The following is a 288,358-nucleotide window of genomic DNA, read 5'->3' as shown; positions in this document are numbered from 1 at the left end:
CAAATGCCTAACAGATCTCTACCCTAGTTGCTTTGTAGCCTGCATCCCATAGTGTTGTGAACTCACTAATATTCAAACGGTTTTTCGAATTAACTTGTACTACCTTTGAATGAATCTTCCTTTGTCCTGAATTGGCATGTTTATTGTACAGCCACTTAAGTATGTGGCTACAAGAGCAGGTCAGAAGCTAGGAATTCTACAGCAAGTAACACACCTCCCGTCTCCCCAAAGCCTGTCCACCATTTACAAGGCACAAGTCAGGAGTGTGATGGAATACTCTCCACTTGCCTGGATGAGTGCAGCTCCAACAGCATTCAAGAAGCTCAATGCCATCCAGGACAAACCAGCCCGCTTGATTGGCACCCCATCCACCTCCTTCAACATTCACTCCCTTCACCACCGATGCACAGTGGCAGCGGTATGTAGCATTTACAAGATGCACTGCAGCAGCTCACCAAGACTCCCTCAACAGCACCTTCCAAACCCACGACTTTTACCACTTAGAAGGACAAGGGTGGCAGATGCAAGGGAACACCACTACCCATAAGTTCCCCTCCAAGCCACAGACCATCCTGACTTGGAACTATATCGCTGTTCCTTCACTGTCATTGGGTCAAAATCCTGGAACTCCTTCCCTAACAGCACTGTTGGTGTACCTACACCCTAAGGATTGCAGCGGTTCAAGAAGGCAGCTCACCACCTTTTCAAAGGGAAATTAGGGATGGGCAATACATGCTGGCCTAGCCAGTGATGCCCACATCCCATGAACTAATTTTTTAAAAAAGTATATAATCTTTTATCTCACTATATAACAAATTGTTAGGGGAAAATTTGAGATATGTGAACAACTGCATTTTATCAGGACAATGCTAATAATTGCTTTTATTAGGCTTACTTGCATGTGTTTCAGCTTGTATAGTATATATTCACATGTATGTAATAAATACTCACAACATTAGACTTCCAAGACAAGCTCTTGAATTTTCACTTCATAAATTTGAAGTAATTGTGCTGTAACTGCTAATCCTTTGATGCAGATATTGGCCTAGAAATTCAGCGGCACAGCATCCATTTAATGGGCCTCCTAAGCCTCCAGTGTGGTAGACAGGCAGTGCATATTTGTTATTAACTCGAAATGGGTTGTCTACCATATTGGTAAAGGCCAAACAATTGGTGTGTAGTGACCATGCCTGTCAAAGACTTTAGAACCTTTTGCATATGCAAATAAGCAACCTGCCACCTGTTGATGCCCCCACTGTTAGATTGGTTTGCCCTAGCCTGTATGTGGAGTACTCTGCATTCAAAAAATGCATTTAATTGCTAGCCGCATAACCACCCCCATACCCACCCCCTCCTCTTACCTGAGACATCTCTGCAATGCCAGTAGTGACCAGCTGTTCTGTCCCGCTCTCTGGTTTGCTGGCTCAGTGGAAATGAGGCCCAATATCTATGCCCCCGAGCCCCTTTAGTCAGGCACCGGGATCGCTCCCTGCCCCCTGCATGTTCCCAAAAATAAACATGCCTGAATTTCGAGGCCATTTTCACAACAGTGATGCTGAGTGCCCATAGTTGGAAAATGGATCAATGACAGGTTTGAAGGCTGTAACTACTTCTCTGTGGTTCAGTATCTTAAACTTCACTCTTATAGGGGATAATTTTAACTTCAGTTTTAACTCCGTTAACTTCAATGGGCGGGGTGTGAAATTAATGTTACATCCAATTCCAATAGTTTCCCGGTGGGCAGTTTAGATTAAAATTGACTCCTGACTCCATAGTTTCATCTCAGTTGAAACAATTAAAATGATTGCTTTAGCTCACTCCAAGGTAGAGAACTGTATTTGCTACAGTTTAAAAATGTAGTCAGGAGTCTAACTATAAAATGGTCTTTGTTCTCAAGATGTGGGTAATACTGGAAAAGCTGTATTTATTGCCTGTTCCTAGTTGCCCTGATTAGGTGGCGGTGGACCTTCTGTTGAAACTACTGGTGTTTTTTGGTTTAAAGTAAAAGGTGTGTCGCAAGAAAAGCCTTCGGCCTGCTCACTTCACACACCGTATCCAGTTTACCTTATCAACCACCAGTTCCCAAAAACTAGCCAGCAAAATAAAATATGAAACAACCAGAGATTGGGGGTGTGACAACACCATATGTTGGTATGTGACAGTTTTAGTTCACAGCTGTGATTCCGTTTGTAATCTTGGCCTTGCTATTTGAGGGGAAAATGCAGAATAGATTCTAGTCACTTATCTTTTTTCCCCCTCCTCCCAAATAGAACTAGATTATTTGTCAATCATTGGGGTGTTATGCACCAAGCCCAAGAGCTACATTAGCTTGCAAACCTAGGACAGTGGATTGGAACCCCAGTGTGCTGCAATATCAAGTTATAGAGCAAAGTTCAAGTTTGTTTTCTGCATCTGGTAAACAACTGATCTTAACTGAGTTGCCATATGGAAACCGAGGGTACCACCAGAATCCTCCCCTCAGGTAGGGAGAATTGGAGGGGCAATCAGCCTAGGTGTCTCCTGATTATCAGTTCAGCTTGAGCCTCATTATGTGATTTCAAACACCTTGTAGTCTATCCTAAAGAGTGTCATTGATTGCTTGGCTAGAACCTCTTAGTAGAGGAGGTGCATGGAGTGGAAGAGATTTGAAAAAGAAAATCAGATAAGTGTGGGGAGAGAATAAATCTAAGTAATCAAAGGTTTATTGCTTGAATGTTATTATGCTTAAAGAATTACCATTTGGTTTTACAGTATCTGCCCTTGCTATTCTTTTCTGCCAGTATTGAAGTTCGCTTTGCAGCTGCTACGTGTGCGAAGAACATTCTTGCCACACAATCAGGTCACCATTTCTGGGAACTGAGTAAAAATGACCCTGACGGTCCTGATCCTATGCTAATGTATTTACAACCATTCCGAACAGCTAGAAGGAAGGTAATCATCCTTCAACTCTGAACCTTAACATGCATTATATAGAAGTAGAGCAACAGTTTTAATACTGTGCTTTGTCTTACCTGAAGCTACATCTTATTTGATGCACATATCACCTAACATATGCACCTAACAACAAACGGATTAAAAACAAGAATGGGAAGTATTAATTGAAGTTCAATTGATGATGGCCTTGTGTAGTATTGTCATACAGACTAGGAAAGCTTCGGATTAAGTCACTGGTCTGTGACAATGGCTGATGTGTGCTCGGAGTCAACAAATGCTCTTCCCATTCCTGCGCTGAGGAGGGGAAAAAAAATCAGCCAGTTTCCTAGTTGTTAATGTGGTGACCACTACTAGCTCCACACCTGAGCTATCTAATTTAATATCATTTCCCTGCTCTTTCCTATATCCTTAAATGCTTCCAAAACACAACTGAGGGAGGCACAGTGCAAAGTATTTTGAACCATTGATTTTAAAACCAAATTGTCTTAAATCTATGATTTCCTGGCTTCAGGGTCACGAGTTGCTGGCAGACAACAGTTCTAGTCCTTCTGAAAATCTTGATGATGACTGTTTGTGGATACCTCAGTGTGGAAGCCATGACACATGGCTGAAAACACTGACATGCGCACTGCTGGACAGTGGAGGAGTGAAAAATGAAGTTCTACACTTAATAAAGCCGATGTGTGAGGTAATTTGGAATCCGTTTAAGCCGCTGAATGCTGCAGATTATTTGTGATTTTTTTCCTTGATTGAAAATCTAATTTAATCAGCTGCCTTTTCACAATGCATCAATTAGTGAAATAAAGTAATGAAGAATAGAACGTCCAGAACTAGATTTATCTGTGACTAACTACTGGTTGGAAATTAAAACAGGAACAAGTTATACTAATATAGTGCTCTTAATGTAATAAACGTCCCAAGGCACATTACAAAGCAAAATTATACACCGAGCCACGTAAGGCAATATTAGGGCAGATGGCCAAAAGCTTGGTCAAAGAGATGGGTTTTAAGGATGTCTTAAAGGAAGTTGGAAAGGCAGAGAGGTTTAGGGAGGGAATTCCAGAGCTTTAGGGCACAGGCAGCTGAAGACATGGCCACTAATGGTGGAGCAATTAAAATCAGGGAGTCTCAAGAAGCCAGAATTAGATGGGGGTAGATAGCTTGAGGGTTGGAGCTGGAGGGGATTACAGAAATAGGGAGGAATAAGACCGTGGAGGGATTTGAAAACCAGGATGAGAAATTTAAAATTAAGACATTGCTTAACTGGGAGACAATATAGGTCAGCGAGCATGAGGGTAATAGGTGAATGGGACTTGGTGCAAGTAAGGCCTCAAGTTTATGGAGAATAGAATGTGGAAGGCCAGCCAGGAGTGTGTTGGAATAGTCAAGCCTAAAGGTAACAAAGGCATGAATGAGGGTTTCAACAACAGATGAGCTGAGGCAGGGGTGAAGTCAGGCGATGTTACAGAGGTGGAAATAGGCAGTCTTGGTGATAGCATGGACATGCGGTCAAAGCTCATCTCAAGGTCAAATCTGATACCAAGATTGCCAGCTTAATTTAGTCTCAGATACTTGCTAGGGAGAGGGATGGAGTCAGTAGCTAGAGAATGGAGTTTGAAGCTGGAGCCAAAGACAATGGCTTCAGTCTTCAAAATATTTAATTAGAGAAAATTTCTGCTCATCCAGTACAAATGTCGGATAAGCATTCTGATAATTTAGCAACAGTGGAGGAGTCAAGCGAGGTGGCCAGGTTGAGCTGGGTGTAATCAGCTTACTGTGAAAACTAACACTGTGTGCTTTTGGATGGTGTCTCCAAGGGGCAGCATGTTTCTCTAAAAGCACTTCGTTAATGAAAGGCCACACTAAAATTATGTAAAATTGAGTTAGGTAGGGGAGGGGGATGCCTCCGCCATGTGGGGAGAGTGCCTTGTAAAATGAGGCGCCCACCTTGCATGCTTGGGGAATGTGGGGGGGGGGGGTGTCCCTCCATTGTGGCAATCTGTAATGCCATGGAGGACCCACGCCAGCAAAACCTACAACTCCATGGCTTCCCCCTGGACCTCGCACCTACCCTCCCACCCCACCTTGCTGGGGCTTTCCGGAATGGCCCTGGCGACCCTGCCTCACCTACCTGAGGTCTGGGGTTCCAGTGCTGGGCCTAGGTCCAAGGCCTCTGCTGTACCAGCAAAGACAATCATTCCCGGTGGCATTGCTGGTACTGCTGAGCTGCTGGCCCTGTGATTGTCTGGAAACTCTTGGAGGTTGGATCCCCATCTTTAAAGGGACAGAGATCCTGGCGCCAAACAGTTAGGCTTCAGAACACTAGAGGATCACTCGGGGGTGGGGCTTAGAAAGGCTGAAGCAGGAATCCCCCTGCCGTTTCGGTCCGACAACAGGAGCACCGCCTCATCCACAAAATCCAGCCCCAAGTTTCTGAATCAGTCTTGGCATCAGGACCATATTGAAAGAAAGACTTAGGTTTATATAGTGCCTTTCATGACCTCAGGATGTCCCAAAGCGCTTTACAGGCATTTAAGTACTTTTGAAATGTACTCATTTTTGCAATACAGAGGAATGAATGCTGCATGAATAGGATGAAAAAGGAATTGGAAGCTTTCTAATTAATTGTGCAGTGCTTTTTAGTGCTTTTCAATGTCATTAATAGAATAGCATTATGATGCATCAACAATATTCAATATGTTTTGTGTTTTTACGTAGCAGTGGATCCTCATTCTTGAGGAAAGCAGCTGTTAAGCTAGCTGGTTGACATTCTTATATTACATTGCTCTTTGGAATATTAAAACCATTACATAACTTTGGAGGGATCAAGAGACAGATAGAACAGTGTTAGTAAACTCAGAGTACCAAGAAGGCTTAGCCAAGATTGTTGGCTGCTCAGCTTTAGTAGCCTCTGAGCTGTTTATGGCCCCAAATTATTAAATATTTCTGTGTATTAGTGAGTCCATTTTCTTAATTTGATTACTTGTCTAAAAACCACAATAGTGATGTGCCAATAATTTTGCAAAGGAGATTTAATGATTCAATTCTGGGTACTGCCTGTGTGGAGTTTGCAAGTTTTTGCGTGGCTTTCCTCCGGGTGCTCCGGTTTCCTCCCACATGCCAAAGACTTGCAGGTTGATAGGTAAATTGGCCATTAGCAATTGCCCCTAGTATAGGTACGTGGTAGGGAAATCTAGGGGCAGGTGGGGATGTGGTAGGAATATGGAATTAGTGTAGGATTAGTATAAATGGGTGGTTGATGGTCGGCACAGACTCGGTAGGCCGAAGGGCCTGTTTCAGTGCTGTAACTCTAAACTAAACTAAATGTTCCAATTATAATCTGTAACAACAACCTGTATTTATATATCACCTTTAAAGTAATAAAATGTTCCAAGGTGCTTCACGAGTGTTATAAAGCAAAATTTGACACCAAGCCACAGTGTAATAATGCAATATTTGGGCAAAAGCTTGGTCCAAGAGGTAGGTTTTAAGGACCATCTTAAAGGAGGAAAGAGATGTGGAGAGGTTTAGCGAGAGAACTCGAGAGTTTACAGATTAAGCAGCTGTACATTGAGTTTGTTGACATCCAGTTATTTTATAGCTGCTCAGTGAGATTGCTCCCATTTTATAATACATTGACTATAGCTACAGTTAAGCCAAAAAATGGCAGCTTACTTTAGGGTAATCTCAGGCTATTAAGAATTAATATTTTGAAAGTTATAGTTGGCACAGAGGTCTGAGTTTTAAAACTTGCATGCAGATTTAATCTTTGTACACTGTAGTCTTTGAAGTTCCAATTGATTTATTTTCTGCTGTTGCCTAACTTGTTTCATCAGGTGAAGACTGACTTCTGCCAGATGGCTCTTCCATACTTGCTCCACGATATTCTCCTTCATGATAATAATAGTTCCTGGCAGGTGCTGTTATCTAACCACATTCAAGGTTTTTTTAATGCATGCTGTAGAATGGGATCAAGCTCTAGCCGATCAACCACACCAGCCATTGTCGACTCAGGTAATTGATTCGACATTTGTCCACTGTAAAGATTATTTCAACAAGTGTTCGGATATTCCGATGTTGTATATCAATTTCCTTGAAATGAGCAATTTAAAATAAAATTTGTGAAGTGAGCGAGTACAAGTGTGAAACCTAAAATAGTTGGCTCATTTAGTTCAGTGCCAGCCTGAGCTCCCTCTGTGTACTGCCTCAGGTACCAGTAGAGCTGGGATCAGGAACCCAACAAAATGAGAGGTTGAACCTGTATTCCATCAGCCTGTGTGAAACCATGATTTTTGAGTTAGTCGCTGTAGCAATGGGCTACAGTTGGCTTCTGCCTTGTACCATTCCAGCACTTAACAAGAGGGAGCTATTGCTAGAACTAAGGAGACCAATCAGACCAACATGGAATGGGAAAAGACGGCACTGATCGTGACCCAGCTCCCTTTCAGTTATGGATAAAATGGCATTGATCATTTAAATGTGGAGTTTTCATTGTCATTGGATAAATCAGGGTTTGGGTCTCAAACACTGATAACCTGTCATCATTAAGGACATACAATAAAAAGATGGACACATATCTTTTGAGTAGTTGCATTTCTCATTACAAACAGTAACCTGGTTGTGTCTGCTGCAGATACGTTTTGATTGCAGTGAAAGCTACTGCAGTTTATATAAAAGTATGAGGATGTTGTGTATAATCATACAATCGGTTAACAAAGTGTAATTCTTTTTTTCTTGACCCATTTGCTGACAGCTGTGTTTGTTATTTCGACAGAAACAGACAGTCTTCCCCATGGACATATGGATAAAACATCCCGGCGCACCATGCTGGCAGTGGTTGATTACTTGCGAAAACAAAAAAGGTCTTGACATGTATTACATAGAACATAGAACAGTACAGCACAGCACAGTACAGGCCCTTCGGCCCACGATGTTGTGCTGAACCTTTAACCTACTCTAAGATAAAACTAACTACCTACCCTTCATTCTACTATCATCCATGTACCTATCCAAGAGTCGCTTAAATGCCCCTAACGTATCTGCTTCTACTACCACCGCTGGCAGCGCATTCCACGCACCCACCACTCTCTGTGTAAAGAACTTCGCTCCAATGAGAAAAGCCCTAGCTCCCTCAACCTTTCTTCATAAGACATGCCCTCCAGTCCAGGCAGCATCCTGGTAAATCTCCTCTGCACCCTCTCTAAAGCTTCCACATCCTTCCTATAATGAGGCGACCAGAACTGAACACAATATTCCAAGTGTGGTCGAACCAGGGCCTTATAGAGCTGCAGCATAACCTTGCGGCTCTTAAACTCAATCCCCCTGTTAATGAAAGCCAACACACCATACGCCTTCTTAACAACTTGGGTGGCAACTTTGAGCGATCTATGGACATGGACCCCAAGATCCCTCTGTTCCTCCACACTACCAAGAATCCTGTCTTTAAGCCTGTATTCCGCATTCAAATTCGACCTTCCAAAATGAATTACTTCACACTTTTCCAGGTTGAACTCCATCTGCCACTTCTCAGCCCAGCTCTGCATCCTGTCAATGTCCTGTTGCAACTTACAATAGCCTTCCACACTATCCACAACTCCAGCAACCTTCGTGTCATCGGCAATCTTGCTAACCCAGCCTTCCACTTCCTCATCCAAGTCATTTATAAAAATCACAAAGAGCAGAGGTCCCAGAACAGATCCTTGTGGAACACCACTGGTCACCGAGTGCCATGCTGAATACTTTCCATCTACTACCACCCTCTGACTTCTATGGGCCAGCGAATTTTGTATCCAGACAGCCAACTTTCCCTGAATCCCATGCCTCCTTACTTTCTGAATGAGCCTTCCATGGGGAACCTTATCAAACGCCTTGCTAAAATCCATATACACCACATCCACTGCTCTTCCTTCATCAATGTGTTTTGTCACATCTTCAGAGAATTCAATAAGGCTTGTGAGGCATGACCTGCCCCTCACAAAGCCAACAGTATTAGTTCTGTCTTTTTTTAATTTATAAAAAGCTGATAAAAATACACAACAGGTCAATCAGCTTCTGAAGAAGAAACGTAGGTTAGCATGTAAAGTATAACTTCATCAGAATTATGATTCCTCGTGAGTTGTGATGAAGGGTTGCATCTAAAATATTATCCTCATTTTTCAGACCCTTGCAGACATGAATCACTAGAAGACAATGATTTGATTTAAAATTGACTTCAATGCTAGCACTTATTTATAGAGTTAAATATGATCTATTTGATTTACTTCAATTTCAAATGTCTGAAATGAAGCTTTCACAAAAACACTATCTTATCAATTTGTTATCTGCATCTTTCTCATTCTAGACATCAACTGAGCACTGTATGGAATGACAACTTCTGGCTGGATCTGAACTATTTGGAGGTTGCTTTGACAGCCCAGTCATGTGCAGCTCACTTTACAGCCTTGCTATGTGCAGAAATTTATGCAGATAAAATCAGATCAGAAGAGGAGGAATTGAAACGGTACCAGTTGGAACTGTAGCAAATAATTGCAATTCTTAATCTGATATGAGCAGAGATGTGCCCAAGACAAAAATAACAGTTTTATCTAAGATGTAGAACGGTATTGACGACTTTAATTCTGTCATTGTACACAAGGGATTAAAACCAGCTTCAATCAGAAGATCGTTCCAACTTGATGCAATTGATTATGTATTAGTTGGTTTGTCTAAGACTGGTGTCTGAGAGGTGGTAAATCATTAAATTCAATCCAAAATATTTTGTCATCAAATATACATTTGATTGGCAGCTTTTTGTTTTAATTTGACGGTTACTTAAATTCAACCGGATCCTAATGCTTTTTTTCAGGGGACAGTCTTCACCACATACAGTGGACCAATTTGTGTTAGTGTGATTGTCCCACTATACATGGCAGATGATAAAACCCGAATATGTTAAAAGAGCAAACAGCTGCTTTTGAAGCTGCCTGAAGTCTCCTTCAGATATTTGCATTGTTTAAAAACTATGGGAAGAAGTCTAAAAGTGGAAACTTGGGCAGCATCATTCAGCTGTTTGTACTTTTAATTGAAGGTAAGGCAGATCATTTGTTAAAAGCTGTAGCTGAAACAAATGGAAGAGGGATCACTTTTTTTCCCTGATATGAGGACAAGTAACTGCACTCTGTTTATGACTGTTGTCCGAAACATGGGCCCTGACATTTACCGAGGTATGCATTGAGAGCGGTGGGGAGGAGTTATGAAGGGGAAACACAAAAGTATGGGTTTTCCAGAATGCCCTGCACTTTTAGTTTTTTTTTCTCTTGGTCTCCCGCCCATCAGCCAACCTGAATGACAGGATGGCCGCCTGTTTAGTGAGATAACCTGCACCAAAAGGACGTAGCAGAGGGGCAGACAGGTCTTGTGGAGGGGTGAGGCAGGGGCTGGTATCCTGGGGGTTGATTGCAAGGTAGGGTGCAAGATTGTGGTTGCGGGGAGGATAGAGCATGGTCGGGGTGGGTGCTTATCGCAGGTGGATTTCAGGGGGATTCGGACAGATCGTAGGGTCATTCCAGGTAAGCTCGTTGGGCCTAGATGAAACACTCCTGCTCCTCCTGTCTCCACAAGCAGTGCTTTAAAGGTACTTACCTTATGGATCCTGTCCTTCTTGCCTCCATTTACCTGCCAGATTTTCTGAGGCTAGGCAAATCTTGCCAACATGAGTTTAAAAATAAAAAGCTTGTAAAAATGGAGGCGCACAGCCTTCATAAAAGCTTTCAACGACTGACCCGACTGCTGGGAGAGGTTTGGTCACTTGCCTTCATTAAACCTGAAGTAGGCAGTTGGGTTCGGTTTTGAAATTTTGACTTCCCACCCAACCGTTTTTGGAGGTTAAAATTGGGAACCAAAATGTCGAGAGTAAAGTAACCCCAAAAATATAACAACTGCTACAAAATCGTAGTGTGAAAATTATTTATGTACAACAGGTAATAAATAATTGTAGGAGACACTGGTAGTAAGATACCAGTGATACAACCTATGTTTAAATAAGTGTTTCTGATTTTGTTAGGAGTTCTTGCAAAGCAGCATGCAGCCTAAAGTTTGATGAGACCAGCCAAGAGCCAACAGTCTCCAGCTTGAGCAACAAAAGCAAAGAAGAAACAGGGATTGGTTTACAGGTATAGAAATAAAATGAATTTTTAAATGTCTCCTTAAAAAGCTTATCTTCTCTCCCCATATTTGCAATAAACTCTTTAAGACAGGAAATGAATAGTCTGTATTCAGTCATTCATGTTAAAGACTGGAATGTGTAAGGGATAGATTGGTGCTTGAACAAATGTCCAATAAATAAGTGAACAAAAATTCACAGCTATTATATTCCAGTAATGGAAACTAATCACAGCTACAGCGAGACTTGCATTTGACCGCGATCATAGTGCCTCATGTACGTGACAAAAATTTAGTGATAGATAATCCTCTCATACTGAATTTCAAGACACAATTTATTTTTTAAAAAATGTTAAATGACCACAGCACAAGAAATATAAAATTTATTCTTTGACGTTTTACACAAAAACCGTTGTTTTAGAAAGGGAGAAAGGGATAGGCCGAGTAATTACAGACCAGTCAGCCTAACTTCAGTGGTGGGCAAATTATTGGAAAGAATCCTGAGATGGTATTAATTGTCATTTAGAAAGGCACAGATTAATCAAGGGGCATTCAGCATGGATTTGTTAAGGAAAGGTCATGTCTGACTAACTTGATTGAACTTTTTGACAGGGAGGGTCGATGAGGGTAGCATGTTTGATGTAGTCTACATTGTTTTTAGCAAAGATTTGACAAGGTCCCACATGGCAGACTGATCAGAAAAGTAAAAGCCTATGGGATCCAAGGAAAAGAGGCAAGTTGGATCCAAAGTTGATTCAGTGGCCGGAGCAAAGGCTATTGGCCGATGGCTGTTTTTGTGACTGGAAGGCTGTATCCAGTCGGGTTCTGCAGGGCTCAATATTATGATTTGGACTCAATTGTAGGGAGCATGATTAAGAATTGCAGATGGTACAAAAATTGGCTATGTCGTTGATAATGAGGAAGAAAGCTGTCGAATGCAGAAAGATATGAGTGGACTGGTCAGGTGAGCAGAAAAGTGGCAAATGGAATACAATCCAGAAAAGTGAGGTAATGCATTTGGAGAGGCCAAACAAGGCAAGGGAATACATAATAAATGGTACGAAACTAAGAAGAGTAGATGAATAGGCGGAGCTTTGGAGTGCATATTCACAGATCCCTAAATGTAACAGGACAGGTAGATAAGGTGGTTAAGTAGGCATATGGGATACTTTCCTTTATTAGCCGAGGCGTAGAATATAAGAGCAGGAAGGTTATGCTGGAACTTCATAAATAAAACGGTAGTTAGGCTGCAGCTAGAGTACTGAGTACAGTTCTGGTCACCGCATTACAGGAAGGATGTGATCGCACTGGAGAAGATGCAGAGGAGATTTACGGAGATGTTGCCAGAAATGGAAAATTTTAGCTATGAGGAAAGATTGGATCGGCTAGGGTTGGTTTCTTTGGAACAGAGGAGGTTGAAGGGAGACTTAATTGAGGTGTATAAAATTGAGAGGTCTAAATAGAGTGGTTGGGAAGAACCTATTTTCTGATGCAGAGAGGTTAATAGTCATGGGGCATAGATTTTTGAGTAATTGGGAGAAGGATTAGAGGTGTGTCGAGAAGAAATTTTTCACTGACATTGGTGAGGATCTGGAGCTCAGTGCCTGAAAGACTTGTAGATTCTCTACATTTAAAAGGTATTTGGAAATGTACTTGGTGTCATAACCTACAAGGCTATGGACCAAGAGCTGGAAAGTGGGATTAAGCAGGATAGCTCTTTTTCAGTTGGCATAGACGTGATGGGCCAAATGGCCTCCTATGCCATAAAATTCTATGCTTTCTATGAATTATATTCATTGGATACCTGCAGAAATTTCACATCACAATTTACCTTTTGTGAGCTTTTTTCGCCATAGCTGAGTTATTAACGCAAAATATTTGTGATAGAATTATAGAATGGCTACAGGACAGAAGGCGGCCATTTGGCACATCATGCCCATGCCGACTGTCTGCAAGAGCAACTCATCTAGTCCCATTCCCTTGCCTTTTCCCTGTAGCCCTACAAATCTTTTCTTTTCAGATAATTATCCAATTACTTTTGAATCTGCCTGCACCACATTCTCAAGCAGTGTATTCCAGATCCTAACCACTCACTGCTAAAAAGTTTTCCCTCATTTTGCCTCTGGTTCTTTTGCCAATCATTGTCAACCCTTCCACCAGTTTCTTCTTATCTGTTCTGTCTAGACCCCTCGTGATTTTGAATACCTCTATCAAATTTCCTCTCTGCCTTCTCTAAGGAGAACAGTCCCAGCTTTGTCAATTTTTAAAAATTCAATTCATGGGATGTGGACGTTGCTGGCAAGGTCAGCATTTGTTGCCCATCCCTAATTGCCTATGAGAAGGTGGTGGTGAGCTCCCTTCTTGAACCGTTGCAGCCCAGCTGGTGCAGGTACACCCTCAGTGCTGTTAGCTAGAGAGTTCCAGGATTTTGATCCAGCAATAAAGAAGCAACGGCAGTGTATTTCCAATGGTGTGTGGCTTGGAGGGGAACTTGCAGGAACTTGGAACTAAAGTTCCTCATCCTCTGAACCATTCTCATAAATCTTTTCTGCACCCTCTCCAGTGCCATCACAGCTTCCTAAAGTGTAATACCTAGAATTGGATACAATACTCCGAAGAAAATTCTTGTGGGCCAAGAGTTGCAGGAATGTTCCTGCCAGCCCCAGAAGGAAATCTTGGGCCTCCCCTGCCCTTCTTCCTGTCTCTCCAGGATTCCTCTCTGAGCACTTAACTCATGTGGGAAGCTACAAAAGGATACCTTGCAATTGTTTCACGCAATGATTTTGATTATCATGATGTTGATTGAGGTTATGTTCTTCTGGACAGTGGCAGTGGAACAGAGTGGGCCTAGCACATAGGCTTTATTTTCAATTGCAGTAATTCTGGTTACCAGTAATCATTTGAGTGTCAGATAATGGTATGAAATTGCTATGAGGTGCCATACTATGTGTAGCAATGAAAACTATAGGTTTGAATATAAGCCCTGATTTGTTAACATCGGGGTAAGCTCATCTCCACTTGTTCAGAGGGCAAGCTGCACTGAATTTTGTATTACCCTTACCTAATTTGAAGGTTACTGACACATGAAAAGTTTGGTTGGAAAGGTGTTGAAAATTCTTACGAAGCAGCAGCTGTCAGGGTTGCTGCGCACTTTTAAAGGGAAAGTTGTGATAGTAGCAGAACAGTGACTTAGTTGTTCACAGTGGACATGCTGCCAGCATTGCTTCCTTTGATGTCGAAGATTTGATGGCCATGCCGCAGGAGGTGCACCAAAGGAGGGTAGCTCTATTTGAGGTTGAATGTCACCCTCTATTAAAATCACAGGTAATAGTTGCTTGAAGAAAGGTCAGCAATCAAGCTAGTGTATCTCCTCAAATCCCTTGTACCTGATTGCAAATGAGGACGATGTTTGCTGGTATCAGGGAAAATGAATGTTAAACTACATAGGTACATCATTTTGTCAAGACTAACATTGGTCAAGACCAATGCTCTATTATTGGAAGATCAGAGGGCTTTAGGTGGCAGCATTGTTCTATCAGAGAAAGTGACAGCTATAAGAGTTTAAAGGATGTTGTTCATAATTAAATTAATGTGTGTTCTGACAGGAACTCCTGATTGATGTGTACAGAAGTATAGGAGAACCTGATAGTTTGTATGGCTGCGGTGGAGGGAAGATGTTACACCCACTTGCCAGGTAAAAACCAAAGTTAAATATACTTCATACTCTACCCTGTGATGGTACTGGTTATGTTGAATTCTGCATTTCTTTCCAAATTACATTTATGAAGCGAGACTTGATATGATCGCTATTTTCACTGTAACCGAGCAGATTGTGTGGTGATATGATCGACATCTTCAAGATTATAAAGGGTTATGTAAATAGTAATGGATTTTTTTCCCGTTGAGATGGTAATCGGAGAGCATAAATTTAAGATAATCACAAGAATAGAAGTGGAAATTAGAAAAAAAATTATATACACAGAGGGTGGTTAGAATGTGGAATTTTGCAGTGAAACAGGTAATTAGATGCTTGAAAAGAATCAATATTAAAAGATATGGGGAGCAAGCAGGAAGGTGGTTTTAGATCCGTAGACCCATGGAGGAAACATCAGATTACCTGTTCTGTGCTGCAATATTTACATCAAAGTGGAAATCAATTGTGTGAAAGGAAAACCAGAAGTATTTGCGTATATATTCGGGCTGTCACGCACACATATTTTAGAGAAATTAGATACAGCCTGTTTAACGACATTATCTGATACCTGTAATATTTAATTTTAATGGAATGCAACCTTAATTTGTTTGATCCAATTTGTATAACCTAATACTTTGCTTTTTAACTTTACACAGAATTAGAACATATGAGCATGAAGTGTTGTGGGACAAAGCTCTTGTAACATATGATATTGAAATGAATCTCCCTGTCTCTACACGCCAAGCTGGTATTGTCCAGGTAGTGTTGGTCCTGAAACTAGTATTATTTCTGCACTATATTATAAACTGTAACAATGATTGTCTAATGTGCTGGTTATCGATATTGTGGAGCTCTACAGGTTTTTCATTCAGTATACCTGCAAAAATTGTAAAGGCCATTCCGTTGACCAGCCTGTAGTGTTGGATGATTAGCCGCCAATGTGTTATACCAACTTGTTGAGTGTGCCCCCTTTCCAGCTTCCAGCCTGCACTCTTAATCTGGCCACCACCTTTTTTAAATCTGGGAGCGTCAGTAGCATCAGGGAAGGGATAGAGTCAGAATCAGGAGCAGCACCCTTGCCATTTAGAATTGTAAAATGTTCTTATCAATGGAGGTTTATGTGTGCTTCGTGTTGCATTGTTAATAGAGGGAGTAGGCCTGAAGGAAGATTCTTTTGATTTGAAGAAATGTGAGGTCAGCAGTATATTGGTTGTACTGGAGTAGCAACCTAAAAAAGCCACAACTCAATAATAACAAATAAAATCTAACTTGTTAAGCAATGATCTGGGTATCATATTTGGACACGACCGGAGACACAATCTCAGCCCAGTTGGTCCTGCAAAGTCCTTCTTGCTAACATCCAAGGATTGATGCCCAAGTTCAGAAAGCCAATTCACAGATTAAAAAAGCAACATCCTGGCACAGTCATACTCTGTTGTATCTATTAGTTGACATTCCAGAATCCTCCATCTCTATCCTGCAGGTAGGAAAGACCAACCAGAGGTAAGAGCACAGTAGCCCTGGGAGTCCTCAATGCTAACGTCAGATGCCATGAAGCCTTATTGTTTCAGGTCAAACAAGGCCAAGGAAACCTGAAGATCACTATCTCGCTACTGATGAATCAATGCTTTTTTTTAAAGTTGAACACATGGAGAAGGCATTGAAAGAAGCAAGGGCACAGAATGTACTTTGGGGGTCCATCACCAAAAGCATCACCACTGATCAGGCTGGCCACGCTTTGAACAACGTAGCTGCCAGACTGGGCCTGTGTTGGAGGTTGACGAAATCAATATGCATAAGTAACCTATGGGACCTTGTTAGATACACGTCTGTCCATGATCACATTGTTAACAGTGAAGACAAAGTCTCGTCTCCTTAGTGGGGGCACCCTTTCATCATGTAGTGTAGCTCAACTATCGTGGTATGTGGGACTGACTAATCTAGCAGCTCAAAAATAGACATCCACAAGGCACTTTGGACCATCAGAAACAGCTTAAGTCTACACTACCACAATCATGGCCCAACATATCACTCACTCCGCATTACCATAAAACCAGAGAAGTGCCTAGTTATGACCTATCCATAAAAAAATGCAGCCCAGCCAACTACTGTCCTGTTGACTTTGCAATTTAAGCAAAGTGATGAAGGGAGTCAAATAGTGCCATCAAGTGACCCTAATCATCAATAACCTGCTGGCTGATGCTCAGTTTGGGTTCTCCAAGAACCACTCGCTTCCAGATTGCATTATGGCTTTGATCCAGACATGGAGGCGAGAGCAAATCCAGCCACGGAAACCAGAGCCGATTGCTGTACGAGAAGTGAGTAATTGCCTTCCACATCAAGGTAACATTCAACTGACTGTGGCACAAAGGAGCCCGAAGAAGACTGGTGGTCAAGAAAGGAACCCTCCTGTAACTGGAGCCGTACCTGACACATGGGAAGGTCGTTGTGGTCATGGAAGACCATCATCGCAGGCTGGGGAATTGCTGCAAGAGTTCCTCAAGGCAATGCCCTTGGTTCTATACAATCTGTCATAAGTCAGAAGTGAAGCTGTTGATTGACGATTCCACAGTGTTTAGCTCCATTCACAAATCCTCCGATAATGAATCAGCTAATGCTAGCCTACAGAAGGACCTGGACAACATCAAGGCCTGGGCTGACAAGTGGCAGGTTACATTAGTGACGGGCATTGAGAATCCCCAACATTAAAAGACCCAGCCACTTCACCATGTCCTTCAGTGTTGCCATCATTGCCATGTGCCTCACCATTAACATATAGGGGCATCACCTTTTAACCAGAAACTTAACTGGACCAACATATCAATACATTGGCTACAAGAGCAGATCAGAGAATGGGCACCCTGTAACAAGTGACTCACATTCTGATTGCTGAAAGCTTATCCCCACCTACAAAGCTCAAGCTTGATGGAATACTCAGCACTTGCCTAGATGGGTACAACTGAAACAACACTTGAGAAGCTCAGCATCATCCAGTATAGATCAGTCACTTAAATAAGAGCAAAATACTGCAGATGCTGGGAGCTCTGAAATGAGAACAGAAATGCCGGAAATACTCAGCAGGTCTGGCAGTATCTGTGTGGAGAGAAACCAAGTTAACGTTTCAGGTCTGTGACCCTTCATCAGAACTGGCATAAGTTAGAAATGTAGCAGTCTTTGAGCAAGGGGGAGGGGGGAAGAAGAACAAGAAAGAAGGACTGTGATAGAACGGAGGGGGGAAAAGATTAAATGACCTATGTCATGGAACAGAATGCAAATGGAGTGCTAAATAGTTGTAGCGAAAGACAAAGTACGAGTCCAGAGAGAGTGCTAATGGCTGAATAATGAGCAGCTCTGTACGAAAGCAGAAACACGAAAAATAGACTAGCACATGGTTAAAAAAATGATTTAAAAAGAAAATATATATATATAAAAAAACAAAAATAATAACTAAACAAAATAATGGGGCTTGTGGTCGGAAATTATTGAACTCAATATTGAGTCCAGAAGGCTGTAGAGTGCATAATCAGAAGATGAGGTGCTGTTCCTCAAGCTTGTGTTGATGTTCACTGGAACACTGCAGCAGGCTAAGGACAGAAATGAGGGCATGAGAACAAGGTGGTGAACTAAAATAGCAAGCAACCAGAAGCTTGGAATCACGCTTGCGAACCGAGCTCTGCAAAGCGGTCACCCACTCTGCATTTGGTCTCCCCAGTGTAGAGGAGACCGCACTGTGAGCAGCGAATACGGTATACTAAATTGAAAGAAGTACAAGTAAATTGCTGCTTCGCCTGGAAGGAGTGTTTGAAACCTTGGATGGTGAGGAGAGAGGAGGTGAAAGGGCAGGTATTACACCTCCTGCAATTACATGGGAAGGTGCAGTGGGAAAGTGATGAGGTGTCAGGGGTGATGGAGAAGTGGACCAGGGTATCGCAGAGGGAACAATCCCTTCGGAATGCTGACAAGGAGGGGAGGGGAAGATGTGTTTTGTGGTGATGGAAATGGCAGAGGATGATCCTTTGGATGTGGAAGCTGGAGGGGTGGAAAGTGAGGACAAGGGGACCTCTGTTGCAGTTCCGGGAGGGGAAGGGGTGTGGGCAGAAATGCGGAAAATGGGTCAGACACGGTCGAGGGCCCTGTCAACCACAGTGCGGGGGAATCCTCAGTTGAGGAAAAAGGAAGACATATGAGAGGCGTTGCTGTGGAAGGTTGCATCATTGGAACAGATGCGTTGGAGACGGAGAAACTGGGAGAATGGAATGGAATCCTTACAAAATCACAGAATCGTTACAGTGCAGAAGGAGGCCATTCGGCCCATCGTGTCTGCACTGTCCGAAAGAGTAATTCCCTCGGTCCCGTTCCCCTGCCTTCTCCCCATAACCTTGCAAATTCTTCCTTTTCATATAACTGTCTCGTTCCCTTTTGAATGCTTCAATTGAACCTACCTCCACCACATTCTCAAGCAGCGCATTCCAGACCTTAACCACTCGCTGTGTGAAAAAAGTTTTTCCTCATGTCACTTCTCTTACCAAATACCAAAATTTGTACCCTTTATTGTCTCTCCATATTCTTCCTACCAAAATGAATCACTGCACATTTCTCTGCATTGAACTTCATCTGCCACCTGTCTGCCCATTCCACCAACTTATCTATGTCCTTTTGAAGTTCTACACTATCCTCCTCACTGTTCACAATGCTTCAAGTTTCTATAGGCATATAAATAGTAAAAGGTGGTAAAAGGAGGGGCGGGGCCTATTATAGACCAGAAAGGGGATTTACACATGGAGACAGAGGGCATAGCTGAGGTATTAAATGAATACTTTGCATCTGTCTTTCCAAGGAAGAAGATGCAACCCAGGCAATGTTGAAAGAGGAGGAAAGTCAGACACTAGAGGGGTTTAAAATTATGGGACGTAGGGTGTGACGAAGTGTAGTTGAGGTAGCCTTGGGAGTCGGTGGACTTATAATAAATGCGAGTGGACAGCCTATCCCCAGAGATGGAGACAGAGAAGTCGAGGAAGGGAAGGAAAGTGTCAGAGATGTGAAGGTGAGAGAAGGGTGAAAATTGGAAGCAGAGTTGATGAAGTTTTCCAGTTGGGGGCGAGAGCAGGAAGCGTCACTGATACAATCATCAATGTACTGGAAAAAGAGTTGGGGAAGGGGGACTGAGTAGGACTGGAACAAGGAATGTTTGACATACCCCACAAAAAGGCAGGCATACCTGGACCTATACAGGTACCCATAGCAACACCTTTTATTTGGAGGAATTGAGTGAGTTGAAGGAGAAGTTGTTCAATGTAAGAACAGGTTCAGCCAGGCAGAGGAAGGTAGTAGTGGTGGTGGATGGGGACTGGTTGGGCCTCTGTTCAAGGAAGAAGCGGAGAGTCCTCAGACCTCAGATGGGCGATGGAGGTGTTAAGAGATTGGACATCCATGGTAAAGAGGAGGCAGTTAGGACCAGGAAACTGGAAACTGTCAATGACGTGGGGTGTTAGAAGAGTCACGGATGTAAGTGGAAAGAGACTGGACAAGGGGAGAATCGAGATAGGAGGAAATAAGTTCAGTGGGAGCAGGAACAGGCTGAAGCGGATTTACTGGGACAGTCCTGTTTGTGGATTTTGGGAAGAAGATAGAAGCGGGCTGTTTGGAGTTGCGGGACTATGAGGTTGGAAGCTGTAGAAGGAAGATCTCCAGAGGAGATGAGGTCAGTGACGATCCTGGAGACAGTGGTTTGATGTTCTGTGGTGGGGTCATGGTCATGGGGGAGGAAGGAAGATGTGTCTGAGAGTTGGCGTTACGTTAGAGGTCAGTGCACCAGATAACAACAGCACCACCCTTGTCAGTGGGTTTGATCACAGTGTCAGGGTTAGACCTGAGAGAACGGAGTGCAGCATGTTCAGAGGGAGAGAGGTTTGAGTGAGGGGAGCGGAGAAATTAAAATGGCTGGTGTCACACTGACAATTTTCAATGAAAAGACCAAGAGTAGGTAAGAGGCCAGAAGGAGGGGTCCAGGTGGAGGGAGAGTACTGGAGGTGGGTGAATGGGCCCGCTGGTCACGGGGAGGACTCCTGGTCAAAGAAGTGAGCCCGAAGGCGATGGAAGAAAAGCTCAACATCATGTCGAGCGCGAAATTCATTGCGGGGTGTGAGGATATAAAACTGAGTCCTTTGCTAAGTACAGATCGTTCAGCGCCAGTGAGGGGAAGGTCAGAGGGTATTGTGAATACATTCTGTTCCATAACATCTCTGTCATTTAATCTCTCCCCCTTCTGTCCTATCGCAGTCCTTCCTTCATTCTTCTTCTCTCCCCACTTTCACTTGCTCAAAGACTGTTACATTTCTATCTTTTACCCGTTTCCGGTGCCTAGGTCAATGCCGGGTGGTCCGTCCAGTTTCATTCCTTTTTGTTGGCTTCGTAGTGGTTAGATAGGCCATTTCAGAGGGCATGTAAGAGTCAACCACATTGCTGTGGGTTTGGAGTCACATATAGGCCAGACCAGCCTTCCATCATTAAACTATAGCTTTAAATTCCAGATTTTTTTATTAATTGAATTCAAATTCCACTTCTGCTGTGGTGGGATTCGAACCCATGTCCCCAGAGCAACACCCTAGGTCTCTGGGTTACTCGTCCAGTGACAATACCACTGCGCCAGCGTCTCCCCTTGTATGCTATTATGTGTTTATTTATTTGACTATAACATGCTCACAGTTTGAAATGTATAGTTGATTTGTATTTGTTGCATGTAGGCTTTACAGAACTTTGGACTATGTCATATTCTCACTACATATCTAAGGGGACTTGAAACCGAAAATGCGGAATGGTGTGAGGAATTGCAGGAAATCCGTTTCCAGGCAGCCTGGAGAAACATGCAGTGGGATCATGTCCCCTTGTGCAGGTAAATGCAGAGTTGTCTGCTTCAAATAAATTCAATTGTGCTCAACTTTTTTTGTGAAATTGTTCGCTTATTGGGTTTATGTATTAATTGTTATTATATTAAATATAAGTTCTAGAGCCTGAAACCTGGATCTGGGATGCAGTGCATGAAAGGGTAGTAGAGGCACATTCAATCATGGCTTTCAAAGGGATTTGGATAAGCACCTGAAAAGAAAAAAATTGCAGGGCTATGGGGTAAGGGCTAGGGATTGGGACTAGCTAAATTGCTCTTGCAGAGAGCCACATGAGTTTAATGGGACAAATGGTTTCCATCTGTGCTGTAATTCTAACCTGTAAGCCAAAATGTACAATCATTCCTACACGTAACTTTTGGTAACTTGTGAACCCATTTTTTGTGATAAATTGCAGTCAGTGTTTGCTTTACAGCAACAACTTGTATTTATATAGCAGATTAACATAATAATACATCCCAAGGCACTTAACATCGTCAGTCTGTTATCACATGAACAGTACTCTAATCCCCTAGTTATATACTGCATTCTTATATCAATGTTGGGTGTTATTTTGCAGCAGACTGATGCCCAACATGTATCACAATTTCAAAAGCATCAAGATTGGTAGTTTAGCATTGTTGAAGAACCAGCTTGAAGAGTTGATCTTGCACTGGTGGTGCTTCACATCATTATGATATAATTGTAGCCAGAGCACAGCCAAAATCTGTAACTTAGAACAAAGAAAATTACAGCACAGGAACAGGCCCTTCGACCCTCCAAGCCTGCGCCGATCCAGATCCTCTATCTAAACCTGTCGCCTATTTTCTAAGGGTCTGTATCTCTTTGCTTCCTGCCCATTCATGTATTTGTCTAGATACATCTTAAAAGACGCTATCGTGCCCGCATCTACCGTCTGGCAACGCGTTCCAGGCACCCACCACCCTCTGCGTAAAGAACTTTCCACGCATATCCCCCCTAAACTTTTCCCCTCTCACTTTGAACTCGTGACCCCTAGTAATTGAATCCCCCACTCTGGGGAAAAAGCTTCTTGCTATCCACCCTATCTATACCTCTCATGATTTTGTACACCTCAATCAGGTCCCCCCTCAACCTCCGTCTTTCTAATGAAAATAATCCTAATCTATTCAACCTCTCTTCATAGCTAGCGCCCTCCATACCAGGCAACATCCTGGTGAACCTCCTCTGCACCCTCTCCAAAGCACCTACATCCTTTTGGTAATGTGACAACCAGAACTGCACGCAGTATTCCAAATGTGGCCGAACCAAAGTCTTATACAACTGTAACATGACCTGCCAACTCTTGTACTCAATACCCCGTCCGATGAAGGAAAGCATGCCGTATGCCTTCTTGACCACTCTATAGACCTGCGTTGCCACCTTCAGGGAACAATGGACCTGAACACCCAACTCTCTCTCTACATCAATTTTCCCCAGGACTTTTCCATTTATTGTATAGTTCACTCTTGAATTGGATCTTTCAAAATGCATCACCTCGCATTTGCCCGGATTGAACTCCATCTGCCATTTCTCTGCCCAACTCTCCAATCTATCTATATTCTGCTTATTTTTTTGTTTTCAGCATAGATTTTCAGGTTACTGCCATTGTTTCTCATAGGATGCATAAGATAACGTGACCTTCAACCTTTGTCAATTTAAAGCACCTGAAGAAACAAATCCACTACCTTTTGTTTTAATATACTCTCGTTGAATTGCACTTACACTTTGTAGTTTAGTTGTGCATGCACTTAGTAGTTGATTCACTTTTATCTTGCTAAATGATTTGCTTCATTATTTTGTGTGTTCATTGCCAGAGATGAGACGTCAGGACCCGGGTATCATGAATCTGTGTACAATGCTTTGCAATCTCTGAAAGACCAAGAATTCTCTGCCTTCCATGAGGTTTTGAAGTTTGCCAGGTAACCTTGTAATCACTGCTGATGATTCTTTTAGAATTTAATCCACTTTTCACAAACTCTGAAGTAAGTGTTCCTTTTCATTGTAACTGAAACTGTGCTGCTAGTCTTTACTGGTACTGAAATTTACCACAGTTCACCTTAATTTTCTTTAGCATGTTAATTGTGTTCAAGTCCTAAAACTTTGAGACTGCCATTTCTTCATTCTTATTGATGAAGGATGCCTGACCTGCTGTTTACAGCCTTTTCTGTTTCGATTTCAGATTTCCAACATTCACAGTATTTTGCTTTTGTGTTGTGATTTGTTCTCTATTGGTTTGCATTCATCATGTACCTCAGAATGACATTGAATGCAATTTATTGTGCCAATAGGGTGAGAGAAGTGGAAGAATTATGCAAAGGGAGCTTGGAATCGGTTTACTCTCTGTACCCTACACTCTGCAGATTGCAGATACTTGGAGAACTAGAAACTATTGGGCAGCTGCTGTCCAGGTAACCAGCTGATGTTTTATTAGCACTTAAACTGGACTAAATTGTATTTGTTCTTTGTTTATCAAGCATTTTGAGACATTTCTGGGGTATTTTTGCTTAAACTGCTGGAAGTGCACATGATTGGATGTCAAATGAGGACAGCATCAGACATAGCTGTACCCCCTAGAATTAAATACCCTGCCATCACTCATGTTTACAATTCACATATGATTGCTGCTTAAGCATGGTGCTAAGGCTGCATGGTACCTGTTGAACTGCAGACCAGCAAGGAGTCAGCATCTGCTGGACAGGAGTGCTGCAGTGGAAATAGGTAATAAAAGAGAGCAAAAAAACTACTGCAGTCTGAACTGATGGGGATTATACTCAAAATTTAGTTTTAATTTTGTACAGGATATTATGTTCATTTTCAGATCTGCGACAGATAATGCATTGAATGAGGTACACAGAAAATGGCAGCAGCAACTTCAACTTCTCAAGGACAGTGACTTTACCTTCCAGGAACCTATATTAGCAATGAGAACAGTTATTCAGGAGATGCTTATTAAAAAGGAAATGGATGATCAAAGGAAAAATTTAATTAAGGATGCTCTGACTGAGCATTTACTTCAAATGGCAAAATTAGCACGAGCAGCAAGAAATTCCCAGGTCTGCCACCTTTTTATAAGTTATTTGCTATAGAAATCAAGTAGTGTTTCTGATGATGCATGTAAAATATTAAGTTGTTCAGACAAGAATGCATTAGCTATATTTTTAAATACAAACTAATATGTATTTTGTCTGCAGAACTTTGATCTTTATCACTGTATCTAGAATATAACATGGTAAGAAATCAGAAGTTTCCCTTGCTTGCATTTCAGGCTGTTTCTTAATCAGTTACACTGAATATTTCCAGTTTGTATGTATTTATAAAAGTTATTGTTTGGTTACAGCTGGCAGAGAAAGCCATCTTCCAGATCAAACAACACAATCCAGTTGGGTTTGGCATTTCCACCTGGCAACTGGAAGAGGCCCAGGTCTTTTGGGATAAACAGGAACAGAGTCTTTCTCTTGATGTTCTTAAGCAGATGATTGGCAAACTAGAGGTATGTTCACTGGTCTCAAATTATCCAAGTCAAAAAAAAACCTCACGTTTTCTTCCACAATTAGTAAAAATAAGGGGGGTGGGGTTGTGGTGAATGCAGGCAAACACTAAGCATTGACAGTGCGTGCAGATAATTAATGTTTACTTAGGGCTGGGTGTACTTGCTGATTTTGTTTGCAGTTTTTGCTCATTGTATAGAGGAAGCTGCATTTCGATATGCATTTTTAATGCATCAACTAGAACAGGCACTGACTTTCAGTATAGCAAATGAAAATCAGTTTTGGAAGATGAAAAAAACAGTCTTATCTTATCTTGTTACTCTCTGCAAACCAGTTGTGGATTAGAATTGGATAAGGTTCTGTTACTGGACCTATATCAATGCTGCTCTGAGTAGGAACTCTCAGAAAATTGGTATCATTCATTAATGTTCCTCACACCACAACAGCATTTTTGAAATTACTTGCATTGTGTTTGTAATGTAAAGGATGAAAAGGCTTTCAAGAATATTGTGCTAAAATTAAGTTAATTATTAGATTTTAGACTTCCCTCAGCATTCAGTTAAGTGGCCACATTTTTTTCCATTCTGATATTTTAGCATCTTTCTGCTTGTTCTTGTCTTCTCTCCTTAGGTAAACAGCAACGAGTCATTAGTGCCGTTGTATGTCGAGTGCCTGAGACTCTGTGGAAATTGGTTGGCAGAAACATGTTTAGAAAGTCCTGGCACCATCATGCAGAAGTATTTAGAAAAGGTGAGAATGAGTAAATGAACAACGATTTGAGTACAGTGGTGGCACTATTGGGAAACAAACATATCTTTCAGCCCTAAAATAATGAAACTAATACAGAGCAAAAAAAAGATATTATAGGGGTACTAAAAAAAGTAATTAGGAGAGCGAAGAGGGAACATGAAAAAAACACTGGCGGGCAAGATAAAGGAAAATCCTAAGGCATTTTATAAGTATATTAAGGGCAAGAGGATAACCAGGGAAAGAATGGGGCCCATTAGGGACCAAAGTGGCAATCTGTGTGTGGAGCCGGAGGGCATAGGTGAGGTTTTAAATGATTACTTTGCATCTGTGTTCACTATGGAGAAGGACAATGTAGGTGTAGCGATCAAGGAGGGAGATTGTGATATACGAACATATTAGCATTGAAAGAGAGGAAATATTAGCTATTTTAGCGGGCTTAAAAGTGGATAAATTCCCAGGCCCAGATGAGATGAGTCCCAGGCTGTTATGTGAGGCAAGGAAGGAGATAGCAGAGGCTCTGACACAAATTTTCAAATCCTCTTTGGCCATAGGAGAGGTACCAGAGGACTGGAGGACAGCAATTGTTCAATTGCCATTATTCAAGAAGGGTAGCAGGGATAAATCAAGTTGGTGAGTCTAACATCAGTGATTGGGAAAATATAGGAAAATATTCTGAGGGACAGGGTTAATCTCCACTTGGAGAGGCAGGGATTGATCAGGGATAGTCAGCATGGCTTTGTCAGGGGGAGATCATGTCTAACTAACTTGATTGAATTTTTCGAGGAGGTGACTAGATGTGTAGATGAGGGTAAAGCAGTTGATATAGTCCACATGGATTTCAGTAAGGCTTTTGATAAGGTCCCACATGGGAGATTGGTTAAGAAGGTAAGAGCCCATGGGATCCAGGGCAATTTGGCAAAGTGGATCCAAAATTGGCTTAGTGGCAGGAGGCAGAGGGTGATGATCGAGGGTTGTTTTCGTGAGTGCAAGCCGGTGACCAGTGGTGTACCGCAGGGATCGGTGCTGGGACCCTTGCTGTTTGTAGTGTACATTAATGATTTAGACGGGAATATAGGAGGTATGATAAGTAAGTTCGCAGATGAAACGAAAATTGGTGGTGTTGTAAATAGTGAGGAGGAAAGCCTTAGATTACAGAACGATATAGATGGGTAGAGCAGTGGCAAATGGAATTTAATCCTGAGAAGTGTGAGGTGATGCATTTTGGGAGGTCTAACAAGGCAAGGTAATATACAATGGATGGTAGGACCCTAGGAAGTACAGATGGTCAGAGAGATCTTGGTGTACATGTCCATAGATCACTGAAGGCAGCAGCACAGATAGATAAGGTGGTTAGGAAGGCATATGGGATACTTGCCTTTATCAGCCAAGTTATAGAATGCAAGAGCAGGGAGGTTATGATGGAGCTGTATAAAATGCTAGTTAGGCCACAGCTGGAGTTCTGTGTACAGTTCTGGGCACCACACTATAGGAAGGATGTGATTGCACTGAAGAGGGTGCAAAGGAAATTCACCAGGATGTTGCCTGGGCTGGAGCATTTCAGCTATGAAGAGAGACTGAAAAGGCTAGGGTTGTTTTCCTTGGAGCAGAGAAGGGTGAAGGGGGACATGATTGAGGTATACAAAATTATGAGCGGCATATAGGTTATGTAGGAAGAAACTTTTTCCCTTAGCGGAGGGGTCAATAACCAGGGGACATAGATTTAAGATAACGGGCAGGAGGTTTAGAGAGGATTTGAGCAAACATTTTTCACCCAGAGGGTGGTTGGAATCTGGAGAGCACTGCCTGAAGAGGTGGTAGAGGCAGGAACCCTCACAACATTTAAGAAGTATTTAGATGAGCACTTGAATCATCATAGCATACAAGGCTACGGGCCAAGTGCTGGAAAATGGGATTAGAATAGTTAGGTGCTTGATGGCCGGCACGGACACGATGGGCCAACAGCCTGCTTCTGTGCTGTATAACTCTATGACTCTATAATGTTTAGCAAGGGTATAGCGTGCGATTGCTCTTGTACTCATAATAAATGTGTGCATCAATCATTGTCTGAGTTCCATTAATTACCAGTGAGGAATCCTGTAATGTGTGACATTTATTCTCCATTGCAGAATTCCTAAGAAACTGTCAAATTTGATACTTAATGACATCATTATTCATCTCTATCTTTTTTCTCTGTAAACAAAACTGAGTTGTATAATGGAACTTAACTATTTTGTCATCTTCAATCAGTAACAGGTGTTAAAGTGCCTAATTGTTGCCTTTGTTTTTCAGGCTGTGACTCTCAGTACTCAACACAAGGGCACAGTTCACACTGGGAAGATGGAAGCATTTTTATCACTGGCACGTTTCTCAGACGGACAGTACCAGAGTATCGATAATTATATGAAATCATCTGAGTTTGAAAACAAGCGTGCACTTCTCAAGAACGCCAAAGAGGAAATCCATTTGATCAAAGAACACAAATTTCAAACTAACAGGTAAGCAAGTTTAAAAACGTTTTCCATGAAGACAATTCATGTGCATACTTTATAATAGTGTAACAAAATCCTCCGTATTGCTGCACAGTACTTTTAAACCTACTGGAGTTATCCTCTTCAACTAGTTTGTGCTTTCCAATTAAGTGCCATGGTCTCTTCTGTGTAATGGCATTTATGTACCCACCATTACATTGCAACTCTATTCCTTCTTCATTCCATTACTAGATTATTAATTCATTAAAAGTTAAATGTTCATGTCCTTTTGGTTGACAAAGCAGCATTGGGTTTTTCTTTAGATCTCCCTCATATTATTGGAGTTAATACACTGAACTCAGTTATAGGATTGTTAAAGCAGTTCCATAAGGAGCCTGGTGAGTCAGATTCTGGGATAGGAACAGGAACAGAAGCTGTGCAAGCCACAAATGTCAGTACTGGCAGGGTTCATTCCTCCTTTTAAGTTAATCAAACAGTTAAAATGTGGAGCCATTGAGTGACACGAGAATCAGCTGTGTGCTTCTCCACAGGAAAAAGAAGAGAAATCACAGGGATGTATCCCACTGAAATTCTCCAGCACTGGTTATCCTGTCCTCCTGGTTAGTGAAAGACAGATAATGATAAGTGGGTGCAATGAAGAAAATACAGAGAGCAAAAATTGTCTCAAAGGTTGGGGAAGAAAAAAAATTTTCCTCAGTTGATTTTTTGCCATTTTAAATATTTTCTGTTTACTAGATATGTGGTGAAGGTACAGCGGGAATGTGAATTAGATGAACAAGCAATGCGTGCATTGCAGGAGGATCGCAAGCAGTTTCTATGTAAAGCAGTGGAGAACTACATCAATTGCTTGCAGAGTGGAGAGGAGCATGACATGCGCATATTTAGACTCTGCTCCTTGTGGCTTGAAAATTCAAATGTTCCGGAAATAAACAAGATGATGAAGGTAACGTGGTGATTATGCAGAGCTTCTGGTGACAAGTTATTTAGAGTTATTAAGATTTCTTTTGGAAGAGGGATATATTCCTTTCTGTTCTCCATTTCATATTTGCTCATTATCAAACTGCAACTGGGCCAACCTACATAGTTTGCAAACTTTTTACACACTGTATCCCCTCTAGTTTTCTCACCTTAAGTATGAGTCTACACGTGCTGGCAATTCTCTGATATCTCACTCAAGTGGCCAGTTTTCATGTGTGAATGTTCATGCATCAGCACTAAGTCAACAAGATGTTCGACTTGTGGGGCATTGTGATGGAATCTGTGATTGCAAAGCTTGTTTTGTTTTGGACCCTAACTGAGAGGGAAACTAGAATTGAAACAGAAACGGAAACCAAAACTGAAACAGAAGCTTGAAAAACAGCTTCAAGTTTCCGGGAAAACTGATGCTGGTTAGAACCAGATAAAAGGAAACCAAGTCCTCCCCAGATCAGACAGACCAGGCAGGAGTGGCGTGCCGGCAAGCAGAAGAAAGCGAAGACTGAATCCAGGAGCTGTTTCCGTTACTTAAAGTAGTCAACCAACCAGACTCGGCCATAGAGTGAACAGGTTGTCACTGAAGGACTCAGCTAAAGGGAAGACCAATAAATCCACGCCATCAAGATTTTGTTTTTATTCTTTCATGGGATATGGGCACCACTGGCGCATCCTTAATTGCACTTGACAGCAGAGCAGCTTGTTCGGCCATTTCAGAGAGCAGTTAAGAGTCAACCACATTGCTATGGGCCTGGAGTCATGTGTAGGCCAGACCAAGTAAGGATGGCAGATTTCCTTCCCTAAAGGACATTAGTGAACCAGATGGGTTTTTACAAAAATAGATGACTGTTTCGTGGCACCATTACTGAAACTGGCTTCCAATTCCAGATTTTCATTAATTAATTGAATTTAAATTCCACCGGCTGCTGTGATGGGATTTGAAGCTGTATCCCCAGAGAATTAGCCTGGACCTTTTGGATTACTAATTCAGTGGCATTACCACTATGCCACCATCTCCTGTTCTGAGCAGAGCTGAGGAGGTTCTGGAGAAGTGCGCCTTGTGGTGAAGACCGCACCTATGGAGTTCGGATTAAGAGGGAATTGCTGTTGGAAGAATATCAGCGGCTAAATTCTTGAAGAAAGGAACTGAAAATCTACCTGAGGAACTTAAAAATTGTAAAGAACTGTGTCACTAATTGTTGCAGGGTATATTTGCTGGGTGGACTGCCTCATGAAACAGCGAGACCTATCTCTGTTCTATCTGATAGTTAAGGTGTAATTGTGATCTGTCTGTTGCTTCAGTTTCAATTTATGTTGGTTTTGGTTTGAGTATTAAAGTAAAATTTATACAAGTGAAATCTTGTCTGGTTTGGTTTCCTAAATTGGGGTTTATCGGTGGATTTGATTCCTTTTGTTTGTTGGTGATCTCCACGGAGATCATAACAGGCATTAAGGATAAGCCAATTCTGTTTCCAGCCACCATCCACATACCTGATGCAGCAGGAGTCATTGAATAACAATCAAGATTGGGAAACTTGGCCGATTTTTATTTTATTTATTTTTTTCCCACCTCATTGCAAGTTGTTACAAGAGAAGCATGGCCTTTACACATTTTAAAGGTTTTGTTTCGAATAGGTTTGCTTCCTTTTCTCCCTGTCTATTCTCCGTGGTTGTACCCATTTCCAACAAAGACGATAGGAGCTGGTGTGTGCTCCCAGAACTATGGTATTTTATGACTGATGAATACAACTCAGGTGACCTGTCCCTCTAATATCCCTTCCCTCTCCTGGCCACAAATCCTACCGCTCAGGTGCTCCACATTTAAATGTTTGTGTTGAATGGCTCAAGAGTAGTTAACTCAGATGGTATACTGCCTTTCCTTGCTCAGGAATCTGTTCCTATTCCAGGTTAGTCTTTGATTCTGACACACTGGGTTTTCTAAAGAGCCTCCAGTGTTCTTGTAGCTGATGTCCATTGGAAACCTTCCTGGTGCCATACTGACCCAAAAGCTTCATGTCGGCTGAAACTCAGTAATGAAACTGACAGATTTGCCACCCTTTCATAAGTCAGTGGGTGGGATTTGACTAATGAAGGGATGGCAAATGTAGCCAAAGGTGTTGATGTTTGCCAGACTTATTTTTATATTTAAATTGAGAATTTACATCCCCCTTCCTTTGATTTTATTACAGCTGTAATAAAATTACATAATTAAAAATTTGTTCTTTTGTTCCCTTATTGCAGTAAGTTCTGATGAAAGGTCAGTGACCTGAAATGTTAAGTCTTTTTCTCACTTCACAGATTCTACTTGACCTGCTAAGTATTTCCAGCATTTTCTGTTTTTGTTACTTCTCGATTATTAAGTGATTAGCTTTTTTTTAAAAAAGTAAAACTAACCTGTTTCAGGACTGGCACTTTGTTCTGCTAAAGCAAATTAAACTTTTATCTATAATGCATTACTCTTTCAATGGTGAGACACTTTAGAACAAAGAGCAGCACAGGAACAGGCCATTTGGCCCTCCAAGCCTGCGCCGATCCTGATGCCTGCCAAAACTAACACCTTCTGCACTTCCGGGGCCCATATCCCTCTATTTCCTTCCTATTCATATATTTGTCAAGATGTCTCTTAAACGTCGCTATCGTATCTGCTTCCACCACCTCCCCTGGCAGCAAGTTCCAGGCACTCACCACCCTCTGTGTAAAAAAACTTGCCTCACACATCCCCTCTAAACTTTGCCCCTCGCACCTTAAACCTATCTATGTCCCCTTGTAACTGACTCTTCCACCCTGGGAAAAAGCTTCTGACTATCCACTCTGTCCATGCCGCTCATAACTTTGTAAACCTGAATCATGTCGCCCCTCCACCTCCGTCGTTCCAGTGAAAACAATCCGAGTTTATCCAACCTCTCCTCATAGCTAATGCCCTCCAGACCAGGCAACATCCTGGTAAACCTCCTCTGTACCCTCTCCAAAGCCTCCACGTCCTTCTGGTAGTGTGGCAACCAGAATTGCACGCAATATTCTAAGTGTGGCCTAACTAAGTTTCTGTACAGCTGCAACATGACTTGCCAATTTTTATACTCTATGCCCCGACCAATGAAGGCAAGCATGCCGCATGCCTTCTTGACTACCTTATCCACCTGCGTTGCCACTTTCAGTGACCTGTGGACCTGTACGCCCAGATCTCTCTGCCTGTCAATACTCCTAAGGGTTCTGCCATTTACTGTATACCTCCCACCTGCATTAGACCTTCCAAAATGCACTACCTCACATTTGTCCGGATTAAACTCCATCTGCTATTTCTCCGCCCAAGTCTCCAACCGATCTATATCCTGCTGTATCCTCTGACAATCCTCATCATTATCCGCAACTTCACCAACCTTTGTGTCGTCCGCAATGCTATTAGTAAAAATCATGTTTGAAATTTCATAATTTTAAAGTTAGCATAACTGTCACTTATTATACTGCCAGTTTCAGTCACGCAAATTAAGAATGTAAGAAAGCTTGGAACAAGTAGCACCTACTTGAGCTGTGAAGCCTGCCGCCTTCCTACATGGCATAAAGGCTGGCTTGGACTCCAAACCACCTAATCTCACGGGGAAAGTTCTACACAAATCTTTCCTGACTTCCAAAGTTGGTACATTGTTTACAAAAACATTCTTTTAAAAATGTGCTAACACTTACTAAACTGCATTACTTGGCAATTAACGAAGTGCTGTTTATATTTTGGTCATAACTTTGGTGAACGGATGGAAACAGGCTCTAAGTGGGTGCTGTGTGAATAAGATGAGTGCTAGAAGGCAATTTACTTGTCAATCAGATCCTTAATGATCCTCTGGGTGGCTTATTTTATTCTTTCATGGGATGTGAACATCGCTGGCAAGGCCAGCATTTGTTGCCCATCCCTAATTGCCCTTGCCCTTGAACTGCTGCAGTCCGTGTGGTGTAGGTACACCCTCGGTGCTGTTAGGAGCAGAGTTACAGGTTTTTGATTCACCAACAGTGAAGGAACTGAAATATAATTCCAAGTCAAGATGGTGTGGCTTAGAGGGGAACTTGCAAGGTGGTGTTGCCATGGGTCTGCTGCCCTTGGCCTTCTAGGTGGTAGAGGTCGCGGATTTGGAAGCTGCTGTTGAAGGAGGCTTGGTGAATTGCTGCTTTCTCCTGGATGATGTTGAGCTTCTTGAGTGTAGGAGCTGCACTCGCCCAGGCAAGTGGAGAGTATTCCATCACGCTCCTGACTTGTGCCTTGTAGATGGTGGACAGGCTTTGAGGAGTCAGGAGGTGAGTTACTCGCTGCTGAATTCCCAGCTTCTGACCTGCTCTTGTAGCTACAGTATTTAAGTGACTTGTCCAGTTAAGTTTCTGGTCAAAAAACCCCCAAGATATTGATGGCTGTTCCGAGTATGCGCTTCAACTCATTAAACCAAGATAGCGTCTTGCACTAAAGGCAGGCTAAGTTGGCTTGCAGGACAAGACGCCATCTTGGCTACCTCAGAGGCTCTTTAGCACCTAAAGTATCCAGGGAAAATCCCCTCCCATGCAACCCCCCACCCGTGTGCTGTTGTTTTGAGCCGTTAAACAAATAACAAAGTGAAATCTAGATGAACATTGTTCAAGCCTAAAAGTAGGTTTCTGCCTTGCGTGACAGGACAGGCTGAAAGAATTCTTACCTTTTTTTTTCTTTTTTAACAGAAAGGCGTAGAAAAGATTCCATCTTACAAGTTTTTACCTCTAATGTACCAGCTGGCTGCTCGAATGGGAACAAAGATGCCAGGAGGGCAAAGGTTTCATGAAGTATTAAACAAGGTACTCTCCTTTTGAATGACCATGACCTATTGCAATTATAGAATCATAGAACGGTGACAGCACAGAAGGAGGCCATTTGGCCTGTCATGTCTGTGCCGGCTCTCTGCAAGAGCAACTCATCTAGTCCCACTACCCTGCCTTTTCCCTGTAGCCGTGAAAATTTTTTCTCTTCAGATAATTTCCAATTCTCTTGAAGGCCTTGATTGAATCTGCCTCCACCATATTCTCAGGTAGTGCTTCAAGATGCTAACCACTTACTGCGTAAAAGATTTTTCTCATGTCGCCGTTGATTATTTCGCCAATCACCTTAAATCAGTGTCCTCTGTTTCTAGATCCTTTTGCCAATGGGAACAATTTCTCCCTATCTACACTGTCCAGACCCCTCATGATTTTGAACACCTCTATCAAATCTCCTCATAATCTTCTCTTCTCCATGGAGAACAGGCCCAACTTCTTCAACCTATCTACGTAACTCAAGTTCCTCATCCCTGGAACCATTCTTGTGAATCTTTTCCGCAGCCCCTCTAATACCTTCTCATCCTTCCTAAAGTGCAGTGCCCAGAGCTGAACACAATACAGGTTTATCATAACTTTCTTATTCTTGTACTCTGCAATCCCCTGTTTATAAAGCCCAGGATCCCATATGCTTTATTTACTGCTTTCTCAACCTGCCCTGCCAGCTTCAATAATTTGTGCACATTTACACCCAGGTCCCTCTGTTCCAGCACACCTTTAGTTTATGTCGCCTCACCTCATTCTTCCTACCAAAATGCATCACTTCACACTTTCCTGCATTAAATTTCATCTGCCACTTGTTCACCCATTCCATCTATGTCCTCTTGAAGTTTATCACTATCCTCCTCACAGTTTCCACTACTTCCAAGTTCTGTGTCATCTGCAAGTTTTCAAATTGTACCCTGTGCACCCAAGTCTAGGTCATTAATATATATCAAGAAAAGCAGGGGTCCTCTGGGAACCCCACAACATACCTTCCTCCAGTTCAAAACAACAACCATTCACAACTACTATCTATGCTGTTGCTGTCCCTTTTATTCCATCGGCTGTAACTTTGCTGACAAGCCTGTTATGTGGCACTTAATCAAATGCTTTTGATGTACCTCTCGTCAACTACATTACCCTCATCAACCCTGTTGCCTCATCAAATAATTCAAGCAGCTTAGTTAAACATGATGTGCCCTTAACAAATCCTTGATTCATGTACATTTGTCCAAGTGGCTATTATTTTTTTCCTGAATTATCCTTTCTAAAAGCTTTCTCACCACTAAAGTTAAACTGACCAGTAGTTGCTGGGCTTATCCTTACACCCCTTTTTGAACAAGGGTATAACATTTGCAATTCTTCAGTCCTTTGGCACCACCCCGATATCGAAGGAGGATTGGAAGATTATGGCCAGTGCCTCTGCAATTTCCACCCTTACTTCTCTAAGTATCCTTGGATGCATCTCATCCGGTCGTAATGACTTATCAAATTTAAATACAGCCAGCCTATCTAATACCTCCTCTAAATCAATTTTTAGCTCATCCAGTATCTCAACTACCTCCTCCTTTGCCATGACTTGGGCAGCATCATCTTCCTTGGTAAAAACAGATACAAAGTACTCATTTAGTATCGCTGCCATGCCCTTGCCTCCTTGCGTAAATCCCCTTTTCGGTCTCTAATTGGCCCAATTTCTCCTTTTACCACCCTTTTGCTATTTATATGCTTATAGAAGACTTTTAGATTCCCTTTTATGTTAGTTGCCAGTCTCTTCTCATACTCTCTCCCTTTGCTTCTCATTTGTTTTTTCACTACCCCTGTGAGCCTTCTATATTCAGCCTGGTTCTCAATTGTATTATCCAGCTGACATCTATCTTGCACCCTTTTTCTGCCTCATCTTACTCTCTATCTCTTTCGTCATGCAGGGAGCTCTGGATCTGTTTGCCCTACCTTTCCCCTTCGTGGGAATGTATCTTGACTGTACCCAAACTATCTCTGCTTTAAAGGCAGCCATTGTTCAGTTACAGTTTTGCCTGCCAATCTTTCATTCCAATTTACTTGGGCCAGATCTGTTCTTACTCCATTTAAGTTGGCGTTTCTGCACTTAATTATCTTTACTCTGGATTGCTTCTTGTCCTTTTCCATAGCTAACCTAAACGTTATGATGCTATGGTCACTGTCCTCTAAATGTTCCCCTACTGGCACTTGATTCACTTGACCCAGCTCATTCTCCAGAACCAGATCCAGCAATGCCGCCTCCTAAACTTGGACTGGAAACATATCGATGTCAAAAATTCTCCTAAATGCACTCTTTAAAAACTCTTGCCCCTCTCTGCCCTTTAAAAACTCTTGCCCCTCTCTGCCCTTTACACTATTACTGTCTCAGTCTATATTAGGATAATTGAAGTCCCCCATTATAACTACTGTATAATTTTTCCACCTCCCTAATTTCCTTGCAAATTTGTGGCTTTACATCTTTCTCACTATTTGGTGACCTATTGAATATACCCAGCAATGTTATTGTACCTCTTTTTTTTTACTTAGCTCTAACCAAAAAGATTCTGTCCTTGATCCCTCCAGGGCATCCTCTATCTCCAACATTGTAATGTTCTCCTTAATCAATACAATTATCTCTCGTTCTTTCCTTCCTTCCCTGTCTTTCCTGAACACCTTGTATCCAGGAATATTTAGTACCCAGTCCTGGCCTGTTTTGAGCCATGTCTCCGTTATCGCCACAGTATCATATTTCCACATGGCTATCCGTACCTGCAGCTCACCAACAGTGGCGCAGTGGTTAGCACCGCAGCCTCACAGCTCCAGCAACCCGGGTTCAATTCCGGGTACTGCCTGTGTGGAGTTTGCAAGTTCTCCCTGATTCTGCGTGGGTTTCCTCCAGGTGCTCCAGTTTCCTCCCACATGCCAAAGACTTGCAGGTTGATAGGTAAATTGGCCATTAGAAATTGCCCCGAGTATAGGTAGGTGGTAGGGAAAATATAGGGACAGGTGGGGATGTGGTAGGAATATGGAATTAGTGTAGGATTAGTATAAATGGGTGGTTGATGGTCGGCACAGACTCGGTGGGCCGAAGGGCCTGTTTCAGTGCTGTATCTCTAAACTAAACTAAACTACACTCGGCGCATTCATATACATACATAGTAAACCTAATTTAGACCTTATTACATTCCCTGTTATACTAATCCCACCTAATGTCTTGCTATTTCTACTCTAATGGTACCTATCTCTCCAGTTCTCCATGCACCTTAGGTTTCCTCTCTCATATTACTTCCTGGTTCTCACAACCCTGCCAAATTAGCTTAAACATTCCCAACTAGCACTCGCAAATTGCCCCATAAGGACGTTGGTCCCGGTTCTCTTCAGGTACAGCCCGTCTGGCCTGTACAGGTTCCATTTCCCCCAGAAACAGTCCCAATGCCCCAAGAATCTAAAGCCCTCTCTCCTGCCCCATCTCTTCAGCCACATATTCATCTGCTCTATCCTCCTATTTCTATACTGACTTGTGTGTGAAACTCGAAGTAATCCAGAGATTACTACCTTTGAGGTCCTGCTTGATAATTTCTTTCCTAGCTCCCTAAACTCTTCCTGTAGGACCTCATCCCTCTTTTTACCTATGTCAGTACAATATGGACCACAATTGCTGGATGTTCATTTTCTCCCCACCCTTGCCCCACTCTGCAGCCACTCAGTGACATCCATGACGCTGGCACCGGGGAGGCAACATACCACGTCTGCGGCCACAGAAATGTCTGTCTATTGCCCTAACTATCGGATCCCCATCACTATTGTTTTTCCAATCTTATTTTTGCCTTTCTGTACGGCTAAATCAGCCATGGTGCTGTGGAGTAGACTCTGGCTGCACACCCCAAAGGAACAATCACGCTCACCAGTATTCAGAATGGAATCCTGGTTGGCGAGTGAGATGCACTCAGGTGACTTCTGCACTACCTGCCTGGTCATTCCTGATTGGCCACCTATTCCCTATCTGCCTGCATGCCCTTAAGTTATGGGGGGTGATCACATGTAACACTCCATGAAACACTCAGCCTCGCGGATGCACTGCAGTGAAGCAAGGTACTGCTCAGGCTCTGAAACCTGGAGCTCCAGCTGCTGCAGTTGTCAATACTTCCTGCAATTTGGTTGTTCAGGAGACAAGAAGCATCCTGGAGTTCCCACATGGAGCAGGGGACGCACTCCACAGGTCTGAGCTGCCCTGCCATGCTTCTATTTATTAGACTATTAAACATATTACTTAAATTAAGAAAAGAAATCACCAGCTACTTATCAATCAGCTATTTTTCCTGTGCTTCCGTCACTTTATTTTATAGAGTGGTGAACTTGAATGTTTTTACTTAACTCTTATTATCTAAGAACCTTAGATTGCAATTTACTGAATAATTCCGACTTCTTTAATTTTACTATCCGCTATGATTTAACTTTTAACTTTATCCCCTAGATCTGATTGATTAATTGAACATTGATTTTAATTATATGATAATTTATCAAATCCACTTCAGTTTTTACTTTTTATACTAATGAATCGATCAAGTCTTATTGAATAGTTGATTAATTTAGATTAAATTAAAAGCTTACTGTATACTCACTCCGGCCTGCTTTCTGTTTCCCTGCGCTTACTGTTGATTGTGATGTCACTCTGACAACACTTTTCATTTTTTTTCCCCCTGTATTTGGCTCCGAATTTCCTCTGCTCCCACTCCTTTATCTCTGGTCTCCGATCTCTAGGATCAAGAAAAAATGTTTTGGGACTTGAGAATTTTTTTCTGAAGGTGATTATTCTTTCTGTCAAATCGATACATTTCGAATACATTTCTGGATGGTTAGATGCTGCTGTTGGCCCTTTGCATGCAAAACCATGTAAGATTTTAAATCTTGTGCAGTTTTTTGTAATCTTAACTACTGCAAATTCTGGGAATACTCTATTACTCAAAGGGATTGTTCTGTTGGTAGTGACATGACTCATGACTAATCAGGGCAATATAGGCAGGGCAGCATAGTCTTTTGTCATCTTAAATTCAGCAGTATTCTTGATCTGTAATCTATCTTCTAAATGGGTTTTGGGACAAAGAATCAAAAAAATGTAATTCTTTGATAAGATTGTTTCAGTGAAAACTTTGTTAAAGATTGTTGGTAAGTAGGTCATTGCCCTGCACTGATACATGCTTAGTCACAGCGACTAATCATTGCACTGTTCAATTCCTAATTTCACTTGGGCTGTCAGAGAAAGGACAGGCAGAAGTGAGGTTCTTTCTCAAGGAAGTGGTCACGTTGGATGGCAATTTGACCCTGTTAGCTATAGATATATTGGGCGATTCTTGAGGAGCAGCAATAGTGTGTTGGATTCATAAAATGAATAAGAAGGACAAAGGAAGGGGGGAAATAAAATTAAATCACTGTTTTAAAGGAGTGGAACAAATTGAATGAGTTTAAAAGGCATTGGTTGTACCTGTGTTTCCTTCAGAGACTTCCATTTCACAATTTAACGATGCATGCTCATAATTTGCCTTCTATTAATATTGCAGTTAATTGAAAGAACCTCATTAGATCACCCTCATCACACGCTATTTATTATCTTGGCCTTATCCAATGCAAACAAGGATGACAATCTAGGGAAATCTGAAGTGCTGAAGAGAGGGAAGCACACAAGAAAGGAGATGTCTCATCTGGATCAGGTTTGTTGATAAAACATGATGAATGATCGGAACTACATCTACCCTCTGTAAAAGACTCTGAAATCTGTTATAAAAACAAAGTGTTGGAAATACTCAGCAGGTCTGGCAGCATCTGTCAAGAAAGAAGCAGAGTTAACGTTTCAGGTCTGTGACCTTTCATCAGAACACTGAATACTTCCAGCACTTTTCTGTTTTTATTTCAGATTTCCAGCATCTGCGGTATTTTACTTTTATTCTGAAATCTGTTATCTCTGTTAGGCAAGCTTATAGTACTCTGGGGCACTACTGATTGACCAGCCAGTCTGTCTCACTCATGGGATGTGGAGAGGTAGACCTGCCATGGGGAAATGACTTCCCACTGTACTCCCTTTATACAAAAAGGGAGGGAGACAGAAAGCGGGAAACTACAGGCTAGTTAGCTTAACATCTGTCTTAGGGAAAATGTTAGAAGCTATTATTAAAGACATTACAGCAGGGCATTTAGAAAAAATCCAGGTAATCCGGCAGAGTCAACATGGTTTTGTGAAAGACAAATCATGCTTAATCAATTTATTGGAGTTCTTTGAGGGAGTTACATGTGCTGTGGATAAAGGGGAACTGGTGGATGTACTGTACTTAGATTTCCCGAAGGCATTTGATAAGGTGCCACATCAAAGGTTATTGCAGAAAATAAAAGCTCATGGTGTAGTGGGTAACATATTGGCATGGATAGAAGATTGGCTAGCTAACAGGAAACAGAGAGTAGGCATAAATGAGTCATTTTCTGGCTGGCAAGATGTAACGAGTGGTGTGCCACAGGGATCTGTGCTGGGGCCTCAACTTTTTACAATTTATATAAATAGCTTAGATGAAGGGACCAAAGGTATGGTTGTTAAATTGGCTGATGACACAAAGACAGGTAGGAAAGTAACTTGTGAAGAGGACATAAGGGGGCTACAATGGGATATAGATAGGTTAAGTGAGTGGGCAAAGATCTGGTAAATTGAGTATAATGTGGGAAAATGTGAAATTGTCCACTTTGGCAGGAAGAATAAATAAGAAGCATATTATCTAAATGGTGAAAAATTGCAGAGCTCTGAGATGCAGAGAGATCTGGGTGTCAATTGCAAGAATCGCAAAAGGTTAGTATGCAGGTACAGCACATAATTAGGAAAGCTAATAGAATGTTATTGTTTATCGTGAGGGGAATGGAATACAAAAGTAGGGAGGTTATGCTTCAGCTATACAGGGCATTGGTGAAACCACATCTGGAGTACTGTGTACAGTACTGGTTTGCTTATTTAAGGAAGGATGGAAATTCATTGGAGGCAGTCCAGAGAAGGTTTACTAGATAATACCTGGAATGGGCGGGCTGTCTTACGAGGAAAGACTGGACAGGCTAGATTTGTATCCGCTGGAATTTAGAAGAGTAAGAGGCGACTTGATTGAAACATATAAGGTCCTGAGGGGTCTTGACAGGGTGGATGTGGAGAAGATGTTTCCCCTTGCGGGAGAATCTAGAACTAGGGGTCACAGTTTAAAAATAAGGGGTTGTTCGTTTAGGACAGAGATGAGGAGAAATTTTTTTCTCTGAGGGTCGTGAGTCTTTGGAATTCTCTTTCTCAAAATGCGGTGGAAGCAGAGTCTTTGAATATTTTTAAGGCAGAGGTAGATAGATTCTTGATAAGTAAGGGGGTGAAAGGTTATCGGAGATAGGTGGAAATGTGGGGTAATCAGTTCAGCCATGAACTTATGGAATGGAGGAGCAGGCTCGAAGGGCCAAGTGGCCTACTCCTGCTCCTAATTCATATGTTCCAAATAATCTTGCTAGGCAGTGCCCTAACTGGTAGAGTGGTCTTGACTGGACAAGAAGCGGAAGCCAAAGAAAGAAAAAAACTTGTATTTATACAGTTCTATTTATGTCTTCAGGATGTCCCAGTGTTTCACAACGAAAGTTACTTTTCAAATGTAGTTATATTATATAGGCTAGCACAGTATTTGCACAACAAGGTCCCACAAATAGGAGAAATGACTGACTTTGGTGATGTTGGTTGAGGGTTAACAAGGAGCACAATATTGGAGCGAATTTCCCTACTCTTTGATTAGTGCCGGTAGCATAGTGGCAGTGTTACCAGTCTAGTAATCCACAGGCCTGGACTAATGCTCCAGGGACATGAGTTCAAATCCCATTCAAATTCAGTTAATTCATGTCTGAAATAAAATGCCAGTCTCATTAATAATCATGAAACTACCATATTGTCATAATAACCCATCAAGTTCACTAATGTCCTTCAGCAGAGGAAATCTGCCATTTTTACCCGGTCTAGTCTACTTGTGACTCCAAACCTTAGGCAATGTGGTTGACTCATAACTACACTCAGAAATGGCCTAGTAAGCCATTGAGTTGTATCAAACTGCTACAGAAAAGTCAAATAAAAATTGACCACCGGCATTGACTAGGCACCGGAAACGACAAAGACTCAGTTGACCCTGCAAAGTCCTCCTCACTAACATCTGGGGACTTGTACCAAAGTTGGGAGAGCTGTTCCACAGACTAGTCAAGCAATAGCTTGACGTAGTCATATTCAACAAATCATACCTTACAGCCAATATCCCAGACTCCTGCATCACCATCTCTGGGTACGTCCTGCCCCACCAACAGGATAGACCCACCAGAGGTGGTGGCACAGTGATATACAGTCGGAAGTGGGAATCCTCAACAGTGACTCCGGACCCCATGAAGTCTCATGACATCAGGTCAAACACAGACAAGGAAACCACCTGTTGCCTCCCTCAGCTGATGAATCAGTGCTCCTCCATGTTGAACACCACATGAAGAAGCACTGAGGGTAGCAAGAGCACAGAATATACACTGGGTGGGGGACTGGAATTTCTATCATCCAGAGTGACTCAGTAGCACCACTACTGACCAAGCTGGCCAAGTCCTGAAGGACATATCTGCCAGACTGGGCCTGCAGCAGGTGGTGAAAGAACCAACAAGAGGGAGAAACATACTAGACTTGGTTCTCAAAAATCTATCTGTCGCAGATGTATCTGTCCTTGGCAGGATTGCCCACCGCGCAGTCCTTGTAGAGACAAAGTCCCGTCTTCACACTGAGGGTATGCTCCATAGTGTTGGGCACTACCACTGTGCTGAATGAGATAGACTCAGAACAGATCTAACAACTCAAAACTGGGCATCCATGAGTCAATATGGGCTGTCAGCAGCAGCAGAATTGTATTCAACCACAATCTGTGATATTAGGCCCGGCATATATCTCATGCTGCTATCACAATCAAGCCAGGGGACCAACGCTGATCCTTTTTAGCCTTCCTGTCTCAAGAGACAATGGGTAAGTGCCTAGAGGTGGTCAGTGGTTTGTGAAGCAGCGCCTCGAGTGGCTATAAAGGCTAATTCCAGAGTGATAGACTCTTCCACAGGTGCTGCAGGTAAAGTTGGTTGTCAGGGCTGTTACAGAGTTGGTTCTCTCCTTACACTGCTATCTCTTTTCCTGCCAACTGCTGAGTCTCTTCGACTCGCCTCTCTTCAGCCCCGCCTTTATAGCTGTCCGCCAGCTCTGGTGGTCACTGGCAACTGGCTCCCACGACTTGTGGTCAGTGTCGCAGGACTTCATGTCACATTTGCAAACGTCTTTAAAGTGGAGACATGGACGGCTGATGGGTCTGATAACAGTGACTAGCACGCTGTACAATATGTCCTTGAGGATCCTGCCATCTTCCATGCGGCTCACATGGCCAAGCCATCTCAAGCGCCGCTGGCTCAGTAGGGTGTATATGCTGGGGACGTTGGCTGCCTCGAGGACTTCTGTGTGTTGGAGATACGGTCCAGCCACCTGATGCCAAGTATTCTCCGGAGACAGCGAAGATAGAATACATTGAGACGTCGCTCTTGGCTGGCATACGTTGTCCAGGCCTTGCTGCTGTAGAGCAAAGTATTGAGGACACAGGGTTGAAACACTCGGACTTTTGTGTTCCGTGTCAGTGTGCCATTTTACCACACCCTTTTGGCCAGTCTGGACATAGCAGCAGATGCCTTTCCCATGCGCTTCTTGATTTATGCATCGAGAGACAGGTTACTGGTGATGGTTGAGCCTAGGTAGGTGAACTCCAAAGTGTGGTCACTGATATTGATGGATAGAGCATTTCTGACATCCTGCCCCATGATTTTCGTTTTCTTGAAACTAACGGTTAGGCCAAATTCGTTGCAGGCAGCCGCAAGCCTGTCGATGAGTCTCTGCAGACACTCTTCCATGTGGGATGTTGATGCAGCATTGTCAGCAAAGAGGAGTTCCCTGATGAGGACTTTCTGTACTTGGTCTTCGCCCTCAGACCGGCAAGTTTGAACAAACTGCCATCTGATCTTATGTGGAGGAAAACACCTTCTTCTGAAGACTTAAACGCGTGAGTGCGCAGCAGTGGGAAAGGGGTCTGATGAGGCACAGTTATGCTGAATTGTGCCTTTCGTATTGTCATGGAACGAGATGATGATACTTAGTAGCTTTGGTGGACAGCCGATCTTTGCAAGTAGTCTGAAGAGACCACGTCTGCTGATGAGGTCAAAGGCTTTGGTGAGATCTATGAAGGCAACTTAAAGGGGCATCCGTTGTTCACGGTATTTCTCCTGTAGCTGACGAAGGGAGAACAGCAAGTCAGTCGTGGACCTCTCTGCTCGAAAGCCGCACTGTGCCTCAGGGTAAACACGCTCAGCCAACTTCTGGAGTCTGTTTAAAACAACTCGAGCAAAGGCTTTCCCCACTGTGCTGAGCAGGGAGATTCCACAGTAGTTGTTGCAGTCACCGTGATCACCCTTGTTCTTATAGAGGGTGATGATATTGGCATCGTGCATGTCCTGTGGCACTGCTTCCTTATCCCAGCACAGGCAAAGCAGTTGATGGAGTGCTGAGAGTATCGCAGACTTGGCACACTTGATTATTTCAGGGGTAATTCCGTCCTTTCCAGGGGCTTTTCCACTAGCTAGAGAATCGATGGCATTACTGAGCTCCGATTTTGTTGGCTGTTTGTCCAATTCATCCATGAACTGGCAGAGACTGGGCTGCATTGAAGGTGGTGTCAATGACATAATTTTCCCTGGAGTAAGTTTTTAGGTCGTGCTCCACCCAGCAGTCCATTTGCTTGCTTTGGTCAGTGATCATTTCCCCTGATCTAGACTTGAGGGGGGGGAGGGGCGATCTTCTTGATGGTTGGCCCAAAAGCGCTCTCAATGCTGTCATACATTCCTCTGATGTTGCCGGTGTCAGAGGCCAGCTGAATACGACTGCATAGGTGTTGACAGTAGTCGTTTGCACAGCTCCTGGCTGTACTTTGCGTGGTGCTTCTGGCGGCTTTAAGTGCTGAGGATGTTAACTTGCTGGGGGCTTTCTTGTGGTTCGGCAGTGCTTAGTGGCTATGACTGGTTCCATTTCTTCAAAGTGAGATTGAAACCAGTCTGCATTCTGCTTCTCACGTTTGCCAAAGGTGGTCATTGCTGAGTCATCGATGGTGTCTCTGATGTGGGCTCTGCATCCTCTGCAAGAGTGTTTTGAAGGGCTTTTTCAAGGGAATTGAGAAACTTTTGTGACAGCTGTGGGCAAGCAATTCTGGTAGTGTTGATGTGCGGATGGCATTCTACTTGGAGTGATTTAACTTGCTAAACAGCAGGAGCAGCATGCTATAGACCGAGCCAATTGAGCCCACAACCAACGGATCAGATCAAAGTTCTGCAGTCCTGGAACATCCAGTCATGAATGGTGATGGACAATTAAACAATTAACTGGAGATGGAGGCTCCAAAAACATCCCTATCCTCAATGATTGGGGAGTCCAGCATGTAAGTACAAAAGACCAGGCTGCAGCATTTCCAGCCATCTTCAGCCGAGTGCATGATCCATCTTCGCTACCTCCTGAAGTCCCTACCATTATAGATGCCAGTCTTCAGGCAATTTGGGTCACTCCACATGATATCAAGAAATGTTGAAGGCACTGGATACAACAAAGGCTATGGGCTCTGACAACTCCCTGGCTGTAGTACTGAAGACCTGTGCTCAAGAACAAGCCATGCCTTTAGCCAAACTGTTCCAGTTCAGCTACAGCACTGGCACCTACTCACCAATTTGGAAAATTGCCCAGGTATGTCCTCTCTAATCCAGTCCTGTCAGTCTACTCTTAATCATCAGCAAAGCGATGGAAGGTGTCGTCAACAGTGCTATCAAGTGGCGCTTAACTCAGCAAAAGCCTGCTCATCAATGGTCAGTTTGGGTTCTGCCAGGGCCACTTGGCTCCAGACTTCATTGAGCATCAGTTCAAACATCAACAAAAGATCTGAATTCCAGAGGTGAGGTGTGAGTGATTGTCCTTGACATCAAGGCAGCATTTGACTGGGTGTGGCATCAAGGAGCCCTAGCAAAACTGGAGTCAATGGAAATCACGGGGGAAAACTCTCCACTGGTTGGAGTCATACCTAGCACAAAGGGAGATGGTTGTGGGTGTTGAAGGCCAATCATCTCAGCCTCAGGACATGACTGCAGGAGTTCCTCAGGGTAGTGTCCTATAAAGGTCTGCTACCCAACCCGAACCTGATGGGACCGACGACGTGTCGGGGTCGGGTCGCACTTCCGGGTCTGGCATTCGGACTCTGGTCAGGCCGGATCGGACACGCACTATCACCACCTCAAGTAAGTGACTTTAATGTTCATTTACTTTTTGGGCTTAAAAGGTAGTTTTGCTACAGTTATTTTAAGCTTGTAAGGAACGAAGTGAAAAACGGAAGGTAGGTTAACTGATGGTTGGGTCGGGCATGGGAAAGAATGGAAGGACTCGGGTCGGGTCTCATTTGCAGACTCAAGCAGGCCTTTAGTGTCCTATGCCACGCCATCTTCAGCTGCTTCATCAGTGACCTTTCCTCCAACATAAGGTCAGAAGTGGGAATGTTCTCTGATGATTGTGCAATGTTCAGCACCAGATATTGAAACAGTCCATGCCCGCATGCAGCAAGACATGGACAACATTCAGACTTGGGCTGATTAGTGGCAAGTGACATTCATGCCACACAAGTGCCAGGCAATGACAATCTCCAACAAGAGAGAATCTAAACATCTCCCCTTGATGTTCAATGGCATTACCATCACTTAACCATCAACATCCTGGGTGTTACCATTAACCAGAATCTTAACTGAACCAACCACATAAATACTGTGGCTACAAGAGCAGGTCAGAGGCCGGAAATCTGTGGCAAGTAACTCACCTCCTGACTCCCCAAAACCTGCCGACCATCTACAAGGCACGAATCAGGAGCGTAATGGAATACTCTTCACTTGCCTGGATGAGTGCAGCTCCAACAAAACTCAAGAAGCTCGACACCATCCAAGACAAAGCAGCCCTCTTGATCGGCACCCCATCCACCACCTTAAGCGTTCACTCCCTCTGCCAATGACGCACAGTGGCAGCAATGTGTACCATATACAAGATGCGCTGCACAAATTCCCAAGGCTCCTTCGACAGCATCTTCGAACCCGCGACCTCTGGCACCTAGAAGGACAAATGAAGAGCCCTTTTGCACACTTAACTTCTGCCTATCTGTGGTTTAGCCCTCTGGACTTGGGTGAGTGAGGTGTTTCCCACTGGAGCGAGAATGTGCGCTCCATATTGGGCAAACAAAAACTCCCTGTGGTTTGAAGAGACTTGCATATGGTTATGGGTTTTTGCATGGATTAGACAGCTGGTTGACCCCAATCCCCAAAGTAAAATGTATAAAAGTTACTTTTTAAAATTAATAAAAGAAAAAAATGTACCAATTCATTTCATTTGTGGGAAAACCACAACCTGCAAGTTCCCCTCCAAGTCACTCACCATCTGACTTGGAACTGATGCTCGTTTCTTCACTGTCGTAGGGTCAAAATTCCAGAACTACCACTCTAATAGCACTGTTGGTGTATCTACACCACATTGACTGAGCGGTTCCCTTCTCGAGAGTAATTAGGGATGAGCAATAAATGCTGGCCTTGCCAGCAATGCCCACATCCCAATAACGAATATTTAAAAAAGTGTCATTTGATATTTTTATATCTGTTTGAGGAGACAGATGTTTAATGCCTTCAACAATGCAGAGCTTTCTCAGTATTGCACTGAAGTGTTGGCTTCGATTATCATGCTCAAGACCTAGCGTGGGGCTTGAACTGAGGACTCAGAACGTCTGTACTGATAGGCTGTGCTATGTTAGCAGGTTAAAGTCCAGCAGAGTCCTTTTGCACACTTGACTTCTGCCTATCTGTGTTTTTGTTCTCTGGACTTGGGTGAGTAAGGTGTATCCCACTGGAGCGAGAATGTGCGCTCCATATTGGGCAAATAGAAACTCCATCTCTGTGGATTTTTCAGTAGCTTGGTTTGAAGTGTTTTGTGGGTTTTTGCATGGATCAGATAGCTGGTTGACCCCAATCCCCAAAGTAAAATGTGTTGTTATTTAAAATTAAAAAACAGGAAAAAATGTACCAATTCATTTCATTTGTGGCCTGCCTCAAATCTGTATTTGGGAATTTAGGGTCTCTTTCACACTTGCAAGAATACTGGTATTTCATTGCTGGGGGATCTGTCAACTAATAATACTCAATTTGTGTCTGATCGGACTCTTTCATCGGTCAGTTTAAGGGGCATGTCTCTTGGTGGGTTTATTTGGTGGCCACACACGGAGGCACGTGGTGCGAATGGAGGACTAGAGCGCATGATGCACATGCAGCTGCCAACAGTTGGTGGCATCAGGAGGGAGTGGGGTGGTTGGTGGAGAACAAAGGTAGCGGAGGTAAGGGGAGCCCAACAACAAAGTTATCCTGGCTAGAGATATTTTTTCTGGGAGGAATGGCAAGAGCAGGATACGGATAGAAGGGATGGCATGGCATGGGAGGGGTGGATGAAATGATGGAATTGGTTAAGTGTGACAAAATGGTGGAGACAATTATTTGATACAACTTATAATTCAAAAGCTATTCTTTGTGCTAAAAATGAAGATTCACTAGATTTGAATGAAGAAGTTTCATAACAGCTGTCAGGTGAATTAAAAGAATATCTCAGCGTTGACTCAATAGAAAAAGATGATAACAGTTTGCACCCTCCAGAGTTTCTACACAGTCTAACTCCAATGGGCATGCCACTGCACAAACCTAGTCTCAAGGAAAGAACAGTTATAATGTTGCGACAAAACTTGAATCCTAAACAACCCTAGTTGTGGAGCAAGATTGGTAGATAGGAAGCTGTTTTCTACAATGATAGATGCTGAAATTATAACAGGCAGATTTCAAGGAAATAGGGTGTTTATTCCTCCAATATTATTGAGCCAATCAGATGTAAACCTGCCTTTTCAACTCCGGAGAAAACAAGTCACAAGGCAAGACTCTTGACAAACTTTGCATTTATATTCCTAGGCCTGTTTTTACACATGGACAGCTTTATGTAGCTTTTTCCAGAGTGAGAAGTTTTGATTCTGTTAAAGTCTTTGGTGAAAGAATAACTAGAAATCCTGTATTTAAAGAAGTACTGTTCCAATAAAGATACTAATTTGACCACAGATGTTTGCTGGTCTCTGCTGGAAGTCTATATTTCAGATCATCTTTAAGCCTTTATTCAGTTGTACTTCATTACCTTACTGCTTTAGGAGAGAATGGATGCTGCCAGCAATATAATAAACACAGTCCGAAAATCTAAAGCTAAAATGGTAAAGGGCATTGAGAGATTATGTGATGCCCTAATCACCCTCGCAAACATGGATGCCAGTAAATGGAAGATGGAAAGAAGTAAGTATTCAATGAATAAAAGTAGTGCATTGTTTAAGAACCCCAGTTTCAAACTTGGCAGAGAAATATGTTTTTTTTTAGATATACAGCACTGAAACAGGCCCTTCGGCCCACCGAGTCTGTGCCGACCATCAACCACCCATTTATACTAATCCTACACTAATTCCATATTGCTATCACATCCCCACCTGTCCCTATATTTCCCTACCACCTACCTATACTAGGGGCAATTTATAATGGCCAATTTACCTATCAACCTGCAAGTCTTTGGTATGTGGGAGGAAACCGGAGCACCCGGAGAAAACCCACGCAGACACAGGGAGAACTTGCAAACTCCACACAGGCAGTACCCAGAATTGAACCTGGGTCGCTGGAGCTGTGAGGCTGCGGTGCTAACCACTGCGCCACTGTGCCGCCCTAAAGCCAATAGCAGGAAAAGGGTAATTGCTTTACATCAGTGCTCAGCATAACTAATTTTATGGGTATCCACAGCGCATTGGGTTCCTGAAGTGGTTTGACTTGCCTTTCATCTTCATGCTGCTTTTGCTCGTCTTTTATTGTCCTTATCCAGAGTGATATAGTTCCATATAAAAAAAATGGATGAGCCCTCCTGGTCTTGTGACCACCACAAAAGAGGGAATCTAATCCCATCAGATGCTGTTGCTGGAAAAGGGTGTCTGAAAGGCTATCTCAAGTTGTTTGTGCTCTAACATTTGTCAAAGTATGAAGGCGGTTTCAAAGCACTAAGGAGGGTACCCTCACCTCCTAAAAGCATTTCTGATATTTGACATGGTCACTCAGGCTACCTGTTTAGGGAAGGAAGCAGAGAGAAACTTTGTAAAAGCTTCACTTTGGAGATTATGTTCAGTTGCGTAAATTATTGGTGGTTTGTGGAAGGAACTGGCTGAAGTTTTTCTCGTTTCCTGTTTTCCTGTAACTTTGTTTCTGAACTGTTTACTTTTAGATAATGTAATACTTCAGTATAATAGTGTATTTTTTGGTTTATTTTGTCCTCTCCAATTACAGAAGCCATTGAAATTCCTTCAACGCAGCCTATCACAAGAATAAAAGATCTTGATGAAGTTGTTATTCCCACCATGGAAATCAAGGTAAGCCAGAGATGTACCTCATTAGGAATGATCCTGGTCGATGTTCCCTGCTGCGCAGCAATCCGAAAGTCTCCATGCAGGCTGTGCATAAGTAGACCCCTTTAAATTACTAAGTGTGCACAGCCATGCAAAAAAAGTAAAGGGGCTGCACACTTAAATAAATCACCTGCGCACTCCAAAATAAAAATTAGAGAGAACATTGATGCTGGCCCAAAATTTGTGGAGTTGCAGTCTGTATGAGTGCTTCTTCTTTCCAGCATCTACAGCAGTTATATTGGAACCAATTTTGTTTTTAAGATTTCAGGTTGTTTGTTAAACCAGTAAGCCACTGTTGTTTGGTTTTGCAGTGGACCCTAACTGTGTTAAAAAAGGAGTGAAGATTTTTCCGGTGTCATTCCCTTTACAGCATTGTTTAGTTGGCAGTATTTTACTGCTGTATTTGTGTGAGTCCTGACTTGTATCATAACATAACTGACTCATACAACAGATTGATATGTATATTCAGCTTTGACATTCAAAATGGAATTGGATCAAACCTGGGTCAAACAATTGGGTCTGGGTATGTGAATAAAGCCACCTCAAATGGTCATGAGCAGGACTTGAATGAGGGAGTGAGCAGAAGGGTTAAAACACTTTATCATTCTCACATTCTTGTCTGCATTTTATCATGCTTTTCCCATCATTAGGTTACCAGCTGTAAGTGCAGAAACTATCTGCCAGTTTTAACTTGAGATGCACAAAAACTGTGGGGAGTTTTATTTTCTTTATCACCACCTCCCCCAACCCTCCCAACTTCACCAAAAATTTGCATCCGACCTTTGTTCAGCACCTCCCAAAAGATTTAAAACAGGCATTTTGCCATGGTGGCCCACTCCCCAGTCTTTGTGGTATTATAACTCAAGTTCCAACTTGCGACACCATGCTACTATTCTTGCTCACCTTTTCTTTTAGTTAACAAATCGGACCTATGATTTTAAGAAGTAAATGAAAGAGGCCTTTTCCTGAAGTGTATATATATTCTGTTAAAATATGTTGCAACTAAGTCAAGAAACGTAACTATCCATCAGTTGTACTTGCGTTGACCTGAAAGTGCCTGTTACTGTCGCCGTGGCTGCAGAAAGCTATCCACTGATGCATTTCAGTTTGATGACTATAAGTGTGCACTGTTTGATTCCTGATCAGATGGGCATGTGTTTGTATTTCAGAACTATTTCGTACTTTGTGCTTAGATATTTATTTGGGTTCAAATGTCAGTTATTCTTAGAATATCCGATAGAACAATGTGGATGATCTGGCATCAATGCATTTTTTTAATCTTCCAAAATTCCTTTGTTAAAATCTTCATCCCCAACGTTTTTTGCTTTATTGATGGAAGACATGGATTACAAGTCCATTTCATTTTTAAACAAGCTTAAAATGTAGCCTTATACCAATGTGGCACTATGGAAAAGAACTTAAAATACAGTAAGGAGCTGCAAGTATCTTAAGGGAAACCCCAAGTGCTTTTGTGTACCTATACCAAACTTTCAATGCTAACTTACAATTTGTGATATTTTCAGGTTGATCCAACTGGAAAATATGAAAATATGATAACTGTGAAATCATTCAGGTCTCAGTTTCGTTTAGCAGGAGGAGTGAATCTTCCAAAAATTATTGACTGTGTGGGGTCAGATGGGAAAGAGAGAAGGCAACTAGTCAAGGTAATTTATAATTTAGGATAACAAAAAGTTTTGCTTGTATGATTAGGAACTATTAGAAAATTTGAATAAGATGTTGGGAATAATTTTAACTCCCCACGACGGGTGGGTGTGTGTCAGGGGTGTGGGGCGGGGAGGCGGGGGTTAAATTGGTACAAATGTGAAACCTGGTCCCAATCCACCATGAATGCACCTGTTTCCAATTTAACTGAATAGGGTTTGGGGTTAGCCAAGTAACCTGCTCTGGAGAGAGGTGGGCCAGTGATTAAATATTTATCTGAGACTCGTCCCTACAATCGCCAGCTGCGTCCTTCTTCTGCAGGCTTTCCCACCCTGCAGCCAGCAGCCACTCAACCTGACCAGCTCCCAGGCAGGAAACTGCGTAAATAAAATGCTAATGAGATGAGAAAATTTGCCACATTCCTGGGTTTCCTGGCTGCAAACATGCTTCCCCTCTCCCTTCCCATAAATATCGAGACCGTAGAGTTCAGTAATACCACTTTATTTGTTTGCGGTATGTGGTGTCACTGACAAAGCCAGCATTTATTGCCCACCCTTAATTGCCCTTGAGAAGATAGTAGGCCTGGAGTCACGTACAGGCCAGACTGGGCAAGGACAGCAGATTTCCTTTCCTAAAGGACAACAGTGAAACAGGTGGTGGTTACATGGTCACCATTACTGATACTAGCTTATTTTTTTAAATCCATATTTACTTAACTAACTGAATTTAAATCTCCTAGCTGCCTTGGTAGGACTTGAACGCCTCCCTCCAGATTACTAGTCCAGTAACATAACCCAATGCTGCCATCCCCATCAAAATGATACATTGTTTATGTGATAAAATAATATCCAAAGTAAAACTATTCACTGTCATCTGTAGAAATACCATGAAGTGTTTTAATGTAGAATCAGTTAAGTTGATATGTATGCACTGGTGGTGCCTTGAACAGCACAATAAACTCTCGAGTCTGAGCATCACATGCCCATTCAGAGGACCCTATTCTTGACAGTAATTCAGACTAATTTTCCCATGATTTTTTAAACTGTTACCTCACAACTGTGCGAATGGTTCTTCGTCATAAACACTGTCTTGCAAGGTAGGAGATGACCCTTCTCATTACTGGTCTCTCTGACTGACTGACTGCCGATTATTATAAGAATAAGGTTCATTTGTGTCTGGGAAGGGCAGCCACAAGGTTGAAATTGCCGAGCATCACTTCACAAGCGACACTTGTGGCTGATCAGAGAGGAAACACAATTGTCCTTTCACACAAATTGCATAACTTGAACCAAAATGGAAAAAAAAAACCTTGTCACTGCATACAGCTGACTTTTCACTCTGGGACTTCAGCATGGGCCTGTGCTTTCAGGGCCACCTTGTTTGGTTGCTGACCATCACTACAACAGGAGCACTTATTTCATTTCACTGTGGATTCAGTTAACCAAATTGTTAGTGAGTCAGGAGTAAAAGAATCAAAAAAAGGCTGTTTAGGTGTAATGGGCCTGAATTTCCATCCTAGCCTTTTGCATTTCCAGTGTAACTGCCAGACAGATGTTGAAAATGGTACCGAGCTGAGTTCTGCAAAATTTCCATTGAAAAGAAGGCCAGGAAATTCCGGTAGGAGACCATGGGCAGATCTTTTGCCTGGCACCAGCCCCCTTCCCTCAGTCCCCACGTCAAGTGGGGATGTCTGGAGGAGTTCATGGACTACCCTGGATAATTCCACCAAGTCTGTCTCTTGATAGACCTAACAGAATATTGTGCTAGTTAAGAGCAGGTTCTGCTTTGGGTCTTCAACAAGTGCCAGGATACCTCAGGTAAAAGGTAATAGAACTCGGAGGGGATCGTTTGCAGAAACGGGGATAGTTCCTTTGGCAACTGAAGGCTTCTCCAGCTCTTTTCCTTAGGCTGTTCCTGAACTTTCTCAACAGTGTTGGAGCAGCTCCAACATTCTGGTCCATTGTCAGCTGGGCACCACTAATGCACCCATATAAACACAATGTACCTCCCTCAATCATGCTAATGACCCCATCACCATTATTTGAGATGGAATTAGTGTTTGTAACTACAGGCAGCTAGGAGTTTCACTCCACCACTCTTCCTACACTCCATTTGAACCAATTGAATAACATCAAATAATGAAAAAAAAGTAACTCTTGAAATATTTAATCTCATTAAATATTTTAGCTACTGCTTGCTTTTATTAAGCAGCTAAAAGCAGTACTCACTGTTTCTTTCTTTCATCAGATTTTAATCGTGTTGGATAAGCCTCCCCATTTTAGTATTAAAGTTAAAAACTATTGATAAAGCTTTATTAGCACCAGGAGATTGAAAGTAACAGATTGAATTCATATTTAATTAAAACAATTATTTAATCAAAATTCCAATTTGCATAAAATTTAAAAATTCTTCAAAGCAAAAGTTTTGTTTATTCTGACCCATTCACAGCTTGGCCTTGTATCATCTTACTTGCCTTGCTGCACTCTGCCATTTAGCCTTCCTCACTTGTGGCTCCTTATGATAATGTAGATGGTGGTGGTCGAATGCCAATCCATGCTACCACCCAGAAGTAAAAAGCTCCTGGTCTGGATACAGATTGCATTCTCTTATTTAAGTAGCACTACAGCATTCACACTTCAGAAAGATTCAATGCAGACTGTGCTGTAGCAACTAAATGGATTCCTTTAGTTGAAACACACCGCCACACGAGTTCCAAAGCAATACAAAATATTACCTTAACTCCTCATAAGATAGTTGCTGCTTCCTTGGGGAGCTGACTACTTAAAGCTCTTGAACAAAAAGGTGTTTTAGAGATATGGTGATGGTGCTTTGCAAAGGACTTGCCTATCCTGCAAGCAGCCTTGGCCAAGAAGGGAACCAGTACTCATGACACTAACGACTCCACTCTACAACCTAAGTCCAGGAGGTGACTTGTTCACCCTTAAACAGTTTCCTTCCTTTACTCACCTCCGCAAGACTGAGGTTAGGAGCTTACCATGCAGAGAGTGGCAGAGTTCACCCTTAATCCATAAAGCAGCACACTGCACCAATGGAACAAAATGTAACCATGTGTGTAAGGGGGACGTATTTTTATGCGATTTTTTTATTCAGCTATTTGCTTGTAGTGGTTTTTGCTGGATTTCAGTCTGTTTTAACTGCTCTGTCAAATTGCAAAATGTGTTTGTTACAGATGTAAACTGGGACTTAGTGATTTTGTGTGCATAGTTTGATAAAGGGTGGTAGGAACTTGGAGTGCGGAGGACATCGTGACGAAGGGAGAAAAATTCTGACCGAAGACGACATCACTGGGGCTCATATTGGACTTTATTAAAAATAAAGACAGTTTTAACTGAACAGAACCACCCCCCCCCCAACACACACAAACACAGACAAGTCAGGATATGCCATCAAGGTGGTGGCCCCAAACTATTACAACATCAGACACTCTGTCTACAACAACTCTCATAGACAATGGCCTCTCAGAATATGTGTGAATGGCTTTCTTCCTGCCTTATCAAGATGCAGATATCCCATCCATGGCTGGTATGCACCTAGTATCCCCCACCCACTGAGACCAGGATATGACCACATGTAGGTGGTCCTACATAGCTGTGGTGGGATTGATAAGGCACTGAAACCCAATCGCATGACCCAGTTTGAGACTTTACCTTATATGTCAAGGGACTAGGGTCAGAAAGGGATATAAAGCCACTGCTCACAAGGACATTGTGGTTGCAGTCAGGAAGAGTGACCTGGTCAGACACTGAAGACATGAAGAGAACTCGTTCAGCAGACCGACCCCCCCGGGGACAAACTGTTGCACACGGGGTTACCAACTACCAGTTTAGTGAGTATATCTGTAGTTTGGGTAATAGATAAATAACTTAGTTTGTGAGAACAAATATTTATGTGCCATTGATATCAGGAGTAAGGCAAGATCTCTCAATATTTGGGAGAAAGTACCTGGGGTAAATGGGTGACCGACTTACATCTGGTGTACTGGAATCAGACAGATTGGATGATCCCAGGCTGTGCTCAGTTAGTTGATCTATGCCAGCATCACAAATGGTCTCAGGACCTCTGGACCAGGACACCTATTGTGCTTTCCCCCTACCATCAGCAGCCCCACCAAACATCCCTGCTCCTTCGCCTTGTCTCAAATTCTCTCTCTAAACCACTCCACCTCCCTCTCCTCCTTTGAGACTTCCCTAAAATCCATCTCTTTGTCCAAATCTTCAGTTACCCTTCTAATATCTCCTGCTTTGGCTTGGCATCCTTTTTCTATTACACCTCAGTAAAACATTTTGGGATGATTTTCCACATTAAAGGTGCTCTATCAATGCAAGATGTTGAATCAGTTGACGAGCTACGGACAATGTACTATAGAGTTTGTAGCTTGCAATTAATCCACTTGTACCCTTTTTCTCCAGGGCCGGGATGATCTGCGACAGGATGCTGTAATGCAGCAGGTTTTTCAAATGTGTAATGCACTTTTGCAAAAGAATGCAGATACCAGAAAGAGGAAGTTGACTATCCGCACATACAAGGTAAACTACAATAACACGCATTGAAATGGATGACACATTGGGTGATATTGGGTGGTTAAATATTGATGAATGCACCTTCAATCGCCTCTCCTAAACTTCTCCCATGATTCAGCACCTATTGTTTTTTCACTATAAAACTTTGGAACGTTTTCTACATATAAATGCAAGTTGTTGTTGCCTCTGCTGCGTTTCTTCCTTCCCCTTGCCCACCAAGCCAAACCACCTCTCACTGCACCCCCCCCCCCCCCCCCCAGTCTGCCACTGACATTTCTAGTTTCTCTTCCATCTCCCCTATGTCCTCTCTAAGGTCACCTTGTCCATCAACCCTACCTCCTGCTTCCTTAATCTCATTCCCATTAAACTGCTGGTGACTCAGCATACCTTCCTGGCCCCTGTGCTGGTTGATGATATAAATGGTTCTATTTACTCAGGCACTCTCCCACTTCCTTTCAAATCTGCACTAATCACCCTCCTCTTCAAAATAAAACACACTGTCCTCACTGTTCACCATTCCATTTCCCAGATGTGTGCCTCTCCTGCAACTCTTGAATCCCTCTAATCAGGTGGCTGCCCCTTCCACAGCACTGAAACAGTTTCAACAAAAGTCACAAACAATATTTTTTTTTAATGACTGGCTGTGGTGCATTATCCCTTCTCACCTATTCTGCTTTTGACAGGGTCGTCCACACCATCTCCTCCAATACCTCTGCCCTGTTTTCCAGTTGGATGCGACTGTCTTTACTTGGTTCCAATCTTACCTATCTGATCATAGTCAGAGCATCTCTAGCAATGGCTTCCTTACCCCATAGCCTTTCATTCCTTACCCTGTCCTCGTTGATTCATATTGGCTTTCAGTTCCACAGTGCTTCAAATTTAAAGTTTTCCTTATGTTCAGCAGTTTTACTCAACAAATGAGTGTTCCATCTTGTGGAGAAAGAAAGGACCAAGCTGTCCAACAGAAATGGAGCTGTTAGCAGTTGATGGTGGTGTTGTAAAGGTAGCGGTGGAACTACCTACGCCATGACATCCATCTCTACAGAAGGACAACTAAAACAGGAGGAAATGTATTGAAATTATGACCTCCACAATTATTAAATTATTTTTAAATTCAATAGTGCTTCCTATAATAAGCATTCTAATGCATTTAGGCTTGGGGATTTGAAAATAAAATGTTTGCACCATTGAATCTGAAGTAATGTTTATTATTTCTGCACTGATTGTGCTGCAGCAAGTAATCCTGTGGCAATGTGCAGTATGTCGCTAAGTTTTATACCTGAATGTTTTGCCTTCATTCTTGAACAGGTCATTCCTCTTTCTCAGAGAAGTGGCATTCTTGAGTGGTGTACAGGAACTGTGCCCATTGGGGAATATCTAGTTAATCCAAATGAAGGGGCCCATAAGAGGTATCGACCCAATGACTGGAGCAGCCTAGACTGCAGGAAAAGAATGTCAGTAAGTCGTAGCACATTGATGATTCTTAGAAACTCTTTTGCTTTTGAATTTTTAAAAAACAATCAAGACCTTCAAATATAATAATGTCTTGCCATTTTATGTAATTGATCATGTTATATTCAGGTACAAGTAAGTCTTAAACTGGCTTAGGCATTTAATATAAAACTGAAGCTGGCTACAGATTTTGTTACCAGGACGGATTACTCCTTTTATATATGGTTTTGGTGGGAGTAATTGTCACCATTCTTTGAATAGTCTGTTGCCCTACAGCAGCAGGACCTTGAGAAGATGAAGAAGATAAACTAGCCTGACACATCAAGAGCAGCTATGAAGTGCTTTTATTAGTCCAGAATAACATGAATGAAGGATACTGCATGACATCAAGTAGCTCATGAAGAGGAAACTGGGACAGGGGAAATTCATATTCTGCAAGTTAATTAGTGTGAAAAGAAAATGAGACCATTTACCACAGAGGACAGGAAGAAAAGGAGGATGTCAACGTACAGTACTTTTGTATATCTCTAATGGTCTGTTACTGACTGGCCAAGGAATGGGGACGTTGGCCGCTTGCCTGCCTCCCTTGTTAGATGGCGGGAAGAATAAAAAGAGGTATTAGTATTGGTCAATTCATCAGCACCAAATGCTACACTACAACTTGTAACTTATCATTACAGGAAGCACAGAAACTAAGTTTTGAAGATAAATATCGAGTCTTCATGGATATCTGTAAGAATTTCCGGCCTGTCTTTCGATATTTCTGCATGGAAAAATTCTTGGATCCAGCTGTTTGGTTTGAAAAGCGGCTTGGATATACTCGAAGTGTAGCTACTTCTTCAATAGGTATGTCACTGTTTAATACCTGCATTGTACTGTCAGGAGAATGCTTTTCAGATTACCTCTTTGTTGCACAAATGCAATTTTATGAATTCTAGGCCTCTGCCAATATGCCAGTTGATAAATATTAATGGAGACCTTGAACCAGATAGACCTTAAATATCCCTCTTCTCAGCTGAGCCAGTCAGGGGCAGTGCAGTTGGTCTTAATGCCCCTGGGTTAAGCAAGAGAAAAATCAAGTGGGTTATAAATTGTATGAGTACTGATGGAAATGTGCATGTGTGGACATCAAGTGAAAAGAAAAAAAGAGGCTCTCAAGGTTGAAAAGCCTGCAAACCCATCTTGTTTAAGCTCATGTGAAGAATGGCCACTTGGGTAAGGTAACCAGAGAGCTGGCGCATCTGTGAAATCCATCCCCTAATGCCTCAAGTTTATAATCCTCATCTTTTATCTTTAAATTCCACCATGACCTTGCACCCAACTCTGTAACCACCTTTAGCCCTATACCCCACCCCCCCACACAATGTTTCTCTGACTTCAACTGCCTCAGGCCTATTCTCTAGAAATCCCATCAAAATCTTCTCTATCCCTCTCTTGCTTTAAAACTCCCATCAAAATCTATCTTTTATTGACAAAGCTTTTGGAGACCCTTCCTATTCTCTTGGTTTGCTCTAACATGCCTTGAGATCATTTTACATTATATAAGTTGGTTGTTTATCATTTCTGTCATGAATCTGACATAAAAAGTGAAAATTGGAAGAAGGAAACAAATATACTTTTGAATAATTTTAAATTAGTCATGTTTTGAAAAATTGTTCAACATCAATTAACTCTTATCTAATTATAGTTCAATTAAGTAATCTGTTATCTTACTGAAACTCTTCCTATACTTGCAGTTTGCTACATTGTTGGTCTTGGTGACAGACACGTACAAAACATCCTCATTGACGAGGAATCAGCTGAACTTGTACACATAGACTTGGGTGAGCACTTAGTAACCATAATGTTTATGTACATACCAATAATAATGCAAAATTAATTAATACTTTACTTTCTTCCTCCTTTTAATATAAAGCATGGCTCAAACTATTCTACAATTTGTACTTTTTAAACTTTATTTTACTGAAAGATTTGATGACACAGCATGCTGGTGTACCACAGTGGCAGGGTGCCATGATTCCGACTGTACCATGTTCTTAATCTTGGCTTTGCCAACTGATGAGTCTTTTCACTTCTCTACAGTGTTATGAAAGTGCTTCCACCTTTTAATATTTTATTTTTTGAAGACTTGTGTTAAATCTGAAAAGATTCCATGGATGTGTTTTTTTTTTACCAAGTTCACTGAAAGGATACTTGAGATGTTGTTTGAAAACAGCCTGTGCGGGAAATCATGTGCTTTAAGCTCAATAAACAGAAACCTTGGTGACCTGGGGAAGATGTTTGCAGAGAAGCCACATGACAAGGTTTATGGAGGTCAGGAGGTTGACTTTCTGGTTGGGGCGTGAACTGTTTTGAAGACGGTTGGTATTTTGCCTGCCACGGAAACCACCCAGCTCACCTATTTCTCTACCTCTTTGAAGAAACTCGCAAAGACCCAGTGTGGAAGAGCTAAAATCCCTGGTGCTGCATCTTTCCTGAGAAGCTGGAAAAATCTGTCAGGTTAATTCTCAACACCGCCTGAAAAGAACTGCTTTAGAAAATATCTCAATGACTCATCTCCGTATACCCGGACGCCAGACCAAAAGGGACAACTGACTTCCTTCTAAATTTTTTTTCTTCAAGAATTAGGAAGTATTTGGCCAAAGTTTTTTTTTTTGACTTTTTTTTTGTAACAGACCTCTGCAGAGAGAACTTCTGTATTTTTTCCCAGAGTATGTGTGAGCATGTGTATGTGTGGGGAATTTAAAAAGGGAACTTTCATCTTTCAATCTGTGTGCTAATGCTTTGCTTAGTCACTGGATAAGTCTTGTTTGATCTGATAATTTTGTTGTCTATTAAAGAAATCTGGTTGGTGTATTTTATTCTGTATATGATTGACCGAATCGGTAACTGGGTAAACATTTTTTAAAATATATGTTGTGACCTGTGGAGAAGTGGGACTAGAAAAGACATCCACTCCTCCCACCTCAGTTGTAAAAACAGGGAGAATTAGTGGTCAACTTATTCAAAATGCTTTCACAACTTTTTAGATGAATAACTATAGAACAGTAAAGGCTTGGAAATAAAATGCAAGAAACTGAAAATGTTGAAACACAAAGCTAAGTTAACATCTGTGGCGAGAAAAGGCAGATCAACCTTTCAGATATACAGTCTTTCATTGTCATTAATTGAAGTGTTCCGATGAAGGGCTGTGTGCTTGAAATGTTGATGTCTATTCTCTGAACAGGTGCTGATTGACCTCTGTCCTCTTGTTGAAGAGACTTGAGAGCAGTTCTCGACAAGAAAATGGTCCGTGGCATTGAATGAGGGAACTAAGAGGATTGTTTTAGATTTGATAAATTATCATGCTCAGCAAATTGAGCGATGTGATTAGCATTACGCATTCACAATTAGGTAAAAGCATAACGAAATGTGCAATCACTATACTCTGCTCTAACATTATGCCTTGACCCCCAACTTCCAAAGAGCATTCCTATTGGACCAATAGTTTGAAATCCTGCATTTCCCATGCCAGGCTTTATTGTGTCCTTGAGTGATATTGTTAGTTTGAGCCAAATCACAAAGGTTTATACTACCCAAACTATTTGTGCCTTAGAGTCAGCAGAAAGGGATATTGTCATCCCATCAGTTTGAGCTATTTTTAACTCTAGTGCCAACGACAAAAGGAGAATTTTCTAAGTCATTTCAGCATCTAGTACCTTCTCACACTGTTCCCAAGCCCAGCACAGAAGAGCATCAGAAGGTGAGAACATAAATAGTTGAGTAGTTTATTTTGAGGAAGTGATAAGCCAACTGGAAGTTGCCAAACCCTACGATAAAGTCTCCCTAGGCTTTGAGAGTCTGCAATAAATATCTTGTATGAAAACGAACATCAGCACAAGCTTAAAGTAAAGTCATCATAGGTAAAACTCAGACATGAAAAAAGTATCAGCTGAAAGAGAGGAAATGGATAATAGTGAAGTGCATGATTGAGCTGGGAAAATATACAAAGTGTAGTACCCCAAGGACTGGAGCTGGAGCCTTTATTGTTTCTGATCAACACAAAGCTAGATTCAGAAACACCAGGCAAGTTGCCAAATTTGCAGATGATACCAAACTGGGGGTTTAACAGGCAATTACTTTTGTTGGATCAGCCTCATAAATGGACCCAAACTATGACATGTAAAATTTAAAATAGCTAAATGTAGGATCATGCACATTGGAAGAGAAAACAAGGGATTTACTTTCTTAATGAATGATGTCAAACAAGCTAAAGGAGAGGTTGAAATAAATCAAGGACTCAACATGAAAAAGAACATCACCTTGTCCAATTGTTGCAGGACAGCAATTGATAAAACTAATGGAATGCTGAGCAATATTGCAAAATCAGTGAAGTATAGGATCAATTTTCAGAGTATATGCTTCCAGCAAAAGCCCTGTAGACCCTGCAAAGTCCTCCTTACAAATATTTGGGGTCTTGCGTCAAAATTGGGAGACCTGTCCCACAGACAAGTCAAGCCACAGCCTGACATAGTTGTACTCATAGAATCATATCTTACAGACAATGTCCCTGACACCAACATCACCATCCTTGAATATGCCCCGTCCCAATGGCAGGACAGACCCACCTGAGGTAGCAGCACAGTAGTATACAGTCAGGAGGGAGTTGCTCTGGGAGTCCTCAACATTAACTCCAGACCCCATGAAGTCTCCATCAGGTCAAACATGGGCAAGGAAACCTCCTGCTGATTACCACCCACCGCCCCCTCCCCTCAGCTGATGAATCAGTGCTTCTCCATGTTGAACACCAATTGGAAGAAGCGCTAAGGGTAGCCAGGGCACAGAATGTACTCTGGGTGGGGGATTTCAATGTCCATCACCAAGAGTGGTTCGGTAGTACCACGACTGACCGATCTGGCCAAGTCCTAAAGAACATAGCTGTTGGACTGGGTCTGCGGCAGGTGGCGAGGGAACCAACAAAAGGGACAAACCTACTTGACCTCACCCTCACCAATCTACCTACCGATGCATCTGTCCATGACCGTAGTGGTAGGAGTGACTACCGCACAGTCCTTGTGGAGAAGAAGTCCCATCTTCACATTGAGGATACCCACCATTGTGTTGTGTGGCACTGCCACCGTGCTAAATGGGATAGATTTTGAACAAATCTAGCAACTCAAAACTGGATATCCATGAGGCACTGTGGGCCATCAGCAGCAGCAGCAGAATTGTAGTCAACCACAATCTGTAACCTCATGGCCCGGCATATCCCCCACTCTACCATTACCATCAAGCCAGGGGACCAACCCTGGTTCAATGAAGAGTGCAGAAGGAGCAACACCAGGCACACCTAAAAACAGGGTGTTAGCCTTTTGAAGCTACAAAATGGGACTACTTGCATGCCAAACAGCGGAGGCAGCATGCAATAAACAGGGCTAAGCGATCCCACAACCAATGGAGCAGATATAAGCTCTCCAGTCCTGCCACATCCAGTCATGAATGGTGGTGGACAATTAAACCACTAACAGGAAGAAGAGGCTCCACAAATATCCCCATCCTCAACGATGGGGAAACCCAGCACCAGTGCAAAAGACAAGGCTGAAGCATTTGCATCTATCTTCAGCCATAAGTGCCGAGTGGATGAGCCATCTCGGCCTCCTCCTGAGATCCCCAACATTACAGATGCCAGTCTTCAGCCAATCCGATTCACTCCACTTGGAATCAAGAAACTGTTGAAGGCCCTGGATACTGCAAAGGCTATGGGCCCTGACAACATTCCGGCAACAGTACTGAAGACTTCTGCTCAAGAACTAGCCGTGCCCCTAGCCAAGCTGTTCCAGCACAGCTATAACACAGGCATCTATCTCACAAAACGCAGGACAAATCCAACCCGGCCAATAACCACCCCATCAGTCCACTCTCGATCATCAGCAAGGTGATGGAAGAGGTCGTCGACAATACTATCAAGCGGCGCCTGCTCAGCAATGACCTGCTCACTGACGCTCAGTTTGGGTTCCGCCAGTGCCACTCAGCTCCTGACCTCATTACAGCCTTTGTCCAAACATGGACAAAAGAGCTGAACTCCAGAGGTGAGGTGAGAGTGACTGCCCTTGACGTCAAGGTAGCATTTGACTGAATATGGCATCAGGGAGCCCTAGCAAATCTGGAGTTAGTGGGATTCAGGCGGAAAACGCTGCTGGTTGGAGTCACACCTAGCACAAAGGAAGATGGTTGTGGATGTTGGAGGTCAATCATCTCCATCCCAGGACATCACTGCAGGAGTTCCTCAGGGTAGTGTCCTATGCCCAAACATCTTCAGCTACTTCATCAATGACCTTCCCTCCATCATAAGGTCAGAATTGGGGCTGTTTGCTGATGATTGCACAATGTTCACCATTTGCAACGACTCAGATACTGAAGCAGCCCATGTCCAGATGCAGCAAGACCTGGACAACATCCAGGCTTGGGCTGATAAGTGGCAAGTAATATTCGTGCCACACAAGTGGCAGGCAATGACCATCTCAAACAAGAGAGAATCTATCACCCCTTGATGTTCAATGGCATTACCATTGCTGAATCCCCCTTATCAACATCCTTGGGGGTTACCATTGACCAGAAACTGAACTGGATCAGCCACATAAATACTGTGGCTACAAGAGCAGGTCAGAGGCTAAGAATTCTGCGGTGAGTAACTCACCTCCTGACTCCACAATGCCTGTCCACTATCTACAAGGCACCAGTCAGGAGTGTGATGGAATACTCTAAACTTGCCTGGATGGGTGCAGCTCCAACACTCGAAGCTCGACACCATCCAGGACAAAGCAACCCGCTTGATTGGCAGCCCATTCACTCCCTTCACCACTGACGCACAGTGGCAGCAGTGTGTACCATCTACAAGATGCACTGCAGCAACTCACCAAGTCTTCTTCGACAGCACCTTCCAAACCTGCAACCTCTACCACCTAGAAGGTCAAGGGCAGTAGATGCATGGGAACACCACCATCTGCAAGTTCCCCTCCGAGCCACACACCATCCTGACTTGGAACTATATCGCCGTTCCTTCTCTGTCGCTGGGTCAAAATCCTGGAACTCCCTTCCTAACAGCACTGTGGGTGTACCTAAAGCCCAAGGACTGCAGTGGTTCAAGAAGGCAGCTCACCAACACCTTGTCGGGAGCAATTAGGGATGGGCGATAAATGTTGGCCTAGCCAGCAACGCCCACATCCCATGAATGAATAAAACAACTCGCACATCGTTAGGAAATCTTGGGTAGTGCACCTACAATTTCCTGATGTGTACGTCCAGTAGGGTAAGGGTTTCCGCTGGTAGCGCATACTCAGAAAATAAGCCTAAGAAGGTCTGGTGTAATCATGCTTTAGTCAGTCTGCTACTTGAATACAGCATTTTTCTCTATTCCCTGAGGCATAAAAAAATTGCAAGACCCAGAAGTGATCCACAGAAGGGCCATAGGGCTGATCTCTAATGTCAGAGGACTGACCTATGAGGAAAGCTTTGGAAAATCTGGATTCTTCAGCCTTGAAATGAGGCAACTGAGAGGGAACTGAAGATACAAAGTAGAAAGTTAATTCTGAGCACTTTTCACATTAGACCATGACTGCAGAAGAACAGGATGTAGGAACAAACTTGTAAAAGCCAACTTCAGGACTGATGTTTGAAAGTATTTTTCAATGATTAATAACTGGAATCGTCTTCTAGGCAGGTTAATGAAGGTATAAACGTAGGAATCATTCAAGGGACAATTAAATACTATAATGGGAGAATGTAGGTTTCTGTGACAGGATGAGCTCGATGGGCCAAATGGTCTCCCTCATCAGCTGTACTTATCTTTTTCATATTCAAACATCAGAGGAAGCAGCTATGGCAGAAGACAGCCTACACTGCCCTACTGTCCCAGATGGACTAAGAAATATAGTAACATTCGGCTGTACTGGGGCTAAAGTATAAATTTCAAAAATAAACACTGATTATCCTCTATGTAAGAAAATGGTGTCCTGTAAATAGCATGCTTTTGTTTGGCTATTTCTCATAACTCCATCCTTCAGATTAAGTGCTGTTGGAATGTATTCTACCCTTCCAATGCTGCTTATGCTGTAATCTACATTAACGGCTATCATGTTACCATTAAAAAGAATGGTAATTTATTTATTTTAAAAGTAAACAATTCTGACCCTATGCATAGACATGTCAGCGCACTGTCATTGGAAGCAGCCACTATGGAAAGTTGGAGGGACAGTGGAGAAACCAGAACAGTGTTTTATAAATGGTTACAGTTAATGCACAGTTCATTCACCTGACCTCCTTACACATTTCTCTCCCGTAATAGGGGTTGCATTTGAGCAAGGAAAAATTCTACCTACTCCAGAGACTGTTCCATTTCGACTAACGAGGGACATTGTCGATGGAATGGGGATCACTGGCGTAGAAGGTGTTTTCAGGAGGTAAGTACTAGAAGCTACTTTTGTGTCAGTTACAATATTACACTTGTCTCAATCAGAAAGTAAATATTTTAAACATCAAAACTGATTAACAGTAAATCTGTATTCGTTCATTTCGATAAATTAACAGGCAAATGGATTAAACTTAGATTATGTGACTGTTCCTGTTAAATGGGCCCAAGAATACATTGTGTGCAGGTAGACCATATTCTGTCTTGAAAGTGATGAAGCTTGCAATGTGATTTAATTTAAATTTACCTGACAATGTCCAATAGGAATTCATATGAAATTATAAAGTGCAAGAAAACTGAGTTTGCAACATTTGCCTTGTACCGTGATTGAATTGCAGCTTTGAGTTCACACTTTGTGGTTCAGCAAGTTATTACCAGTTGAGATCCATAAGTCCATGGCGTTGCTGGCTTAATTGTGCCATCATGAGCTGGTGCTGAGCAGGTGCCGAGTGCTTCCCCATGGGGAGGGAGGGTTAAACTGATCCAGCCTCATGTACTCTTCGTCGTTAAAAAGAATGGTAATTTATTTATTTTGAAAGTAACCAATTCTGACATGTCTGTGCATAGGGCCAGCCTACCTACCCTCTTAGTTGATAATGGCACATGATGTAGAATACGTGGAAAGAGAGAGAAAGAAAAATTCCTTAAGTATAGTGCACCACATCTCACCCCTTTGCTCCCTCAGTGGCTTTGTATGCAAATGCACAACCCATTTTAGCACTGAGCCAGAAAGACCATTAATTGACAGCAAATCACAGAGCTACACACCCATGATTTCTCATGATGTGCTCCCTAAACACCCCTCTACCGGCTGCAAAAACTGGATTTGGAATCATCTCTATGGTTCCACGAACACTGGTAGCCCTCTACCACATTGTTCAAATGCCCATTTTTTATGTATGAGTCTCAATAGCAAATGTTAACTGTCCAACAGTGAGAATAGGAGGATAGGATCAGGCTCATGGATGCTCCTTTCCATTGATTTTTTTTTTTCTTCTTCCTTCTCTCCATGATTATTGTGATCTCTTCCAGCAGATTTATGTATAAGCTGCTAGGTGATAAAGGATGTAATTTATATGAATATTGTTTGTTACTGAAAATAAAGCTTGAATTCTGTATTGTTCATATAAACCGTGAAGATTATACTTTCCCACCAAGCTTAGAGGTGGCCTTCAACTTGATACTCCTCAAACCTTATAGGTTTATAGCACAGAAGAAGGCCATTTATCCCATTGTGCCATCTCTTTGCTAGAGCAATCAAAAACTAATTCTACTGCCCTGCTCCTTCCCTACAGCTATGTTTCTTCCTTGGCTTCAAATATTTATCTCCTCGTCCCTTAAAATATGCAACAGTTTCTGCCTCAAGTATCTCTCTTTGATTGAAATAGTTATTATATCTAATCCTTGCAGCACAGTGCTAATTATGACCTTGAAAATTGCATTAGTATTTATGATATAGAACAAACCCTTATAAACCGAAAAATCAGCTTTGATTTCATGAAGTTTCCTAAGTGTACTTTATTCATTATGTAAAATAGACAGGAGAATATATTCTTTGTGGGATCATTGGACTTGAAGTGAAAAAAGTTAGAGGCGAGAGAATACTTTTTCACTTTTGGTGCTTTTTATTACTGGTTGAGTATTTTCAAGTCTGTCATAGTACATCCTGGGCCTTAACAATGTAAAGTGCCCTCTTTTCTGTCCAACGTTGTGCCTCTACAGTGTACCCTCCACTGCACCCATGTGAATTTTCAATTTTCTATGTTAACAATTATAGAACCTCCAAGATTGCCAATTAATGTCAAATTAGAGTTGTTGATCATTACTGTGTAGGAGGACACTTGCAACCAGCTAATAATGGTGATTTATCCCACTCTTTGGGTTAAACTTAGATTCCAGAGGTGAAAGACTGTGAAAACTCGCCCCCCCAGTAACGTTTTCTGTGACCTTTTATCCTTCAGGTGTTGTGAAAAGACAATGGAGGTTATGAGAAGTTCCCAAGAAGCCTTACTAACGATTGTCGAGGTAACTTTTCTTTATCAAATTTATGTCTATTTCTCCATTAAACAGATGCTTAATGAACGTGCAAGTAGTTGGTACACTTTTACTTTCACATTCACCTCAAACACCAAATGCAAGGAGTTCTTGGATATGTTTTTCTCCAAGATTGAGCCCATCTGTGCAGCTCCCTATCCTTCAACCTCCCATCTGCCATCCAGTTCAGGCCAGGACAACTATGTTCATACAGTTTCTGCTCCATACGCCCCACCCTCTCCAAGCTCATCTTATCCATGAGTTCCCCATCTTACTCTCTGACTCCCCTCCCCCACTGAACCTTTCTTCCTGACCCAATCATCAATTGGTGTCTTTTTCTCTGGCACTGTCTAGCTCTCTCCCTCAAAATACCCACTCTCCACTCATCCATCCTGTCCAATTACCATCCAATCCCTAATTTCCCTTTCCTTTATAAGGTCATTGAACATTTAATTGACTCCTAACTTCATGTCCATCTCTCCTGAAATTTCCCCTTTGAATTTCTTCAGTCTGGCTTCTACCTATCTCGCAATCTGAGACGGCCCTGACCAAAGTCACAGACAACATTCTCTGCAACTGACTATGGTGAACTATTCCTCCTCGACCTTTCTGCATTGTTGACCATAATGTTATCCTTCAACACTTCTTCCCTCATTCAGCTCCCTGGGATTGTCCTTACATGGTTTCATTCATACCAATCCAAGCACAGCATACTTCCAGCCATAGTTTTCTTCCCTCCCCGATATCAGCACCTTTGGAGTTCCCCCCAAAATTTAGCACTGACTTACTTCCCCTTTCTTATCTGCATGTTTCCTGCTTAACAATATTATTCATAAGCCTATGTCAGCTTTTGCGTGCATACTGATGATACCCAGCTCTATATCTCCACCACTTCTTTTGGCCCTTTGGCTGTCTTTGTATTTGCCATCACCTTGTCTGCCATAAAATATTTTTTCTTATTCTTTCATGGGATGTGGGCATCGTAGGCCAGGCCAGCATTTATTGCCCATCCCTAATTGCCCTTGAACTGAGTGGCTTGCTACGCCATTTCGAGGGCATGTAAGAGTCAACCACATTGCTGTGGATCTGGAGTCATATGTAGGCCAGACCAGGTAAGGACAGCAGATTTCCTTCCCTAAAGGACATTAGTGAACCAGATGGGTTTTTGCAACAAGCGACAATAGTTTCATGGCCATCATTAGACTGGCTTTAAATTCCAGATTTATTAATTGAATTCAAATTCCACCTTCTGCTGTGGTGGAATTCGAACCCATGTCCCCAGAGCAATACCTGGGTCTCTGGGTTACTAGTCCAGTGATAATACCAGTACACCACCGCCTCCCTGAACAAGTTATAACTTTCCCCAGCTCAACATTGGGAAGACATAAATCATCTTTAGCCCCATCACATTTTCCACTCCGTTGCCACTGAATCCAACCCACACACCAGCCACATTCTCCAGCAGATCATTTGCACTTTGGTCTGTTTTATCTTGGGCTGAACTTTACATCCCGTTTATCACCAAGACTGTTTGCTTCCACTTCCACAATACTGTCCACCTCTGCCACACTCAGCCCCACTGCCTTTGTCACCTTCAAACTCCACTACTCCAATAATCTTTTCTCTGGTCTCCCATCTTCCACCCTCTCTGAATTCCATCTTATCCAAAACTGCCACACATATCCTGACCTACACTAAATCCCACTTACCCAGCACACTATTCTCGTTTTCTTACGTGGGCTCCCTGTCTCCCAATATATTCTATTCTAAATCCTGATCCTCATCTATAAATCCCTCCATGGCCTTCCCCGCCCCATTTCAACAATATACTCCAGCACTCCAACTTCTCCCAAATATCTTGATCTTCAGATTCTTCCTTGCAAACTCTTCCCCCTTCACCCCAGGATTGGTGACAGAGCATTCAGACACTTTACACTTACTTTCTGGAGATGTTAACTGAAGACAATGATGTCCCCTCTCCTGTATAGCACTTCTGTTACCTCCCTGATGCAGCGATGGACTGCAAATTTTGAAGTGTTGCTGATGCCACCTGCTCCTGCCTGGAAAGATCCCCTGGTGTAAAATTTTAGGATGATGATGGGCACTAGCAGTAGAAGTTGGCAAATGCTACACCACTTTTCAAGAAAGGAGGGAGAGAGCAAACGAGGAAGTACAGTCCAGTTAGCCTGACATCAGAGATCGAGAAAGGGCTGGAATCTATTATTAAAGAAGTCTTAATGCACTTAGAAAATCATAGTATGATCTGACAAAGTCAGCGATTTATGAAAGGGAAATCGTGTTTGACAAATTTATTAGAGTTTTTTGAGGTTGTAATTAGTAGCGTAGATTAAAGGGAAACCAGTGGATGTAGTATACATGGATTTACAAACGGCATTCGATAAGGTGCCACACAAAAGATAAATACGCAAGATAAGGGCTCATGGAGTTGGGGGGGTAATGTTAGAGAAGTGGTTAATGGACAGAAATCAAACAGTAGGGATTTCATGTTGGCAGGGTGTAACTAGTGGAGTGCTACTAGAATCAGTCCTGGAGCCTCAGCCATTTACAATCTATATTAATGACTTGGACTAAGGGACAGCAACTAATACATCTAAGTTTGTTGACGATACAAACCTAGGTGGGAATATAAGCTGTGAGGAGGACACACAGAGGCTGCAAAGAGATATAGACAGGTTATTTGACTGGGAAACAAGATGGCAGTTGAAGTACAATGTGAGGAAGTGTAAGGCTACTCACATTGGTAGTAAGAATAGAAATACAGGATATTTTTTAAAAGGCGTGAAACTTGTAGATATTGATGTTCAGAGGGACTTGAGTGTACTTGTACAAGGAACACAAAGTTAGCATGTAGGTAAAGCAAACAATTAGGAAGGCAAGTGGCATGTTGACTTTTATTGCAAAGGGATTGGAGTACAAGAATAAAGAGGTCTTGCTACAATTGTATAGGGTTTTGGTGAGACCACATCTGGAGTACTGTGCGCAGTTTTGGTCTCAATCTTTAAGGAATGATATACTTGCATTGGAGGGAGTACAGCAAAGGTTCACTGGATTGGTCCCTAGGATGAGAGGGTTGTCTTAAGACAAAAGGCTGAGTAAATTGAGTCTATATTCTTTAGAGTTGAGAAGAATGAGAGGTGATCTCATTAAAACTTGCATGATTCTGAAGGGGCTTGACAGGCTAGACACTGAGAGGTTGTTTCCCCTAGCTGGGGAATCGAGAACACGGAGGCGCAGTCTCAGGATAAGGGGCTGATCATTTAGGACTGAGATGAGGAGAAATTTCTTTACTCAAAGAGTTGTGAATCTTTGGAATTCTCTACCCAAAGGGTATATTTAAGGCTGAGATAAACAAATTTTTGGTGTCTCGGAATCGAGGGATATGGGGTACAGGTGAGAAAGTGAAGTTGAAGCCTAAGATCAGCAATGATCGTATTGAATGGCAGAGCAGGCTCGCTGGGCCGTATGATCTACTCCTGCTCCTATTTCTTATCTTCATGAGGGCACATCCCTTGCCACCAGGCCTGCGGAGGAAGAGGAGGAAGGCATCCGGGACCATTTCGCTGCAGGCAAGGCTGTCTGTGATAGGATACTCAGACTCCAGTTTCCTTGAGATGTCATCACCATATCGCAATTGTTCCATGATTCCTTACCTTTCTATCCACCTTCCACGTACCATCACAGTGTCGTCTTGGCTAAAATTCTGGAAGAAAAATTCCGTTACAACTTTATCCAATGACACTTCCAATAGTACATACAAAACTGAACTATTTACCCTCGTGCCTGTCTTCCTGTCTTGAGGGTGCTTTTGCGTGTCGTAGTGCTCCAGTGCAGTGCGACCCCAATGCCGCAGCTGGGTGGGTGAAGGCTGCTGACTTTCACTGCGGGAGACTGCAAGTGGCCCTGCAGGATAACCTCAAGCAGCTCTAAGCCTTGTATTCATTTGAAGGGCTGCACAAGTTTGAGTATCCAGTGAGATCTGAAGTGGATTTCACCTTTCCGAACATTAACTTCATTCTGGCACCAACTATAGCGGATTCTCAGGTGTGCAACAACAATGATATCATCAAGCAGCCAATCACATTGAAGAATTTTCACCGATAGTAAACCAGGAAGTAACCAGCTGGTTTTAATAATTTTTTTAGAATTTTACAGAAAGCGAAGTAAAGATTGGGACATGCTCATGGAATTAAGGTAGAAGCTGAAATATCAAACAAACTTTTTTTTAAAATTAAAAATCCATGGAATTTTATCAAGAACTGGAGAAGTTTGGCATTCCACACTATAAAATTAGTTTTTCAGGGCTAGAGAGGTTTTTCGGTAATTATGATTCAATACACCAATTTAAAAACCCAGTTGCACCTCTTTCAAATAGGCATAACTTTTTCAAGGGTTTTTTTAAACAGGATAATCATGTAAAAAGTGAAAGTTCACATCAGTTTAATGGAAAAAGAAAGATCTCCATTTATATAGCGCCTTTCACGATGTAGGTAACGCAGCAGCCAATTTGCGCACAGCGAACTCCTACAAACAGCAATGTGATAATGACAAATGATCTGTTTTTGTGATTTCTAGTTGATTTTCATCTGTGAGGACTTCAACAGTGCATCCTATGGAGGAGTGGGAAATCCCCGACAGCAACTTCTGGATTTCTGCATCAGGCATGCACAGACACCAAATGTTGCTGTCAATTTCAGAGAGTAATGACAGCAAACGCCGCCATTACAACTGTAAAATCCGGGCCAATATTAAGATCTGTTTTGGCCACTTGGCTCTGGTGTTTACTGTTTTGGAGTCCTATATGCCTATAAAAAAATTATAATTTTGAAGCTCTATCAGTTTACAATGTGGGGGGTGTGTTTATTAAGGAATGCTATTATTAGTCATACAGACCCTCTTCTTAAATTCTCCACACACTTTTCAGGTGCTGCTGTATGATCCTCTTTTTGACTGGACCATGAATCCTTTGAAAGCACTTTACCTACAGCAGAGGCCTGAAGAAGATGCAGACCTCCATTCCACTCTGAACTCTACTGTAGCTGGAGATGACACAGATTGTGATGGAAAAAACAGGTAAGAATCAATGTTAAGATATCTATGCTGCGGCAACTTTAGTGATCATACAATGCCAACGTGACTTAATTCATTGTTATGCACTGCATTCAGGAGCAATAGGCTGCTGGTTTGTGTCACTGATTCCTCACACAGTGGGCCAGATTGGGCGGCTAGTTTCTTTAGCCGGTGCAGACACGATGGGCTGAATGGCCTCTTTCTGTGCTGTAACCTTTCTATGGTTCTATTTTCATTTTTGGGTCGGGACCTCGGTGTCCGGATAATATCAGGTCCCAACCCCTCAGGGCATCAGCATTTTGAATGAAAAGCCAATTATCGGCCAGACAGCACGCTCACCATCCAATTAAGAATGCTGGAGGGCCAATAGGAGGCCCTCCGGCACTGAGAGAGCAGCAGCCTGCCAATGCAGGTAAGGGAGAGAGAGGGCTGCTCAAGATGGAGGCGCCCTCTCAGCTTTTTTAAAATTGTTGAAATTAAGAATGGCCACAGCTGCCAGACTGCCATTCTGGAGGGGGTACTCATTTGTAAGTTGGATGGGGGGTGGTTCTTAAACAAGGGATATGGAGTTGAACCCTCCCTCCACCCACCCCCACTCAGTCTGTTGCCGGGAGGCTGCCTCCTTTCACTGGCCCCTTAATTGGCAACCCCCAACTTGCAGGTGGGTAGCCGTTGCGCCTCCAACCTGGCCTCTTTCAAAATGGCCTGGAGGTAGAAAGATGCCAGCAAACCGGCATGCCTCTCTCCCATGGCAATTCTTCTGCTCACCTGCCTCCAGTCCTGCCCCTATTGGGCTTTGAAAATCCAGCCTAGTATGTTTCCAATATCATCATTGGGCTGAGCAGAGGCCAGGAGCAAAACCACATGGATAAACTTATTACACGATGTTTGCATTCAGTTCAGAAACCTTCATGTATTGTAACTCACTCAAAGTCTTTGTGGCTTTTGGACCTCTATAGCATATAAGGCTTTATTTTGGCATATGGTAACTCGTTATATACAAAACAAAGATGGAGTTTGCCTGTGGTGTAGCCAAGAATCCATCCTTGGTCCTGTTTTCTTCGCCATTACTAGAATTTACAGCGTGGCGATAGGCCACTCGGCCCTATATGCATATTCTTCCATTTCTTTCTCCTTTGTGTACATATCTAGCTTCCCTTTAAAGGCATCCGTGCTGTTCACCTGAGATGTCACCTGAGGAAGTTTGAAAGGTGCTGATCACATAGAGGTTCAAGGCAATAGTGAGTTTCAATGACTCTGGTAAAGCCATCCAGTCATGGATAGGCTTGGAGGTCTGACTGCAGAAGAGATCAAAGACTTCCTCCTTTGTGAAGCATAAGCAGCAAAGACAGGTATCCTCAGACATACCCAAACCACGTTGTGAGGTTATATTTACACTTGCCTCCTGGGGTAAGGGCAGGTCTACTCCGACTGCCTTTACTTCTACTTGTAAAACCCCTCATCTTGCTCCCTGAGGGCAAGAGGAAGTCCCAGAGAAATGCTCATCTATCCAGTGGGAGCTATTTCCACTGAGTGTAATTCTCTTGAACAAGTACAGTAGTAAAGGGAAGAATCAGCAGTAAGCTGCTAAACGGCAAAAGAAGATGCACTTTTTATTTAAAAAAATTAGAGAAACAAACCAAAATGGGAAAAGTCACTACTTCATGGTCACTAGCAAAACCAGGACACATATATATAAGAACTCAAGGCCAGGATGCCAGATTCCAAGTGCACATTTTATACAGGCACATAGCAATGCAGCATTTGCACAACATTGGAAAATTTGGGGAGGTAAAAAGGTAGTCAGATGATGTATAATATAATCCTAATGTGAATCCTAGTTACTTTACCAAGAAATCATTTTATCAGGTTCCATATTTGGAAATCTTCTCCCAAGCTAGTGCCACATTCACCACTTACAATAATCACCTTTCTTGATTGCCCAATTTTAAAGGTCAAATAAATACTAAAAAGGGCTTCTTTACAATATTTACATCATGAAGCAACAGTAAATAATGAACTCTAGCTAAACATATAAATCACTCATTGAGAGTCCAATGAATTACTTTACATGTTCGAAATGTCTTTAGCTAAAAATAAAAGGCGAAACAGTGATGTTGCATTATAAAAATTGATCAGATATAACTCAAAGTTGTGCTGAGGTCCTCAATACTTTTCTACGTGTATCTTGTCTATTTCGACTATTCTAATGCTCTCCTTACTGGCCTCAACCGTCCATAAACCAAAACTTTGCTGTCCATATTTTTATTCGTTCATGGGATGTGGGCATCACTGGCTAGGCCAGCATTTATTGCCCATCCTTAATTGACCTCGAGAAGGTGGTATTGAGCTGCCTTCTTGAACTGCTGCAGTCCATGTGGGGTAGGTACACCCACAGTGCTATTCAGAAGGGAATTCCAGGAAGATTCCAGGACCCAGCAACAGTAAAGGAATGGTGATATAGTTTCAAGTCAGGATGGTGTGTAGCTTGGAGAGGAACTTGCAGGTGGTGTTGTTCCCATGCATCTGCTGCCCTTGTCCTTCGAGGTGGTAGAGGTCATGGGTTTGGAAGGTGCTGTCTAAGAAGCCTTGGTGCGTTGCTGCAGTATATCTTGCAGATGGTACATACAGCTGCAACTGTGCCTTGGTGGTGGAGGGAGTGAATGTTTGTGGATGGGGTGACAGTCAAGTGGGCTGCTTTGTCCTGGATGGTGTTGAGCTTCTTGAGTGGTGTTGGAGCTTCACTCATCCAGGAAAGTGGAGAGTATTCTATCACACTCCTGACTTGTGCCCCGTAGATGGTGGACAGGCTTTGGGAAGTCAGGAGGTGAGTTACTCGCTGCAGAATTCCCATCCTCTGACCTGCTCTTGTAGCCACAGTATTTATATGGCTACTCCAGTTCCGTTTCTGATCAGTGGTAAACCCTAGGATGTTGATAGTGGGGGATTCAGCGATTGTAATGCCATTGAATGTCAAGGGGAGATGGTTAGATTCTCTCTTGTTGGAGATGGTCATTGCCTATCATTGTGTGGCGTGAATGTTACTTGCCACTTATCAGCCCAAGCCTGGATATTGTCCATGTCTTGCTTCATTTCTACATGTCGCAAATGGCGCTGAACATTGTGAAATCATCAGCAAACATCCCCATTTCTGACCTTATAATTGAAAAAAGGTCATTGGTGAAATAGCTGAAGATGGTTGGGCCTAGGACGCTACCCTGAGGAACTCCTGCAGTGATGTCCTGGAGCTGTGATGATTGACCTGCAGCAACCACAACCATCTTCCATTGTGGTAGGTACGGCTCCAACCAGCATTGTTTTCCCACTGATTCCCACTAACTCCAGTTTTGCTAGGGCTCCTTGATGCCATACTCGGTCAAATGCTTCTCAAGGGCAGTTAGGGATGGGCAATAAATGCTGTCCTAACCAGCGATGCCCACATCTCCTCTCCACAGTACTGAAGTCTCATCCCTGAGACCATTCTTGTAAATTCCCCCTCTAAGGCCTTGACATCCTTCCTAAAGTATGGTGCCGGAATTGGCAACATTGTTTCAGCTGGGCCTAAGTAGTGTTTTATAAAAGATTTAACAAAGCTTCTTTGCTTTTGTACTCTATGCCTCTACTTATAAAGCCAAGGATCCCATGCGCTATTTAACAGCCTTCTCAACTTGTCCTGCCATCTTCAAAGACTTGTGTATGTACACCCCCAGGTTTCCCTGTTCTTCCACCTGCTTTTTTTAAAATTCATTTGTGGGATGTGGGCATTGCTGGCAAGGCTGGCACTTACTGCCCTTCCCTAATTACCCTTGAACTGAGTGGCTTGCTAGAACATTTCAGAGGGTATTTTAAGAGTCAACCACATTGCTGTGGGTCTGGAGTCACTTGTAGGCCAGATCAGTTCCTTCCTTATAGGACATTAGTGAACCAGATGGGTTTTTACCACAATCGACAATGGTTTCATGGTAACCATGAGACTAGCTTTTAATTCCAGATTTATTAATTGAATTAAAATTTCACCATCTGCCATGGTGGGATTTGAACCCATGTCCCCAGAGCATTAGCATTGGCTTAAAATTTAGTTTAGCATTTAGTTTATATCGCCTCTCCCTCCTCCTCCTAAAATGAATCACTTCACACAGCTCTGCATTAAATTTCATCTGTCATGTGCCTGCCCATTTCATCAATCTATTTTCTCCTGAAGCCTTCCTCATTGTTCATTACAATTCCAAATTTCATATCATCTGCAAACTTTGAAATGATGCCCTGTATACCCCAGTACAGGTTATTAATATATATTAAAAAGAGCAGTGGTCCCAACACCTACCCCTAGGGGACTTTACAGCACACTTCACTTCTTTGGCTCAACGTTGATTTTTTATCCAGTTCAACTTCTGTGAAGCAGCTTGGGGCTTCTTGCAGTGTTCAAGGCCCTATATAAATGCAATTTATTGTTTATCTTGCATTTATTATTGATTTGTGTTCATCTACTATATTTTCTTTCAACAGTGATGTCAAGAGCATCAATAAAGTGGCAGAACGTGTACTTCTGAGGCTACAGGAGAAGCTGAAGGGAGTCGAGGATGGCACTGTTCTCAGTGTGGGTGGACAGGTGAATCTCCTCATACAGCAAGCCAGAGATCTAAAGAACCTCAGTAAACTCTTTCCAGGCTGGCAGCCTTGGGTATGATCCAAATAAAAGGGGTTTAAAACACAATTTGTCCTGTAGATTTTACTTTTTTTTTTTGTTATGAACTATATATTCATTGGCTGTACAATATGTATGTATGTGTGTGTATATATTGTCTTTGAATCAGAATCCTGTACTTCAAGTTGAGGTACCAGTCAAGTGCTGTAAAATAGTTTTACCCTTGGATAATTTCTAATGGATGATGGTGACATGAGGTGGCACTAGAACAACATTGTATTGCCCTCCAATCCCCAAGGCAGGGATTATGCTCCAAAACTTCAAATGGGTAAAAAGATGCAAGAACTTTCTTGGTTAGGTTATTAGATTAACATTCTCTTAAAACTACTGTTGAATTTCTGTAGTTTACAGCTACAAATATTAGACAAAATTTCACACTGTTAACAGAAAGCCATGCTTGGGAGTGCGGATCACAGAATTGGGACTTACAAATAAAACCGGGATCTCTGGCCTGAGCAAAGTTCCCCATTGGGAGTGTGGGATCAGTGAATTTATTCTGTCAACTCCTAACTTGCCTTCAGTTCCAACAGCGTAACATGGGAGCTACCCAGCAATAATTCTGAATTGTTTGCATTTCTAGCAACACCTCGTGTCCATATCAACTGCCTAAATATTTTTGGAAAGTACTCAGTTGTCTGAAACAAGTGAAGATGTTTTAATGTCTGCTACAGTTATTTTGTAATTGGTCTATATTCTACTACTCAAATATCAAGATATTCATTTTGCACAGTTCACAAATTTTGACTAAATGAAATGTTTTAATAAATAATTTGAATCCATGATGCAGTTTGATACTAAATGGAACTTGAATCTGGTGTACATTAGCAATTTAATTATTTCTGCACTTCTTATAAATTGTAAATTGACAGTATAATTTTAACTGTAAATTTATAATCTTGTCTGAATTTTCCATTATGCATTATGAGGCACCTTATCCATTCTTAGAAAAAATACTCTATTTACCTATTCTATGCAATGTGCATTTTAGCATTTAGGATCAGCAGCCATTTTACCTGATATGGGAACATGCCCAACATGTATTTTTAGACAAAAACTGAAATAAAAATATTGCAACAATGTTTCTAAAGTACGAGTGTTATTTTAATTTGGTTCCACCTTTTACTGTACAAAGCTATTTATCTTCACTGCAGAGTAATTTATCATCTGTGAGAACATTTATAAAATCAGATTCCACACTTGAGCTAATTTTTCAGACTGTAAGATAATTTGTTTGCCAGTTAATACCCATGCTTGCTTCCCATACAATTGTGTCATCTATTTTGTTTTATTGGTTAATAAATGTGACATCTCTGTTTCTGTTAGCTCCTGTAGTAGTTCCTGTTCAATATTGGAGGCAATTTCATACGGTGGCAGGTCAGGGAAAATGACTGCTGCAGCTCCAGACTGCTCCTGCCTCCCTGTGCAGTGATTTTTTTTTCTCCTCCGGTACTTCCTTTGCCTATTGTACAGGGGCCTGCAGAAGAATTCATTTATTTTTTTAATATTTTATTTGAATTTATATAAAAGAAAGGAAAAATATTAAGCCTCAGATGCTGTTAATTTTGGGCTATTTTTCCTTGCTATGTGTGACTGATCTGTAACCAGTAAAAACTAGATTCAGAATCAGTTGACGTGTTTAAAAGGAAAAGAGATGCTACTTTGGAAAGTAAGGGATATGGGGAAAGTAGTCCAAGAAAGATAGAAAAGACTAAACCAAATAATGCAGATGCTGGAAATCTCAAATCAAAGCAGAAAATGCTAGAAGCACCCAGCAGGTATACATGCATGCTGAACAGCAGAAGCAGCATGCTATAAAACAGTGCTAATCGATCCCACAACCAATGGATCAGATCAAAGCTCTGTATCCTGCACATCCAGTTGTGAATGGTAGTTGTTTATTAATGGGAGAAGGATGCTCCATGAACATCCCCATCCTCGGTGATGGCGAAGCCCGGCAGGTTAATGCAAAGACAAGGTTGAAGTGTTTGCAACTGTCTTCAGCCGGACGTACTGAACGGATGCTCCATCCTGGCCTCCTGAACTCGCCACCATCACAGATGCCAGTCTCCAGCCATTTCCATTCACTCCACATGATATCAAGCTCACTGTATACAGAACAGGCTATCGGTCTGATAACATCCCAGCTGAAAACCTGTGCTCCAGAACTAGCTGTCCCTCTAGCCAACTGTTCAAGCAGCTACAACACTGACATCGACCCGACATAGTTGAAAAATGCCAAGTATGTCCTATGTATAAAAATTAGGACAAATCCAATCCGACCAATAACCACTACTGTTTATCATCGACAAAGTGATGGAAGGTAACGTCAACAGCAACGCTACTATCAAGTGGCACTTATCCACCAATAACCAGTGATGCTCAGTTTGGATTCCGACAGGGCCACTCGGTTCCAGACATCATTACAACCTCAGTCCAAATATGGACAAAGGTGCTGAATTCCAGATGTGAGGTAAGAGTGACTACCTCGGGGGTGATGGGGGGGTGGAGCTGTCCATTGGTTGGAGTCAGACCTGGCGCAAAGGAAGTGGTTGTGAAAGAAAGGCACCATGCTGTTGAATTCACTTAATGGATCACCTGGGTGCTGTTTTCCGTAGATTCATAGAAGGTTTAAGGCACAGAAAGAGGCCACTTGGCCCTGTCTGTGCTGGCCGAAAAAGATCCACCCATTCTAATCCCACCATCCAGCATTTGGTCCATAGCCCTGCAGATTACGGCACTTGAGGTGCATATCCAGACTCCTTTTGAATGAGTTGAGGGTTTCTGCCTCAACTACCCTTTCAGGCAGAGTTCCAGACCTTCACCAGCCTCTGGGAGAAAAACTTTTTCCTCATCTCCCCTCTAATTTTTCTACCAATCACTTTAAACCTATGCCCCATAGCCAGTGACCTCTCTGCTTTTTTGTTTTCATTACAATATCGCTTGTTTATGTTATTAATCTGATATGTGCGTTATTTGATGTCTGAAGTTTTGTGGGGCGGGTGGGGGATTCTTGGGAGTCTGGAGGGGGCCTGAAGAGGTGCAGTATCTGGGACCTTTGCAGGATAGAGGAATCATGACAGCTGCCCAGGAACCAGGTGCAGCCCTGCAAGATTCACTTCCTGTGTCCAAACCAGTTGGACATTCAATAAGCGCTAGCCCTTTCTGTTCAGGAATCAAACCAGCTGGTCTGTCGGTGCCTTGATGCCTATACGAGTGTAATTGATGATCCCCTGGACCTGAGAGAATCCATCGATGGCAGCAAAGCCCTCTGTGCCCGCACAAGCTCATCTGTGTGAACGTGGATGTAGTTCCCCCCCTCCTCCCCCATAATATGACATCTGTGACCTGCCTGATGGTGTGATGAGCTGCCGACTGCACGATGCCACCTAGATCCACAGTTGATCCCTGGAGCGAGCCAGCTGCGTAGACATTTAGGGTGACTGTGACCTTGACAGTTGCTGGTAAGGGACTACTATGGGGTTGCAAGGCCTCAGGTCATTGTGAATCGGAACATAAATGTCTGAGACCATCTTCCTGGATAGGGGCAGCCTCGTATGGCACTGGCACTCTGTCATTTGCTGACTCTTGGGCAGTAGACCCGATGTATTGGGTAGCACCTTCTTCCCCTTGCAGGCCCTCACTGTACTCCTTTGGCCTCCTCCTGTCCAGGCAGTTGCATCTGCTAAAGCTCATCCTAGCTGCTCTGTCCAATGTCCGAGTAGCCTGTTTCCATCACCACTACCTCTGCTGGGGTTCATTCACCAGGCCTTCCTCTGCCAACCCCAGTTGCCCAAGTGATGCCTGCAGCCTCACGTCCCCCTCCAGCTTCCTACCACTGGTCACTGACAAATGCAAATCTTTCAGCTCCAGCAATGGCTACTCTGTGGCACCATATGAGCAGCTGAGCTTTATTCTGAGTTTCTATAATATGTTTAACAGCCCTTACAATAGCCCCTATGGCCCTCCGCTGTGTTCACAACTTCTATATCCTGCTGTATTCTAGACATCACATTTTTCTTGTGCCCTCCTATTGAAAATTACAAACTGCTCCTAATGAGCTCATTGAAAGGCTGAACAGCCAATTAATTGGGTGCGGGCTTCCCGTTCCCTCCCTCGCGGCGTCCATTTCAAAATTGCGCGGGTGGCAGTTCTGGCCTTTCAGAATAGGATCCGCACTCGCTCTGTATCCACTGGCATTTCAGCATTCAGCCCATGATCTAAAACCTTTACCTTTCAGATGCTGGACGAGCTGCTTTACAATTCCAGCCTTTTGTCTGCTTCAGATTTCCAACATTTACAGTTTTTTTTCTTATTAAGTTATTTAATTGTCAACTAGTCTGAAGTTAAATTGAAAACCAGATTTGGATTAAACTAAAAGTTTGCTCTTTCGCAACAAGGTCTAGACAAAACGTGACCAAAATACTGGGCCGGTCATGTGTTCCCGGAGGAGTTCGGAAAGCAAAATATCAACCAATGCAGCAATATCAGCCTGTTTATATATTCTGTTTACAGAATAGGTATTCACAGCCGAACTCCGCCAGCAAATTCGCAGGGATTTTAGAAACACAAAGTGCCTTCACCTGTTGTAACGAATTCATTTATTTTAAAAATTATAGCATTCTCCCACAGAACATTTAAATAAAATCCTGCCGGTCTGTGGAAGAATGCTATTAAGTGACACGTATTTAAAGCACACAAGGAAGAAGCGTGTAAAAATAATCGTAACTGCTGGGTGCAGCCGCTGCATTGAATGGAACCTACAGGCGGCAGCATTCCATTCTCTGTGTCACTCTCCGCCGAACGTGCGTCACAATGAGTCTGGAAAACGTACAGTAATTAAATTAGTGAATCATTTTGGTGATAATTAGGTTGGTTACTTGAAGAATTCGAAGATACAAAACAATCAATTCTTTATGCAACAATAGAACTGGTCGCTGATACTTTTATTGAAGAATATGGTTCTGAAGTATCGTAGTTGGGGGTATAGCTCAGTGGTAGAGCATTTGACTGCAGATCAAGAGGTCCCCGGTTCAAATCCGGGTGCCCCCTCCTTTTGAATTTGCGCACAAGCTGTTTTATTTTCTGATGAATGTTATTTAGCATTTTGCGTCTCTAAAATTGAACGGATTGGAGAAGATAGTTGTGAAAGAATTCCACTTAATGATACATCAAGGCTCTCAAAACGGAAGCGGATAATTATCTGAAGAGAAGAACAGTGCAGGGCTATAGGGGAAAGGGTGGGGGAGTGGGGCTACTTGAGTTGCTCTTGTGGAGAGCCAGCATGGACATGAAGGGCTGCATGACTTCCTTCTGTGCTGTAACCATTCTATGATTCTTCTACATTGTAGATCTTAAGTACATGAACATGTTTCCATTGATACCAAGGTGAAACAGAAAACCTCAAAATATACAACATAACTTCAGTAAATATGTATTTGGGCATTTTTTTGCATCAATATGTTCATATATAGTGTTATGCTTCTTATGGTGTTTATTTTCTCATGCAACACAAGCATCCTAACATAGTCAGCATTAATAGGACAGACAAAAAAAACACATGCTGATAAGACAAATACAATTTTCGACACAAAAGCAAAATACTGCAGCTGCTGGAAATCTGAAATAAAAAAACAGAAAAAGTTGGAAATTGCAAGTCTGGCAGCATCAGCGGAGAGTGAAACAGTTAATATTTCAAGTCTGTGACCGTTCATCAGGACTGAGAAAAGTTAGCAATCTAATAGGTTTTGAGCAAGTGAAAGGGAAGAGGCTGGGTAAAAGACCAAAAAGGAAGATCTGTGATAGGGCAGAGGACAGGAGAGAATAAATGACAAAAGGTCTCATGCTGCAAGGTCAAAGGGAATTTTTGATACATCTATTCTCTAGCTGTTCATATTATTTCAACATAATACCCAGGTATCGGAGCAATTTTTTAAAATGAGGGACCAACCCTGGCATTTGTAGGGAAATTTCCCAGTCTATCCTGCTGTTCCTGCTGCCCCTGTCATAGAAGTTGTGCAATTGTCACCAAAAGTCACATCTCCTTTAGAAGTATTTACACCACCAAAGTGCACAAAAGGTAAGTCTAAATTTTCTGAGGTTCTGTGAACAGCACAAGTCACAGAATTAGGCTAACGACAATGTGTCATAAAGCCATTCGGCTCATTGAATCCATGCCGGCTCTCCACAGAGCTACACAGTCGGTCCCACTCCCCGGCTCAATCCCCATAGCCCTGCGCATCTATTTCTCTCAGGCGGCTATCCAACTTCCTCTTGAAGTCATTGGTCGTTCTTCAGGGCACACTGCATTTTGCAAGGTTGCTTTTGCCAAATGAGGCAACGCTGCAGGCAAACCCAGACAAAGCCAAAATGGTGGCCTTCTGTTCCTGGATTAATTCCTGGCTGAAGGCAGACCCAAACCTTTCCAATACAGCAGCAAAATGCCATGGGCTTTCAGTCTGCTGTTTTTCACTTCCCTCTCCGGAACAAGAATTGCATTTATATAGCACCTTTCACAACCACTGGACGTTCCAAAGCCCTTTACAGCAATTAAGTATTTTTGAAGTGTTTTCACTGTTGTAATGTAGGAAACTTGGCAGCCAATTTGCACACAGCAAGATCCCATAAACAGCAATGTGATATTGACCAAATAATCTGTTTTTGTGATGTTGATTTAGGCCAGGACACCAGGGAGTAGAAGGAAGATCGGAAAAGCAATAGTGATAGGGAATTCGATAGTTAGGGGAACAGATAGGCATTTCCATGGCTGCAGACATGACTCCAGGATAATATGCGGCCTCTCTGGTGCCAGGGTTAAGGATGTCACTGAGCGGTTGCAGAGGACTGAGGGGGGGAAAGATGAACAGCCAGCAGTCGTGGTCCATATCAGTACCAATGACCTAGGTGGAAAGAGGGAAGAGGTCCTGGAGTTTAGGGAGCTAGGAAAGAAACTAGCAAGCAGGACCTCAAAGGTAGTAATCTCTGGTTTACTCCCAGTACCACGCGCACGTGAGTATAGAAATAAGGGGATAAAGCAGATGAATCAGAATCATAGAATCATAGAAAGTTTAAGGCACAGTAAGAGACCACTTGGCCCATAGTGTCTGTGCCGGCCAAAAAACTATCCACGCATTCTAATCCCATCTTCCAGCATTTGGTCCGTAGCCCTGCAGATTATGGCACTTAAGATGCATATCCAGACTCCTTTTGAATGAGTTGAGGGTTTCTGCCTCAATTACCCTTTCAGGCAGTGAGTTCCAGACACCCACCATCCTCTGGGTTTTTCCTCATCTCCCTTCTAATTTTTCTATCAATCATTTTAAATCTATGCCCCCTCATCATTGACCTCTCTGCTAAGGTGAATAGGCTTCCACTCTATCCAGGCCCCTCAAAATTTTGTACATTTCAATCAGATCTACCCCAGGAGAACAACCCCAGCCTATCCAATCTTTCCTCATAGCTGCATTTTTCCAGTCCTGGCAACATCTTCGTAAATCTCCTCTGTACCCTCTCTAGTGCAATTACATCCTTTCTGTAATGAGGTGACCAGAACTGCACACGGTACTCATGTTGTGCCCTAGCCAATGAGTTATACAGTTCCAGCATAAACTCCCTGCTCTTATATTCTATACCTCAGCTAATAAAGGAAAGGATTCCATATGCCTTCTTAACCACCTTATCGAACTGTCCTGTTACCTTCAGGGATCTGTGGACATTCACTCCAAGGTCCCTCACTTCCTCTACACTTCTCAGTATTTGCCTTGTTTGACCTCCCCAAATGTATCAACTCACACTTCTCCAGGTTGAATTCCATTTGCATGAATGTGTGGCTGGAGAGATGGTGCTGGAGGGAGGGCTTTAGATTCCTGGGACATTGGGCCTGGTTTTGGGAGAGGTGGGACTTGTTCAGGCTGGACGCGTTGCACCTGAACAGAGCTGGGATCAATTCCCTTGTGGGGTGATTTGCTATTTTTATAGGGGAGGGTTTAAACTAACTTGGCAGGGGTGTGGAAATTAGGAGGTAATATTAGCAAGGAAAATCAAGGTGTACAGAGAATTGGGAGAGACAGATAACACAAGAGCAGGAAATAGTAAGGTATGAGGTTGGTCAGAATAAGAAGTAACATGGTGTAAATTTGATTTATTGTGCATGAATGTGAATGTGCAGTGAGGGGTAAATAAGGTTGGTGAGCTGCAGGTGCAGATAGCCGTGTGGAAATACAATGTTGTGGGGATACAGAGACCTGGTTCAAAAAAAAAGCAGGACTGGATACTAACTATTCCTGGAAACAAGGTGTTCAGGAAAGATAGGGAAGGAAAGAAAAGAGGTGAGGTAACAATATTAATTAAGGCAAATCTACCCGGAATGTGGGAAATAGCCCAGGTATGTCCTGTGCGCAATAAGCAAGACAAATCCAACCCGGCCAATTACCGCCCCATCAGTCTACTCTTGATCATCAGCAAAGTGATGGAAAGGGTCACCAACAGTAGTATCAAGCTGCACTTGCTCAGCAATAACCTGCTCACTGATGCTCAGTTTGGGTTCCGCCAGGACCATTCAGATCCTGACCTCATTTCAGCCTTGTTCCAAACATGGACAAAAGAGCTGAATTCCAGAGGTGAGGTGAGAGTGACTGCCCTTGACATCAAGGCAGCATTTGACCGAGTATGGTATCAAGGAGCCCCAGCAAAACTGGGCTCAATGGGAATCGGGGGGAAGCTCTCTGCTGGTTGGAGTCATATCTAGCACAAAGGAAGATGGTTGTGGATGTTGGAGGTCAATCATCTCAGTCCTAGGACATCACTACAGGAGTTCCTCAGGGTAGAGTCCTAGGTCCAACTATCTTCAGCTGCTTCATCAATGACCTTCCCTCCATCATAAGGTCAGAAGTGGGGATGTTCGCTGATGATTGCACAATGTTCAGCACTATTCACAGCTCCACAAATACTGAAGCAGCCCATGTCCATATGCAGCAAGACCTGGACAACATCCAGGCTTGGGCTGATAAGTGGCAAGTAACATTCGCGCCACACAAGTGCCAGACAATGACTATCTCAAACAAAAGTGAATCTAACGATCTCCCCTTGACGTTCAATGGCATTACCATTGCTAAATCCCCCACTATCAACATCCTGTGAGTCACCATTGACCAAAAACTGAACTGGACCAGCCACATAAATGCTGTGGCTACAAAAGCAGGTCAGAGGCTAGGAATTCTGGGCTTATGTCCTGTCTCCTAAATGCCTGTCCACCATCTACAAGGCAGAAGTCATGAGTGTGATAGAATACTATCCACTTCCCTGGATGGGTGCAGCTCCAACAACACTCAAGAAGCTTGACACCATCCAGGACAAAGCAGCCCGCTTTGTTGGCACCCATCCACCATCTTCAACATTCACTCCCTCCACCACCGACGCACAATGGCAGCAGTGTGTGCCACACAAGATGCACTGCAGCAACTCACCAAGGCTCCTTAGACAGCATCTTCCAAACCCGTGACCTCCACCAACTAGAAGGACAATGGCAGCAAATGCATGGAAACACCACCACCTGCAAGTTCCCCTCCAAGCCACACACCATCCTGACCTGGAACTATATTGCCACTCCTTCACTGTCGCTGGGTTAAACCCCTGGAACTCCCTTCCTAACAGCACTGTTGGTGTACCTACACCCCAAGGACTGCTGTGGTTCAAGAAGGCAGCTCACTACCACCTTCTCAAGGGCAATTAGGGATGGGCAATAAATGCTGGCCTAGCCAGCGGCACCCACATTCCCCCGAATTAACATTTCAGTACTGGAGATACAGGATTTCCTAGATCGGGGTTGTCCAACATACAGCCCATGGCCAGGATCTGGTCCGCCAAAGGTTTCCATCCGGCCTGCGGATGTATTTCAGAGATGAGAAATTTTCCATTGTCTTCTTCTTTCAGACTAGCTTCTTAAAATATCAGTGGGTTCCGACTTTTTTTTAAAAGCCCATCGGTAAACCGCAAATCTATCTGAAGTTGGGAAACCGCTGTTCCTGATGTCAGCAGCTGTCAGCTGTGAAACTGACAGCACAGTTTTAAAAAACTGAGCACTCTCACTCCCTACAACTGTCGGAGAGAGAAAGGGTCAGAGATAGGGGGGGCAGAGAGAGAAGGGGGAACAGAGAGAAAGGGGAGAGAGAGAGAAAGTGGAATAGAGAGGGGGAAATGGAGAGAGAGAGAGAAAGATAGGGATAGAGAGAGAGGAGGGAGCACAGAGAGATACAGATGGGGGCAGAGATCGAGAGACAGAGGCAGAGAGGGGGGGACAGAAAGAGGGGGGACAGAGAGAGGGGAGACAGAGAGAGAGGGGGGACCACAGAGAAAAAGAGGGGGGACAGAGAGCGAAAGGGTGATGCAGAGAGGGGGGGAACAACACTGAGAGGGTGGAACAACATGGGGAGGGAGGAACACAGAGAGGGTGAAACACAGGTTGGGGGTCACAGGGAGAGAGACAGAGACAGAGAGACCAAGAAAGAGGGGGAGAGAGATTGATGAAGATAACTCCTGACAGGTGGGCATCAATCAGGAATACTCCGCATTGGTACAGCAAGTGTGCAGGCAAACTTCCTCCACCTGGACCTCCAGGGATGCATTATTAAACTGCAGGATAGCTCTGTGACTTATCTGTGCTGCCACAATATTCTCCACAGTGGTTCAGGTGGTGTTAAAACAAGTAGTTGAATAGTGACAAACTGAGGCAAGGCAGTGATGTTCAATACCTCAATTCCCTCAGCATGCAAAGTAATTTACAGGTGGAACAGGATTAACAGATAAAGTACAATAAATGTCAGCATGCATTCTGACATTGTACTAACTATCACAGCAAAATATGTTTCCTTTTATATCCTACTTCTTCCTTTAGCAAGCTTGAATTTACCTCCTTTCCCTTGTTTGGCTCCCTTACCATCTGAATTCACATGGTACTTCCCCGTCTGTAATTTTCCATCCATTCTCAAACTGATTTAAAGCCTCTGTTACTCTGCAGCTATGTCTTTTCTTTATCCAAATGAGTGGCTACTTCCCATCACTGTGATTCCCAACTCTATTGATTGCCTGTTCTATCCCTCTATTTGTCTTTACTGTTTGCACTATATGGCTGGGATTTTACAAGGCCCGAAGGAGTGGGATAGGAGGCAGGAGGTGCTGAAAAATTGAGAGGGAAGCATGGCGTACTCATTGCCTTCTTGTTGCCATGGCATTTTGCCAGCAGTGGGGAAGGTGGCAGATGGCCTTTCCCACCAGAGACCAATTGAGCCACTTAAGTGACCCATTAAGGGCATCCTCCCGCCACCACTGGCATTTTACCAGCAGTGGGCGGGCTTTCCGCCATGTGGGGAGATTGACAAGCAAACCCTGGTGCTTCCCTGTGGGCTTGGTGGGGAGGTGGGGCATCCTAAACAGGCACTCTGTGGCCCACAGAGGGGCCCCTGATGGCAATGGGCAGCCCTGCGGTAACAACCAGTACCCCATTCGTATCGGCCTGCCTGACTGACCCTGGTGACCCCACTTACTGTGTTGTGAGACTGGTGTCCATCATTGTTTCTTCTGGATGGGTGCAGTCCGAACACTGGCCACCCATCCGGGGGCACGGTGGAAACCAAAGAGCCACCAACCCTCCAATTGGCTGGCAGCTCTTGGGGGCGGACGCCTGTCCCTCTCAATAGATGCCTGATGGATATAAAATCTGGTCGCGGCTCCCCAAAAATGGTCAAGGTGGGGTTGCCCCCAGCTTCATTTTATATAACTGTATGTTTAATCTAGAAGCATAGTAGATGCTGAATTAAAAATAGATCTTGACCATGCTTGATTGTGTAAAATGGGTAATGCTGAGTCGGTAGCACATTTTACATCTCTCCCGATTTTTAATTTCCTAAACTTAAGTGAAATAAAAATTAGAAAAGATGTAAAACGGGCTGCGAACTCACTGTAACTCACTTTACACTATCACACAGTCAAGATCAACCTCTATGTGTCCAGAAACTCGTGAATTGTAGCTGACCTTAATAGGACTAGTCGTTTAATTATCCTTTTGATACAAACAATGCTCTGGCAATCATTCAGGTCCTGAGTGTGAGTGTGTATGTGTGCGAGACAGCATGGCAGCTTTTATACTATTCACCTTTCCAGCTTCACAGGGAAACAGGAGAATGCAACATCTTTATGATGGTGAGGTGTTAGCAAAGGTTGATGATATTCAAGCTGACATTATCTGTACAAGACAGAATGTTGTGGAGATACATAAACATCATCCTGCTGTCTAGGTAATGGGTACAGCCATATACTTTAACCATAATTTTAAGAAGTTTATAGTTCCATTTAATTCCTGAGATAAAACACCTAATTGTAGAGAAGAAGTATAATAAGGGAATGGTTAGTTGCAAAAAATCTAACAAGGCTATATCTGTGGAAGGAGTGTAGTTGAGTTAGAAGGAAGGTGATACTCCTTGCAGTTTGAGAGAGGGCCTTTGTTAGTTTATTAACTGCATTCTTTTTGGTTTTGGTCTGTAACTGTCCTTCAGCATAATGATCTGACAAATGTAACAAGAGTCACATAAGCTGAACTTATCAAGTCTTAAATAGAGGGATTGTTAGTAGCCTAGCCGAGAGTCTACAACACACAGGATAAGAAAGCTTCCAGCTACATTCAAGGTGAAACATCTTCTGGACGTCTCCCAGATTTGGTAACGATCAATCTGTTCATTTTGTGGACACAGCTTGTTAGGTGAAGAACTTTACTATACAACTTTAATATTATATGAATATTACAATAAGTATACCTTTATAGAATCCCTTATTTAATTAAATTTTTGTACTCGTTTGGTATATAAATTGTATTACTGTGGAATCTCCATATTAAAAATAAATCCTGACCCTCAGTGTGTGAAATGTTTCATTGCAGGTCTCAAACTAAACCAGAAATACACATGCTTCCCTGCTTTAAACAGGCCTTTGGAGGCCTGCTGGAAATTGTGCCCATCATGTGGGGGTGGGCTCCCAATTCTTGGTATGAGCTGTAGGGCGGCCTCTCAATCTGATGGAAATGCAACCTGGGAGTTTAAAATTGTCCAGGCCTCCTGCTTGCAACACCATGGGGGTACTTGCCACCATCTCACCCTACACCATTCCCCACCCCATGATTCAAAATCAGCGCATTAAACTCAGCACAACAGTCAATGTGACAAACATAATTATTACAATGCTGAGAGTGCCTGCATGATCATATTTGTATGGTAATAGAGTTAGAACAAAATATTTCTTGAATCCATGCACAAACTCAAGGTGAATAGAATGCTTTACAAAATCTATTGGTCTTACCTCCATTCTAGAGTCAGTGGTATGTATATGTTGGCTTTATTGTGCAAATACAGTAGTAAAATTCTGGCTTGCCAGTGTAGTTAAAAAGCAATGGTAACAGTTACATTATATTTAATAATTTCAACCTACAAGTTCCATGACATAATCCACAAGAATATCTATAAAGCTATAGGTGATTAAGTGTTACAACAAATACTGCGAATACATACTGTGAAAAAAGGAATTCAGTATCACTGAATCTTTTTTTTGCAGCCAGAACCTGTCAAAAATAATGTGCTAAGCACTGTAGATGACAAATTATACATGAGACCATTCAATAAAGGATTACTGGTAATTCTTTAGTGTCACAACTGTATATCAATTTTCAACCAAGAAAATACCTACTCCTTTGACTATTTTCTTTATCTGATGGTAGATTTTTGCTTATAACAGTTTTTGGTGATTATTCAATTTATTTATTCTTGGTTAAATGGTACACTGAGCAGCTCTCTGCATTGTTGCATAGGTATTTGTTACACATAGTCTTACTCGTTTGTAAAGATCATTCTCTGCAGGATAGCATCCTGTGCCTGTGGATAAATTGAGAAACAGAATTTAATGTACAACTCGAGTCATGAATGTTTGCCTTGAATTGTCTTTATTTGAGCACATCAACTTCTGAGGGTTACAATTACCACTTTAGTTTGACCACGACAAATTTGCTGAACACATTTGGGAAAATACTTTCTTGGGTTATGCAATGCTATAATATATACATTTTGAAGCTTTTAAGTAGAATTGGTAATTAATGAGTTGCAGACAATAATGCAAATCACATTCCTGATAAAGCTACAAACCAGAAGCATTTTATAAAATTGAGCACAACCTACTATAAACTAAACCCTTAAACTCATTGTCACATACACCTTTCTAGCATACTACAAGAAGAAACACCATATTTTATTGTGACAAAACATGATTTTGTCCATAGCCTTTCATTCATTGGCTGGTCTGGGTTCTCCTGATAGTCTTTGCTTTAAAAACAAGCTCACTCATGTCTGCCTAATACACACCAATTCAAGAAACCGACAATGTGACTTGCAGGTATCAGGGAGGTTTATATGTCTTAATACTATCTTAAACTGCATCTTGTTTATCTCATTGTTTTGCTCATTGATTCCAATGGAAGTGACACAACTATCTATCAATTAAATTGTTGCAGTGTACAACCAAATGATACTTAAGAGGTTTGCAAAAAGAAGAAGCCTACTTCTTCAGGATTCCTTGCACTCTGCTGCTTTAACATTCACCAGAAATGCAGTGATGGAGTGGGTGTAGCTCTAAGGAAATTCCCACCTCACGTCTACATGATAAGGTTTCATCTACAATTATCCCTCTGTATCATCTCCACTGGTATCTCTGGAAGACTACATTAAACTTTATACAGTCTGACATGATAAATGGATCCAAGCCAGATGGTGAAGAATTAAACTAGACACCACAGATTCTTTTCTTGATCATCAGTTTATTTACAGAATGCAATATTACTGCAGTCTGTTCACCAACACTTGTATCCAGCAGGCTCTCTTTATATTCACTTCAACTCCTAAACTGAACAATGCCCTTCAGCTGTTTACCTTTAATAACATAATTAACCATTAACATGACATACACAGCCTTGAGTAACACAGCAAAAATTACATTGAGAAGGCCTGAAATAACCAGAACAGCCTATAATCAAAGTGCAGACAATTAACTTCGTGGGTAAATTCATCACATGGTGTATTACTGAACACTGCAGACAAGGAACATCCTAAGTTTAATCTTTCGTCTGTGCAGAGTTAACTGTTCTCAGCCAGGCAGCATTTGTGGTGCCACAGTTGACCTCAGTCAGAATTCCTAATCCTGACTGCCAACCAGTGACCTCCTCACATTTTGTTCTAATTTCTGGAACTATTTTTCTTTGAAAATTTGATTTAAAAAAACATTCTTAGTCTATTGTTATGTGCTGTTGGTTAAGAGAAAATTCAAAGAATAACTAAAGTTCATGTGCAACCAGGGAAGACACCAACATGTTGCAACATGGACATTTGACAAAATTATTGACTCAGCCACAAAAATGGGGGCAATTAATACACAAGAACACAAGAAATAGGAGGAGAAGTAGACTATAATGCCCATTGCGCCTGCTCCGCCATTCAATACGATCATGCCTGATCTTGTGCTTCAATTCCACTTTCCTGCCCACTCCCCATATCCCTTGATTCCCTGAGACACCAAAAATCTATCTATGCCAGCCTTAAATATATTCAATGATGGAGCATCCACAACCCTCTGGGGTAGAGAATTCCAAAGATTTACAACCCTTTGAGTGTAGTAATTTCTCCTCATCTCAGTCCTAAATGATTGGCCCCTTATCCTGAGACTGTGTCCCTGTGTTCTAGATTCCGTAACCAGCGGGAACAATCTTCTACCCTATAAAGCCCTTTCAGAATCTTGTATGTCTCAATTAGATCACCTCTCATTCTTCTTATCTCCAGAGAATATAGGTCCACTGTATATAAAGTATATAGCCAACCTAATGCCATCAAATACAGTCCAATTTAAAATACATTTCTCCCTATAAATAAAGTAACTAAGCATACAAACATCAATGGAGAGCAGCACAATTGTATTAGCAGGCAAAACATTATGCATTGGCAATGCAAATTACTTTTGTTGATAAAATAGAGTTAGCTACACCATGTGCTACCGTTGCATTAGCATGTAGCCAGCCAGCTAATCTATTACATGATAAAAACCAGGACTGTGAAAAGTAACAGTCTCTTTCCCAAGCTGGGTTGAATGAAATTTTTTTCGAATTCGACACCATCTTTTTTCACAAGTAAAATAAAAGCGGGAAAAATGTGAATGTAGAATTAGAATTCACAGCTGCCTCCTGAGTCCCTCCCCTGGTCACTGAGGACACTTAAGGCATGTTAGACTTTATAAATGTGTTCTAGTCCAAATATTGAATGAGATATGACTGTGTAGATTGATGTCCTTCGAAGAGTCTAACACCAGAACTCATGCAATATCGCTGTGGTCTTTGTGAAACAGCTCATTTACTAAACTTCCTGTCCTCCTTCATTCTATTATGTTAAATCAGTATTTTTGGGGGAGTTTCTAATGAGGACAAGCAATATCGTTTAATGCTCACAGCAACCTACATTACCAGAATAGGGAGACAGAGTTTAGAAATACTCACCAACATGACTGCAGTAAAACATCCCACGAGAAAAAGGGGGAGCAGTGGCTTTGCCTGCCCCGATACCCCCCAGGCCTGTCACTCAACCGCACCCCCCCCCCCCCCACTCCACCCAATCCACAGCTCAACCTCGCAGTTTGCAGCTTCCTGCACACTGAGCTAGCCTTGCCCAGGTGTGGCACAGTCCAAGGGGAGTCTTTGTGGAACCAGGGAATGGGGAAGGGGGGACCTCCTGCCCTGTGCTGTGTCCCAAATGGTTCCTCCCTCCCCTTCCCCGGGTCCCTTTATAACTGAGCTAAGTTTCCTTTAAAATTTGGGGGTTTGATGTTACTGTTTATTAATCTTTAGTTCCTCCAAAAGAGCTAGAAAGCTGGCAGCCGTTAACCTGGGCCTGTCACCGGGAGAAGCTCTGCAGCTGCCACTCCATCGGTGCAAACGCGGGACCAATAGCTTCTTATGGGGGGTGTTTGACGTCTCCCCACCCACCCACCGGCTCCATTCCTCCTCGCCCATAGCCGGCTCCATTCCTCCCCACACCCGCCGACTCAATTCCTCCCTGCCCATAGCCAGCTCCATTCCTCCCCACACCTGCCGACTCAATTCCTCCCTGCCCATAGCCAGCTCCATTCCTCCCCGCCCGTAAACGGCTTCATTCCTCCTCGCCCATAGCCAGCTCCATTCCTCCTCGCCCATAGCCAGCTCCATTCCTTCCCGCCCGTAAACGGCTTCATTCCTCCCCACACCCGCCGACTCAATTCCTCCCTGCCCATAGCCGGCTCCACTCCTCCCCGCCCATAGCCAGTTCCATTCCTCCCCGCCCATAGCCGGTTCCATTCCTCCCCGCCCACAACCGGTTCCATTCCTCCCTGCCCACAGCCGGCTCCATTCCTTCCCGCTAAGCTGCCAGCTCCATTCCTCCTGTGCACTCAGTTTCTTCTCACCTGCTGTAGGTCCAACATGATCCGAGCGTGCTCCGGTCCCAGCCCGGCACCGAGCGTGCTCCGGTCCCAGCCCGGCACCGAGCGTGCTCCAGTCACAGCCGCGAGCTACTCAAAGATCGTTGATGAGCTACCAGTTGCTCACGCGTGATCAACGTGCTGGCGACCCGTGTTCCAGGACCTAGCCCAATGCCTCGATAATCTTATTTTATAATTAAAAAGGCTTGGTGCAAGACATTTAAAATTACCGAGGACCTCAAAATTTTTACCATGGACACGTTGCCGACCCCTGTGTGCAAAACTGTCACTCATGAATTCTTAGATCAACCCATTCATTAGATATAAAACATATCCTATTGGTCTTCATGATGCACCATTAATATAGTCACACAATTCACTACAATAAAATACTGAAAAATGCCACTGGACTTTCCCAATTGCATAGAACTGCTTCTTTATACTTTGTTTTAAATGGTCTAATTTACAATTATCAATTGGTGTTCTATTTTAATGTTTCATATGATATGTAAAATTAGCATCTGGAGTATGATTGCTACTGCATACGGGAAGATTTGATGATATAGAGGTACCTTGAAAATTTGCAGAAGAGTCGCTAGAAGCAATTTCCATCCAGTCATTTAAATATCTGAAAAACAGTACAGCAGGAATCATTGTTCTTTCATGATTTTCTCTGATACTTAATTAGTATTACAAGTGGTACAATGTAGATAATAGTAGTGCTATATCCATCTTAAATACAGCTCCTATTCTAGGGAGCTTCTTCTAACATCTATCTCATTCCTGAACAGGGTGCAAGAAGGCAGGGGCAGGAAGAATAAAAAAGAAGCATATTATCTAAATGGTGAGAGATTAAAGAGCTCTGAGATGCGGAGGGATCTGGTGCATGAATCGCAAAAGTTTAGTATGCAGGTACAGCACGTAATTAGGAAATCTAATAATAGAATGTTATCGTTTATAGCAAGGAGAATTGAATACAAAAGTAGGGAGGTTATGCTTCAGCTATACAGGGCATTGGGGGGTGAGACCAGATCTGGAGTACTGTGTACAGTACTGGTCTCCTTACGTAATGTATGTAATGGATGTAAATGCGTTGGAGACAGTACAGAGAAGGTTTACTGGACTAATACCTGGAATGGGCAGGCTGTCTTATGAGGAAAGATTGGACAGACTAGGCTTGTATCCACTGGAATTTAGAAGAGTAAGAGATGACTTGATTGAAACATATAAGATCCTGAGGGGTCTTGATAGGGTGGATGTGGAAAAGATATTTCCCCTTGTGGGAGAATCTAGAACTAGGGGTCACTGTTTAAAAATAAGGGGTTGCCCATTTAAGAAAGATATGAGGAGAAATTCTTTCTCTCAGAGGGTGGTGAATCTTTGGCATTCTCTTCCTCAAAAGGCGGTGGAAGCAGAGTCTTTGAATATTTTAAGGCAGAGGTAGATAGATTCTTGATAAGCAAGGGAATGAAAGGTTATTCGGGATAGGTGGGAATGTGGAGTTGAAGTTACAATCAGATCAGTCATGATCTTATTGAATGGTGGAGCAGGCTTGAGGGGCCAAATAGCCTACTCCTACTCCTAATTCGTATGTTCGTATGACTTCACTCATTCAGGACTGGCTTTTGCTCAACACAGAATCTTGATTAGCAAGGGGGTGAAAGGTTATTGCGGGTAGGTGGAAATGTGGAGTAATTAGTTCAGCCATGAACTTATTGAATGGCGAAGCAAGCTCAAGGAGCCAAGTGGTCTACTCCTGCTCCTAATTCGTATGTTTGTAAAAGATTGTCATCTCACAGGTGATCCCTCTCTCACCTGTACCCTACAACATCTTTCCATTGTAACTAATTTCTATGTTTAATAAATACTACTACAGTCAGCGTAACTCTTACTTTTCTAAACATCAAATATATATCTGACAAGGTCTTTGTCTCCATACTGTTCAATTAGGTTGACATCAAATTACATAATCTTACATTCTAATTCATTCCTTCATAAGTCTCAAATCTGTGGACTCTTTATCCCCTCACCTTATTCCTTCTCTACAATTTTCAGACATTTAAAATGTAAGAGTAGGGCAGAATTTTTAACTGACAAGGGAAGGCAGGTTCTGAAAAATGCCAGCAGGCCAGAAACCCAACAGAATCCTGCCCACTTCTGGGTTTTACCAAGGCACATTTGGAGGCATGCGGGAACCCCCATCCGCCATAGAGTTGTTGGTTCAGTCATTTAAGTAATCAATAAATTTAGTCTTTAACCTTGAATTCTGGCCAGTGAATTTGCCAGGGTCAAAACAGGGAGCCATTGATGAATGAAACTGACAGGCTTGAAAACCTTTAAACAATGAAACTGCATCGATGCTGACCTTCCTATGTGAAAGGCTTGTACTCACAGTGCTTGTTCTGTGCGTGTGCTTTCACTGCTTCACAGGTGATTTCCAACTTTTTGGAAGTCATTTCACATTCCTTGGTCTTTATTCACCTTGATCTGATCTTCCCTGTCAGCCTTCACTGTAGCATGAAAACAGCTTATACAGTTCTATGATGAGGAACAAGAGGAGCAGCACCAGCAACACCACTCGGAGCAGGAGCAACACCAGCAGCAGCATCAGTTGGCTTCTCCTCAGCTACATGCCACTCCACAAGTCAGAGGGGATGAACTCAGAGTTCCAGATCAAAGGAGCTGATACCCCCAACACAGGGTCTACAAGCAGTCGATCAGTTTTCTTGACATGCTTGAACACCAGTGCCTCACGAGGCTTAGGCTTTCACTGCAGATCATTGCTGACATCTGCAGCCTCCTGGAACAAGACCTTCTTTACTGTGGATCAGGTGGGCATGTATTGCTACTGGCCATCAAGGTGGCTTTGACTAGAGGGCCACCCCCAGTTCTCGGCCTCTCCTGAAGTTGTGCACTCTCTTCTGCAAGGAGAGAAAGCAGAGAGTTTTTTAAAAATCTGTTTGGGGGAATGTGGGTGTCACTAGCTATGCTAGCATTTATTGCCCATCCCTAATTGCCCTTGAGAAAGGTGGTGGTGAGCTGCCTTCTTGAACCGCTGCAGTCCTTGGGGTGTAGGTACACCCACTGTGCTGTTAGGAAGGGAGTTCCAGGATTTTGACCCAGAGACAGAGAAGGAACGGCAATATAGTTCCAAGTCAGGATGGTGTGTGGCTTAGAGGGGAACTTGCAGGTGGTGGTGTTGCCATGCATCCCATGGGCGGCACAGTGGTGCAGTGGTTAGCACCGCAGCCTCACAACTCCAGCGACTTGGGATCGGTTCTGGGTACTGCCTGTGTGGAGTTTGCAAGTTCTCCCTGTGACCACATGGGTTTCCGCTGGGTGCTCTGGTGTCCTCCCACAGCCAAAGACTTGCAGGTTGATAGGTAAATTGGCCATTGTAAATTGCCCCTAGTGTAGGTAGTGGTAGGAGAATTGAGGGAAGGTGGGGATGTGGTAGGGAATATGGGATTAATGTAGGATTAGTATAAATGGGTGGTTGATGGTCGGTACAGACTCGGTGGGCCGAAGGGCCTGTTTCAGTGCTATATCACTCTATGACTCTAATCTGCTGCCCTTGTCCTTCTAGGTGGTAGAGGTCGCGGATTTGGAAGGTGCTGTCAAAGGAGCCTTGGTGAGTTGCTGCAGTGCATCTTGTATATGGTACACACTGCTGTCACTGTGCATTGATGGTGGAGGGAGTGAATGTTAAAGGTGGTGGAGGGGTGCCAATCAAGAGGGCTGCTTTGTCCTGGATGCTATCGAGCTTTCTGAGTGTTGTTGGAGCTGCACCCATCCAGGCAATTGGAGAGTATTCCATCATACCTCTGACTAGTGCCTTGTAGATGGTGGACAGGCACTGGGGAGACAGGAGGTGAGTTACTTGCTGCAAAATTCCCAGCAACTGACCTGCTCTTGTAGTCACAGCATTTATGTGGCTGGTCCAGTTCAGTTTCTGGTCAATGGTGACCTCTCAGATGTTGATAGTGGGGGATTCAGCGATGATAATGCCATTGAACATCAAGGGGATGATTACATTCACTCTTGTTTGAGATGGTCATTGCCTGGCACTTGTGTGGTGTGAATGTTACTTGCAACTTACCAGCCCAAGCACTGATGTTGTCCAGGTCATGCTGCATATGGACGTGGCTGCTTCAGTATCTGAGGAGTCGCAAATGGGGCTGAACATTGTGTAATCATCAGTGAACATCCCCACTTCTGACCTTATGATGCAGGGAAGGTCATTGATGCAGCAGCTGAAGGTGGTTGGGCCTAGGACTGATCTCAGATCTGATCTGTTAGTTGTGGGATAGCTTAGCCCTGTCTATTGTATTCTGCTTCCGCTGTTTGGCATTCATGTAGTTCTGTGTTGTAGCTTCACCAGGTTGACACCTCATTTTTAGATATGCCTGGTGCTGCTCCTGGGATGCCCTCCTGCACTCTTCATTGAACCAGGGTTGATCCCCTGGCTTGATGGTAATTGTAGAACGGGGACATGCCAGGCTATGAGGTTACAGATTGTGGTTGAATACAATTCTGCTGCTGCTGATGGCCCACAGAGCCTCATGGATGCCCCGTTTTGAGTTGCTAGATCGTTTTGAAATCTATCCCTTTTAGAATGGTGGTAGTGCCACACAACAGGATGGAGGATATCCTCAATGTGAAGATGGGACTTTGTCTCCAAAAGGACTGTGCGGTGGTCACTCCTACTGTCATGGACAGATGCATCTGCGACAGTTAGATTGGTGAGGATGAGGTCAAGTATGTTTTTCCCTCTTGTTGGCTCCCTCACTGCAGAGGCTGCAGATCTAGTCTAGCAACTATGTCCTTTAGGACTCAGACAGCTTGGTCAGTAGTGGTGCTACCGAAACACTCTTGGTGATGGACACTGAAGTCCCTCACCCAGAGTACATTCTGTGCCCTTGCCACTCTCAGTACTTCTTCCAAGTGGGGGATTCAGCAATGATAAGGTTGTTGAATATGAAGGGGAGATGGTTAGATTCTCTCTTGTTGGAGATCGTCATTGCCTGGCAGTTGTATGGCGCAAATCTACCTTGCCACTTCTCAGCCCAAGCCTGAATGTTGTTCAGGTCTTGCAAAATATGGATCCGGAATGCTTCAGTATCTGAGGAGTTGCGAATGGTACTAAACATCATACAATCATCAGTCAACATCCCCACTTCTGACCTTATGATGGAGGGAAGGTAATTAATGAAGCAGCTGAAGATGTTTGGGCCTAGGATACTACCCCGAGGAACTCCTGCAGCAATGTCCTCAGGCTGAAATGATTGGGCTCCAATAACCACAACCATCTTCCTTTGTGCTAGGTATGACTCCAACCAGTGAAGAGTTTTCCCCATGATTCCCATTTACTTCAATATTGCTAGGCCTCCTTGATGCCATACTCAATCAAATGCTGCCTTGATATCACTCTCACCTCATCTCTTGTATTCAAGATCATTACGTTCGTATTAGAACCCTTGGGATGCAATACTGTTTCCTTGCTTTCTGCCATGTGAAAGAGCCTTTTCTGAGTTAGAAATTTGGCTGCAATACTGAGAGTTTTTGTTGGATGCCTGACTGCTAAACAAACCACAAAAAATGGTAGCTTGGCAATGAGGAGGCATTTTTGTAAAGTATGAGGAAGATGGGAAAAGGAATAAGTATACTTCAGTCATGGGAAAGTGTTGAATGGCTGATCATTAAAATAACTATACAAACACTATTCCAGGCTCTAGCATTCCTCCAATACCTCACCAAGTGGCCAATCCTTCACGTGAACCAAGGATAAGTGCTCAAAGAAAATATCTCAGCAGCTCCAGATCCTGACCTCACCCAACATTCACATGCATGCTTTCTAGCGACAGTCATTGGTCAGTGATTAGGAGTGGGAATCATGCCTGTCCTTCACCCATGCAGAGTGCTGAGGCCAACTGTAGCAGTCCTATTGCTGCATGCTGAGATCAGCTAACTAGACTGGGAATCAAACATGGATTCTGATGGTCTATATGGTTTAGTAGCACACAAGGCAGTGCATTTACTCATTGGGCCAACAGGAAAACTTACACCATTTTTGTTTAAACCTAACTTGTTTATTTTGAGTAGCTTTTAATGAGTCTGTAAATGGTTACTAGATTATGCATGCTTGCATTAATATGCATCATTCTTTTAGGTCAAATTTCTTTTACAAAAATATTGTTGTCTTTTTTAAGTTTTCATATCTGGATTATTTATGGTATTTACAGGATCAAAGCGCTCATGGATAAATATGAACAGAAGAATAGGCAGTTGTGTTCAGATGATAATAGTCAGGATTGATGTTTTTTGGCAGGTGGTTAAGGCCCAAGCAGGAAAGAAGTGCAGTTGAGATGTTTTAAATATTAGGCACAAGCAGTAGGTAGATAACTTGAGACATTTTGTGATATTTGGGTAGTAGTGTCTTTGTGTCTGAAGCATGCAGCAAGACCTGAACAACATCCAGGCTTAGGCTGGTAAATGGCATGTAACATTCACGTCACACAAGTCCTAGTCAATGACCATGTCCAACAGTGAGTGGCATTACCACCACCTAATCTCCCACCATTGACATCATAGGGTCACCACTGACCATAAACTCAACTGCACCAGTCATATAAAGGCTATGGCTACTAGAACAGGTCAGAGGCTGGGTTTTCTGCATTAAATTCCTGGACTCCTGAATCTCCAAAGCCTCCCCACCACCTACAAAACTCATCAGAAGTCTGATGGCATACTCTCCACTTGTGCTCAAGAAGGTCAACACAATCCAGAACAAAGCAGAATGAAGCAGGCTGCTTGATCAGTGCCCCCCCCCCCCAAATCCACCAACTAAAACATCCAGTCCCTCCACCACTGGTGTCCCATGGCTGCAGAATGTATGATCTATGGCAAGTTGCCAAGGCAGATTCAGCAACACCTCCATCACCTAGGACAAAGGCAGTGTGTGTGTGTGGGAACACCCTGTTTATCTCGAGAGTATTGGAATACAAAAGGGAAATTATGCTTCAGTTGTACAGGGCCATGGACAAATCCCATTTAAAGTATTGCATTCAATTCTGGGCACTGCACCTGAGGAAGGATTTTTTTCGGAGCTGAAGCAGGGGGCAGTACAGACTTACCAAAATGATACTGAGCTTAAATGGTTAAATTATGAGGACAGGTTGCATAAACTTGGGTTGTATTAGCGTGAGTTTAGAAGGTTGAGGGTGATCTAATGAGGTGTTTAAAACGATTCAGATACAGAGAAGCTATTTCCTCTGTTGGGGAATCAAGAGCAAGGGGTCACAGTATTAAAATTAGAGCTAGATCATTTAGGAGTGAAATCAGGAAGCAGTTTTCATATAAAGGATAGTGGAAATGTGGAATTCTCTGTCCCTAAGGATCTGGATGTTAGCTCAATTGAAATTTTAAAGTCTAGATTGACCGATTTTTAGATGAGGAGGAATTTCTTCACTCAGTAGGTTGTGGATCTTTGGAATTCTCTACCCCAGAGGAGTGTGGATGCTCAATCATTGAGTATATTCAAGACTGAGAGGGGTAGATGTTTGGACACAAGGTTTATGAGGATGAGGAAGAAATGTCATTTGTGGTCGAAGATCAGGCATGATATTATAGAATGATGGAGCAGCCTAACAGTTTTTCCAGCTAAAGGGGCGGGAAGAAATCCTGCAGCCAGAAGGCATGCACCCTGCTGTAGCATTCTACATCTACACTTATACAGCAGTGAATTAGAAGTGATCCACTGTCTTCCACTGAACTTTCAACCAAGATGAAACCTACAAACAGGCTTACAACCAACAAGAACTTGACTTCTGAGAGAATTCATCAGGTTTACTGTGACCCCCCCAAAACCTACCCCCCACTTACCATCGCTTACCCTTTTTCCTCTCTATCTGCTTCTTCTTGTGTGTGCACGCGAGCAAATGCGTGAGTGGATGCGGTTGTGACAAATTTCAGGTTAAGGCGTCTTGATCAATAAATAACTGATTTTCTGTTTTAAACCTACAAGAAAACTTGTCGCTATCTGTTTATTTGGCAAACAAAACACAAAGGAGTTAAACCCTAATAACATAACACACTTGCTGCGGTCAGGTGGGAGCCAAATAGTGGGAACCAGCCAAACCCCTCATCACATGGCTGTAACACAATGTAATCACTATAGAATGATATGTATATTATTCAAAGAGAGTGAAATAATAGAATTCTTTTGCAGTTCTATTGCAGAAGTACAATTAAGAGTCTTATGCATATTATAAAGATGTATCTTCCATGTGCTTTGTTGACCTAACTCTAGTCCCAAGAACTATAACTATAATTTATGTATCTGAAATGAAATAAGGTTGATTTACTTTTCAAAATTCAGTGCATTGGTCCATTCAAGCAGTTCATCCACCTCCCAATCTAGGACTGCATTTGGGCCATTCTGCTCTACACTGTTGATTACTCCTTCTGTTGCTCTCTGCACCAGGACAGCTGTATTTGGATCCTGTGTCTGGGCCTGCAGCATGCCCTCATGGTACCTGGAATACATGAAATAAGTTAATATGATGAACAGAGCCCTGCTGCTGTTTTGTATTGTGACTGCAAAACCAACAATGGATTGAAAACATTCTCAGTAATTTACTGATCCAAATTGTGGATGATCCTCTGCCTTATGTAAAAGGAGCAAGGTTAACTGGATTTTATTTTTTGTTATTCGTTCCTGGGATGTGGGCGTCACTGGCTACACCAGCATTTACTACCCATCCCTAATTGCCCTTGAGAAGGTGGTGGTGAGCTGCCTTCTTGAACCGCTGCAGTCCATGTGGGGTAGTTACACCTACAGTGTTGTTAGGAAGGAAGTTCCAAGATTTTCAGCAACAGTGAAGGAATGGCGATATAGTTCCAAGTCAGGATGATGTGTGGCTTGGAGGGGAACTTGCAGGTGGTGGTGTTCCCATGCATCTGCTGCCCTTGTCCTTTGAAGTGGTAGAGGTCGCGGGTTTGGAAAGTACTGTCTAAGGAGCCTTGGTGCGTTGCTGCAGTGCATCGTGTAGATGGTACACACTGCTGCCACTGTGCATTGGTGGTGAAGGGAGTGAATGTTGTGGATGGGGTGCCAATCAAGCGGGCTGCTTTGTTCTGGATGGTGTTGAGCTTCTTGAGTGTTGTTGGAGCTGCACCCATCCAGGCAAGTGGAGAGTATTCCATCACACTCCTTACTTGTGCCTTGTAAATGGTGGACAGGCTTTGGGGAGTCAGGAGGTGAGTTACTTGCCGCAGGATTCCTAGCCTCTGACCTGCTCTAGTAGCCGTGGTATTTATATTGTTACTCCAGTTCAGTTTCTGGTCAATGGTAACCCCCAGGATGTTGATAATGGGGGATTCGGTGATCATAATGCCATTGAATGTCAAGGTGAGATGGTTAGATACTCTTTTGTCGGAGATGGTCATTGCCTGGCACTTGTGTGGCATGAATGTTACTTGCCACTTAGCAGCCCAAACCTGGATATTGTCAAGTCTTGCTGCATTACTACACAGACTGCTTCAGTATCTGAGGAGTCATGAATGGTGCTAAACATTGTGCAATCATCAGTGAACAGCCCCACTTCTGACCTTATGATTGAAGGAAGGTTATTGATGAAGCAGCTGAAGATGGGTGGGCCTAGGACACGACCCTGAGGAATTCCTGCAGTGATGTCCTGGAGCTGAGATGATTGACCTCCAACAACCACAACCATCTTCCTTTGCACTAGGTATGACTCCAACCAGTTGAGAGTTTTCCCCCTGATTCCCATTGACTCCAGTTTTGCTAGGGCTCTTTGATGCCATACTCAGTCAAATGCTGCCTTGATGTCAAGGGCAGCCACTCTCATCTCACCTCTTGAGTTCAGCTCTTTTGTCTATGTTTGAACCAAGGCTGTAATGAGGTCAGGAGCTGAATGGCCCTGGCAGAACCCAAACTGAGCATCAGTGAACAGGTTATTGCTTAGCAGGTGCCGCTTGATAGCACTGTTGACAACACGTTCCATCACTTTACTGATGATTGAGAGTAGACTGATGGGGCTGGGTTGGACTTGTCCAGCTTTTTGTGTACAGGACATACCTGGGCAATTATCCACATTACCAGGTAGATGCCAGTGTTGTAGCTGTACTGGAGTAGCTTGGCTAGGGGCGCGGCAAGTATTGGAGCACAGGTCTTCAGTACTATTGCCGGAATGTTGTCAGGATCCATAGCCTTTGCAGTGTCCAGTGCCTTAAGTCGTATCTTGATATCACGCAGAGTGAATCTAATTGGCTGAAGACTGGCATCTGTGATGCTGGGCACTTCAGGAGGAGGCCGAGATGGATCATCCACTCGGCATTTCTGGCTGAAGATTGTTGCAAATACTTTAGCCTTATCTTTCGCACTGATGTGCTGGGCTCCCCCATCATTGAGGATGGGGATATTTGTGGAGCCACCACCTCCAGTCTCCAGCATTCACAACTGGATGTGGCAGGACTGCAGAGCTTAGATCTGGTCCGTTGGTTATGGGATTGCTTAGCTCTGGCTATCGCATGCTGCTTATGCTGTTTGGCACACAAGTTGTCCTGGGTTGTTGCTTCACCTGGTTGACACCTCATTTTGAGTTATGCCTGGTGCTCTCCTGGCAGGCCCTCCTGCTCTCTTCATGATGGCATCACTAGTAGGAGTTTTTGCTGCCCCACCTCTGTAGCCTCAAGCAACTTAACTGCTGTCAAGATGCCAGGGTCCAGTGGAACAATGGAACTGGGACCCATAGGGGAGACCTGACAAAACCAGGTTGGGGGGTGGGGGGGTAAATAGAGGCAGCATCCTTCTCTCAGAGTAGGTGCTGCACTCATGCCCACTGCCAATTTAACTGGCATCTTTAACTGCAGTTTCATGACGCATGACCAGTGTCAGGCTCACCAGAAAAACCTGTCAGGAGGCAACAGCACCACGAGAAGGGGGCTGAGAATGTAAGATTTAATTTTTTTTAATGGTTTCCCTGTTGGCCATCAGACCCCACAAAGGAACCTTCCACCTCTCCGATTGTAATTATCTCCCGATGCATCCACCTAACTGCCAGGGACAATTATTTTATTTATTTAGAGATACAGCACTGAAACAGGCCCTTTAGCCCACCGAGTCTGTGCCGACCACCTACCACCCATTTATACTAATCCTACATTAATCCCATATTCCTACCACATCCCCACCATTCTCTTACCACCTACCTACACTAGGGGCAATTTACAATGGCCAATTTACCTATCAACCTGCAAGTCTTTGGCTGTGGGAGGAAACCAGAGCACCTGGCAGAAACCCACACAGTTACAGGGAGAACTTGCAAACTCCACACAGGCAGAATCCAGAATCGAACCCGGGTCGCTGGAGCTGTGAGGCTGCGGTGCTAACCACTGTCCCACTGTGCCACCCATGGACAAGAGACTCACATGGGAAATGAGAACCAGGTGTTAATATGGCCCAGGCCTCACAACAGCATGCCCAGACATGCATGATGCTTGTCCTGTCATCCCCATGCACCCTGAGTTAGAATTGGGCTTATTGTTTCTCATCTCAAGTATAATCCTGGTGGATCTATGTAGCTTGTTCCCTTTGATTTTAATGTCCTTTCTATAACCCAAAACTGCAGACAATACTCTAACTGTGGCCCAACCATTTATCATTACCTCTTTGCTCTTACATTCTATACCCCTATTTATAAGACCCAAAATGCTTGTGATCTATTTTATGACTTTATCTACTTGCACTCGCAATTTCAAGGAATTACATATTTGAGTTCCTCGGTCCCTCCGTTCACGTGCACTTTTCAGTGTCCTTCAATTGACTGAAGTGCCAGCCTGGCTCATTGGTAGAGGGTTCTTGCTTCTGTGTCAGAAGATTATGGGTTGATGCCCTACTCCAAGAATTAGAATTAACCTACTCTGGCACTCCAGTAGGGATTTGAGAAACTGATGCAATGTTGGAGTTGGTGTCTTTTTGGTTGAGACAGAGGAGCATGGAATTCTCTCAGTATACTGGGTAGCATAGTTCAGCTTCAGTGGAGGCGGTGGTATGTGTGGCATGTTCTTCAGCAACAATATTTGAGAGCTGGTGAGTAGTAGGAGAGATGCATTACTGGAATTAGTTTTCAGTCAATTTGCACTTGCCTGTACATTATCTCCATCCATGTCATTCTGCTTCTCTTCCCTGTTCTCTCTCTGCGGTCCTGTAGTTCTAAGGGTGTGCTCCTCATCCTGTTCACTCTTTAAATGGCTAAATTGTGCAGCATGCAGCTGCCTGTGATGATTTTGGAGATTTTGGGTAGGCTGTAGAGCAGCACCCTGCCCAAGTGGACCACACAATTGAATTATTTCTTCAGCATCCTCATAGTGTGCTCCACATGAACTCAGAATGCCAGTGTGATGTTTATTGTATCAGTGCTCTTCCACTTTAATGGGGCTTCTAATAAGGGGTGATCAACCAAGACTATGAAAGGTAGCCCTGGTCTCTCAACAGCCAGCTGTTCTTTATAGCTGTTTTGTCAATTATCTTAAATCTGGTTCCTCTGACTATCGACCCAACTCCCAGTGGAAACAGTTTCTCCCTATCAAATTCTTTCAAAATAATGAACAACTATATTAAATCTCCCCTTAACCTTCTCTACTCTAAGGAGAACAAGGAGCGATGTTATCTCTGGTGTCCCCCAAGGTGTCCTTGGACCCCTCCTGTATTTCATCCACATGCTGTACCTCAGTGTCATGTACGCTGACGCCACCCAACTCTACTTCACCTCTCTCAACTCCTCTAAATCATCAGACTGCTTATGCAACATCCTGGAAGAGCAGAAATTTCTTCGAATTAAATATTGGGAAAACTGAAGTCATTGTCTTCAGTACCCACCACAGAGCTCTCTCCCTCACCAATGATTCCATTCCTCTCCCTGGCAACTGTCTGAGGCTGAACTAAACTGTTTGCAATTTCAATGTCACATGCTGTCACTAAGACTGCCTATTTCCACCTCTGTCTCAGTTCTTCTGCTGCTGAAACCCTCACTCATGCCTTTTGTCATGGAAGTGTTTTTTTCTCTGTTTAAAAAAACTAAAGGGGGTCTGTGTGCCTTTAAGACTGAGAGCAGTTTTTATATTCTCTGGGAACAGTATGTGTGCTACAAGCCTGTTTCCTAAGCAACAGTAAGAGGGAGAGGTCACATGCTGTATTGTATTTGTTTGAACCGGTTTGAACTGGCAGACCAGTGAAGCGTGCTCTCCTGAAGGAAGGAAGAATTTGTCTCTCTCAGCAGAAAATCTACATTGGCCTACAGGCTGTGTTTCGCCCAAAGAGGAAAAGACCCCTGGAAAGGAATCTTTGCATTACTGGAGGTAGCAAATTCCTGTTTACTCCTATCTCTAAGATGTCTCTACATCAGGAGTGACTTTCTGTTGCATTTCGTGTTTCTGGGAGTTCTGGAAACTCAGTAAAGTTTCCACTGATAGACTGCTAGTTCAAAAATCTAAATAGACCTGTTGTTATACTCCTTGTTGAAAGATCTGTGTGATGCCTACTGCAGCTGAAGTACCTTGAGTGCCTATCCATTGCAGACTGTTCATCAAACCCATCCGGAGACATCAAGTGGCATCTGACTATTTGACTCTGGGACACCTCACTGAACCGGAAGCATAACCCGCCAAAACTTACAGAACAGTTGTTTTATTATTCCTAAGAAACAGCTCTAATTTAAAACATCATTTTAGAACCAGTTAACCGTTGGTTTTTGAATATATGTGTGTGTGCATGAAGTTTAGGAGGAATAAGAAGTTATAAAGTCTTTTCAGACATAGATTTATCTCAGTATTGTTTAAGATTTAGTTTATTAATAAATAATTAATTTGTTGTTGTTTAAAGATACCTAGTTTGATGTGTTTTATTCTGGGGGTTAATAAAATGTTTAATTTGGCTAATTTCCGGTAGGTGGAAAACTTTAATAATATGCTGTGACCTGTGGAATAATGGGACTGAAATGACGGTGCATTACTCCTGTCTCTGATGTAACACTTTACTTTTGTCAGATCTGACTATTCTAACGCATTCCTTGTTGGCCTCCCACATTCTACCCTCTGCAAACCTGAGCTCTGCAGCCTATGTCCTAACTGGCACTAAATTCCGTTCATCCATCACCCCTGTGCTCGCCTACCTACACTAGCTCCTGGTTAAACAACACCTCAATTTTAAAATTCTCATCCTTGTTTTCAAATCCCTTCATGGTCTTGCCCCTCCCTATCTGTGTATTCTCCCCCAGCCCTACAACTCTCCGAGATATCTGCGTTCCTCTAGTTCTGGCCTCTTGACCATCCCCGATTTTAATCGTTCCACCATTGGTGGCCGTACCTTCAGCTGTCTAGGGCATAAGCTCTGCAAATCCCCCCCCTAAACCTCTCTGTTTCTCTACCTCTCTTTCCTCCTTTAAGACAATTCTTAAGATCTACCTCTTTGATCAAGCCTTTGGTCATCTGCCCTAATATTGCCTTACGTGGATCAGTGTTCTATTTTGTTTTATAATGTCTTTGGACATTTTATTACGTTAAAGGTTCTATATAAATATGTTATTGTTGTTGTTGTTGTTGAACAATCCTAGCTTCTCCAATCTCTTAATGTAACTGAAGTTCTTCATCCCTAGTCCCATTCTGGTAAATCTCCTCTGCACCTTCTTCAAAGCCTTAACATTCTTCTGAAAGTGTGATGCCCAGAATTGGACACAATACTTCAGCTGAGGCCTAACCAGTGTATTGTAAAAGTTTAGCATAACGTTCTTGCTTTGTACTCTATGCCTTTACTAATAAAGCTAAGGATCCTGTCTATTTTTTAAACAATCAACTTGTCATGCAAAATCAAAGATTTGTGCATGGGAACCCCCAGTTCTCTCTGATCTTGAATCCCCTTTCAAATTTACCATTTAGTTTATATTGCCTCTCCTCATTCTTCCTTCCAAAATGTATCACATCACATGATTCTGCATTAAATTTCATCTGCCATGTGTCTGCCCATTCACCAGTCTGTCTATGTCCTATTTCAATGGAGGAAAGGTATGGTCAACTATGTCAAAGGCTGCAGAGAAATTGAGGTGGATGAGGGAGGGAATAATGCACCCCAGTCACAATCATGATCACAGAGGCTGACATTTATTTAGGGCTGCTTCGGTGCTGTGGCAGGAATAAAAACTTGATTGGAAAAATTGAAACCTGGAGTTATGGGAAAGACAGACATCGATTTGGGAGTCATCACAATGTTCACAAACTTGTCGGGATGGGGCTTGGGGCAGTAGACAACAAGGATTATAAAAGAGAGAGGCAAGAGGGATGTAACAAGGTGAGGTGTTTGAAGGAAGCAGAAGTATCAAAGGAGTAGTGGAAGCAGCGAGAGAGAGAACGGCGGGAGTGGAGCTTTAAAAAGCGTGCCAAAAGGACAGTCAGAGACCAGAGAAAGAGACGCAGAGAGAAAGAGAGCATGGCAGGAGCGGAGCAGGGGGGAAAAAAATTGAAAAGTGAAATCAGAGTGACGTCACAATCGAGAGAGATTGCTGGGAAACAGAAAGCGGCTGGGGTGAGTATACAGGTAAGCTTTTAATTTATCTTAATCTCAATCAATCAAATATAAAATAAGACTTGATCGATTCAGTATCATATAAACGAAAAACTAAAGTGGATTTTATAATTTATAATACAGAGTGAAAGAGAGAGACCAGCAGAGAGTGTATTCGCTCAAATCTGGACAACTTAAGACATAAGCTGTATTAAGTATTATCAGCGTTTATCAGTATTTGTAAGGTTTACTATTCGTGGTAAGGTTTATTAGAATTGGCAAGCTTTATTAGCATTGGTAAGGTCTATTACCAGTAGGAAGGTCTATTCATCTCTGTAATCAAGAAAAGTATAACGTTAGAACAAGTAGGTAGCTGGTAAGTATTTTGAACAAGTGAGTAGCTGGTGAGTATTTTTTTGAATAAGGTTTATTTTAACTAGTGAACTGTATTGATTTTTAGTAGGATTTTTCAGTACTAGCAAGGTTTTATTAATAATTCTTCGGTGTTGTAGTATTGGTAAGTTTTTTTTTTAGCAGTAACAAAGGAGCAACTAATAAATAAAGGCATGGCAGGGGTGCTTCAACCTCAAGAGTGCACCTCCTGTGCTATGTGGGAGCTCCAGGATACTTCCTGTATCCTGGAGAACCATTTGTGCAGGAAATATTGTCAATTGCAGCAGCTTGAGCTCCAGAGTTTGGAACTTGAGCAGCAGCTGGTGACACTGCGATGCATTCATGAGGATGAGAGCTACGTGGATAGCACATTTATAGATGTGGTCACCCCACAGCTTAAGAGTATGCAGGGAGAGGGAATGGGTGACCACCAGGCAGTCAAAAAGAATCAGGCAGGTAGTGCAGGAGACCCCTGAGTGCATCTCACTCTCCAACAGGTATTCAGTTCTGAATACTGAGGAAAGTGATGCTTCACCTGGGGAGTGCAGCCGGAGCCAAGTCCATGATACCACGGGTGGCTCAGCTGCACATAGCGGGGGGGGGGGGGGGCGGGGTGGGGTACAGGGAAGACTGGAAGAGTCACAGTGATGGGTGATTCAATACTCAGGGGAAGAGACAGGCGCTTTTGCGGCCGCAGACGCGAATCCAGGATGATGTGTTGCCTCCCTGGAGCCAGGGTCAAGGATGTCACTGAGCAGCTGCAGAGCATCCTGAAGTGGGAAGATGAATAGCAAGCAGTCGTGGTCCACATTCGTGGTCCACATCGGAACCAACGACCGAGGTAGAAAGAGGGATGTGGTCCTGCAGTCAGATTTTAGGGAGCTAGGTAAGAAATTAGCAAGCAGTACCTCAAAAGTAGTAATCTTTGGATTATTCCCATGCCACCCACAAGTGAGTATAGAAATAGAAGAATAAGACAGATGAATGCGTGGCTGAAAAGATGGTGCAGGAGGGAAGGCTTTAGATTCCTGGGACATTGGGGCCGGCTCTGGGGGAGATGGGACCTGTACAGGCAGGACAGGTTGCACCTGAACAGAGCCAGAACTGAGTTCCTTGCGGGAAGTTTTGCTAGTGCTGTTCATTTATTTAGAGATACAGTACCGAAACAGGCCCTTCGGCCCGCCGAGTCTGTGCCGACCATCAACCACCCATTTATACTAATCCTACACTAATCCGATATTTCTACAACATCCCCACCTGTCCCTATATTCCCCTACCACCTACCTCTACTAGGGGCAATTTATAATGGCCAATTTACCTATCAACTGCAAGTCTTTGGTGGTGGGAGGAAACCGGAGCACCCGGCGAAAACCCACGCAGACACAGGGAGAACTTGCAAACTCCACACAGGCAGTACCCAGAATTGAACCTGGGTCGCTGAAGCTGTGAGGCTGCGGTGCTAACCACTGTGCCACCACTGTTGGGGAGGGTTTAAACTAGTTTGGCAGGGAGATGGGGACCTGAGGGTAGACTCAGCTGGGACAAAATCAGATATGAAAATGGGAGGCAGAAAATTAATGGATGAGTCTGGAAGACAGAGGAAACAAAGGTTAGAAAATAAAAAAAAGAGTTTGGCAGTGCTCAAGGGTATCTATTTCAATGTAAGGAGCACAGCAAATAAAGCAGATGAGCTGGGGGCACAGATAGACACGTGGCAGGATATCATAGCTATTAGAAACATGGCTTAAGGAGGGACAGAATGGCAGCTCAACGTTCCTGGTAACAGGATTTTCAGATGCAATAGGGAGGGGGATAAGAAAGGAGGAGGAGTGGCAATTTTAGCCAAAGAAACTATTACAACTGTGAGGAGGGATAATATGTTGGAAGGTTCATCAAATGAGGCCACATGGATTGAGCTAAGGAACAAAAAAAGGGCAATAACACTGCTGGGAGTGTACTATAGACCCCCAAACAGTCAGAGGGAGATAGAAGAGCAGATAAGTAGGCAAATCTTTGAGAAGCGCAAGAACAATAGGGCAGTAATAGCGGGGGATTTTAACTACTCCAATATTAATTGGGATAGTTTTAATGTGAAAGGAATTGAGGGAGCAGAATTCTTGAGGTGCATTCAGGAGAACTTTTTTGCCCAGTATGTAGCAAGTCCAACAAGAGAGGGCACAGTTTTATACTTTGTTTTAGGAAATGAAGATGGGCAGGTGGAAGGGGTGTCAGTGGGAGAGCATTTTGGTGGTAGTGATCATAATTCAGTCAGTTTTAACATAATTATGGAAAAGGACAGAGATAAACAGGGGTTAGAGTTCTCAATTGGGGCAAGGCCAATTCTACTAAACCGAGAAGTGATTTAGTAAAAGTGGACTGGAAACAGTTACTTGAAGGTAAATTAGTGTCAGAACAGTGGGAGGCATTCAAAGGGGATATTCAAGGGGTTCAGGGTAAACATGTTCGAACAAAGGAAAAGGGTGAGACGGACAAATCTAGAGCACATGGATTTCAAGGAGCCCACAGGGTAAGATAAGGCTGAAAAAGAAAGCTTATGTACGACACCGAGAACTAAATAGTACAGAAAGCCGAGAGGAGCAGAAAAAGTGGAGGGGTGAAATCAAAAGGAAAATTAGGAAAGCAAAGAGAGGGCATGAAAGAATATTGGTAAGCAAAATCAAGGTCAACCCAAAGATGTTTTCTCAATACTTTAAGAGTAAGAGGATAACTAAGGAGAGAGTAGGGCCCATAAAAGATCAAAAAGGTAACCTATGTGTAGGGGCGGATGATGTCGGTATGGTTCTCAATGAATACTTTGCATCTATCTTCACAAAAGAGGGGGAACAATGCAGATATTGTAGTTAAGGAGGAGAAATGTGAAGTATTGAATGTGATAAACATAGCGAGAGAGGAAGTATTAATGGGATTAGCATCCTTGAAAGGTGATAAATCACTCGGGCCAGATGAAATGTACCCTAGGCTGTTAAAAGAAGCAAGAGAGGAAATAGCAGAAGGTCTGACCATCATGTTCCAGTCCTCACTGGATACAGGTGTGGTGTTGGAGGATTGGAGAACCGCTAATGTTGTACCTCTATTTAAAAAGGGAGAGAAGGATAGACTGAATAATTACAGGCAAGTCAGTTTAACCTCAGTAATGGGAAAATTATTGAAATCTAATTTGAGAGACAGGATAAACTGTCACTTAGAAAGGCACAGGTTAATCAAGGATAGTCAGCATGGATTTGTTAAGGGAAGAACTTGTTTGACCAACTTGTTCGAATTTTTTGAAGAAGTAACAAAGAGAGATGAGGGTAGTGCAGTTGATGTGGTCTACATAGATTTTAGCAAGGCTTTTGACAAGGTCTCACATGACAGACTGGTTACAAAAATAAGATCTCATGGGAGCCAGGGAAATGCAGCAAGGTGGATACAAAATTGGCTCAGCGGCAAGAAACAAAGGGTAATTATTGATGAGTGTTTTAGCGACTGGAGGGCTGTTTCCAGTACTGGGTCCCCTGCTTTTTGTGGTATATTTTAACGATTTGGACGTAAATGTAGGGGATATGATCAAGAAGTATGCAGCCGACACAAAGATTGGCCGTGTGGTAGATAGCAAGGAGGATAGCTGCAGGCTGCAGGAAGATATTGATGATCTGGTCAGATGTGCAGAAAAGTGGCAAATGGAATTCAACCTGGAGAAGTGTCAGGTGATGCATTTGGGGAGGTCAAGCAAGGCAAAGGAATACATGATTAATGGGAAAATAGTGAGAAGTGTAGAGGAAGTGAGGGACCTTGGAGTGAATGTCCACAGACCCCTGAAGGTAGCAGGACAGGTCGATAAGGTGGTTAAGAAGGCATATGGAATCCTTTCCTTTATTAGCCGAGGTATAGAATACAAGAGCAGGGAGGTTATGCTGGAACTGTATAACTCATTGGTTAGGCCACAACTTGAGTAGTGTGTGCACTTCTGGTCACCTCATTACAGAAAGGATGTAGTTCCACTAGAGAGGGTACACAGGAGATTTACGAGGATGTTGCCAGGACTGGAAAAATGCAGCTATGAGGAAAGATTGGATAGGCTGGGGTAGTTCTCCTTGAAACAGAGAAGGCTGAGGGTAGATCTGAAATTTTGAAGGGCCTGGATAGAGTGGAGGTGAAGGGTCTATTCACCTTAGCAGAGAGATCAGTGACGAGGGGGCATAGATTTAAAATGATTGATAGAAAAATTAGAGGGGAGATGAGGAAAAACCTTTTCACCCAGAGGGTGGTGGGGGTCTGGAACGCACTGCCTGAAAGGGTAGTTGAGTCAGAGACCCTCAATTCATTCAAAAGAAGTCTGGATATGCACCTTTAGTGCTGTAATCTGCAGGGCTATGGACCAAATACTGGAAGATGGGAGGAGAACGGGTGGATTGTTTTTCGGCCAGCACAGACACGATGGGCCAAGTGGCCTCTTAATCTTTCTATGATTCTATGATTCTAATTCTTTTTAAGGAAGAGGTAGATAGATTCTCGATAAGCAAGGGGTGAAAAATTATTGGGTGTAGGCGGGAATGTGGAACCGAGGTTACAATCAGATCAGCCATGATCCTATTGAATGGTGGAGCAGGCTCGAGGGGGCAAGTGGCCTACTCCTGCTCCTAATTCGTATGATTGAGTAGAGGGAACAGACTGAGATGTGACTTGATAATAATTGCCACACCAGAACTGTGGCAGCTTGGATAGAGTTGGCGGTGGAAAATTTCAGAGAGGGAAGCTTCAGTGAGGGAAAACGTGTTGTGACCCATGTCACATTTCAGTCCAAGCCAGGATGTCAATGTAGTCATCAACTATAAGGTTGTGGACAGCAAGGACCTTGTTTGTGAGTGAATGGATAAGCTAGCGGGAAATGAATTTATTTATTTATTTAGAGATACAGCACTGAAACAGGCCGTTCGGCCCACCAAGTCGACCATCAACCACCTATTTATACTAATCCTACATTAATGCCATATTCCTACCACATCTCTACCTTCCCTCAATTCCCCTACCTATACTAGGGGCAATTTATAATGGCCAATTTAACTATCAACCTGCAAGTCTTTGGCTGTGGGAGGAAACCGGAGCACCCGGTGAAAACCCACACAGTCACAGGGAGAACTTGCAAACTCTGCACAGGCAGAATTGAACCCGGGTCGCTGGAGCTGTGAGGCTGTGGTGCTAACCACTGCGCCACTGTGCCGCCCCAACCCTATGTGGATAGGGTTGGTGATTATTGACCTACTGGCATAATTCAAACTGGCAGTGCTGCATGGGGTGAGCAGGTTAGGAAGGAGATAGGCAAGATTAGCCCCACTGGGGATGCACTAGGTAGGAAGGTGAATGAGCGAAATGGTAGCTGGGTGTTTATCCAAGGCGATTCAAGTCTGGAACTGCAGCAGGGGAGTAGAAAGGCAGAGGAGTGGCAATGGGTTCAGATATTGATTAGGGGGCAATGTACTCAAGAGGGGGAGAAATGAAAGATAGCATTATTGGGTGACATGAAGAGAAGGAGGCAAGAGACAAGGGTCCAAGAGGGGTGTAGAGAGAGGGAAAAAAAGATAGTACTAATGAGCTCAGTTTTAAAGCAGCCAAAATGTGTGCATAGAAGACATAAAAAACAATCTGGAAATAGTGGCGAACCAAAGGTCTAGTGAAAATGAGGAACTTAGTGATATTATTAGCAAAGAAATAGTACCTAGGGAAGGATATACTTACCTTGGAAGGACTGCAACAAAGGTTCATTAAACTGATACATGGGATGAGGGGATTATCCTGTGAGGACAGATTGAGTATACTAGGCCTATATTCCCTAGAATTTATAAAGATGGGAGGTCATCTCATTGAAATATATAAAGTTCTTAAAGGGTTCGATATGGTAGATACTGGGAGGATTTTTCCCCTGGCTGGGGAGCTTAGGGGGTCACAGTCTCAGAATAAGGGGTCAGCCATTTAGGACTGAAATGAAGAGACATTTCTTCACTCAAAGAGCTGTGAGTCTTTGGAATTCTCCACCCGAGAGATTTGTAGATGCTCAGTTGTTGAGTATATTCAAGACAGGGATTGGTAGACGTTTTTGATACTGAGGTGGGACCAAAGGGGCAACATTAGTAGATTATTTAGCATTAGGATGCATTAAGAGGAAAACATGAAACACTGTAGTTGTGAGGGACCCAAGGGATGATGGGATACTTGATCATTATTCTGGGATTTGTACTATTCAGTACCTAATTGCCTCCACAGTCAGTGTAAACATGCTGTCCTTGCTTTACTAATCAAAGAGATATGGGTGAAACTGGAGACGAGACAGGATGCAATAAACTATGGGAACAGGCAGCTTCACTAGCAGCTTCAAGGTTTAGAAAGGAGATGACGGCAGGATGTTTGTGGGGCAATACAATCCAATGTATTGATCAAGTTGTAGACCTGGAATGTGTCGGGATAGTGTGAACAAATGAGTAATGGCTATTGTATCCTATAAATGTGTACTGCAAATTCTGTATCACCGAGAAGCTCTTTGTGTGAACCAGAAGCTTCTCCTTTGCATATGCTTGAAAAATAAAGTCTTTGTTTGCTTTAATCCTGTGGACTCGAGCGTAGTTGGATTTCCTCTACAACAGTTTGGTGTTGTTGGCAGGATCCTTGAGGCTCGGTCGCCGGTGCCGGGTTGAACATCGGCATTGGAGAGCGGGTGAGTACGTTTACTTTACCACCCATTAGATAGGGAGGTTGACGTTCGGGACAGAAAGCTGGCGGGCTGATTTGAGGATCCGAACCAAAGAACGGGTGGAGTAACTAAAGATGGTGCAGCGCCAGGATCGCGGTTCCTTGGGTAAACGAGGTAATATCATTTTTGGGGTAAACCAGGTGAAGTAAAGGATGGCCATATAGGAAACAAGAGGTCCGTTTCTGCAGAAAAGAAATAAGAATGATCACAATGGAAATGAGAGGTCCGTTTCCCATGTAGGAACGATCCTAGGGTAACAAGAGGTCTGTACCCACACAAAGAAGTAAGAATGATCAAAGAGGAAATGAGACGTCCGTTTCCCAAGTAGGAACAAATGTAGGGTAGCGAGAGCTCTGTACCCACACAAATAGTAACAATAATCAGACTATAAAACATCAATCATGGCAAATAAGGATCCGGAGTGGGGACCCAAAGGGTCATTCATTGAATTTATGGCAGCCAAAAACAAGACTTTAGATAAAATGATCACGAAGGTTGGAATCCCTTGTGGACCCCGGATAAGTGTAAGAATGGTGGAAAAAACAGACAAAAGGAAATAATTATATTATGCAAGTGCTATCTTACCATGTGTCAGTCTGGAAAGTCTGAATTAGCTAGGCTAATGCACAATTTTGTAAGGGATAAGCTTCAGTCTTGAAGGCTTGAAGATGCCTGGCAGAAATCCAATCTGAAGTTTTTAAATGTTTTGCTTTAATTGGACCAAAGTTTAAATCTGCTATTGCTTTTTTTTGCAGTTTAAATTAAAGACACGTCTTACTGACTGTTAAAGGATAAATAAAGGAGATATTGGAAAGATTTTAAAATCAGTTTAAGAGGCTGATGCAAGTCTTTGTTGCAAGAATGTTAAATACTTTTTCTTTAGCTTTTGGTTTATTACAGTCATTTGAAAAGGTGCCGGAAGAAAGAACATGAAAAATTACGTAATATACCTTTTCTTTTTTTATAAAAAGCATGTGCTATTCTGTTCTATGTGTAGTTACTAAGCATTGGTTTGAACTAAGTTTAAATTATTAAGGTTAACTGACCTGTTAAGTTGGGAAAACTGGAATTTCATTAGTGACCACAATGAACTTCGAAGTTATCAGCTCTCACAGTATGAGAGGATATTTAATTCCGGATATAAGGCTTGCTCGTATGTAACATTGGCAATTTAGACTTCTAAATATTTATTGCTGTGAATTGGAATTTGGAATCATCTTTGTTTTATCAAAAAAAAAAATTCTTGGATTAGTAACCTCTTACAAAATGTTAAAAGTTTGGAAACAATTGGAGTTTAACCTAAAATGCTGTCTTCCCTGGAGATGTTTTGAAGTGTAAGGGGAAAATCAAATTTAGACAAACTAAAAAACAAGGTGGTTTCTATGAATATAGAGAAATAAGTCTCTTTTAGGAAGAAATCAATGGAACATTAACAAAACCTGTTAGCCCAGAAACAGTGTTATTTGAATTTGGGATAATTTTGAGATGCAAAAAGTCCAGTGTAATTTAGCAAGTTACTTTTAAGAAACTAAAATGTCATCTAAGATAAAGAACAAACAAATAAACAAAGGATAGAACAGAAAAGGGAATTGTAGCTCTGTGTCATGAGCACATAAGGCCAAAAGAGTGGGTGCGTGGTGTGCAGCAGTCATGAGGAAAGATAAAGGATCTTAGAAGGTCGGCAGTAAATAATTTGGGGTTGTTTTACCATTTTAGGGAACTGTCCCGAACAGACTTAGGCAGGATTCAGGAAGAAAACTCATATGTGCATACGTTTCTGTTTGTGTGTTATATTAGTGAATTGTGATTTCCTTGACTGTCTTGTGTTAGCTCTGTCTGTGTCATTGAACTAAAGGTTTATTAACTCTCAGTGATGTTTTAACGTTTTGATAGCTGTATAAAATGGATGAGAAGCTGTTAAAGCACACGTGTTGCTTTAGCAAGGGAAAAGACAGAAGGGTTCCTTTATGGCGACGATAGGCAATGATACTCGCCACTGTCAATTTATTGTTCCTGTGGGTGAAAAACTCGAAGACCTCCCTTTCCTTTCCTCCCATGCCTGTGACAGGCTTCTGTTTGAAGACCAATGATGCACTTTATTTCCTTTGTTTTCTTTCTTTAATCTTAAATTGTTAAGTTGAATGAGTGTTGCAGAAATTGTGTGGATAATGTATGTGTGGAAGCTTTAATATGTTTTCTTCCATAAAGGGTGGTTGTGCAAAAGGGGTGTCAGCACATTAAAAAAAAAAGGAATTTCACATTGAGGAATATGAGTTGGATCAAAAGGAAGGTGTAAACAAAGTAAATGTTTAAGTTATAAGATTCGAGTTGAGATTTCTGGCCAAGAATCACAACTCGATTGTATTTTGATAAACGTGGGAACTTTAATCCGGATATGAACTCACACGAGAACAGGATAATTTTTAATGTTGGATTCTGCTAATTGGAACTTGGCAAATAGTTTGGGTCTGAAACAGTCTGTGTGTTTTAAGTTCAAGTTGTTAAAAGGAAGAGAATTCGACAAAGGGATCTAAAAAAGAGGGCTTGAAATTTTGAAACATTGTCGGAGGAAAGCGTCTTGAAATACAAATTCCTTGTTTGTTTGAAAAGTATGTGTTTAGACTATTCCATAGCACGTGGCTTGTTCTTTCTTCTTAGGAAAAGGGGTGGTGACATCATCACTAGTCCTTCTGAGAATATTTGCCCCACCCCCTTTCAGACTAGCAGAAAGTTAACCCTCTTGGCTAGCAGTTTAAACTGACCATACAACTTTCAAAATTTATTGCAACAAGATTGCTGACAGCTTCAGGAATTTGATCAGACATCTACAATGAATTGAAGATGATGAATTAAATTAAATTAATTTGAGTTGGTATTCTAACCTGAAATTTAAAGAGATTCTAGGAAAACAATAAAACTACACACATAAAGCAGTTGATGTAGTCTACATGGACTTCAGCAAGGCTTTTGTTAAGTTCCCGCATGGGAGATTGGTCAAGAAGGTAAGAGTCCATGGGATCCAGGGCAATATGGCAAATTGGATCCAAAATTAGCTTATTGGTAGGAGGCAGAGGGTAATGGTCGAGTGTTGCTTTTGCGATTGGAAGCCTGTGACCAGTGGTGCACCGCAGGGATTGGTGCTGGGACCCTTGCTGTTTGTAGTTATTTTTATTACTTATTTAGAGATACAGCACTGAAACAGGCCCTTCGGCCCACCGAGTCTGTACCGACCAAGAACCACCCATTTATACTAACCCTACAGTAATCCCATATTCCCTACCACCTACCTATACTAGGGGCAATTTACAATGGCCAATTTACCTATTCACCTGGCGGTGGGAGGAAACCAGAGCACCCGGCGAAAACCCACGCGGTCACAGGGAGAACTTGCAAACTCGGCACAGGCAGTACCCAGAATTGAATCCGGGTCCCTGGAGCTGTGAGGCTGCAGTGCTAACCACTGCGCCACTGTGTACATTAATAATTTAGATGTGAATATAGGAGGTATAAGTAAGTTCGCAGATGACACGAAAATTGGTGATGTCGTCAAGAGTGAGGAGGAAAGCCTGAGATTACAGGATGATATAGATGGGTCGGTAAGATGGGCAGAGCAGTGGCAAATGGAATTTAATCCTGAGAAGTGTGAGGTGATGCATTTTGGGAGGACTAACAAGGCAAGGGAATATACAATGGATGGTAGGACCCTACAAAGTACAGAGGGTCAGAGGGATCTTGGTGTACTTGTCCATAGATCACTGAAGGCAGCAGCACAGGTAGATAAGGTGGTTAGGAAGGCATATGGGACACTTGCCTTTATTAGCCGAGGCATAGAATATAACAGCAGGGAGGTAGAGGTTATGATGGAGCTGTATAAAACACTAGTTAGGCCACAGCTGGAGTATTGTATACAGTTCTGGTCGCCACATTACAGGAAGGATGTGATTGTACTGCAGAGGGTGCAGAGGAGATTCACCAGGATGTTGCCTGGGCTGGAGCATTTCAGCTATGAAGAGAGACTGGATAGGTTAGGGTTGTTTTCCTTAGAGCAGAGAAGGCTGAGGGGGGACCTGACAGAGGTATACAAAATTATGAGGGGCATAGATAGGAAGAAACGTTTTCTCATAGTGGAGGTGTCAATGACCAGGGGTCATAGATTTAAAGTAAGAGGCAGGAGGTTTAGAGGGGATTTGAGGAAAAAATCTTTGACCCAGAAGGTGGTTGGAATCTGGAACGCACTGCCTGAGGGGGTGGTAGAGGCAGGAATCCTCACAACATTTAAGAAGTACTTAGATGAGCACTTGAAACGTCATAGCATACAAGGCTACGGGCCAAATGCTGGAAAATGGGATTAGAATAGATAGGTGCTTGATGGCCGGCACAGACACGATGGGCCTGTTTCTGTGCTGTATAACTCTATGACACGGTCTTGGTGGCTTCTGTTAGGACAACAGTAAATATTGGACTAAGTATGAAAACAACATCACTGTGTGTCAGCTCAGAGGTTTGGTACAGGTATATCCTGTATAGATAGATTGTAAAAGGAAAAGTCTTAAAGTGATGGAATTGGTACTTTGCGTTCCAGGAATGCCGCTCGAGGTGACACAACTCCCAATGGTCTCAGATTAAACTACATGACTCACATTCTGTTTATGCCAACAGGAGGGCCAGTAGTAGATCTCTTAATTATTTTGTTTTAGGTAAACCATTAGAGCAATGGCAGCACGGTGGGTAGCAGTAACGGTGATCACCCTTCTGGTAACCACGGCAGCATGGGAGGCGCCCACCGTAAATATCAACAGAACCACTTGCCTGCATCCAAGACAGTACGCACAACTACCTAAAAGAGGGACCACCTCAAGGGCGTCCAACACCGGAGTGAACATCACAGCGGGATGGACTAATCTGCCTCCATTTGTTTAAGAACTCAAAGGGATATGTTGGTTCGGGACTTGATAGATAACTTTGCTTTGGATATTGAAGATATAAATTTTGTATGCCCCCAACATATAAATCAGGCTGTGAAAAGATTAGGTTTTATTAATTTGCACGAGGAAAGACAGGAACTGGTCGACATGGCCAATAATGGAGGGGGGTGGGGGAGTGGAGAACACAATGAAGTTCCTGATGATTGTGCCTCAAGAACATGCCAATGGTACTTATTCAATAGAGTCTTGGAGTCATACAGCACAAAAACAGGCCCTTTGGCCCACCATGTTCACGCCAGCCATCAAGCACCTATCTATTATGTCCTGATGAGACAAGGAAGGGATGGTAGGGTGAAGGAACCTTGGATGACAAGAGATGTGGAACAGCTAGTCAAGAGGAAGAAGGAAGCTTACTTAAGGTTGAGGAAGCAAGGATCAGACAGGGCTCTAGAGGGTTACAAGGTAGCCAGGAAGGAACTGAAGAATGGACTTAGGAGAGCTAGAAGGGGACATGAAAAAGTCTTGGCGGGTAGAATTAAGGAAAATCCCAAGGTGTTCTACACTTATGTGAGGAACAAGAGGATGGCCAGAGTGAGGGTAGGGCCGATCAGGGATAGTGGAGGGAACTTGTGCCTGGAGTCGGAGGAGGTAGGGGAGGTCCTTAATGAATACTTTGCTTCAGTATTCACTAGTGAGAGGGACCTGGTCGTTTGTGAGGACAGCGTGAAACAGGCTGATATGCTCGAACAGGTTGATGTTAAGAAGGAGGATGTGCTGGAAATTTTGAAAGACATGAGGATAGATAAGTCCCCGGGGCCAGACGGGATATACCCAAGGTTATTACGGGAAGCGAGGGAAGAAATTACCGCGCCTTTGCCGATGATCTTTGCGTCCTCACTGTCCACTGGAATAGTACCCGATGATTGGAGGGTGGCAAATGTTATTCCCTTGTTCAAGAAAGGGAATAGGGATAACCCTGGAAATTACAGATCAGTCAGTCACGTTGGTGGTGGGCAAATTATTGGAGAGGATTCTGAGAGACAGGATTTATGATTATTTGGAAAAGCATAGTTTGATTAGAAATAGTCATCATGGCTTTGTGAGGGGCAGGTCATGCCTCACATGCCTTATTGAATTCTTTGAGGATGTGACAAAACACATTGATGAAGGAAGAGCAGTGGATGTGGTGTATATGGATTTTAGCAAGGCGTTTGATAAGGTTCCCCATGGTAGGCTCATTCAGAAAGTAAGGAGGCATGGGATACAGGGAAAGTTGGCTGTCTGGATACAGAATTGGCTGGCCCATAGAAGACAGAGGGTGGTAGTAGATGGAAAGTATTCAGCCTGGAGCTTGGTGACCAGTGGTGTTCCGCAGGGATCTGTTCTGGGACCTCTGCTCTTTGTGATTTTTATAAATGACTTGGATGAGGAAGTGGAAGGCTGGGTTAGTAAGTTTGCCGATGACACAAAGGTTGCTGGAGCTGTGGATAGTGTGGAGGGCTGTTGTAGGTTGCAATGGGACATTGACAGGATGCAGAGCTGGGCTGAGAAGTGGCAGATGGAGTTCAACCTGGAAAAGTGTGAAGTGATTCATTTTGGAAGGTCGAATTTGAATGCAGAATACAGACTTAAAGACAGGATTCTTGGCAGTGTGGAGGAACAGAGGGATCTTGGGGTCCACGTCCATAGATTCCTCAAAGTTGCCACCCAAGTTGATAGGGTTGTTAAGAAGGCGTATGGGGTGTTGGCTTTCATTAACAGGGGGATTGAGTTTAAGAGCCGCGAGGTTATGCTGCAGCTCTATAAAGCCCTGGTTAGACCACACTTGGAATATTGTGTTCAGTTCTGGTTGCCTCATTATAGGAAGGATGTGGAAGCTTTAGAGAGGGTGCAGAGGAGATTTACCAGGATGCTGCCTGGACTGGAGGGCATGTCTTATGAAGAAAGGTTGAGGGAGCTAGGGTTTTTCTCATTGGAGCGAAGAAGGATGAGAGGTGACTTGATAGAGGTGTACAAGATGATGAGAGGCATAGATAGAGTGGATACCCAGAGACTTTTTCCCAGGGCGGAAAGGGCTATCACCAGGGGGCATAATTTTAAGGTGATTTGAGGAAGGTTTCGGGGAGATGTCAGAGGTAGGTTCTTTACACAGAGAGTGGTGGGTGCGTGGAATGCACTGCCAGCGGTGGTAGTAGAAGCAGATACATTAGCGACATTTAAGCGACTCTTGGATAGGTACATGGATGATAGTAGAATGAAGGGTATGTAGGTAGTTTGATCTTAGAGTAGGTTAAAGGGTCGGCACAACATCGTGGGCCGAAGGGCCTGTACTGTGCTGTACTGTTCTATGTTCTATTCGAATCCCATTTTCCAGCACTTGGCCCATAGCCTTGTATGCTATGACATTTCAAGTGCTCATCTAAATACTTCTTAAATGTTGTGAGGGTTCCTGCCTCTACCACCCCTTCAGGCAGTGTGTTCCAGATTCCAACCACCCTCTGGGTGAAAAAGTTTTTCCTCAAATCAAATATAAATTCGTATCCCTGGGAATTGTGAGGAACAAACTAGTGTATCAGGTGGGATCCCGGGGGTATTTAGCTCCAGATTTAAATGATGATGACAACACGAGAACGTTGCACTGACTCACAGCATTACATCATCTGCTCTTGTGATACTCTGAGACCTATCAGTAATGGCTGCCATAGTGGTATTGGTCAGCCCTCTGGAAAAAGCCTTTAAGGCAGTGCAAACCTCCCCCATACAGTGGTGCTTTTTAACGGACAGGACGAGGTTTTTATACGGAGGATTGGAGTGTGAAAATAACCACACGTTCTGCTTACAGATCCTTTAAGGTGGGGAATTTCCACCTTGCGGGCAGGGCCCTCATGAGGTATGTATTCAGCCCGTGGTGGGGTGGTTCATTAGACACAGATGACGTTCCCTAGAAGGAAGCAGTGCAAAGGGCCCTAGATACCATTCGGAGGTTTATGGAGCAAAGCCGTCAAGCAACTGCGAGAGGAAAAGTACAGGTGAACCTGGCCAAAGGAGTGGCTAGGATATTGGAGGACTCAGCCAGCAATAGAGCCAAGGTGGCAAGAATGCAGTATAGCTAGTGGGAAGTGGGAAGAGTTGCCGCAGCCATTGTGTCTGTTGCGGTTCTGTTAGGCAGTCTCTGTATTTGTTGCTACCAGAGGCTGATGGTATCCCAAGTGGTGCAGATGGTGATGCTGGCCAATAAAGGGTATACCCCAGTATCCGTCACAGTTGAGGCCCCTCCCCCATTGAATTCAAAACTTGGGAATATTTATGAATATTTTACTATATAACGGGATGATGGTTCCAGGCCCAACCCAGGTCAATAGGACTTTGATTAAGACATAAGAGAATGGTAGACTAGCAGATCCGAAGCCCACTGAACTCCAGTAGGATCCTTGGAGCAATTGGTGCGTAAAGGATATCAGGAATTTGAACTGAGAAAGCTGTTTGCTTGTGGACTGGAAAAGACCTCTCTTGGGGGCAGGTGGTGCACCTGCTCAGGGGTCCAAAAGGAGGGACTGAAGTGGGACCAAAGTGGCACCATTAGTAGATTATGTTACGACCGGATGAGAAAGGTGTCTAGGGGTCTTTCTCAGCCTTTACCTGGTCTTATTGTAACAGCATTTAATTTTTAAACACACTGTGTTTTGAGCTCCCCCTTGGTGAATCCTTGTTCACCACTTTCCAATTATAAGGCAAAGAAATTAGCAAAAACAGGCTTTCTTAGGTTTAAAGACAAAAAGTGAAATTTATTAAAACTTAAACTCTAATTCAGTTAACGCCTACAGATACACACTAGCATGCATACGTGATACGCACATGCAAATAGAGACAGAAAAGAGCAGAAGTAAAGATAAAGTAGAGAGGTTTGAGGCAATATCAGAAGAGTTTCTTGTTACTGTTCTTCGAGCTCACTGTAGTCCTTTTGTAGGTAGTTCTTGCTTGTAGGTAATTCTTACTTTACGTTGGGGCCCAGTATTCTTCTTAAACCTTGTTCACTGTAGGAAACTTTACTCTCTTGGGGTTCCTGTGTCTTCAATGCATTCCAAAGCTGGTGAGAAAGAGGTGAGCAGACAGGACAGAGGCAGCGGCAAGCCAGCCACAAGAGGTCTTTTCCAGACGACGAGCAAACAGCTTTCTGAGTTCAAATTCTGTTTCTCCAATTTAAAACACTCCTAGTTGGCCAGCAGGTGGTCACGTGACTGACTGGTTTGACCAGGTCTCTTCTGTGTATTGGGGCAGGGACTGGTTCCTTTGTTCCAACACTGTCTGCCAGTATGAAAAAAGTGTCGTTGCAGCCAGGGGCTTGGCAACCCCTTGTAATAGGCCTTCTTTTCTTGCCAGCAACAATTTTAAAATTTAATGTCCATGTGGCAAAATATATGTGCCTCATTCTTGGCAGGTGGGGGCCTGCATCACAATTATTTGTCATTAGAATGCATTAATAACCTTAAGAGGAAAACACGAAACACTGTAGTTGTGAGGGACCCAAGGGATGATGGGATACTTGACTATTATTCTGGGATTTGTACTATTCAGTACCTAATTGCCTCCACAGTCAGTGTAAACATGCTGTCCTTGCTTTACTAACCAAAGAGATAAGGGTGAAACTAGAGACGAGACAGGATGCAATAAACTATGGGAACAGGCAGCTTCACTAGCAGCTTCACTAGCAGCTTCAAGGTTTAGGGAGGAGATAACGGGAGGATGTTTGTGGGGCAATGCAATCCAATGTATTGATCAAGTTGTAGACCTGGAATGTGTCGGGATAGTGTGAACAAATGAGTAATGGCTATTGTATCCTATAAATATGTACTGCAAATTCTGTATCACCAAGAAGCTGTTTGTGTGAACCAGAAGTTTTTCCCTTGCACATACTTGAAAAATAAAGTCTTTGTTTGCTTTAATCCTGTGGACCCGAGAGTGGTTAGACTTCCTCCACAACTTTCCTCCACAACAATATTAAAGGAATTTTAGAATATAGGGATAGTGCAGGGAAATGGAGTTGAGGTAGAAAATTAGCCATGATCGTATTGAATGGCGGAAGAGGCTTGAAGGGTTGAATGGGCTACTGATCCTATTTCTTATGTTCTTACATTCTTAACAATGGACACAGAATTAATTCAGTTACATGAGCATAGTAGAGATTCGGAGAGACATCCTGATTGTAATCAAACCTTCCCCTTACACTAGGTGGTATGTATCAGATTGATCAAAAATTGATATGTTTGGTACAGCATTTTAATACCACAATAAAATGTAACAATATCTAACTAACTGGCAGCCCACAAGTGTAAAACTTCACTAAATCAACATTACTTTACCTCACCAAACACTAAATCACTCCACAAAACATGACTCACAAATTCAACAGAAGTTGTCCTTCTTACATTGAAGCCCCCTCTGCAGGTTCGCTGGGTAAAGGCATCGAACCCTGGTCTGAAATGATCCACTGGGTAACGGCACCAAAGAACAAAGAACAGTACAGCACTGGAACAGGCCATTTGGCCCTCCAAGCCTGTGCCGATCTTGATGCCTGCCGAAACTAACATCTTCTACACCTCCGGGGCCCATATCGCTCTATTCCCTTCCTATTCATATATTTGTCAAGCTGTCTCTTAAACGTCGCTATCGTATCTGCTTCCACCACCTCCCCTGGCAGCAAGTTCCAGGCACTCACCACCCTCTGTGTAAAAAACTTGTCTCACACATCCCCCTCTAAACTTTGCCCCTCGCACCTTAAACCTATGTCCCCTAGTAACTGACTCTTCCACCCTGGGAAAAAGCTTCTGACTATCCACTCTGTCCATGCCGCTCATAACTTTGTAAACCTCTATCATGTCGCCCCTCCACCTCCGTCGTTCCAGTGAAAACAATCTGAGTTTTTCCAACCTCTCCTCATAGCTAATACCCTCCAGACCAGGCAACATCCTGGTAAACCTCCTCTGTACCCTCTCCAAAGCCTCCACATCCTTCTGGTAGTGTGGCGACCAGAATTGCACGCAATATTCTAAGTGTGGCCTAACTAAGGTTCTGTACAGCTGCAACATGACTTGCCAATTTTTATACTCTATGCCCCGACCGATGAAGGCAAGCATGCCGTATGACTTCTTGACTACCTTATCCACCTGCGTTGCCACTTTCAGTGACCTGTGGACCTGTACGCCCAGATCTCTCTGCCTGTCAATACTCCTAAGGGTTCTGCCATTTACTGTATACCTCCCACCTGCATTAGACAATCCAAAATGCATTACCTCACATTTGTCCGGATTAAACTCCATCTGCCATTTCTCCGCCCAAGTCTCCAACCGATCTATATCCTGCTTTATCCTCTGACAATCCTCATCATTATCCGCAACTCCACCAACCTTTGTGTCGTCCGCAAACTTACTAATCAGACCAAAATTACTGGCTTATGCCAAATGAGGGCAGAAACAGACTTAGATGGAATGTCCCTCAAGTCAAATAGCACTCACCGTCAAGATGAGTTGTTTGGGCAAGAGTCAGTGAGCAACTGCTGCCCTTGTAAGGAATCAACCACTTTATGGAGAGGTAGGGAGAGAAGAAAACTGAGAAAGATGAAAAGGTGGTACCTGTTGGTTCTAACTGTTTTCCCTCCATCCCTTAATGATTTACTGAAGATTGCTGAAACTTTGGTTGGGTAGTAGACACAATGCTCAAGTTTGAATATTTTTAATTTGTCTCTAGCAAAGGTTAGGTACTCCAGGACTACCTATTGCTCCCAGTGTGCCTCATCCAATCTTGATATGATTGTATATACATTTGTTCAAACTCACATCTTTTTCATCCATTCAAATTTTCTTTGTTTTTGCTTTCTCATGACCTCTTGCCTTCTCTGGAATATGCAATGGTGAAATGTTGTTGTCTTTCTGTTAGGCTCAAACTCCATATAATCTGTACTGGTTCCAAGGTGCTGAACAAAGGAGAAAAGAAAGTTAATGAATACATAATTCACAAATAAAACTCTCTTCCATTATGTATGAATTAATAAAACTAAAGATTTACTAAACATTGGATAACATTAACAAACTTTTTGGGTCAGATTTTACTCTGTTGAGTCTCAAGGAGGAGTTAACACATGTATCACGGACTATTACAGAGAATTACATAGAAAATACAATACGGAAACAGTCTGTTTGATCCAACCAATCATTCATTCCCTCCATATGAGCAATAGTCCTAATCCCATGTACCCAACCTGTTCCCACATCCCTTTATTCCCCTTTTCCTTCAACCACTTCCCTAACCCCTTGTTAAATATTGACATAGTCTCTTCTTCAATCATTAACTCTGATAGTGCATTGTATTACCTCACAATCTTCTGTGTAAAAAGGTTTCTGTTACTGTCTGTCCTTTGGTGATTCGATGTAAGTCTGCATAGCATCATAAATTGATTTCTCCCTGTTACGACCAGGTCAGCAATGTGTCTAGGGGGTTTCTTGCTGTCTTCACCTGGTCTTATTGTAACAGGGTTTAATTTTAAACACACTGTGTTTTGAGCTCCCCTTTTTGTGAATCCATGTTCACGGTTTCCAATTATCAGGCAAATAACTGAGCACACACAGGCTTTCTTTGGTTTAAAGCAGAAAGATTAAATTTATTAAACCTTAAACTTAATTCTAATACGGTTCATGCCTGCGGATATACGACACACTCACGCTAGCATGCACACGTAATATAAACATGCAAATAGGGACAGGAAAGAGTAGAAGAGATAAGTAGAACAGTTTGAGGCAATAGCTTGTTACTGTTTCTCGAGCTTGCTGTAATCCTTGATTGTAGTTATATTATTGTGTGTTGTTGGGGCCCAGTAATCTTCTTAAAACTTTGTCCAAACCTTTCTCTCTTTGAGTTTCCTGTCTCTTCAATGGTTTCAGTTCCCTGAGAGATAGACAGATAGGCAGAGGAGATGTTCTTAGTTCCAGGAGAGCACACAGCATTCTGCTTCAAATCCCTTTGTTTGGGAGTTCAAATTCAAAAACAACTCCCAAGTTGCCCAGCAGGCTAGTCAGGTGACTAGCTCCTTATATGGAACAGTCTCTTCAAAAATCCTTAGTGGGGAGTGTAAATTTGCAACAGCCATAGTCATGTGGCTAAAACTGGTCTGACCATTTCTGTGTATTGGGAAGCAACTGTTAGGGCCCCAATTGTTTCAACATTGTCTGATATTAAGCAAATATCCTTCCACTCAGGGCTTGCGATTTTAAGTTTCTGTTCATATGGCGAAATAATGTGTGCCTCAGTCTTGGCAGGTGGGGGTTTGCCTGAAACCTCCATAGCCAGGGGAATGGAATGCAATTTGAAGAAAATGGCACATTTCATTACAGAGTTTGAGAGAAATATAAGATACAGAAAGAAAACCAGGCATCTCTCTCATTCATTTACCACTCTTGAAGCTCGTTAAAAATGGTCTGTTCTGGGAGGGGGTGGGGCAGGGCTGCTTTAACTCCCCCTTTTTTTTCTCCAGGAGAGTTAGTAGGGGGGCGGGTCTGTCCTGAACTCCCTGATTCATGCAAAGACATCTGGCTTCAGGTGATGGGTGGTTCCCTTTTCCTCTGACTGGGAGGGGGAGGGGGAGGGGACTCTGTTAGTCTCTCCTTTGTTCTCTGGGACACTCCTACCTGCAGGTATTTGTGCAGACATAAGTGCATTTTCCAGTAACCCTTCGACTAGGTGAGGCATCACCCGCGGTTTCTCTGCCCCTAGTGGTCTCTTTTTGTCTCAGCAGGTTCCTGTAAATGCTGCTCGCAACTCTGGTGGGGTGCTTTTAGAGTCTGTATTTACATAGGAGGATGTGGGGTCTAACTTTTCACATTTTTCTGGGTTGGTTGACCAGGCGGTAGGGGTTTTCATCCGGGATTCTTCCCGGACTTCCTTTAACCTGCCCTCTGGGTCACTTTTTCCCCTTCTCTTTCTAAACTTTTGCCAGCCATGTGCCTGCCTGTCCCCTTTTGTTCTCGTCGGGGGTCCCTTACAGTTCACCAGCCCTCTGCTGGAGGGTCCTCCTAACACTGGTACAGGGCTTAGGGGTGAAGGTTTCACTGTAGGTTGGGGTTTCTCCTCAACCTCGCACATGTGGCAACTCCTGCAGTACTCCACCACATCTTTGTGGCATTCTGGACAGTCAAACAGCTACCTTATGCGGGTTTTAGTCTTTCGTACACCGACATGTAGTCTCGTCAGCCCTTCCTAATATTTCTCTCCGGTATCTCTGAGGCACCACTAACTGGTGAACTACTGTCCAGTCCTTGTCCTCAGGTCTGTGAGGAGAACTCCATTTCCTCCTCAGTACCTCATTCTTTAACAAGTAGCAGTCAGGGACTCTCTCTGCTTCACTCTCAGATTGGTGCTAACCCTCGTAATACTGGGTCAGCTCGCTGAGCCTCTGCTAGGGAAAACCCATTTAATTCATTCCCTGGGTCGCCTAACATTCCAAAGAAATTCTTGGCCAGGCAGACTTCATGGTCATTTGCCTGCAGTGTCAATGCAGTCTCCTCTGGGGGAGCTGGTTTGCTCAGGGCCTGACCCACTACACATTCAGGAACTCGCGGGAGACTGTCTCCTGCCCCCGCCCTGTCTCTCTGACCTCCTGCAGTCTTTCTTTCACTACTGGGGGGGGGGGGGGGGGGCTACCACCTTCACCCCTGCCAGATTACCTAGGAACAGATCAACCCCATCCACAGGCAAACTAGGGACAATCCCTACAGTCACCGGTCCTGAAACTAGGTCACACTCCAGGTGCACCCGATGTACCTGTACTGCCTTCCAATATCATTCACCACCGTTTTGGTGTTCACTGCACTCTCTGGGGGAAAGGTCAGGCCTTTTCCCAGTAAAAAGGATCTGTTGGCCCGTGTCCCTGACAAATCACTATTAGCTTGCTTGCCGCATTCGAGGGGTATGGGGTTACTTTCCCTTCAGATACAAAATCCTGGTAACTTTTAGGAATCCTATTAACTTTGTCTGCACAGGCCGTAGTAAGCTTCCTGGGTTGCACCCTTACAGCAGTCAAAGCCACAGCCCATTCCATGTTTTCCATTAGGCCCTCGTTTTCACTAAGCGGGTGTGCCCTGACTCCCCTTTAATTTCCAGCAGTCAGCTCTTAAATGCCCTGCTTTGTTACAGTGGAAGCACACAGGTCTCTGGGTCTCACTCTTGCTCACAGCACCTTTCTTTTTGGGTGGAGAAGGGCCCCCTGTATCTCCTGCTTTCCTTTCTCTTCCAGGACTGCCTGGGCTTCTATCACCTTCCCACCCTTTGTCCTTTTCGGATTTGTGGGGGTGACCAGGAAAGGTTCTCCCCTGGGAAACCGACTTACAGATTAAAGAAAATTAATCGGCCAGAACAACTGCTTGCCGGGCTCCCTGAATCTGCTGCTCCTCGATATGAGGATGGGAGAGAGTTTTTAAATTCCTCTAACAGGATTACATCTCTGAGATTCTCATAGCTGAACTGTATTTTTAAGACCCCAGCCACTGATCAAAGGCCAGCTGCTTGCCTCTTTCAAACACTAGATAGGCTTGATTGGCTTGCTTTTTGAGGGTTCTAAACTTCTGGCGGTAAACTTCAGATACTAATTCATAAGCCCTGAGGATAGCATTTTTGGTCAGTTCATAGTTTGATGAACTCTCATCTGGCAGCGAGGAATAGACCTCATGGGCTTTTCCAGTTAGTTTGCTTTGCAGTAAAAGAGACCAGGTCTCAGCTGGCCATTTTAGCTGCCTTGTCAGTTTCTCGAAGGACACGAAAAATGCTTCCACATCTTCCTCATTGAATTTTGGAATCAATTGGGTGAGTTTTAGCAATCTTGTACCCAAGCCTGAATTCTAACGCTCCATATTGGCTATGCTTTCACTAGGTTACTCTGTCACACCCTAGCTAACTCAAATCGCCATAACTCTCTTTCTTCACATTCATTCTGGAATTTCCTTTCTCTCTCTCATTCTTTCTCCTGTCTTTCTTTCTCTTTCTCCTGTCTTTCTTCCTCTCTCTCATTGCTTCTCCTGTCTTTGTTTTTCTTCACGTTCCATTTGGAAGGCTCTTTCTTTCTCTTCCCGTTCCTTCTGGAAAGCTCTTTCTTTTGCCCTCTCCTGTCTCTCTATCTCTTTCTTTTTCCCTCTCTCTTTCTCTTTCCCTGTCTTTTAATTCAAGTTTCTTTATTTCCAATTGCATCTTTGCTAGCAGTATCGTGTCTGGCTCTGCTTCTGCTTTGTCAGATTCAAGAGAAAATTGATTGGCCACTAGCCTTAGGAGTTCAGACTTCCTAGCGCCTTGCCACATAGTGATCCCACATTGCTCGGCCATTTTTCTCAACTCTTCCGTAGACAGTGCTTTTAACTTATCCCAAGTTACTTCACCCTGGCTTGGAGAGCTACTTGCTTCAGTTGCAGATATGTTCGTGCTCAATCACACACAACCACAAGAAAACCTGTAATAGTTTGCTCTTTTTGATTGGGAACAATTTAGATTCTCACTTCAAATTTCACTTGTTTGTGGGTAACAATCCGGACACTAGCACCCAATTTCTGTTACGACCAGGTGAGCAATGTGTCTAGGGGGTCTCTTGCTGGCTTCACCTGGTCTTATTGTAACAGGGTTTAATATTAAACACACTGTGTTTTGAGCTCCCCTTTTTTTGAATCCATGTTCACAGTTTCCAATTATCAGGCAAATAACTGAGCACAAACAGGCTTTCTTTGGTTTAAAGCAGAAAGATTAAATTTATTAAACCTTAAACTTAATTCTAATATGGTTCACGCCTGCAGATATACAATGTGCTCACGCTAGCATGCACACGCAATATAAGCATGCAAGATAGGGACAGAAAAGAGTAGAAGAGATAAGAATAGTTTGAGGCAATAGCTTGTTACTGTTTCTCGAGCTCGCTGTAGTCCTTGATTGTAGTTATATTCTTGCATTTCGTTGGGGCCCAGTAATCTTAAAACTTTGTTCACGTGGCAAACCTTTCTCTCTTTGAGTTTCCCGTTTCTTCAATGGCTTCAGTTCCCTGAGAGATAGCCAGGCATACCCAGCTGTAAACATTCTACCTCAGGATTAACCTTACATACACTCATCTGACACCACCTGTGTCTGGAACTTACGCAGATCATATGTTATCATGCAATCTCAAGGTAGACCTCATACATATATCAAAGCAAAATACTGTGGATGCTGGAAATCTGAAATAAAAACAGAAATTGCTGGAAATACTCAGCAGGTCTGGCAGCATCTGTGGAGAGAGCTGTTTCAGGTCAATGACGTTTCAGTTCTGATGAAAGGTCATTGACCTGAAACATTAACTCTGATTCTCTCTCCACAGATGCTGCCAGATCTGCTGAGTATTTCCAGCACTTTCTGTTTTTATTTTAGACTTCACATATATTGGCTGGGAATTTGAAGTCAGCAGTGAAGCAAGAATGCTTGCCGCTGACCTCAAAGGAAGCTGCGCTGAAAGATCGAGCAATCTTTCTGGCGAGAATTTCACCTCTATCACCACACAGTGGTACTGCAATTGATTGTAGTGTTCTTTACTGGGAATTCCCAGCTGGAATGATGTCATCAGGCTGTCCTGGCAGTCAATCACATTAAAGGATTTTCAAAGATACACAAACAGGAAACAGAAAGCACTAAAATAAAATCATTTTTAAACATTTTTACATAGAACAAGTTAAAGATTGGGACATACACATGGGGTGAAGGTAGAAATTAAGGTGAGGTGAGAGTGATATCAAGGCAGCATTTTGTAGTATAATGTAATATAGCGGACACTGGGTTGTTACTGGGAGATTATGTAAATAGACTGTGTACAACATCACAGGAAGTGATGTAATGTAATCTGTACAGAACCTCTTGTAGAATTGTAGATGAAACCTTAGATGCATGAGGTATAGAATAAACTCCCATTATTTTAACCATCAAACTCATATGTTCTGTACTAAGCCTTGATAGTTATCAGATTATATGATGGCAGCTGTTACATATTGTTATACTATCTGTAAAGTGCTAGGAATTAATTATCTAGGAACTACTTGTTATGTGTAAGTGTTCCAGTGAGGCCATATTCACAGCTGCACTGGAGAGTCACGTGATATGTAATAGAAAACCAGTCTGACCAGTCCTACAGTGGGCAGCATGCTGGCTGAACAAATAAATGAAAAGCTCAAGCCTTTCCAAGTTTAAAGTGTGATTATTTCCAACATGTGGGAACCAGAAAACAACAAGACAATGTAATATGGTGGCAGTGAGTAAACCTAGAACATTTTAAAGGAATTTGATTGGGAAAATTGACCCAAATTAGTGTCAGAGAGAGAGAAAGAAAAACTAAATGAATCGTGCGTGAACGAAAAACGAAATGTTAGCCAGGACAGGAATGAATGCACAGCTACAGCCCATAATGAATTGGGAAGCTGATGATGTCATAGAGGCATTTGAGAAGTTTAAACAAAAGTGCAGACTGACATTCAGTAGTTTCCTAAAAGGCACTAGTGAAGAGGAAAGGGTCAGCTATATCCTTCTGTGGGCTGGAGATAAAGGATTACATTTATTTAACAGCTGGGATCTAAGTGAAGAGAACAGCAGAAACTGAGACAAAATTTTTGAAAGATGCAGCACCCATCTCCAGCCAAAATCAAATCATTGGATATACCGATATGAATTTCATGGCCCCAGATAGGAATTAGGTGAGGGTATTGACAATTTTGTAACAAGATTGAAAAATGCAGCCAGTAAACGTAAATTTAAGGACAAGGATGAAAGGTGATAGATCAGCTCATTTGGGGTTCTGCATATCCTGAAGTACAGAAAGCTCTATTTCGAAAGGACAAGCTCACAAGATCGCAAGCTGTAGACACTGCCAGAGCACTTGAAGCCACAAGCAGACAGATGAAGAGACTGATTACCAAAACGGCTCGCCTTCAGTTCAACCAAGAGAAAGGCAGCAGGATTGATGCACTGAAACAACAACAAAAGAATGTACACCAGACAGAGAGAAAGACATGCAGGAGCTGTGGATGACCACATGAATTGACAGACGGAAGGTAGTATCCCGCATATGGATCAATCTGCAGAGCTTGCGGAAAGACCAATCACTGGGAAAAGATGTGCAGAACAAGGCGTGAAGGTGGTAGATGAGTCACCAGAGCCAGACTAACAGGGCGACTGAATAGGGAAAGAAATCAAAACATCCATACCCTGATGGGTTCAAGAACATGATAGACATAGGAATCATACAATTGCACGAAATATCTGGATGTGGCAGTTCCCAGAGAAAAGAAATTCACACAACCATTCAGATCAGGAAGCGGGTGAGAAACAAGCCCGCAACGATAAATCTGAAGGTGAAGATTGATACTGGAGCACAGAGTATCATCTTGCTCAGACTGTACCAGAAGATCTTTCCTAAAGTTTGGAGGAAAATGGTTATCCGAAAAAATATGCTCTGAAACCAGACAACAGCTAGGAACAACCCAAATCAGAGGGACACACAAAGGAAAAGATGTTAACTGTATGCTCTACGTCACTGAAACAGATGGTCCTGCTATCCTGGGGTTGAGCAGTTGTGAAGAGCTGCAGATTATCTCAGTAAACCATGAAGTGAAGGAGGCGACACTGGGGGTTGAAGACAGTACACTCATTGAAAAGTGCCCTCCGATCAGATGCAAAGAAGATCTGGTACAAATGTACCCAGTGTTTTGATGAGACGGTTGGATGCTTTGAAGATTTTAAGTATCACATCACTATTGACCCAGTGATGAAACCAGTGATTCATCCCCCATGTAAAGTACCAGTAGAAATAAAAGGAAAGCTTGAAAGACAGCTCCAAGAAATGGAAGAAAAGAAGGTGATTGCCAGAGTCACATACCCTACAGATTGAATAAATTCTATTGTGGTGAGAGAGAAGCCAAATGGATGGCTAAGAAGTTGCCTAGATCCCAAAGGTCTTAACCAAGCAATAAAGAGGGATCACTGCCCTATTCCCACACTGGGAGAAATCACACCAGCACTGACAAAAGTTTTCAGCAAGCTTGATGCCAGAAATGGCTACTGGAATGTGAAACTAGATGCAGAATCTTTATTGTTGACAACATTCAACACACCCTTTGGACAGTACAAATTCCTGCATCTACCCTTTGGCCTCAAAGTGAACCAGAATGTGTTCCAATAGAAAGTAGACAAGACATACAGGGGATGCAAAGGAGCAGCTGGCATAGCAGATGATATCCAGATATATGGTGTAGATGGAAAAGATCATGACAATCATCTCCATGAAGCCAGGGAGAGAACCAGGAAAGCTGGGATCAAGCTAAACGCAGACAAATGCATTATGAAAGTGACAGAATGCCAGTTCTTCGGAATGGTGTATACACCTGACTGAGTCAAGCTGCGTCCTGAAAGAATCTCAGCCATCTCTGGGATGGAAGCCCCAAGAGATAAGAGAGAGTTGAGAAGCTTCCTCGGTTTGATACAATCAATGAGCTCCTTTATTCCGTACATGTCGGAACACATAGCAAGCTTACAGGAGCTGATGAAAGAAGGTGTAGAGTACCAGTGGTCAGAGTCACATGACAGGAGTTTCAATAAACTCAAAAAGGTAGTATGCAAAGAGACAAGTCTGTCATACTACGACAGAAAGAAACCTGTCACTCTGCAAGTAGATGCTTCCACAAAAGGACTGGGAGCAACTCTGGTACAAGAGGGAAAGCCAATAGCATTTTCATCCAAAGCTCTAACATCAGCTGAGACAAAATATGTCAACATAGAAAGAGAGCTTTTGGCAGTCATGTATGGATGTGAGAAGTTCCACACATATCTCTATGGGAGAAAGTTCATAGTGGAGAGTGATCATTGTCCACCGGAGCAGATCTACAAGAAAAATCTCTGTAAGGCAACAGCAAGACTTCAGAAATACTCTTGAGGCTTCAGAGTTACGATTTCACTCTGAACTGTAAACCAGGAAGAGAAATGGTGCTGGCAGACACCCTATTTCAGTTGTCACCACAGGAGAAACATGTGATAGAAGATCTAGGTATAAAGATTCATCACCTAATGAATCACCGAAACTTAGTCAATTTAGAGATGAGACCAGCAAAGATGAGGAGTTACAGATGCTATCTCAGCAAGTGATCCAGGGATAGCCTGATAAGATACAGCACACACAGCCAGCAATACGGCAGTACTAGTCTATCAGAGATGACATCTCAATAGATGATGGTGTTCTGCTGGCCGGATCCAGAATAATCATACCCAAAACAATGCAGGAAGAACTTCTCCAAAAGATAAATGAAGGCCACATGGGAATGGAAAAGTGTAAGCTCAGAGCCAGATCAGCTGTGTACTGGATAGGCAAGTACAAAGATATCGAAAATATGGTGTCTACATGCAATGTATGCCAGAAGTACAGAAACACACAGCAACACACAGCAAAAAGAGGGGATGATAGCTACTGAAGTATCCACCCAAATCATGGCATACTGTAGGAGTCGATTTATTCACACATAATCAAGAATGGTATCTCATCGTCGCAGACTACTAAAGTTCCCTTTTATCCAGAAGGTGATAGACTTGACAGCCACAACAATCATCTCAGCAGTAAGAGTTCTGTTCGCTGAGCAAGGGATTCCTGAAAGGTTAATATGTGACAATGGCACCCAATTTACACGCAGAGAATTTAAGGAATTCGCTGACCAGTATGGCTTCAACACCATCACCTCATCACCACACTACCCATGGGACACGGATTTATAGAAAGACATGTCGAGATGGGCAAAAGAACACTTGTGAAATGCCAAGAGATGTAGGAAGACCCAAACCTGGCCTTATTGTCACTTCGATCCACACCCCTCAAGGCTGACATGAAAACACCTGCAGAGCTGTTGAATGGAAAAAAATATAAAACAACTCTGCCAAGCAAAATTGGAGTTACAGATAGTGATGAGGATTGCCAGAGGATACAGCAGGATATAGATCGGTTGGAGACTTGGGCGGGAGAAATGGCAGATGGTGTTCAATCCGCACAAATGTGAGGTAATGCATTTTGGAAGGTCTAATGCAGGTGGTAAGTATACAGTTAATGGCAGAACCCTTAGGAGTATTGACAGACAGAGAGATCTGGGCCTACAGGTCACTAAAAGTGGCAACGCAGGTGGATAAGGTAGTCAAGAAGGCGTACGGCATGGTTGCCTTCATCGGTCGGGGCATAGAGTATAAAAATTGGCAAGTCATGCTGCAGCTGTACAGAACTTTAGTTAGGCCACACTTAGAATATTGCATGCAATTCTAGTCGCCACACTACCAGAAGGACGTGGAGGCTTTGGAGAAGGTACAGAAGAGGTTAACCAGGATGTTGCCTGGTCTGGAGGGTATTAGCTATGAGGAGAGGTTGGAAAAACTCGGACTGTTTTCACTGGAACGACGGAGGTGGAGGGACGACATGATAGAGGTTTACAAAGTTATGAGCGGCATGAACAGAGTGGATAGTCAGAAGCTTTTTCCCAGGGTGGAAGAGTCAGTTACTAGGGTTCATAGGTTTAAGGTGCGAGGGGCAAAGTTTAGAGGGGATGTGCGAGGCAAGTTCTTTACACAGAGGGTGGTGTGTGCCTAGAACTTGCTGCTGGGGGAGGTGGTGGAAGCAGGTACGATAGTGACGTTTAAGAGGCGCCTTGACAAATACATGAATAGGATGGGAATAGAGGGATACGGTCCCCAAAAGTGCAGAAGGTTTTAGTTTAGACAGGCATCAAGATCGGCCCAGGCTTGGAGGGCCGAATGACCTGTTCCTGTGCTGTTCTTGGCCGAGGTGGTTCCGGAGGTTTGCAAGATATCGTCTTGCATCAGGTCTTGTGCAGAAACCAGACAAGGAGCAGATCAGTACACGATTGTACACAATGGGGGTATGTGCAGACGACATCCTCATTACTCACGGCCTAGAAGAAGAGAAGGCTACATATGAAGAAGCTATTCAAGCACTCGAGACTTACTTTAATGTAAGAAAAAAATGTCATTGTGGAGCTGCCAAATTTAATAAACGTACCCAGCAGAAAGGGGAGAGCATTGATTCATTTATCAATGACTCATACAAACTCGCAAAAGATTGTGAATATGCCAGCTTAAGGGAAGAGCTGATTAAAGACAGGACTGTGGTTGGGGTATTAGATGACGCCCTTTCAGATCATCTACAGTAGAGGGATGTACTCAAGTTAATGAAAGTGATTCAACTGAACAGACAAGCAGAGGTTAGAAGGTTTAACTGATCCGTTGTTCGACGGGACAGGGAGAGTCCAATCTTGAAAGTAGCAGACTCAATTGAAATTAAGAAAACGAAAGGACAAAAATGGTGGTGAAAGAGAATAAAGATGGGAAGGACATCTAGTGGTAGCTGCAACAATTGCAGCAGGTGTGGTCAAGAGCGGCACGAGTGGGAAAACTGCCCTGCCAAAGATGCAGAGTGCTTTTCATGCAGAAAGATGGGATACTTTCAGTCAGTGTGTCATAGTAAAAAACCAGCACTGAATACAATAAAGGGAAATCCCGTGAGAGCAAAAAAGTTAATGAAGTACATGATATCCAAAGTGTGGAAGTACCTTTTTCAGTGAAATCCAGGAAACAAGTGAGTTACTGGATAGCAGAAATTCTTGTGGAAGGAAACAGGACTAATTTTAAACTGGACACTGGAGCAGCAGTTTCGGTACCATCAGAGACAGAACCGTGGCTGAAAAAGAAAAGTCTCAAACCAATAGGCAAAAATATTATGGGCCTGGAGGCATCAAGTTGAAGGTAATGGGAGAGTTAAAGACAACATTGAGCTACCGGGGAAAGGAAATTACCTTTAAGGTCTCAGAAATTAAAAATCAAAGTTGTTCCCTCCCAAGTAGGAAGGCTTGCATAGACTTACAACTTCATATATAGAGTGGAAGAACTCGGATGTAAGGAAGACCAGCCCAGAACTTTTAGATCCAAATTTCCAAAATTATTTAGAGGACTGGGGAAGTTAAAAACGGCACACCATATTACTCTAAGGAAGGAAGCAGAGCCAGGGTGTTTGTATACGCCTAGGAAAGTTCCTTATCTACTTCTAGATAAAGGAGATTGAGTTAATGACAAAACAAGGAGTAATTTCACCTGTTCACCCTTAACAAAACCTACAGGATGGACAACGTGGTCTTCTCTACACTGGGGAGACCAAACGCAGATTGGCTGAACATTTTGCGGAACACCTCCACTTAGCCTGAAAGCATGACCCCGAGCTTCTGGTTGCTTGCCATTTCAACACTCCCCACTGCCCTCATGCCAACATTTCTGTCTTTGGCCTGCTCCAGTGTTCCAGTGAACATCAACACAAGCTTGAGGAGCAGCATCTGATCTTTCAATTAGGCACTCTATAGCCTTGCGGACTAAACATTGAGTTCAATAACTTCAGAGTATGACTGGCCCTTTTTTAAATTTTAATTTTTTAACTATGTGCCTGTTTTTCATGTAGTCAGAGCTGCTCATTACTCTGCTATTAACACTCTCTGGATTAATGCTTTATCATTCACCACAAGCATTAACACACTCTTTGCCTTTGTCCCAAGACAGCTTTGTTATTTAATCTCTCCTGCCCTCTGCACTATCAAACACCTTCCCCTTTGTTCTCTCCGCCACCCCCCTCTCCTTCACTTGCTTAAAACCTAATTCTTTTCTAACCTTTGCCAGTTCTGATGAAAGGTCACAGATCTGAAACATTAACTCTGCTTCTCTCTCCACAGATGCTGCCAGACCTGCTGAGTATTTCCAGAACTTTTTATTTTTATTTCAGATTTCCAGCATCTGCAGTATTTTGCTTTTATTTTAGTGTTTAATTCACTGCCACTTCTCTTCCAGCAATGCCTACCTTGAAGAAGTTCTCTTCTCTGACGTAATTTTCATTTGTCTCTTTTACCTTGTTCACCTTCATTGCTTTCTATTTCCCTACTGGTGTTTGATAAAGCGTCTACCAAAACTTGTTTTCACTGCCACATCTCCTTCCTCAGCGACTGCCTCCAGCTCCGACTAATTCCACGTGGATTCCAACTGAAGTTTCATCCTTCATGTTTTGAATCAACTCAGGATTACAGGTATTTCTGAGAAATACAACGTTCCTCGGACTGTTGCTCTCGCCGCATCCGGAAATCCACACTCAGTGCCATGCGCCACCACATGTACACACTGGATCTCTCTCTCCAGAAGCACCACCTCACCTTATCTTAAAGCTGTTCTACTCCGCAGTTTCATTTCATCCTTCATCTTATCCGTCATTAACAAAATACTTTTTTTCTTCCTTTCAGGTGTTAAGAAACGCAAGCTCCAGCAACTGATGGGGACTAACACCCCTCCAGATCCTTTTTTCCTGTGACCCCCCCCCCTCCCCTCTGATCTGACCCCTTGCCGTGTATTCACTATACCCTCTGACCTTCCTCGCTCTGATGCTGAACGATCTGTACTCAGCAAAGGACTCAGTTTTATCCCCATAGGCCCCCACCTGAATGAATTTCGCACTCAGCATGACGTTGAGCTCTTCTTCCATTGCCTTCGCCTCCAGGCTCACTTCTTTGACCAGGTGTCCTCCCCCCGACCAGCAGACCCATTCACCCGCCTCCAGCATTCTCCCTCCACCTGGACCCCCTCCCTCTGGCCTCTTATGCACTCTTGATCTTTTCATTGACATCGGCCATCTCAATTTCTCTGCTCCCCTCACTCACTCTAACCTGTCTCCCTCTGAACTTGCTGCACTCCGTTCTCTCAGGTCTAACCCTGACATTGTGATCAAATCGGCAGACAAGGGTGGTGCTGTTGTTGTCTGGCGTACTGACCTCTACCTTGCAGAGGCCGAATCCCAACTCTCAGATACTTCCTACTACTTCCCCCGGACCATGACCCCACCACCAAACATCAAGCAAACAGGACTGTCACTGACCTTTTTTTAATTCATTCATGGGATGTGGGCGACGCTGGCCAGGCCAGCATTTATTGCCCATCCCTAATTGCCCTTGAGAAGGTGGTGGTGAGCTGCCTTCTTGAACCGCTGCAGTCCATTTGGGGTAGGTATACCCACAGTGCTGTTAGGAAGGGAGTTCCAGGATTTTGACCCAGCGACAGTGAAGGAACGGTGATATAGTTCCAAGTCAGGATGGTGTGTGACTTGGAAGGCAACTTGCAGGTGGTGGTGTTTGCTGCCCTTGTCCTTCTAGTTGGTGAAGGTCGCGGGTTTGGAAGGTGCTGTCTAAGGAGCCTTGGTGCATTGCTGCAGTGCATCTTGTAGATGGTACACACTGCTGCCACTGTGTGTCGGTGGTGGAGGGAGTGAATGTTTGTAGATGGGGTGCCAATCAAGCGGGCTGCTTTGTCCTGGATGGTGTCGAGCTTCTTGTGTGTTGTTGGAGCTGCACCCATCCAGGCAAGTGGAGAGTATTCCATCACACTCCTGACTTGTGCCTTGTAGATGGTGGACAGGCTTTGGGGAGTCAGGAAGTGAGTTACCCGCCTCAGGATTCCTAGCCTCTGACCTGCTCTTGTAGCCACGGTATTTATATGGCTACTCAGTTCAGTTTCTAGTCAATGATAGCCCCTAGGATGTTGATAGTGGGGGATTCAGTGAGGGTAATGCTGTTGAATGTCAAGGGGAGATGGTTAGATTCTCTCTTGTTGGAGATGGTCATTGCCTGGCACTTGTGTGGCGCAAATGTTACTTGCTACTTATCAGCCCAAGCCTGGATATTGTCCAGGTCTTGCTGCATTTCTACACGGACTGCTTCAGTATCTGTGAGTCACGAATGGTGCTGAACATTGTGCAATCATCCGCGAACATCCCCACTTCTGACCTTATGACTGAAGGAAGGTCATTGATGAAGCAGCTGAAGATGGCTGGGCCTAGGACACTACCGTGAGGAACTCCTGCAGTGATGACCTGGAGCTCAGATGATTGACCTCCAACAACCACAACCATCTTCCTTTGTGCCAGGTATGATTCCAGCCAGCGGAGGGTTTTCCCCCTGATTTCCATTGACCTCAGTTTTGCGAGGGCTCCTTGATGCCATACTCAGTCAAATGCTGCCTTGATGTCACGGGCAGTCACTCTCACCTCACCTCTTTTGTCCATGTTTGAACCAAGGCTGTAATGAGGTCAGGAGCTGAGTGGCCTAGGCAGAACCCAAACTGAGCATCACTGAGCAGGTTATTGCTAAGCAAGTGCCGCTTGATGGCACTGTTGATGACACCTTCCATCACTTTACTGATGATTGAGAGTAGGCTGATGGGCCAGTAATTGGCCGGGTTGGATTTGTCCTGCTTTTTGTGTACAGGACATACCTGGGCAATTTTCCACATTGCAGGGTAGATGCCAGTGTTGTAGCTGTACTGGAACAGCTTGGCTAGGGGCGCAGCAAGTTCTGGAGCACAGGTCTTCAGTACTATTGCCGGAATATTGTCAGGGCCCATAGCTTTTGCAGTATCCAGTGCCTTCAGTTGTTTCTTGATATCACGCAGAGTGAATCGAATTGGCTGAAGTCTGGCATCTGTGATGCTGGGGACTTCAGGAGGAGGCCGAGATGGATTATCAACTCAGCACTTCTGGCTGAAGATTGTTGCAAATGCTTCAGCCTTATCTTTCACACGGATGTGCTGGGCTCCCCCATCATTGAGGATGGGGATATTTGTGGAGCCACCTCCTCCAGTTAGTTGTTTAATTGTCCACCACCATTCACGGCTGGATGTGGCAGGACTGTAGAGCTTAGATCTGATCCGTTGGTTATGGGATTGCTTAGCTCTGTCTATTGCATGCTGCTTACGCAGTTTGGCACGCAGATAGTCCTGTGTTGTAGCTTCACCAGGCTGACACCTCATTTTGAGGTATGCCTGGTGCTGCTCCTGGCATGCCCTCCTGCACTCTTCATTGAACCAGGGTTGGTCTCCTGGCTTGATGGTAATGGTAGAGTGGGGTATATGCCGGGCCATGAGGTTACAGATTGTGATTGAGTACAATTCTGCTGTTGCTGATGGCCCACAGCGCCTCATGGATGCCCAGTTTTGCATTGCTAGATCTGTTCGAAATCTATCCCATTTAGCACGGTGGTAGTACCACACAACACGATGAACGATATCCTCAATGTGAAGGCGGGACTTTGTCTCCACAAGGACTGTGCGGTGGTCACTCCTACCAATACAGTCATGGACAGAAGCATCTGCAGCAGGCAGATTGGTGAGGACGAGATCAAGTATGTTTTTCCCTTGTGTTGGTTCCCCCACCGCCTGCCGCAGACCCAGTCTAGCAGATGTGCCCTTTTGGACTCAGCCAGCTCGGTCAGTAGTGGTGCTACCGAGCCACTCTTGGTGATGGACATTGAAATCCCCCACCCAGAGTACATTTTGTGCCCTTGCCACCCTCAGTGCTTCCTCCAAGTGGTGTTCAACATGGAGGAGTACCGAGTCATCAGCTGAGGGAGGGCAGTAGGTGGTAATCAGTAGGAGGTTACCTTGCCCATGTTTGACCTGATGCCATGAGACTTCATGGGGTCCGGAGTCGATGTTGAGGACTCCCAGGGCAACTCCCTCCCTACTGTATACCACTGTGCCACCACTTCTGCTGAGTCTGTCCTGCCAGTGGGACAGGATATACCCAGGGATAGTGATTGCAGTGTCTGGGACATTGTCTGTAAGGTATGATTCAATGAGTATGACTATGTCAGGGTCTTGCTTGACTAGTCTGTGGGATAGCTCTCCCAACTTTGGCACAAGCCCCCAGATGTTAGTAAGGAGGACTTTGCAGGGTTGACAGGGCTGGGTTTGCCGTTGTCGTTTCCGGTGCCTAGGTCGATGCCGGGTGGTTCGTCCGCTTTCATTCCTTTTTATTGACTTTGTAGCGGTTAGGTACAACTGAGTGGCTTGCTAGGCCATTTCAGAGGGCATGTAAGAGTTAACCACTTTGCTGTGGGTCTGGAGTCACATGTAGGCCAGTCCAGGTAAAGAAAGCAGATTTCCTTCCCTAAAGGACATTCGTGAACCAGATGGGTTTTTACAACAATCGACAATGGTTTCATGGCCATCATTAGACTAACTTTTAATTCCAGATTTATTAATTAAATTCAAATTCCACCTTCTGCTGTGGTGGGATTCGAACCCATGTCTCCAGAGAAATACCCTGGGTCTCTGGGTTACTCGAACAGTGATAATACCACTACGCCACCACCACCGCCTACCCCATCTCCTCTGGAGATCTTCCCTCTACAGCTTCCAACCTCATAGTCCCGCAGCCCCTGGACAGCCCACTTCTACCTCCTTCCTAAAATCCACAAACAGGACTGTCCTGGCAGACCCATCGTTTCAGCCTGTTCCTGCCCCACTGAACTTATTTCTTCCTATCTTGACTCTATCTTTTCTCTGTTGGTCCAGTCTCTTCCCACCTACATCCATGACTCTTCTGACACCCTATATCATTTTGACAATTTCCAGTTTCCTGGCCCTAACCGCCTCCTCTCCACTATGATGTCCAATCTCTCTATGCCTCCATCCCCCACCAGGACGGTCTGAGGGCTCTCCGCTTCTTCATTGAACAAAGGCCCAACCAGTCCCCAACTATCACCACCCTCCTCCGCCTGGCTGAACTTGTTCTCACATTGAACAACTTGTCCTTCAACTCCACTCACTTCCTTCAAGTAAAACGTGTTGCTATGGGTACCTGCATGGGTCCTAGTTATGCCTGTCTTTTGTGGGATATGTTGAACAGTCCCTAGATTCAGTCCTACTTAGGCCCCCTCCCCAATTCTTTTTCTGGTACATTGTTGACTGTATCGGTGCTGTTTCCTGCTCCTGTCCCGAACTGGAAAACTTTATCAACCTTGCTTCAATTTCCACCCTTCTCTCACGTTTACATGGTCCATCTCCGACATTTCCCTTCCCTTCCTTTACTTCTGTCTCCATCTCTGGGGATAGGCTGTCCACTAATATTCATTATAAGCCCACCAGCTCCCACAGCTACCCTTCTTCACACCCTGCCTCCTGTCAGGACTCCATTCCATTCTCCCAGTTTCTCTGCGTCCAACGCATCTGCTCTGATGATGCAACCTTCCGCAACAGCACTTCTAATACGTCTTTTTTCCTCAATCAAGGATTTCCACCCCACCCCCGCCCCACTGTGGTTGACAGGACCCTCAATCATGTCCAGCCCATTTCCCGCACTTCTGCCCTCACCCCTTCCCCTCCCTCCCAGAACCGCTACAGGGTTCCCCTTGTCCTCACTTTCCACCCCACCAGCCTCCACATCCAAAGGATCATCCTCCGCCATTTCCGCCAGCTGTAGCGTGATGCCGCTGCCAAACGCATCTTCCTCTCCCCTCCCGTCAACATTTTGAAGGTATCATTCCCTCTGCGACACCCTGGTCCACTCCTCCATTACCCCCAACACCTTGTCCCCTTCCCATGGCACCTTCCTATGCAACCGCAGGTGGTGTAATACCTGCCATTTTATCTCCTCTCTCCTCACTATCCAAGGCCCCAAACACTCCTTTCAGGTGAAGCAGCGATTTACTTGTACTTCTTTCAATTTAGTATTTGCTGCTCACGATGCGGTCTCCTCTACACTGGGGAGACCAAACGCAGATTGGCTGACTGCTTTGCGGAACACCTCCGCTCAGTCTGAAAACATGACGCCCAGCTTCCGGTTGCTTGCCATTTTAACACTTCCCCCTGCTCTCATGCCAACATTTCTGTCTTTCAGGCAACATCAACACAAGCTTGAGGAGCAGCATCTGATCTTTCAATTAGGCACTCTACAGTCTTGCGGACTGAACATCGAGTTCAATAATTTCAGAGCATGACTGGCCCTTTTTTAAATTTTTATTTGTTAACTACGTGCCTGTTTTTCATGTAGTCAGAGCTGCTCATTATTCTGCTATTAACACTGTCTCTGGACTAAGCCTGGTCTTTCACCACAAGCATGAACACTCTTTGCCTTTGTCCCAGGGCAGCTTTGTTATTTAACCTCTCCTGCTCTCTGCCCTATCAAACACCCTCCCCTTTGTTGTCTCCCCTACCCCACTCCCCTTCACTTGCTTAAAACCTAATTCTTTTCTAACCTTTTCCATTTCTGATAAAAGGTCACAGACCTGAAACGTTAACTCTGCTTCTCTCTCCACAGATGCTGCCAGACCTGCTGAGTATTGCCAGCACTTTTTGTTTTTATTCCCTACAGGATGGTGCTCTGGTATGGTTCAAGTGAAGAAACCTAATGGTTCAATTAGAATTTGTGTTGACCTTACACAACTGAATAAGGCAGTGGAAAGAGAAATACATTAAATGTCTTCAGTAGATGAGAGTTTGGCAAAACTAGGGAGGAGCTCAATCTTTACCAAACTGGATGCAAACAGTGGGTTTTGACAATTACCCTTAGACAAGGAATCTAAGCTTCCAACAACATTTATAACACCATTTGGAAGATTCTGTTTTAACAGATTACCATTTGGAATAACATTAGTGCCTGAGATCTTTCAAAGGATGATGTTGTAGATTCTGGAAGGATTGGATGGAGTTATTTACCATTTGTATGATGTCCTAATCCATGAAGGCAATTAAAAAGAACACAATGCTAGAATGAGAGCAGTACTAAAAAGATTGGAAGAAGCAGGTCTCACACTGAACAAAAAATGTGTTTTTTCACAGTCAATAGTAAATTTCTTTGGGCCATATAATATTTGGGTCTGGTATTTGAGCAGATCCAAAAAGGACAAAGGTGATCAAGGAATTCCCAGTGCCTGAAAATGTGACAGAGCTTCAGAGATTTATGGGAATGGTGAATCAAGTAGGGACATTTCTACCCAACTTAGTCATGATCAATGAACTGTTATGTCAGTTGTTGAAATACGACAATGTTTGGTGTTGGAAAGAAGCCCAACAGGAATCATTCAAGAAAATCAAGGAAATGTTAATATCACCGGTTGTGTTAGCTCATTATGACCAGGTGCTATTCACCATCATCGCTGCAGATGCTTCATCTACAGGATTGGGAGCAGTCCTATTTCAAGAGCAGACAGATGGAAGACGTAGACCAGCATATTATGTTTCTTGTTCGCTAACTGAGACGCAACAGCGATACGCAGCAATAGAAAAAGAAGCTTTGGCAGCTATGCGGGCTGGCAAAAAATTCTCAGATTACGTCCTAGGACTTCATTTCAAAATAGAAACAGACCATAAACCACTGGTTACTGTATTAAACACAAAGGAGCTAGCGAAAATGCCTCCACGAGTACAGAGGTTTAGGTTAAGAATGATGAGATTTGATGCAAAGACGGAGTATGTTCCAGAAACAGCAGACACTTTATCATGTATTTCAGCAGCAAATCCAGAAAAAAGAGAGGTATTTTGCTTCTCCAAGTAGAAATTTTTGCTTTAATGACAATGACAACTCTACTTGTAACCGCTCAGAAACTCAGTGAGAAAACAGATGAAGTGTGAAAATCAGGGAATATTGCTTGAATGGATAGCCAGAGTACATACCACATAACCCTGTTCTAAGACTGTATTATGAACAGAAGGGTCATCTAAACATAGTTGATGTTCTGATCTATGATGAGAGATTAGTTATCCATAGAGTCTTGAAATTATATATCTTGGAGAGATTGCACCAAGGTCATCTGGGTATTACAAAATGTCAAGCCAGAGCAAGACATTCAGTATGGTGGACTGGTATATCGAAAGAAATTGAAGAGATGATATTGAGATGCAATACATGTGCTAACAGTCATCAGGAGACAAAAGAACCACTCATGTCACCTTCTTTTCCATCTAAACTATGGGAACCGGAATGGATCTTTTTTGAACACAGAAGTAAAATGTTCCTAATAGTAGTCGATTATTGGGCGGCACAGTGGCGCAGTGGTTAGCACCGCAGCCTCACAGCTCCAGCGACCCGGGTTTGATTCTGGGTACTGCCTGTGCGGAGTTTGCAAGTTCTCCCTGTGACTGTGTGGGTTTTCGCCAGGTGATCCGGTTTCCTCCCACAGCCAAAGACTTGCAGGTTGATAGGTAAATTGGCCATTATAAATTGCCCCTAGTATAGGTAGGTGGTAGGGGAATTGAGGGAAGGTGGGATGTGGTAGGAATATGGGATTAATGTTCTTTTGGGCCTCCTTATCTCGAGAGACAATGGATACGCGCCTGGAGGTGGTCAGTGGTTTGTGAAGCAGCGCCTGGAGTGGCTATACAGGCCAATTCTGGAGTGACAGGCTCTTCCACAGGTGCTGCAGAGAAATTTGTTTGTTGGGGCTGTTGCACAGTTGGCTCTCCCCTTGCGCCTCTGTCTTTTTTCCTGCCAACTACTAAGTCTCTTCGACTCGCCACAATTTAGCCCTGTCTTTATGGCTGCCTGCCAGCTCTGGCGAATGCTGGCAACTGACTCCCACGACTTGTGATCAATGTCACACGATTTCATGTCGCGTTTGCAGACGTCTTTATAACGGAGACATGGACGGCCGGTGGGTCTGATACCAGTGGCGAGCTCGCTGTACAATGTGTCTTTGGGGATCCTGCCATCTTCCATGCGGCTCACATGGCCAAGCCATCTCAAGCGCCGCTGACTCAGTAGTGTGTATAAGCTGGGGGTGTTGGCCGCTTCAAGGACTTCTGTGTTGGAGATATAGTCCTGCCACCTGATGCCAAGTATTCTCCGAAGGCAGCGAAGATGGAATGAATTGAGACGTCGCTCTTGGCTGGCATACGTTGTCCAGGCCTCGCTGCCGTAGAGCAAGGTACTGAGGACACAGGCCTGATACACTCGGACTTTTGTGTTCCGTGTCAGTGCGCCATTTTCCCACACTCTCTTGGCCAGTCTGAACATAGCAGTGGAAGCCTTACCCATGCGCTTGTTGATTTCTGCATCTAGAGACAGGTTACTGGTGATAGTTGAGCCTAGGTAGGTGAACTCTTGAACCACTTCCAGAGCGTGGTCGCCAATATTGATGGATGGAGCATTTCTGACATCCTGCCCCATGATGTTCGTTTTCTTGAGGCTGATGGTTAGGCCAAATTCATTGCAGGCAGACGCAAACCTGTCGATGAGACTCTGCAGGCATTCTTCAGTGTGAGATGTTAAAGCAGCATCGTCAGCAAAGAGGAGTTCTCTGATGAGGACTTTCCGTACTTTGGACTTCGCTCTTAGACGGGCAAGGTTGAACAACCTGCCCCCTGATCTTGTGTGGAGGAAAATTCCTTCTTCAGAGGATTTGAACGCATGTGAAAGCAGCAGGGAGAAGAAAATCCCAAAAAGTGTGGGTGCGAGAACACAGCCCTGTTTCACACCACTCAGGATAGGAAAGGGCTCTGATGAGGAGCCACCATGTTGAATTGTGCCTTTCATATTATCATGGAATGAGGTGATGATACTTAGTAGCTTTGGTGGACATCCGATCTTTTCTAGTAGTCTGAAGAGACCACGTCTGCTGACGAGGTCAAAGGCTTTGGTGAGATCAATGAAAGCAATGTAGAGGGGCATCTGTTGTTCACGGCATTTCTCCTGTATCTGACGAAGGGAGAACAGCATGTCAATAGTCGATCTCTCTGCACGAAAGCCACACTGTGCCTCAGGGTAGACGCGCTCGGCCAGCTTCTGGAGCCTGTTCAGAGCGACTCGAGCAAAGACTTTCCCCACTATGCTGAGCAGGGAGATTCCACGGTAGTTGTTGCAGTCACCGCGGTCACCTTTGTTTTTATAGAGGGTGATGATGTTGGCATCGCGCATGTCCTGGGGTACTGCTCCCTCGTCCCAGCACAGGCATAGCAGTTCATGTAGTGCTGAGAGTATAGCAGGCTTAGCACTCTTGATTATTTCAGGGGTAATGCTGTCCTTCCCAGGGGCTTTTCCGCTGGCTAGGGAATCAATGGCATCACTGAGTTCCGATTTGGTTGGCTGTATGTCCAGCTCATCCATGACTGGTAGAGGCTGGGCTGCATTGAGGGCAGTCTCAGTGACAGCATTCTCCCTGGAGTACAGTTCTAGGTAGTGCTCAACCCAGCGGTCCATCTGTTTGCGTTGGTCAGTGATTATGTCCCCCGATTTAGATTTGAGGGGGGTGATCTTCTTGATGGTTGGCCCAAGAGCTCTCTTCATGCCATCATACATTCCTCTGATGTTTCCGGTGTCTGAGGCCAGCTGAATATGACTGCATAGGTGTTGCCAGTAGTCGTTTGCGCAACGCCTAGCTGTTCTTTGTGCAGTACTTCTGGCTGCTTTAAGTGCTGCGGATGTTAAATCGCTGGGGGCTTTCTTGTAGTTCAAAAGTGCAATGCGCTTAGCGGCTATGACAGGTTCCAGCTCTTCATTATGAGATTGAAACCAGTCTGCATTTCTCTTCGCACTTTTGCCGTAGGTGGTCAAAGCTGACTCATAGATGGCGTCTCTGATGTGGGCCCACTTGGTCTCAGCATCCCCTGTGGGAGTGTTTTGAAGGGCTGTTACAAGTGAATTTAGAAATTTTTGTAACAGCTGTGGGTGAGAAATTCTGCTCGTGTTGATGCGCGGGTGGCCCTTCTGCTTGGAATGATGCAACTTCTTTGGTCTGAGTCTAACCTTGCTGCACACCAGGGAGTGGTCGGTGTCGCAGTCCGCACTGTGGAAGCTGCGTGTGATTTGAACACTGTTTAAGGCGGCTCGCCTTGTGACAATGAGGTCTAGCTGGTGCCAACGACGTGATCTTGGGTGCCTCCATGAAACCTGGTGACAGGGTTTAGTGTGAAAGAACGAGTTGGTGATGCAGAGGTTATGATAGGTACACAACTCAAGCAGTCTCTGCCCGTTCTCATTCATCCTTCCAACGCCATAGCGCCCAAGGCAGGAGGGCCATGAGTCATGGTCGGCCCCAACCCTGGCATTAAAGTCCCCCAGCAGGAATAGGTGTTCGGTGTTGGGGATGCTGCTAATGATGTTATGGAGTTGTTCATAGAACTGGTCTTTAGCTTCAGGTGCAGAGCAGAGTGTTGGAGCATAGATGCTGAGTAGGTGTACTGGACCGGAGGTGGTGAGCAGTCGGATGGACAGTATGCGTTCCGAGCCATTTGAGGGAGGCTCTATCATGCTGAGCAAGGAGTTTCTGATGGCGAAGCCCACTCCATGCTGTCTTGGTTCTTCAGGATCCCTGCCCTGCCAGAAGAAGGTGTAGTCTTGCTCTGCTAGAGAGCCACTCACGGGGAGGCGAGTCTCCTGAAGTGCTGCAATGTCCACATTGAGTCTACTGAGCTCGTTGTTAATGATGGCGGTCTTCCGAGAATCGTTGATTTGTGTAAGGTCTTCCGACAGGCCAGGACACATAGTTCTGACGTTCCAGCTTGCAAAGCGAAGGGCTGGTACCTTCTTTCCTTTTTTCATGTTGTTTGGTGCGGTGTATCAGTCCACCTTTCGGGCAATGACCCTGAGCTCCAAGCACCCATTGAAGCAGGCAGACTGTGGCGGGACAGAACCTTATTGACCGGGGGCTGCCCGGTTTGAGGCGGGCGGTAGCTGTCCAGTGAGGTGCAATGACCTCTCCCACCGACAAAGGCAACCCGTGGCGCCCAGTTTCTACGCCAATTTATCTGGACTTATAACCCGTAACTGCTGCCTTCCGTGTTGTTTCAGTCGCTGTGAGGCAACTATGGAGTGACCTCTCCATGGCGCATGCCTGGGCAAATTTATGGAGGTTGAGAGTTGCCCAGTCGTCAAAACCCCCCTCTCGGCCTTTCTGGTGGGGTCCAAAGGAGTGCAGGACACGACGTTTGGCACCAGTATGGCTGCAGGAACTGCCGGAAACATGCCAAAGGTGACACATGACCGCCTACGGGGTTCCGCTCCGGATTTTCTGTTAGGGTTTACTCCCTTAGCCTTGGTCTCTCCCGAGACGCCCACAAGGCAGTGGGGTTGTTGGGGCCCCTACACAGGTGTAGGATGGTGCCGGTGGGAGGAGGGGATGCAAGGGGGAGGGGTAGAGGGAGGGGGTGGGGGGGGGGTGCAGGGGAAGGGGGTGCGGGGTGAAGATGGTGCGAGGGGGGGGCGGGCTGGGACGGGGTTGTGAGGGGGTGAGCTGAGAGGGTGGAGCAGGGAAGGGGACGGGGGTGGGGGGGGGTAAAGGGGGGGGGGGGAGGGGGGGTGGAATCTGGTGCAGGTAATAAGCCATTTCCTCAGTGCCCACCATCGACGTCCGGAAAGCTCATCCACGTCCTTCGGGAGGTGAAGCATCATTTGGCAGACTTAGAGGTGATTACATTTGCTAAGGGTTTTTTTTTTGCAGTGGTTTAAATAAAGGCATGCAGCATTGCCGACAGTGCGCTGCAGATGCTCTCCGAGCCATCTCCCGCGGGCGCTTTGAAGTTGCGGCCGGGGGGGCCGTTCGTGGATGTTTTGGGTGTTCGGGGCACCTTTTCACAGGACTTCTCTCGGGTCCCGCAGCTCCTTCTTCACCTCAATGGACTTACCGCATGCCGTGGCTGCAGACACTCTGGACTGTGAAGACAGCAGGATCGGAGATTGAAGTATCGGCAGCTGTGCTCGTCAATTTCATCCGGATCAATTTCATTGAGAAAACAAAGAGCAGGTGTGGCTGGGGGAGGGCAGTGGGCCCAGGTAACATACACTAAACTAACTGTTAACTTTTAGATAGGGCTAAAATGAACTGATTTAAAGAGCCAGGGGAATTTAAACAGTTTAAGAGGGCAGATTGGGGGAGAAAACGTTAGGGATGGGAGCAGATGGCCATGGATAGAGTTGAACAGCAAGGGAGCTTCCTAGGGAGCTTCCAGCCCAGGAGCCATCTTGAAAGCTTAAAACTTGCTTAATGTGGATTAATGTAGGATTAGTATAAATGGGTGGTTGATGGTCGGCACAGACTTGGTGGGAGAAGGGCCTGTTTCAGTGCTGTATCTCTAAATAAAATAAAGTATTCAAGTGGATTGAAGTTAAACAACTATAAGGTCAAAGTTCAGAAGCTGTAATCACATCCTTGAGAGAAATTTTTGCAACGCGTGGAATTCCAGCTATTGTGTTACCTGACAACGGACCCCAATTTGCAAATGAATGCTTCAGAGAGTTTACAGATGTAAATAGATTTGTCCACATCAGTAGTTCACCAAGGTACCCTCAAGCTAATGGTGAAGTAGACGGGAGTACGTACTGTGAAAGCATTGTTAAAAAAGAATGAAGATCTTCAACTAGCACTAGTAAGTTATCAATCGACACCACGTCAGAATGGTTTAGCCCCGTGTGAATTGTTAATGGGAAAAAGGTTGAAGACTCAAGTTCCTACACTCACAAGTGCACTCAAGCCACAAGTATGAGCAGAAGACTTGGGAAGAGTGACAGCAAGAGAGGATCGAGATCAGTCAAATCAATCAGAAAGATGGGACAGACGTCATAGTACAAGAAACTTATCAGACATCCAACCAGGGAAATCAGTTTGGGTTAGAGACCAAAATCGGTATGGCAAAGAGGTCGAACAATCATCACATCTACGATCATACATTGTCCAAACTGACCAAGGAATGATAAGAGCAAATACAGGAGAACCAATCATCTGAAAGGTTTGATGAACCAGTGATGCTGCAATCATCCATCAACCTAGAATGAAGAACTTGAGTCATCCAACAGTCCTATTCAAACACTGCAGAGTCAGGAGGAGGAGCTAGAAGACTCAAAACCTCAAAGAAGATCTTGTTATGGCAGACTTGTGAAAACGCCTGAAAAGAAGTCAGAGACTTGGGGGGAGATGTAGTATAAAGTAATATAGCAGACATTGGGTTGCTACTGGGCAGATTATGTAAATAGATGGCGTGCATCATCACAGAAAGTGATGTAATGTAATCAGTACAGAATCTCTTGGGGAGTTGTAGATGAAACCTCAGATGTAAGACATGTAGAATAAACTCCAGTTATTTTATATATCTTATATATTCTGTACTATGACTTGATGGTTAAATGTGTAAAATTCTGATAACTAAGTGTGGCAGCAAGGAGTCCGAGCCAAATTGAAGTCAATGGGAATCGGGGTGGAGGGGACTCTCCACTGGCTGGAGTCAGACCTAGCACAAAGGAAGATGGTTGTTGTTGTTGTTGGAGGCCAATCATCTTAGCCCCAGGACATTGCTGCAGGAGGTCCTCAGGGTAATGTTCTAGGCCCAACCATCTTCAGCTGCTTCATCAATGACCTTCCCTCCATCATGAGGTCAGAAGTGGAAATGTTTGCTGATGATTGCACCATTTTTAGTACCAATCGCGACTCCTCAGACACTGAAGCAGTCCATGTCCATGTGCACCAAGACCTATGGCGGCACAGTGGCGCAGTGGTTAGCACCGCAGCCTCACAGCTCCAGTGACCCGGGTTCAATTCTGGGTACTGCCTATGTGGAGTTTGCAAGTTCTCCCTGTGTCTGCGTGGGTTTCCTCCGGGTGCTCCGGTTTCCTCCCACAAGCCAAAAAGACTTGCAGGTTGATAGGTAAATTGGCCATTATAAATTGCCCCTAGTATAGGTAGGTGGTAGGGAAATATAGGGACAGGTGGGGATGTGGTAGGTATATGGGATTAGTGTAGGATTAGTATAAATGGGTGGTTGATGGTCAGCACAGACTCGGTGGGCCGAAGGGCCTGTTTCAGTGCTGTATCTCTAAACTAAACATTCAGACTTGGGCTGATAAGTGGCAAGTTACATTCACGCCACACAAGTGCCAGGCAATGACCATCTCCAACAAGACAGAATCTAACTATCGCCCCTTGACATTCAATGGTATTACCATTGCTGAAACTCCCACTATCAACATCCTGGGGGGGCGGGGGTCACCATTCACTAGAAACTGAATTGGAGAAGCCCATAAATACGGTGGCTAAAAGAGCAGGTCGGAGGCTGGGAACTCTGTGGCAAGTAACTCACCTCCTGACTCCCCAAAGCCTGCCCACCACTAACAAGGTACGAATCAGGAGAGTGATGGAATACTTTCCACTTGCCTGGAGCAGTGTGGCTCCAACAGCACTCAAGAAGCTCGACACGATCCAGGACAAAGCAGCCCGCTTGATTGGCACCCCATCCATCACCTTCAACATTCACTCCCTCCACCGCCAATGTACAGTGGCAGCAGTGTGTACCATATATAAGATGCACTGCAGCAACTCACCACATCTCCTTCGACAGCACCTTCCAAACCTGCGGCCTCTTCACTTAGAAGAACAAGGACAGCAGATGTGTGGGAGCACTACCATCTGTAATTTCCTCTCCAAGTCACACACCATCTTGACTTGGAAATATATCGCCGTTCCTTCACTGTCACTGGATCAAAATCCTGGAACTCATTCCCTGACAGCACTGTGGATGTGTCTACACCCCAAGGACTGCAGCGGTTCGAGAAGGCAGCTCACCATCACCTTATCAAAGGCAATTAGGGATGGGCAATAAATGCTGGCCTTGCCAACGCCCATGTCCCATGAAACGAATAAAAAGAAAAAAATTCTAAAAAAAAATTTAAAATCTACTAATTAATCAGTGGCGCAGTGGTTAGCACCGCAGCCTCACAGCTCCAGGGACCCGGGTTCGATTCTGGGTACTGCCTATGTGGAGTTTGCAAGTTCTCCCTGTGTCTGCGTGGGTTTCCTCCGGGTGCTCCGGTTTCCTCCCACATGCCAACACTTGCAGGTTGATAGGTTAATTGGCCATTATAAATTGCCCCTAGTATAGGTAGGTGGCAGGGAAATATATAGGGACAGGTGGGGATGTGATAGGAATATGGGATTAGTGTAGGATTAGTATAAATGGGTGGTTGATGGTCGGCACAGACTCGGTGAACCGAAGGGCCTGTTTCGGTGCTGTATCTCTAAACTAAACTAAACTAAACTAAACATTTAACAGCACTCCACAAATACAACATTATTTTTTCAAAGCCAGTTCCGTTATTCATCAGTTTTATGAATCATATCACCATTAAAAACCCAGTTACATTTGATTGAAGGAAGTGTAACTTTTGCTTGGGTTTCTAACAGCGATGTGGGGTGGGAAAGTTGACGTTCTCACTGAATTCAGTGATTGGTGGCTCTGCGGGAGTCCACAGCGCAGCCTGTGTCGGAGCCCTGAGTGACAGACCACAATTTCAGCATTAATCTGTGCATGCCCCATGCCCTGAAGTTGCAGTCAGTTTCAGAGTGGTAATGGCGGCGAATGCTAACAATTCACCATCAACACCCCTAACCCCGTCGCAGAATCCAGGCCATTGTCACCATCTCACCTCAGGATGAATCTTCACCAGCCTGCTGCATGATGGAAGTCATATACACTCAGCTATTACCATCTCCCCTAAGGATGAACTTCACATACACCCAACTTTTTTTTTTAGAACATTAGAACATTACAGCGCAGTACAGGCCCTTCGGCCCTCGATGTTGCGCCGACCTGTGAAACCATCTGACCTACACTATTCCACTTTCATCCATATGTCTATCCAATGACCACTTAAATGCCCTTAAAGTTGGCGAATCTACTACTGCTGCAGGCAGGGCGTTCCACGCCCTTACTACTCTCTGAGTAAAGAAACTACCTCTCACATCTGTCCTATATCTATCACCCCTCAACTTGAAGCTATGTCCCCTCGTGTTTGCCATCACCATCCGAGGAAAAAGACGCTCACTATCCACCCTATCTAACCCTCTGATTATCTTATATGTCTCTATTAAGTCACCTCTCCTCCTCCTTCTCTCCAACGAAAACAACCTCAAGTCCCTCAGCCTTTCCTCGTAAGACCTTCCCTCCATACCAGGCAACATCCTAGTAAATCTCCTCTGCACCCTTTCCATAGCTTCCACATCCTTCCTATAATGCGGTGACCAGAACTGCACGCAATACTCCAGGTGCGGTCTCACCAGAGTTTTGTACAGCTGCAGCATGACCTCGTGGCTCCGAAACTCGATCCCCCTACTAATAAAAGCTAACACATCATATGCCTTCTTAACAGCCCTATTAACCTGGGTAGCAACCTTCAGGGATTTATGCACCTGGACACCAAGATCTCTCTGTTCATCTACACTACCAAGAATCTTCCCATTAGCCCAGTACTCTGCATTCCTGTTACTCCTTCCAAAGTGAATCACCTCACACTTTTCCGCATTAAACTCCATTTGCCATCTCTCAGCCCAGCTCTGCAGCCTATCTATGTCCCTCTGTACCCTACAACATCCTTCGGCACTATCCACAACTCCACCGACCTTAGTGTCATCTGCAAATTTACTAACCCACCCTTCTACACCCTCTTCCAGGTCATTTATAAAAATGACAAACAGCAGTGGCCCCAAAACAGATCCTTGCGGTACACCACTAGTAACTAAACTCCAGGATGAACATTTGCCATCAACCACCACCCTCTGTCTTCTTTCAGCTAGCCAATTTCTGATCCAAAGCTCTAAATCACCTTCAACCCCATACTTCCGTATTTTCTGCAATAGCCTACCGTGGGGAACCTTATCAAACGCCTTACTGAAATCCATATACACCACATCCACTGCTTTACCCTCATCCACCTGTTTGGTCACCTTCTCGAAAAACTCAATAAGGTTTGTGAGGCACGACCTACCCGTCACTAAACCGTGCTGACTATCTCTAATGAACTTATTCTTTTCAAGATGATTATAAATCCTGTCTCTCATAACCTTTTCCAACATTTTACCCACAACCGAAGTAAGGCTCACAGGTCTATAATTACCAGGGCTGTCTCTACTCCCCTTCTTGAGCAAGGGGACAACATTTGCTATCCTCCAGTCTTCCGGCACTATTCCTGTCGACAATGACGACATAAAGATCAAGGACAAAGGCTCTGCAATCTCCTCCCTAGCTTCCCAGAGAATCCTAGGATAAATCCCATCTGGCCCAGGGGACTTATCTATTTTCACACTTTCCAAAATTTATAACACCCACTTTAGATCCAGTCCCCTAAATTAAATTCTCCTGAATTGACCTGTCCTCTGCTTCTGTCCACTTCGAACACTATCTGCAATGCAACAACAAAAGAAGGTCCCTAAACTAATTTAACAATCCAGCTCTTGTTTTTGCTGAGTGTTTATCCATTAGAATAAATACTAGACCAAGCAATTCTCGCATACATCTCATTTGTCAGTTAAATAGCACTGTAAACTTACATATATTCAGATCATTTGCTTTAGTGATTGGAAAACTGCGACTTTACCTTGTCTGAAAGACATCTCCAGTCATTATTTTCCAGACGTTTGTACCATCCACTGCAATCATCTTCCTCATTTTTTACAGGGTTATAGTTATGAACTTGCCTTGGTAGTTTCTGTTTGACAGAAGGATTAGTATAATCTTTGGGACTATTCGCACATATATCCACAATTGGTCGGTTAGTGAATATTTTATAGTAGATTTTAGGAGGAAATGTTTCCTATAAACCAGGCCAGGAAGAAAAAGAAAAAAGACTTGCATTTATATAGCACTTTTTATGACTATCGGACTCTCAAAACACTTTACGGACAATTAAGTACTTTTGAAGTGTAGTAACTGTTGTAATGTAGGAAACGCGGCAGCCAATTTGCACACATCAAACTCCCACAAACAGCAAAGTGATGGTGACCAGATAATTAGCTTTTGTGATGTTGATTGAAGGATAAATATTGGCCAGGACACTAGGGGTATCTCCCCTGCTCTTCTTCAAAATAATGCCATGGCATCTTTTACATTCACCTGAGAGGGCAGTTTAAGGTCTGATCCAACAGATGGCACCTCCAACAGTGCAGCCCTCCCTCAGTACTGCAATGGAGTGTCATCTGTGATTTTTGTGCTCAAGTCCTAGAATGGGACATGAACCGACTTTGTTCTGACTCAGAGGCAAGAGTGCAACTAACTGAGCCACAGCTGATACAGTAAATGTAAAAAAAAAATCCTGTTCTTTGACCAGATATATTTCACCTTTTGTTTACCTCATTTACATGAAACAGCTCAGTTTCTAATACATTTTTTTTTTGTTTTGAAAATATCAGTTTTGGAACTGACTGCAACTCACAAACAAGGGCGGTGCTTACAAACACATGCAGACTTCCATTAGACAATTCAAACAATGGCAGATGCAACATTTAGACTACAGTGCTGATGCTAGTGACTGTCCCAACTTTGGAAAATTTGTGCCTGTGCTTTTAACCCATTGCTGCGATGCTTGAAATTTAAAACAAAAATCATTAATGTAATTCTCATTAAGGTTAAATCTGTTTAGGATGTGAGTTCCTCTTGCTTTGGTGAAATTATCTGACTATACAGATACATCTAGGGGCTAAAGTTACATGACTGTTCCAGTGGACTCCCACCATAACTCCAATGATAGTCTGCCAGAATCCAGACATCCCAGCCCTGGACTTGCCCTGGGTGGCCTACTTTGGGGCAGAGCCTCCACCTGCCCTGAACAAGGTCACTGGCACAGAAGTAGTTCCCATGTCATCCCCCTTGTTGGCACCCATCGTACATTTGGAGGCTGTGCATTGAGTGAGAGAGAGTATGTCTTGATGAGCAGAAGTGGTCTCTATCAGGTTGAAGGCGGCTAGGATCAGGACCTAAACCCCAAAGATTCAGCAGTGGTTATTTTGGCAGGACTGGGTGAGGGGACTTGGCATCCTCCCAGATATAGGAAAGTCATACTGGAGTTTCCAGCCTATAGGATTTGTTGGGCACTTGAGATGCGCTGCTAATGCAGATTAAGTGCCATTCTCCTGACCTTGCCTCCTTCAACAGCACTCGCAGGCAAGATCTCAGCATAAGTACTGGGTATGTGGCCAATGTAAATTTTTGACCTTATGTGTTAACATAGTTTCAAGTTAGCCATTTCTATATAAACTAGTTTCACCAACAAACATGTACAACACCCAATATGTAACAGCATCAATAAACTGGAATGGCCAAAGTGATATTAATTCCTATCAGTGCAAAAGCAAACAAAGATCACTTACTCCTCCCAGTCTGAATCGGACATGAACTCCAGCAGCACTGTCCAGTAATTCTGCCTGTGAATATGTAAAGCAATGGATTTAGATTACACTTTGTTAACTTTCTAGAATTCTCATGTTGTTTTAAATTTAACTGTGTAGCAGAATCACAATTTAGCATATGACAACTGTTCTCAGCTAACTCATCAAAATACAATGCAACAAATGCAAACTGTGACCATATTTTATTTAATACACAAGAAATTGTTTAAATGTACAGGAACCCTAAACACCTAAAAAGAGAGGCAGAGAGTGAAAATATAAACTTATTAGAGAACCTTCTGTCTGTTTTTGTGAGTAGGATAATGGGCAGAATTTGGGGTTTTGGGTTGGGGCCCCGATGCGAGAGTCAAATGGGAGTCACAACACAGCACTATGTGGGGAATAGTCACCCGGCAATGATTTTCCCCCAATTGGCCAAATATTGGCCAAGGGTGGGCTCTCCGTCCTCTTCCAGTCGGCCTTAATTGGCCTTTAATTCCCATTAATTGGCTACCTTTGCTTGCAGGTGGGTAGACCAGCTGACTCCAATTCTGCCTCCAGAAAAATGGCCCGAGGTTAGGATGGTGCCAGCAAACTGGCACCCTGGCCGGTGGCACGAATTTTAGTGTCCAGCTGCCTCTGTGCTTGCCCCCATCGGGGGATAAAAATTCTGCCCACATCTTCCCATTTGTCCCATCCTCTCTTAACCTACCACTGATACATTACTAGCCTTCACCTTGAGAGGAAGGATGGCTTAAACCCAGATGTCAAATTGTGACAAGGGAAAGCGATCATTCACAGTTGCAACTACTAGATTTAACATTTGTAAAATTCAGATAATGGGACTGGAGGTGAATAATCGTAGCACAGGAAAAAATTGTTTAAGGAACAATTGACTGAAATTAAATTGATGGCAAAGTTGATGAGTTGCATAGCAGCGCCTGATTTGTTTCCCCCACACAATAGGCTGGTGGTGGGAAAAATACGACAAGTAAATAATATGCACAAAATCATATCACAATAAGACCTTCATAACAAGAAAGATAATAACATTAGAACAATATATAACAGCAATATTAGAACCACAATTCCAAAATAATACTGTAAGTGACTTGATCTAGGTGGATTTACCGGAGATGAATAAGAGTAAAACAAAAATACAGTAGGTGCTGGAAATCGTAAACAAAAACAGAAAATGCTGGAAAACGCTCAGCAAGTCAGGCAGCATCTGTAAACAAACTAAAAATGTTGATCCAAAACAAAATACTGCAGATGCTGGAAATCTGAAATAAAAACAGAATGCTGGAAATACTCAGCAGGTCAGGCAGCATCAGTGGAGAGTTTTAACTCCACAGAATGCACGTGATGTCATGAACTTGGCTTCCAGTCGAGCAGGTGTAGTATGGTGGAGACTGCAGGACAAAGTAGGTTTGCTTCTCTGTGGGAAGGACTGCAATCTGGAGCGGTCAGGAGTGGTCTGGGTGAGGGTGAGGGAGGGGTAATCCAGGCCAGGTGGAGTCAATCCAGTGTGACCAGTCAATCCTGGGGGGTGATATGGAGAGGGGGGTGATCAATTTAGCGTGGGGGTGGGGCAGATCCTGAGGTCCCAGGAAGAAGGGGTGGTAAGATCCTGGGATCTTGAGGGGTCTGGACAGATAGAGAGAATCTGTTCTCACTCGTGAAAGGATCAAGAACGAGAGGGCACAGATTTAAAGTATTTGGTAAAAGAAGCAAAAAAGTGACATGTGGAAAAAAATTTTCATGCACTGAGTGATTAAGGTCTGGAAAGCACTGCCTGAGAATGTGGCAGGTTCAATTGAATCATTCAAAAGGGAATTAGACAGTTATATGAAAAGGATGATTGTGTAGGGTTACAGGGAGAAGGCAGGGGAATGGAACTGAGGGAATTGCTCTTTCAGAGAGCCAGTGCAGACACTCCTTCTGCACTGTAACGATTCTGTGATCTGTGACCTCAGCATAACCCCAGCCTGACATGAGATCGAGAAGGCCATCCGACAGCTAAAAACAATAAGGCCACCAGCGTAGCCAGGATTCCCGCCAGAATTCTAAAATTCAGTGGCGAGGCATTCTTGGCACAAATACATGGTCTCAGTTCCCTTCTCTGGAAGGAGGACAGCATGCCAGGGGATCTCTGAGACACCGTAATTGTGACCATCTTCAAAAAAGGCGACAAGACCGATTGTGGTAACTAGAGGGGTATCCCTGTCTGCCACATGGAAAGTCACAGCAAGAGTCCTTCTCAACCGCCTCCTCCCCATGGCTGAAGAGCTTCTACCAGAATCACAAAGTGGATTCTGCCCATCAAGAGGCACAGCAGACATGATCTTCACAGCAACACAACTCCAAGAAAAATGTAGGGAGCAGCAGAAACCTTTATACATGGCCTTCTTTGACCTCACAAAGGCCTTCGACTCTCTCAACCGGGAGGGATTATGGAACATCCTCCTCAAATTTGGCTGCCGAGAAATTCGTCACCATCTTCCACCTGCTGCACGACAACATGCAAGCTGTAATCTGCCACTGATCCAGAGTGCAAACTGGGGTCAAACAAAACTGTGTCATCGCACCAACGCTCTTTTCCATCTTCCTTGCTGCAACACCCCACCTCATCTCCTTGAAGCTCCCAGCTGGAGTAGATCTACTCTACAGAACGAGCGGCAAACTAATTAACCTACGTCGCTTCCAGTCCAGAACCAAGTCTACTCCAACCTTGGTCATTGAGCTGCAGTATGCTGGCGATGCTTGCGTATGCGGACACTCAGAGGCCGAGCTTCAAACCCTCGTCGATGCATTCATGGAAGCGTATGAAAGAATGTGCCTTAAGCTAAACATCCAGAAGACAAAGGACCTCTCCCAGCCCGCTCCTGCAGCGCAACACTGCCGTCCAACTATCAAGATTCATGGTGAACTACTGCACAATGTGGATCACTTCTCATACCTTCGGAGCCTCCTCTCAGCAAGGGCAGACATCGATGATCAAACTCAGCATCACCTCCAGTGTGCCAGCGCAGCCTTCAGTCATCTGAGGAAAACAGTGTTTGATGACAAAGACCTCAAACCTGACACCAAGCTCATGGTCTACAGGGCCGCAGTCTACCTGCCCTCTTGTATGCATCGGAAACATGGACACTGTACAGCAGACATCTCAAAGCCCTGGAGAGATATCACTAGTGGTGCCTCCGCAAGATCTTGCAAATTATGTGGCAGAACAGGCACTCCAATATCAGTGTCCTCTCTCAGGCCACCATCCCTAGTATCGAGACACTGGTCATGGCTAGTCAGTTACGCTGGGCGAGCTACATCTTCCGCATGCCTGACACAAGACTCCCAAAACAAGCTTTCTACTCTGAGCTCTGACACGGCAATAGGCTACCAGGAGGGCAGAGGAAATACGACAAGGATGTCCTTAAAGCCTCCCTGAAAAAATGTGACATCTCCACTGATTCGTGGGAATCTTGCCTGAGACCACTCAAATTGGAGAAGAAGCATCCGTGATGGTGCCAGCCAGTTCGAACAACACCGACATGCCCAGGCAGCGACCAAGTGCAAACAGCGGATGAAGAGTTCGGAATTTCGAGCATCCCATTCACTCGCCTCACCAAACCACCTGCCCCACCTGTGGCAGAGTGTGCAGATCCAGAATTGGACTATCCCTTCACCTAAGGACCCACAACACTGAAATGGAAGAAAGTCATCCTCGTTCCCGAGGGACTGCCCAAGAAGATGATGATCTGGGTGGGGGAGGAAAAAAATTGGAGGCCTCGGAGGGAATGTGAGGGCGTCATCAAAAGGGTGGGGGTGATGCCCAGGCAGGCACACTGGATCCAGTAGGTAAGTGAAAATGGATCCTGCAGTCCTCGCCTGGGTTTAGCTGCTGGGTTTCTATATTAACCCATAGTAAATATAGGCTAGGGATGTTATGAGATTTTCATGGCGTAATCTTGCCTTTCTGGCTTAAAGTTGTAAATCTTAATTTGTGTCTCCTCAGATGAACAGTGAAGTGCACTATCAATAACAGTGTTTTGCAAACATTAGAAAAAGCAAAAACCTGGTGAAACATGAAAAGGTCTTTCTATTTTATTTTGCAGATTATTGGTGTGAAATAATACAAATCTAAAATGATGTCTTGCTAAAGTAAGATATATATATATATATATCTGTTATATGTACATCTCCATTTCGTTCATTGTGCTGATTCTCAAAAGATTTGTGATAAAATTTCACAGTTTTAAGCACACATGGTTTTTCTTACCTCGATTGGGTTAATACATTTCATCATGAACCGAGGGTTTCCTTTCCTTCTGAAATTAATCATATTCTTGTAATGCTTAAACACCTGTATATTCTACAAACAGCAAAAAAAAAAATGCAGTTACATCAGTATTGCCAAAAATAAGGCAAATTCCTCAACTGGACCAAAACAGAACATGTCAGTTAATTTAACCTGAACATTGAAACATGTGAAACTTATTTATGAGCCTAATATGCATGTAGAGTAATAACAGTAACTTATAGCAGTTCTTTCAGGAATGTGAAAGAACCGTAACGCACAAGCACTGGAGCAGTAGTAACATGCTATTTTTCAGCATTCTGCTTTCCCAAAAGGTGCTGACTTTGCTTGAAATGTGGTTCCACGGACACTGGAAAAACCACCTTCACCATAACCAGGTGGCCCTTTCTCATGTGTGAACCTCAACAAAGAGCGTCGGCAGGTATATGTGCAGGGGTGATCAGGGAGTTCAAATGTCACATATTTAAATTGTGTTTCATAATTGAGGTTCATGTGCAATTGATGAATTTTAATGAAGTTGACATTTTTTAAAATGTTTTTGAATTTCCACAGGGGTTCTCCCGAGTTCCACTGCAACTTTGGTAGAAGATCAACAGAAACCCTGGACGTGATTTTAACTCATTCAAACCCACCATTATGATCCCATGGAGACCACCAACAAACCAAAAAAAAAAAAATCAAATCCACTGACTGACCCCAATTTAGGAAACAAAAAATAAACAAACGGATAAGATTTCACTTTTATAAATTTTTTACTTTAACACTCAAACCAAAACCAACGTAAATTAAACATGAATTAACAATTAAATCACAATCAACATATATCTTGAAGGTTACATATTATCAGATGCAACAAAGATAGTCCTTACAAATATTCTGAGCAGCCCTATCGGCAAGAGGACGCCAAATAGTTCCTAAGATCAAAATGAAGAACTTCCTCAGATAGTTTTTCCAGTCCTATCCTCCAGAATGCAGATATGAAAGTAATGATGACCTGCTGATAGCGAGTGATGCAATCTCCCCTTTAACGGTTTGGTCTTGTCGCCTCTCGATCAACCTCGGCCTCACCCACAACCGTCTTGATGGCGTGATTCCACTGATAACTCTAAGTCACTGAGGACAGCTGCCGTAAGTCATATTTGCCAATGGTCAGCTCTCAGAGTTCTAGCTCCTCAGCCTGTCTTTTTAAAACAATCAACAGCTCCCAGTTTGTCTTTTTAAAACAACAGCTGGCTGTTTTTGCTCCCACCCACTGCAGAGTATTTTTCTAAACTGAAACTGAGATCCAATCACATGTTTCTGGTCACACCTCTTATCATAAGACTGTGTATTTTAGCTTTGAATTTCCTTTTCCAATAAATGGCTGTGTCAGAAAAAAAACAAATCCAAAGTCATAGCACTAACAGTCCATTCAACAGGTCAGCTGTGCAGAATACAGTGTGCACACAAGGACTCCATCACACCCACCCAACTGCACTGAGTTAAAATCAAGCCCCCTCGATCAAACCCAACATATTTAAAGGATTCTAAATCCTAAATGATGCAGCAAGTCTATTCAATGAGTAGCTAACCATATAGATTAGGAAGCCCCCAGTGTTTGATCTCCTGCATGTGCTAAATTAGTTGGCCTCAATGGGGTGGTGGGAGAGTGCTACAATCGGCCTCAGCACATCTGGGTAGCAAGGAAAAATTATCCAGGGTTCCCGCTCTTGATTCGTATCCAATGACACTTGCTAAAAGAATGTACACTTGGATGCTGGTGAGGACAGCATTGGGCTCGCCAGGATGCACTCCCACAGACAAAACATTTTCAAATATTTACTACCAAGACTGACATATGAATAATGGAATTTTGGGAAAGCACATGAGGACAGTTGGTACTTATGCAATTATACCCCAGCAAACCGTTAATGCCTTTAGGGGAGAAGGTGAGAAAATTGGTAAGAAACTCCTCCCCTCCTCCTACCACACTAACATATTTTAACAAACACAGCAGTAGAGTCAACATCATAGGCGATAAAAATTACAAGATCATTAACTGGACTGGAGTTTTCCTGTGAATCAACACTAGATGTCAGCTATTATTAACATAGCTCTCCGAAGTGCTGCAACTATACCTTGTACTTTCAAACAGAACTTGTCATGTCTGTGGTGCCTATCCTTGGTTGCTTGGTTTGTATGCCAACCCATTTTTGGAAATTCCAATACCGGATATGCCTCTTTTCAATGCACAGGAGCCATATTGGTCTGCAGCCCTTGGAGTGGATCAGCATTAACTGCAAACGACTGATGATTTTCAAACCTGGAATCAGCAGGGGTGTTCAAGACAAATGGAAACTGGAACATTCTGGCCTACATTATGCTAGATACCACAATAACATGTTATTTAGGTGTCAGGTGCCTGAATACTGCTGTAGTGAAGTTATTACATAAAAATTTTACAGCATGAAGAGATCCTGACATATATGCAGGGCTCACTTCATCTCCCTTCAAACAATTTCTCTTTAATAAAATGTCTTAATTATAAAATACAGTGGTTTTTTTTTATTTTTAAAATGTCAAAAGGCAGAGTACACTGGTTGTCCACCCAATTGGGAGATGGTGGTCCCTATAATTTTGAGGCTCTCATTTCCATTTGCCGGATAAGCTGCAGGTCACCTAATGGGCATCATGACAAAGCTTGCCAGTTCAGCAAAGAAAACCGGACCAGAGCTGCCACCAGCAAGGTAAGTTGTGGGAGGGGTGGTGGGGGAGTGGTGGTGGGTGGTGGGAAATAAGGCATCTTGGGGATCCAGGAGTGGCAATGGCTCCTCCTGCTCATCCATTGCTCTCAAAGCTAATTTAACAATAACAAATCTTATCTAAAATGACTACTGGGGTCCTATATAGGTCATTGGGCCCTGGTTTCCACATTAAAAGGGGTCTAGCACCTGAATCACAGAATAATACAGTGCAGAAGAGGCCCTTCAGCCCATCAAGTCTGCACCGATGCATTAAAGACACCTAACCTGTCTACCTAATCTCATTTGCCAGCACTTGGCCCATAGCCTTGAATGTTATGCCGTGCCAAGTGCACATCCAGGTACTTTTTAAAGGATGTGAAGCAACCCACCTCGACCACCCTCCCAGGCAGGGCATTCCAGACCGTCACCACCCTCTGGGTAAAAAAGTTCTTCCTCAAATCCCCCTTAAACCTCCTGCCCCTCACCTTAAACTTGTGTCCCCTAGTAACTGACCCTTCAACTAAGGGGAACAGCTGCTCCCTATCCACCCTGTCCATGCCCCTCATAATCTTGTACATCTCGATCAGGTCACCCCTCAGTCTTCTCTGCTCCAGCGAAAACAACCCAAGCCTGTCCAACCTCTCTTCATAGCTTAAATGTTCTATCCCAGGCACCATCCAGGTGAATCGTCTCTGCACCCCCTCCAATGCAATCACATCCTTCCTATAATGTTGCGACCAGAATTGCACACAGTACTCCAGCTGTGGCCTTACCAAACTTCTGTACAACTCCAACATGACCTCCCTGCTTTTGTAATCTATGCCTCGATTGATGAAGGCAAGTGTCCCATATGCCTTTTTCACCACCCTATTAACCTGCCCTTCTACCTTCAGGGATCTACGGACAAACACGCCAAGGTCCCTTTGTTCCTCGGAACTTCCCAGTGTCAGGCCATTCATTGAATACTTCTGTGTCACATTACTCCTTCCAAAGTGTATCACCTCACACTTTTCAGCGTTAAATTCCATCTACCACTTTTCTGCCCCATTTGACCATCCCGTCTATATCTTCTTATAACCCAAGACACTCCACCTCACTGTTAACCACTCGGCCAATCTTTGTGTCAATCGCAAACTTACTGATCCTACCCCCGACATAGTCGTCTATGTCGTTTATATAAATGACAAACAATAGGGGACCCAACACAGATCCCTGTGGTACGCCACTGGACACTGGCTTCCAGTCACTAAACAGCCGTCTGTCATCAATCTCTGTCTCCTACAACTAAGCCAATTTTGAATCCACCTTATCAAGTTACCCCGTATCTCATGTGCATTTGCCATCAGGTGGATGGATTGGGCACGTAGAGTTTTAAAATAACATTAGCTAATTCGCCAGTGTTAGTGGGGCAGTTGCTTCGTTCGGTGTTGTGTGCATACTTGGTGCGATTGTTGTGGCCACCAGATTAGCCTGTGCAATGAAGTTTTCAGCTGTAAAAAGAACATGGTGATCGGAAAAGCCTGGAAGAGGAATGCGTTTGCACAATGTGGATGGCCTATTGGGAATAAAGGTGCCCCCAAACACGAAAAAGCCACGACCCGGCCCCAGTTGACTCCATCGCGGAACAGCGCCTCGGCCACAGCTTCAAAGCTTCTGCGGGCGGTGTCCAGCTCGAAGTGCATCTGCAGCGCAATGTCAGCGAATTCCTGCTGGTACTGGCGCTCAAAGCTGTCACCCACCTCCCGAAGTGAGCTTTCTCGGCAGCGATAGTGGGAGCTGATGAAATGCTTTATTACCTGCCCCCCTTCCCCCCACCCGCTCCCCTTCGCACCCCCTTCCCAGCTCCCCCCTCGCACCCCCTTCCCAGCTCCCCCCTCGCACCACACTCCTCCCCCTCGCACCCCCCGCCCCCATAACCCCTTCCCCCCACCTCCTCCCACAGGCATCCAACTATCCCTGAGCAGGGGCCCGAACAATCTCACTGCCTTGTGGGCGTCTCGGGAGAGGTCAAGTCTAAGGGAGTAAACCCGAACAGAAAATCTGGAGCGGAACCCCGAAGGCTGTCATGTGTCACCTTTGGCATGTTTCCGGCAGTTCCTGCAGCCATACCAGTCGTGCTCTGCACTCCTTTGGACCCCACCAGGAAGGCAGAGAAGGGGGTTTTGACGCTTGGGCAACTCACAACCTCCATACATCCGCCCAGACATGCGCCATGGAGAGGTCACTCCATAGTCGCCTCATAGCGACCAAAACAACACGGAAGGCAGCTGTTATGGGTTACAAGTCCAGCTCAATTGGCGTAGAGATTGGGTGCCACGGGTTGTCTTTGTCGGTGGGAGAGGTCGTCGCATCTCACTGGACAGCTACCGCCCGCCTCAAACCAGGCAGCCCTCGGTCAGTAAGGTTCTGTCCTGCCACAGTCCACCTGCTTCAATGGGTGCTTGGAGCTCAGGGTCATTGCCCGACAAGTGGACTGTAACACCACACCAAACAGCAAGACAAAAAAAGGAAAGAAGGCCCTTCGTTTTGCAAGCTGCAACGTCAGAACTGTGTGTCCTGGCCTGTCGGAAGACCTTACACAAATCAACGATTCTCGGAATACCGCCATTAACAACAAACTCAATAGACTCAATGTGGACATTGCAGCACTTCAGGAGACACGCCTCCCTGCGAGCGGATCTCTAAGAGAGCAAGACTACACCTTCTTCTGGCAGGGTAGGGATCCTGAAGAACCAAGACAGCATGGAGTGGGCTTCGCCATCAGAAACTCTTTCCTCAGCATGACAGAGCCACCTTCAAATGGCTTGGAATGCAGACTGTCCATCCGACTGCTCACCGCCTCTGGTCCAGTACACCTACTCAGCATCTATGCTCCAACACTCTGCTCCCCACCTGAAGCTAAAGACCAGTTCTACGAGGAACTCCATAATATCATTAGTAGCATCCCCAATACCGAACATCTGTTCCTGCTGGGGTACTTTAATGCCAGGGTTGGGGCCGACCATGACTCATGGCCCTCCTGCTTGGGTGCTATGGCATTGGAAGGATGAATGAGAATGGACAGAGACTGTTTGAGTTGTGTACCTATCATAACCTCTACATCACCAACTCGTTCTTTCATACTAAACCCTGTCACCAGGTTTCTTGGAGGCACCCAAGATCACGTCGTTGGCACAAGCTGGACCTCATCGTCACAAGGCGAGCCTCTTTAAACAGCGTTCAAATCACGCGCAGCTTCCACAGTGCGGACTGTGACACCGACCACTTCCTGGTGTGCAGCAAGGTTAGACTCAAACCAAAGAAGCTGCATCACTCCAAGCAGAAGGGCCACCCGCGCATCAACACTAGCAGAATTTCTTATCCACAGCTGTTACATAAGTTTCTAAACTCACTTGAAAAAGCCCTTCAAAACACTCCTACAGGGGATGCAGAGACCAAGCGGACCCACATCAGAGACGCCATCTATGGCTCAGCTATGACCACCTACGGCAAACGTGTGAAGCAGAATGCAGACTGGTTTCAATCTCACTTTGAAGAGCTGGAACCTGTCATAGCCACTAAGCGCATTGCACTGCTGAACTACAAGAAAGCCCCCAGCGAGTTACCATCCGCAGCACTTAAAACAGCTGGAAGTGCTGCACAAAGAACAGCCAGGCGCTGCGCAAATGACTACTGGCAACACCTATGCAGTCTTATTCAGCTGGCCTCCGACACTGGAATCAGAGGAATGTATGATGGCATTAAGAGAGCTTTTGGGCCAACCATCAAGAAGATCGTCCCCCTCAAATCTAAATCAGGGGACACAATCACTGACCAACGCAAGCAAATGGACCGCTGGGTGGAGCACTACCTAGGACTGTACTCCAGGGAAAATGTGGTCACTGAGACCACCCTCAATGCAGCCCAGTCTCTGTCAGTCATGGATGAGCTGGAGGTACAGCCAACAAAATCGGAACTCAGTGATGCCATTGATTCTCCAGCCAGCGGAAAAGCCCCTAGGAAGGACGGCATTACCCCTGAAATAAAGAGTGCCAAACCTGCTATACTTTCAGCACTCTACGAACTGCTTTGCCTGTGCTGGGACGAGGGAGCAGTACCACAGGACATGCGCGATGCCAAGATCACCACCCTCTATAAGAACAAGGGTGACCGCGGTGACTGCAACAACTACTGTGGAATCTCGCTGCTCAGCATAGTGGGGAAAGTCTTCGCTCGAGTTGCTTTATACAGGCTCCAGAAGCTGGCAGAGCGTGTCTATTCTGAGGGAGAGTGTGGCTTTCGAGCAGAGGGCTCCACCATTGACATGCTGTTCTCCCTTCGCCAGCTACAGGAGAAATGCCGCAAACAACAGATGCCCCTCTACATTGCTCTCATTGATCTCACCAAAGCCTTTGACCTCGTCAGCAGACGTGGTCTCTTCAGACTACTAGAAAAGATCGGATGTCCACCAAAGCTACCAAGTATCATCACCTCATTCCATGACAATATGAAAGACACAATTCAGCATAGCGGCGCCTCATCAGACCCCTTTCCTATCCTGAGTGGCGTGAAACAGGGCTGTGTTCTCGCACCAACACTGTTTGGGATCTTCTTCTCCCTGCTGCTCTCACATGCATTCAAGTCTTCAGAAGAAGGAATTTTCCTCCACACAAGATCAGGTGGCAGGTTGTTCAACCTTGCCCGTCTTAGAGCAAAGACCAAAGTACGGAAAGTCCTCATCAGGGAACTCCTCTGTTAATGCAGCTGACGATGCTGCATTAACATCTCACACTGAAGAGTGTCTGCAGAGACTCATTGACAGGATTGCTGCTACCTGCAACGAATTTGGCCTAACCATCAGCTTCAAGAAAACGAACATCATGGGACAGGACGTCAGAAATGCTCCATCCATCAATATCGATTCTGGGTACTGCCTGTGCGGAGTTTACAAGTTCTCCCTGTGTCTGCGTGGGTTTCCTCCGGGTGCTCCGGTTTCCTCCCACATGCCAAAGACTTGCAGGTTGATAGGTTAATTGGTCATTATAAATTGCCCCTAGTATAGGTAGGTGGTAGGGAAATATATAGGGACAGGTGGGGATGTGGTAGGAATATGGGATTAGTGTAGAATTAGTATAAATGGGTGGTTGATGGTCGGCACAGACTCGGTGGGCCGAAGGGCCTGTTTCAGTGCTGAGTCTCTTAAAAAATATTGGCGACCACGCTCTGGAAGTGGTTCAAGAGTTCACCTACCTAGGCTCAACTATCACCAGTAACCTGTCTCTCGATACAGAAATCTACAAGCGCCTGGGAAAGGCTTCAACTGCTATGGCCAGACTGGCTAAGAGAGTGTGGGAAAATGGCGCACTGACACGGAACACAAAAGTCCGAGTGTATCAAGCCAGTGTCCTCAGTACCTTGCTCTATGGCAGCGAGGCCTGGACAACATATGTCAGCCAAGAGCGTCGTCTCAATTCATTCCATCTTTGCTGCCTCCGGAGAATTCTTGGCATCAGGTGGCAGGACCGTATCTTCAACACAGAAGTCCTCGAGGCGGCCAACATCCCCAACATATACACCCTACTGAGCCGCATGGAAGATGGCAGGATCCCCAAGGACACATTGTACAGCGAGCCCGTCACTGGAATCAGACCCACCGGCCATCCATGTCTCCGCTTTAAAGACGTCTGCAAACGCGACATGAAATCCTGTGACATTGACCACAAGTCGTGGGAGTCAGTTGCCAGCGATCGCCAGAGCTGGCGGGCAGCCATAAAGGCGGGGCTAAAGTGTGGCGAGTCGAAGAGACTTAGCAGTTGGCAGGAAAAAAGACAAAAGCACAAGGGGAGAGCCAACTGTGTAACAGCCCCAACAACCAATTTTATCTGCAGTGCCTGTGGAAGAGTCTGTCACTCTAGAATTGGCCTATTTAGCCACTCCAGGCGCTGCTTCACAAACCACTGACCACCTCTAGGCGCTTACCCATTGTCTCTCGAGACAAGGAGGCCAAAGAAGAAGTGTGAGGTCACTGACCCCATTATGAGGCTGTTAACATCAGGCAAAGGGAGTCAAAATCAACTCCAGTGAATTCGTGCAAAGAGTTGGAAAATGTCCGAAGAGAGAAACTCAATTTTAATCAGCAGCATGCTTTAAAGTGCCCACATCCCTCTGCCTGCTTAACATTGAAGTAGATTTCCTGTAGGGTACCATAACCATATAGTCAATAAGCACTCAGCCCACTCGCCCTGTTTAAAATTAGCTTTGGCATTAAATTCCTTCCAAGTGGAATGTTGCTGTACAAGTAACTGCTATAGTTGGCTATTGGAAGTTTCTTTCACATACCGCCTTAAAACATTTAATGCCCCAATATATGAAACAACGTATCCTCCAACATATTGTGGCTAATGCTATGATAGATCCATTGGTTGGCATCCTTACATCTACAAAAGATAATGGACATGCAGCAAACAATCCATTTAGATGGGGTGTCTTCTCTTGGTGCACTGTTGCTGATGGCTGTGCAGGTCAATCCTTGAGGCAAGTTCTGCCACACATGCTGCACATGAAGCTGCCAAGTGACACCGTGAGTTCTTGTTTTTGATGTTGGAGCCAGTTGCCAAGCTGCTGTAGCAACTGGTCATTATGGTAGTGCACACCAGTCCACAGGATGTGTCGCCATTTCCCTCTTTCGCCAGCTAGTGACTCCCAGGTGCGATGGTCGACATTAGGGCCTTCATGTCACACTTGCAAGCAGCCTTGAAGCAGAGCTTTGGGCGCCCCACTGGTTGTCTGGCCCCGGCTACCTCACCATACAGAAGGTCCTTGGGCATGCAACTGACTTCCATCCTGCGGATGTGTTGGATCCACCAACGCCACCTCTGTTTGATTAGTGCCAACACACTTGGGAGCTCTGCCTTTGAAAGGACTGCTGCATTTGTGATTTTGTCTTGTAGGGATATACCCATAATGTACCGCAGACGGAGAAGCTGGAAATGATCGAGCTTCTTTTCCTGGTAGTTGTAAGTCGCCCATGTTTCACAACCATACAGCAAGGTGCTGAGAATACAGGCCTGATAAACCCAGTTGGTCCTAAGGGTCAGCTTGGTATTATCTCATGCATGTTTCATGGGTTGGCCAAAGGTCTTCCTGAGGCATGTATCGAGCTCTGCATCAAGGGACAGATTGTCTATCACCATGGACCCAAGGTAGCAGAATTTGCTAACCACTTCCAGTGGGGTGTTATTTAGTGTGATCAGGGGCAGAGATGCAACACCTCCATGACCACAGTTTTCTTGATGCTAATAGTCAAGGAGAACAAGTTACAGGCATGGGAGGGATAGTCCACTAGTCTTTGTAGCTGAGTTTCCATGTGAGTGACTAGCGCAGAATCATCAGCGTAGAGGGGTTCGCTATCAGGACATGATATGTTTTTGTCTTTGCTTTCAGCCTTGATAGATGTAGAGCTCGTCATCTGACCCAGTGTGCAAATAGACTCCTTCCATATCAGCAGGGAAGGTGAAGGTTAGGAGCATGGAGAAGATGTCAAACAGATTGGGGGCTAAGACACAACCCTGTTTTACTCCATTCTTCACTCCAAAACTGTTGGACATGGAGCCATCAAACTGTACGGTGTATGTTGTCATGGAAGGAGTGGATGAGACTGAGCAGCTTTGGTGGACAGCCAACTTTTCCCCAAACTTGTAAAGCCCTGCTCTGCTGATGATGTCAAATCCATTAGTGTATTTAAAAATCACAAGCCAAAAGGAACAATTTTCTGCCATCAATTTAAGGAGGTATTGTTTACTTAAGGAACAGGTTACAAGTCTCTGAAAATGGCTGACTGCCAAAGTAACCCTCCCAGAACATTTAGCCACACCACTTGAATACATTCCTCCCATACTTCTTTTATTTGCTGGCATATTTTGTGGAGAGAGAATACATTGGTAGATCTCACATCAGCCAAATGTTGTGTTAGTAAACATTAGTCTAACCTGTTTTTAAATCAATTTTACCATCAAAATACATAACAGGGAGGAACCACAGTCATCCAACCACACCGATGCAAATTATTCAGCAGTACACACAGAGGACATATTCCTGTTACTGGTCTTAACACAGCTTTCCTGACAGTTTTCAGATGTTTCAAATCTTGAAATGCTCCAGCCACAAACTACAACATTCCCAAAAATAGCAAATATAATAATTTTGTATCAAAATATATATTTATTTAATAATTGCATTTTCACATTTAGAATTCACAAAAAATCTTTCAATGTTATTATGTTTAGGAAATACAGTAAAGAATGAATATGAATTTATATAAGCACCTTTCACACTCTCAAAATGTCCCAAGGTGGTACTTTTGAAATTTCATCACTGTTGTAATGTAGGAAAGCATGGCTCAGTATTGATTAGTGAATTAGTAAAACCTAGGGGTAATGCACATGGAATCACAGATTAACACTGCTCAGTAATCTTGTGTTTACTGTAATTCCCAAGCATACACTGCCATTTGCCAATTGAGTATAAAATTAAAACTTACAACGTGTCTTCTCCATGCTCTTTGTATTATTCTTGCTGAATTTTCTAACTCTGCCAAAGTTGCTCGCAGCTCCTTATCTAAAGAGATCTCATATTCAAAGACCTCACTGGCAGGGCTGCTAGCTGCAGGGCTGAGCTCTTCTCTACTGCTGGCATCTGGCATATCTGCACCACTGCTTTAAAAAAGTTATAAAATTTAACAAGTTAATTCAGGACTGAGTAAATATTAGCTCAAATTCTTCACAGCAAATTTGAAACATTTTACTGTCTGTATAATGCATTTTCCTTTTGATTACATAAGGAAGCAGAATCTGCTCCAGAAAGGTAAGATTTGTGGTTCTATTTTCCAGCTGTGTTGGTCAGGGTTTCTGTATGCAGAGATCAAAAGGTATTAAAAAAAGTATAATGTCAAAACTTTCCCATGCCTTTATGCTTATTAGGCAAGTTCTCAGAGTTGAACCTATCAACTGTGCCTTTGACTGTTTCCATCTGTCCAACAAGCACCCTGTTATGCTAACTGCAAAGGGAATTATAGGTGTTCAGGCGAAACAAAAGGCCTTTAAAATGGTATTTCAAGCCTCTTCAAAGCATACATGTGATGTCAAATGCTATGAGGGCCATTAAGGAGATGAAGCAGGACCACTGGGTTTCATACATCAGTTCTGATGAAAGATCACTGACCTGAAATGTTAATTAACTCTGTTTTTCTCTCCACAGATACTGCCACACCTGCTGAGTATTTCCAGCATTTTCTGTTTTTATTTCAGATTTCCAGCATCTGCAGTATGTTGTTTTTACATTATATAATTTTTTTAACATCGTAAAACATCCCAAGGAGCTCAACAAGAGTGCTATCAATAAAAATTGGACATCAATCCACAGAAGGAGCTATCAGGACAAATGACCAAAAGCTTGGTCAAAGAGGTAGGTTTTAAGGAGCAGCTTGAGGAGAGAGGTAGAGAGGTGGAGAGGTTTAGGGAGGGAATTCTAGATCTTAGGAGCAAGGCAGCTGAAAGCATGGCCACCAATGGTGGAGTGATTAAAATCAGGGATGTGCAAGCTGCCAGCATTGGAGGAGCACAGAGATCTCGAAAGCTTGTAGAGCTAGAGGAGGTTAAAGGGATAGGGATGGTGAGGCCATGGAGGGGTTTGAAAACAAAGACGAGGATTTTAAAATTGAAGTGCTGGCGGAATGGAAGGCAGTGTAGGTCAGCAAGTACCGTGGTGATGGATGAACGGGACTTGGTGTGAATTAAAGTATGGCGAGCACAGTTTTGGATGAGCACAAGTTTATTTAAGCTGGAAAATGAGAGGCTGGACAGGAGAGCCTTGGAATAATCAAGATCTAGATAAAGGCAGAGATGAGGCTTTCAGTAATAGATGAGCTGAAGCAAAATCAGAGTTGTCAATATTACATTAGGTGGAAGTAGGCAATCTTAGTAATGGAGTGGACATGTGGTCAGACACCCATCTCAGGTCAAACACAACACCAAGGTTGCAAATGATCAGGATCAGCCTCAGATCAGGGAGAAGAATGGAAACAGTGGTTAGGGAATGGAATTTGTGGCGGGGACCAAAGACAATGGCTTCAGTGTTCCCAACAGTTAGATGGAGGAGATTTCTGCTATCCAATATTGGATATCAAACAAGCAGTCTGTCAAGTCAGAGACAGTGGGGGGAGGGGGGGGGGTGGTGTGGTCAAGAGGGATGGTGGTGAGATAGAGCTGAATGTCATCAGTATACATGTGGAACCTGATGTTGTGCTTTCAGATAGATGATGTCACTGAGAGGCAGCATGCGGATGAGAAATAGAAGGCGGCCAAGGATAGATCATAATCACATAGAACCTGCTGCTTTAGTAAAACTGACTAACAAATCTGGCTCTCTTCAACAAACCAATCTGCATGACTAGAAAATCAGATGTATATAGGGCAGTAGTGGCTGATATTACCCATGCTCAATTCCTTAAAACTGTTCTTGGCAAGAAGAGTTGGAACAGGAAAGATCTTGAAGAATAGTATTAGAACCACATGGGCTAACTTTTCAAGGCTGGTGATTAGGGTTTTGTTTGAGGTGCAAATACTTGGTATTCCAGAGTGCAATTATTATTGATATCCACAAGAAGGGAGATTCCTAGTGAGTCTAATAACTACCGAGGAATCTCACTAACACGAAGGCCTCTTAAGATGGTTCAACATTAATTACCTACATATTGATTGGGATAATGTTAGAGTAAATGGTAAGGATGGGAGGAATTTCTGGAATGTGTTAAGGAGAACTTCTTTGACCAGTATGTTCTCAGTTCAATTAGGAAGGAGGCATTGCTGGATCTGGTGCTGGGGAATGAAGTGGACCAAGCATCTGTTGGGGAACACTTGGGCAAGAGTGATCATTGTATTTGAAGGTTTAGATTAGTAATGGAGAAGAGCAAGGAACAATCTGAAGTAGAATTTCTAAATTGGAAGAGGGCTAACTTTAATGGGACGAGAAGGGATCTAGCCAGGGTAAAATGGAACTAAAGATTGACAGGAAAAACTGTAACAGAACAATGGGTGATCTTTAATGAAGATGGCCCACAGCACCTCATGAATGCCCAATTTTGAGCTGTAAGATCTGTTCTGAATCTAGAAATGTTGGAAATACTCAGTAGGTCTGGCAGCATCTATGGAGAGAAAAAACAGAGCTACCAAGCTTGATTTTCAAATCGGGGTTGGGAACCTGATGCCCAGATAATTTCCGGGTCCTTATCCTATGCTGCGTTTGTGTCGCTCATGCAATGCAATCTTCAAATTTTAATTTGGTGAATCCCAAATTGTACTGGAGGCGAGCTCAGCGCCAATTAGTGGTGCCCAAGCTCTGAGAGGAGGTGGCAGACGCCTGTTGGAGCAGGCGCCTCAAAGGCAGATGGCAGCCATGATAGTGCCTGTGCTGCCTTGCACAAGAGAGGAGGCAGGAATTCAGAGCGCCAGAAGCCTTAGCACAGAGAGAATCGGCCAAACCATCAGGCAAACGATATAGCATCTGAACTTGCAGCGAAACACGTCATGGCAAAAATGTTTCCGTTTCTTAAAAAAGGTTTTTGCAGCTCCCCTGCATTGAACCTAACAGCTGTGCACTAACGTGCACCAGACTGTTCGGTTTTGGAGATCCCACCTCGAAAATTACCTCCTGGCCCATGAATAAGATCCACAAGGAGCTTAATGGACCATTAATTGGAGGTGTGTGGGTTCCTGGCCCCCTCTCACACCCTCCCTTTGAAAATTGCATCACGCTCCAGGAATCCAGTGACGCCTCCCAGAATGTAATTCAAAATGCACACCTGCATCCCTGCTCGCCTCCGTCCTGCATTTGAAAATGCAGCCCAACATTTCAGGTCTGTGACCTTTCATCAGAACTGTGAAAAGTTAGAAATCTAATAGGTTTGAGCCAGTGAAAGTGGGGAGGGTGGGAAGAAGAACAAAGGGAAGGATTGTGATAGGGTAGAAGGGAGGAGAGATTAAAGGACAAAAGATTTCCTAGTGCAAGGCTAAAGGGACAAGTAATGGGACAAGTGAAGAAACAAAAGATGTGTATAGACAAGGTGTGAATGGCAGGATAGCAGCCGTCTGAACGCAAAGTAAAGGTAATGAGAGAAACAAGAGAAAAAAACCAAACCAGCAAAGAAACACAAAACAAAATGGGGGCGGAGGTTATGATCTAAAATTGTTGAACTCAATGTTGAGCCCAGAAGAGTTGGAACAGGAAAGATCTTGAAGAATAGTATTAGAACCACATGGGCTAACTTTTCAAGGCTGGTGAGGAGGGTTTTGTTTGAGGTGCAAATACTTGGTATTCCAGAGTGCAATTATTATTTATATCCACAAGAAGGGAGAATCCTAGTGAGTCTAATAATTACCGAGGAATCTCACTGACACGAGTGCCTAAGATAGTTCAACATTAATTACCCAAATACTGATTGGGATAATGTTAGAGTAAAGGGCAAGGATGGGGAAGAATTTATGAAATGTATTCAGGAGAACTTCCTTGACCAGTATGTTCAATTAGGAAGGAGGCATTGCTGGATCTGGTGCTGGGGAATGAAGTGGGCCAAGTATCTGTGGGCAAGAGTGATCATTGTATCAGAAGGTTTAGATTAGTAATGAAGAGCAAGGAACAATCTAAAGTAGAACTTCTAAATTGGAGGAGGGCTAACTTTAATGGGACGAGAAGGGATCTAGCCAGGGTAAAATGGAACCAAAGATTGACAGGAAAAACTGTAACAGAACAAGTGCCCAGTCAAAAGATGACGTGCTGTTCCTCAAGTTTGTGTTGAGTTTCATTGAAACACTGTAGCAGAGCAAGGACAGAAAGGTCAGAGTGGAAGCAAGGTGAAGAATTAAAATGACAGGTGACTGGAAGTTCGGGGTTATGCTTGCAGACTGAATGGAGCTGTTCTGCAAAGCGGTCACCCAGTCTGCGTTTGGTCTCCCATTGTAGAGGAGACCATATCATAAGCAGCGAATACAGTATTGTCATGCAGGCCCCCACCTGCCAAGAATGAGGCACACATTATTTTGCCACATGAACATTGAAAACTTAAAAATGTTGCTGGGAAGCAAAGACGGCCTATCACAAGGAATTGTCAGTCCTCTCGCCGGAAAGACCTTTTTTGCATGCTAGCAGACAGTGTTGGAACAAAGGACCCAGTTCCTGCTTCCCCAGTACACAGAAAACTTGGTCAGACCAGTTTAGTCGCATGACTAACTGGTGGTTGGAGCTGTTTGAATTTGAACTTACCATAGAGCGTTTGAAATGCAGAAAGCTCTTTTCTCCTGGACTGAGAACACCTCTCTCCTGTCTGCTCCCATCTCTTTCTCATAGAACTGAAGACCCATTGAAGACACATTAACCCCAAGAGAGAAAAGTTTCCTACAGTGAACAAGGTTTAAGAAGAGTACTGGGCCCCGACGAAAAGCAAGACTACTTACAAAAGGACTACAGTAAGCTTGAAGCACAGTAAACAAGAAGCTCTTCTGATATTGCCTCAAACCTCTCTACTTCATTTTTCTTTTGTTCTTTTCTGTCCCTATTTGCATGTGTGCATCACGTGTGCATGCTAGCACGGGCGCGTGGTATATCCGTAGGCGTTAACTGTGTTAGAGTTTAAGTTTAAGTTTTAATAAATTTCACTTTTCTTCTTTTAACCTAAGGAAACCTGGTGTGCTCATTTCTTTGCCTGATAATTGGAAAGTGGTGAACAAGGATTCACCAAGGGGAATTCAAAACACTGTGTTCAAAAATTAAACCCTTTTGCAATAAGACCAGGTGAAGGCTGAGAAAGAGACCCCTAGATACCTTTCTCAATTGGTCGTAACAGTGTACTAAATTGAAAGAAGTACAAGTAAATCACTGTTTCATTTGGAAGGACTGTTTGAGGCCTTGGACGGTGAGACGGGTGGAGGTAAAAGGTCAGGAGTTACATCTCCTGCGCTTGCATGCAAAGGTGCCATAGGAAATGGAGGAGGTGTTGGGGGTGACTGAGGAGTGAACCAGGGTGTCCTGGAGAGAGCAGTCTCTTCAGAATGCTGAAAGGGGAGTAGAAGATGTGTTTGGTGGTGGCATCTCGCTGGAGGTGGAGAAATGGCAGAGGATGGTCTGTTGAATACAGAGACTGTTGGGGTGGAAGGTGAGAACAAGGGGAACCCTAACGTGGTCTGGGAGGGATGGAAAGAGTGGAGAACAGAAGTGCACGAAAAAGAACAGACACGGTCAAGGACACTGTCAACCATGATGGGTGTAATCCTTGGTTGAGGAAAAAGGAAGACACATCAGAAGCGCTAGCATGGAAGGTTGCATCCTCTGAACAGATGTGAGAGAGAAGGAGAAACTGGGAGAATAGAATAGAGTCCTTACAGGAGGCAACTGTGAGGAAGCATAATCAAAGTAGCCGTGGAGGTGAGTGGGCTTATAGTGAATATTGGTTGAAAGCCTATCCCCACATATGGGGAGAGAGAAGTCAAGGAAGGGAAGGAACGAATCACAGACGGACCATGTAAAGATGAGAGAAGGGTTGAAACTGGTAGAAAAGTCGATGAAATTTTCCAGTTCAGAGCGACAGCAGGAAACAGCAACGATTATTGTATCAGAGAAAAGATGAGAGGGGGCCTGACTAGGACTGGAACAAGGAATGTTCCACATATCCCACAAAAAGGCAGGCATAGCAAGGACCTATGTGGGTACCCACAGCAATACCTTTTATTTGGAGTTGAGGGAGAAGTTGTTCAATGTGGGAAGAAGTTCAGCCAGGTGGAGGAGGGTGGTGGTGGATGGGGACTGGTCGGGACTCCATTCAAGGAAGAAGCAGACAGCCCTCAGACCATCCTGGTGAGGAATAGAGGTGTAGAAGGATTGGACGTCTATGCTGAAAAGAAAACGGTTTAGGGCCAGGAAACTGGAAACTTAAAGTGGTGGAGGGTGTCAGACGAATCACGGATGTAGGTGAGAGGAGACTGGATAAGGGGAGAAAACAGACATGAGATGGGAAGAAATCAGTTCAGGGGGCAGGAACAGCTGAAAGGAAGTTTTTTTCTTGGAGTTGGGCAGCATAGAAATTTGGTGCTGCCACCTCATTACCATGATGGTGGCATAGAACCAAGCAGCTTCCATGTTGCTGGTTGCTCCTGTGTTCAACAGAGGGCCAAAAAATGTTTTGCTGACAGCTCATAGTGCAGTGAGCACGGTGTTTAAAGGTAGTCTGTCCCTGTTAAGTGAGTGGGCAAAAATTTGGCAGATGGAGTATAATGTGGGAAAATGTGAGGTTGTCCACTTTGGTGGAAAGAATAGAAAAGCAGATTATTTAAGTGGAGACAGACTCCAGAATGCTGCGGTACAGAGGGATCTAGGTGTCCTTGAAAATGAATCACAAAAAGTTAGCATGCAGTTCGCAATCAGGAAAGCAAATGGAACGTTGGTCTTTATTGCAAGGGGGATGGAGTATAAAATTAGAGAAGTCTTGCTACAACTGTACAGGGCTTTGGTGAGACCGCAACTAGAGTACTGTGTATGGTTTTGGTCTCCTTATTTTAGGAGGGTATACTTGCATTGGAAGCAGTTCAGAGAAGGTTCACTAGGCTGATTCCCGAAATAAAAGAGTTGTCTTATGTGGCAAGGTTGAGCAGGTTGGGTCTATACTCATTGAAATTTAGAAGAATGAAAAATATTCATGAGAAATATTGAAAAATATAGGTTTCTGAGGGGACTTGACAGGGTAGATGCTGAGAGGATCTTTCCCCTCGTTGGAGAATCTAGAACTAGTTGGCTAGTTTCAAAATAAGTGGTCTCTCATTTAAGACGGAGATGAGGAGGAATTTCTTCTCTTTGAGGGTCGTTAATCTTTGGAATTCTCTTCCCCAGAAAGCAGTGGAGGCTGGGTCATTGAATATATTGAGGCAGTGTTAGACAGATTTTTGATCTACAAGGGAGTAAGGGGTTACAGGGAGCCAGAAAGAAAATGGAGTTAAGAGCACAGTCAGATCAGCCATGCTCTTATTGAATGGTGCAGGAGGCTCGAGGGGCTGAATGGCCTGCTCCTGCTGTTATTTCTTATGATCTTATGATATCTTAAAGGGGAGCTGGGAAGCTATATTGAATAATAGTGCTGCAATTTAAAATATGGAAATTAGAACGCCAAGGCAGAACAGGGGTTTCCAGGGTGATGGATGGAGCGCTGGAGGCACTAGTGGTAGAGATGGGAAGTAGGAAAGATGCCTTATTTCCGTGGGAGGGCCAGGACACCCTCAAGGACCACCCTCAGAATTGATTGGGAGCTGGTACCCAAGGAGGTCAACTCCCGGCATCGAGGACCAGGCAGCAGTGCTACAAGAAGTCTAATGACCTCACTTAGATGGTCAAAGTCAGTGAATGCAATTTCAGGCCTAGCATCCAGAAACTCTATTTCCCCCCTCACACATCTACCATTGCTGCCTCATAATCACCACTCGTTGGGCTGGATTTTATGGGCCCTCCCTGAGGCGGGGTCGGAGGTGGGGACGTCCATAGAATCGTGATGGGTGGCAGGGGTTGGAGGGCCTGTCACCACCCCAACATCAAGCGATTTTCCCAGGGGCGGGATAGGCTGATGACAGCTTCCTGCCCAGAGGCCAACTGAGGCTCTTAAGGCCTATTAGCGGCCACTTAAGGGCCTCTGACCCGCCCCCCCCCCCCCCACCGCTGCTGGGATGTAACCAGCAGCAGGGGGGAGGAATGTTGCTGGTGGTGGGCCTCTGCCGCAGAGGGCCCAGGCCAGAAAAAAATACACCTCCCAGGAACCCCCTCCCCCTGAACTTTATGACCACGCCCCTCCCCCTGCCCCACTAGCTGAGGCCTTCTGAGCTGGCCCTGCGACCCCGCCTCCCCTGCTTGGGTTCCAGTCCTGGTCATGGGTCCAAGGCCTCTGCTTAACTGGCAATGGCCACTGCTCCCAGTGGCCCTGCCGATACTGCTGAGCTGACGGCCCTGTGATTGGCTGGTAGCTATTGGAGACGGGATCCCTGTCTTTAAAGGGACGGTGATCCCGGCAACGGAAACTTCACCTCCAGAACAACGGCAGATCGTGCTGGGGGACACACGAAAAGTCCAGGGCTGAATTCACCTCATCGTTTCAGCCAGGAGCAAGAAGCCCCACCTCCTCCACAAAATCTAACTCATTGCTTCTACATACCTCCAGCTATTCAGCTATGGAAGGCACATTACCCAAACGCAGTGCTACACAATCACTGACTTTCAGCCTTCTCTCCTGCAGGACAAGGTGGCACACAACAGAAGGGAGCAGAGTAAAACTGTTGGATGACAAGGACGCTTACATGGAAATGGTTCCCCACATCATGAGGCAAGCTGCGACAGAGCCTGTGTCATCTGGCGTCATTGAGAACATGGAGGATGTCTGTATGTTCCTGCCTTATGCCCCTTCTCAACTCTCAGCTCACCCTCATCTGCTATCTGGCATGATGAAAAGCTGCTGATTGTGTGACCATGGACCTCTTGCTTCCCACCCCAACCTCCCTTCCCTCACATCAGCCTTTCCTTTCCAATTTTCTACTTTCAGACACCCAAGAACTGGCCCCTGCCGAGCTTCAGAAGCCCAAAGAGGAAGAGAAAGAAAGGGCAACAGCACAACTGTGAGGATGAGGCCCCATTACTTGATCTAAGACTTGCAGTCACCAGCTCAGATACAGGCACTGCATGCATCTTGGAGGCCACTATACAGTAGGGATCAATACACAGTGAACCACTGAGCCCGAGTGGGCTACAGCCACAATAGAAGTAAAAGATGATTCATTTGCCAGTTCACTGAAGGGTGAGGTCACAGATGAATTCTGCTGCAGAGGTTGCAGGTGAGGAATGTGATGGGGTGGCATACAGGAGAGCGCTGATGAGCATGGCACACCAAGATGCTGGGTGCATTAGCTGACCTGCCAGACAGCCTTCTGTCACTGTCAAGGAGCATGGAGGAGTCCAGCTCCAACTTGGAAGAGGGCATCACGCAGAGCTTGCCCTCTCCACAGCCTCTGCTCCATCTCCCTAATGTGCTGCACACCCAGAGGCACTGCAATTGCGGCCCCCTATACTACTTGCTGCAGTCTTTTTATGGACAGGTCACCTACTCCTCTGCCATCCCTGTGAAGATGCAGCAACACTCCCTGCCAAGTTCAGGAACTCACCACCAAAGTACCTTTTAATTTTTTTTTGGAGTGCACAACTGGTTCGTTTATGTGCATGGGGCCTTAAATTTTTTTGCATGGCCACATGCGTGCAGTAACTTAGAGAGGACTAGTGTGTGGCCTGTACTGGAGCTTTCAGGTTGTGGTGAAGCAGCTTAGAGGAAGTATTGCTCACCACAACACCTCCAGAAACACTCCACAGTACTTCCAGACACTTCACAATAGCAGAATTTCTTCAAAACTACCTTACCCACAAGTTGGATGCTTGCTCCTTTAAATAGCACTGGTGTAGGGCCCATCTTGCAGCTCAACGCTTGTTCTTGGCAGACTGATGCGTGAATATGTTCAAAGGACCTGCATGATCCAAAATAGGAGGTCTGGCGTCAAAGCAGCTGGTCAGGCTTTGTGTGACATTAGGATAGCACTACTTTACATGCTTCCAGTGCATGCAGGGGGTGCCCAAGTAGCCATCCTTTTCAAGAGAGCACATCATGTGGGCCAGACCAGAAACAAGTGGTGGTGTAGCATGTACCTCCAGGAGGGTGAAAGTTTAACTTGATGCTATGGAAACCAAACTCAAGCCCCTGATATCTGATGTACACTCAGTGAGAGCTATCATTTTTGGGAAAGAGGGGTACATGATATCTCTGTGACATCAAGGTGGCTTCAAGATAATACAACAGGAAATGGAAATTTGGAACCAAGTCTGCAATCAAAGGGACTGTTGATCAGCCAGCCTGTCTCAATAAAGCAACCTGGAGGAGTAAGGTTATCACTGGGGGTTTGGATTTTTTCACTAAGTTTCAGAGAATCCTGAAAATCTAATGGATAGGTTGGACATAGTTGTATATGCAAGAGAAGATTCATGTGTTATGTATTGGTAAATTACATGGGTTTAGTTGGTTACTTGGGGATTCCTGAACCTTGCTTTGTAAACTTGTGCATAAGTTCTCTCAATTTAAGTAAGTGAGTGAGTGCATCATGGAAGTGTCTTTTTATTCTGTGTTTAAAAACTAAGGGGGGGTCTGTGTACCTATAAGACTGAAAGATGTTTTAATATTCTCTGGGAACAGTGTGCGAGCTACAAGTCTGTTCCTAAGCAACAGCAAGAGAGATATGGTCACATGCTGTATTGTATCAGTTTGACCATGTGTAAAGATTGGTTAGAATCAGTTTGATCTGGCAGACCAGCAAAGCATGCTCTCCTTGAAGGAAGGATTTGTCTCTCTCAGCAGAAAATCTACATTGGCAGACAGGCTGTGTTTCGCCTAAAGAGAAAAAGACCCCTGAAAAGGAATCTTTGCATTGTTGGAGGTAGCAAATTCCTTTTTACTTCCATCTCTGAGAAGTCTCTGCCTCAGAAGTGGCTTTCTGTTGTCTTTTGTGTTTCTGGGAGTTCTGGAATTCTCAGTAAAGTTTCTACTGATAGACTGCTAATTCAAAATCTATATAGATCTGTTGTTATACTCCTTGTTGAAAGATCTGTTTGACACCCACTGCAGCCGAAGTGCCTTGAACTATCCATTACAGACTGTTCATCAAATTCACCTGGAGACTTCGAGTGGCATCTGAATATTTGACTCTGGGACACCTCACTGATCCAGGAAAGTAACCAACCAGGACTTACAACCCAGTTCCGAAGAAGGGTCACTGACCCGAAACGTTAACTCTGCTTCTCTTTCCACAGATGCTGCCAGACCTGCTGAGTGAATCCAGCATTTCTTGTTTTTGTTTCAGATTTCCAGCATCCGCAGTATTTTGCTTTTATCTTACAACCCAGTTGTTCCTTTATTCCTAAGAAACAGCTCTAATTTAAAACATTATTTTTTAAAACGGTTAACCATTGGTTTTTGAATGTATGTGTATGTTCATGAGGGTTAGGAGGAATAAGAAGTTATAAAGTCTTTTTAGACATAGATTTATCTCAATATTGTTTAAGATTTAGTTTATTAATAAATAGTTAACTTGTTGTTTAAAGATACCTGGTTTGGTGTGTTTTATTCTGGGGGTTAATAAAGTGTTTAATTTGGCTAATTTCTGGTAGGTGTGAAACTTTAATAAAATGCTGTGACCTGTGGAGTAATGGGACTGAATTGACAGTGCATTGCTCCCGCCTTGGTCGTAACATATTAATCGGGGGCTTGATTGTCCAGGATCCAAATCCAACGCTGATTACGTTAATTGTAAGGGAAGTAATAATTTGAAAGAGAAAAAAATAAAAGGAACCAGGTTTCTTGTATAATAGGGTAAAGGCTATACCATTAAAATGGCATTAACAGTTGCTGTAGAATATCTGGGAAAGGAGAATGTGTCCTCAGTGACTTGACAATTTTAACTGAGAATAAATGAAGAGATTCAGCAAAATTGGGGTTAGAGTTGAAATCAGGTGATAAAAAAGCAGAGATATTTGAAGCAATAGTCCAACATTTAAAATTGGAAGAAGATGATAGTAAGTCAGAGAGTGATGCAGTGGAATTGGCTAGAATTCAGTTAGAAATGAAAAAAAACTTAAGCAGGAACAACAAATAAAAAAACTTGAGGCTGATAAAGAATTAAGAAAACTTGAACAAGAAAAAGAAACAGCAATAGCATGGGAAAGACTTAAGCTGGAATTTCAGAGAGAAAGTGAAAGAGAAGAGAGGGAATTTAGGTTTAAAGAGATGGAACTAAGACAAAGGGATAGTCCTGAATCTAGGGAAAGTTCTGGTCAGGACGAATCTGAATTCAGCCCAGGACCCAGCGAAAAACTGTTTAAATTCTTACCAGCTCGCCCCAAGTTTGAGGAAAGGGATGTAGAGGCATTTTTCACATCTTTTGAAAAAATAGCCAAACAAATGAAATGGCTGAAGGAAAGCTGGTCACTGCATATGCAAAGCAAGTTGATGGGCAGAACTCATGAAGTTTATGCCATGCTTTCTGAAGAGGCTTCTGCAGATTATGTGAAGGCAAAAAAGGCTATTCTCGCTGCGTATGAGTTAGTCCCTGAAGTTTACTGTCAGAAGTTTTGGAACTTAGGGAGATTGGCTGGGCAGACGTAGGTAGAATTTGAGAGGGTGAAGCAAGTTAACTTTGACCGTTGGATACGGGCATTAAAGATGGAAACCACATATGAGAACCTTAGAGAATTGATTCTCTTGGAAGAGTTTAAAAATTCAATCCCTTTAGTAGTGAGAACTCATGTAGATAACCTGAAAGTTTTAAAAACTAGGTAAGCAGTGGAAATTGCTGATGATTTTGAGCTTGTGAATAAGGCAGAACCTTTTATCCGTCACCCCCATAAACCAGAGAAGGCTAGAAAGTGGGTGAGAGAAAGGAAAGCAAGTAGCTGGGGACAAGAAGGAACAGCTGGGAATGCCCCAGGATTACCTCCTCAGGCCAGAAAGGAAGGTGCTGAGGGTATAGGTGAGGTCTGCAAGCCAAAGTGTTATCATTGCCACAAAATGGATCATCTTCGTTCAGGATGCTGGAAGTTGCGAGGTAAGCCCATAGGACATGTTGGGGTATGCAAAGTGAATGCAGAGAAAGGAGCTCTGACTGTGAGTATAGAAGACCAGGCTGTAGCTTTAATGGCAGCTGTAAAACCAGAAACAAAAACTAAAGTGAGTGTAGAGGTTAAGAATAAGATACCTGAAAGTTATAATGAATTCTTTTCAAAGGGAAAAGTAACTCCATATCCTTTAAGTGAGGCAGGAAAACCTATTATACTCCGGGATAACTTTTGCTGGGGAAGGGTATAAGGTTTCCACCAGAGAGCGCCCTGAATGCTAAAGTTCTAGTTAACGGAATTGGTGGGGAGTATATACCCATACCTTCATATAAAGTGTGACTAGAGAATGACCTAATATCTGGGATTGTAACTGAAGGAGTTGTCCAAAGTTTGTCAGTAGAGGGAATTGATCTACTCCTAGGAAATGATTTGGCCAGATCAAAAGTATCAGTTTCTCCTATAATTACAGAGAAACGGAACAATTACAGGAACAAGTTCCAGGAATATTTCCTGTATGTAGTAACCAGAGCAATGGCTAAACAGGATCCACTGTCGGAGATAAAATTGACATCACAAACCGATAGCCGAGTATCTGAAACCTTATTTGGGGATTTAGATAATCCAAATGAGATGTTTAACAGATCTTCTATAATTGCAGCACAGCAAGTTGATCCAGAATTACACAGAATAGTACAGTCAGCTCTGACAGAAGCTGAGGCGAAAGGAGTTCCAGAAGGCCAATATATTGAAGACGGGGTTTTGAGGAGGAAATGGAGACCGCCTCATAGACCTGTGGATGAAGATTGGACAGTTATTAAACAGATAGTGGTACCACCTAAATATCACCAAGAATTATTAAGGTTAGCACATGACATTCATTTTGCAAAACGTAGGGGGATGCGGAAGACTAAATCACATACAAGTCAACATTATTACTGGCCAGGCCTTACAATGGACATGAGGCAATTTTGTAGAACATGCCATACATGCCAAATGGTGGGAAAACCGCAACCTACCATAAAACCAGCATCACTAATTACCATACCAGTGATTGAGGAACCATTTAGCAGGGTATTGGTAGACTGTGGAAGACCCTTGCCAAAAACAAAAGCGGGACATCAATACATACTTACTATCATGGATATGGCTACTCGATTTCCAGAGGCCATTCCTTTGACGACAATTACTGCCAAAACAGTAGAAAAGTTAACCCAATTCTTTGAGATATGGATTACCACTTGAAGTTCAATCGGATCAAGGTTCTAATTTCATGTCTAAGGTATTTCAAGAAGTCATGGGCAATTTGGGTATCAGACCGTTGAAATCTTCAGCATATCACCCACAGACACAGGGAGCTTTAGAGAGGTACCATCAAACTCTCAAAACAATGTCATGAATATCCACATGACTAGGATAAAGGGCTGGACTTTCTTTTATTTGCCACCAGAGATTCACCGAATGACTCCAGGTTTCAGTCCTTTCGAACTGGTTTACGGGCATTAAGTAAGAAGTCCTCTAAAACTCAAAGACAGACTCTTAGAACAAAGGAATGAACCTTCGATACTAGATTATGTATCTGTGCTCCGGGAAAGGCTCAAAAAAGCTTGCGGTGTGGCTCAGGAACACCTTAAAGCATCCCAAGCCAATATGATCAAATGGGCAGATAAGAATGCAAAGACCCGCAATTTTCAACCATTGGATGAAGTATTGGTATTGTTACCGTTACAGGATGAACCATTAAAAGTACGGTTCAGTGGCCCATATAAAGTGATCAAAAAAGAGCAGGTAAGGTGGATTACTTGATTAACACCCCAGAATTGGTGTGTCCTATCAATACGTTAAAGCAATATTATCGCAGGGAGGGGGATAAGCTTGTACAGGTATGTCAGGTAATGGGTACTGTTGAGAAGGAAAAGGATAGTGAGGATGAGGCAGAAGGAGGCCTTGACGATTCTCCAATTGAACCTCCAACTATCCGGTTAGTGACTACAGAATGGCGAGGAAAATTGGACAACATGCTTTTGTATTTAGATGCAAAACAACATGAAGACCTAACCAGGCTTTTCACAACATTTAAAAGAGTCTGTAGGGATAAGCCAGGATGTACACATGATGTGGATATAAGGGAATCCGTTCCTTTAAAACAACATCCTTATCGCTTAAGTCCAGACAAAAGGCTCAAGTAAAAGCAGAAATCCAACACATGCTGGAAAACAACTTAATTGAAACTAGTCAAAGCAGCTGGAGTTCACCAATAGTCTTAGTGCCTAAACCTGGTGGGTCAACCCGATTTTGCATAGACTACAGAAAAGTCAATGCAGTAACGGAGGCAGACTCCTACCCAATTCCTCACCTAGAAGACTGTATTGACAGGGTGGCAGTGCTAGGTTTCTCACAAAGATCGACTTGCTAAAGGGATACTAGCAAGTTCCTTTGATTCCTCGAGCTAAAGAAATATCAGCTTTTGTCACACCAGACGGTCTTTATCAGTGCCGGGTGATGCCATTCAGGCTAAAAAATGCCCCAGCTGCTTTTCAGAGATTAATGAACCAGGTGGTAGCCAGTGTTCCCAACTATGTAGTGTATCTCAATGATGTACTAACGTACAGCAACACCTGGAAAGAACACTTAAACCACCTAAAAACTCTGTTTAAAAAACTGCAAGCAGTGGACTTAGTGGTAAATCTGGCAAAAAGCGAATTTGGAAAAGCAAGCGTAACTTACCTCAGACACATAGTAGGGCAAGGACAAGTATTGCCAAGAACGGCAAAAGTACAAGCTTTAGTGGAGTTCTCTATTCCGAAAACTAAACAGGAAATCATAAGGTTTTTAGGAATGTGCAGTTTCTACAGGAAGTTTGTATGGAATTTTAGTGCTGTAGCTGCTCCATTAACCAATTTGATACAAAAAAGAAAATCAAAGTAGTATGGTCAGATAAGTGCCAGGCAGTTTTTGAAAACTAATGAACCAGTGTTAGCTGCTCCAAGTTTTGCTAAACCCTTCAAGATAGGGATCGACGCTAGTGACCTGAGGGTTGGTGCAGTCCTATTGCAGGATGACGAATTGGGCATAGAAAAACCAGTAGGATACTTTTCAAGAAAACTGAATTGCCACCAAAAAAAGTATTCCACTGTGGAAAAAGAAACATTAGGACTAATGCTGGCCCTTGTGGGAAAATGGTGCAATGACACGGAACACAAAAGTCTGAGTGTATCAGGCCTGTGTCCTCAGTACCTTGCTCTATGGCAGCGAGGCCTGGACAACATATGTCAGCCAAGAGCGACGTCTCAATTCATTCCATCTTCGCTGCCTCCGGCATCAGGTGGCAGGACTGTATCTCCAACACAGAAGTCCTGGAGGCGGCCAACATCCCCAGCTTATACACACTACTGAGTCAGCAGCGCTTGAGATGGCTTGGCCATGTGAGCCGCATGGAAGATGGCAGGATCCCCAAAGACACATTGTACAGCAAGCTCGCCACTGGTATCAGACCCACCGGCCATCCATATCTCCGCTTTAAAGACGTCTGCAAACGCGACATGAAATCCTGTGACATTGATCACAAGTCGTGGGAGTCAGTTGCCAGCGTTCGCCAGAGCTGGCGGGCAGCCATAAAGACGGGGCTAAAGTGTGGCGAGTCGAAGAGACTTAGTGGTTGGCAGGAAAAAAGACAGAGGCGCAAGGGAAGAGCCAACTACGTAACAGCCCCGACAAACAAATTTCTCTGCAGCACCTGTGGAAGAGCCTGTCACTCTAGAATTGGCCTTTATAGCCACTCCAGACGCTGCTTCACAAACCACTGACCACCTCCAGGCGCTTATCCATTGTCTCTCGAGATAAGGAGGCCAAAGATAAATATATTGAAGTATATGTCTGCCAAGACTACAAAGAAACATTAGTATACACTGACCATAACCCATTAACGTTTGTGGAAAAATTTAAAAGCCAAAATGCTAGAATAGTCAGATGGAGTTTGTTGTTGCAGCCTTATCATTTGAAGATTGTACATATTTCGGGGAAGAACAATGTTATCGTCAACACTTTGTCACGAATTTAACCTTGTGAAGTTACATGAATAATGATGGTACAAAGAACATTTCTATTTATTACCAGTGGAGTGAATGGGGGCATGAATATGAAAATATGTTTAGAGTGTTTTTTTTTCAGTTTCTGTTTTGCATTGTAATGAAATGCATTTTAAGAATGGCGTTTCATTTTGCCAAGGGCGAAGGTGTCATGGAAGTGTCTTTTTGTTTCTCTGTTTAAAAACTAAGGGAGGTCTATGTGTCTTTAAGACTGAAAGAAGTTTTAATATGCTCTGGGAACAGTGTGTGCAAGCTACAAGCCTGTTCCTAAGCAACAGCAAGAGATACGGTCACATGCTGTATTGTATCAGTCTGACCATGTGCAAAGACTATCTAGAACCGGTTTGATTTGGCAGACCAGCAAAGCGTGCTCTCCTTGAAGGATGGATTTGTCTCTGTCAACAGAAAATTTACATTAGGCGAAACACAGCCTGTATGCCAAAGAGGAAAAGACCCCTGGAAAGGAATCTTTGCATTCTTGGAGGTAGAAAATTCCTTTTTACTCCCATCTCGGAGAAGTCTCTGCCTCAGGGGCGACTTTGTTGCCTTTTGTGGTTCTGGGAGTTCTGGAATTCTCAGTAAAGTTTCTACTGATAAACTGCTAATTCAAAATCTAAATAGCTCTGCTCTTATACTCCTTGTAGAAATATCTGTGTGACGCTTACTGCAGCCAAAGTGCCTTGAACACCTATCCATTACAGACTGTTCATCAAATTCGCCTGGAGACTTCAAGTGGCATCTGACTATTTGACTCTGGGACACCTCACTGATCCGGGAAAGTAACCAACCAGGACTAACAACCCAGTTGTTTTATTATTCCTATGAAACAACTCTAATTTAAAACCGGTTAACCGTTGGTTTTTGAATGTATGTGTGTGTGCATGAGCGTTAGGAGGAATAAGAAGTTACAAAGTCATTTTAGACAGATTTATCTCAATATTGTTCAAGATTTAGCTTATTAATAAAATAGTTAATTTGTTGTTGTTTAAAGATACTTGGTTTGGTATGTTTTATTCTGGGGATTAATAAAGTGTTTAATTTGGCTAATTTCTGGTAGGTGGGAAACTTTAATAATATGCTGTGACCTGTGCAGTAATGGGAGCGGATTGAAAATACATTGCTCCCGCCTCAGTTGTAACAATATGCAGAGTATAAACAATAAGCAATTTTTTAGCCTGACTCAGCAGTCAATAAACACCTTTCATTGATTGTGTTGGGAAGTCTCTGATCCGTTCTGTGAATACATGACAATAAAAAAAAATGATAGAGACAGAGGCAGCGAGTCAGGTTTTAAACACCTAAAAGGTCAAGCTTCTAACAGATTCAGGAAGAGAATGCAGGAAAATAGTTACATGTAAGGTTGTTTAATTCAAGCGTGCTGCATAATTCTGCCTTACAAATAGACTGCACCATGAGGGCTTTTGAGGAATCAAACCCCTGAAGCTGCAAGGGGAATCAGCAAAAGCAGCAGCACCAAAGACAATCCATTGTCATTTGCAAGAAATTAGTGGCAATCTTGGACAGGTCACTTTCTCTTGACTGCAATATCCGGCCTCTGCAGCCTCCATAAATATACCATCATCGTCAGATCTTTCTCCATATGCAACAACTTACAAAGTTCCCATTCAAGCCATCACAGGAAAGAAAGCAACTTTCAAGTCATTCTAAGATTTTCAAGACAGAAATCAATAGTTATCTAGATACTAATGACATCAAGGGATACGGGGATAACGTGGGAATGTGGTGTTGGGTCAGATGATCAGCTGTGGTCTGGTTGAGTGGCGGAGCTGGCTCAGTGGGCTGAATGGCCTGCTCCTATGTTCACTAGTTCAACAACTTAAGTGCAATCATAATTTTAATATGAACTCATATGTTTAGTACCATGTTGCTTCCTCAATTTTTGTGAATCTCTTAGGTCTATCGCAACAGCACATGTGCATGAGCTGGCTGGCAGATGCATTGCAATATAAGTCTCCTGGTAATTAGATAACCTTCATCTCACAGCAATCAAATCCTGAGATGGTCCTGAGCAGGCTGCACTTGTGTTGCTGCTGCATCAGCAGCCAGGTCCTGCCAGACATCGGAGGTGGTTGGGGTGGGGGAGGTGCGGGGAAGGTGGGGAAGGGGAAGGCGGGGAACATGCATTTGTTGTTATCCTGAGAAATGGCCATTAGAACATGTTTCATTTTCTAACTCTACTTACACTTGGCCTTCACTGACCACAATAGCTTGATTGAGATCAGGAGGTTTGTGTGTGGGGGTAATTTTGTAGATAAACTGCATCCTACCACTCTATGGTACAGTCAATGACCAGTATGTGGCACTAGGCATCTAAAGGAGTTATGAAACAGACATTTTCTTTTAGATGCCAATATTGATGAATAAGAAAATACATAATTTGCCTGGATCAGGTTAAGTGCCAAAAAGCCTGCTGAAACAAGAAAAACTAGACTCGACAGCTAGAATTAAAGCCTTGCTAATGGCCCCTGAGCAAAGTAATTATCTACTGTAACTGGGTGTGTACCAAATAGGAAATGTTTTATTTTTTTATTTGTTTTGGATCATTCTGATCTCCACCTTTATTCACAAGCAACTCAAAAAATAGCCACCTGGGTTGTGCAGGGGATGATTGCAGCATGGGCAAAGAGAAAATTACTGAGAAAATGTTTGCCCTTATTGTAATTTATAGAACAGTGACTCCTAACAATGCAGCCCGGTGCTGACGCCATCAGAGTGCTCCCAGCTTCGCACATGCACAGAACGGACCCTTGCTGTCAGTATGGTGCTGCGCATGCGCAGCCTATGTCAGCACCTGGCTTGTCAGGATTAATTCGTGCATGCTCACGAAAATGTCATCGCGTACTGCAACGTCTGCTCACTGCTTGCTCCCCACTTCACCCCACCTACCTGTGGGCCACTCACTCCCCACTTCTCCTCCCTTGGCCACTTGCGCCCCGCTTCACTCCCCCACCAACCTGTGGGCCACTTGCTCCCCACCTCGCCGCTTCCTCCCCTCTACTCTGCCTCTGCTTCCCTGCTCCCTCCCACTTCTGGTCACTGCTCCCTCCCGCGATCGCCTCCTTTCTTCCCCGCACAGGGGAAGCCAGGGAGAGAGAGTGACAAGATAGGCAGGGGAGGGGAGGGAGACTGGGAGCAGGGAGCAGAGCGGGAGGGAGCAAGGAGCCAAGGCAGAGAAGAGGGGATGAAATGGCGAGGCTGGGAATGAGTGGCCCACAGGTTGGGGGGGGGGGGGGGGGGGGGGGGAGTGTGCAGAAGCAGGGTGCAATTGGCAGAGGGGGGAGAAGTGGCGAGGTGTGGAGAAAGTGGCAAACAGACGGACCCAGGAGGCAGCGGCAAAGCGAAGCACAAAGGCAGGACGGAGCTGGGTACTATTGGCGGCGGGTTGGAGGCGGCCACTGCAGCCACTGTGGGCATTTGGGTTTCATTTGTTTTTGTGATAAATTGAGCAGTGCCATCTTTACTACTGGCAACTGCCAAAAACATTGCAGAGAGTGATGTTTCGGTGCAGGAGGCTGCATCTGTACAGGTGCAAGTACTGCACCACCTAGTTGTTGCGTTGTCAGCAAACGCAGCCTTTATGGAATAATAGCATCTATATAGTGGAATTAGAAATATAATTTATTACAGGATTGATGCATTTCAGGTCTCGTTATAACAACTTTCTCAACATTTTTCACACAATTGCCAAAAAGAGGGGGGAAAACTGAATTGGGGCTCAATTACCTTCATAAAGGTGCTAGCTAGCTGTGGAAATCATTCCTGACATATTCAGCATGCACACTTTCAAAAGGACCCAATAGTGTCAGATGATAAAGAATTTCTACTGAAGTCTGGTTTAAAAGGTCATCGTTTTCCAAAAGTCACTGCACGCACAACCATGGCTGGTAGCATTGGTTGAAATGTAATGATGTCATAAGATATTGGGGGCTAGATTTGACAGTCCCCAAAAGCATTGTGGGGAACTCAACGCATGAATTGTTCACGCCAGTTTATGGCATGCAGACAGCATGCCAAGTCCATGCGGTCGGCTCATTTCAATGATTTCAGCATCCAGGTAACACTAATCATGCTGTTGATTGATTGGAGGCATCAGTAGGGGGCCAATAGCATGAATGGTTAGCACCACTTAAAACTATCTGCACCATTTAAAGGGGAGATGCAATGTGGCTGAAGCAGATGCTGGTATTCGTGCAGGAAGTTAATCTGACTTAGGAAACACTGAAGAATGGCTCAACATGGAACAGAGTGGGCTCCAAAGTTTTTGGGCGCTGAACTGGAGTACTTAGGTGGAGGAGGTGGAAAGGAAATGTCCTGTATCTGCAGGGGGCCAGGAGGCCCTCTGAACACACAAGCAGGAGACAGTGGGAGTGTGGAGATCAATGCCAGGAGTCAAGCCCGAGGACCTGGATGCAATGCCACAAGATGTTCAATGACCTTGCGAGTGGCTCAAGGTCAATCAACACATCTTCAAATGTCATATCCTATCAACTACACTACTAGCCTCAAACACTGCTCAATTCACCATACCCATCAGTCACCTACCAACCATCTCTGTTAATCAGGACTTATACCTTACATTCATACACTCCACTGCACCTTCACACATTTAGCACTGCTCTAAGCCTCACCTCACAGCCTGCACACACTGCCAGCTACTGAACCATGACAGCCACCTCATCCAAACAGATTGCATGACACTAACTGACATTTTCCTCTCTCATGCAGGACAAGATGGCGCACAACCAGAGGCAGTGGAAACTAACTGTAGGTGGACTGGCATGCCTGCATGCCCTTACCCCTATGGAGGATATTGTGCTGGCTATTATTGGGACAACCATTGCTGAGGCCACAGTAAGCAGCAGGGCTGAAACCGGTGATGATGACTATATTCTTATACCTAAACTTCCTTCTCACATCCCACCTCCTCTCATCCCACATTATCTTTTGATTTACAAGATTGGGTAGCACAGTGGGGCAGTGGTTAGCACCACAGCCTCACAGCTCCAGCGACCCGGGTTCGGTTCTGGGTACTGCCTGTGCGGAGTTTGCAAGTTCTCCCTGTGACCGCGTGGGTTTCTGCCGGGTGCTCTGGTTTCCTCCCACAGCCAAAGACTTGCAGGTTGATAGGTAAATTAGGCATTGTAAATTGCCCCTAGTGTAGGTAGGTGGTAGGAGAATGGTGGGGATATGATAGGGAATATGGGATTAGTATAAATGGGTGGTTGTTGGTCGGCACAAACTCAGTGGGCCGAAGGGACAGTTTCAGTGCTGTATCTCTATGACTATGACTATGGCTAAGATGCAGATGGTATAAGCATGCAGCTCTTATTTCCCCACCTCACAGTACCATACACTTAGGCTTGAGCATTTCTCCTGCCAGATACCAAGGAGTGCAAGGCCAGGCAGTGGAATAACAGCAAGAACACAGAAATGATGATGGCGCACAGTCACACGCTTTCACACTTGCAGCCACCAGCTCAGAATCTGACACTGTGTAATTTAGAGGATAGATTATCAGCAGGACCTATTGGTGGTGACACTGTACAGTCAGGACACAGGGTAAGGATAGCACATATCTCAGCTCCCTGGAGAGCAAGATCGCCCATGAGTTCTGCTACAGAGGACTCAGATGAGCACTTCAGATGAGCCAACAGAAGAATGCTAATGGGTATGCACAATAAAGTGTTTGGTGCATTGGGAAACCTGTCAGAACGCCTGCAGTCAATCTCAAGGAGGAATCCAGCACCAACTTGACACAGAGCTATGTGCAGAGCCTGGAGCTCTTCCTTACCAGCATAGAAATGGTGGCCAACTCCATTTGCAAACTTGCGAACCCAACCATTAAAGAAAAAAACTTGTATTTATATAGCATCTTTCACAACCATAGGACCTCCCAAAGCACTTTACAACCAATGAAGTACTTTTTGAAGTGTAGTCACTGTTGTAATGGAGGTAACATGGCAGCCAATTTGTGCACAGCAAGCTCCCACAAATAGCAATGCTATAATAGCAGGATAATCTGTTTTTGTGATGTTGATTGAGGGATAAATATTGGCCAGGACACCGGGGATAACTGAAATAAAAACTGAAAATGCTGGAAATACTCAGCAGGTATGGCAGCACCTGTGGAAAGAGAAACAGAGTTAACATTTCAGGTCGATGGCCAGTTCTGATGAAAGGCATCAACTTGCAAATATCTCCAGCTCCAGTCTTGAAGGAGTCTGACGCATAAAAGTTCATCACCAAGTCATCTTCACAGCCACTGGCAATGCAGTCCTTGCCCTGCTATGAGGTTACAGTTGTGGTGCAGCAGGTGGCAGATTTCAGTGAGGACATCCTTACAGAAGCACTGACATCTCACACATTGTTCCCCTCTCAGGTTAGGATAGGAGAATTGCTCCCTGAAAACCCTGGGAAGATATGGCCTCATATTGAGAGCCCTTCTCCTCCTCCCTCTTCCAAAAGTCTGCTCTGCATGGCCTCTGTTCAGTCTCAAAGTAATGCTGTATTCCAAGGGAAATGCCTACTAGTGCACCCATATCTGGGAGCAACAGGTTTGAGCAGAAACCTTGAAGTCAGCAAAATCTCCTTTAGCATCTGTCCCACCACTTCTTGTAGACTCTTGCAATTTGAAACAACTACAGAAAGCTATAAACACTTGTAGAATCAAAATATTAGCCAGAAGAAATCAACCAACAACTAACTTGTAAGTAGTTGATGATCCCTTTAAATAGAACAAGTGGGGGTCCTTCCTGCTGCTGAATGCTGTTCAAACGGTAGCGTGAACTCCACAATGGGAGCGCTGGGGTGAAATCAGCATTGCATGTTGAATGGCGTCGTGATCTGCCAGCTCTGCATACTTCCGGTGGACGTTCAATACGTGCCACTAAAGCTCTCACCAGTATGGCATTGTGTGATTTTCCCCACAAAGTGCTTGCATACCATGAACATCATTTTGGAGCTCTAAGAGCACTCGTAGTGCCCAAATAAATGTGCAAACTATCCCAATTTCTCACTCATCATGTTTCCCTCCTCATCTGAAGGTAGTAGCTTGTACTGAGGTACAATTCCATCCTTAAATATACATGAAACATATGAGTAAGGACAGGTTAAGACTAGCAGATTTATTGGGTCGGTCCCATCCTGGGATGGTGTAACCTTTGCACACCATCACCCAGATTCCACCCCTCCCCTTGCACACAGCCACGTAACTTCCTAGAAGGGACAAACAACCAAAGGAAAAAACATTAAAAAGGTGATCAAGCAAGCTCCAGGACACCACGGTGACTGAATGGCACAGTCACCAATGACTCTCACCTACCTACCTTCTATATACAGACAAGTTTGTCATTTTCAGGAACTTGTCATGTTCCATGTTCCTTTTGAGATGTATACAGTGAATTGCACTCACTGCATGTGCTGGCAACTTAAGTCCAGAAGTCAACAGCTCTTTGGAAAAAGAAATACCTCCAAGTGTGAAAAATAGTTTAATGTCTTTATGATTTAGCCCTCTCTAACCTATCTAGCTTAAATAGCCCATCCTTGGACTAAATCTAATGATTTCATTATATTAAAGACCTAATCATATCTCCCCAAAGTCTAAGCTTTTCCAAAGTGAAAAAATATAGGACTCTGAGTCTGTCATGGTAACTGATGGTCCTTAAACTAGGCATCAATCTGTTTGTCCTCCTCTGAACATATTCCAGGGCCTCTACACGCACCACCATATGCTGGGACCAAAGCTAGACACAGTATTCTAGATGTTGCCTGACCTTCTACAAAGAAAGGATGGTATTTTTCTTTTTATATTTAATTATCCTGGCAATGCATCTTTATGCCCTATTTGTTTATACAATAGCTTCACTTGAACTGAACCTCTAACGACTCATTCATTATAACCCCTACATTCTTCTCTCATTCAGCAGCCTTGAGCATTCATTTCTGCAATGATGAATATACAAGCTTGAAGTTGCCCCTACACAAGTCCATGACAAAAGATATCTGCCAGACACGGGCCCACTCGTCAAATTTGTGTGATTGGTCTGCTTATATTCACATACATTTTTTTTTTATCTGAGAGGTCAGTTATTCAAAATCCAGGAGGTGCCAACAGCATTTTCTTGGTTATAAAAGATCCATAAATGTAACGGAGCCATTATAGCATTAAATTCTAATAAGATGTCTAAAATTCCAAATCTGTCTCTTACCAGCCATTGCTTGTTGGTGCTATTTCTTCAGTCATTTCTTGTTCACCGTCAAGGATGGTGTCATTACATCATTTAATTTGGCAAAGCTGCCACCACATTGGATGTCTGTTGAATACACTATATAGTTAAAGAACTGAAGTTTCTTACACCTACAATTATTATTCGGAACTAAAAAAGAGCTCTTAATTCTATTTGTTTGTCCTAGATGACAATTATCACTACATTTTATACAATCCTAATCAATCCTTGTTGCTTTTTCCACATTTTCAAAGGATCTTTTAACCAAATATAACTGCTGCTGATGTTTTGGTAAGCTTCGGATAATGTACGTTATATATGGAAAATATCTTACTTAAATGAATGTGGATTTTAGTTTGAGACAAAACACACTCTTGCTAACTCTCTGAGACAGTGCACCCTAAGATGTGATAGAGAAATGGAAATATGTTAATGATTGTATCCAAATGTACTTTAGTATTATCATAAATACACATTAAACATATCTATAATATGACATTACTCAGTGGCTTATTACTTGTAAAACATATCTGGGTCACAGCGAACACAGATTGGAAAACAGTTACACTGCTTACAATTTTCTAATCCATGTTCACCACAAGCCAGCTATCTCTACCTAGTAGATTTAGAGTTAACCATTTATAATGGGACTGGGTGTGAATTTGTTTGATATTATTATGTATGTAACAATAATAAGGGTGTAATTGATGCTAAAGTATGTAGATGTTTGCCTTAGAACCATAGAAAAGTTACGGCACAGAAGGAGGCCATTCAGCCCATCATATTGCATTGCCTTGCCCTGATAGATCATATTGTTAAGTTTTGATAAGGGTTGCGGAAATATTTCTTTCACAAAATAAATTATGTTTGATAAATTAACATTGCAAGGTATATTTAATAAAGCTCCCTCCCTGACACGGAGGGCTGAATTACCAGCCCCTCAATGGCATGGGCTGTGGCGGGACCAATAAAAGTTCTGCGGGGAAAGGCCCCCCGACATCAAGAAGGGCCCGCCGCATATTACAGGCAGTGGGGGGACCTCGGTGCGTCACCTCCCCACCACCACCCCCCCACCCAAGTGGTGGGGCCTTCATTTACTTATTCAAATCAACCTAAATTATATGTAAATGCACTTAACTGCTGGCGGCGGCCGTCCCATACAGATTTTACCGCCGCCATTCGTACCTTGCGTGCCTTTGGAACTCCATATGGCGTTCCGAGGCGAGAACCTGGTGGGGAGGGGGAGGAATAACTTTCAGGGCGGGAGGGGTGGGGAGCGAGGAAAACTATTTTGATTGGCTGTGGGGATGGTGGGAGGGGGTTGAGGGTCAAAGGGAACAGATTTCGGGGGAGAAAGTTCGGGATACTAAAAGTTTATTATGGGGGTAGAGGGCAATTAATGTATAAATTACCCATGGGGGGGGGGGGGTGGGGGACATGATGTACAGCTGAAATAACATTTTATTTTTATTTCCCAGAGACCTTTAAATTTTAAAATGTAACTGAAGGGCTTGAAGCTCTTTCAAAATGGCACTGGCACCTGCACGGTGGCGCCAGACACTGTTGACGGGGATGCAGCGGCTGCCCCCTCTTTTTAAAATCAGCCCCCGCACATAATATCGCGGGGGCTGTGCGGCTGCACGTCCATGTCGGAAGGCTGCCGAGTTCAAAGTGAATAAAATCCAGCCCGGAGGCTCAGTGGGACCAGAATGCATCATAAAATCTGGCCTGAAGGCCTGCGTGCTGTGGTGAAGCCACGTCACATTTTGCAGCAAAGAACTTTCAGGCCTATGGGCCCTCTTTTTCAATGCAATAGATTTCTTTTTTTTTTAATTTATCCACGCTGTCCTAAAACTAGAGTAGTTTTCTTTTTTAAGAAAATATGCTTATTCTGCATTTTTGCTATTTAAAATAAATCTCATTGTTGCTTTACACTTCCGTGTACCAATTTCTCCTTCCACCTCACCTCAGCTCGCTCACTCTTCATCTTTCTAAAATCTTCCCTAATCCAATCAGGTGTATTAGTTTACTGACTATTTTCCTTTCTATTTGGACCTTAAACATGAATCTGTTGTCACTACTCTTAAGGTGCTCACCTACATTCAGCTGAACTACTTTATCACTCATAACCAGATCTAGCAATGCTCTTGTAGGCCTACCAACCTACTGCTTGAGGAAGGAGTTCTGTGCACATTTTAGGAATTCCATTTCATTTCCTCCTTTTACTCCCTCTCAGTCCCAACCAACGTGAATAATGAAAATTTCCAGAAAAATACTTTTCTTATTCCTGCTCATGACTCTAACCTAACTGCAGATGTCTTCTTCCAGATTCTTCCCAAAATATGGAGCTCTGTAACACACACACCTACAGATATAACAAGCCCTTTTTAAAAAAAAAGTTTTTGAACTCTAACATAATGACACTTTAAACACCCATTTTGTCTTGTCTTTATCAACCATCTCTATAGCATGTATTCCCACGTTTACCAATATCGCCACTCTGCCTTGTTTTTTTAAATCTTTTCTATCCTTCTTAGATAATTCTATCCCAGTATGTTTATTTTCCATTCTTGTCCAATTTGCAGCTAGGCTTCTGTGAATGGCTATGTTTAGATCTTCCTGTAAACTAACTGCTTCCAGTCATCTCATCCTCCCCCCAGTTCGCAACCTTTACTTCAGTCTTTTCCCCATTTATGACTAGTAATTTTTTTTATTCCTCTGCTCTATTTTCCTCTTGTTAAACTGTTCTATGCAGGAATAGGATCTATTTCTCCCTTGACTACTTAGTTGATCCTGGTTGATTTTATTTTCCGGCCACCCTCCTTTTGTAGTTTACTTAACTCCTGAATTCTCTATTAAGCCTGTTTCAGTGCTGTATCTCTAAACTAAACCATTTTAACAAAAGATTAACACTACATCTGTTTTGATGTAGCATATCCTTGCAGAACAGCCCTCATATGTCCTGGAACTGTTGTCAATGCACAACAAAGGGAAATCCATCTCCCTTTTAGCAACTTTTAGCCATGCATTAAATCTTAGAATAGTTACAGCACAGAAGGAGACCATTCAGCCTGTCGTGTCCATGCCAGGTCTCGGCAAGAGCAACTCACCTAGTCCCACTCCCCACCTTTTCCCTGTAGCCCTGCAAATTTTTTCTCTTAATTTTTCATCCAATTCCCTTTTGAAGGGAATCTGCCTCCACCACTCTCTCAGGCAGTGCATTCCAGATTCTAACCACTCACCACGTAAAAACTTTTTTCCTCATGTCACCATTTCTTCTTTTGCCAATCACCTTAAAATCAGTGTCTTCTGGTTCGCGATCCTACCACCAGTAAGAACAGTTTCCCCTTATCTACTCATGATTTTGAACACCTCTATCAAATCTCCTCTTAATCTTCTCTTTTCCAAGGAAAACATTCTCCAATCTATCCACGTAACTGAAGTCCCTCATCCCTGGAACCAGGACAGTCACTCTCACCTCACATCTGGAATTCAGCTTTTTTTTTCATGTAATGAGGTCAGGAGGTGAGTGATCCTGACAGAACCCAAACTAGGCATAATTGAGGAGGTTATTGGTAAGTAAGTACTGTCGACAACACCTTCCCACCTTCCATCAGTTTGCTGATGATTGAGAGTAGATTGATGGGATGGTAATTAGCCAGATTGGATTTTTCCTGCGTTTTGTGGGCAGGATATATTTGGATAATTTTTCACTTTATCAGGTAGATGTCACTGTTCTAGCTGTTATGGAACAGCTTGGCTAGAAATGCAGTTAGTTCTGGAGCAAAAGTCTTCAATAATACAGCCGGGATATTGTTGGGACCCATTGCCTTTGCTGTATCCAGTGTGCTTAACCGGTCCTTGATACAACATTAAGGGAATCAAATTGGCTGAAAACTGGCATCTATGATGGTGGGAATCTCAGGAGAAGGCAGAGATGGATCATCCACTCAGCACCTCTGGCTGAATGTGGTTGCAAACACTTCAGCCTTGTCTTTTGTACTCATGTGCTGGTTCCACCATCATTAAGGATGTGGATATTCATGGAAACGTCTAATGGTTGGATGCGGCAGGACTGCAGAGCTTTGATCTGATCTGATCTGTTGGTTGTGGGATTGCTTTGCTCTGTCACATGCTGCTTCCGCTGTTTAGCATGCATGTAGTCCTGTGTTGTAGCTTCACCAGGTTGACATCTCATTTTTAGGCATGCCTGGTGCCGCTCCTGGCATGCTCCTACACCCCTCAATGAACCAGGGTTGATCCCATGGATTGACGTTAATAGTAGAGTGAGGGACATGCCAGGCCATGGGGTTACATATTATGGTGCAATAAAATTCTGTTTCTGCTGATGGCCCACAGCACCTCATTGATGCCCAGTTTTGAGCTGCTAGATGTGTTTTGAATGTATTCCATTTAGCATGGTAGAGCCACAAAACACGATGGAGGGTGTCCTCAGTGTGTAGACAGGACTTTGTCTCCACAAGGACTGTCCAGTAGTCACGCCTACCAATACTACTTTGGATAGGTGCATCTGCAACAGGTAGATTGGTGAGGAGGAGGTCAAGTACGTTTTCCTTCTTGTTTAGTTCTCCCACCACCTGTCACAGCTCCAGTCTAGCAGCTACATTCTTCAGGACTCGGCCGGTTCAGTCAGTAGTGGTGCTACCGAGTCATTCTTAGTAATGGACGTTGAAGTTCCCCACCCAGAGTATATTTTGTGTCCTTGCTACCCTCAGTGTTTCTTCCAAGTGGTGTTCAACATAGAGGAGTAGTGATTCATCAGCTGAGGGAGAGCAGTAGATGGTAATCAGCAGGAGGTTTCCTTGCCCAAGTTTGACCTGATGCCATGAGACTTCATTGAGTTTACAGTCAAGTTAAGCACACCCAGAGCCACTCCCTCCCGACTGTATACCACTGTGCTGCCACTTCTGTTGGGTCTGCCCTGCTGGTGGAACAATATATACCCAGGGAAGGAGTCTGGGATGTTGGCTGAAAGGTATGATTCTCTGAGTATGACTAAATCAGGCAGTTGCTTGGCTAGTCTGTGGGACTCCTCTCCCAATTTTGGCACAAGTCCTGGACGTTACTGAGGAGGAATTTGCAGGGCTGGATGCGCCTTTGTCACATCTGGTTCAATGCCAGGTGGTTGATCTGATTTTATTTTTATTAGATTTTTTCATAAGTGTTTGATACAACCGAGTGGCTTGATAGGCCATTTCAGAGGGCAGTTAAGAGTCAATCACGTTGCTGTGGGTCTGGAGTCACATATAGACCAAACAGGGTAAGGACGGCAGATTTCCTTCCCTAGAGGACATTAGTGAATTGAATGGGCTTTTATGACAATCCTGTAGTTTCATGATCACCATTTCTGATACTAGCTTTTTTATTCTAGGCTTATTTAGTTAACTGAATTTAAATTTCCCAGTACTCATATCTCTAGATCATTGGTTCAGATCTCTGGATTACGAGTCTTGTAACAATCACTATGCTACCATATCCTTTATTCTAGTGCATGACTAGTGAAATAATTTAAGTTTAAATTTCAGTTTAATAGAAAACACATTTTTTATACAATTTACCCACAAATTATCACCACTGAATTCTCACTCTCAACAAATTCCCATTTTGGAATCCTTATTCCCACTCCATGAATAGCTCACTCAATGATGTGCTCTTGTCTTCTTTCAAGCCACTTTTGCATGGTACTTCTTGCCACCCCCACCAATCATTCAAAATGAGCTCTCACAAACCCGGTGTCCTAATTCTTATTAAAAAAAACTTCAAGAATCTTTTGTGTTACTTGTATATTGGACCAAGCGTTGTGGGTTCTGTCATTTTATACCTTGTTAATAAGAACTAATACTTGGTGTGGTAGCATGAGAACAGAGTCTCTACTGCCTTTCTTAGATAGCACTTCTGGCAACTAAAATGGGCACAACAGTGACAAATGTAGTAGTGCAGTGGCTGCAGCCAATCTCCATATGGGTTGAACTTAGAAATAAGAAAGGGGTGATCACTTTGATGGGATTATACTATAGGCCCCCCAATAGTCAGAGGGAAGTGGAGGAGCATATCTGTAGGGAAATCACAGATAAGTGTAGAAATTATAGGGTTGTAATAGTAGGTGACTAAGTTCCCCAATATTGACTGGGACTGTCTTAGTGCTAAGGGATCAGATGGGAAGAATTTGTTAAGTGTGTCCAGGATAGTTTTCTGAAGCAGTATGTGGATGGCCCTACTAGAGATGGGGCTACACTCGACCTCCTCTTAGGAAATGAGGCTGGGCAGGTGGTTGATGTGTCAGTGGGGGAGCACTTTGGGACCAGTGACCATAACTCTATGAGCTTCAAGATAGTTATGGAAAAGGATAGGACTGGTCCTCAAGTTGAAGTCCGAAATTGGGGGAAGGCTAATTTCGACAGCATCAGACAGGAACTCTCAAAAGTTGATTGGGAGAGGCTGTGTACAGGTAAAGGGGCGTTTGGCAAGTGGGAGGCTTTTAAAAGTGAGATAGGAAGAGTTCAGGGCCGGCAAGTTCCTGTTAGATTGAAGGGCAAAGCTGGCAAGTTTAGGGAACCTTGGTTGACGAGGGATATTGAGGGCCTGATTAGGACAAAGAAGGAGGCATATGTCAGGTATAGGCAGCTGGGATCAAGTGAGTCCCTCGAGGAGTATAAGGGATGTAGGACTACACTTGAGGAAATTAGGAGGGCAAAAAGGGGCCATGAGATTTCCCTGGCAGATAAGATAAAGGAGAATCCTAAAAGATTCTATAAGTATATTAAGAGTAAAAAGGTAGCTAGGGAGAGAGTAGGTCCCTTTAAGGATCAGTGTGGTAATCTATGTGTGGAGCCATGGGAAATGGGCGAGGTCTTAAATGAATACTTCTCATCTGTATTCACCGCGGAGGTGGTCATGGGAGCTAGTGAGTTCAAGGGAGGGAACAGCAATATACTGGAGCACATCAACATTACAAAGGAGGTGGTGTTGGAGGTTTTGAAGTGCATTAAGGTGGATAAATCCCCAGGGCCTGACCAGGTGTATCCTAGGATGCTATGGGAAGCAAGGGAGGAGATTGCTGGAGCCCTGGCAGAGATTTTTGTATCATCGTTAGCCACGGGTGAGGTACCAGAAGACTGGAGGATAGCTAATGTTGTGCCTTTATTTAAGAAGGGCAGCAGGGATAAGCCAGGGAACTACAGGCTGGTGAGCCTTACATCAGTGGAGGGAAAGTTATTGGAAGGGATTCGCAGAGTCAGGATTTATATGCATTTGGAAAGGCAAGGTCTGATTAGGGATAGTCAGCATGGCTTTGTGCGTGGGAAATCATGTCTCATGAATTTGATTGAGTTTTTTGAGGAGGTGACCAAGAGGATTGACGAGGGCAGGTTGGTGGACGTTGTCTACATGGACTTTAGCAAGGCCTTTGACAAGGTCCCGCATGGTAGGCTGGTCCAGAAGGTTCGAACACACGGGATCCAGGGTGAGCTAGCCAATTGGATACAAAACTGGCTTGGTGATAGGAAGCAGAGGGTGGTAGTGGAGGGTTGTTTTTCAGATTGGAGGCTGGTGACCAGTGGTGTGCCGCAGGGATCGGTGCTGGGCCCTCTGTTGTTTGCCATATATATTAATGACATGGATGAGAATGTAGGGGGCATGGTAAGTTTGTAGATGACACCAAAATTGGTGGTATAATGGACAGTGGAGAAGGTTGTCTAAGCTTACAACAGGATTAGATCACCTGGGAAAGTGGGCAAGGGATTGACAAATGGAATTTAACGCAGACATGTGTGAAGTGATGCATTTTGAGAAGTTAAACCAGGGCAGGACATATACAGTGAACGGCAGGGCCCTGGGGAGTGTTCTTGAGCAGAGAGACCTTGGGGTGCAAGTACATAGTTCCCTGAAAGTGGCAACACAGGTAGGCAGGGTGGTGAAGAAGGCATATGGCATGCTTGCCTTCATCGGCCGAGGCATTGAGTACAAGAGTTGGGATGTCATGTTACAGTTGTACATAACGTTGGTTCGGCCACATTTGGAGTACTGTGTGCCGTTCTGGTTGCCGCACTACAGGAAAGATGCGATTAAGCTCGAGAGGGTGCAGAAAAGATTCACAAGGATGTTGTCTGGTTTGGAGGGCTTGAGCTAGAAAGAGAGATTGGATAGGCTGGATCTGTTTTCTCTGGAGCGAAGGAGGCTGAGGGGGGACATGATAGAGGTATATAAAATTATCAGGGGCATAGATAGGTAGATAGCCAGAGTCTGTTTCCCATGGTAGGGGTGACTAAAACTAGAGGGCACAGAATTAAGGAGCGAGGGAGGAGGTTTAAAGGGGATCAAAGGGGTAAGTTTTTCACACAAAGAATAGCGGGTATCTGGAATGAGCTGCCAGAGAAGGTGGTGGTGGAGGCAGGAAAAGTAGCAACATTTAAGAGGCATCTGGACAGGTACTTGAATGAGCAAGGCATAGAGGAATATGGAATTAATGCAGGCAGGTGGGATTAGTATAGATGGGTATTATGGTCGGCATGGACGCGGTGGGCCGAAGGGCCTGTTTCTATGCTGTACGACTCTACAACTCCATGCGAGCAGCCGATCTGCCCTGCACCAGCTCCGATTAGTTTTTCAGGATCTACAGAAGCCTGAGGCTGCTGAAGAAACTGGCAGGTGATTTCTTTACAATTATCACACTGTGAAGGCAGATGCTGCTCTTGTCTCTACATTAATAGTATGGGCTGCTGCCGGCCTGTGTTTGCTACTCTTCTCACCAATCACATCTCTGCCCCACCCAAGAGCTTACCAGACTATCACATCGACATCTGAACTGGCCAAAATTCACCAGGCACCAGTGAGCTGCATTGGGGAACCCACAGCTTGCCAGTTTGAAGAGGGAGGCTTGAGGGCCTATTTATGAAGGTCCTTGCCTTCCTCTATCACCCACCACCTGCTTCATGGCTGAAAATAGTTGCAAACAAATTTACTTCTCAAGACTGCTGAACAGCCACTTCAATTTGTAATGTAATTTGACATACTACACCCATTTTTTGTCATTTATAGATTGTTATGTATAGTATTTTAGCCAGCAGCACCAAATGTTGCAACCCTGTCTGAAACAAAAGACCGAGACCTCTCCAAACATTCTGTTGGAAACTTGTTTTCCCGGTTTGCATGAAAAATTACAGATGAATTTGTTGTGAGAACTTCATACTAGAAGGAGTGTTCTGTTTGCAAAATTAATTTGTTTGAAATCTGTTTCTCTTTCATTCAAATTATAAATCAAGCAAGTGGGTTTTTCTCATTGGCTGAACAACTTCTAAAGTATTATTAAATGTTAAATTACACCCATGGTCTCTCTTTTCTTTTGGGCCTCCTTATCTCGAGAGACAATGGATACGCGCCTGGAGGTGGTCAGTGGTTTGTGAAGCAGCGCCTGGAGTGGCTATAAAGGCCAATTCTGGAGTGACAGGCTCTTCCACAGGTGCTGCAGAGAAATTTGTTTGTTGGGGCTGTTGCACAGTTGGCTCTCCCCTTGCGCCTCTGTCTTTTTTCCTGCCAACTACTAAGTCTCTTCGACTCGCCACAATTTAGCCCTGTCTTTATGGCTGCCCGCCAGCTCTGGCGAATGCTGGCAACTGACTCCCACGACTTGTGATCAATGTCACACGATTTCATGTCGCGTTTGCAGACGTCTTTATAACGGAGACATGGACGGCCATGGTCTATGCCCTCTACAATATACCACAGCACCAGTTTGCAGCACTAACATATGAACATTCACAGAATTTTACAGCAGGGAAAGCCATTCAGTCCATTGTGTCAGTGCCAGTTCTCTGAAGTAGAAAGACTTGCATTTATACAGCAGCCATCACAACTTCACAGCATCCCGAAGTGCTTTACAGCCAATGTTCTTTTGAAGTGTAGCTACTATTGTAAAGTAGGAAAAGGCAGCAGCCAATTTTGATCCCAATAACCACATGATAAGGACCAGGTAATCCATTTTAGTGATGTTGGTTGAGAGCTAAATATTGGCCATGGAGAATTCTCCTGCTCCTCTTCAAAACAGTACCATGGGATCTTTTACGTGCTCCCAAGAATGCAAAATGGGCCTCAGTTAAACATCTCATCTGAAAGACAGCACCTTTATCAACCCTCAATCTTCCATCTTCGCTGCCTCCGGAGAATACTTGGCATCAGGTGGCAGAACTATATCTCCAACACAGAAGTCCTTGAAGCGGCCAACACCCCCAGCTTATACACACTACTGAGTCAGCGGCGCTTGAGATGGCTTGGCCATGTGAGCCGCATGGAAGATGGCAGGATCCCCAAAGACACATTGTACAGCGAGCTCGCCACTGGTATCAGACCGTCCATGTCTCCGCTATAAAGACGTCTGCAAACGCGACATGAAATCGTGTGACATTGATCACAAGTCGTGGGAGTCAGTTGCCAGCATTCGACAGAGCTGGCGGGCAGCCATAAAGACAGGGCTAAATTGTGGCGAGTCGAAGAGACTTAGTAGTTGGCAGGAAAAAAGACAGAGGCGCAAGGGGAGAGCCAACTGTGCAACAGCCCCGACAAACAAATTTCTCTGCAGCACCTGTGGAAGAGCCTGTCACTCCAGAATTGGCCTTTATAGCCACTCTAGGCGCTGCTTCACAAACCACTGACCACCTCCAGGCGCGTATCCATTGTCTGTCGAGATAAGGAGGCCCAAAGAACTCCCTCAATACTGCCTGTCAATCTAGATTTTGTGCTCAGGTCACTGGAGGGGAAGTTCATTAATAACCTTCCTTCAATCATAAGGTCAGAAGTGGGGATGTTCGCTGAGAATTGCACAATGTTCAACACCATTCATCAGATGCACTGCAGCAATGCATCAAGTCTCCTTAGACAGCACCTTCCAAACACACGACCTCTACCACCTAGAAGGACAGGGCAGCAGATGCATGGGAACACCACCACCTGCAAATTCCCCTCCAAGCCATACACCATCCTGACTTGGAACTACATCACTGTTCCTTCACTGTCACTGGGTCAAAATCTTGGAACTCCCTTCCTAACAGCACAGTGGGTGTACCTACCCCACATGGACTGCAGCGGTTCATGAAGGCAGCTCACCACCACCTTCTCTAGCCAACGACACCCACATCCCATAAAAAACCCCACAACCTGACTCAGAGGCAGTAGTGTGATCACAAAGCCATGGCTGATACTCTACGAGTTGTTGTCATTGTAAAGGCCTGGTTCAAAGAGAAGATGGGGTCAATTTTTATCTTCAGCACAAAGGCGGTAATTTGGCAGAGTGGATTATTTGCCTGATACAGAACCTGTGCAATTTACATTTTATTGATTTCTGCTTCATCCATTCGATGAGGCTGAAAAATTATCCAACATATTTCCTTGACTTCCTGCCAGTAAAGCAGAAGGCTGATCTCCTTAGACTGATGTATAAAAACAGGAGGTTGTGTCAATACCATCTCAGATGTAAACACATCTCTCTCATGCCTCCTAAGACATTCCTCTAAAAAATGGCAGAGACAGAGACAGGTCATTAACCTGCAACAGTCATTAACTCTGATTGTCTGTCCACAGATGCTGCCTGACCTACTGAGTATAGTGTTCATGGCTGGAATTTTAAGTTAGACGGGATGCCTTGCCCACTTGCTGAAAAGTCAGGACAAGCCCGCCTCCGCCAGGCCTGGGGAGCCAGGCAGGGAGTTTTCACTCTCTGGACCCATAAATGGTCTTGGGCGGGACTTCCACCTCCTTAAGGTAGGAATTCCTACCTAATGGAGCTGCTGGCCAATAAGCAGGCTGGTAAGGGGGGGGGGGTCGGTTGGGGCAGGGGATGAGTGTTGTGCATTGGGGCGGTTGGGGCTTCAGGGGTGGCCCTCCATGGGCCACAGGGTGTCCCATCAGGAGGGTCCCAACCCCAGACCGCAAGAAGGCCTTCTAGTTTTACCATGCGGGATTCTTGGGGCCTTTGCCATCCATTTGCCGAGGGTGAAATGCTCACGTCGGCAGGAGGAGGCCCTTAAGTGGCCGTTAACTGGCCTTGTTTGACCTGGGACATGCAGGTCGTTTCTTGCCGCCGCCCTGCGTAAAATTGCAACGGGGCAGGAGGGGGTCAGGAATGCCCTCCCACTCAATGTTATGTCCCCCCCCTCCCTCCCCCAACACCACCAGCAGCCTGTTCGTTGAGGGGCCATAAAATTCCAGCCTATATTTCAGATACAGAGGTCATCCTGGTGTCCATATTTAGAATTATGGTAACTTAAACTGTCACCGGCAACAAGCCACAGATGAAAAACACAAGGATCCCAAAGTAAGTCCAGAAAATGCAAAACAAGTCATAACTCAAATCAGCAGCAAGTGGAAAGAAACAAAAGTGAATGGACATCGAGCACTGCAACAAAAACATTCCTGCAGCAAATAATTTTAAGAATGCAATCTGCCATCAACGAATATTCAATACAATACCTGTGTTAAATGAACGTGAATGACTTTAGCACATTCCCAGCTTTGAACATGGGTAAAAGTGCCCCCAGGTAATTAAAATCAATGTGGAGAATCAGCTGCTCCAGGTGACTGTGTGGCTGCTTACTTTACAGTCAGCTTGAGCGTCCCGTCGCTATGGTTACAGCGGAAATGATGTCACAGCTGGAACGTTCTTTTCAAGTGTTGCGCGGTGTTCGCAACGCGAGCGCGGGTTTGACAAGGTGTCATTGAGCTGCAAGTGGCAAATTCAGCAGATGTCCCTTTTAATTGTCTGTTTTATGTTTTTGAACAAGGACTCACCAATTGTTTCCAAAACTGGTAATGATGTGGTTTTGAAATACTATCTAATATATTAAAATCAGCGAATTTGCTACAGGATTAATCTGATTAACCAGCATTATCCACTTGGGCAAATGTTGAAACCTGAAGTGCACAAGCTAACAGATTTCCACCCCGTCTAAAACACATGGGGTAAAAATTCCATTTCCGCACTGCCAAGGCAGAATTAATAGCAGCAAATAACCTGTTTCCTCTACTTCCTTCTGTGTCCTCCCCTGGGGAAAAAAAACTACCCTAATTCATTTCGAACAGTACTTTCAAAAATCCCTGCTATCTCCTCATCTTTGGCCCTCCATTTAACACATTTTTGCAGCTTCTGATCTCATCCACACTCGTTTCTGCCTTTGACGCCCTAGTTCCCATTAAAACCATTACTCGCTCACCCTGGATGTTTCATGGGGACGGCTCATCATCTCCGCTCCCTCAAGTCCAGACACAGACAGACGGATATGGTGGATAACTGGTTCAGGCATTCACCAAATCTGGCTGAAACACAAAGCCACTGTTAGGTTCTGCTCTCAACTGCCAAAACTATCATGATTCCACTATCATCCTGGAATGCAAAGATAACCCCTCGCTTCTTTACTGCAAACCGTCTTCTTAAATCCCTCTCTCCTGTCACCTCCACCCTCAAATCCAACAAATGCGAGGAGCTCATGGACTTCTTGATCACTAAAAATGGATGACTCTGCCACTTCCCTCCCTTACCCTAGAAAACCAGACCAAACATCCTCTAATGTTTATCCTAATGCCCTAGCTCTGAACTTGCATCTTTCTCAAGTTTCTCTTGTGCCCTTTCCAAGCTCATTCTTGTCCATGAGACCCACCTCCCTCTACCCATTCCCCCTGAACTGTAAAACCACACAACTTCCTTTCCTGACTCCCACGTTAGCTGATATTGTTTCTCTCTCCTCCTTCAGCCTGTCCTTCAAATCTGCCATCCTCAGAAACCAACCCTTGACCCCTCTGACCTTGCAAACTACCACCCTATCTCCAACCTCCCTTTTCTCTCCATAGTCCTTGAATGTGCCGTCGCTTCTGAGATCTCTGCCCATCTTTTCCGGAACTCCATATTTAAATTCCTTTAATTCCTGCCACAGTACCGAAATAGCTATTATCACGTTCACAAATGATATCCTATGTGAATGTGACAAAATTAAACCAGCCTACTTATCCTTCTTAACCCATCTGCAGCCTTTGACATGGTTGACCACACCACCCTCACCTCCACTGTTGTCCATCTGGGTGGGATGCACTCGCCTAGTTACATTCTTATCTAGCCAGTCAGAGATGTTTAATATAAAATTGAAATTCTTAAAAAAAAACTTTTCCTTCATTTTTTTTTCTCCAATTTTCTTTCCCTCTATTTTACTTACTGTACCTGATTTGACATGGAAATCACCGACTCTAATTTACAATTCCCTCTCAGTCCTTGTTCTGTTTGTTTTTCAATTCTTCATTCGAATTGTTTAAGGGGATACACAGTTGCTTGCCTTGTTCACTCGGGTCCGAGATGCCCTGTTTGCCTCACTGCCCCATTTCCAGCTCGTACTTTCAGCAACTTGACACACAAAAAACTTAAGAACCTAAATGTGCAAGGGCAAGACTAAGGGCAGACAGCATTAGGTGATCTGCTGCAGCAAAATTTGGCCCACTATGTTTAAGTCACATTTGAAAATGTTGATGTTTAGAGTGTACTGTTGAACCAAAACTAGAATGAAAATCAGAAAATTATATCACAAAATGTTGTGACACTAGAAGAGGGACATGGAATGCCCTACCAAAAACAATGTTGGAAACAGAATTAAAAACCATTTTTAAAAGGGAAATTGATAAGTATTTGAAAAAAACAAATTGAAAGGATTGGAGAAAGGGCAGGGGAATAGCCTACAAATTTTATGGGTTGAATGGCCTGCATTCTGTGCTGTAAAACTTTCAGATTCTATTAAGGCTTCTCACACAACACCAATTTGTTCGGACAGCTAAATCTTAGTAAGACATGAGAGTGAACTACTTCTGGCATTTCTACACGATCTTTCATTGATGAAGGAGGAGTCAAAGAAAAGTGATGAGTAATTTCTTGCCCTCAACATCGACTTCAGACCCCATGAAGTCTCATGGCATCATGTCAAACATGGGCAAGGAAACCTCCTGCTGATTACTACCTACCGCCCTCCCTCAGCTGATGAATCAGTGCTTCTCCATGTTGAACAGCACTTGGAGGACTTGGAGCACTGAGGGTGGCAAGGGGACAGGGTGGGGGACTTCAATGTCCATCACCAAGCGTTGCTTGGTAGCACCACTACTGACCAGGCTGGCCGAGTCCTAAAGGACATAGCTACTACACTAGGTCTGCAGCAGGTGGTGAGGGAACCAATAAGAGGGAAAAACATATTTGACCTCGTCCTCACCAATCTGCCTGCCGCAGATGCATCTGTCCATGACAGTATTGGTAGGAGTGACCACCACACAGTCCTTGTGGAGATGAAGATCCGCCTTCATATTGAGGATTCCCTCCATCGTGTTGTGTGGCATTACCACTGTGCTAAATGGGATAGATTTCGAACAGATCTAGCAATGCAAAACTGGGCATCCATGAGGTGCTGTGGGCCATCAGCAGCAGCAGAAGAATTGTACTCAACCACAATCTGTAAACGTATGGCCCAGCATATCCCCCACTCTACCATTACCATCAAGCTGGGAGACCAACCCTGGTTCAATGAAGAGTGCAGGAGAGCATGCCAGGAACAGCACCAGGCTGCTGAAGCTACAACCCAGGACTACTTGCATGCCAAACTGCGTAAGCAGCATGAGATAGCCAGAGTTAAGCAATCCCATAACCAACGGATCAGATCTAAGCTCTGCAGTCCTGCCACATCCAGTCGTGAATGGTGGTAGACAATTAAACAACTAACTGGAGGAGGTGGCTCCACAAATATCCCCATCCTCAATGATGGGGGAGCCCAGCACATCTGTGCAAAAGATAAGGCTGAAGCATTTGCAACAATCTTCAACCAGAAGTGCCAGGTTGGCCTCCTCCTGAAGTCCCCAGCATCACAGATGCCAGCCTTCAGCCAATTTGATCCACTCCGCGTGATATCAAGAAACGACTGAAGGCACTGGATACTGCAAAAGCCATGGGCCCTGACAATATTCCAGCAATAGTACTGAAGACTTATGCTCCAGAACTTGCCACACCCTAGCCAAGCTGTTCCAGTACACCCACAACACTGGCATCTACCCACCAATGTGGAAAATTGTCCAGTTATGTCCTGTACACAAAAAGCAGGACAAGTTATCAAAGCAGGGGGCGGCACAGTGGCGCACTGGTTAGCACCGCAGCGTCACAGCTCCATGGACCTGTGTTCGATTCTGGGTACTGCCTGTGCAGAGTTTGCAAGTTCTCCGTGACCGCGTGGGTTTTTGCCGGGTGCTCCGGTTTCCTCCCACAGCCAAAGACTTGCAGGGGATAGGTAAATTGGCCGTTGTAAATTGCCCCTAGTGTAGGTAGGTGGTAGGGAATATGGGATTACTGTAGGGTTAGTATAAATGGGTGGTTGTTGGTCGTCAAAGACTCGGTGGGCCGAAGGGCCTGTTTCAGTGCTGTATCTCTAAATAAATAAAGTCCAACCCGGCCAATTACCGCCCCATCAGTCTACTCTCAATCATCAGTAAAGTGATGGAAGGTGTCGTCGACAGTGCTTTCAAGCGGCTCTTATTCAGCAATAACTTGCTCAGTGACGCTCAGTTTGGGTTCTGCCAGTGCCATTCAGCTCCTGACCTCATTACAGCCTTGGTTTAAACATGGCCAAAAGAGCTGAACTCAAGAGGTGAGGTGAGAGTGACTGCCCTGGGGAACAAGGCAGCATTTGGCCGAGTATGACATCAAGGAGCCCTAGCAAAACTGGAGTCAACGGGAATCAGGGGGAAAACTCTCAGCTGGTTGAAATCGTAACTAGCGCAAAGGAAGATGTGGTTGTTGGACGTCAATCATCTGAGCTCCAGGACATCACTGCAGGAGTTCCTCAGGGTCGTGTCCTAGGCCCAACCATCTTCAGCTGCTTTATCAATGACCTTCTTTCAATCATAAGGTCAGAAGTGGGGATGTTTGCTGATGATTGCACAATGTTCAGCACCATTTGCGACTCCTCAGATACTGAAGCAGTCCAGGTAGAAATGCAACAAGATCTGGAAAATATCCAGGCTTGGGCTGATAAGTGGCAAGTAACATTCGCACCACTCAAGTGCCAGGCAATGACCATCTCCAATAAGAGAGAATGTGACCATCTGCCCTTGACATTCAATGGCATTACGATCACTGAATCCCCCACTATAACCATCCTGGGGGTTACCATTGACCAGAAACTGAACAGGAGTAGCCATATAAATACCATGGCTACAAGAGCAGGTCAGAGGCTAGGAATCCTGCGGTGAGTAACTCACCTCCTGACTCCCCAAAGCCTGTCCACCATCTACAAGGCACAAGTCAGGAGTGTGATGGAATATTCTCCACTTGCCTGGATGGGTGCAGCTCCAACAACACTCAAAAAAGCTCGACACCATCCAGGACAAAGCAGCCCGCTTGATTGGCACCCCATCTATAAACATTCACTCCCTCCACCACCGACACACAGTGGCAGCAGTGTGTACCATCTACAAGATGCACTGCAGCAATGCACCTACGCTCCTTAGACAGCACCTTCCAAACCCACAACCTCTACCACCTAGAAGGACAAGGGCAACAAATGCATGGGAACACCACCACCTGCAAGTTTCCCTCCAGGCTGCACATCATCCTGACTTGGAACTATATTGCCGTTCCTTCACTGTCGCTAGGTCAAAATCTTGGAACTCCCTTCCTAACAGCACTGTGGGTGTACCTACCCCACATGGACTGCAACAGTTCAAGAAGACAGCTCACCACCACCTTCTCAAAGGCAATTAAGGATGGGCAATAAATGCTAGCCTAGCCAGCGACACCCACATCCCATGAATTAATTTTTAAAAATTAGGAAAAGAGGTGCATAAAACTGATTTAATTTTCACTGTAGACATGAGGATTGAGTTGAAACATGGGTAGGATTTGAACATTTTTAGAAGTGGATAAACTAAACTTGTAGGTTATTTTTCGTTCGACTGTAAGCACAAACAAATAGAAATTAAGAGGCTTCAAGCAATATTAATTAAATGAGAAAGATTTTTTCCCACACACAGTGGATATGTGGAAAATAATTAAGTATAATTTCAATTAGCATATTTAAAAATGTACCTGGCAATGAATCAGACCAAGAGGATAGGTATCGACAAGTGGTAATTTTAAACCCTTTGAAATGTTAATGCTATCTTGGAATCTCATTGGTGAACATAATCACATGACCATCCTACTCATGTTTTTTAACAAATCCCCTGTGTGCTGGTAACCATATCACCATGCTGGGTGTTCTTTGTTTAATTGACGGGGTTCTGGACCAGCGTTGGTAAAGACAGAATACACAGCGATTCAGTGGATTTCTGTTTATACGGTAATGCCTTGTTGGTTTCTGGATGCCATGGGGCAGTTTGTACTCATTTTTCTCAGGCTGCAAAAATTATCTTCAAAGATGTGTTACCAATTTCATAAAGACAAAATAAATTAGAAGAGGATTCAATATATTCTTCCCATTATAAAAGAGACAATACAGTGCAGTTATCTGAGCCAATGGAATAGCAGGAAAAAACTCTAATCAAAAGTTGAGATTGTTTCCTGCGTTTGAGCTGAATGGCATACTTTTCTGACAGGCTTAAATATTTCAGTTAACTGTGTTGATTTACTGAAATGACTAAAAAGTTAACACTACTATCTGAAACAAAGAACCTATGCAAAACCACCCAGTCAAATCAATAATTTTTTCCTCTCCAAGCCGATCAATCTAGAATCATCACTACCACAAAATGCATTAATCAATCACCAAAATAATATTTTCAACTCTTCCAAATATTTTGATTTCTGATCTAGCTCCATATGTTTTTTTTGTTCTATATTCAGATGCTTAAGTGGTTACTGAACGAATAATCTAGAAATCCTGGCCGGAATTTTACCCTAATCGCTGACTCCAGCACGGGTGGAACTCAGACGGATGCGGCCTCCGTTCCTGCGCTGCGTCTCCTATCCACCGGCATCACGCGCGGAGCAGCCAATTAGCGGCCCCGCGGCGTAACTAAGACCTTGTTCATCTCTTGCCCAACCCCCACCTCACTTGTTTATAATCTGTAACTTTTCTAATACTTGTCAGTTCCGAAGAAGGGTCACTGACCCGAAACGTTAACTCTGCTTCTCTTTCCACAGATGCTGCCAGACCTGCTGAGTGAATCCAGCATTTCTTGTTTTTGTTTCAGATTTCCAGCATCCGCAGTATTTTGCTTTTATTTTAGTGTTTAATTCACTGCCACTTCTCTTCCAGGAATGCCTACCTTGAAGAAGTTCTGCTCTTCTCTCCGACGGGATTTTCGTTTGTCTCTTTTACCTTGTTCATCTCTTGCCCAACCCCCACCTCACTTGTTTATAATCTGTGACTTTTCTAATATTTGTCAGTTCCGAAGAAGGGTCACTGACCCGAAACGTTAACTCTGCTTCTCTTTCCACAGATGCTGCCAGACCTGCTGAGTGAATCCAGCATTTCTTGTTTTTGTAACTAAGACCTGAATCGGTTGGTGCGGGCGGGAAGATATACATCATTGGGGGTGGAGCCACATCCGGGAATGTCTGACGTAAACCCTTGAAAAATGTTTACCTCAATGAAATTGACCAGGTACTCATTCATTGTTTAAAAATCAGCAGTAGTAGTTGTGGTTCACTGAGAGGCTACAGTTCTGTTCGTGCAGAAGGAGTTAGATATTAAAACACAGGTGGAGGAAGTCATGGAGGGGAGAAGCACTCACTCAGCCCCCCGTTTTTCAGATGATTCACTACACGTTCTCCTTCAGGCAGTTGAGGAGAGGCGTGATATCCTCTTCAACCCAAATGGTAGAAGGCGATTGTCGACAGTGACAAAGAGTGGCTGGAGGTCGCGGAGGAGGTCAGCAGCCGTGGCGTCGTTCGGCGCACATGGATACAGTGCCGCAAGTGCCTCAATGACCTGCTTCGCTCTGCCCGGGTAAGGGGCATTCCTCATTCATCTAATCGTTATTTTGTCAAGGGAGGGTGTATTTGTATTCATGATGCAATGTGGAATCCCTGCATGATCATTGCCTGGCTGCCTCCTTGCATTGGGATGCAAGATGGGCATATGTGAGATGAACGTTAAGGAGGGATTGATGAGGGCACGCTCAGCAATGGCACAGCAGTTAAAAGCCACATCAACCCATTTGGGTGATTGCGTGAAATGCGCACAAAAATGTTTGACCTAATTCTTTTCTTTCATTAGGAAAAGAGGACACACAACGCCTGAGAGAGGTCCCGGATAGGTGGTGGCGTGGCCTGTCCAGCATTCCTCAGTAGAATGGAGGAGAACGCATTGATGATAACAGGGGAGGAAGGAGGACGAGCCATAGCAGATGGTGAGGCCGGTGGACATGGCCATGATCGTGAGTGATCCAGAAAGTGGTGTATTAGTGCATTTCGGGGGGGAGGGGGCAGGGTGGGGGAGGTTGATAGGCCAATGTTGTTATGAGTTACTAATGAACATAATTAAGCCCTCAAAAGTCCCATCACACTGATGTGACCATAATGGACTCAAATACATGTTCTTCACTCTGGCTTTCTGATCAAACTGATCAATATGATTTTCCCAGCTGTGACCGACAGCATGGAACAGGAAGCGGCTCAGTTGTACCACCATCCACCTCTAAGGTTGAGGAGGGCGCCTCAGAGGACGCACCGTCACATCCTCGCGACGCACCAAGCACCAGCGCAGATACAGACACCTCGGTTGGGATTTGCGTGTCCGTGGATTCGATTTCACATCCAGGTGTCAGCACAGCACAGGTGCCAGGCCAGCCACCGGAGGATGTCTCACACAGTCAGAGGAGTGTGGGAGGCCAGGCCAGTGCAGAGCAGCAAGCTGATGACATGCCTTTGAGAACATCCATTCGGCAGGAGATGTTGCAGGTGCAGCAAGCGGTCCTTGAAAATCTGGTGGAGCTGCCTGAGACAATGTGCGGAGTTAATCAAACTTGGCTACATCCATCCAGAGTATGATTTCTGCTCACTCTCAGGCAATTGAACATCTGGCTTCCCCCATTGACAGATTGGCGGCTGCAGTGGAAGAGCCAGTTCTGGATGCACTTTGTGACATCAGATCGATTGTGGCCTCCCTGGACCAGAGCATCAGAGAGCAGAATCTGATGCGCTGGCGCCAGGTCAAGGTCGCTCATCCCTCTGATGTCACCACTGAGGATCATCAGAGCTTCACGAGGGCACAGGGGCAACAGATTGCATATGGGAGCTCCTCTCAGGGCGCCTCTGATGCATCCTCCAGCTCCTTGCTCCCTCTGCCAGGGACATGTGATCAGCGAAATCCCAGGGTGTTACAGGGTACTCATGAGATTTGTCAGGAGAACCCGGAGATGCCGGGGCCCTCACGGCCGTGAGCAAGCAAAGGACGTCCGCCAAAGTCATCACAAGCAGGGCAGCAAACAGTTCAGCACCTGCCTCTGGTGTGTCTGGTGGCGAGGGATCATGCACCCGAAAAAGCACTCGGAAAAGATTTAAGAAATCACTTTAACGTCACTAATGGTTCACAGGGTGAATTGAAAGGTTTTTTATTTGAATGTGTTATAAAATATTGTAATAAAATCGGGTTCTCTGAGATTTTGTCATGGCTTTCCTGAAGTCAATTCCAATAATGTTGCTCAACAAAAGTAGTTCAACATGTGAGGTCTCACACCTGGGTGGCGTTCCTCATGATGTGAAGGATTGCATTGTTGCATTCTCTCTCCCCGTGAAGGTGAGTGAATTTGCCCTTTCAGAGCCTCACAATTAGTCTTGTCATACGGTAATCCCAGTTGTGCGAAAATTTACAGACTCTCAATGGAAACGTCTGCCTCTTAAAGACACCCTTGTCTATCGAGCACTTAGATCCAAATTAAATTCAGCTTCCTCTCCATGACCATCAAGTCAGTGGTGTCCAGCTTCATCATCAGAAACATCATCGTCATCTGATGACACATCGCGATGACACTGATCCTTCTCCAGTGCCTCTCCATTTTCAGTCGCCAGGTTATGCAAGGCACAGCAGACGACAATTATTCTTGCAACCCTTGAAGGTGCATACTGCAGTGCTGCACCTGAGCGGTCAAGACACCTGAACCTCATCTTAAGCAGGCCTATAGTTTGTTCGATGGTCACTGTGGTGGTCGCATGGCTCTCATTGTATCGTTCCTCTGCATGACCCCTTGGATTCCTCACTGGTGTCATGAGCCATGTCTTCAGAGGATAACCCCCTGTCGCCAAGTATCCATCCCTCTATTCTGTCTGGAGGCCTGAAAAGTGCAGGTACGTGGGAGTTTTGGAGAATGAAGGCATCATGACAAATCCCAGGGTAACATGCACACACCTGCATGATTCTGTGACGATGATCACAGACGAGCTGAACGTTCATTGAATGGTATCTCTTGCAGTTAATCAATGCCCCCAACTGACCTGCTGGGGCTCTGAAGGCCACATGAGTACAATCAATCACGCCCTGTTCCATTGGAAACCCAGATATAGTGCTGAAGCCTCTGGCTCTCTCAGCCTCACAAGTGTTGTCCGCCTTGAACGTGATGAATAGGTTACCATGTTGGAACAATGCATCAGTCACAACCTTGATGCAGTGGTGCGCTGCTGCTTGTGAGATTCCGCACAAGTCTGCTGCTGAGGCTTGGAATGAGCCAGACACACAGAAGTTAAGAGATATTGTAACCTTTAGAGCAACCGGCATTGGATGGCCTCCGATACAGTTTGAGGAAACATCCACTGCCAACATCTCACAAAGAGATGTGACAGTCTCCCGTGACAGCCGCAGTCTTCTTCTGCACTGGCGATCTGACAGCTGCAGGTAGCTCAGACGCGGCCGGTATGCCCCTCCTGGTGGGTAGGCACGTATCCTGACATGTGTTCGCTATCGGGCAACTCTGCCACCTGCTCTCCCTCCCACATCACAATGGTGCACTGGGTCAGCTTGTTGCACGTTCCCCTGCATATTTGTCCTTCTGTCCCTCATAGGGGCAAGGTCCTCCTCATCTGATGATCCACCTCCACATTGAACAATTCCCATTGCTGTACTACTCACCAGATGCTCTGACCACAGGTATTAGCTTCCAGCAGTTAGGACTGGCTCACGAGATCCCCTTCCTTTCACCACATAAATTAAAGTTGATGGGTCCCCATCAGCAGTGCAGAACACTTCGATGAATCCTTTAGCACTAGTTGCAAGTCACACACCTTGTCAGGATATACAAATAGCATTAGAATTATTTCAGAGTAAAACTGAAAATTGTACTTCCAACTCCCTCCTGAATCAATGCCTGCCGTCCTTATGTAACTGCCGGCTGGCCGACACGCACCACAAGCTGATTTACAGACGTTAAATCAGACCTCAGACGTAAAATTGTAGTCAATTGCTTTGTAAACGACCTCAATTCCCTTTCAATTACTTGTATACGGGCGGAGAGCCCAGACTCGTTCACGCCCGACTTCCGACATTGGTAAAATGACGTCTGCGCGTAATGACGCCGGGGACATGGCCCGACGTCATCATGCTTCATTTTACCATCCGGACGCCTCCGAAGAGACACATTTAATGCCGGTAAAATTCCAGCCCCTGAGTTCAAATCCCACCCTGACAGTTTGAGAATTTTTACTCAGTTTAAAATATCTGGAAATGAACAGCTGGTATTAATAAACGTGGCCATAAAGCTGCCAGATTGTTGTAAAAACCCAGTGTCCTTTAGGGAAAGAAACATGCTGTCTTTACCTGGTCTGGCCTATATGTGACTCCAGTGCCACACCATGACTGACTCTTAACTGCCCTATGAAATGACATAGCAAGCCATTGATTTGTATCAAACTGCTATGAAGAATAACAGCATTATGGGAGCACCTTCACCACATTGATGGCAACAGTTCGGGAAAGCAACCAACTTCTCAGGGCATCTAGGGATGGACAATAAATACCAGCCTCATCAGTAGTGCCAATATCCTGCAAATAAGCTTTTTAAAAAAATTACCATCATAAAAATTACACTACAAAAGACAGCCAGTCAAGCCATTGTGCCTGCCATTGCATATTCATGCTAAATTCTTACTATACAATTCCTGAGTGGTGTTTGAAATTTCTACAAGATCATCTTGTAGATTTTTACTTATTTATTTATTCATGGTATGTGGGCAATGCTGGCAATGCCAACATTTATTGCCTATCTTAATTTGCTCTTGAGAAGGTGGTGGTGAACTGCTTTGAACAGCTGCTGTTCGTGTGGTGAAGATGCTCCCGAGGTACTGTTAGGTAGGGAGTTTCAGGATTTTGATCCAGCAATGACAAAGGAACGGTGATATACATCCAAGTCAGGGTGGTGTGTGACTTGGAGGGGAATTTACAGCTGGTGGTGTTCCCATGTGCTCGCCACCATTGCCCTTCTTGGTGGCAGAGGTCGCAGTTTTGGGAGGTGCTGTTGAAGCCTTGGTGAGTTACAGGTTAAGTGACCCTTACATTCGAAAATTTAAATGATAGCATCCCTATTGTTAAAGAATCAGCATATCCTCCAGCTTACCCTAAGTATCTCGACAGATTTATAGGATCATAGAATGGTTACAGCAAAGGAGGAAGCCATTCAGCCCATCGTGTCCATGCTGGCTCTCTGCAGGAGCAAATCAGCTAGTTCCATTCTCCGACCCTTTGTCCATAGCCCTGCAATTTTTTTCTCTTCAAGTGCTTATCCAATTAACTTTTGAAAAGCACGATTGAATCTGCCTCCACCACACCGTCAGGCAGTGCATTCCAGATCCTAACCACTCGATGCTTAAAAAGGTTTTTCCTCATGTCTCCATTGGTTCTTCTGTCATTCAACATACATCAGTGTCCTGTGGTTCTCCACACTTCTGGCAATAGGAACATTTTCTCTTAATCTACTTTATTTGGACCCTGTGTGATTTTGAACACCTTTATCAAATCTTCTCTCAACCTTCTCTTTTCTAAGGAGAACAGCCCCAGCTTCTCCAATGTATCCACATAACTGAAGTTCCTCATCTCTGGAACCATTCTTGTGAATCTTTTCTGCACCCTCTATACAGCCTTCACATCCTTCTTAAATATTGGACACAATACTTCAGTCGAGGCTAAACCAGAGTTTTATAAAAGTTCATCATAACTTGCTTGCTTTTTACTCCATGCCTCTATTTATAAAATCCAGGATTCCATGTGCCTTTTTAACTACTTTCTCAACCTGCCCTGCCACCTTTAATGATTTGTGCACATATACCCCAGGCCTCTGTTCCTACACCCCCTTTTGAATTCCATCCTGTATTTTACATTGCCTCTGCTCATTCTTCCTACCAAAATATTTCACTTCACGCTTCTCTGCTTAATTTTCATTTGCCATGTGTCCACCCATTCAATGAGCCTGTCTATGTCCTATCCTCCTCACAGCTCACAATACGTCCGAATTTAGTTTTATTTGCAAATTTTGAAATTGTGCCCTGTATACCCAAGTCTAGGTCATTAATATATATCAAGAAAAGCAATGATCCTAGTATTGATTCCTGGGGAACCCCACTATATACCCTCCTTCAGTCCGTAAAAGAACCATTCATCTCTACTCTGTTTCCTGTCACCCAGTCAACTTCATATCCATACTGCCACTGTCACTTTTATTCTATGAGCTTGCTGGTAAGCCTATTATGTGATACTGTATGGAACGCTTTTTAGAAGTCTCTGTGCACCACATCATCGACAGTGCCCTCATCAAACCTCTCTGTTACCTCACCAAAAAGCTCAATCTTAAGTTCACCAAACATCATTTGCCCTTAACAAATTGATCCACAATTGTTGAAGTGACTGTTACTTTTGTCCCAGATTATTGTTTTTAAAAGCTATCCCACCACTGAAGTTATACTCACTGGCCTGTATTTGCTAGATTTATCCTTACACCCTTTTTTGAACAAAGCTATAACATTTGTAATTCTCCAATCCTCACCATCCCTGCATCTAAAAAAGATTGGAAGATTATGGCAGTGCCTCTACAATTCCTTCCATACTTCCCTTGGATACATCCCATCCAGTCTGGTGTCGTATCAACTTTAAGTACAGCCAGTCTTTCTCGTACCACCTCTCTCAATTTTTAGTCCATTCTTCTTTCACTATGACCTGGGGCTATATTTTCTTCTTCGGTAAAGAAAGATGCAAAGTACTCATTTAATACCTCAGCCACGCCCTCTGCCTCATTGCGTAGATCCCCTTTTTGGTCCCTAATCGGCCCAATGTACTACCCTTTTACTATTTATATACTTATATAAGACTTTTGGATTCCCTTTCATGTTAGCTGCCAGTCTCTTCTCATTCTCTGTTTGCCTCTCATTCCCTTTTTCACTTCCCCTCTCAACTTTCTATATTCAGCCAGGTTCTCACTTGCATCATCAACCTGACATCTATCATTCACACCCTTTTACTGCTTCATCTTATTCTTTAACTCTTTTGTCATCCATGGAGCTCTGGCTTTGCTTGCCCTACATTTCTTTCCTGGGGAATGTACCTCGATTGTAACCGAACCATCTCCTCTTTTAAGGCAGACCATTGTTCCGTTACAGTTTTACCTGCCAATCTGATTCCAATTTACCTATGCCAGACCTGTTCTCATCCCACTAAAATTGGCCCCCCTACAATTAAGTATTTTTATTTTAGATTATTCCATGTTCTTTTCCATAGCTAACCTAACCCGTATCACAGAATCATAGAATCGCTACAGCACAGAAGGCGGCCATTCAGCCCATTGTGTTTGCGCAGGCTCTCCGAAGGAGCAATTCATCTAGTTCCACTCCCCCATCTTCTCCCCGTAGCCGTGCACATTCTTCCTTTTCAGATAATCCAATTCCCTCTTGAATGCCTCAGTTGAACCTGCCTCCACCACACTCTCAGGTAGTGCATTCCAGATCATAACCACTTGCTACGTGAAAAAGCTTTTCCTCATGTCTCCATTGTTTCTTTTGCCAATTACCCTAAATCTGTGCCCTCTTGTTATAAGGTCATAAGAACTAGGAGCAGGAGTAGGCAATTCAGCCCCTTGAACCTGCTCCGCCATTCAATACGATCATGGCTGATCTCATCTCAACCTCAACTCCACTTTCCTGCCCATTCTCCATAACCCTTCAACCCTTTACTAATTAAAAATCTGTCTATCTCCTCCTTAAATTTACTCAATGTCCCAGCATCCACCGCACTCTGGGGTAGTGAATTCCACAGACTCATGACCCTTTAAGAGAAATAATTTCTCCTCATCTCTGTTTTAAATCTGCTACCCCTTATCCTAAAACTATGACCTCTCGTTCTAGATTGCCCCACAAGAGGAAACATCCTCTCCATGTCTACTTTGTCAATCCCCTTAATCATCTTATATACCTCAATTAGATCTCCTCTCATTTTTCTAAACTCTAGAGAGTAAAGGCCTAAACTGCTCAATCTCTCTTCATAAGACAAACCCCTCATCCCTAGAATCAATCTAGTGAACCTCCACTGAACTGCTTCCAATGCAACTACATCTCTCCTCAAGTAAGGGGACCAAAACTGTACACAATACTCCAGGTGCGGTCTCACTAATGCCTTGTACAGTTGCAGCAACGCTTCCCTACTTTTATATTCTATTCCTTTAGCAATAAATGCCAAAATTCCATTTGCCTTTCTTATTACCTGTTCCTGCATACTAGCTTTCTGCAATTCATTCACCAGGACATCCAGATCCCTCCACACTGAAGCATTCTGAAGTTTCTCTCCATTTAGATAATAATTTGCCTTTCTATTCTTCCGACCAAAATGGATAACCTCACACTTATCCATGTTAAACTCATCTGCCAAATTTTGCCCCTTTCACCTAACCTATCCATATCCATTTGTAAATTTCTTATTTCTTTATTGCAACTTACTATCCCATCTATTTTAGTGTCATCTGCAAATTTGGCTATAGTACCTTCTATCCCTGCATCCAAGTCATTAATATATATTGTAAATAGTTGGGGCCCAAGGACCGAACCCTGTGGCACCCCACTAGTTAGATCTTGCCAACCAGAAAAGGACCCATTTAACCCGACTATCTGTTTTCTGTTGGTTAGCCAATCCTTTATCCAAACTAATAAATTGCCCCTATCCCCATGTGATCTTACTTTGTGTATTAACCTTTTGTGCAGTACCTTATCAAATGCCTTCTGGAAGTCCAGATATACTACATCTACCGGATCCCCATTATCCACTTTGCGAGTTACAGCTTCGAAGAACTCTAGCAAATTAGTCAAACACGATTTACCCTTCATAAAACCATGCTGACTCTGATGGATTGCATTTTGACTTTCTAAATGTCCTGTTATTACTTCCTTAATAATGGATTCTAACAATTTCCCAATGACAGATATTAAACTAACAGGTCTCTCGTTTCCTACTTTCTGCCTCCCTCCCTTTTTGAATAAGGGTGTTATATTAGCTTTTTTCCAATCCACTGGAGCCTTTCCCACATCCAGAGAATTTTGGAATATTATAACCAATGGAGCCATGATCTCTACTGCCACTTCCTTTAAGACCCTAGAATGTAGGCCATCAGGCCCTGAGGACTTGTCTGCCTTCAATCCCAATAGTTTGCTCAGTACTTTTTCCCTAAGTTCTTCTCTTTTTATAACCTCTGCATTTCCTGTTACTATTGGGATGGTACTAGTGTCCTCCACCATGAAAACTGAGGCAAAATACTGATTTAGTGTTTCTGCCATTTCTGTGTTCCCCACCATTAACTCCCCAGTCTCATCCTCCAAAGGACCAACATTCACTTTAGCTCCTCTCTTACCTTTTATATACTTATAGAAGCTTTTGCTATCCTTTTTTATATTTTGCGCTGGTTTTCTTTCATAATTTACCTTTGCTCTTTATATTGCTTTTTTAGTAACCCTTTGTTGATCTTTAAAACCCTTTGTTGTTCTTGATCTTTCCACCAATGGGCACAGTTTCTCTGTATCTACTCTGTCCAGACTCCTCATGATTTTGAATACCTCTATCAAATCTCCTCTAAACCTTCTCTTCTCTGAGGAAAACAGTCCCAACTTCTCCAATCTATCTATGTAACTGAAGTTCCTCATCCCTGAAACCTCATGAATCTTTTCTGCACCCTCTAATGCCTTCGCATCTTTTCTAAAGTGTGGCACCCAGAACTAGACATAATACTCCAGTTAAGACCGAACCAGTGTTTTATACAAGTTTAACATAACACCCTTGCTTTTGTACTCTATGTCCCTAATAATAAAGCCTAGGATGCTGTATGCTTTATTAACTGCTCTCTGAACCTGTCCTGCCACCTTCGATGACTTATGCACATATACCTTCAGGACCCTCTGCTCTTGCACTACCTTTAGAAGAATTGTCCCCTTTTATTTTATATTGTCTCTGCATTATTCCTACCAAAATGAATCACTTTACATTTCTCTGCGTTAAATTTCATCTGCCACTTGTCCACCCATCCCACCAACCTATGTTCTTTTGAAGTTCTACACTATCCCCCTCACTGCTCACAATGCTTCCAAGCTTCATATCATCCACTAATTTTGAAATTGTGCCCTGTACACCAAGGTCTAGGCCAATAACATATTGTCATGGTCCTGTAGTTTTTATTCGGAATATGCAGTTTGCCTTTAAGGCTTGCAAGGGATCAGTATTTTTTTTAAGAACCAGCAAACCTCAGGAGTTAGAGGAAGGTGCATTTTCGTTGCCTTAGAAACAGCCATTTGGAGACTGTGATTCAAAGGGTGCATTCTCGATACCATGGAAACAACCACTGGGAGTGAGCCTGTTCCGATACATTTGTTTCAATTCAGTTTGAACTGGCTTTTAGTGAGACAGTTTGTTCTAACAGATACAGAAGACACAGACAGCTGTGATGAGCACACCTGAAAAAGAGCTCTCAACCATTTAAACTGAAGGAATAGGATTTTAGTCTGTTTATCATTATCTCTCAAATTTTAAGAGAAAGTCACGCCCAAAACAGAGATCTCTGGTAATTTAAATTGATGAAAGGGAAGTTAGACTGTGATAATCTTTTATCCCTCAAAAACTCTAAAGTCAGATTGATTCTGTTGAAAGTGTTTGCAAGTCGTTAATTGTTGAAATTCGCTGGAGAAGGACTTTGAGCAACATTCTGTGAGGACTTTGAGCAACATTGAGCTGTAAATGTGTATGGACTCCAATTTTTTCTATTTTAAATTTTGTTTATATCTTCATAATGTTTAAGAATTTAGTTCTTCTAATGAAAGAGTTATTTTGTTGATTTAAAGATACCTGGTTTGGTTAGCCTCATTCAGGGGGTTAATAGATGGTACAATTTGGTTGGGTCTCTCTTTAATTTGGAAAGTTTTAAATGATATGTTCGCTGATCTGTGGAACAACAAGATTGAATTGACAGTGTGTTGGTCCCACCACAATCAGAATCGTATATTTTGATTGGGGGCTTTGACAGGAGCCGTCGGTGGTAACAATATATCAGGAAAAGCAAGGGTCCTAAGACTTACACTTGGGGAGCTCCACCACAAACCTTCCTCCAGTCCGAAAATCATTCATTAATCACGACACTCCATTTCCTGCCCCTGAACTAATTTCGTATCCATGTTGCTACTGTCCCTTTTATTCCATGAACATAGGCCATTCAGCCCATCGAGCCTGCCCCACCATTCAATATGATTATGGATGATCATCCATTTCAATGCCTTTTTCCCACACTATCCTCATATCCCCTTATGTCATTTGTATTTAGAAATCTGTCAATCTTTGCTTTAAACATACTCAATAACTGAACTCCCACAGCCCTCTGGGGTAGAGAATTTCAAAGATTCACAACCCTCTGAGTAAAGAAGTTTCTCCTCATCTCCGTCCTAAGTGGCTTCCCCCTTATTTTGAAAATGTGTCCCCTGGTTCTAGACTCCCCAACCAGGGGAAACATCTTCGCTGCATCTACCCTGTCTATCCCTTTTAGTATTTTGTAGGTTTCAATGAGATCACCTCTCATTCTTCGAAACTCTAGAGAATACAGGCCCAGTTACTCCAATCTCTCTTCAAAGGACAGTCCCATCATCCCGGGAACAAGTCTGGTGAACCTTCTAAGCTCTAACTTTACTCACACGTCTGCTGTGCCGCTCTTTATCAAATGCCTTTTGGAAGTCCATGTACACCACATCAACAGCATTACCATCAACCCTCTCTGTTACCTCCTCAAAAAACTCCAGCAAGTTAGTTAAACACAATTTTCCCTTAACAATTCCCTGCTGGCTTTCCTTAATTAACCCACATTCTCCCAAGTGACTATTAATCTTGCCCCAAATCATCATTTCGAGAAGCTTCCCCACCACCAAAGTTAAACTGACTGGCCTGCTGTTGCTGGGCTTGCCCTTACATCCTTTTTTTGAACAAGGGTGTAACATTTGAGGATATAACAAGCAGAGTTGATGAAGGGGAACCAGTAGATGTAGTGTATTTAGATTTCCAGAAGGCATTTGATAAAGTGCCACATAAAATATTATAGCACAAGATAGGAGATCACAGTATTGGGGGTAATTTATTAGCATGGATTGAGGATTGGTTAACTCACAGAAGACAGAGAGTCGGGATTAATGGGTCTTTTTCAGGTTAGAGTCATAGAGTTATACAGCACAGAAACAGGCCCTTCGGCCCATTGTGTCTGTGCCGGCCATCAAGCACCTAACTATTCGAATCCCATTTTCCAGCACTTGGCCTGTAGCCTTGTATGCTATGGCATTTCAAGTGCTCATCTAATCCTTCTTAAATGTTGTAAGGGTTCCTGCCTCAACCACCTCTTCAGGCAGTGCGTTCCAGATTCCAACCGCCCTCTGGGTGAAAACATTTTTCCTCAAATCCCCTCAAAACCTCCTGCCTCTTACATTAAATCTATGCCCCCTGGTTATTAACCCCTCCGCTAAGGGAAAAAGTTTCTTCCTATCTAACCTATCACTGCCCCTCATAATTTTGTATACATCAATCATGTCCCCCCCTCAGCCTTCTCTGCTCTAAGGAAAACAACCCGAGCCTTTTCAGTCTCTCTTCATAGCTGAAATGCTCCAGCCGAGGCAACATCCTAGTAACTCTCCTCCTCACCCTCTCCAGTGCAATCACCTTCTTCCTATAGTGTGGTGCCCAGAACTGTACACTACTCCAGCTGTGGCCGAACTAGCATTTTGCACAGCTCCATCATAACCTCCCTGTTCTTACATTCTATGCCTTGGCTGATAAAGGCAAGTATCCCATATGCCTGCCTGACCACCTTATCTATCTGTGCTGCTGCCTTCAGTGATCTATGGACAAGTACACCAAGATCCCTCTGATCTTCTGTACTTCCTACCATTCATTGTATATTCCCTAGCCTTGTTAGGCCTCCCAAAATGCATCACCTCACACCTCTCAGGATTAAATTACATTTGCCACTGCTCCACCCATCTATATCGTCCTGTAATCTAAGGCTTTCCTCCTCACTATTTACGACACCACCAATTCTCGTTTCATCTGCAAACTTACTGATCATACCTCCTATATTCACATCTAAATCATTAATGTATACTACAAACAGCAAGGGTCCCAGCACCGATCCCTGGGGTACACGACTGGTCACAGGCTTCCACTTGCAAAATCAGCCCTCGACCATTACACTCTGCCTCCTGCCACTAAGCTAATTTTGGATCCAATTTACCAAATTGCCCTGGACCCCATGGGCTCTTACCTTCTTAACCAATCTCCCATGCGGGACATTAACAAAAGCCTTACTGAAGTCCATGTAGACTACATCAACTGCTTTACCCTCATCTACACGTCTAGTCACCTCCTCGAAAAATTCAATCGAGTTAGTTAGACATGATCTTCTCCCCCTCACAAAACCATGCTGACTATCCCTTTTTAATCCCTGCCTCTCCAAGTGGAGATTAATCCTGCCCCTCAGAATTTTTCCAATAATTTCCCAACCACTGAAGTTAGACTCACTGGCCTGTAATTACCTGGTTTATCCCTGCTACCCTTCTTGAATAATGGTACCACATTCACTGTCCTTCAGTCCTCTAGTACCTCTCCTGTGGCCAGAGAGGATTTGAAAATTTGTGTCAGAGCCTCTGCTAGCTCCTCCCTTGCCTCACATAACAGCCTGGGATACATCTCATCCGGGCCTGGGGATTTATCCCCTTTTAACGCGCTAAAGCAGCTAATACTTCTTCCCTTTCAATGCTAATATGTTCAAGTATATCACAATCCCCCTCCCTGATCACTACACCTACATCATCCTTCTCTATCGTGAACACAGATGCAAAGTAATCATTTAAAACCTCACCTATGTCCTCCAGCTCCACACACATATTGCCACTTTAGTCCCTAATGGGCCCTACTCTTTCCCTGGTTATCCTCTTGCCCTTAATATACTTATAAAATGCCTTGGAATTTTCCTTTATCTTGCCTGCCAGTATTTTTTCATGTCCCCTCTTTGCTCTCCTAATTACTTTTTTAAGTACCCCCCTACACTTTCTTTACTCCTCTAGTGCCTCTACTGTTTTCAGCGCTCTGAATCTGCCATAAGCCTCCTTTTTTTTTTCCTGATCCAATCCTCTATATCCCTTGACATCTAGGGTTCCCTGGACTTGTTGGTCCTACCCTTTACTTTAATGGGTACGTTAGCTCTGAACTCTCACTATTTCCTCTTTGAATGACTCCCACTGGTCTGATGTAGACTTTTCTACAAGTAGCTGCTCCCAGTCTATTTTGGCCAGATCCTGTTTTATCATATTGAAATTGGCCTTCCCCCAATTCATGACCTTTATTTCCTGCCCGTCTTTGTTCTTTTCCATAACTACCTTAAATCTTTCAGAGTTATGGTCACTATGCCCGAAATGCTCCCCCACTGACACTTCTACCACTTGTCCAGCTTGGAAAGATGTAACTAGTGGAGTGCCACAAGGATCAGTACTAGGGTCTCAATTATTTATTATCTATATTAATGACTTGGAGGAGAGGGCAGTGTGTAATATATCCAAATTTGCTAACAATACAAAAATAGGTGGGAGGGCATACTGTGATGAGAACAAAGAATCTGCAAGGAGATATAGATAGGTTGAGTGAGTGGGCAAAAACTTGGCACATGGAGTTTAATGTAGGAAAGTGTGAGGTCATGCACTTTGGTAGGAAGAATCAAAAGGCAGACTGTCATTTAAATGGAGAGAGACTTCAAAAAAGTGCAGCACAGAGGGATCTGGTGTTCTTGTGCATGAAACACAAAAAGTTAGCACGCAGGTGCAGCAAGTAATGAAGGCAAAGGGAATTTTGGCCTTTATTGCTAGGGGATTGGAGTTTAAAAATAGGGAAGTCTTGTTACAACTGTACAGGGTGTTGGTAAGGCCGCACCTGGAGTACCATGTACAGTTTTGGTCCCCGTATTTAAGAAAGGATATACTGCCATTAGAGGCAGTTCAAAAGAGATTCACTACGCTGATTCCTGGGATGAAGGGGTTGACGTCACAAACAGCTAAACAGGCTAGGCCTTTATTCATTAGAGTTTAGAAGAATGAGGGGTGATCTTATTGAAAAGTACAAGATTCTGATGGGGCTTGACAGGATAGATGTTGAGAAGATGTTTCCACTAGTGGGGGAATCTTGAACTAGGGGACATAGTTACAGAATAAGGGAACACTCATTTAAAACTGAGATGTGAAGGAATTTCTTCTCTCAGAGGGTAGTGAATATCTGGAATTCTCTACCGTAGAGTTGTGGAGGCTTGATCACTGAAAGTATTTAAAGAGGAGGTAGATAGATTTTTGATATATTGGGGAGTTAAGGGCTATGAGAAGCTGGCACGAAAGAGGAGTTGAGGTCTGGGGCAGATCAGCTATGATCTTATTGAATGGCGGGGCAGGCTTGAGGGGCAGAATGGCCTCCTCCTCCTCCTATTTCTTATGTTCTTATTTGCAATTCTCCAGTCCTCTGGCACCAAGTCTAAAGAAGACTGGAAAGTTATAGCCAGTGCCTCCACAATTTCCACTCTCACTTTCCTCAGTATCCTTGGATGCATCTCATCCTGTCCTGGTACCTTTTCAACTTTTAAGTACAGACAGCTTATCCAATGCCTCCTCCTGATCAATTTTAAAACCTTCAAGTGTCTGAATTACCTCCTCGTTCACCATGACCTGCGCAGCATCTTCTTCCTTGGTAAAGACAGATGCGCCAGTATTCATTTAATATTTCAGCTAGGCCCCACTGCCTCCATGCATAAATACCCTTTTTGGTCCCTAATCAGCCCCACTCCTCCTTTAGCACCCCTTTACTATTTATCTGCCTATAGAAGACTTTTGGATTCCCTTTTATGTTAGCTGTCAATCTGTTTTCATACTCTCCCTTTGCTTCCGATTTGCTTTTTCACTTCCCCTCTGAACTTTCTATATTCAGCCTGTTCTCAGTTGTATTATCCAGCTGATGTGTCACAAGCACACTTTTTCTTCTTTATCTTAATCTCTATTTCTTTCATCATCCAGGGAGCTCTGGATTTGTTTGCCCCGCCTTTCCCCTTCATGGGAATATACCTTGACTGTGCCCGAACTCTCTACTTTAAAGGCAGCCCATTGCTCAGTTACTGTTTTGCCTGCCAACTTATGATTCCAATTAATCTGGCCCAGATCCATTCTTAACCTATTGAAGTTGGCTTTCCCCCAGTTAATTCTTACTCTGGATTGCTCCTTGTCCTTTTTCATAGCCAACCTAATCCTTATGATACAATGATTACTGTCCCCTATATGTTCCCCTACTGATACTTGATCTACTTGTCCCACCTCATTCCCAGAACCAGATCCAGCAATCCCTCCTTCCTCGATCGGCCAGAAACATACAGATCAAGAAAGTTCTCCTGAACACACTTCAGAAACTCTCTCCCCTCTCTGCTCTTTACAGTATTACTATCCCAGTTTATATTACAGTAAAGTCCATTATAACTGCTCTATAGTTTTTGCAGCTGTAATTTCCTTGCAAATTTTTTCCTCTCTTTCCTACAAGTAGGTGGCCTATAGAATACACCCAGTAGTGTAATGGTATGTCTATTGTTCATTAACTCTAATCATAGATTCTATTTTTGACTCCTCTAGGACATCCTTTCTCTTCACTGTATTATCCTTAATCAAAAGCTAAATGCAATTTGATAGTAATAAACCTAATTAAAATTGTCAAGTGATACTTTATTAACATTAAAAAGGATAGAAAAACAGGAACTTACAAGACCAGAAAACTTAAATACTATCGTATAACAGGCTATTTTAGATGGAATATTATGTAATGAGAAAGGGCTAATTAATAATCTTGCTGTAAAAGAACCTTTAGGGATGAGTGACCATAATATGATAGAATTTTAGATTATGTTTGAAAGTGAGGTAGTTCAATCTGAAGCCAGGGTGTTAAATTTGAACAAAGGAAATTATGAAGGTAAGAGGAGCAAATAGGTGGATTGGGAAAATACATTAAAAAGTATGACAGTACATAGGCAATGGCTAGTCTTCAAAGAATTATTACATAGCTTACAACAACTATATATTCCTTCAAGGCACAAAAACCCCAAAAGTAATGGCAGTCAACCGTGGATAACAAAGGAAGTTAAGGATTGTATAAGATTAAAAGGCCTATAAAGATGCCAGAAATAGTAGTAAACCTGAGGATTGGGAGGATTTTAGAATACAGCAAAGGAGGACGAAGAAACTGATAAAGAGAATAGAATATGAATCTAAGTGAGCAAAAAATATAAAAATGGATTGTAAAAGCTTCTATAGGTATGAAAAAAGGAAACATTTGGCTAAGACAAATGTGGGTCCATTACGGGCAGAGTCAGGAGAATTTATAATGGGGAATAGAGAAATGATAGAGAAGCTAAATGATTACTTTGTGTCTGTCTTCACGGAGGAAGATACAAGAAATCTCCCAGAATTAGAGATCCAAGGGATTAGGGGGAATGAGGAATGGAAGGAAATTAGTATTAGTAAGAAGGTTGCACTGAAGAAATTAGTGGGGCTGAAGGTTGATAAGTCCCCAGGAGTTGATATTCTACAGCCCAGAGTGTTGAAAGAGGTAGCTATGGAGATAGTGGATGCATTGGTGATCATCTTCCAAAATGTGTGTTGTGAGAAAGATGCAGAGCAGCTTCAAGCGGATTTGGACAGACTCATTGAGTGGGCAAGAATGTGGCAGATGGAATATAATGTGGAAAAACGTGAGGTTATCCACTTTGGTAGTAGATGTGCAGTGTATTTCTTAAATGGTAAGAAATTAGTAAGTGTAGATGTACAAAGAAATGGCTTATTACCTGCACCAGATTCCACCCCCCCTCCCCCCCCCTTTACCCCTCTTCCACCCCCGTCCCCTTCCCTGCTCCACCCTCTCAGCTCACCCCCTCACAACCCCGTCCCAGCCCGCCCCCCCCCCCCGCACCATCTTCACCCCGCACCCCCTTCCCCTGCACCCCCCCCACCCCCTCCCTCTACCCCTCCCCCTTGCATCCCCTCCTCCCACCGGCACCATCCTACACCTGTGTAGGGGCCCCAACAACCCCACTGCCTTGTGGGCGTCTCGGGAGAGACCAAGGCTAAGGGAGTAAACCCTAACAGAAAATCCGGAGCGGAACCCCGTAGGCGGTCATGTGTCACCTTTGGCATGTTTCCGGCAGTTCCTGCAGCCATACTGGTGCCAAACGTCGTGTCCTGCACTCCTTTGGACCCCACCAGAAAGGCCGAGAGGGGGGTTTTGACGACTGGGCAACTCTCAACCTCCATAAATTTGCCCAGGCATGCGCCATGGAGAGGTCACTCCATAGTTGCCTCACAGCGACTGAAACAACACGGAAGGCAGCAGTTACGGGTTATAAGTCCAGATAAATTGGCGTAGAAACTGGGCGCCACGGGTTGCCTTTGTCGGTGGGAGAGGTCATTGCACCTCACTGGACAGCTACCGCCCGCCTCAAACCGGGCAGCCCCCGGTCAATAAGGTTCTGTCCCGCCACAGTCTTCCTGCTTCAATGGGTGCTTGGAGCTCAGGGTCATTGCCCGAAAGGTGGACTGATACACCGCACCAAACAACATGAAAAAAGGAAAGAAGGTACCAGCCCTTCGCTTTGCAAGCTGGAACGTCAGAACTATGTGTCCTGGCCTGTCGGAAGACCTTACACAAATCAACGATTCTCGGAAGACCGCCATCATTAACAACGAGCTCAGTAGACTCAATGTGGACATTGCAGCACTTCAGGAGACTCGCCTCCCCGCGAGTGGCTCTCTAGCAGAGCAAGACTACACCTTCTTCTGGCAGGGCAGGGATCCTGAAGAACCAAGACAGCATGGAGTGGGCTTCGCCATCAGAAACTCCTTGCTCAGCATGATAGAGCCTCCCTCAAATGGCTCGGAACGCATACTGTCCATCCGACTGCTCACCACCTCTGGTCCAGTACACCTACTCAGCATCTATGCTCCAACACTCTGTTCCGCACCTGAAGCTAAAGACCAGTTCTATGAACAACTCCATATCATTAGCAGCATCCCCAACACCGAACACCTATTCCTGCTGGGGGACTTCAATGCCAGGGTTGGGGCCGACCATGACTCATGGCCCTCCTGCCTTGGGCGCTATGGCGTTGGAAGGATGAATGAGAACGGGCAGAGACTGCTTGAGTTGTGTACCTATCATAACCTCGTTCTTTCACACTAAACCCTGTCACCAGGTTTCATGGAGGCACCCAAGATCACGTCGTTGGCACCAGCTAGACCTCATTGTCACAAGGCGAGCCGCCTTAAACAGTGTTCAAATCACACGCAGCTTCCACAGTGCGGACTGCGACACCGACCACTCCCTGGTGTGCAGCAAGGTTAGACTCAGACCAAAGAAGTTGCATCATTCCAAGCAGAAGGGCCACCCGCGCATCAACACGAGCAGAATTTCTCACCCACAGCTGTTACAAAAATTTCTAAATTCACTTGTAACAGCCCTTCAAAACACTCCCACAGGGGATGCTGAGACCAAGTGGGCCCACATCAGAGACGCCATCTATGAGTCAGCTTTGACCACCTACGGCAAAAGTGCGAAGAGAAATGCAGACTGGTTTCAATCTCATAATGAAGAGCTGGAACCTGTCATAGCCGCTAAGCGCATTGCACTTTTGAACTACAAGAAAGCCCCCAGCGATTTAACATCCGCAGCACTTAAAGCAGCCAGAAGTACTGCACAAAGAACAGCTAGGCGTTGCGCAAACGACTACTGGCAACACCTATGCAGCCATATTCAGCTGGCCTCAGACACCGGAAACATCAGAGGAATGTATGATGGCATGAAGAGAGCTCTTGGGCCAACCATCAAGAAGATCACCCCCCTCAAATCTAAATCGGGGGACATAATCACTGACCAACGCAAACAGATGGACCGCTGGGTTGAGCACTACCTAGAACTGTACTCCAGGGAGAATGCTGTCACTGAGACTGCCCTCAATGCAGCCCAGCCTCTACCAGTCATGGATGAGCTGGACATACAGCCAACCAAATCGGAACTCAGTGATGCCATTGATTCCCTAGCCAGCGGAAAAGCCCCTGGGAAGGACAGCATTACCCCTGAAATAATCAAGAGTGCCAAGCCTGCTATACTCTCAGCACTACATGAACTGCTATGCCTGTGCTGGGACGAGGGAGCAGTACCCCAGGACATGCGCGATGCCAACATCATCACCCTCTATAAAAACAAAGGTGACCGCGGTGACTGCAACAACTACCGTGGAATCTCCCTGCTCAGCATAGTGGGGAAAGTCTTTGCTCGAGTCGCTCTGAACAGGCTCCAGAAGCTGGCCGAGCGCGTCTACCCTGAGGCACAGTGTGGCTTTCGTGCAGAGAGATCGACTATTGACATGCTGTTCTCCCTTCGTCAGATACAGGAGAAATGCCGTGAACAACAGATGCCCCTCTACATTGCTTTCATTGATCTCACCAAAGCTTTTGACCTCGTCAGCAGACGTGGTCTCTTCAGACTACTAGAAAAGATCGGATGTCCACCAAAGCTACTAAGTATCATCACCTCATTCCATGACAATATGAAAGGCACAATTCAACATGGTGGCTCCTCATCAGAGCCCTTTCCTATCCTGAGTGGTGTGAAACAGGGCTGTGTTCTCGCACCCACACTTTTTGGGATTTTCTTCTCCCTGCTGCTTTCACATGCGTTCAAATCCTCTGAAGAAGGAATTTTCCTCCACACAAGATCAGGGGGCAGGTTGTTCAACCTTGCCCGTCTAAGAGCGAAGTCCAAAGTACGGAAAGTCCTCATCAGAGAACTCCTCTTTGCTGACGATGCTGCTTTAACATCTCACACTGAAGAATGCCTGCAGAGTCTCATCGACAGGTTTGCGTCTGCCTGCAATGAATTTGGCCTAACCATCAGCCTCAAGAAAACGAACATCATGGGGCAGGATGTCAGAAATGCTCCATCCATCAATATTAGCGACCACGCTCTGGAAGTGGTTCAAGAGTTCACCTACCTAGGCTCAACTATCACCAGTAACCTGTCTCTAGATGCAGAAATCAACAAGCGCATGGGTAAGGCTTCCACTGCTATGTTCAGACTGGCCAAGAGAGTGTGGGAAAATGGCGCACTGACACGGAACACAAAAGTCCGAGTGTATCAGGCCTGTGTCCTCAGTACCTTGCTCTACGGCAGCGAGGCCTGGACAACGTATGCCAGCCAAGAGCGACGTCTCAATTCATTCCATCTTCGCTGCCTTCGGAGAATACTTGGCATCAGGTGGCAGGACTATATCTCCAACACAGAAGTCCTTGAAGCGGCCAACATCCCCAGCTTATACACACTACTGAGTCAGCGGCGCTTGAGATGGCTTGGCCATGTGAGCCGCATGGAAGATGGCAGGATCCCCAAAGACACATTGTACAGCGAGCTCGCCACTGGTATCAGACCCACCGGCCGTCCATGTCTCCGTTATAAAGACGTCTGCAAACGCGACATGAAATCGTGTGACATTGATCACAAGTCGTGGGAGTCAGTTGCCAGCATTCGCCAGAGCTGGCGGGCAGCCATAAAGACAGGGCTAAATTGTGGCGAGTCGAAGAGACTTAGTAGTTGGCAGGAAAAAAGACAGAGGCGCAAGGGGAGAGCCAACTGTGCAACAGCCCCAACAAACAAATTTCTCTGCAGCACCTGTGGAAGAGCCTGTCACTCCAGAATTGGCCTCTATAGCCACTCCAGGCGCTGCTTCACAAACCACTGACCACCTCCAGGCGCGTATCCATTGTCTCTCGACATAAGGAGGCCCAAAAAGAAAAAAAAAAGATGTACAAAGGGACCTGGCTGTCCTGGTCAATAAATCACTGAAAGCTAACATGCAGGTGCAGCAAGCAATTAAGGTGGCTAATGGCATTTTAGCCATTATTGCAAGAGAATTTGAGTACAGGAGTAGTGAAGTCTTGCTTCAATTGTATAGATCCTTGGTTAGACCGCACCTGGAGCAGTGTATGCAGTTTTGGTCCCCTGACCTTAGGAAGGATATTATTGCCATAAAGGTTCACCAGACTTGTTCCAGGGATGATGGGACAGTCCTATGAAGAGAAATTGGGGAAACTGGGCTTGTATTCTCTAGAGTTTCGAAGAATGAGGTGTGATCTCATTGAAACCTAAAAAAATACTTGAAAGGAATAGACAAGGTAGATGCAGGTAAGATGTTTCCCCTGGTTGGAGAGTCTAGAACCAGGGACACAATTTCAAAATAAGGGGGACAGAGATGAGGAGAAATGTCTTTACTCAGAGGGTTGTGAATCTTTGAAATTCTCTAAGCCAGAGGGCTGTGGAAGCTCAGTCATTGAGTTTGATTAAAGCAGAGATTGACAGCTTTCTAAATACAAATGACATAAAGGGGATATGAGGATAGTGTGGGAAAAAGGCATTGAAGTGGATGATTGCCCATGATCAGGCTCGATGGGTTTAATGGCCTACTCCTGCTCCTAACTTCTCTATTGGACCCCTCAATCACCTATTTAATTTCTCCTACCTTGCCCTGTTGCATTCTAATGCTCGATTTCTGCTGATAGCACTGAAACTGCCCTGGTCAGAAGTCCCTGTTATAGTGATGACATGTAAATTACATCTTTGCATAAATTAAAATGCAAACCACTGCTATCTCACCTTGCGTTCCCGATCTTCAGCATGACATGTGGCACTCATGTGCCTTCACTTTCCTGTCTGGGGAAAGCTTGCGCCACCGAGGTGGGGAAGGGGTGAACTCTGCATTCTGATGGGTATTGGGGGCGGGGAGGGGGCAGGAAAGGGGTGAACGCTGTTACAGTGTGTTATTTCAGGGCTGGCAGCCTTTTAAAAATGGCGCCAGCAGCTGCTTCTTCAACAAGTGATGTCGTGAACGGCGTCGCCAAAGCTGCCCCAGCCACGATTGTGTTGGGGGGGGTGGTGGCCAACATCAATATGTAAAGTGGTTGCCCGCTGCATAAGCATGATGAGATCAGACAGTGACTAGTTAGGTGTAGCTCAGGGTTCAGATTTCACAATCTCTGAATGAACCTGAGACTCTAAGAGCAACAGCTGTTATTTAAAGACAGAACCAGTTTATCATGAATCGTTTATAGTCAAGTTAGATGTTTTGCAGTCAATGTGATCTCCAATTTCGAGTATAAGACTGCCCGAGTTAATTTACAAATCATTTGCAATAATTATTTCCTTCTCTAAAAGGTGAACAGTTTGGCACTGAATCTCTTCACTATAAAAATGAATCACATCGCAACAGAGATGTAAACATCTGTACTGGAACCTACAACTTCTGAATCATAACTTGTGCTCTATACACTATGAAATTGTTACTTTACAAACATACAGTTTGGTATTGCTTGCAAGTTTCAGCAGAACTGGTATGATTATTTAATATATAAACCATACCTTGTGAAAGATTAGAATTGTAGTTTACAAAACAAGTCTTAAAGAATCCAGTATATCTATATATGCAGTGAGCCTATGTTGAAGTAAATTGGTTTTGAAAACTGTCCATTATAATAAATACAAATTCTGACTCTAGGATCAAATCAGATGAGCCCTGATAGACTACATGCAACACTGTGCATCATGCTTACTGACAAATAAAACCAGATGAAATACATTTGCTGTGTTTTGAATTGCAAATTACAGCTTGAACTAATTTTCAAGTAACTACAAACTAACTCTAAGTTACAAACTTCAGCACATTACCCCTGTTTTCAGTTCAACTTCTAATTTCACATTTCATATAGTCAATTTGAAGCCACAAGGGCGGAATTAACATGAGACACAAAAGCAGCATTAGGTTTAGAGAGAAAAAAAAAGTGTGGTGAATAATAGCTACTGAAAGTGACATACGAACTAGGAACAGGAGTAGGTCATCTTAGTTCACGTTTAAATGTACATTACTCCAGGCCCTTTCTGGAAACAGTCTAAGAAATAAAGCAGGATTTTTCAAGTAATGCAGACAAAATTAAGAGGCAAGATATTGGTTACAATTAAAGTTCTTCCTTTATATTGGCTGTTCTTTTGCAGTTACAGATAGATTCATGATCGGTTGGCTGAAGAACATGCTCCATTCCCTCTCGAATTTCAGGCTTAGTTGTCTGCCTTTTGGCATACTCCTAAAACAAAACAACAGAAAGGAAAAACTTTGAATTAGAAGAGTTGCTACCGGTTTTACAGTTGCAATTATAATACTGTACGGTAGAAAAGGTTACTTTCTAATGACAGGCAGCGACAAAACGGTACAAATACTTTAGGTGTCCCAAATCAGGATCAATGTCGTGAAGGGATTTATTACAAGTGGATAAATAACTTGTCCTGTTCCAATCCCTAAACTTGATGAAAATTGAAAGTTCAGATACCTCTGTTGATTACATGGCAGTTTTTCATGGGCAGGGATAGGAATGGGACTGATCAATCTGATGTATCCACTTTCTGCAGTACAGCAGACAAACCATTGGGGAATAGCATAACAAAATCTATGACAAGGGCATTAGTCAACCTTTTCAAATATTTGAATGTTTAGCTGTCACATTAAAAACAGCATTTAGTGACAAAGGTAAGGAACCATTCTCTCCACTTCGTTTCGCTTATAACAAAATAAAAACCTGAATCGTTAGGAGGGTGTCAGGAATCATTTTATCCACAACCTCACTGGGAACAATAGAGAATAACTACTTCTATGTCATCAAACTAGTTAAGTAATGTGCATTGCCCTTCTTTTCACATTAGCTTGAAGAACTACAGAAACATTAGTTACACCTTATGAATGAGCTAAAAGTTCAGTTCATACAAATAAATAAAATGGATTTTCAATAGCAATTTTAACAATCATTTTCTTTGCAATGTTATAACCCATTTCATAATTATTGGAGAAGTAACATTTTATCTTCTGCTAAATGTGAAACATCAGAACAAGATTCAGAGAATTCAAAAACATCTTCCCAAAGCACTTCAGCTTTTGAAATATAAATGACAACACTGGAACAAAAACAGAAAATGCTCAAAACATCCAGCAGGTTTATTGAAATATCCTCCAGTTCTGATGAAGGGTCACACTGAAGAATTAGCATATCTGTTCTCTCCACAGATGCTGCTTGACCTGCTGAGTGTTAGCAGCATTTTATGTTTTTGTTTCAGCTTTGCAGTCTCTCCAGTTTTTGTTTGACCATTGATTTTTTTTTAAAGTATGATTTATATCTGAGTTTATGATCCAAATATAAGTTCTGTATCTTACAATAATCTGTATAATGACCTTCGCTTTACTGTGTCAGCTGTGGCCCAGTTGGTAGCAACCTCACCTCCGAGTCAGAAGGTCTCACTCCAGAAACATGAGCACGATAATCTAGACCGACACTCCAGTGCAGTACTGAGGCAGTGCTGCGCAGTGGTGCCATTTTTCAGATGAGACATTAAGCAGAGGCTCTGTCTGCTCTCTCAGATGGACATAAAAGGTTCCACAGTATTATTTCAAAGAGCAAGTGAGTTATCCTCACTGTCCTAGCCAATGTCTAATTCCTCAATCAACATTAATGAAGCAGATTACTTCGTCATTATTACATTGTTGTTTGTGGGACCTTGTGTGCAAATTGGCTGCTGTGTTTCCTACATTACAACACTAATTACACTTCAAAAGGTACTTCATTGGCTATGCAACGTCTGAAGGTTATGGGCGACCCTACTTAAATGCAAGTCTTTTTCTTTTACTTTTATGTATGATCTGTCAGTTTTGTCCATCCCTTTTGTCTCATCATCAGGGAGACATAGAAAAGAATAGAAGCTAGAACCCACTTCCAAAATTGCTCACTCCCTATATTTTCTCTAAACAGGAGACGATTGAAAGGCAAAAATATCCCTACTCCTTTAGAAGGACCAGATAACTTAAGGCCTTTTAACATTATGTAGAAAAATCACATCCACTTGTTAGAGATTGTAATACAAAAGTATTTTTTCCAGAAGGAATGTCAATTCACACCATAGACTTCAGCAACCAAACCTACATACATCAATTCACACTTTTGTGAACATGCAAGCTGTGACAATTAACTTTATTTTGTTTATACGCAATTTTCATCAAGGGCATATTTGGTACAACAATGTACTTCAATAATATCCTAGTACAAGGCATTTGCCCATCCCTTAGTAACAATGCCCCTTATTGGCAAAATTTTTTTTTGGCATAATAGGTTATTTTCCAATTTTGGCACTATTTAGCTTTCTTAGAAGCTTCACCTGGACACTCAGAGTATAAATGAACTGAGTGTGGATCATATTCATACATCTTCATCCCTTTCTCTGCAGAAAGTGATGTGTCTCGGCCCACCCAACATTAAGACATGCCACTATGGGGCAATTTTGTACAAGTCCCAAAGATTATATCCTCCCTTTACCACTACACAACCAAATGAGAAAGTTAGGAAGTTACTGGGACATAGAAATACCTATAATTCAAAGACCCTTAGGTCTTTAATTCTTGTGCAGAGATTGTGAAGGGAAGAAAAACTGCAGTTTGCATCAAAAAAGACATTATGGACACAACACTGAGGAGAAGCTAACATATTCCAGTGATTTCCACTGTCGATTTTATCCCAGTAAATCCACATTACTATTGTGCAGACAAAATTAAGGATGTACAAGGTTCCATTAAGGAACCCTGAGTTTGTAAATAATAAAACACATAAAAATGACAAAAAAAAGCGTTGTTAAAGAAATTACCAAGGATCCATCCAGGATGAGTAGTTATCCCTAATGTTTCCTTCCATTAATGTTATCATCCACTGATCCAGCTGAATCAGAGCAACACATCCTAGACAATTCAGCACAAAACTGCCTTGCAGGACTATGAAATCTAATAAATGGATCTATTAAGTCTCTCAAACCTGTAAGACTATGTAATAGTAACAGTAAAGACTTGAAGGCTGCAGGAGCTCTCTAGCTAGAGCTTGTCCTAATCTGGCAATTTTCTGTGCTTCGGCATCATTATCCTAAGAGAAGACCAAGTAAGTGAAAAAGATTTTAGCAAGATGTACACTGCATTCCATTCAGAAACTTCTATTAGCCATTGCATTACTACAAATATAAAACAAGGACCACCCTTTGATGAATACTTTGTACTGGGATTACATCCATTACCACCCAAGATGACTGTTTTTATCTATTGTGTATTCATATTTACTGTTTTACAAGCATTCTATTTACTTTTCTACTATACTGTATTGTCAAAATTAATTTCTTCTGTTAAAAGATGAAAAGTAAAGATTTACAAAAAAAGGTTCAACTATGCCACAAACATATGTTACAGTAATATATTAAAAAATTCATATGTTTGAAGGGACAATTGCAACAGAAAATTAAGTTGCCTCGTAATAACATGCTGCCTCACTGTCTTGTGGGACAGAGATTACTGCATTTAATGCAAATTTTCTACATCAAATTAATAAGTAAACCTAATCAGGCAATGATTAACTGATTAAGTGTAACCAATATGACAATGATACTGCACTGTCCTAATAACTGTCCCATGAGTAGATAACTTGCAGCTGTTATCAATAAAACTATGTATCCCTAGAGGAAAGCATTAAAGTGATTATATAAACAGGCATTTAACTCAAGAATATACAATAACTCAAACCATTATTACACGTGATTTATACTGAAGCAGTGAGTTTGTTAAACTTAAGTAATTTGCCTTTAAAAAGGGCAACTTCACTACCAAGGATTTTTTTGAAATATCTTTCAAGTTATTGAAAGAAATTTATAAAATCTAGATAATTTTTCAATTCTGTTATCAAGGAAAACAAATCCCGAAACACCGAGGCTTCAAAAGGTAAGTACTAACATTTTGAATAAATTTGTTTTAAAACATGTATTTCACAATTATGTTAGTTATATCTAGTTTTGAAGAGTATTTATTCATTCTGCTGTTACATTTGTGCATAATTTATATTGTGTTGTTGCATATTACATTAGGTCACATCAATAAATAGTAACTTTTGCTCCTTTCCCACCCCCATACATTTCTACAGCTTTTATGTTGAAATTAAATAGCAAATGGTGATAATTAGTGTGGTGGGTGTGAAGCAAACTTTAGATAAAATTACAGGAGCCCCTCACCATGGCTCAGTGATACAGAGCACTGAGGCTTAAATGAGCAGAAATCCCAAGTTTGACCCCTACGATTAAATTAGCCATTCACATCCAAGTCAGCAGTGCATTACTTCAACTGGTCTCAATTCCCCTTCCACTTTCTCCCCTAGACCCTCCTTTCCTGAAGGTGCGAATGCAGGCTGTGGTGTGGTGTGGTTCTAGGTAATCAAGCAAGTATCAAGGGACTACTCAACAGAAAAGGTTGATTTTGTTGTACTCAATACATAGAAATTCGCATTTACAGAAGTGATTGCCATTCAGAAATCAGGAATCGGAACTGTGGCCATTTTATTCTCTATCCAGCCTATGAGACCAAAGTTAATTGTAGCACTCATACTGCACACGGAGAGACTAACTCAGTATAAATCAGAATTTGAGCAAGACCTTACTAGTCTGTATGGTTCAGTGACACGTCACATTTACCCAATGAGCTTTTGGGGAAATTCTATACATTTAAATTGAATAACATTGCAACTTGCTTACCTTCACCCATTTAATCCTTTCAATAACATCACTCAAATCTCTCTTCAGTGGAACATAGTGTTTCCATGGTTTCAGAGATCTGTAGAAGTGCTCATAGTATTTAGAATCCTGCTTCAACACAAGGCTGTCACCCAACATAAGGTATGGGAACCTGTAAGCTGCCACAGTACCATCCACATTCACTTGGTATTTATACTGGAAAAATGTTCAGAAACACATCTCATCTCAATTTAAAAAAAGGGTTTGCATGAATATTAAAAAATGCATCCACAAAAACTCTAGAGATACTGATTATTACTATGAAAAGAATTACCTGAAGAAATACCTAAACTCCAAATTCAATAATTATCAAGTCACTTAATATAATGAAATACATGGTTGGCCTGATGTAATATTTTGATTTGAAGTTTATTCTTTGCTGAAATTTTGTAAGTTTTGATTCATAACAGGCAATAATACATCCGTTGTACAAAACCTCAAAAAAAATTACTGGTTCAACTTCACTTACAGAAACATAAATTAACAAGAGATATAAACTGTAGGTTTTGCTACTGAGCTTGAGTGCGCTGCTATGTATTTACCCCAAAGATAGAGTCTGCTTTACATTTAAAACAGGGTAGAGGAAATAATAACAGGGTCTAATTCAACATTGTTGTACCTGCTTTCCAGGCATGAAACAGGCACAACAATAAACAATTTAGCAGCCAGAGACTCGCACATGAACTGCACGAACATTCAGCTCAATGCTGAACTGGTCAGGTCTTTGTTCTTAAGGTGGTTTTCAATATTGAAATGAAGGCTCTTGGGTTCATTTTTGACCCAGATGCCCAAAGTTTTTTTTCCGACTAGTTCCTGATCACTATTTCCAAGTCTTGAGCTGCCTAACTAGGGTTCTGTAAAAAGGACAGCTACAGGATACTAAAAACAACAGTCTCAAACTCCTTGTAATGTCCTTTCTGTGGTTGGAAAGAGCAGGAATGCTCCTTCTGGCTCCACAAAACAACTGTGGACAGCTACTGGCCTGCCCACACCCCATCCTGATTGCCTTCCCCCTATCCCCACCAGACCTAATTGTGGGCCTCAGCCCTGGCCAAAACTGATTACGTTCCTGCACTGCACCTGAATTATGATAAAGCCCAAGGTCAAACGCTGGATGATCCTCAGGCCTCTCTATTTGGGTGCACGATCACTGCGTGCCACTGGAATTGTGTCCAGTTTCAGGTGTTACTGAGTTCAGGATCCAGTGGAGTTGTGCCTTTGGAAGGCTACCAATGTTTCTTAACTCAATGTATTTTTCAGACAGGATAGTAAATATTGATGACATCTTATGACTGCAGTTAACAGAACATCGGGTTGCAGTGGAGAGGCAAGGGGAGAGAAGGAGGGATAATATACATAGCAGATCATATCACATAAGGCAATATAATTCTCTTTCATGCCTGGCTCCCTTCCATGGAATGCTTCAGCATCACAGTGTGTGCTCACAAAACCTTGCAACGTTAATTGCGAGGCTCTAAATTTGTAAAAGTAAAACTAGTATTTAACATTTTTCCTTTTAAGCACCCTGTTCATCCATCTGTGATCAGATTGGTAATAAGTCGGCCTACAAGCGAAGGAATGACCATCCCTCCATCCATACTGCTCTATGCCAAAGAGAGAGAGATCAGGAATTCATCAGAGAGTGAGGGAAATTGAACTTGTGAACACCACTACTTGGAACTGTAGGCTGTTACTCCAATTTTGCATCTCAAGTAAATGCACTTTACAGCAAAATTTGCAAAATAAAAAAAATGATTTAAAAATAATTGTTCCATTTATCCACCAAATCATACCTTAAAGAAGTCAAAGAAACTGATCAATTGTGCTTTTCCAAGTTCTTTCTCTTCTTCACGAAAGAAGAAATAGGCAGTTATTCCAGCATCCAACAGCTCAGGATAATTTTTAGAGATCCTCACTAGTTTCAGCCTCTCTTCACGGCTGTCCCTTCCTCTCCAAAAAGCTTGCTCTGTTTTATTGCACCATGCAGGACCTTGTATTTTGTAAACAACAAAAACAATGTGAGCTATTTTAAATGCACTGTTATTGGCTCTTAATGCCTCGACTTACCCTCCTGGTCCCCATACTAACCAATAAGTGCTTCTCTCTCTCTCCTTTAATTTGCCATCATCATCCCTTTCCTCAAAAGCTAAACCCTTGACCCCACCATCCTTGTGAACTACCACCCCATCTCCAACCTTCCTTTCCTCTTAAGCCCTGAAATGTGTTGTCGCCTCCCAAATCTATGCGCTTCTTTCCCGGAACTTCATGACTAAATCCCTCCAAATCATTCTGCTCCCGCCGCAGTACTGAAACAGCTCCCATCAAAGTCACAAATGACATCCTATGTGGCCGTGACAAAAGTAAACTATCCCTCATTGTCCTTCTCGGCCTGTCTGCAGGCTTTGACACGGCTGACCACACTATCCTTCTCCAATGCCTCTCTACCATCATTCAGCTGCATGGGACTGTACTTGCCTGGTTCATTCTCATCTATCTAAAATCATACCCAGAGTACCACTTGCAGTGGCTTCTCTTTCTGCTCCCACATGGTTACCCGTGGAGCCCTCCAAGGATCTATCCTTGGCCCCTTCACATTTCTTATCTACATGCTGCTCCTCGCTGACATCATCTGAAAGCAGTTAGTTTTCACATATACGCTGATGACATCCAGCTCTATCTTGCCACCACTTCTCTTGACTCCTCCACTGTTGCTTAAATTATCAGACTGCTTATCTGACATCCAGTACTGGATGAGCAGAAATTTCCTGCAATTAAGTATTGGGAAGACTAAAGCCATTGTTTTTAGTCCCTGCTTTAAACTCTGTTCTCTAGCAACCATCTCCATTCCTCTCCCTGGAAACAGTCTGAGATTAAACCAGTCTGTTTGCAAGCTTGATGTCACATTTGACCGCGAGATGAGCTTCTGGCCTCATATACGGGCCATCGCTAAGACCGCCTATTTCCACCTTCGTAACATCGCCCGACTTCCCTCCTGCCTCATCTCATCTGCTGCTGAAACCCTCATTCATGCCTTCATTCTCTCCAGACATGACTATTCTAATACACTTCTGGCTGGTCTCTCACATTCTACCCTCCATAAAATTGAGGACATCCAAAACTCTGCTGCCCGTGTCCTAACTTGTACCAAGTCCCGTTCATCTATCACCCCTGTGCTTGCTGACCTACATTGACTCCCGATCAAGCAATGTCTTGACTTTAAAATTCTCATCCTTGTTTTCAAATCCAACCATGTCCTCGCCTCTCCCTATCTCTAATCTCCTCCAGCCCCCAAAGCTTCCAAGATATCTGCACTCATCTAATTCTGGCCTCAATCATTCCGATTTTAATCGTTCTACTGGTGGCCGTGCTTTCAGTTGCCTTAGCCCCAAGAACTGGAATTCCCTCCGTACATCTCCGCCCCTCTACCTCACTTTCTTTGTTTAAAGACACTCCTTAGAACCTACCTCTTCGACCAAAATGTTGGTCATCCTTATGTGGCTCAGTGTCACATTTTGTTTTAGAATGCTCCCGTGAAGTGCCTTGGGACATGTTATTAGGTTAAAGGCACTATATATGTTGCTCTTGTCCAAGAGTAACTAGGGATATGTAATAAGTGTCACCTACATCCTAATAAACATTACACAGAATAAGTTCCCAATAAGCAAGGGTTAGGACAGATGACCAAAAGCTTGAGCAAAGAGATGTATTTTTGAAGGTGGTTGGGGACGAAGCCAGAGAGGCAGAGGAGTTTGCAGAAAAAAAATTCCAAAAACTAGAGCGGAGGAACTGTTGTATTTTTAGGAATGTACTTCAGTTTGGTTGTAATTTCATAGTTTATACATCCATTCAGATTGTTAAATTTGTTCCACTAATTTTAAACTATTTCCCAGATTTTGCAGTAGAAATAACAGTGAGGCAAATATGCTCACTAAGTAAATCGGAGGGCAATTTCTGGCATCCGCACAAGCGCAGTTCAACACACAAATCGGAAAATTGGGGTCAGAGTTGCCCTGCTCCTCCAAAGGCTTTGCTTCGAAAGCATCTCGCTGAGAGACGTGGCATTCAAACACATGACGGGCATGAAGTTGCAGTATTTACCCATTAGATATCCACTAAACATTGAAAATTCTCTTTGCAAGTGTGAAGTCTCATTTCTTCAGATTTCAATTATTGTTGAAAATTTAAATTAAATTAAAAACTTGCTTTTACTTTTTCTTTGTTTCTCATCTCTCCCATCAGAACTGGTGAAAGGCATCGACTTGAAACGTTAATTTTATTTTTCTTCCCACAGATGCTACCAGACTTGCTGAGTATTTCCAGCATTTTCTGTTTTCATTTTAGAATTCCAGTTGTATTGGTGACCACATTTCTGATTAAACTTCAACTGCATGTGTCAAAAATGGAAGAACTACAGCCTCTGCAGAACTGACAAATTTACAAGTACAAAGAAAATGAAGAAAAAGGGGAACAAGAGAATGAGATGGCTACATACAAATAAAATGCTTGGGAAATATGCTCCTGTATGAAAAGTTTCATTTTAAATAAAAAGCTGCAACATTAGATGTCAGCTCTACTGAATTCATTGTGAAACTTGATGTTTACAAGTAAACAGAAATATAAGCAAACAACCTACCAGTCTGTCCTTGAATGGAGAGAAGGTCATTTGTTACACCACGCAGTGTTTCTAATGTAGAGCGTGTTATGTCATATGTCGGAAGGACAATATCAGCAGTGTCCTCAGAGCCACACCAAGAAATGATAGGCAAGGGGTTATCTTTCATTTCACGAGTTTCCAATGGCCAATCTCCAACATTTATATAGAATTCAACATTGGGCAATCGAACCTAAGCAAAGTACATAAAATAACTAAAAACGACCCATTTTGGAACAGATTATTGTACAAAAAACATTTTCAGACTGTAGTTTTATTAACACATACTTTTCTTGCTAAAGAAAGTAGCATTTCATCTGAAAACATTTTGAAGTCAGTGTACCGTCCCATGGTTCGTCGATAAATCTGGTTATTTAATATGGTGTAGTGAACAATTCCTCGATCACCAAATCTGTTTGGTACTTGTTCTAGTAGGAGTGAGAGATCTATACTCGGAAAATTAGTGAAGTCGCTAGAAATCTGTTCCTCTTCTGCAGGACAAGATACAGTATCTTTCCATGTCTGGGGCTCCTCTTCTGGACAGTAACAGTATTCATGATAAACTGGTCCTGATGACAGAAGCAGGAACGCAACATATTACTGTTACATGCAATTACACATTACCTCTGTAGTAATTAGCTATATTAAAAATTGTTGTTCAGAAGTTTTTTTTTATATCAATCCCCCATACATATTAAGCCATGCGGTGGCAAAGTTCAAACAAACTATTTTAATTTGCAAAGTACCTTGTTCACTAAAAAGAATGCCCCTACATGTTTACAAGAACAAGCAATGAGAATGCAACTTGTCAATTTGCAAATCTTTTTCATCTTTATCACAACTGCAAAGCAAATTGCTCAAGTTAGTTGATGAGAGGACTGTTCCAACTTTAGCAACATTGGAACAGGGCACTAAAAGAGTGCACAAGAATACCTAAAAGTCATCTCTGCACCTTTACATTTCTGGGCACTTACCTGAATTTAGGGAAAAGGATGAGAAGACCACTCATTGCAACAACTACAACTTTCATTTGTACTGTACCCTTAAGGTAAAAAAAAAATGAAATAATTTAGCAAATTGATAGCTGCCGAGATATCATAAGGAATTAAAGGCCAAAGACTAGAAAGTTGGGAATTTGAGAGTGCAGAAGTAAGTGACTTGCAGGAGGAGAGGAATTTGGGTAGAGAATGATACAAGGGAATGATCAGAGATCTTTGAAAAAGAAAACACCAATAAGCAATGTTAAAAGCAAAGTAAAGCTAGCTAGAAGACAGTACAACATGGCCGTTTTAACAACTAACCATTTAGATTTCTTGCTACTGGTACTTTGTCTCTGGTGACTGGGAGAAAAACCTGTTCTGATCCCCCACAGGCAGTACTGCAAGACATGGGAAGACAGGAACAGAGGCGGGGGGTTGGGAATGGGGGGGGACCCCCAAAAATACTGCACCGGTTGGAATGTCAATTTCAAGGGGCTGATACTGGCGCTGCCAACAATGAGCAGCGCCAGGGGAGGGCGGGACAGGAAACCTGTCTCCCCCCATTTGAGGCCAATTAATAGTTTAGAAGCTTGTTCAGAGCTGGTCAGAGGCTGACCTTTTAAAGGGACATTTAACCCATGCCTCCAGAAACTGACCAGCTGAAAGCAGGAGGGCAACGAGTGGGGAGGCAGTTATGGTTGCCCCAGGGCATCACTGTGGCCTCGTTAGAGGGTAAGTGGGGCAAAGGGGTCTGGCATTTGGTAAGGGGGTGCCTTGGCACTGCACAGGTGGCAGGGAGAGTCAGTGCTCGGGCTCAAATAGGGTCGGCAGCCCCTGGCATCACAGGGGCAGAAGTCTGCCAAGGACAATTAGGCAGCCACCTGCCCAGAAGCATGGTTCCAGTTGGCAATGGGCCACAAATGTCAGATTTTGGGCACAATGGTGATGAGGGGCAAAATCATCCTCAGGAAGGGCAGAATCCTGGGTGAGGAAAGATGGACAGGAAGGCAACAGAGGTCAAATTCTCAACCGCCGAAAACCAAATTACCTGAAGATGACTGAGAACCAGTGCCACAGGAGACTGCGACTCTCCAGACAGATGTGCCCTCCTCACCGAAGACCTCGCATCTCTCAGAACTGGTTGCCATGTCCGGCCAGTGACCGTCAAAGTCACCGTGACCTATAACATAGTCGTTTCTGGCTCCTTCCAAGGATCTGCTGAGGACCTCAGTGGCATCACAAAAACGGCTGCACACCACTACATTTTGCTAGTCACTAACGCCCTCTTTGTGCTGCCCAACTCTGACATTCATTTAATGACAGGGGTGAGAGAACCAGGAACAAATATCAGAGATAAATACCAAGTTTCACAGAATATTGGGGCAGATAGATAGCACTATAGTAGGGAATAGTAAGTTATTAACTGAGGTCAGAGTAAGGGAGAAAGTCATAAAGTCTGAATCAGGGTTAATATGCATGTATGTGAATGCACCAAGTGTGGTTAATAAGATTAGTGAAGTACAGGCGCAGATTTCCATGTGAAAATATGGTGTTGTGGCCAATAGAGAGACCTGGATCATAGAAGGGCAGGACTGGGTGTTGAATATTCCTGGATACAAGGTGTTCAAGAAAGATAGGAAAGGGAAAAAAAGGGGAGGGGTGGTCGTATTGATTAAGGAGAGCAGTGCAGTGCAGTGCTGGAGAAAAAGGATGTCCCAGAGGGGTCGACGACAGAATCAATTTGGCTAGAGCTAAGGAACAAAAAAGGTAAGTTACATTGGTCGGTGTTGTCTATAGGCCACCAGCTAGTGTGATGGACGTGGAGGAACAAATTTGCAAGGAAATCACAGAGAGGTGCAAATATTATAGGCTAGTTATAATGGGGGATTTTAACTATCCAAACATAGACTGGGATAGTAGCAGTGTAAAAGGCAGGGAGGGGCAAAAGTTCCTGCAGTGTGTTCAGGAAAATTTTCTACAACAGTATGTTGCAAGTCCAAAGAGAAAAGAGGCACTGCTAGACCTGGTTCTCGGGAATGAGGTGGGCCAAGTGGATCAAATTTCAGTAGCAGAGCATTTACGGGACAGTGATCATTGTATCATAAGGTTTCCTATGGAAAAGGACAAAGAACAATCCAGAGTAAGAACAATCCAGAGTAAGAACAATCCAGAGTAAGAACAATTAACTGGGGGAAAGCCAACTTCAATGGAGTAAGAATGGACCTGGAGCGAATAAATTGGAGTCAACAGTTTGCAGGAAAACCAGTAGCTGAACAATGGGCTACCTGCAAAGAAAAGATATTTTGGGCACAGTCAAGGTATGTTCCCTCAAAGGTAGAGCGAACAAATTCAGAGCTCCCTGGATGACAAAAAAGATAGAGATTAAGATAAAGAAGAAAAAAAGCATGCTTATACAGAGGCCAGGTCGAAAATACTATTGAGAACCATGCTGAATATAAAAGGTCCAGAGGGGAAGTGAAAAAGCAAATAACAAAGAGAGCATGAAAAGAGACTGGCAATGGTGAAAGAGGAGGTAATTCAGACACTAGAAGGGTTTAAAATTGATAAAAGAGGATGTATTCGATAGGCTGTCTGTACTTAAAGTGGATAAAACACCAGGGCCGGATGAAATGCATCCAACGATACTGAGGGAAGGGAGGGTGGAAATCGCAGAGGTGCTGGCCATAATTTATCAGTCTTCCTTAGACTCGGGGATGGTGCCAAAGAACTGGAGAATTAAAACCGTTTACTCCTGTTTTTGAACAAAGCTGCAAGATAAGCCCAGCAACAACAGGCCAGTCAGTTAACTTCAGTGGTGGGGAAACTTCTAGAAAAAATAATTCGGGACAAAATTAAGAGTCACATGCGAGTTAATTAATTAACTAAGGGAAAATCATGTTTGACTAACTTGCTGGAGTTTTTTGAGGAGGTAACAGAGAGGGTTGATGAGGACAATGCAGTTGATGTGGTGTACAGGGACTTTCAAAAGGCATTTGATACAGTGCCACACAACAGACTTGTGAGCAAACTTGTAGCTCATGGAATAAAAGGGACAGTAGCAACATGGATATGGAATTGGCTGAGTGACAGGAAACAAAGAGTAGTGGTTAATGGATTTTTTTGGGCTGGTGGTAGATTTGTAGTAGAGTTCCCCAGGGATCAGTGTTGGACCCTTGCTTTTCCTGATAAATATTAATGACCTAGATCTTGCTGTCCAGGGCACAATTTCAAGGTTTGCAGATGATATGAAACTTGGAAGCATTGTGAACTGTGAAAAGGATAGTGTAGAACTTCAAAAGGACATAGAGAAGTTGGTGGAATGGGCAGACAGGTGGCAGATGAAGTTCAATGCGGAGAAATGTGAAGTGATTCATTTCGATAGGAAGAACATGGAGCGAAAATATAAAATAAAGGGTACAATTCTAAAGGGTGCATATGTGCATATATCATTGAAGATGACAGGACAGGTTAAGAGAGTGTTTAATAAAGCATACAGTATCCTGGGCTGTATTAATAGGGGCATAGAGTACAAGAGAAAGGAAGTTATGTTGAACTTGTATAAGGCACTTGTTCAGCCTCTGCTGGAGCATTGTGTCCAGTTCTGGGTGCCACACTTTAGGAAAGACGTGAGGGCACTGGAGAGAGTACAGAAAAGATTCATAAAAACAGTTCCAGAGATGAGGAACCTCAGTTATGAAGACAGATTGGAGAAGTTAGGACTGTTTTCGTTGTAAAAGAGAGGGCTGAAAGGTGATTTGATAGAGGTATTCAACATCATGAGGGGGTCTGGACAGAGTAGATAGAGAGAAACTGTTCGCACGCATGAAAGGATCGAGAATGAGGAGGCACAGATTTAAAGTATTTGCTAAGAGAAGCAAAAGTGACACGAGGAAAAACTTTTTCACGCAGTGAATGGTTATGGTCTTGAATGCGCTGCCTGAGAATGTGGTGGAGGTTCAATTGAAGCATTCAAAAGGGAATTAGACAGTTATATGAAAAGGAAGAATGTGCAGGGTTATGGGGAGAAGGCAGGGGAGTGGAACTGAGGGAATTGCTCTTTTGGAGAGCTGGTGCAGACATATTGGGCCGAATGACCTCCTTCTAGACTAACGATTCTGTGACAGTTACGGCCTCACACGGACAAAGGGCACTGGGTTTTTCCTCCATCACTGGATTCCCCCAGGTGCAGAGCATCAAAGCACCCAGTGAGATCCATCAACAGAAAGGGCTGCCACTCCCTCATCGTTCAACTGGTCTGTGGCCATAACAAGAGCTTCCTCTATGTGTGCCCTTGCTTTCCTGGCTCATCATCCACCAGTCCTAGCTGCCCCAGATCTTCACTCCAACCCCCAAAGTGCATGGGTGGATACTCGGGGACAAGGCAACTCCCTTGAAAATATGGCTACTGACCCCTCTATGGAGCCGCAGACAGAAGCGATACAACTGATGCTATGTGCTCAGCAGGACAACAATTGAGTAGGGCACTGGGTTTCTGAAGAAGTGATTCCAATGCCAGTCGGGTGTTGCCCCCCAATACCCTCCAGCAAGGGTCATTGTGGTGGTCTGCTGAGCTCTCCATTACGTGGTCCTCCAGAGAGATGGACATTGAGGTTGATAGGCTCAGGAAAGAGACAGCTCATCAAAGGAGGGTCAGAAGTTAATAGAGGAAGAATTGGAGGCAGAGGGAGATGATGCTGAGCAGAGAGCCTCTAATTGCACGACAATGAGGCCTCCTCTTTCAGGAAGAGGACCTCCCTCTTCTCCCTCATGGCCTCTAGCATTAGATCCAGGTTGGCATTGATGAAGTGAGGGCCTGCCCTTCCCCGGGTGCCAGGTCTCATCTTTCTTTCTTCCGGTGGTGGAAGGTTTTGGCACAAACTGCAGATTTCTCCCTCAGGACAACCAACAGCCTCTGTGATGGCTGCTGCGGGAGTCTAAATGAGTCCCACACTTCATCTGACCCACCTCCATTCCCACCCCCACTGCCTCTAAGTGGACAAGAAACCCATTTCCTTACCAATTAGGGCTCACCCCCATGAAATTCTAAACTTTAATCAGTTTCCCACCAGAGGCAGATTTCAGACCTACAAACATACCAGGTTCACAAGAACATAAGAAACAGGAGCAAGAGTAGGCCATTCAGCCCTTCAAGCCCGCTCCAACATTCAATGAGATCATGATTAATCTTCTAATTCAACACCATTTTCCTGCACTATCCCCGTAACCACTGATGTTTTTAATATGTAGAAATCTATCGATCTTAGTCTTGACCATACTCAACGACTGAGCCTCCACAGTCCTCTGGGCAGAGAATTCCAAAGATTCACCACCCTCTGAGTGCCTGCAACGCCCCATCTGTCTGGAATTGAATGTACTGTCCAGCTCTCTCAAAAAGGGCATTAATGACCTGGGAGATTCAGTGGTGTGTAGCCATTTGCAAGCTGCCAAGGTTTGCTATAGATCCTTGGAAGGCACCATGGTAAAGTTGTTCAAGGCCACAGTCCCTGTGGCAGCTACTGGCAGGTCATGGCGAGCAGTACTGCGAAGTGTGAGGTCTTCCGCGACATGGGCACAAACCACAGTGGCAATCTGCCTGGATAGGTGCAGGATCCAGCGGACACTGCTTCTCTGTCATCTCCAGGTAGCTCCGCCTTCACCAGCAGTTTCTATGCTGAGGGTATGGCTCCCATTGCATTCCTGCCCCTCGTCATGACTGGGGGTCTGCCTCTCCTCCTGAGGATGTTGCTCCTCATTGCCACTAGACCCAAAATCTGAGAGTCCTGTTCCCATTACCAGCTATTGCCTTCCTTGTGCTCAGCTGGACTCCCTATAATGTCTGGAAGCCTTATCCCCTTCTTTTATGCCCCCACGATGTCAGGATGACAACAACCCCCTGCACCTCCTAAATATGTACAGAACACTCTCCTCATAACCTGTGCATACCTGATGGCACCTGTTTGCCTCTCAGCCGTGCTTCGTTTTATGACCCCGCCTAAGTTGATGGTGCAGCCATGACTGGCTCCCTACTGTGTTGCCGCCTCCATGCACCTGGTCTGCCTTGACCTAATGTGCAACCCGTGCACCCCCACCAAAATCCCAAACTGGCCCTCAGTGAGCTCATTAACTATTTAATTGACCTCATTCCAGAATCGGGCAGGTTTCCAGGACCCACCTTCCTCCATCCTGTTGAAACTTGCCAGCAACAGGAATGGCAACAGGAAACCGGTTGGTGCTGCCATTTTTGACACAATTTAACTTTTCACAGCATTTTTCAAAAATATGGCCAGAGTTTCTACTGTTTCTTCTATAGCTTCCCACAGTCAGGTCCCCAAAATGCAAACTATTCTTTTCTGTTATTCGTCCAAATTCTCCATTTTAAAAAGTGGAAACTGTTAGATTATTACCCATGCGCTCCCCTGCCATCAGGTAACCTGTCTGGCTTCATTAACCAAGATCACCTCCAGCATTATACCCCTCCTTCTTGGAAGAAAAATATACTGATTAAAGAAACAGTTCAGAATGCAGCCTAAAAATTCTTCCTCACTTTGACCACAAATCATTTACCTTATCCCAACTGCATTAGGGTAGCTTAAGTTTTCAATTATTTTAACTATTACTGTAAATCTCTCAATTGCTTAAAAATTTCATATTTCTTTCCCACTATTTGGAAGTCAATATTGAACTTGTAATGTGATAACACATCCCTTTTTGCTACTTAATTCTCCCAGATTCCAACTGAGCACCATCAACAAAAATTTTCCTTTTGACAGTTGTATTCCATTTTTAAGTAACAGGGCTATTTCTCCGCCCTTTTACCCTTATCCATTCCATAAAAAAAATTTACAGCCAAAATTTTTGTCTCAAATCTCACCCTGGATGAAGGCAGATTTCTGCAAGGGCATGTCATGCCCCTCCATTTTAAATAGTGCCTCTAACGCCATGACTATTTCTAATGAACATAGGAACAGGAGCAGGCCATTCGTCCCCTTGAACGTGCTCCGCCATTTAACTAGATCATGGCTGATCTTCTACCTCAACACCATTTCCCCACACTATCCCCATATCCCTTGATGTCTTTAATATCTAGAAATCCATCGACCTCTGTCTAGAACATACTCAATGACTGCTCTCAGCTCTCTGGGGTAGAGAAATCCAAAGATTCACCACCTTCTGAGTGAAGAAATTCGTCATCATCTCAGTCCCAAAATGGGGCTACCCTTATTCGGAGACTGTGTACCCTAGTTCTAGAACCCCCCCCCCCCCACCCCAGCCCCCACCCCCCACCCCCAGCCAGGGGGGACATCCTCCTGCATCAACCCAGTCAAGCCTTGTAAAAGAATTTTGCATGCTTCAGTGAGATCACCGCTCATTCTTTTAAACTCAAGAGAATATAGGCCCAGTCTCAATCTCTCCTCATAGGGCAATCCTGCCATCCCAGGGATCAGTCTGGCAAACCGTCGTTGTACTCCCTCTCTGGAAAGTATATCCTTCCTTGGGGAAGGAGACCAAAACCGTACACAATACTCCAGGTACAGTCTCATCGAGGCTCTATACAATTGCAGCAAGACTTTTTTAATCCTGTACTCAAATCGTCTTGCAATAAAGGCCAATATACCATCTGCCTTCCTAATTGCTTGCTGCACTTGCACACTTGCTTATGAACAAGGACACCCAGGTCCTATTGGACATCAACACTTCCCAATCTCTCACCATTTAAGAAATACGCTACATTACTGTTTTTCCTACCAAAAGTGGATAACTTCACATATGTCCACATTATATTCCATCTGCCACGTTCTTGCCCACTCACTTAGCCTGTCTAAATCCCCTTGAAGGCTTCCTACATCCTCCACACAACTTACGTTCTGACTTAGTTTTGCGTCATCAGCAAACTTAGAAATATTACATTTGATCCCCACATCCAAATCATTGATATAGACTGTAAATAGCTGGGGCCCCAAGCAGTGATCCTTGTAGTACCTCGCTAGTCACAGCCTGCCAACCTGAGAATGACCCTTTTGTTCCTACTCGGTTTTCTGTCCGTTAACCAATTCTCAATCCATGCCAGTATCACCCCTAATCCCATGTGTTCCAATTTTGTTTACTAACCTCTTGTGTGGGACCTTATCAAAAACCTTCTGAAAATCCAAATACACCACATCCACTGGTTTTCTCCTTATCTATTCTGCTAGTTAAATCCTCAAAAAATTCCAACAGGTTTGTCAAACATGATTTCCCTTTCATATATCCATGTTGACTCTGCCCAATTCTACCATTATTTTCTACGTGTCCAGTTATCACATCCTTTATAATAGATTCTATCACTTTCCCTACTACTAATGTCTTTATACATTTGTATAAAAACACAACAACTAACTTTTTGTTGTTGTTTATTCTCTCCTTTACTGTATTTTTCCTTAAACTCTCTTTACTGCTCTCTGGTAAGCCTTTCAATATCCCACAATGAATGTTTTACCCTTTGCTATACTTGTACTTAGCTCCCATCTCTCCATTGGTCAATTTAGCCCAAGAGGACATTGACATTGGCTAAGGTAAGGTGAAACCCATCATTTCTCCAGAGTTTCCTCTTGCCCCAGTGCCACCTCCAGAATATGCATTCCAAAACCCCTACAATTTCTTTATTATGCAAAGTGTTTTCAACTATTTCTGGAACACAATAACTCACCTGTAGTTCCCAGTACCCTCTCCCTCTCATCATGTGGTTTTATTGTCCCATTATACTAAATTGACTAAAAACAACCATAGTAATAACATTGTAAGTTCAAGCCAACTATATTTCAGTGTTGAGCTCCAGTTCAGGCCAACCCCCACTCACTAAGAATGTTTCTTACTCTGCAGATTTCTCACAACTCCTACATCCAAGTTTTTTAAAATTTGATGTTACCTTTTAAAATATATGGAGACTGGCCTACATGTTGACCTTCATGAAATACTTCAATCGTTAGCCCCTCTGTAGCAGTTCCATACATTCGATACCTCATAAGAAATGTTCCATCATTTCGATCCAAGGGTGCAGGTACGTAACGCCGAACATGTTCTCTGGAGGACAGCACTTTGATCACCACACTGAATGTATCACTCCCTAGATTAAAAGGGCAAATTAATCACTTTAATTTTCCCTTTCTCCTACCATACAATTATTAACTTAAACATACAGATTTCAAAAAAATGTTTCCAAAGAAAACAATTATAATATATTATAAAAGATAGCATCTTTGATCTAGAGGAATGTCTCAACAGAAAATCCACATTAGATTGTCTTTTAATTTGCACAAACATGTGAGCATAGAAATTTGATTACATTCTTTAAATAGCTCCCAGATGTCTGGTAATGGTCATGACTGTTATAATTCGATGTGGGAAATCTATTCTATTTTTGTAGAAGAGGGCAGATGCAAAGCAATACTGACAGAAACGTTTAACAATTATGACTTTATTGCTGGACTTCAACGAAGTTAACCTGCACCTGGCTGCACAGAAATATTACAACTAATACAGTTATAAACGTGAACAGATCCAAAACTGATTATCATGTTATTAACTAGCAGTGAACAAAATGGTTCAAAAGGTCCAAACCCCAACAAAGAACAATTTACATACCAGGAGAATCGGTGAGATTTTCTCCTGTATAGGTAACTGCCTGGATGTAGAAATATCGAACCGGCAGCACAACATCAGCCCTCAGACCCGGCCCCCAGACCAAACTTTTTACAGCACTCACTTCCTCTTTCCTTGTTTCACATTTAGCAACAGAAATCATAAAAAACATCAAAAAGACGCAGAACAAACGCTGCCGCTGCATTTTTTTTATCAGCTCCAATTCACGGCGAATGCATTTGCAAGCCCCACCACCCCGCCCAAAATCTTCAATCCCACCCGGGGCTGGTCAACATCATTGGCTGCCTATCACTGGGAGTGCGGAAACCCCAGCGGCTGCGGGGAAGCAAGAACCTCACGTCGGAATGAAAGGAAAACCTGGAACGGATCCCTGGTGGAGCAGAACCGAATACCAACAACTTATAGTCATAGTCAAAGTTGCATTTATATAGCACCTTTAACCTAGTAAAATGCCCCAAGGCTCTTCACAGGAGAGTTATCAAATAAGATTTGTCGTCTCCGGTTGAGAGAAATCCTGGCGTTCCATCCTGTTGTCCAGTGGAGGCTGGTGTCCATGGCGAGGACTGTCAACACTGGAGTCCTCCCGTATTCCATTGGGGATCTGGTATGGAAAGTGTTGGAGATTGAAGGTTTTGGGGAAGAGATTCAGGGGGAATATGAAGAATTTTTTATGCAGCGGGTGGTAATGATCTGGAACTCGCTGCCCACAAAAATGGTGGAACCGGAGACAATCAATGACTTCTAAAGGAAATTGGATGGTCACTTGAAGGAAATAGACTTGCAGGGCTACACGGATCGAGTGGGACTGACTGAATAGCTCCATGGGAGAGGCGGCTTGGACTCGATGGGCTGAATGGTCTCCTTCTGTGCCATAAATTACTCTATGACTCTACATTGCAATCCTGTCTAACATGTTTGTAAGTCAATTCACAGACTCTCAGGCTACCTGTAATTTTTTCAGTCTGGATGAGTCTATGTTTCATATTTACACTGAGTCTGAAGGGTTGCAGCCGCTCTTCCATTATTTGAGGGGCTGCTGCTTTACTGCTAACTGTTCTTCAGGCCTATGCTCCTGATCTTTGACCACCCGGTGCAGAGAGGAGCAGACAGTTCTCAGGACTTCCTCAGAGACTTGCTCTTGGTCTGTCCAAGGTGACCTTTAACCAGTCCAGGCAGAGTGCAGTTGATGAGTGTGTTCGCTTCAGCTGTCTGCCTTTTTTCCTTGGCTATGCCTGCACCCAGGTGTCCCTGGAGAGGGAGCATACAGTGTCCACCGTTATGCTTAAGACTTTCCACAACTGGTGGACACCAGAGAGATTGGAGTACATTGTGGACAGAGGGAACAAAATTGTAATTTGATAAGTTTTTCTTTGCTGGTTTTGTCATAATTTCCAACTTATGTTTGTACCCCTCCAAAAGGGGGGCACTTATTGTTTGTGTGTTCTTATTTGATGATTTAATCATCCTTATCAATTAACTAAAAGAGTCAAACAAAATTTGACATTGAAACAGATAGGAGATATTAGGACAGGTGACCAATGATGGACCAATGACAATTGGGAGATGCACAAGAGGCCAGAAATGGAGGAGCGCAGAGATCTCAGAGGGTTGTCGGGCTGGAGGAGGTTACAGATATAGGGAGGAGTAAAGCCATGGAGATATTTGAAAACAAGGATGAGAATTTTAAAATTGAGGTGTTGCTAAATCGGGAGTCAATGTAAACCAGCAAGCACAGGGTTGAGGGGTGAATGGGACTTGATCCAAGATAGAACTTGGGCAACAGACTTTTACACACATACATACAAATTAGAAACAGGAGTAGGCCATTTGGCCCTTCGAGCCTGGTCCACCATTAGATAAGATTGTGGCTGATCTGAATGTGGCATCAACTCCTCTTTCCTGTCTTCCTTCCATAACATTTGACTGCCTTGTCTATAAAGAATCTAACTCAGCCTTGAATATATTCAATGACCCAGCCTCTACTGCTCTCTGAGGAAGCAAATGCCACAGGCTAATGATCCTCTGGGAGAAAAAAAATTCTCCTCATCTCAGCCTTAAATGGGAGACCCCTTATTTTTAAATTGTGTACCCTAGTTCTCGTCTCACCCATAAGTGGAAATATCCTTCCAGCATCCACCCCGACAAGTCCCCTCAGGATATTATATGTTTCAATAAGATCACCTCTCATTCTTCAAAACTCCAATGGGTATAGGCCCAAACTGTTCAACCTTTCCTCATAATATAACCCTTCATCCCAGGAATTTTTGGAGGGCTTAAGTTTATGGAGTGTGGAACATGGGAGGCCAACCAGGAGAGCATTGGAATAGTCCAATCTAGAGGTAACAAAGGCATGGATGAGGGTTTCAGCAGCAGATTAAGTTGAGGGGAGGGCAGAGACAGGCGATGTTATGGAGATGAAAGTATACCCAGATCAAGTATATTAGGTGATTTCAACTTTCCCAACATTAATTGGGATAGTCATCATGTTAAGGGCTTAGATGGAGTGGAGTTCTTAAAATGTATACAGGAGAACGTTTTAGCTCAATATGTAGAGGATCCAACAAGGAAGGGTGCAGTGCTGGACCTAATTCTGGGGAATGAAGCCGGACAGGTGGTTGATGTGTTGGCGGGAGAGCATTTTGGTGATAGCGACCACAACATGGTACAATTTAAGCTTGTTATGGAGAAAGAAATAGACAAGTTGCAAAAAAAGGTTTTGGATTGGGAGACAGTGAATTTTAGTAAAATAAGGCAGGATCTGGCCAAGGTAGACTGGAAAGAGTTACTTGTCGGGAAATCTACAGAAGAGCAGTGGAGGGCATTCAAAAAGGAAATGGGGAGGGTAGAGGCCCAACATGTTCCCTCTAGGATAATTGGTAGGAGCAACAAGCCCAGAGAACCATGGATGACCAGAAACATTCAGGGAACAATGAGAAGGAAAAGAGAGGCTTTTAGCAAATACAAGGAGAGCAAATCAATGGAAGCATTAGTGGAGTACAGAAAGTGTAGGATGGAGCTTAAGAAAGCAATTAGGAGAGCAAAGAGGGGATATGAGAACGCTCTGGCTGGTAAAAGTAGGGAAAATCCCAAGATATTCTATAAGTATATCAATGGGAATAGGATAACCAGGGAAAGAGTAGGACCCATTAGGGACCAAGGGGGAAATTTGTGGGTGGAGCCAGAGGAAATTGGTAGGGTGTTGAATGAATACTTCACATCTGTCTTCACCCAAGAGAAAGAGGATGTAGATATGGAACTTAGAGAGAGAGACTGTGAGGTTCTTGAGCAAATTGTCATAGGGAGTGACAAGGTATTGGAGGTTTTGGAAGGCTTAAAAGTGGACAAATCTCCAGGTCTGGACGATTTGTGTTCCAGGATGCTGTGGGAGGCGAGGGTGGAGATTGCAGGGGCTATGACCCTAATTTTTAATTCCTCTCTGGCCACGGGGGAGGTGCCAGAGGACTGGAGAACAGCTAATGTGGTCCCACTATTTAAGAAAGGTTGTAGAGATAAGCCAGGGAACTACAGGCCAGTGAGTCTCACGTCAGTGGTAGGGAAACTATTGGAGAAAATTCTGAAGGAGAGAATCTATCACCACTTGGAGGGGCAAAATTTGATTCGGAATAGTCAGCATAGCTTTGTCAGAGGGAGGTCATGCCTAACAAATTTGATTGAATTTTTTGAGCATGTGACTAGGTGTGTAGATGAGGGTAGTGCAGTTGATGTACTTTACATGGATTTCAGCAAAGCCTTTGACAAGGTCCCACATGGAACACTTATCAAGAAAGCAAATGCACATGGGATACAAGATAACTTGATAAGGTGGATTCAAAATTGGCTTAGCTGTAGGAGACAGAGAGTGATGACAGACGGCTGTTTTAGTGACTGGAAGCCAGTGTCCAGTGGCGTACCACAGGGATCTGTGCTGGGTCCCCTATTGTTTGTCATTTATATAAACGACATACATGACTATGTGGGGGGTAGGATCAGTAAGTTTGCGGATGACACAAAGATTGGCCGAGTGGTTAACAGTGAGGTGGAGTGTCTTAGGTTACAGGAAGATATAGACGGGATGGTCAAATGGGCAGAAAAGTGGCAGATGGAATTTAACGCTGAAAAGTGTGAGGTGATACACTTTGGAAGGAATAATGTGACACGGAAGTATTCAATGAATGGCCTGGCACTGGGAAGTTCCGAGGAACAAAGGGACCTTGGCGTGTTTGTCCATAGATTTCTGAAGGCAGAAGGGCAGGTTAATAGAGTGGTGAAAAAGGCATATGGGACACTTGCCTTTATCAATCGAGGCATAGATTACAAAAGCAGGGAGGTCATGTTGGAGTTGTACAGAACTTTGGTAAGGCCACAGCTGGAGTACTGTGTGCAATTCTGGTCGCCACATTATAGAAAGGATGTGATTGCATTGGAGGGGGTGCAGAGGCGATTCAGCAGGATGTTGCCTGGGATGGAACATTTAAGCTATGAAGAGAGGTTGGATAGGCTTGGGTTGTTTTCGCTGGAGTAGGGAAGACTGAGGGGTGACCTGATCGAGGTGTACAAGATTATGAGGGGCATGGATAGGGTGGATAGGGAGCAGCTGTTACCCTTAGTTGAAGGGTCAGTTACAAGGGGTCACAAGTTTAAGGTGAGGGGTGGTAGGTTTAAGGGGGATTTGAGGAAGAACTTTTTTACCCAGAGGGTGGTGATGGTCTGGAATGCCCTGCCTGGGAGGGTGGTAGAGGCAGGTTGCCTCACATCCTTTAAAAAGTACCTGGATGAGCACTTGGCACGTCATAACATTCAAGGCTATGGGCCAAGTGCTGGCAAATGGGATTAGGCAGACAGGTCAGGTGTTTTAATGCATCGGTGCTGACTCGATGGGCTGAAGGGCCTCTTCTGCACTGTATTATTCTGTGATTCTGTGAGGTACATTGGAAATGTGATTTCTCATCAGCTCCCCTCACTAGCAACAAACAGTGGGGTGGAATTCAATGGCACAGAACAGAATGAGAAGCCTATACGACAGATTACATGTTATTCCTTTAATACATGTACTTGGCAAAGGCAGCTGTCCAGCATGGGGCTTTGAGAGGGGTTGATGAACAACGTATTTGCTGAATTCCATGGAGAAACTTTAAATCAGAACTATGTAGCAATGCACATCTGTCATTTGGACTTAGACCTGCTGACTTTGGCTTAAAATATTTATTATTTCCATGTCTGTGATTCTAATGTATTTCATATGAAAAGTTCACACTGCTCCATATGTTTATGTGAGTTTATAATTGAAATCCTTCTTATTTGTTTCATATAGTATGCCAATGTAGAAGGGAGTGCTTCAGAGTCTCAGGGCATTGAAAGTCGCTGTAGGGCCAATAGACCTTGTACAGATGGAATGGGCGTCTTCTGAACTAGATGGGTACCAATGTATTGGCAAAAAGGATTAATGAGGAAGTGAGGAACTAATAAGGTGGATGATGGGCAAAATGAGTGGTTGGATACTTTAGGGTAGGTTGGACAGCAGTTAAGAAGAAGGAAAATGAAAGAAAGAGAAGTAAATAGGGAAAAGGGTTCTGGGGAATATGAATGAGTCAGGGTTGCAATATTAATATGTGAATACACAAGCTTTAGAAATGATGTCAGAGATCCAGAAAGATAGGATATATTGCAATTTGAATGGAAATTTGGCTTCAATGGCACTCTGCACCATGGGGAAGTCTGCAATCCGATCAAATCCTCGTTCTTGCTTCACCTACTTCACCTACTCTGGCAGGAGTGGATGAAATGTAGTTTGCTCTCTTTGCGTAGAGAGCCTCAGTGATCTCCCTTGTGCAACAGTGAACAGAAAACTGCAAGATGCCACTGATATCTCCAGCTCTAACCTGGAAGGAGTGAGATGCATAATAGTTTATCACAGCCATTGGCATTGCTCTGCTCTGAAGTTGGAATTTTGGTTGAAGCAGTAGGCAGATATCATTGAGGACCTCCTTAGATTTCTCACACATTGTTCCTCACTGTCATTCAGGTAAGAGAATTGGTCCCTAAATACTCTGGGCGATATGGCCTGCTCAGAGCTCTTCACTACTGCTCCTTCTCCTTCCTCTTTTGGCAACTTGTCCTAGCCTCTCAGTAAACTCAATTCCAAGAAGAACACCATTCTCTGTACACTTTTGAAACTTGGAACAACTGTGGAAAATACCCAAAACATGTAGAATTGTAGCAACAGCCAGAAAAAAAATCAACCAGAAACTAACCTAAGTAGTTGATGATCCCTTTAAATAGTGCAGATGGGGGCGTCCTTCCTGCTGCTTAACACATGTTCAGTCATGCGACCTTAAGAGGGGTCATTGGCTGGACTGTTGAGCTGCAAAATGGGACCACTGGCGTCAAATCAGCATCGCCTGCTGATTGATGTCATGATCTTTTTGCTCTGCATACTTCCAATGGGCATTCACTGCACCTGCATTAATGCCTGCACCAATGGCGTCCAGCGTGCTTTGTGTCACGGGTGTGCACACACACACCGTGGATGCCATTTTGGATGCCTAATGGTATATCTACCAAGTAGCATCCAAAAAACAGGCTGAATTTCTTGCCCATGGAGTCTGTCTAGGTAGAGTTTCAAAAGTGACCTATTATCACAATGCAAGTATTTTATAATTATATATTTTTCAGTATATTTCATATCCAAAAAGGATGTATGCATTGCTGGATTTGGCTTTGACTAATGAAATAGGAAAAGTAATCATCCTGAAGGCAGGAGAACACATAGGAATCAATGACCATAACCATTTTTGTTTCTGCATTAAAATAAAAATAGTAACGGAAGATAAATACATTCTAATAGTAAAGACATTCCATGGATAAGAAGCAAAGATTAGAACAAAAATGCAATTTTAAAAAGAGACACAAGATAAATAAAGGAGGTATAACACAGAAGAAAACACTGTGAACTATGAACAGTATCGGAGGAAAGCAAATCAGATTGATTTGATTGGAATTTTCTATATCCATTGATACCACTGTCACTGCCATAAAAGATAAGGAGCTAAAATTGGATTGCTCCCGTTTTTTGGCACGGAGGTTGTGATTCACACAATGCTGAATAGTTCAGTTTTGTATATATTATTGGATTTGTTGTTGCAAATAGACGGCCATGGACAACATCAAACTAATAGAAAAAGGTATACAAATATGCAAAAAATAGCACAGATCCTGGCAAATGGGAAAAATAGAAAGAACAGCAAAGGGTGACAAAGAAGATAGCAAGAGCTACAAAAAGGGAATATGAAAAGAAACTTGCAAGTAATATCAAAATCAACACAAAAAATGTTTACATTTACATTGAGAAAAAGAAGGTGGTCAGAAGCAATTTGAGCCCCTTGAAAAATTATAACTTTGGAGTTGCCAATGAAAATAAGGAAATTGCGGACATGCTGAATGATTAATTTGCATCAGTATTTACAGTAGAGGAACAGGCCAGCATGCCAGGCATCCCAGGGAAACCATTACTGAATCAGGGACAGGGACTTAACAAAATTAACATAAGCAAGATAACAGAGATAGAAATATTAATGGAACTAAAGAGAACAAATCCCCGGGACCAGATGGTTTCCATCCCAGGATTTTAAAGGAAGTAGATGCGAACATTAAAAGATTATAGTTAGGACATCTGCAAAGTTCTCTTGATTCAGGAACCATTCTTTTAGATTGGAAAATTGTGATTGTCACCACTCTGCTATTTAAGTAAGGTGAGAAAGAGAAATCAAGGAATTATAAACCAGTTAGCCTAATTTTTGTTGTTGGGAAATTGCTAGAGTCTATAGTTAAGGATAGGGTGACTGAACAGCTTGAGAATTTTCAGCTGATCAGAGAGAGTCAGCATGGATTTGTAAAGGGTTGGTCATGCCTGACAAATTTGATTGAATTTTTTGAAGAGGTAACTGAAGTAATGGACAACGGAAAGTCTATGAATGTTATTCATATGGACTTCCAGAAGGCATTTGATAAAATATATCATAAGACACTGTGAGCTAAAGTTGAAGCTCATGGAATTGAAAGCAAATTTTTGACCTGGTTAGGAAATTGGCTGAGCAGAAGGAAAATAGGGATAATGGGCAGGTACTCTAATTGGCAGGATGTGACTAATGATGTCCCACAAGGATCTGTGTTAGGACCTCAACTATTCACTGTATTCATTAACAACTTAGATGTTGGGATAGAAACCCGCATATCCAAATTTGCCATTGACACAAAGATAGGCGGCATTGTAAGTATTGTAAGCTTTTTGTGGACAGCCTTCTTCCTTCTCTCACTGTGCATAGTTTCCCCTCTCTGCAGCCTCATCCACTTCCCTGTCATGATGCAGATCCAGAGGCACTGCAACTACAATCCCCATAACTCCGTACATAGGGCAGAAAACTCCTTTGACTTCCCTGTCAGGATGCAGCAACATTCCCTCCAAAATCCAACAAGTCACTAAAACTTCTCCAAGAACACACCAACATACTTTCACAAGCTTTGCAAAAGCAAAAGTAAGTCAAAAGTGCCTCACCTGCAATGTGGATGGCTGGCCCTTTAAATAGCGTTAGTCGGGTGTCTCTTGTGCAGCTGAATGCATGCTCAGCTGGGACTGTTTAGGACATGGCATTCAGTGGACCAGTACAATCCAAATTGGAAGCCTGAGAGGCTGTTTGACGTTACAATCTGCCCAGTGTCAAAGCTTCTGGTGTTTGCTCAGGATGCTCGTGTGAGCACCCTTCCAAGCATGGAACGCCATGTGGGCCATGCTGCCAGAGGCTGCAAGCATTGCATCCACCAGTATGAGGGTCTCTGGCTTCTGTAGCACGGGCTCCAGTGGCACTACAGAACCGAATTTGTGGCCAAGATTAAAGCAGGATGAGGTCGCTACTTAAAATTTGTCCATACTCTCTCAAAATTAAATATAGTGCCATTCTATTATGAATAGTTTAGGATAGGGAAAATAGCTGATTTAGACTTTCCACCTAGAGTAATTAAGACAGTGAAGGAGGCCATTTGGCCCATCAAGTCTATGCCAACTTTTCATGGAGCAATCCAGTCAGTCCCATCTCCCCACCCTATCCCCATAGCCCTGCAAATTTATTTTCCCCACGTGCCCATCCAATTTCCATTTGAAATCATTGATCGTCGCTGCTTCTGCCATCCTCACAGGCAGTGAGTTCCAGGTCATTACCACACGCTGTGTAAAAAAAGTTCTTCCTCACATTGCTCCTGCATCTCCGACCTAAAACCTTAAATCTATGTCCCCTATTCCTTGTATGATCAATGGCAACAGCTTTTTTTCTCTACCTCGTCTAATCCCGACATAATCTTGTACACCTCTATCAAATTTCCCCTTAATCTCATGTGCTCCAAAGAGAACAACACCAGTTTTGCAATGCTTTTAGAAACCAACCAAACTACAAGGTATGAAATGTCAGCCCTGGCTCAGTGATAGCACTCTTGCCTCCAAGTCAGAAGATTGTGGGTTTCCACTTCAGTGCATTACTGAGGGAATGCAGCATTGTCAGAGGTGATGTCTATCATGTGGACACACACAATCCCATGGCTCTATTTGAAGAGCAGCATGGAATTCTTCTCACTCTCCTGTTTAAAATTTAACTCTCAACCATCATCACTGAAACAGATTATCTGGTCATTATCACACCACTGTTCACAAATTGGCTGTTGCGTTTTCCTACATTACAACAATGACTACACTTCAAAAGTAGTTCACTGGTTGTAAAGTGCTTTGGGACATCCACAGGTCATAAAAGGCGCTAATAAATGCAAGTTTTTTTTTAAGTGTAGCAAAAATGAATGTGTTTTACTGGCACACCCCTATTGCTGGTTAAGGTAATAAAATTGAGGAGTTGCTTAATCAGGAGCCATTGTAAGTCAGAATGAAAGTCATGAGACCTTGTATAGCAGAATGAAGGAAAATCAAATAACCATGTTGTTAAGCAGACCATGGTCATTTGTATTTTCTCTTCATTGTATGGTGGTGATCTCATATTTGCAACTGGAGTTCATCAAATGTGGACTAATTTATTTAAGATGAGAAGGAAATGTTAAATATAATTATTTAAATATATATTTATGCTAATATGTATGTCATCACAGGAAGTGATGTCATTCAGTTTGCTTGCACAGTCAGTGAGCACGTGTAAGCTGAAGCAACAACAAGTTTCCATTAAAGCACTGTGTTCAACCTCTATGCTTGCCTCATCTTCATTTGTATTAATCTAGAAAGGGATAATATTATATGGTGGCAGCTGTAGTGAATCAACAGCATTGACCAGCAGCCAAAAATGACAATTCAAGTTTGAAGCTCTACCTGAAGCACGGCGACTGGATCACAGCTCCCACATCGGGAGAGCAATGGTGTGAGTAGAGATTGAAGGTGATTTGGCGGACTCCCGATTTTGCCCCAAGCCAGCAAGACAAAAATTAACGGAAGTTTCAGCTGCAGAGATCAGTGCAGCATTTTGTTTTGGCACGGATTCCTTCCTGCCATCGCCGCACTTGTGCGCCATTAGTCTACCCCGCGACGCTGCTCTGCCCACCTGCAAGCTCACAAACCCGTGCTGTAGCTCAGGGCATGGCTCCTGCTCAGCTCTGTAAACCGCAGCTTGCTTCCACTTTTAAAGCAAGGTTTGCTCCTCAAGGGGAGAAAAGAGTAGAAGACTTAGGCAATGGCAGCCAGATTTCCAGAGGTGGACTGGAAAGCACCTGATGTCCCAGGCGAGTTCTATTTAAGCAGAGAATTGAACTATGCTTCCTGGGCCACGAGGTTGTGGATGCAGAGAAGCAGGTTATAAAAATAAAGATCGCCATAGGAAACAAAAGTCTGCACAAAAGCAATCGGCTGAATTTTATGAGGCCTCCGGCGTTGGGGGTGGTGGCGGGGGGGCCCTGGAATATTCTTCCGGGAGAGGCCCGCCACGACCTCCAACAGCGAGAAGGCCCCGCTGCATTTTACTGGCAGCAGAGAGGACTTGGTGCGGCCCACCCGTCTTCATTTAAATATTAAAATTAATGAATAAACATGCAAATCAGCTAACCTTGTCCTGGTGGCCATCCCATGCTGATATTACAGCCGCCGGCCGGAAGTCTCGCTCCTTCAGAACTCCATTCGAGGTTCTGAGGCATGACACTGGTGGGGAAGAGTGAAAATTTCAGGGTGGGGGAGGGGGGAGGGAGGGTTAGTGGTGAAAACCATTCCGATTGTTTGCAGGGATGGTGGGAAGGGGTTTAGGGTCAAAGGGAATAAAGTTCGGGGGAAAGGTTGTGAGTGAAAACTCACTTTTTGGCGGGGTGATAGGACAAAAAATCAACTGATTATTCATCGCGGGGGAGGGGGGGGTGGTGGTTGGTGGGAGATGGGATTGGAAATGTTAATAAACTTTTATTTTACTTTTTTCACAACCCTGTCTCTTTAAACAGTTAAATAGCACTGAAGGGCTTGAAGCCCTCTAAAAATTGCACTAGCACTTGTGCAGTGGCGCCGGACGCATAGCTGGGGACGGAACGGCCGCCCCTCTACGTCATCGGGGGTGGCCGCTCTGCTCCCTCCATTTAAATGAGCCTCCGCGCAAAATATCACAGGGGCTCAGTGTTGGTGCATCCACTCCCGAAGGCCCCTGACTTCAAAGCGCACCGCCACGATGTGTGGCATGCGAATAAAATTCAACTCAATATCTCTGGTTTATCTGATGCTGACCAGAAGGATCCATCAAAGCTATGGCAACATTGGAAAATCAGATTAAGATTAAAGTCAATTTCAGAGTACACCGCCTGGAACTCATGCGATATAGACAGAAAGCCAACGAGAACTTGGACAACTTTGTTAATCGATACAGAGAGTAAGCAAAAGAATGTGACTTCTCTGATACTGCGCTCTCAGAACGAATTATGGAGTTGGTTATTGCCTCCACTCCTAATGAGGCGTTTCAGAAAGACTTCCTGGAAAAGCCAAAGGAACATGGCATGGGAGCATACCACAGCACGGACGCAGATACAAGGCAATTATCACAGGGAGACAGTGTTTACGAGCCTTAGGATCTGAAATGCCTGTTGCTACAATATCCAAGGCATCCAGGCTGAACAAGGTGTGCAGTTACTGTGGGCTCGCCCACCAACCGCATAGATGCCCAGCATACGCAGACATGTGCAAGGCATGCAGGCTTAGAGGGCACTGAGCCAAACTTTGCAGAAGGTCCAGCATCAGGAACGTGGGGAGAAGCCAGTGCGGGCAGCACTCACACTGCAGAACTGCACCACCCAGAGGCGAAGGGAGACGAGACTCTTCCAGGCATCGCCAAAGGCATAGAACGCCTGACCAAAATGGATGAGTTGGTTTGAGATGAAGACACCACAGGCGAACAGCTCTTTTACACGATCACCTTAGCCGAACAGGTCCATTCCGTTAACAAAACAGAAGCTTTTGTAACTCACCAGATCGTCTGCCCCAATAAGGCTGAACAGCATTGACTGAGACTGAAGATTGACATTGGTGCAAGTGCCAACACTCTACCTTTTCACATTCTCCAGGACATGTACCACGAGGCATGGAAGTTTGTGGTCCAACTCACAATAGTGAAACTTAAGCTATACAATGGCTCAACAATAAAGTGCCTAGGGTCCCTAGACCTCGAGTGCAGGTACAAAGAGTCAACATGTTCTACTTAGATATTGTACATAGTGGATATGTCAGGACCAGCAGTTGCAGGGCTGCTGGAGTGCAACAAAATTAACATGGTCACTATTCATGAGCTGACTCAGTCAAAAAACCACAGCAGTCAAAACAGGTGCACACCCATTGAATTGGTACAAGACTCCAGAGGTTGTACCAGGACCAGTTTGACACAGTTGGGAATTTCCATAGGGACGCAGTCCTACACCTTAAAGAAGCTGCAACGCCATCAATCGACCTGCTTTGAAAATACAGCATGCACATTTGAGAAAAGTAGAAGATGGAACTGGATGGAATGGAAAAACAAGGCATTATTCGACGAATGCAGCATCACATGGACTGGTGCAGTTCCATCACTACCACAATCAAGAAGGACAGCTCAATTCAACTATATTACGACCCGAGGAAGCTAAACAAAGCCTTAAAGAGATGTCCTCTTTAGATACCAATACCAGATGAGTTAAACCCAATGTTTGCTGTAGCAAAACACTTTTCCAAATTAGATGCAAAAAACGGATATTGGTCTGTACACACGTCAAGATAGTTGCAAGAACTAACAACGTTCAGAACTCCTTTTGGCAGGTCCTGGGCTGTCTGTCAGCCAGGATATATTTAAATAGCATATGGACTGGATAACGGAACGAGTCCCAGGCTATGTGTGCATTGCAGACAACATCACCATAATAGGAAGCACAGAAGAAGAGCATGACAGAAACCTACACTTGTTAATGGAGATCGCCAGATGCAAAGGTTTGGTTTTCAACAGCAAAAATGCTCCATTAAGGGAGATCACATAAATTTTTTCAGTGCCATTTACTCAAGCTCAGGTATCCACTCAGATCCAGGAAAGATTGAAGACTTATATAATAAATGACTTGGGTCTTGGAATACAGAGTAGAATCTCAAAATTTGCCGATGGCACCAAACTTGGAAGTGTGGCAAACAGTGAAGATGATATGAACCGCCTACAACAGGACATAGATAGGCTAGCGGAGTAGGCAGACAGGTGGCAGATGGAATTTAATACTGACAGGTGCGGGTGATGCATTTTGGCAGAAGGAACAGGAAGAGGCAATATATACTTAATGGTACAGTTTAAAGAGTGTGCAGGAACGGAGGGACCTGGGGTGCATGTACGTAGACCTTTGACAGGACATATTGAGAGAGTGGTTGGTAAAGCATATGGGATCTTGGGCTTCATAAATAGAGGCATTGAGTACAAAAACAGGGAAATTATGCTGAACCTTTATAAAGCTCTGGTTAGGCCCCAACTGAAGTATTGTGTTCAGATCTGGTCACCACAATTTAGGAAAGATGTGAGGGTCCTTGAGACGGTGCAGAGGAGATTTACCAGAATGGTTCCAGGCATGGAGGATTTTAGTTATAAGGTTAGTTTGGAAAAGCTGGGTTTGTTCTTCTTTCAACAAATGAGATTGAGGGAAGATTTAATAGAACTGGACAAGATTATGAGAAGCTTAGATAAGTTAGACAAGGAAAAACTGTTCCCATTAACTAGTGGTACAAGCTACTCAGGGACACAGATTGAAATTTTTGGGCAAAATGTACAGGGAGTATATGAGGAAGCAGTGGGTGGTAATGACCTGGAACTCGCTTCCCACAAGAGTGATGGAAGTAGAGAAAATCAATCACTTCAAGAGGAAGTTGGATGGCCACTTGAGAGAAATAGACTTTCAGGGTTACGGGGATGGAGTGGGCAAGTGGGGCTAACAGGATAGCTCTGTGCAGAGCCAGCATGGACTTAATGGGCTGAATGGCCTCCTTCTGTACCATAAATGACTCTATGACATCCAGTCAATGCCAATACCACAGGACAAGGGCAACCTCAAAAGGCGTCTAAGTCTATTCAACTTCCTTACTGCATACATACTGAGTTTCTTGGAGAAGGCATCTCCACTAAGAGAATTGCCGAAGAAAAACAAACTATTCTTATGGCAGGATGATCACCAACATGCATTCAATGCATTGAAACAAGCACTGTCACCTGAGTCATCTCTTCAATCCTATGGCCCTCGGAAGGCAACTACATTGGAAGTGGACGCATCGCAGAAAGGTCTCGGTGCATGTCTTCTTCAAGACAGCAAGCCTGTCACATTTGGTTCAAAAAGTCTGTCGCCAGCAGAATAAAATTACTCCAATATCGAATGAGAAAGTCTTGCTCTTGTCTTCGGGATCACCAGGTTCCACACATACTTATTTGGGCAAGAGTTCATGGCTGAGACAGATCAGAAGTTGTTGGAGATAATCTGGAGAAAACCACTCGCCAATGCACCGCCTTGACTCCAGAGGTTACTCATCAAGATTCAAGGCTACAGCTGTGATGTCAGATATAAACCCTGTAGCCAGATGGTCCTATCAGACACTCGAAGTAGATAGCCCAACCCTGGGAACATGCGAGGAATGTCCTTTGACTTCCAGGTGGACGAAATCTGTGCAAGCTTGGAGGATGTCTACAATGTAGATCTCATGAGCTTCAGTCAAAACAAGGGAGAGGAACTCCAGTGGGAGACTTCTCAAGACCCCATACTCTGAGCTCTGTGGCAGCTCGTTGTAGAAGGTTGGCCCGAGACCATTCAGGAGATCCCTACGGATCTGAGAACATATTGGCCATATTGAGACAAAATTGTATATCCAATGGAGTACTATTCAAAGGATGTCAAGTGTTCATCCCAGCGACACTTCAGTCTGACATATATGGACAACTCCACCAAGGACACATGGGAATAGAGAGGATGAGAGGACCTGCTCGCGAATCTGTGTTCTGGCCCAGCATCAGCAAGGACATTGACCAGATGGTGAGATCTTGTGATGCATGTCAGGAACATCAAGCTAGTCAGCGGAAAGAGCCTCTCCAACTGCATGATAAACCATTATCAGCATTGCCCAAGATAGCAACAGATCTGTGTGCTGTGGGCAGAGAAGACTAGCTGCTAATGGCTGATTATCACTCCAAATTTCCTATTATACAGAAGCTTCGAGCAATGTCAAGTACAGAAGTAGCTAACACTGTTAGTGCCATCTTGAGTCTTTTTAGTGCCCCAGTAGAAGTGGTATATGACAATGGTCCACAATACATGGGATAACCATTCCAGGATATGTGTGAATGATGGTCCATCATCCCGATATCTTTGTTTGATTGGGATGACTGAATGTAATGTACAGTCACATCGCTGATCAAAAATGTTTGGAAACTGGGCAAGATATCCAAGTCGCGTTATTGCATCTTCGTGCAGCTCCGTTAGATTCCGGATTGCCATCACCTGCTGAGATTCTGTTTTGTCGACCAGTGAGAACCACACTATCAAGATATCTTCTCACCAAGTCGTCCTTGATCACAGACTGGTTACATCAGAAACAAAATAAGATGAAAGACACACATGACATGCATGCCAGTGCAGAACTACCACCACTATATGTTGGCCAGAAGGTAAGGGTCCTACACCTGCCGAAACAGACATGGATCCCAGCAGAGGTGTCCAAGGTATGCACAGAACCACATTCATATAAGGTGACAACACCAAATGGTGCAGTACTGCGAAGGAATCAACCTCACCTTAGGGGACTCTCTGCTAGCCATGCACAAGGGATCGCAGCTGGCATCCACTCCAAACATCACTGCACCATCAGCGACACTGAGCGGTCAATGCAACAGAGTGCGCACTGCTCCTGCATCCAATCAGAATGGTGCTGCATATTGCTCTCCATAAGGTTGGCCATGCTGTCAAGGGAGAAGCTCATGCACTCAAAGCCTGAGTCGTAACACTGCATGAACTCCTCCATTGTTTGCCATGGCTGCACAATGCCTCAGGGATCTCTGACATTCAGGAACTCATCTGCTTCTGATGCTCCAGAAAAACCCTACTTGTTTGTGACATCTGAAGCCCAGCATCTTCATCCAGCAGAACATGGTTGTGTCTGTCCTCCATTTTCCGAGGGGGTTTACCCACAGCTGACTCTGCCTCACTCTCCTCCTCCTGCCTACATGTGATATGTGGCTCACTCAGTGCTCCCCATTCTAAGCTAGATTGAGGCCCAAGCCAGGTAAGCATGTCTGCACTGGCGGAATGTGCAGAGGAATGATGTGATGGTGCAGGCTCTGGAACATCTCTCCCTGCCGAGGAGACCGGCAGCAACTTTGCTGGGACATTCTGCTCCCCCTCTGTCATTGGTCCTGTGGGAAATTCAAGAAGGTGGTAATGAGAATTCGGGCTACTCAGCAGGTGCACAACCATCCCCACAGATGACAGCGGTTGTACAGCCATAGTGCGCATTGGGCATGAGTTTCCTCCATGCCCTTCAGCTGAAGATAGAGCTACCAAATGATCCAGCTCTTCATGACCTTCCATCTTGCCATCACCCATGGCCTGACTCGATGGTGCCCTTGCAATCTCCAGCGATGCCTCCTACATTGGGGTCACAGTGTGGAGCTGCAGCACACCACCAACTATCCGAGACATTTCCCTTGAATTATGCGCTCTCTTCTCCTACAGGATGAAGGAGAAGGATTTATGAGTAGGCTGCCCTCCCTCAGATATTCCAGCATGACATGTACAGGAAATGTTGTGCTCCTCAGTGATGTTCTTTGTTCAATTGCACCCATATGTTAGGGCTGCTGATGCCTCAGATTCAACAGGCCACTTGATCTGACACAGTTAAGGAGAACTATGGGTACTCAATCTGATCAGCTCGTGTGCATGCTGGTGTCTACAGAGTTAGAGACCTGTTATCCGGGTGTTGGTTGCCATTCACCTTTCAGACCATATCAGGTCATTGAATTTTGCTTTCTGCACTGGACCCACATCCTTCTGGTGACTCCCTGGCTGCTGACCACCATCACCACCTCCATCCAGGCCCTCTTGGTTTCTCTAGGTGGATTTCTTCTTCCGGATGCCAGGAACAAAACATTTCTCCTGTCGGATACTGCATCCGTTAAAGCCTCAAGGGCAGCATCAGAGAATCGTGGTGCTGCCCAGGGACACCTGTCCATGCCAATGCTGGCCTTCTGAGGTCTCTGCTTCTCCATTGCTTCATTGAACATCAAGCCAGTCATGGCTTCCGTTCTGGGTCCTGCCTCCAGGCCGTTCCCAGTGCCGAATCCGCTCCCAAACCATAGAACCATAGAAAAATTATGGCACAGAAGGAGGCCATTCAGCCCATTGTGTCTGCGCCAGCTGAAAAAACTAGCCGCCCAATCTAATCCCACCTTCCAGCACCTGGTCCATAGCCTTTCCGGTTACAGCACTTCAGGTGCAGGTCCAGGTACCTTTTAAATGAGTTGAGGGTTTCTGCCTCCACCACCAATCTAGGCAGTGAATTCCAGACACCCACTACACTCTGGGTGAAAAAGTTTTTCCTCACATCCACTCTAATCCTTCAACCAAGCACCTAAATCTGTGCCCCGGTAAATGACCTTTCCGCTAGGGATAACAGGTCCTTTACATTTCAACATCACGTCCTGTCACTGACGCTGATGCAGCGCGGGGTTGGGACCCGGAAATGATTGGATTGGAAATCCAGCCCATGATCTCTGCAGTATTGAGTAAACATTATTTGAATAGTGGCAAATTGGCTGCTAATGCAGCACACTATTTTACCCATATTTTCACTGTTACAGTCGACATGTTTGATATCTGTTTATTTGAAGCTGCTTTCTTCCATATTCAACATCTTGAGCCATTCCATGCTGAACACAATGTCATAAAAGATAGGTTGATCTGCTTTCAGGTTTCTGTTAATGCCAATCTGAATCCAGCTGTATGCAAGGCTTGAAAGAAAACCAGGGTGACTTATCTCCTTTCTCTGTGAGCTGGTTTCAGCTTTGTCATGGTGTCATGCTTGAAATTGGAAAATCAGTGTACAAACTGCTAATGTATACATTATATATGGTTCCAATGCTCAATACCACTGCGTGATGTCTATCTCAGACTTAGTAAAATTAAGTGGCTTTCTAACTTCAGAAGCTTTATTTTTGAAATATATTTTACAGTATTTAATAGGCATTTAATATAACCATACTGAACTGTCTTTTCTTCATATGTTTCAGTGAATGTGCTTTTTTTCCTAACTCTACCAGTGTTCTTACTGTGATCTCCTTCATGTTTCTGGACGACGTTTTGTTGTCCCTTGTGTAGAAACAGGAAGCTAGTGAAATTGTTGATGTGGAGATTGCATTGTCTGACATTTCCTATGTTTGTTAGTCTTTGTAAGCAGATGTAAGTCAGTACATTAAGTGACCAGAATACAAACTACTTGACATATAAGATCCCCTTATATTTTATTTCCCCAACTTTAGCGTTGCCGGTATCATTCACTATTTGTTGACTGACAGATTGAATAGACAGGCAAGTGACCTGTTACCAAGCTCTTGTTACTGCTGTCTGCCTGCTTACAAATGGCGAAGTGTGTCTAATGGTGACTGATCCTTTAATTTGCCTTGTTGGGTATAGGCACACATAATTTTATTCAAACAATGCACAAATGCTCTGAAGCAAAATGATTTTTCTTGTTATTTTTGTAAGTCTGCCTTTGCATGTGATCAGCTCATCTGCGAGATGCAAAAAGTAGACATAGTCCTGAATAACCAACAGCTCAAAAACAGCCCAATGAATTAGCTAATGAGTGAACACAGTAGTTACACTTAAAGTGCAGTGGGACAATAAGATTGTCACAACTTAATCTACAGCTTAATCACTTGCACTGCAGGAAAAAATTGCAAATATGTGAAAGCAGATTTAGAAATTTTTGAAGAGGGATGCAAACATGGCTCACCCTGCTATGGCCCCCATCTTCACTCCCATGAGCCTAAGTAGCACAGACTTAAGTAAAACAAAGTTATTCTTAATATCTGTTTTGAATTTACTATTCATCAATTTTCATTTATATCTTCTGGTTGAACTTTCCTTACTGAATTTAAAGTAATATTCTGCATCTACCTATCTAAATGCCATTTAATATTTTTGTACCTTGATGTAATCACCCTTAAACACCTTGGGCTGGATTTTAAAGCCTCTCCACTGTCGGGAATGGTGGCGGGGATGGCAGGCAATGACGATTGGTATGGTGGAGGCCCGCCACTGACCCCAATGGCGGCAGGCCCCGTACCGATCTTGGCAGTGGCAAGGCCTCGTGGCGGCCGCCCCACC

At 43.8% G+C, this 288,358-nt stretch overlaps 3 protein-coding genes and 1 non-coding gene across 12 annotated transcripts in view; 2 read left to right on the top strand and 2 right to left on the bottom strand.

Moving 5' to 3' along the window:
• Positions 1-79,797, top strand: part of atm (ATM serine/threonine kinase) — a 184,012-nt gene extending 104,215 nt beyond the window's left edge. For 2 of the 4 annotated variants that reach the window (XM_068033717.1, XM_068033716.1), the window contains 29 exons: positions 2,781-2,931; positions 3,446-3,622; positions 6,771-6,948; positions 7,709-7,796; positions 9,275-9,433; positions 10,976-11,084; positions 14,679-14,767; positions 15,424-15,526; positions 21,511-21,659; positions 23,484-23,588; positions 23,958-24,077; positions 24,488-24,722; positions 25,007-25,159; positions 25,788-25,907; positions 28,197-28,402; positions 29,132-29,339; positions 34,061-34,174; positions 39,727-39,876; positions 49,516-49,654; positions 50,681-50,763; positions 52,323-52,463; positions 56,892-57,008; positions 58,311-58,460; positions 59,135-59,300; positions 60,191-60,277; positions 66,778-66,892; positions 68,862-68,925; positions 73,877-74,025; positions 78,529-79,797. In XM_068033717.1, the coding sequence (XP_067889818.1) occupies positions 2,781-2,931; positions 3,446-3,622; positions 6,771-6,948; positions 7,709-7,796; positions 9,275-9,433; positions 10,976-11,084; positions 14,679-14,767; positions 15,424-15,526; positions 21,511-21,659; positions 23,484-23,588; positions 23,958-24,077; positions 24,488-24,722; positions 25,007-25,159; positions 25,788-25,907; positions 28,197-28,402; positions 29,132-29,339; positions 34,061-34,174; positions 39,727-39,876; positions 49,516-49,654; positions 50,681-50,763; positions 52,323-52,463; positions 56,892-57,008; positions 58,311-58,460; positions 59,135-59,300; positions 60,191-60,277; positions 66,778-66,892; positions 68,862-68,925; positions 73,877-74,025; positions 78,529-78,709 (4,006 nt within the window). In that variant the 3' untranslated portion in view covers positions 78,710-79,797. Of the gene's footprint in view, positions 1-2,780; positions 2,932-3,445; positions 3,623-6,770; positions 6,949-7,708; positions 7,797-9,274; positions 9,434-10,975; positions 11,085-14,678; positions 14,768-15,423; positions 15,527-21,510; positions 21,660-23,483; positions 23,589-23,957; positions 24,078-24,487; positions 24,723-25,006; positions 25,160-25,787; positions 25,908-28,196; positions 28,403-29,131; positions 29,340-34,060; positions 34,175-38,929; positions 38,974-39,726; positions 39,877-49,515; positions 49,655-50,680; positions 50,764-52,322; positions 52,464-56,891; positions 57,009-58,310; positions 58,461-59,134; positions 59,301-60,190; positions 60,278-66,777; positions 66,893-68,861; positions 68,926-73,876; positions 74,026-78,528 lie in introns of those variants that run through there. The other 2 variants (XM_068033718.1, XM_068033719.1) reach the window with 2 other exon arrangements.
• A 3,907-nt stretch (positions 79,798-83,704) lies between these two features.
• trnac-gca (transfer RNA cysteine (anticodon GCA)) lies at positions 83,705-83,776 on the top strand. The gene has a single exon. It is a non-coding gene; the product is annotated as a tRNA-Cys (tRNA).
• Positions 83,777-92,105: 8,329 nt separating this feature from the next.
• c6h11orf65 (chromosome 6 C11orf65 homolog) lies at positions 92,106-217,581 on the bottom strand. 6 transcript variants are annotated; one of them, XM_068032852.1, is made up of 10 exons: positions 217,458-217,581; positions 204,960-205,064; positions 179,463-179,637; positions 168,183-168,275; positions 163,892-163,945; positions 162,124-162,339; positions 130,724-130,860; positions 104,614-104,784; positions 96,823-96,878; positions 92,106-92,637 (listed from the first exon to the last, which is right to left on the bottom strand). In XM_068032852.1, exons 2-10 carry the CDS (start codon positions 204,992-204,994, stop codon positions 92,534-92,536), a joined length of 1,041 nt encoding a protein of 346 aa, XP_067888953.1. In that variant the 5' UTR covers positions 204,995-205,064; positions 217,458-217,581; the 3' UTR covers positions 92,106-92,533. The 6 variants fall into 6 exon arrangements, with proteins under 6 accessions (XP_067888953.1, XP_067888957.1, XP_067888954.1 ...); XM_068032856.1 differs by having other exon boundaries at positions 162,124-162,234; XM_068032853.1 differs by having other exon boundaries at positions 179,463-179,634.
• A 30,035-nt stretch (positions 217,582-247,616) lies between these two features.
• Positions 247,617-268,827, bottom strand: poglut3 (protein O-glucosyltransferase 3). The gene is made up of 8 exons (XM_068032851.1): positions 268,469-268,827; positions 267,753-267,950; positions 258,156-258,436; positions 257,850-258,060; positions 255,010-255,206; positions 253,178-253,372; positions 251,428-251,532; positions 247,617-248,667 (listed from the first exon to the last, which is right to left on the bottom strand). Exons 1-8 carry the CDS (start codon positions 268,668-268,670, stop codon positions 248,542-248,544), a joined length of 1,515 nt encoding a protein of 504 aa, XP_067888952.1. The 5' UTR covers positions 268,671-268,827; the 3' UTR covers positions 247,617-248,541.
• Positions 268,828-288,358: the final 19,531 nt, after the last annotated feature.

This window comes from Heterodontus francisci, chromosome 6 (assembly GCF_036365525.1).
Source record: "Heterodontus francisci isolate sHetFra1 chromosome 6, sHetFra1.hap1, whole genome shotgun sequence".
Classification (NCBI taxonomy): Eukaryota; Metazoa; Chordata; class Chondrichthyes; order Heterodontiformes; family Heterodontidae; genus Heterodontus; species Heterodontus francisci.
This window is presented reverse-complemented; position numbering and strand designations above follow the sequence as displayed.

Coding starts and splice junctions, on each gene's coding strand:
- c6h11orf65 (XM_068032852.1), bottom strand. CDS start 204,994: ATGACTGAAGAAATAGCACCAACAAGCAATGGCTG. Junction 168,276..179,462: donor GAGCATGGAGAAGACACGTT/GTAAGTTTTAAT, acceptor TGCTGTTTGTAG/AATATACAGGTGTTTAAGCA. Junction 92,638..96,822: donor CTCTTCTGCAAATTTTCAAG/GTACCTCTATAT, acceptor ATTTATCCACAG/GCACAGGATGCTATCCTGCA.
- poglut3 (XM_068032851.1), bottom strand. CDS start 268,670: ATGCAGCGGCAGCGTTTGTTCTGCGTCTTTTTGATGTTTTTTATGATT. Junction 267,951..268,468: donor AAATCTCACCGATTCTCCTG/GTATGTAAATTG, acceptor CTTTTAATCTAG/GGAGTGATACATTCAGTGTG. Junction 251,533..253,177: donor AAAGGATTAAATGGGTGAAG/GTAAGCAAGTTG, acceptor GTCTTCTCTTAG/GATAATGATGCCGAAGCACA.